The sequence below is a fragment of the Balaenoptera musculus genome, chromosome 1 (genome assembly GCF_009873245.2).
Source record: "Balaenoptera musculus isolate JJ_BM4_2016_0621 chromosome 1, mBalMus1.pri.v3, whole genome shotgun sequence".
NCBI lineage: Eukaryota > Metazoa > Chordata > Mammalia > Artiodactyla > Balaenopteridae > Balaenoptera > Balaenoptera musculus.
The window spans coordinates 96,577,029-96,860,717 of NC_045785.1; the positions used below are offsets into that span (position 1 = coordinate 96,577,029).

General features: G+C 50.8%; 5 protein-coding genes across 16 annotated transcripts; 3 read left to right on the forward strand and 2 right to left on the reverse strand.

Annotated features, from left to right (window-relative positions):
• Positions 1 to 9,521: 9,521 nt before the first annotated feature.
• STRIP1 (striatin interacting protein 1) lies at positions 9,522 to 27,940 on the forward strand. 3 transcript variants are annotated; one of them, XM_036863268.1, is made up of 21 exons: positions 9,522 to 9,725; positions 12,191 to 12,260; positions 13,005 to 13,079; positions 13,547 to 13,681; positions 13,779 to 13,899; positions 14,680 to 14,748; positions 15,750 to 15,856; positions 15,965 to 16,092; positions 17,332 to 17,514; positions 17,904 to 18,121; positions 19,434 to 19,499; positions 19,601 to 19,664; positions 20,793 to 20,864; positions 21,353 to 21,427; positions 21,625 to 21,722; positions 23,022 to 23,148; positions 23,361 to 23,461; positions 24,224 to 24,290; positions 24,833 to 24,937; positions 25,584 to 25,788; positions 26,974 to 27,940. In XM_036863268.1, the coding sequence occupies exons 1-21, from the start codon at positions 9,546 to 9,548 to the stop codon at positions 27,219 to 27,221; spliced, it is 2,514 nt and encodes an 837-aa protein (XP_036719163.1). In that variant the 5' UTR covers positions 9,522 to 9,545; the 3' UTR covers positions 27,222 to 27,940. The 3 variants fall into 3 exon arrangements, with proteins under 3 accessions (XP_036719163.1, XP_036719172.1, XP_036719181.1); XM_036863277.1 differs by lacking the exon at positions 17,332 to 17,514 and having other exon boundaries at positions 9,527 to 9,725; XM_036863286.1 differs by lacking the exons at positions 9,522 to 9,725; positions 12,191 to 12,260; positions 13,005 to 13,079 and adding an exon at positions 13,109 to 13,233.
• A 4,016-nt stretch (positions 27,941 to 31,956) lies between these two features.
• ALX3 (ALX homeobox 3) lies at positions 31,957 to 42,319 on the reverse strand. Its single transcript, XM_036840204.1, has 4 exons — positions 42,043 to 42,319; positions 36,525 to 36,841; positions 33,526 to 33,654; positions 31,957 to 33,117 (listed from the first exon to the last, which is right to left on the reverse strand). Exons 1-4 carry the CDS (start codon positions 42,317 to 42,319, stop codon positions 32,809 to 32,811), a joined length of 1,032 nt encoding a protein of 343 aa, XP_036696099.1. The 3' UTR covers positions 31,957 to 32,808.
• Positions 42,320 to 112,718: 70,399 nt separating this feature from the next.
• On the forward strand, positions 112,719 to 163,413 carry SLC6A17 (solute carrier family 6 member 17). 3 transcript variants are annotated; one of them, XM_036825993.1, is made up of 14 exons: positions 112,719 to 113,104; positions 118,174 to 118,255; positions 126,409 to 126,528; positions 129,230 to 129,603; positions 133,006 to 133,163; positions 134,831 to 134,957; positions 135,716 to 135,897; positions 137,592 to 137,702; positions 153,551 to 153,792; positions 154,104 to 154,296; positions 156,292 to 156,484; positions 157,074 to 157,233; positions 158,890 to 159,052; positions 159,541 to 163,413. In XM_036825993.1, the coding sequence occupies exons 4-14, from the start codon at positions 129,318 to 129,320 to the stop codon at positions 159,907 to 159,909; spliced, it is 2,184 nt and encodes a 727-aa protein (XP_036681888.1). In that variant the 5' UTR covers positions 112,719 to 113,104; positions 118,174 to 118,255; positions 126,409 to 126,528; positions 129,230 to 129,317; the 3' UTR covers positions 159,910 to 163,413. The 3 variants fall into 3 exon arrangements, with proteins under 3 accessions (XP_036681888.1, XP_036681879.1, XP_036681896.1); XM_036825984.1 differs by lacking the exon at positions 118,174 to 118,255; XM_036826001.1 differs by lacking the exons at positions 118,174 to 118,255; positions 126,409 to 126,528.
• Positions 163,414 to 172,388: 8,975 nt separating this feature from the next.
• Positions 172,389 to 234,851, forward strand: KCNC4 (potassium voltage-gated channel subfamily C member 4). Of its 8 annotated transcripts, XM_036856514.1 has the most exons (5): positions 172,389 to 173,352; positions 184,301 to 185,237; positions 187,262 to 187,465; positions 226,566 to 226,611; positions 234,530 to 234,586. In XM_036856514.1, exons 1-4 carry the CDS (start codon positions 172,684 to 172,686, stop codon positions 226,604 to 226,606), a joined length of 1,851 nt encoding a protein of 616 aa, XP_036712409.1. In that variant the 5' UTR covers positions 172,389 to 172,683; the 3' UTR covers positions 226,607 to 226,611; positions 234,530 to 234,586. The 8 variants fall into 8 exon arrangements, with proteins under 8 accessions (XP_036712409.1, XP_036712359.1, XP_036712388.1 ...); XM_036856464.1 differs by lacking the exon at positions 226,566 to 226,611 and having other exon boundaries at positions 234,530 to 234,851; XM_036856493.1 differs by lacking the exons at positions 226,566 to 226,611; positions 234,530 to 234,586 and adding an exon at positions 208,677 to 208,786.
• LOC118897380 (60S ribosomal protein L17-like) lies at positions 202,052 to 202,657 on the reverse strand. Its single transcript, XM_036856526.1, has one exon. It carries the CDS (start codon positions 202,619 to 202,621, stop codon positions 202,067 to 202,069), a length of 555 nt encoding a protein of 184 aa, XP_036712421.1. The 5' UTR covers positions 202,622 to 202,657; the 3' UTR covers positions 202,052 to 202,066.
• Positions 234,852 to 283,689: the final 48,838 nt, after the last annotated feature.

The following is a 283,689-nucleotide window of genomic DNA, read 5'->3' on the forward strand; positions in this document are numbered from 1 at the left end:
TGGCAGGGCTGCGCTCCTTCTGAATGAAGGCTTTAGGGAAGAATCCTTCCTTGCATCTCGGTAGTTTCTGGTATATCTCAGCAATCTTTGGGGTTCCTGGCTTGTACCTGCATCACTCCAATCTCTGCTCCCTCTTCAAATGGCCTTCTTTCTTGTGTGTGTCAGAGGCTCTGTGTGTCCTCTCCTCTTCTTAGACAGACTTCAGTCATTGGACTTAGGGCTTGCCCTAATCCATATGACCTCATCTTGATTGTATTTGCAAAGATCCTCATTCCAAATAAGGTCACATTCTGAGGTTCCAAGTAGACATGAATTTTTGGTGGACACTATTCAGCCCATTACAGCTTTCAACACCAAAATGGATTGCCTTCTAAAGTGGAAATCTTCTCATTCCAAAAATGGTCAAGCAAAAACTGAGTAGCCAAAATCAGGATGTTCAACAGAAGAGACTTCTGGATTGCCCAGTGTGTCCTTTAACCTCCTTGGTTTCAGTTTACTTATCTGGATGTTGAGGGGGCTGACTTCCACAGACTCTTCTAACATTGATGTTCTATGATTCCAGGTCATAAATATTATAGCAGAAAGCTTATCTTCTCAGCTCTGAAATAGGCAAAATATTTTTTGTAAACCATCTGCCTCCAAACTCACTTCATTTTTCCATTAAAAATGCAGTGCATTCCTCCACTATAATTCCATTTTAATAAACCACTTTGAATACCTACTATGTGTCAGTGAATAACTCTTTCTGACCAACGTATAATAAATTATTAGCTAACTAGACCTAAGTTTCTTCATAATTTTATTTCTACTTAAATGATATTCCACCTGAGAATGTAAGTTACTTTTTTTTAAACATCTTTATTGGAGCATAATTGCTTCACAATGGTGTGTCAGTTTCTGCTTTATAACAGAGTGAATCAGCTATACATATACATATATCCCCATATCTCACCCCTCTTGCGTCTCCCTCCCACCCTCCCTATCCCACCCCTCTAGGTGGTCACAAAGCACCGAGCTGATCTCCCTGTGCTATGCGGCTGCTTCCCGCTAGCTATCTATTTTACGTTTGGTAGTGTATATATGTCCATGCCACTCTCTCACTTCGTCCCAGCTTACCCTTCCCCCTCCCCGTGTCCTCAAGTCAATTCTCTACGTCTGCATCTTTATTCCTGTCCTGCCCCTATGTTCTTCAGAACCTTTTTTTTTTACCATTAGCATACGGTATTTGTTTCTCTCTTTCAGCTCCAGCTCTATGCTTTTCGGCTGCCCCAATCCATGGCAGCTCTCACAGCTGTGTGGCTGACAAGGTCTTGGTGCTCTGACTGGGTGTCAGGCCTGTGCCTCTGAGGTGGGAGAGCCAAGTTCAGGACATTGGTCCACCAGAGACCTCCCGGCTCCACGTAATATCAAACAGCAAAAGCTCTCCCAGAGATCTCCATCTCAACACTAAAACCCAGCTCCACTCAACAACCAGAAAGCTACAGTACTGGACACCCTATGCCAAACAACTAGCAAGACAGGAACACAACCCCACCCATTAGCAGAGAGGCTGCCTAAAATCATAATAAGGTCACAGACACCCCAAAACACACCACCAGACGTGGTCCTGCCCACCAGAAAGACAAGATCCAGCCTCATCTACCAGAACATAGGCACCAGTCCCCTCCACCAGGAATCCTACACAACTCACTGAACCAACCTTAGCCACTGGGGGTAGACACCAAAAACAATGGGAACTACGTACGTGCAGCCTGCGAAAAGGAGACCCCAAACACAGAAGTTTAGCAAAATGAAAAGAGAGAGAAACACAGCAGATGAAGGAGCAAGGTAAAAACCCGCCAGACGAAACAAATGAAGAGGAAATAGGCAGTCTACCCGAAAAAGAATTCAGGGTAATGATAGTAAAGATGATCCAAAATCTTGGAAATAGAATGAAGAAAATACAACAAACGTTTAACAAGGACCTAGAAGAACTAAAGAGCAAGCAAACAATGATGAACAACACAATAAATGAAATTTAAAATTCTCTAAGAGGAATCAATAGCAGAATAACTGAGGCAGAAGGATGCAAAGTGACCTGGAAGATAAAATAGTGGAAATAACTACCACAGAGTAGAATAAAGAAAAAAGAATGAAAAGACTTGAGGACAGTCTCAGAGACCTCTGGGACAACATTAAATGCACAAACATTCGAATTATAGGGGTCCCAGAAGAAGAAGAGAAAAAGAAAGGGACTGAGAAAATATTTGAAGAGATTATAGTTGAAAACTTCCCTAATATGGGAAAGGAAATAGTCAATCAACTCCAGGAAGTGCAGAGAGTCCCCTACAGGAAAAATCCAAGGAGAAACATGCCAAGACACACATTAATCAAACAATCAAAAATTAAATACAAAGAAAAAATATTAAAAGCAGCAAGGGAAAAACAACAAATAACATACAAGGGAATCCCCATAAGGTTAACAGCTGATCTTTCAGCAGAAACTCTGCAAGCCAGAAGGGAGTGGCAGGACATATTTAAAGTGACGAAAGGGAAAAATCTACAACCAAGATTACTCTACCCAGCAAGGATCTCATTCAGATTCGACATAGAAAGTAAAACCTTTACAGACAAGCAAAAGCTAAGAGAATTCAGCACCACCAAACCAGCTTTACAACAAATGCTAAAGGAACTTCTCTAGGCAGGAAACACAAGGGAAGGAAAAGACCTACAATAACAAACCCAAAACAATTAAGAAAATGGTAATAGGAACATACATATTGATAACTACCTTAAATGTAAATGGATTAAATGCTCCCACCAAAAGACATAGACTGGCTGAATGGATACAAAAATAAGACCTGTATATATGCTGTCTACAAGAGACCCACTTCAGACCTAGGGACACATACAGACTGAAAATAAGGGGATGGAAAAAGATATTCCATGCAAATGGCAATCAAAAGAAAGCTGGAGTAGCAATTCTCATATCAGAAAAAATAGACTTTAAAATAAAGACTAATACAAGAGACAAAGAAGGACACTACATAATGATCAAAGGATCAATCCAAGAAGAAGATACAACAATTGTAAATATTTATGCACCCAACATAGGAGCACCTCAATACATAAGGCAAATGCTAACAGCCATAAAAGGGGAAATCGACAGTAACACAATCACAGTAGGGAACTTTAACACACCACTTTCACCAATGGACAGATCATCCAAAATGAAAATTCATAAGGAAACACAAGCTTTAAATGATACATTAAACAAGACGGACTTAATTGATATTTATAGGACATTCTATCCAAAAACAACAGAATACACTTTCTTCTCAAGTGCTCATGGAACATTCTGCAGGATGATCATATCTTGGGTCACAAATCAAGCCTCAGTAAATTTAAGAAAACTGAAATCATATCAAGTATCTTTTCTAACCACAATGCTATGAGACTAGATATCAATTACAGGAAAAACTCTGTAAAAAATACAAACACATAGAGGCTAAACAATACACTACTAAATAACTAAGAGATCACTGAAGAAATCAAAGAGGAAATAAAAAATACCTAGAAACAAATGACAATGGAAACACGACAACCCAAAACCTATGGGATGCAGCAAAAGCAGTTCTAAGAGGGAAGTTTATAACAATACAAGCCTACATCAAGAAACAGGAAACATCTCGAATAAACAACCTAACCTTACACCTAAAGCAATTCGTGTAATTAAACACCTAAAGAAAGAAGAACAAAAGAGAAAGAAGAACAAAAAAACCCCAAAGTTAGCAGAAGGAAAGAAATCATAAAGATCAGATCAGAAATAAATGAAAAAGAAATGAAGGAAACAATAGCAAAGATCAATGAAACTAAAAGCTGGTTCTTTGAGAAGATAAACAAAATTGATAAACCATTAGCCAGACTCATCAAGAAAAAAAAGGGAGAAGACTCAAATCAATAGAATTAGAAATGAAAAAGGAGAAGTAACACATGACACTGCAGAAATACAAAGGATCATGAGGGATTACTATAAGCAACTATATGCCAATAAAATGGACAACCTGGAAGAAATGGACAAATTCTTAGAAAAGCACAACGCTCCAAGACTGAACCAGGAAGAAATAGAAAATATAAACAGACCAATCACAAGTACTGAAATTGAGACTGTGATTAAAAATCTTCCAACAAACAAAATCCCAGGACCAGATGGCTTCACAGGAGAATTCTATCAAACAATTAGAGAAGAGCTAACACCTATCCTTCTCAAACTCTTCCAAAATATAGCAGGTGGAGGAACACTCTCAAACTCTTTCTACAAGGCCACCATCACCCTGATACCAAAACCAGACAAAGATGTCACAGAGAAAGAAAACTACAGGCCAATATCACTGGTGAACATAGATGCAAAAATCCTCAATAAAATACTAGCAAACAGAATCCAACAGCACATTAAAAGGATCATACACCATGATCAAGTGGGGTTTATCCCAGGAATGCAAGGATTCTTCAATATATGCAAATCAATCAATGTGATAAACCATATTAACAAATTGAAGGAGAAAACCATATGATCATCTCAACAGAGGCAGAGAAAGCTTTCGACAAAAATCAACACCCATTTATGATAAAAACCCTCCAGAATGTAGGCATAGAGGGAACTTACCTCAACATAATAAAGGCCATATATGACAAACCCACAGCCAACATCATTCTCAATGGTGAAAAACTGAAACCATTTCCTCTAAGATCAGGAACAAGACAAGGTTGTCCACTCTCACCACTATTATTCAACATAGTTTTGGAAGTTTTAGCCACAGCAATCAAAGAAGAAAAGGAAATAAAAGGAATCCAAACCGGAAAAGAAGAAGTAAAGCTGTCACTGTTTGCAGATGACATGATACTATACATAGAGAATCATAAAAATGCCACCAGAAAACTACTAGAGCTAATCAATGAATTTGGTAAACTAGCAGGATAAAAAATTTATGCACAGAAATCTCTTGCATTCCTATACACTAATGATGAAAAATCTGAAAAAGAAATTAAGGAAACACTCCCATTTACCACTGCAACAAAAAGAATAAAATACCTAGGAATAAGCCCACCTAAGGAGACAAAAGACCTGCATGCAGAAAACTGTAAGACACTGATGAAAGAAATTAAAGATGATACAAAGAGATGGAGAGATATACCATGTTCTTGGATTGGAAGAATCAACATTGTGAAAATGACTATACTACCTAAAGCAATCTACAGATTCAATGCAATCCCTATCAAACTACCAATGGCATTTTTCACAGAACTAGAACAAAAAATTTCACAATTTGTATGGAAAAACAAAAGACCCTGAATAGCCAAAGCAATCTTGAGAAAGAAAAACGGAGCTGGAGGAATCAGGCTCCTGGACTTCAGACTATACTACCAAGCTACAGTAATCAAGACAGTATGGTACTGGCACAAAAACAGAAATATAGATCAATGGAACAGGATAGAAAGCCCAGAAATAAACCCACGCACATATAGTCACCTTATTTTTGATAAAGGAGGCAAGAATATACAATGGAGAAAAGACAGCCGCTTCAATAAGTGGTGCTGGGAAAACTGGACAGCTACGTGTAAAAGAATGAAATTAGAACACTCCCTAACACCACACACGAAAATAAACTCAAAATGGACTAAAGACCTAAATGTAAGACCAGACACTATAAAACTCTTAGAGGAAAACATAGGCAGAACACTCTATGATATAAATCACAGCAAGATCCTTTTTGACCCACCTCCTAGAGAAATGGAAATAAAAACAAAAATAAACAAATGGGACCTAATGAAACTTAAAAGCTTTTGCACAGCAAAGGAAACCATAAACAAGACGAAAAGACAACCCTCAGAATGGGAGAAAATATTTGCCAATGAAGCAACTGACAAAGGATTAATCTCCAAAATTTACAAGCAGCTCATGCAGCTCAATATCAAAACAACAAACAACCCAATACAAAAGTGGGCAGAAGACCTAAATAGACATTTCTCCAAAGAAGATATACAGATTGCCAACAAACACATGAAAGGATGCTCAACATCACTAATCATTAGAGAAATGCAAATCAAAACTACAGTGAGGTATCACCTCACACAGTCAGAATGGCCATCATCAAAAAATCTACAAACAATAAATGCTGGAGAGGGTTGGAGAAAAGTGAACCCTCTTGCACTGTTGGTGGGAATGTAAATTGATACAGCCACTATGGAGAACAGTATGGAAGTTCCTTAAAAAACTACAAATAGAACTACCATACGACCCAGCAATCCCACTACTTGGCATATACCCTGAGAAAACCATAATTCAAAAAGAGTCATGTACCACAATATTCATTGCAGTTCTATTTACAATAGCTAGGACATGGAAGCAACCTAAGTGTCCATAGACAGATGAATGGATAAAGAAGATGTGGCACATATATACAATGGAATATTACTCAGCCATAAAGAGAAATGAAATTGAGTTATTTGTAGTGAGGTGGATGGATCTATACTCTGTCATACAGAGTGAAGTAAGTCAGAAAGAGGATGGCTGAGGACGTGTTCTCTACCGTGTTTTTAGTACAGCTCCTGCAATGCTATTGTGGCTCAAATATGAAATTTCATTTCCTCTGGTCTCTTTTTTGTTTTTTGTGTTTTGGCTACGAGGCTTGTGGTATCCTAGTTCCCCTACCAGGGATTGAACCTGGGTCCCCTGCAGTGCAAGCGCAAAGTCCTAAGCACTGGACCACCAGGGAATTCCCTTCCTCTGTTGTCTCTCTCTCTGTTTTTAAAAAAATATTTATTTATTTATTTTATTTATTTGGCTGCCCCGGTCTTAGTTGCGGCAGGAGGAATCTTTAGTTGCGGCGTGCGGGATCTAGTTCCCTGACCAGGGATGGAACCCGGGCCCCCTGCATTGGGAATGCAAAGTCTTAACCTTTGGAACACCATGGAAGTCCCCCCTTCCTCTGGTCTCTTGAACCATGTTTGCTTCTGGCAAAGGAAGGGCCTTCTCATCATAGGCTTCACCCCTTGGTAATAATAATAATTCTCTTTTCGAAAACAATGATTTATAGTTTTTAAAATGATTTCCCATAAATTAGTTTATTTGATCCATAGCCTCAAAGAGAGGTGGGATTATCCTCATTTTACAGGTGAGGAAAGAAGAAAGAAAAGAGAAATGCATGAAGGCACTTGTACAACTTCCACCTTCTACTGGGTTGTAATTTTCTGAAAGTTTCTTAGCCAATCCGGGGTGGGGGGGGGAGCGGGGGGAGTGGGGAGGTGGGGAGTGAGTTCTTCAGCTGTGCTTCAGCTCCCTCACATCTGGGATTCCTCTTCCTACCAGGTGCCACATGGAATACAGTTCAAGGAGTTTTTGCCAGGGTGAAGTGAGGACTCTCTGGAACTCAAAAGTGGTGCCAATTTAAGTAGCTCTCCTATTTAGAATTCTTGAGCTGGTCACAACTTGGAGACCTTGCATTTCATTCAGGAAAGATTTCCACACAAGCTGAGACAATTCTTATAAAAAAGGCATGTTACTTCCTGATATTAAGTTTGAACAAGTGAGAACAACTGGAAACAACCCACATGTCTATCAACAGGTGACTGGATAAACAATGGAATACTATTTTTTAAATAAATTTATTTATTTTATTTTTGGCTGTGCTGGGTGATAGAACCTGTGGTAGTCAGTCTTAGAACTTGACCAAAGCTTCTAAGCTTTTGGTCAGCCTTAGAACTTGACCAAACTGTGGTCACTGAAACTAGATGTCAGGTGTTGGGCTGCGTGGGATTTGTTGGTATTATCTAAGAAGCCTCTCAGTATTGGTCTTTTTCCTGCAAATTCCTTAGTTTTTCCTATCAGCTTGACCCAGCCCAGCTTGGATGAAATGTTAATTTATAAAGTGTATTATTGGATTTGAGAAGGAACAGGGGCAAAAGACAGGAGGATAGGTAGGAGGAAGTGCCAGCACAGCAGCTTTGGGCTTACTCATTATTTTGCAACAAAGACTTTTAAAGCACCTACTAGGTGGAACCTTGGCAGAAATCACGCAAGAGTTGCATCACAATGACTTTACAAGAATTGAGCTGGGAGTGTGGAGCAGCCAAAATGTAGTTCTGGAGAGACAAAGATGAATAAAATGCCTTTAAGGATTTCACAACATAGTGACAGGTAATTATTACACATCACCTCTATGATGTCAAATGGGCATCTCAAACATGACATGTCCAAAACAGACATCTTGATCTTCCCCCTAAACCCGTTTTTCTTTCTCCCAGACTTCTCTATTTTAATAAGCAATACAACCACCCACCCAGTGCTCAAGCCAAAAATCTAGGACTCATCCTTTATTCCTTTCTATCCTGCTGATAGGATTCCAGTCTTTCAGCAAATCCTGTTGAATCTACCTACACAATATAGAAATACCATATCAACCCAATGGTCTGCCCTGGTGTAAAACACCATCATTTCCACCTATATAGTCTCTTAACCTGTCTACCCCCACCTATTCTGGCACCTACTCTCCCAATCCCTTCTCTAAAAGCAGCCAGATTGGTCTTTTAAACATCAGACCATTACACCTGCCTGGTTAACACCTTCTGCTGGTTTTCCATTTCACTTAGAATAAAATCCAAACTCCGATCCATGCCTTTCAAGCCTCTATATTTATCTGGCCCCTGCATTTACATGGCCCTCATCTCCTACTATTCTTCCCCTGGCTCACTCAGTTCCTGCCACAGCACCTCGGAGCTTCTGCAGTTAGCTGGTCCTTCTGCCTGTGTTGCTTCCTTGGATCTTGGTGTGGCTCTCCCTCACTTGAGAACTCATTCAAAATCGCACTCTCAGGCCTGCCTTCCCTGAGCAGCCTATCTAATATAGCCCTGCCGCACCTCCCCCGCCCCCATCACTGTCACCTTCCAATCCCTTACACTTCTTTTCATTTCTTCTCAGCACTTATTTGTCTAATTGTGACCGCATTGTCTGTCTCTCCCACTAGGCTCTATGTTATGTACCATTAGTGCAGGAACTTGATTTTGTCCCCCATTCTATCGCACTGCCTGGAGCCTAGGAGGCATTCATTAAATGTTTGTTGAATGAATGATTAATTAATGTTAAAACTGTAATTGTTTCATTGATTTACTCATTTGTTTCCCACATCGCCCCCACGTGAATGTAATCTTCGTGAAGACTGGGATCGTGTCCATTTTGTTCACTACAATACCCCCGACAGGGCTGTAAAAGTGACAAGTGCAAAGCAATGTTAAAGGAAGGGGAGGGGCACTAAACTGACTGAAGGGGCTAAGGGAACCTTCACAGATAAAACGACCTCTAAACTGGAAAAGAAACAGGGTAGAAACTAAAAAGACGTAGGACTAGAGTCCACAGAGGAAATCTCGCGAGGTGTTGGGCAGCCAAGATGGCTCTGCCGCTTGCCGCCACACTTAATATGGCGACAAGGGAACGTTCCAGGAGGAAATCACGCGAGAGTTGCATCACCGCTACAGTCTGTGAATTGAGCCGGGGATGTGGAGCAGCCAAGATGGAGCCGGCGGTCGGCATTCCCGGCCTGCTGATCATGAACAACAAGCAGCCCCAGCCGCCGCCACCTCCGCCGCCCGCAACGGCGCAGCCTCCTGCTGGGGCACCGCGGACCGCTGGGAGCCTCCTGCCCGGGGGCAAAGCACGAGAGTTCAACCGCAACCAGCGCAAAGACTCGGAGGTCAGGAGCTTCGGGGGGCGAGGCTAACACCAGGCAGGCGGCGGCGGGGGGTCCGGGCCCGGGGCCACTTTCGGGTCCAGGCTGGGTTTCCCGGAGGGTTCGGCAGGGGAGTTGTCATTTACAGCGAAAAGAGCAGGAAGCAAGGCTGGCATTCCCCGAGGCCGGAGGCGTGAAGGCGGGGTCCCCTCCCGGAGCTTCGCAGCCCAGGAGATCCTCCCCGAGCCGGTGTCCGCTCGTTCGCTCCTCTGCGGCCGGGGCTGTGAGCGCGACCTCCGGGTCCCAGCCCCTGGGGAATCCGCCCCCTGCCTCAGTTCAGGGGTGAAGAGTCAGTGGTCTGCGTGCGCTCCAGAGGGCGGGGCGGCTGCACCCCCAGACCCCCTAGTCATCTCCGGCTTCTGGTCGCGTGGGTTCCGCGGCGGACGGCGTGTCTGGGCAGGGAGGGACTGGCGAGGGTTGGGAAGGCACCTGGAAGACGGACGGAGCTAATTAGCACTAATAGTATACCCTGTGCGCCTCGAGGTTGCGAGAGTAGGAGGAGAAGCAGTCCTGTTCACTCTGACCTTAGCCACTGCGGGTTCAGGCCACGGTTTGACAGTGCCCGGTGGTTGGTGTGCCCAGTGCGCCCGATGCTGAATTGTTAAAGATTAGAAATATATATTAAACATGCGTTAGGGCTCAGCATCCCTCTTCTCTTGCTAGTGGGCTGTTCCTCCGGTTCCGGAGACACAGTAGTCTGGAGCTGACTAGTCACCTCACCCCGAGTTAAAGAATTACTCCCACTGCCTCCGTTGTAGAATTCATGAATGAAGACACGCACGTCGCAGCGCTTTAGGGCTTCTTAATCACCATGTTCCCAGAGCACTTACTGTGAGGTTTTCTTCACCTGAGAGGACTCCGAGGCTGATTAGCAGTCAGGTGCTTATTAATGAGAGGGAATTCCTCATTGTCCAGACATAATGTACCAGGTCATACCAAAGAGTGATGATGCCGTCTTTAGACATGTGAAATCAGTTCCTCTCAAGCTTTTGGGTTTTTGTTGGCAAGAGCAAACCTCTGATAAAACATCAAAATTTGGCAAGTTCCAATCAGATACACTTTGAGCTTGAAGTGAATTATTTGAAAAAGCAATGAAACTGACTTTTTAGTAGCCCTTGCATGGTGGGCTTATTGCACATCAGTGGCAACTTATTAATAATTTTTCAAGTATGGAGGATTATGAAAGTGGTAGGGGTGAATCCACTTTCATCATGAGAGGAGTCCTAGTTCTAAAATAGTTAAAAAGTTTCCTAAGTGGCCATTAAATGCACTTGCTCTTTCTGCCCTTTAATTTCTATATAGACCCAACACGTGGAAGGTCAGTCAGAGAACACATTTAAGCTGAGAGACCTGCTTAAATCTGTTTTCTTACAGATACTGATGTGGCTCTTTTTTGAGTCATAGCTGAAATCAGTAGGCTTGGGAGCATGAGGAATGCCTGCAGGACAGGGAGGCAGATATTTGATGAGAGTCCACTGTGTGCTACACAGTTTTGATTAGTCCTTAAAAACCTTCAAGATAGATTTCTGTCATCCTCATTCCATAAATGAAGAAACTGAAGCTCAGGAACTTATGAAAGTGTGCACTCTGTTGAGTCGAATAAGGAGTAGAGTTCTTCATGTTATTCACTGTTTGTGGGTATGTTGTATCATTTTGTGGGTGGTCTTTGTCTTCCCAAGTAAATTGTAATTAAGTTCGAGGACTACCTTTCTCTTCGCCTCTTCTCTTTTCCCAGAACAAGGCTTCCAAGATGGTGCGTTCTCAGTACTCACCTATCCCCAGCAGTAAAAAGATTCTCTTTGTCATAGTCTCTCCTTTGTGTGGGAGGGAACCCATTTCTGTTCAGCCGCTGCCTTCTCTGTCAGTTCTCACTGAAATTTGAGAGAAGGGCAGGAAGGCTGAGGGTGTCAATACTCATTTTGTTCTGAGCTATTGATAGCCCACTAGCCAGAAAGAAATGAGGCTTCCAAAATCTTAGCACCATGTGGAATGGTCATTTCACTGCACAGAAAACATGGAAGCTTTAGTGTTCATTCATCCAACAAGTATTTATTTGAGTATAAGCTATTCATTCATTTAGTCATTCATGCCAAGTAGTGTGCTGGGCATTGTGGAATCATTGGTGAGCAAAATGGACAAAATTCCCACTCAGGAAACTTGGCAGTCTCATGGAGAGGCAGACACTAAACAGATACACATGTGCATATATGATTATGAATTATGATAAGTGCTGTGAAGGAGCGGTGCAAGGTGCTCTGAGAGGGCTTGTTAGGGAGACCTGAACTTCCCGGGAGAAAAAATACTGCGATACAACATTAGAAAAGTGGAGGCAAGGACGTCCTGTAACACAACAGTGTCTCTGGAAGCATATGTGTTTCTTCCTTTAGAAAACACAGTGATCTTTTGCATAACTCTTCTTTTCTCAACAGGGCTATTCCGAGTCTCCAGACCTGGAGTTTGAGTATGCTGACACAGACAAGTGGGCTGCAGAGCTCTCAGGTAAAGCACAGGCCTTCCTGTTATTGGGGGGTGCTTTTTTCCTTATTGGTCTTTAATAAAATTAGGAGTGAGTGTCATTTTGGAGTTCATTTTTTCCCCCTAGATAGTCCTAGTAGTGATGTGTATATGTAAAACATGTTAATTATTGGATTCAAGCCCTTTGTATCTCATAACTTCGGCTTGTCCTTTACTTTTATGAAGTGTCTCTGCATGATCAGCTTACTTGGCTGTGGCCCAGTCCCAGTGTGGACACTGATGTTCCTTGGCCATATGCAATCCCCCTGACAGTGGTCTCTCCTAGAGCAGGGGTCCTGAGGAGTGCCAGCAAGTGTGCCTGCACCTGTGCCCATCTGTCGCTGCCACTGCTGCTCACGTGTAATATGAAGTCAGCCTGAGCTGATTCTCATGCCTCCATAGCACAGGCCCTATTCTCAAGCCACTTGACAGACACACGTTCACGGTGGCGGTCAGCCTCTGGCGTGGCATGGTGGGGTTGATGCACGTCGGACTGGAAATGCCTGGCTTTATGCCTAACTGGCATCTGGTTATCGGCTGCAAGGGAAGTCAGCATTCTCTCCTTTGTGCACATCAGAGCACTAAGACCCCGTTAGTAATTAGACAGCATAGTCCAGGAGTCACTGTGACTCAGGGACAGAGCTGGGCCTAGAAGCATACCTTCTCTGCTACATGTGACACCTGCTGTAGGACGTGGACAAGGAGATGATGACACTTTGTTCTTGACAGAGCTTTACAGCTATACAGAAGGGCCAGAATTCCTGATGAATCGAAAATGCTTTGAGGAGGACTTCTGGATGCACGGTGAGACGATTCCCCCTGCTTCTTGGCTCTTTCAGCTTGCATCATGAGAGCTCTGCAGGGCTTCTCTTAGTCATCTGAATGACCTAAGTCATCCTGGAGTGGCCTAAGAAACCTGCTCAACCATGATTATTCAAGGCCAGATGTGACATTTAGGGTGGGCTTGCAGGTACTCTGGTGGGGCCTTTTCAGAATGTGAGTATTGGGGGGGGAAAACTTTAGGTGATTAAAATTGCACCCAAAAAAGCAGTGTTTCAGTCTGGAAATTCAAATTCATAGGGCAGCAGTGTTTCAGTCTGGAAATTCAAATTCATAGGGCAGCAGTGTGACCTCATCCCTTATATAGAGAGTAATTTATCTTCCTGAGTGTTCTGGTTCTGTGGCAGTCCTGAATTTGATGGGTTAACACGGTGTCCGCCCCACGGTGAGGATTTTTTGGGCTCCAGTGTAAGTTGTCTCTTGCCTGGCAGTGACAGAGAAGAAGTGGACTGAGCTGGACACCAGCCAGCACCGCACCCACGCGATGAGGCTCCTGGATGGCTTGGAGGTCACTGCCAGGGAGAAGAGGCTGAAGGTGGCTCGAGCGATTCTCTACGTTGCCCAAGGTCTGAGTGGACACCCAGGGACCCTGGCACCCACTTCAGTGATGCTGCCCAGTCAGATATGGACAGGGGCTCAGTGAGCTGTGCCCTGTGTTTGCAGGCACCTTCGGGGAGTGTAGCTCGGAGGCAGAGGTGCAGTCCTGGATGCGCTACAACATCTTTCTGCTCCTGGAGGTGGGCACATTCAACGCTTTGGTGGAGCTTCTGAACATGGAAATAGAGTGAGTTCTTCTGAGGGGCTGAAGTAGGGAAAGGGCGGTGGAGGGACAGAGCTTGCAGAACTGGTTTTGAGAGGGTTATATGCGCCACATGGGGTTCTGTTCTAACCAGCCAGGTTGAATAACGGGAGATGCTCACCCAAACGCTGAAGACCAGCGAGGGGCCTCGCAGCCCGCTAACACCAGCGAGCTCGCCAGACACTGCAGCTCCTGCCCAGGCCCACAGTGCCCCTCAGAAAAATAAAAAAGCCTTCTCATTTTGAACCTTCAGACTCCATTGTGTTTGACCCCAAGTTTCCCCTGAGCAGGAGACCAGGCACAAGTCTGACACATGGGCTCAAACAAAGCCTGCTCTAGCCTGTGTCTCCACTAGTCCTTTGTTTGGTGGACAGGTCAGCTGCTGCTCATCTGAGGAAAACACCATCAATAATAAAAGCACTCATTGCATGCGTATATGTCCCAGGCATTGTTCTAAGGATACTACATGTACTAATTCATGTTAATGAATTAGCTGCTATTACCATCCCCATTTTGCAGATGAGGAAACTATGGCACCGAGAAGTTGAGTGCCCAAGGGCACATAACTAGTAAGTGTTAGAGCCAAGATTCAAACCTTGGCAGTCTGGTCTCGGGCTTGAGTCCTTACCCTCTGGGTCCTGTGGGTTCTTCTGCAATCTAAGCGCATAGCATAGGGTTTTATCCCCCTGTTGGGCGGCACTTGTCGGGGGAGCCACTTCTCTTCCTTCCTGGGGGAAGGCACTGACTCTCGCATCTCTCCTGCAGCAACAGTGCCGCCTGCAGCAGTGCGGTGAGGAAGCCGGCCATCTCCCTGGCTGATAGCACGGACCTGAGGTGAGGCGAGCAGCAAGCCCGGACTCCCTGAGCTCTAGCTGGAGAGCGAGGGCAGGGCAGGGCATGGGCGGGCACCTTTGGGTTTCCTCGCTGTGTGTGCTCACCCTCTAATTTGCAGGCGTGATGGACTCAATGTGATCAGTGCGCCCTACTGAGGGCTCTCCCTAGGTGGGGCCCTGGGTTGAGACTCCCAGCGGAAATCCAGGGTGAAGATGCTTAATAGAGCCACACTGAAATGTGGCCTCCTGCCCACACCGCTGCTGGGAAACCTGGTGGAGTGGCATTTTGTATTTGGACAAAGCACATGAGGTGGCTCCTTCTGCTTCTGCCTTTCCGTGTACAGCTTGATGCCTGTCTGTGTAGGGTTAGTCCTGACAACTTCATGACGTTTCCTGGCTGTGCCGGAAGTAATAGCAACTGCTAAACAACAAGATCACCTTCCCATTTTTGTGAGGATTAGAATCTGACTCTTTTTGTGAATGTGGAAGTTTTCAGGTTAGATGTTGGTGGTGTTCCCCACTGTAGTTAGGGTCCCTGGCCGTCGCCCTGCTCGCTCCTGATTTCCCCTCCGTCATGGTAAACACTTCCTTGCTCTCACCTTGATCATCCACTGCTTTGTCTCTTCCAACACTGGCTTCCATAGCTCACGCCTGCCTCTGTGTTTTTCTCATTCCGGGAAGCTTAGGGTAGTAAGTGCTTTTGGCCATTCTTGTTCATATCCATCCATTCAGCAGCCACTTATTAAGCACCTGCTTTGAGCAAGCACTTTGCTAGAAACGGAAGACGATCTGGTCCCAACCTTAGCACCAGAGATAGAGAAGGAAGCACCGCAAGGTGCTCTGTCGGACTCTTGAGTTTTTAGTTTTTTCTACATTACAGCCCTCCCCCCCAGCCAGCCTTGGTGCGCAGGCCTTTCTCGTGTCGTGTGGGATGTGAGGAAGCCAGGGGGTGCTCCCTTGACCCCCCCATCCTGCTTCATTATAGCTGGCTCTTGTCGCCAGGGTCTTGCTAAACATCATGTACCTGATTGTGGAGACCGTTCACCAGGAATGTGAGGGTGATAAGGCCGAATGGAGGACAATGCGACAGACCTTCAGGGCTGAGCTGGGTAGGACTCTGGGGATCCTGGCTCGAGGCCCTGCCTGGGAATTGAGGCTGGAGGGCTTTGGGAGGGTCCTGTTCCTGCCTGTGGTCCTGATACCTTTGTGTACCCCAGGTTCCCCTCTGTACAACAGCGAGCCGTTTGCCATCATGCTATTTGGGATGGTGACCAAATTTTGCAGCGGCCATGCCCCTCACTTCCCCATGAAGAAGGTTCTCTTGCTGCTCTGGAAGACAGTACTGGTGAGTGCGTCCTTGAAGGGGAATTCCCGTGCTAGGGGACAGGGCAGGAGGGAGAGTTGTCACTGTATATCCTTTTGAATATTGAATTATATGAATATATAACTGCTTCGGTTAAAAAAAAAATCTGAAAGAAGATTCCTGAAAGGCGATGACAAAAAAAGTGTCACTTTGGCCTCACTGCAGCCAAAGGGGGCTTGGCCTTTGAATCAGAATAGATTGTTGGCTCCCTGGTTCCTGGAAGCTGTTTTCTGCTGTCATAGGACACGTCTCTCCAGGCAAGCCGCTCTTGAACCTGGAGTTTTAAAGTGATTTGAGGCAAAATTAGAGCTGGTATAATTGGGGCCCCCTCAGTCAGATGTCACTTGAAAGAAGAAAGAGTGAGACCTGTGCCTACATTTTCCTCAGGGTACGGTGTGAAAGCTGACTCTTCTTCTAGCTAGTGAAGGGGTGGGTCCAGGAGGGTGGGCTGGCTAGCACACTTGGCCTGGGAGCCCTTGTCAGCAGCCAGGCCCAGGCCAAACCAGGAGCCCTTCCCTCCAGGAGGAACGACCTGGAGTCTGGACTCCTGCTCTTCCTGAGACTCGCCTTCCCCTCTTTCAGAAAGGGCCAGCTCTGCGGAGCCAGAGCTCAGTGAGGTCAGGCCTCTTTAGAGTGCGCTACACATTTGATCTTGGCCGGATAAGCCTGTTGATTCCCCAGGAAGCCTCACTGAAGCCAGAGAGGAAAGCTGAATTGCTCAGAAACAGTGAAACTAAGCAGCCTAAAATTGCTGAACGCTGCTGAGGTTTTGCTTCTAGGGGGATGTTTAGATGAAGGTGGGTTTTTATTTTTTTTGTTGTTTTTTAATTTGAACATCCAACAGTGTATTCCCAATTTGGCTTTGAAAGACTGGCATGTACAGCTTTTGAAGCATTTGTGTCCCACCTACTTTTCTAGGAGCTTGAAGGGTTAAGCTCTTCAGATGGCCTTTGTCGCACTCGAGGGTCTGTTGTACACACGGAGCTAGGTGTGCCTCTGCACTAGGCTCAGTCAGCCTGCGCATCTCCACTCCTTGCCCCCTTTGCTCCTCCCCCATGCTGATGTCGCTCGTTTCTCCTGGGGGTGCATTCAGTCCCTTGTTCAGAGGTTGTGTGGGTCTCTGTAAAGATACGGGTCACGGTGTCACAGATGCTTTTGAGCCTGACACAGGGACCCGCTTACGGACATGTTGTCCCGGCTCCGCGCCTGTCTGTGACACAGTGCACGCTGGGCGGCTTTGAGGAGCTGCAGAGCATGAAGGCCGAGAAGCGTGCCATCCTGGGCCTCCCCCCGCTGCCTGAGGACAGCATCAAAGTCATCCGCAACATGAGGGCCGCCTCTCCGCCAGCCTCTGCCTCTGACCTGATCGAGCAGCAGCAGAAACGGGGCCGTCGGGAGCACAAGGTGAAGGCGACAAGGTCCCTACGACTCCTGAGAGTTCTCAGGGTGCACAGATGCAGTGGCATAGTCACTGGATGCGCCCCAGGTTGTTGGAAGTTTGTTGAAGTCCCCTCTGATCAGCAAGTCAGAATGAATGCCTTTAGGGCAGGGACACTGTGTCCCCAGCCCAGGGCCCAGTTTATAGTGGGCACTCAGAATGTGGCACTTTTGAGGGACTTGGGCAAGGACTGATTTGTCACTTGGGCCCAACCTTGACTTTCTCTCAGGTTTTTCCACTGCTCATGGGTCTCTTCCTACCACCTTTCTGTGTGATCACTTCTTTAGCCTCCATGCCCCTTTTTATCTAGTTCGTCAGTTGGCTCTTGTCTGCTCTCCCGTCCCTCTGCTCTCAGGCTCTGATAAAGCAGGACAACTTGGATGCCTTCAACGAGCGGGATCCCTACAAGGCTGATGACTCTCGAGAGGAGGAAGAGGAGAACGATGACGACAACAGTCTGGAGGGGGAGACATTCCCCCTTGAGCGGGATGAGGTGATGCCTCCCCCACTGCAGCACCCCCAGACTGACAGGCTTACCTGCCCAAAGGGGCTCCCGTGGGCTCCCAAGGTCAGGTGAGTCTCAGACCTCCGCAACACTCTTTGCTCCTGAAACCAGTGTTGTCACATCCCCACGCCTGGCACCGGGCCTGAGTTGTCACATGAGGTCCTGTGCAGGGCCATGCTGGCCTTGGCTCTGCGATGAGCCTCTCTTAAAGTGCCCAGTGCTGGCCCTGGGGGTGTCAGGGTGCTGGCCTTGCACAGAGAGGCCCTTATATGGCTCTTGAGTCAGTAACGTGGGTTAGCTCTTTTTTTTTTTTTTAATTAATTAATTTATTTATTTATTTATTTTTGGCTGTGTTGGGTCTTCATTTCTGTGCGAGGGCTTTCTCTCGTTGCGGCGAGCGGGGGCCACTCTTCATCGCGGTGCGCGGGCCTCTCACTGTCGTGGCCTCTCTTGTTGTGGAGCACAGGCTCCAGATGCGCAGGCTCAGTAGTTGTGGCTCACGGGCCTAGTTGCTCCGCAGCACGTGGGATCTTCCCAGACCAGGGCTCGAACCCGTGTCCCCTGCATTGGCAGGGAGATTCTCAACCACTGCGCCACCAGGGAAGCCCTGGGTTAGCTCTTGATTGGACGTGATACTAGTGAAAGGGAATGGGAAAAAATTAAAACAAGGACATTTAAGTGAACCCATCTCCACCCACCCTGGGGTTGTATATGATTTTTGACAGAAAATTATAGATTAAGGAAGAATTTCTTTAGAACCATAATTAAGATGTTTGAGATATATGTGCGTGAATCAGTGGATGTCAAGGTTCCTGGATGTATATAAATGGTATCTGTTTGAAAGGGCACCAACTTAAGAAATAGATGAACATGTGAAAAGATATAGGGGTCATTTTCTTGATCCAGGTTAAAGCCCCAGTTTTCAGTGATCTGTGATGGGAATACAAAACAAGTCATCAGAAAATGCAAGCTAGCCTGATTATCTGAGACAGGACAGTGTGACTCATGAAAAAATCAGTAGCTTACAGCTCTAATTGTAAAAATTGTAAATATCTGAGAAATTCTGTTGTGACAAACTTGTTATTAATATCTGAATAAAGTATGCTTTTAAGTTTGATGTATCACCTTAATTTTATGAATAAACTAGTTACACATAATACATTTTTAGATTATTGATCCAACAGCATTATGAAGGACCTTAAAATAGTCTGAGGATTTCAGTTCTTTGTTTTTTTATTTTCTTTTTTCCAAAAAGAAAAACAATTGTGGGAGACTTTTTCTTTTGGCTTCAGTTTCTGGACATTCTGTGTTTTCTGTGTTTTATTAACTATGATGCCTTGAGATAACATTTAAGAAAGCCGCAGTCTTTTCCTTTGGCAGAGAGAAGGACATCGAGGTGTTCCTCGAGTCCAGCCGCAGCAAGTTCATAGGTTACACTCTGGGCAGGTGAGTGTGATCCGAGTTCCTTTTGAAGAAAGGTAGTGGGGTCACCCAGCCTTTGGTGTTTGGGGACCCAGGCCTAACACAGGGCCTTTGTTATTCTCCAGTGACACGAACACAGTGGTGGGGCTGCCCAGGCCAATCCACGAAAGCATCAAGACTCTGAAGCAGGTAGGTGGCTTTGGGTGAGCTTTTGGCCTAGGTTGGTCCCAAGTGAGTAAAGTGAGACCAGCCCTTTGGGAGAAGCCTTTTTAGACATCTGTCCGCCTGAAGGAACTGGGGGTGGAGGAATAGGTGGACAGTGGCAGCATCCTTTAAAACAGTTTTTCATGCATTTTACTTTTTTTTTTTCATTTTACTTATTTTAACTGAGCTTTTGTTGGGCACTTAGTGGGGGTTCATGAAAGATTATATTACTTGACAGTTGGAGTTTTAAGGGGCTTAGTAAATAGCCTGCCTTTTCCTTGCCCAAGTCCTAAGGCAGTTGAGTTAGGGGAGTAGGCAGAGGGAGATTGAAATGCCAGCTTTATTGCCCATGGAGTGATTGGAGAATGAGGCATGAGAACACAACAGTAGGTGTCCGGATACCTCACTTCCAGAGTTAGGCAGACTCGCCTACCCAGACCAGGCAGTGCTAGAACCCTGCTGAGCCTGGTCAAGGAGCAGAAGAGTTTACAGGCTTTTCTTTTTTCTGAAGAGAGAAGAGAAAGAGGGGCTGAGACTGTCCTGTTCCTCCTCCCGTACTTGCCAGTCGCCAGTCCGGGAGGGGAGGAGTGAGTGTGGGGGAGGGGCGGGGAGGGACCAGGAGTGCTCTGTGCACTCGTGTCCCTCCACCTGGGAGGAAGCAGCACGAGTGGGGAAGAGGTGTGGCCCCTAATAGCATGTCTGGAATGTAAATGTTTATATGTTTTTGAAATACATTTTTGAAATTTGTAGTACCAAGTGGGCTTCATGCAGGGGCTTTTTGAGCATTTGAGTACTTGATTCTGAGTACTTGGGTGCTTGACTCTGCTTTTGTTTTCCTCCTGTCATTGTCACTGTCTGAAAACCCCCTTTTCTCCTTTAATTTGCTTTTTTTTCTGATCTATTGTGTGCTTTTTTACACTGGTTTTAAGAGGTAGGTGCCCACTTAGAAAACTATTTCAGGTTTGGGATTTCAGTTCGGGATCTGTATGGTGACTTAGCGCTCTTTGAGAAGATGGTGTTTGAAGAAAATTGTGTGGGGTCTTTGCCAGGTGTGGGCATTTGGCCAGAGAATGAGGGGTGTTTTCCCCAGCGCCTCTTTCCCTCTCTCTCCAGCACAAGTACACATCGATTGCAGAGGTCCAGGCGCAGATGGAGGAGGAGTACCTTCGCTCTCCTCTCTCAGGGGTGAGTTGGAGGCCCTCCTCGGTCCGCAGGATCCCAGCTGTTCCCAGCACTGTGCTGGGCCTAGACCGCAAAATGCCCCAGGCCTGCCCTCCGAAAGCTCCCAGTCTGGCTCCCGCTGCAGGGCTGGTGAGTGTCAGGAACAGGGCTTAAGAGCACAGACTCTGGGCCAGCCACCTTCCTCTGAATCCTGGCTCCACCACTTAGTGGGTGGCGACCTAGGCAAGGTACTGGCTCTCCTTCTGCTTTCGTTCCCTAGCCTGTTAAATGGGAATGACAATAGTACCTTCTCCATAGAGTTGTAGTAAGGATTAAATGTGTTTTTACAAGTAAAGTGTCTGGCATGTTGTATTATTCAAGGTTTGCTATCATTATCATCATTTACATCCATACTTACAGATTCTCCTCCAGCCAACCAGCAAGCTGGCTCAGGAGAGCATCGTCAGGACCGGGCTTTGTATTTGTACCCATTGTACCCATTTTGTTGAAAGGGAGAAGAGGAAGTCGAGCAAGTCCCTGCAGAAACCCTCTACCAAGGCTTGCTCCCCAGCCTGCCGCAGTACATGGTGAGTGCACTTCTCCTGAGTGCTCGACCTGCCATGGGGTCCCCTCCCGACAACGCTGGCCTTGAGAGCGTGCCCGCCAGTGTCCTTTAACCCCTCCTTCTGCTGCCTGAGCACCTCCAGAAGGACCACCTCTCAGGGCCTAGTGCCGCCCCTGGCCCCTCTCACCCATGCCGTCTGAACGGTCTGCTCCTCCCCAGATTGCGCTGCTGAAGATCCTGCTGGCCGCAGCCCCCACCTCAAAGGCCAAAACGGACTCAATCAACATCCTAGCAGATGTCCTGCCTGAGGAGATGCCGTGAGTATCAAGTCTTGAGTATTGAGTGTGTATGGTTCCTAGGAATGGAGCAGGTCAGGGACAGAAGGGTAGAGGGGAAAGGGGAAGTGTTTGCCTTTTGGTCCCGCTGTTTGCTAGCTTGTTTGCTGTGGTCATTCTTTGTTTTTGTTGTTGTTGCTGCTGCTGTTGTTTTGGCTCAGCTTCTCTGCAGATTAAGTTTAGGGTATTCCTGGCTCAGAAGAAAGAAAACGTACTGGGTGAAATATTTAGTTTTACTGCTTGGGGAGGTGGCTTAATCTGGCTGGCCTGGATTCTAGTGTAGACTCTGCCACTGAGTGAATATCTGAGTGAATTGGTGAAAGTCACTTCCTCCTCTATAAAATGAATCGGACTGTTTGACATTTCCCCAAAGGCTCCCTTGAAAGCTATGTGATTGGGACATCCAGGACATACAGTTTTAGCTTCTGGACAAAAATCAGCCAACAGCTGGACCTGAGCTGGGTGTAGATTCTTTCCTATTTGCCAGTGAACTGGCATGCAGAATATTTTTGAATGTCTCAGGGTGATAGTAAAATCCTTAGGGGTTCTTCCTCCCTGGGGCACTGACCTCATCTTTTTGATGTGAGAGTACAAACCAAGATCACGTTGTGCTTTGAGAAGGACCTGGGCACTTGATCTCCTGCCTTCCTACCAGTACCACCCAGCTCTGAGGCCAGTTCCCTGGTGGGTGGGCCCCTTGCGTCTGGTGTGACAGCCAAGTGAGGGAGGAGGCAGGGTTGGCTAACACCAAAGGGAATGTCATGGAGCACCAGGCCATCGTGATGGTCCTTAGGAAAAGGACTCCACAGTCAAATATTGATCTCCTCTTATAAAGATTTATAGTGAGAGCTCCTAAATTTGCGAGAAACTGATTTAAGTAAATGCTTCCTAAATTTATCTGACTCCAAAACCCCTTTTCCCCATAATATGAAACATCTCAATATACTGGTATTCCACAGAACACACCCTGAGGAACACAAGTTCATATGGTGGCAGAAGCTTAGGGGAGATCTTGAGATGAGAAGTTCATTTTTGGAGGAAAAGCAAAGAAATAGGCTAAGAATGTGTTTGGGGCATCACAAGGAAGAAATCAATTGTGCTGAGCTAGATTGCTTGGAAGGTGGGTGGGTGGAGCTGGGCCTAACCTCTGAGATGTCCGTAGGGTGGGGGTGAGGTGGGAGCTTTGCTCAGGGAAGGCTCAGGAATCCCATCTCTCCTGGGACCACCAGAGAGGAGGGTGCTGCACCTGCTGGGGGCCCACCTGCGTGATTGTGCTTCTAGCACCACAGTGTTGCAGAGCATGAAGCTGGGAGTGGATGTGAACCGCCACAAAGAGGTCATTGTTAAGGCCATTTCTGCGGTCCTGCTGCTGCTGCTCAAGCACTTTAAGTTGAACCACGTCTACCAGGTACCTGCAGCCCCTTCCTTCTGTCCACTGGGCGAGCGCCTCAGGCAGTGCTGCTCCTCTAGCCCCAAAGAACTGAGGCCTTGGCCTTCAAACCTCCTTGAGCTCTGCATGAATGTTCTAAGACACAGTCCTCCAACCAAGGCCTTTTATCACTGGAGGAAGGAGGGTGAGGTCCCACGGGGCATGCTTATATTTTTTCCCGTTGCTTGCAGTTTGAGTACATGGCACAGCACCTGGTGTTTGCCAACTGCATCCCTTTGATCCTGAAATTCTTCAATCAAAACATTATGTCTTACATCACTGCCAAGAACAGGTGATAAGGACCAGGGATCAGGAAGGGGTGGGTATGGCCAGATGGCAGGGCTCCCAGCTGGCCTCTCCCACTGAGCCCGTTCAGCACCCACAAGCCAGTGCTCTGCCAGGCATAGGACCCAAAGATGAATGAGACATGGTCCCTGCCTATAGAGAATGCCAGTTTGTCAAACCTGAGTCTAGCTAGTCTAGTGATAGGTGACTCAGTCTGTCTTTGCCTGGATGGGAGGGTTCTCATCCTGGGCTCCAATACTGCCCTCACTGCCCTTCTGTGCCCTTTTTTTTTTTTTTTTGAGGAGACTGGCTGGGCGCTTGCTCTCAAAGGAGTTTGGCCCCGTGCACTGTAATGTCTTGTCCCCACCCCATCACCTGGCGCCAGCTGCACTTGACATTGATGGCTCCTCAGTGTGATACACCACAAGCTGAGCTGTTAGCCAGACACAGTCTCCAGTGGGGGCTTGGCATAAATTAATTGCCTTGAGAAGTCCGCCCCCCGCTCCAGATTTATTGTTGTGAGGGATAATGTGCTCTCTCCACCCCTTACAAGATTACGAGCTTGTCTCTGGCTACAGAGGGATCTTACGAGTTCACTAGTAGCAGGTATTTCCCCGTCTTAGAGCTGGGGAAACTGGGGTGGTGCGGACAAGGTCGGTTACTGCTTCTGCGCCGACGAGTGAGGGAGGGAGGCCAGGAGCCAGCGGCTGCTCCTCCAGACCCCAGCCCTTGCTCAGGGTGGGTGCCTGGGTTCTCTTGCCCTGTGCAGCATCTCTGTCCTAGACTACCCTCAGTGCGTGGTGCATGAGCTGCCAGAGCTGACTGCCGAGAGTCTGGTGAGTAGCTAGCCTCTTCCCCGGCGGTCCCTTTGGTGTGAGGGTTGTGGTGGAGAGCCTGCCTCCCCCTCACAGGGGTAGAGGTTCTTCACAGGTGCGGTCACTGTTGAGTGCCTGGCTTTTGAAGCACTGTAATTGCATAGAAGGGCTGAGGGGCGGACCTTGCAGAGTGGGAAGATTTGGATTTAGGGCTTATTTCAGAAGTGTGGTCTTCAGGTGCTGCCGACCCAGAGCTCACCTGGTCGAGTTGTTTCCCTCTGGGGCCACAGCTCTGAGGGAGCATGGGTGCCCCAGGTAGTGGGGGCCAAGGCCACAGCCCCCAATATCATGCTCCATGTTTCCTGCAGGAAAATTCTAGGGAGCACCCCTTACCCTCTGCCAGCTTCTGGGATGGAGGTCCCCCTGGGCTGAGGGGAGGAGGGGGTTTCTGGTACACGCGTGGAGAGACTGAGCAGTGCTGACGTCACAGATGGGAGGGCCTTAGAAACTGCGGAGCACCTGCAGCTGTGCAGGAGATGATTGTTCCTGGGTTTTCCCTGTAGGAAGCAGGTGACAATAACCAGTTTTGCTGGAGGAACCTCTTTTCTTGTATTAATCTGCTTCGGATCTTGAACAAGCTGACCAAATGGAAGCATTCGAGGACGATGGTGAGTCAGCGCGGTCAGCAGGCATGAATCTTGGAGCTCAAAGCAGCGTGCCACCCGCTGTCCGGTCCCCTTCACGTTGGAGGCCAGGGGTCCCCAGGGTGGGCTTGCTGCTGCAGCCGCATCCTTCTCACCTAACTTTCCTGTAGCCACATCCTTGCATTTGAAGGGCTGATCTCTGGTGCCTTGATGAGTTGAACTGGAAGCTGGAAGAGGCTCAGTCATGCGCTGAAACAAATCTACATATATAGAAGGAATTTTCTGTATCCTCTTAATCTCCATTGGTTCTCCACCAAGGTTCTGAGAGTCTCCTTAACCCTGAGTCTGTGGATACCTTTGGGGTGGGGAGGTCCATGAATCCTCTGAAATTGTGTATATGTGCACATAGGGATATTTCTGGTGAAGGAATTCATAGCTTTCTTCAGATTCCAGAATGACCCATAATTAGGATGACCAACCATCCAGCTTTGCCTGAGACTCTCCTGGTTTTAGCAGTGGAAGTGTCCCAAGTCCCAGGAAACCCTTCAGTCTGGGGAAAACTGCAACAGTTGGTCACCCTGCCCTTAACCCCAGAAGGGATAGCAGCATGGTGGTGGTGCAGGCATTTATTTCTGCCCTCAACGTGGGCCTCCCTTGTAACCCTTCCCAGATGCTGGTGGTGTTCAAGTCAGCCCCCATCTTGAAGCGGGCCCTGAAGGTGAAACAGGCCATGATGCAGCTCTATGTGCTGAAGCTGCTCAAGGTGCAGACCAAGTATCTGGGGCGGCAGTGGCGAAAGAGCAACATGAAGACGATGTCTGCCATCTACCAGAAGGTGCGGCATCGGCTGAACGACGACTGGGCTTACGGCAACGGTGAGGCTCCCCACGAGGCAGGGCAGGGCGGGGCGGGGGTGGAGGGGCGCGGGGAGGTGACAGCTTTCCCTCTAAGCTTCCCTCTGAGTAACCTGGAAGAGCCCAGCTCCTGCTTCTGTAGCATCAGGATGGGAGCCCTGGGAAGGACTTGGAGAAGCTGCCAGGCTTGGCATCTGTGATCATACCCATTCCTCTCTGTGCCTCCCCTCTCCTTTTCCAGAAATTGTCACAAGACTTTCTCTGTCCTCTCATCCTCTCTCCCCCCTGCAGCTGCCGTGGTTCTGGTCACTGAAATTCTCACAGCTCCTGATGGATTCCCTGCCAGTTCCTTTCTCTCCATCAGTGCCTCAGACTTTGCTGTAGTGATCTTTTTAAAATGCAGATCCAGTGATGGTACCTCCCTGAGTAAAATCCTTCATTGGCTTCTGATTTCCCTAAGAATTAGTGCCAAACTCTTAACGTATTTAAGGCCCACACTTTGTCCCTCCCTGTCCTCATCTAATCTGTTCCAGCTTCCCCTCAGCCCAGCTTCCATCCCACCTAGGGCTCTGGGCGCAGTCAGTGCACATTGGCCATGCTTTCCCCCAGTTTTGTACTCTCTCCCGGCAGGGTACCTCCCCGTACCCCCGATTGTTCTGTATCTGCGTGTGTTCCTCCCCTCCCCGCCTTGGCCTCCCTGGCAGAGTGGGTCTTCCCGGTGTCCCCGAGCATGCTGCCGCACCCGTACAATTCCTGGCCGCAGCACCAGGACCACATGGCTGCATCTGCACTCCCAACGCCCTGAATTGTGCAGAGCCAAGGTGGCCCACAGCACCTGGTCAGGGAACTGAGAGAACAAGCAGATGAGGGGATCTGCAGGTTCCTGCCTCTGATCCCAGAGAGCCAGGGAGAGCATGACTTTGAGAGAAGCATGTTGTACCCCTGGCTTTCCCTCACTGGATCCACATAAACTGCAGTGTAGCCTCTTTCTCCGTAGCTCTGGCTTTTCGCCTTTGACCTGACTTACCTGTGTGTCTAGGAAAGAAGTCCTGTCGGTTTTCCCGAGGATGGGACTTGGAGGTTTCCTGCTCCTGGTTGACAATCAACATTCCAAGCCCAGGCCGGCGTGGCCCTAAGCTGCAGTGAACCCCAGGGGAGCTGCCACAAGGGCTTGGCTCCTAACCATGGCTTCCTGCTTTGTCCTAGATCTTGATGCCCGGCCTTGGGACTTCCAGGCAGAGGAGTGTGCCCTCCGTGCCAACATCGAGCGCTTCAACGCCCGGCGGTACGACCGGGTCCACAGCAACCCCGACTTCCTGCCTGTGGACAACTGCCTGCAAAGTGTCCTGGGCCAGCGGGTGGACCTCCCTGAGGACTTCCAGATGAACTACGACCTCTGGTTAGAAAGGGAGGTCTTCTCCAAGCCCATTTCCTGGGAAGAGCTGCTGCAGTGAGGCTCCTGGGCAAGAGACTGAAAATGAAAGAAGGGGTGATCTCCAGGTACCCCAGGGGCTGTCCTGGTTCCTTGCTGCAGTGCTCCCATCCCCCTCCAGGTGGCAGCACAGCCCCACTGTGCCCTTCCCAGCCAGCGCTGGGCTGGCTGGGGAGTCTGCATCTGACCTCTCATTGATTCCCAGCGTCCTGCTCGGGAGTGGTCATCTCTCTGCTTGGGATCCTCTCTTCCTTCACTCCTCCGCGCCCTCCTCTCTTGGACATAGTTGGTTGCAGCTCATTTGTCATTCCACCGAAGGCTGGGAAAACCTGGGATGGGCTGGGAACCCGCTGCATCTGAATTTCAGGGGTCATGCTGACTCTTCCTGAGACACACAAATCCTTGGCATGTCAGCTTGCCAAAGAGGAGGGCTTAGGATTAGAGCCAGGCCAGAAAGTCAGAATCTTGGTTTTGCTTTGGGGGGTTTCTGATGTCATTCCAGCCTCTTGCTAAGTTTCATCCAGAAGCAATTGCAGAGGCTCCTGCAGCTGCCTCAGCAGTTTGGTTTTGGACGGGGTTGGGACAGGAAGAGAAGCTTCCCTTAACCAGAGGTGCCATTTTTTTTTTCTTGGTGTGCAAGTTTCTGTAAATATATATGAATCTGCGTGTGTTCTCTTGTGTCATGTTGGGGTTTTTAATGTGTTTGTGTATTCTGTTTACATTAAAAGGAAGCAAAAACAATGCCCATTGCCTTGTCTGCAGGAAATATGGCCCCTGAATATCTCCTCCAGGTCTAGAAAGAGAGTTTTCTTGCCAGCATTGATAGGTCACCCCCTTGTCCCTGCCAAGCTGCCCACCTTTCTCATCTGAGGGGGAAGGGGAGGGGGAGTTGGCACTTACCCCAAGTGTTCTTTCCCCACATCAGTCTGGTTTTGCTCCAGGGCTCCCAGCCCCAGGGCTCTGGGTTGCTGGAGCTGTAAGTTGTCTGCACCCCTGGGTTAGAGGTATTACAGTAGGTGCCCCAGGTTTCTCTGGATCACACCCCTGAGCTGGACTCAGCCAAACCAATTTCAGTATTAGGGAGGGAGGGGCCAGGTCAGAGAGGGGGTCGACTGTGCTGGACCCTCACTGGGGCAGATGGGAACTGAGAGGAAACTTAAGTGCCCAGAGGCTGGGGAAGCAGACCATCAGGAGTCCTGGGAAAGGGAGTGTCGGGAGGCCCAGGAGCCCGCGTGGCTGAGGGAGAAGCAACGAACAGCTTTGTGGTCGGTGTCAGTTTGAGGCTTCCGGAGCCTGCATCTGGCCTTCAGGTCCCTGGACGTGTCTGCCTCCACCTTGCTCGATCTTGAGGCTCTGCTTCTGAGGATCTTACCATTCTGATGCTGAGAAAAGGAGTGTTCCCTTTTAGGAATTGCTTACAGTTCCCTTATCTTACCTGTAGGCCACCTATAGGGGGCTTTAAGTCTCCAAAGGGTCTTGACTAAGAAAAGAAACGTATTCCGGGGGAAATCTCCCCTTTGTTGGCTCTTCCGTTCAGTACGTGTCCACTGAGCCTCAGTCCAGGCCCTGAGCTGGGCTTCTAGGACAGGCCTTTATGCGCCAGTGTGATTATGAGCAGCCGGGTAGGAGCCAGCAGTGTGCTCCGTATGTAAGTCACACAGCCTAGGAGATGGCAAGTCCCTGTGATTGGCCTTTGCCACAAAGTCACTTGCACAGGACAAGGGACTTTGACACAATTTATGTGTGCACAGTGGATTCTCTGCTGTTTCTTACTAGGGTCAATAGGAAGTACGCATCTTGAGGTGGCAGTTTGAGTAAGTTGGATTTTCACATTCTTGTTTGACCACGTAGCCTGGCTTACTGAAGCCGTCTGGATGAGGCTTTGACCTCCTTCCCATTTTTTGATTTCCCCAAATCTCTCCTCTGAAGCTTCTCTGAAGCTTCACCTTAACTAGAGGTGCCATTTTCCCTCTTGGTTTGCAAATGTCTGTAAATATCTCTATATAAATCTGTGCAAAAAGAACACAGAATATCAAAGCTGCAAGGGCTGTAAAGCTCGGGCAGGTGGATCCTGCCTCTGTGGGCCCAGGGGCTGGCCCAGGAGGGGAAATGCCTTACCATGGCCACAGAGTGTGCTCTGGGCAGATTGGCTGTTTGAAGGCTGGTCTTTGTACAGGAATATCTCTGGAGCATCAGCCCTGCCGTCATACCTTGGGGGCCTGTTCTGGGCCGGTCCCCGTTCTGGGTGCCCTGAGTGTCCAGGTGAATAGGACACCACACTCTTACTTTCCTTGACAAGCTCACAGCTGATGGAGAGCCGGCCATAAAAGCAAGTAAGAGCAGTAATGTGCTAGGTACTGAGACAGACATCTTCAGGGCTCCACAGGACCGTTGCTCCCAGCTGGTGCCCACCTCCTGGAGACGGGACAGGGCGAGGGGAGGCTGCAGTTGTTGAGGGGAAGGCAAGGGGGCTCCAGCATCAGGAACAAGGGCTCCAAGAGCGGACGCTTTGTGCTCATGGCTGGGATGAGCCCGTGGCCAAGGCTGGAGTAGGGGTGAGGTATGTTCTCCCTCTGCCGGATACAGGAAATGCTCAGTTCCTGGGGATACTGGGCTCTGTTCCCGTCTGGAGCTACAGAGGGTCTGCACTTTGGGGTTGTAATTCAGGTTGATGTGTAAAGGACTGGGGGAGGCCGGGGCCGAAGACTGAATGCCTCTAATGAGAAGCATTTCCTGATGCTGGACTGAGGCTAGAAGCTGGGACTGAAGGGCCATCTGGCTAGGGCCCTCCTCTCCGGGCCTGGTGTCCGGGCCCCTGCCAGGACCAAGATTTAGGGCTTCTCTGGGTGGGCCTCACAGGAGCAGAGGGGAGCCTTAGCAAAGGGAGACCGAGCCTAGCACCTCTCTTAGGTTGAGATTTCAAGTGGGGCCACTTCCCTTTTCTTTTTCAGAGGGGCTGACCAGAGCCCCAGCCTGGCCTTGGGAAAACATCGGGCCTAGGCTGAGGGCTGAGGTTGCCTCTGGAGTGAGGCCATGGGGGCAGGGGCGTCTGGAGACCTGGGGGCTGTCTTAGGGGTGAGACGCCTAGGGTGTGGAGGAGGAGGGGAAGATGGAAGGACGGCTAATGGGAAGCAGGTGGAAGGGCTGCCTGAGTCCCAGCCAGGGGACAGGCTGGCTGGGATGGCCCAGTCAGTGGGAGAACCCGTCAACTCACAGATAATCCTAGGGAACAGGCTCCGGGATGCCCATTCATATTCATTATGTGTGAAGTGGGCGGTTGTAAAGTTAGCTTTCTCTTCATTTAGCTGTCACTAGACAGAAAAATATGAGCTGTGGGCAGATGCCCCTGGATGGGAGCCAGTAGCTGGTCTCTGGCCTCCCTGTGCCCTCCCCCACCAGGGCCTCCCTCCCGCACAGGGCCCGCTGTGGCCTCTGCCTGCCTCTCCTGCCGTTGCTGCACTGATCTCTGACTCAACTTTATTTTCTTCTCTTGTCTGTCTCTTCCCCACTTCTGCTTCCTTTGCTTTCACAGATTCTTTCCTCTTCCCTCTAAGCTGTGAGAGAGGGAATCATGGTTTTTCTTGACCGTCACTCTATCTCTGGCACCCAGCACAATACCCAGCACAAGTGGGCACTCAATATTTGTAGAACAAACTAATCTTTCTCTCTGCATCTCTCTTAACTTTTGTGAGACAAAAAGTCCAAAATTTTGCTGGCCACTCCTTGGGTGAAGAAACTTCTAGTGCAGTTCTCTTAGCCCTGGAATTAGAAGTGTGGGTTTGTACCCCAGTTCTTTATTGACCAGCTGGGCGAAGGTGGTTCTGTTCATCAGCAGTAGCTGGGGCTGCCTCTCCGTACTGCCCAGACTCTTCCCTTCCTGGTGCACATGGGGCTCACACCTGGACCTCAGAAGCCAGGCCCTCAAATGAAGGGAAGGGAAGAGAAGGAGGACACTGGTTTCCTCTGGGTGATGCTTGGGCCTTGTCACAGTGACTGTCTTGGCTGGTAAATCCGATCTGATGGATTTGCACTCTCCTTGGGAAGAAGCACGGCCCTGGCCACTGGAATCTTTGTGTGCTTGGGTTTCTCTGGGCCTGGAGGAGGAGGCCCGGGGTCGGGGAGCTGGGCTGCTAGCTGAGGCTGAGCTGCTCTGAGCAATGTGGTTGTGTTTACTGGGAGGGTGGGAGGGCCAGGCCTGCTTCTTTCCTGCCTTCCAGGAAGATAAGGCAGAAAGCGGGGATGAAGGATAGAATGGGTAATACTCTGAAACCACAAGAAAGAGTCCTGGCTTTCGTCTCTGCCCTACAGCTCAGACATGCTCCTGGGCGTCTGGGAGCAGGGAATGGCCACACCCCCACTACTCTGGGGTCCCAGCCTAGGGGAGCTCAGAACACTCGGTGGGCTTCCTGGACTTCCGTTCCATCTCCCCTCCAGTGTCAGTTCAGCCACAAGCTTATTTCAGCTCTCTCACTCCCCTTCCCATGCCGAATTTTCCCTTCCAGATGAGCCCAGCAACCCTAGAGCTGGGCTTTTCCCTTCCTCCTTGTACCAGCCGAAGCCACAGGGACCCCGAGCAGGTGACAGAGCCAGGCATGGCACACATCGAGGGCTGGCCGCAGGCCCATCTTCCCCTAGCCTCTAGGATCCCTGCTTGGACCCCAGGCACAGAGCAGCCTTAGAGCAACCAAGTGCCAAACCCTGAGGATACACAATCACCTGGTATAAAAAATACTGCCACTTTTATTATTATGCTGGGCAGCACATTTTTTACAAAAGTACCTTTACAAAAGTGGGGTTTGGAATCTCAGGGGCTGAGTCTGTGGAAATCTGTTTTATTCTTACCAACAGCCAGTGAGTAAACCAAGGGAGCCTAAGGTTTCCATGGCATTGCTCTGGCCTGATCTCATGGAAGAGAATCCAAATATTTGGTGGTTTCTGGTGGAATTTCTACCCCTTGGAGGGGGAAGAGGACTCCATAGCATGTTGCAGGAGGGGGCACATGTTGCAGGTCAAGAGTAGAGATGGCTGAGCAGGGGAGAAGGGGTACCTTTTACACTGACCTCCAGTTTACAGGCCCTTGTCAGTGCCAGACGCTGGGTGCACGCCCCCTTGTGGTGGGAGGGGGAAGTGAGGCCGGCCCTAGGTTGTCATACAAGACTGGTTTCCCCTAAGAGGCAGGGAGCGCCGCCCAGTTCAACCTGTTTCGTCCTCCCATTTTCCTGCATTCCCTGAATGAAGTGCCAGTTAAGTTGTTTCAGCTGGAGGGATGACAGTTAAACTCAGACAAAGTCTGAAGGAAGCAGGGCAGTATCTTTTTCCCTCTGGCCCAGGGTTTGGGGGAGGGGACCCAGTGTGTGGTAGGAAGAGTCCTACCTGCTTTGAAGCCCCTTTTCTCCTGGGCAACCTCACCTTATTCTAACAGAAAAGATTCTGTAGCTTGTTCCCTGCGGAAGCCTGAGGGTCCCAGCTGCTCTGCCGGGGCCTCCAGGAACCATCTGGGCCTTGGAGGCAGAGGTGTGTCCTCTCTGGCATCCAGGCCGGGGTGGGGTGGGAGCAGCTGGAAACAGAAACGGGGTTGGGCAGCTCAGTCTGCTTGTCCACGTGACAGATCATGTGGTCCAGTTCAGCAGGCTGGGTGGCTCCTTGGACTTCACCCTGAGTGAGATGAGGCTTGGAGACTTATAGTCGCCATCCGGGGAGGGCTCAAAGCTGGGGCCCCCTAGGGCAGGGGAAAAGCCATGGATGGAGTAGATGCCAGGGTGGGCTCCAGGAGAGGCTGGTACCCCCATGAAGCCAGCCACATTCCCATGAGAGTGGGAGTATGGAGACATGCATGGGGAGGGGATGCCCTCTGGAGACATAAGGCAGGGCCCCCTGGGGCTCCCAGACCCTGGACTGGGCCACAGGGAGTTCTGCAGCTGAAAAGAGAGAGAGAAAAAGAAAGCCCATGAATCGGGAGCCTGGGGGGCCTCCTTACCTAGGGACTCTCTCATTGCCCTTACGGCTCCAGAAACTTTACAAGAAAACTCCACTTGGTCCCGGTCTAGAATCTGCTCCCTCCTACCCCCAACACTTGCAGTGGCATCTCAGAAGGCCCCTGCCATTACATCTCAAAATGAGATTTCCTCTAGTGATTCCTTTGTACCAACTGCTCTGCATACATCATGAGACTGGTAAAAGCCCATTTTGCAGAGGAAGAAGGGATTTACCCACAATCACTTGGAGCCCTAATGCTGCTCCAGGTCTCCCTGGGGCCACAGTTCACACTCTTGCTGGCTTCCCCATGGAATTGCCAGGCCCCGAGTCTGGGTGGGGAGGGGTCTCACCTGGGGATGGCTGTCGGTTCGGGGCAGCATGGAGATGTCATAGGCAGACGTGAAGGGGTTCCGCCCCTCCTGGATCTTCCCATAACGCTCACGCTTCCGCCACTTGGCTCTGCGGTTCTGAAACCAGACCTGGGGGCAGGTTGGGAGAGGTTGAGGGGGTGATAAAGCAGCCCTGAGGCGTGGAGCCCACTGGGGAGAGAGTTGATGGTTGCATCCTCCTGTGGGGTGGTGGGGAGCTGGCTCCAGGCTGGAGGATCTTGAGTTGCAGGAACTTATAAATTCACATCATCCTCAGGGCCAGGGAGGGAGCTGGGATGGGGCCTAAGAGAGGCCCAAGCCCAGAGCGGGTTTATTGGCCCCATGGGCCCTCCCCCACTCCCGGGGCTGAGTCACTCTCTGGTTCTCCAGCCTGGCTGTGTCTGGTAAGGGTATCATTGGGGTCCGTGGCCTCAGAGGCCCTGGACCAGTACACGTCTGTTGGGTTTCTAGCCCCCCTGCCTCATCTCTTTCCCAGTGTTCCCACCTTACCGCATCTGAGAAATCTTAAAGATATTTCTGTTCGGGTCCTGTCCTGCTTCTGCTTAAACTCTCAGTGGTTCCCGGGAGACCTCGGCCTAGAGCCCAGCTCCTTCACAAGGCCCCTTGGCACTGACCCCTGCCCCTCCCCACAGCCTCATCTCCTGTCAGGCAACAACACTCAATTCTTCTCAATTCTTCTTAGCTGCCTCTCACCCCAGCTCGCCTCTAAAACACTCTGCTATCTTGCTCCTCCTGCCTTTGCCCACGTTTTCCCTGCCTGCGCTACCCATCCCCCCCATACATCTGAGCTGGGCACCCTCCACTGGACTTCCTAAATACCCCAGCATTGCTCTCATTATACTTACCACATCCCACTACCATTATCTGTTTTGGAATCTGCCTTTCCCATTCATTTGTGAGCTCTTGGCGGGTGGGATGGCATACCCGTGTGCTGTGCACATATCTGGGGTGGATTTGTCATCTGGTATGTGCCCTATGCGTATTGGTGCACGTATTGTGTATTTCTATCATATAATAAACTTTTATGTGTCAGGCTCTAGGCTGGACATTGGCAATATCAAAACCAAACCAAACCCAAAAAATCCTCCTGCTTTCCAGGGATTTAGCTGGGAGCCACAACAAAAGAAGCTGCGAGTGTGTAAAAGTAACCCTACCTGAGTCCCTCACTCCCCACACCGCCTCTCATGCAGGCAGGATCCCAGAGCAGGCCTGGGGCGAGGCTGAGGAAGGACCCGCAACCGGCTCTCCTTTCCCTACTCTCCCTTCCCTGCAGGAGATGAAAGAGCCTGGAGTTGCTGATCACTTTTCTGGGAATTCTTCCCTGTCACCACCCGCTCTCCCCTCCTCGCTCTGAACCTGCCCCCTGCACTGTCCCGTGTGGTCCCCTTATTCCTCCCAACGGGGTGAGGTCTATGGGTGGTGTCATGCGTCTGCCAAGCATCCCTACTCTTGGGCTTCAGTCATCACGGAAGCTTCTAGACTAGGTCTGGGGGGCCTTGTGGCCACGCCTCCACACTTTTAGGGTTGAAAAGGCCTAGAAGAGCAGTGGGGTAAGTGTGCTCCGCTTCCCCAAAGCAGTTGCACCGGGGCAGCTATTCAGAGTCCCCCCACCCCCACTAAGGCCTGCTGGGGTGTCTGGATAGGTGACATTTGGACTTCTACGGCTTATGTGGTCTGGGGTTACCTTGAATGCTGGGCCTCTTACCCTGATGGCCCCAGGCCCTGAGGAGCCCTGGGGAACAGTTCTGGAAGTCTGTTTTGGGTTCCACCTGGTAGGAACATGGAAGCAGGAAGACCCAGCAGAGAAGGGGAAACAGCCCAACTCCCTCTCATCCGATGTTGAATCCAGCTGCAGGGCCTTCTCTGCTAGGCCGCAGCTGGCCTCTTTATAGACTGACTGCTGGTTCCCATATTCTGCCAGAGCTGGCCCCTGCCCCAGTGCCCTCGGAGCCTCTGGAGGGGCCCCACCCAGATTGTGATAAGCGTGAGCTCTGCCCCTACTGAGTCTCCTCTGCCGGGAGAGGGACTGTCCTCTGCTTAGAGGTCACCTCCTCACCTTTCCCAAGAGGCCCAAACCCAACCCTTCTCCCGGTGCCTCTTATTTGGCGTCAGGGAGCCTGCTGCATATCAAGCAGGTTCAGAGCAAGGCAGCAGTGACCATCTTCCTCTTGGGCCAGACTCTTATTGAAGCCTCCTTTTCCATCCCCACCTCCTGTCTGCCACCTTCATGTTCTTGCTCACTTCCAGCATGCCTTGGACATGGATTCCCTTCCCTTCTTCCTTTCCCAGCATTCCTCCATCCTCCCACCCCATCTACACAGGCTGGGCTCCACCCTAGTGAAGCTGGCAACAGCCCCATCCCGCCCCGGGGCCTGATTTCTGTTGGGGAAGAGTTTGTTGTGGGTAGGGGCTCCCGGACAGGCTCTCCCAGCCAGTCTGGGAGTTGGCAGGACTGAGGTCACTGGTTCAGGATGGCTTTAAGCATCACCGATCCTGAGACCCCCGGCAGGGACCCTCCCCACTCTGGGCAGCTACCTTGGGAGAAGCCCTGATTCGTGTTTTAGCATTTCACGTCTTCCAAAATGCACACATCTGTGATCCTCAAAGATTCTCCTTATGCAGGTAGTACTATCATTCCCTTTTCTTAAATTGGGAAACCAAGACAGAGATTCAGTGACATGCCCCAAGTCACCTGGTCACCTAGAAGTGGCAGAGTTAGGACTCCCATACAGGTCTTTTGACTCCAGGAGCCTGTCACCCCCATCCCATGCAGGAGCCTCAACTTGGGCCGCAAGCCTGTGGCTGCAGCAGAGCAGGGCGTGGAGGGGAGCCCAGGAGGGCCGACGGGGGCAGGCCGACTCTGTGGTGCCAGCGTCCACCTCTCCCAGCCCCTCCGTGGCCCGGCTTATGGTCTGGATGATTGAGGCAGCCAGAGAGCCCTGTGGCCGGAGTGCCCTCACCTGTACCCGGGCCTCGGTGAGGTCCGTGCGCAGAGCCAGCTGCTCCCGGGCATACACATCAGGGTAGTGGGTTTTCTGGAAGACTTTCTCCAGCTCCTCCAGCTGGAACGTGCTGAAGGTCGTGCGGTTACGGCGCTTCTTGCTCTTGTTCTTGGCCAACTCCATGGAGTCAGGGAGTCCCGGGGACAGAGGGACACGCAGGCTGGCCAGGCAGGGGCCTGGGGAGCCTGGCAAGTTAGAGGGCCCGTCTCGGGGGCCCCCTCGGCAGTCCAAGGGCAGCTGGGGGAAGCTGGCAGCTTTGGAGGCCTTCTCCTCAGCTGCAATGGAAAACACAAAAAGGAGGATGGAAACCGAACCGGGGGGTTTTGTGGGTGGAATAGAGGGAGGGGGAAGAACGTTGACGCTTCAGTCCCCGCCTCCCCCTTCCTTTTTCCTCCCGTCCTCCTGGCAGCCACCCTTCAAGGGAGCCTGGCATTCGGAGGCCTGCCTGCTGAGCCTCCAGCTGGGGAGGGGGCCCTGGGGAACCATGTGCTCTGTGGTCTGGGCGGATCTGCTGGGGACGGAGGGGGGTTCATTTCGGGGAAGTATTCTGTGGTGGCGCATCCCACAGGGCGTGGAGGTGCCAGGATTGATGCCATGGCAGGGCCTAGCACAGGGGCGGGAAGAGGGGGTGGCCTCCTTGCCCCTGACTCTGCAGGCCTTGGCTCCCATGCCCACGCCTCTGCTCCAGGACTGGATAGGGACAGGGATACTCAGACCACCTTTGGCTGATCTGGCTGGGCCTTATTCTCTGAACCCCAAGTCTCAGGACAATGTCAAATCCCCCTGCCCTGGGGTGTGAAAGGCAAGATGGGGCAAAGAAGCTTCAAGAAGGATTGTCAGATTCCTCTGAAAATACTGATGTTTGGGCAAGGACTTAAGCTCCAGCATTAGAGAGCAGGAGATAGGAGACAGGCTATGCTCGGAGAAGGAGAGGTAGGGGACAGTGTGGAAACAGGGCACAGTTCCATAGCCCATCATTCGTGTCATCGTCTGCCCCTCCCCTCCCCAGGAGTTTCTGATGGCTCCCCCATTGCCCACGATTAACAAGCAGCCCCACTCTGACGTGCTAGCCCTCACTCAGGAAACTTGATGGAGCTCTACCACGACTGGGGCATGGTGAAAAATAGGTCACCCTGATCACCCCGCCCTCTCCCTCTGGCAAGGACCCCCAGCAGCGTCGCCATGAAATCTCTTCTTAACAGTCCTCTGGGATGGCAGAAGCAGCGCCACAAAGATGCCCCACTGATTCACACAGCCTCTTCCCTGGCCCCAGGCCCATCCCCAGTGGGGGCCTGGCCCCCAGGAGGCCCAGCGAGCTGGCACCAAGAGGCAGTTTCTTTCCCAGGACTTAGTGTTGGGATCACAGCTTGGGGGGTGGGGGGTGGGGGGCGGGGATAGAACTGGAGAGAAGGGCTCTGGGGTTCTGGGTCTGACGGGTTCCTGTCTGCCTGTGGAGGACAAGTTGGGCGAGGTCCCCCCAAGCTGGAAGGTGGTGGGTGACCTCCCAGGACCACCCAGGCTGTGAAATAAGCTACGCTTCACGAGTGTGTCCTGGAGGCTGGGGAGAGTCAGGGAGGGCCTGCCCTCAGGCCGGTGCATAGTGACAGCCCAGACACCAGGCTTCTTTCATAATTCAGGTGGAGCATAGGTGGGGAAAATGCTTCAGTCCCTGACTTCTATTCCTGGGCAACACATTTTGGTTCTGGGGTAGTTCCACCTGGTAGGACCTGAGGAAGGAGAACTCAATGGAAGTTGAGCCAAATAATTTTAAATGGTCAGGAAGACCAGGGAGACTGGGAGGGGGCACTGTACACACAGCAGGCCTGAGAGGGAGGGGTCTCGGTATCTTGGATTCAGAGGGAGGGACAGCTGGACTCCAGGCAGAAAAGGGCGAGGGTGTCTCAGGGACGGGGTCAGAGGAGCACTGATGTCACTGCAGAGGGCTCCCCAAAGCTCTGGGGCTTGCTCATCTGCCTCTTGGGCCCTCAGTGACTGTCTCAATAGGATCTGCCCAGATTGGAAGTGATCAGACCTGGAGCTCTGGGACTTGCCTTCTTGACCTTAAGCCACCCAGCTACCAGGGTAAAGGATGAAAATGCAGCAGGCCGTCTCAGAATAGCTATCCAAAAAAAGAGCCAAACCTGCCAGCCCCTGCTGGCCTCCTGGGAGTCGGCCTCCCAGGACTGCCCATTCTGCAGCCCTCTCAGAGGACCACAGAACTTCTTCCCTTTTCATTGCCATTGTCCTGGAACCTCCATCCGCCTGGAGGTCTCCAGTGTAAGGGCAGCAACCCCCCACTTTGGAGACAGGGGCATGCCTCATAGAACACCAAGCAGCCTCCTGAGGAGCAAGGCCCAGAGGAGAAAAGAGATGGAGGTGGGCTAAACGAAGGGCAGCGATCAAAGAAAGGCAGAGCAGGAATAGAAGCCAGCAGTTGGAATCTAAGCTTATCAGGGGAAAGATGCACTGTAAGCCCGGAGCGTGTTTAAGATGTGCACAGGCTCTGTACAGGAGTCACTTGTGCCTGGTGGGGACACTGGGTGATTAAGAGGGTAGTGCTCCTGTTGGAGATAGGAAGCCTCGGAGCTCAGCACTGGGGTGTCCGTGGCCTGCACAACCGCAGAACCGCAGCAGCAGTCTGTTGGGCCTGAAAGACAAGAGTCAGGAGGAGCACCAGCAGAGCTCTGTCCCTGACTCGGCTCTCACACCCCGTGCACTCCCCCACGCGGGGGGCTGCCAGAGCCCCTAGCGGCTGCCTCGAAGCCTTGGCAGGTCGGGAGCCGCACAGCTCGGGCTGCCTACCGGGAGCCCCGCTGGCCCCATGGATGGCGTCCATCGACGCCGCAGGACCAGCCATCCGGCTTTCAGCTTTCGCGGCAACCTTGCTCCACGCGCGCGCGCCCTTTCCCAAGCGACCCGCAGAGCTCTCTGAAGCCTGGGCTTCCGCTGCTCCGGCTGAATATCCGAAGCTGGTGTGGACCTACACGCCGTTTGTAAACCCCCAGTGGGGCCTTGGTGCTCTCCCTCGAGGTTCCCAGTCTTGCCCTAGAGGCCTCAGCCGGGGCCAACGGCTGAGGACTCTTCTCGAAGTCCGCGGCCGGCCCGGAGACCACGGTCAGCCTGGTTATCTGGCTCAGGGCCTCAGCGGCGGCGGGCGCGTTCCGAGATCAAGAAGCCAAGCTAGGGGACAGACCCCGGCAGAGCAGGAAGAGCCAGGCACTTCTCCGTCCCTCTGAGCAGCCACGCGCTGAGGGCGCGAAGATGGCTGGCGCCGCCAGGACGCGACCGCGGGGCAGACCGGGGCTGGGCGCTCTCCGCACAGGGCGGCCAAGGGCTGGAGAGGAGCGCCGTGCCAGGCTCTCGAGCGCGCAATTGCCCGGCCTCGCAAGGATCGCGCAGCAGATGGGCGCAGCTGCGCGCTCACTGGTCTGAACTGGAAACGCTCGGAGCTCGTTATTTTAAAAGCCAAGAAATTAAGCGGGTTCCCCCTTTGACCAACATTTCCCACCAAGCAGACCGCGCGGCCCCAGTCCCCGGGGCTGTCCCTCCCTAGCAGCCCAGTTCTGCCACACGGACGCAGGCCACCCGCCCGCCTGCCGAGTTCAGGCCAGGGCACTGGGGAGGCCAGTGGCGGCCGGGGTGTCTAGCCAGTCTCGGCTCGCACCCGCCGCGCCTCCTTTTCGTTTGGTCTGTCCTCTGCTCAATTGGAATCGTTAATTTCCTTCTCCCACTTGTTCCCATTTTGCTATTTTCTACTCTTTCAGGATGTCCTTTTTTTCTTTCGTATCGTCTGTCTGCTGCTTCTCTCTTCCTCCGTTCCCTCCTTCTCCATTTACCCGCTTCGTTCGATCCTCCCCTTGCTTTCTTTTTTTCATTCGTTCATTTATTCCTTTCCGTTCTGCCCAGTTCGCCGACCGCCTTTTAGCTCTCCTTCTTTCCTCTCTCCTCTGTTGTTTTGTCCAATTTCCTTTTCCCTCTTTTTGGTGGTTGTTTACACTTTTTGGTTTTCTTTCCACGCATTTCGTTGTTAACACCCTCGCCGTCGCTAGATTCCTCCCCGCCGCTCGTTCTGCTCCAGCGCTCTCCGTAGTTTGCTCGGCGCCGGGGCCGGGGCCGGTCGCGATCCTGGCGGTCCGTGCGGGATCCGTCGCGCCCAGCAGGGACGCGGACCTGCAGGGTGGGTCCTGCTGGACGCGGCGCGCCAAGCCAGGCCGGGTACCTGTCCCCGGCGGTGCTCACGGCGCTGCGCGGCCGCCGCCGTCTGGCTGGGATCAGAGGAGCCAGGCCAACTGCTTCTCATTAAGTCCCAACTGTGGTTTTTATCAGGAGAGCCTCTTTCAAAGGGCACAGACACGAAGCTCCGCGGACTCGCTCATTTCCTCCGCTGACCCCCACACACCTCCCAGCCCTCCCCTACACATTCCCACCGCCCCGACTGGGCGAAGGCCCGAGCTGCCTGGCCTCTCCGAGGAGGCCCGCGAGGCGCCAGCGGGGCGGAGGCGGGTTGCAGCCGATCTCGGAGGATCCAGCTCTGGGCCTAAGCTGCGGGATGTGGCAGCAAAGATGAGGCGGGCGCGGGCACCGACATTTCCACAGGTCAGCCGGTGCAGCGGGCGGCGGCGGGGTTGCGAACCCGCCCGCCAGGCCCCGGAGTTCAGGCGCGTTCTTGGGAGACGGCGCGGTCCAACTGGCCTTAGCGAATAGGGCACCGGCCCAGGAGCCGGAGGCACCCAGGGGTTAGGCCCGCTCCCGACGGCCCCGCGGTGACGATCCAGTGCGAGGAAGCCAAGACTGCGAGAAGGGCGGCCATCGCCGTGCATAACGACGGGGAGGCCAGGTTAGTCTGGGAAATAAGAACACAGTTATTCCGTATTGAGAACGGCCCCGGCACTGCGGCACTAGCCGCGGCCACTGCGCCGAGCGCCTAAGGCGCAGGCAGCAGCGCCTTTCCCGGGGAGGCCAGGCCGCAGCCCTCGGCTGAGTCCCGGCGTGGCCAATGTAGGTCGGGGCCCGCCTCAGGGCCCTCAGCGGGCGCCAGACACAAAAGCCGCGCTTCTCTCCCCGCATCGGGGCCAAGAGTTAAGTGTAGCGCCCGGGCCCTGGGCCCGGTCCGGGCTTCGGGGTCGGTGTCAGTTCCAGCCTAACTCCGGCCAAGCACGATCTCTCTTTCCCGGTTCCGGCCGCCTTCGGGCCCGAGTGGGCCCCGGGCCGTCGCCACTCCACCCTCTCTCGACCTCCCGCCTCCCATTCCCGCCACCAGAGGCACGCGTGGCTCTGCCTCCCGCACCGCGCTGGCTTTCGCCCGGCCGGGACCAGCGCCGGTCCGGCTTCAGAGGGAGCCGTGGCGAAGGGCGAGAGAGGTAAAAAGTTAAGAATAGGCGAGCGGGAGAGGGAAGCGGGGAGGCCCCTGCGGGCCCGGGGGTGGAAGACGGAGAGCTGGTAGGGGCTGCGCGCTACGCCCCGCGCCGCGCTTTACCTTCCGCGGGGCCCTCGTAGAAGTGGCCGCCGTTGAGCGCCGGGCTGGGGCCGAGGTCCTGCAGGTACTTGGCGGGCGGCTTGGCCGGCTCCGGGAGGTAGGGCTCCAGGGGCCCGCAGGCCGGAAAGCGGGTCAGCCGCGGGCCGCGGGGTGGCGCGGGGTGCAGGTGAGGCGCGGCGGCCGGGGTTCCCTGGGGGCCCGGAGGCTCATCCCCGGCGGCCGCGTAGGGGCGAGGCCCGGGCCCCACGCCGAAAGGCGCGCAGCTCTCCGGGTCCATGCCGGCTCGGGGCGCACAGGCCGCCGGGGGCTCCGGGGCTCGCGCTGCCCGCGCGGCCTGTGAGCGCCCGCCAAGGGGGAGGGACCTGGGCGCGGGGGCGCGGAGCCCCCGGGAGCGGCGCGCGCCGCGGGGGGCGGGGGACAGGGGAGGGGGCCGCACTCTGACTTAATGCTGGAACCATCCACGTCACGTGCGGCCCCGCGCGGGTTAACCCCTCGGAGCCCGGGAGCCCCCTGATTCGCTCCAGTCGCGGTATCAGAAGCAGTTGGAGAGGGGGAGGAAAGCACCCCCTCTCGAGGGCAGGGTCCCTTTTGTCTGCCCATCTTGGTGAGTCCCTTGTTTAGAACAGCACCCTTGGCCCTGATATCTGGCCCGGAGGCTCTTGACCCTGGAGGGGTGAGGCAGTTCGGGGGTAGAGACCACCTCCACCCCCAACAAATACTTTTAGGCCTGGTCTCCTGACATTAGCCTGGGATAATGGCCAGGCAGCAGGTAGGGGCTGGGCTGGGACTTTATCTAACTCTCTTTACTGGGAGTTGGAAAAACTTGCCTCCAGCAAAAACACCTCCGTTAGAGAGCTCTTGTTTCGGGGAGAGGAGTCATTGGGAGTGTTGTGTGGAAACAGCTCTTATCTGGCAATGGGGGCTGGGAGCTGGGCACGATCGTTACTTAGCTGTGGAGGCTTGAACTAGCCACTTAGTGTCCTCATCTGACTGTGGAGGTTGGACAGAGTCAATCCTCATAGTCTTTCTGTATATTCCTGGTGGGTTTCAGAAGCAGAGGCAGGGCCAGAGCAGACAGGGGGGCTCCCAGAGGCAGCTCAGGACTGAACAGAGTCCAGCAGAGGTCACCTTAGGAGCAGGTGGAGGAATACCTAGAGGGTTTTGTGTTTGAACAGCAGGCAGGGAGTGAATGACTTTTCGTGGGCAAATGATCTGGAAGTGCCTGGGGAACCACTGGAGAGAGGCTGTCTGCAGCTCAGACCTTGGGGCTCTGCCGCCCCAGGCCTGCCACTTTGGAAGGAGGCCAAGGTAGGAACCACGTCTCCTAAGAGTTGGGTCTCCCTAGCCAAAAGGAAGCAGAGGACTAAAGCAGTAGCTTAGAATTTCCGAAAAGTGAAACAACCTCCACCCTACCTAAGATCTGGGAAGAAATTCCCAAGGGCCCTAGGACCCTGCTTACTTCAGTGGATTGAGGAGTCCCTAGGTCTGGTTACACGGATTTTTATTTTCAATGCCTCCAGAGACTACCAAGAGGGGTGGGGAGTCAAACATCATTTGTATTTCATTTGAATTCTCAATTTTTAAAGGAATCCAAGGGCCCTGGTGTGAACACCTCCCTCTTCCGCTGGGGGCTTAGAGGGGGTTTCTTGGCTGTCCTCAGCCAGAGTTGGGCTGTAAATCAAGGCCAAACAGGAACCAGAAGCCTTGCATCTCACAAGTAGTCATTAAGCCATTATTAAACGTACCATAACTTCTCTGAAGCCTTATTGGTTTAAACACCACATTGGAGGCATTATGGCCATTAGGGCCCCTAATCACAGACTGCAGACTGGGGTAGTGAGATGGGAGCACCTGGGGCTGCTATTTCCAGCCAAGAGGGAGGCTTAGCTTGGAATTAAGCTTCCTCTCTGGCCTCTCCAGGGGGATCCATTCTCTAGGATCCAGTGGATCCCAGCTCTGGGCAACCAACTTGTATTGATCACTTTTGCCCATTAATAAGGGTTTTTCAATAGTTATTGGGTTAGTAAGTCAACTATACCTCAATTTAAAAAATAACAGATATTGGGTCAGGGCTGTAGATATTGTTGACTTTTTTAGGAGCATGTTAATGTCAATTCAGGACACCTCTTCTGTTTAACAAAGTAATCAAGCAGCTTACTGTGGAAGATGGAAGTATGACACAGGAAAAACATCATCAACAGTCTAAACAAGGCAGCTTAGCTTAAATGCCAAGTGTTTTGCCTCCGGTGATAACCGTTCTGAGGCTCAGTCTACTCATCATAAAAATGGGCCACACACATGGACGAGGGATATTTGAGAAGCACTTATCTTGATGGCTGTGATGAGCTGTGTTCATTTAAGAGCTTATTATTATCATTAAGCGATCCAGAAACTGCAGCCCAGATTTCTGGGTTACATCACTGAATTGGTGGAAGGCTCCTGACCCCAGATGGAAGGGGCCAGAATCTGGGGCTGAGCAGAGAGACCTAGGGACCTGCACCCCTTCCCAAGCCCAGAAGTTCCTCCTGCCATTCTCCCGCTCTTTGAACAGAACCAGTTTCCATGCTGAGATGGTGTTGCCAATTGAACTGAGGTGGCAGGAAATCACAGATTACATTTAAGTTGGGTTAGGTAGATGGGGTTGCTCCTCTGGGAGGGTTTTCTTCCAGGACCATGCAAAACAGAGTACTGAGAGGAGCCTTTCCTTCTCTCCTTTTAAACCACTAGTGCAAACTCTTACCTTTATCCATATATGGTCTGGGCAGGTGCATAGAAAAAACAAAAATGCAACCTCAGAGTTATTAAGTTTTCCCTTCTTAGGAGGGCTGAGAGATCATGAAGTATAGGGGCCCTCATTTTACAGATAAAAACAACAGCTAACACATAGTATGTGCAGTGTGCCAGGCACTATCTAATGTATCCTCTCTACATTGATTTACTTAACCCTCACAACAACCCCAGGAAGGAGGCACGGTTATTATCCCCATTTTACAGAGAGAGACTGAGGCCACAGAAGGGAGCCACCTGTCTAGCGTAGATACAGCCACTTAGTGGCAGAACCAAAATTTACGCTCACATCCATGGTTTCCCACCTGACACCAGCTGTCTCTCAGTCGTTCTTCAGCTAACGTAACAAAGCTGGAATCATTCGATGCACACCCTCCTTCTCCCAGAGGAAGGTCAGAACTTCTTCCTGAGAGGGAATTTGAGGCCAGAGTGGATGGAGACAGTCAGTCCAAGATGGAGCCGTGCTGCTGCCTTTCTGATCACCAAGTGACAGTTTATTGAGACTCGCTATACCCAGCTGTGGTGGCCAGGACAGTAGGTGGAGGGCAGTTTCTGCTAAGCTGAGACCAAATGAAACAGAGCATCTAACACCTGAGAGGTTTTACGACCCACCAACACAGCCAGATGTGGGGCAGAGTTTTAAGAGAATTTGTGAGTTCACCATTCGTGCTATTTAATAACCAGCTGAATTACAATAGCATTTTGTCACTGATGTAGTGTCCAAAGACTCAGTGAGATGAGCTGATAGGATGATCCAGACAATTCTGGGTCCTATCGTGTAAAAAAAATGTCTCCACCTGCTGAGGAAAACCTACTTTTAAAATGGGAATGAAGGACTTCCCTGGTGGTGCGGTGGTTAAGAATCCGCCTGCCAATGCAGGGGACACGGGTTCGAGCCCCGGCCCGGGAAGATCCCACGTGCCGCGGAGCGACTAAGCCCCTGCACAACTACTGAGCCTGTGCTCTAGGGCCCGCGAGCCACAACTACTGAGACTGTGTGCCACAACTACTGAAGCCCGCATGCCTAGAGCCCGTGCCCCGCAACAAGAGAAGCCACCGCAATGAGAAGCCCGCGTACCGCAACAAAGACCCAATGCAGCCAAAAAATAAATTAAAAAATAAAAAAAGGAAATGATACTTATTGGCTGTTTCTAGGCAACTGTTTTACAGTGACTGATTGTTTCATTCATTCATTCATTTAATAGGAGGACCTATTATGTGACAGGCATCTGCTGGCAGTGGGATACAGCAGAGAGCAAGACAGACATGACCCCTGCTTTCATGGAGTGTAAACTTTGCTGGAATGGAAATGTCTCCTCCACAATGAAAAAAAAAAATCGTCATTTGGATGTGAATGAGAATGGAATCTGGTCTCCAGAGCAGAGTTCCTGGCTTCTAGGCTCAACTGTAAGGTCAGTTCTTGAACTAGGGAAACATCAGTCCCAACTTCAGCTTTCCTTTCCTTTTTGACTTCTCTCAGCCTACACCACACGAAGGCGAATGTGCTCCTTTCTCTCCCAGTGGATGTCCAAAAGCGGTCAGAACAACGGGAAAGATGGAACCTCAGATCTGACATTTGTTTGACATATACAAAACTTCCTTCCAGACAGGAAAAACTCAGTTGCTTTTTTTTTTTTTCTTTGAAGGCAAGACAGTCAGTATTACCCTTGTCCTGTTTAGACTTTGAAATCCTAAATTGATCCCTATGAAAATTCTGGGTTGGGGAGCCCAAGTAGATTGTTTCTCATTAGTGACATTCTTCCTGGAAGGTCAGGCTAAGGAATGGTAAATAAACCTTCAGATCCGGTACTTCCTCCTCATCCATGATATTTAAAAGAAAGAAAGGAAGGGTGGGGCGGGGGGGCGGGGGTGGGGGGGGGGAAGAAAGCAGCAGCTTTGTGCTGTGGATACCCAGAATCCTTGGCTTTCATTCGGACAATCCAGGCTGAAGTCTGTGCTTTGGGGTAAAATTTCTGGGAAGTTAGAGAGCTAGTTTTTCCTCTTCTGTTGATTTGATCTCTTTCATTGGGAGAGCCGGTTAACCTGTCTGTACCTCAGTTTCTCCCCTGGAAAATTGAGAGGAATGATTCCATAGTTCAGCTTTTCTGGAATGAATGAAACAGTATTCGTAGAGATGTCTCTTGAGCCTGAGTCCCCCCAAACCTGTATTTGTCTGCTCATTTTCTCCACCCACCTCCCTCGGGTCGGGTTGGAATGGGGCAGGGACCAGCGAGGTGGAGCTATGTCTGGGATGTGGCAGTGTCCCAAGGGTCTGGTTTGCCCTGATGTGTGCCTTACTGTCTTTGAGTGAAGGTGAATGGGTTCTGAGGCAAGTGCCGGCACGGACCAGGGGAAGTCATTTTGTGAGGGTGTTTTTGACGGACTCTTTCTTGGTGTGAAACAGAGGGGGGCAGGTTTAGACTTCTTGGCAATTTTCACACTTTGATCAATTGATTTTATGTATTCGTTTAGTCATCAAGCATTTGTTGAATGCCTGCCATGTGCCAGACAGTGGGGCTGTGCGGTGGCGATAGACTCACAGACACAGACCACTTTTTCTCAGGGCTTTTCCACACCAGCAGGAGAGACACCGAGCGGCAGACACGTAATATAGCAGGGTATGTTGTGCTGAGGCAGGAGAGCACAGGGGGCTATGGGGGCCATGAGACGGGCACTGTCCCAGCCTTGGGCTGGGGGCAGCTGGCCATGGAACACTTCCAGGTTGAACCCTGAAAGTTGAGTGAGGGTCAACCAGGGGAAGGTGTATTCCAGAGAGAACAGCCCAGAGGTGAGAAAGAGGAAGCCAAGTTTGGGGAACTTGGATTTGTTGAATATTGCTGGGGCCTGGGCAGGCAGAGAGTTTGGGAAGGGTGGGGTGGGAGGAAGACAGACAAAGGCAGAGGAGTCCACAGGAATCAAGGGAAGGCCTGGGGGGAGGGCAGGCTGGCACCTCAGGTGTCAGTCCCTAGCATCTGCCAAGCCCAGCTGCAAGCACTGGATTGGCTAGTGGGAGACGTAGAGGAGGAAGCCCCAGGCCCTAAAGGCCTCCCTATGCTAAGCGGGAATGCAGGAGCCACACCCAGAGGGCGGATATTAAGAAAACATGAAAACAACAGCAACAAAAAAGCACACCTGCTCCCGGAGCCGTGAGGTGGAGAGCTAAGCGGAGGGGCAGAGGAGCTGAGGGATGTGGGCAGACAGGTGGTTTGCAAGACCTCGTGGGGCAGGGCTCTTACCGGGAATGCTGGTCAGGGCACCCCTTGAACTCATTTCAGCAGGAAATCCATTGGTTCCAGAGTGTAGATTCCAGATTTGTTATTTTACAGGGCTAACAAGTATGTAATTATCACATTTGGGGCCCTTCAAAGGAAATGCAAACACACACCACTGAACACCCTTAGAAATGTGAGCAGAACCCACCCCAGAGTTCTGGATGGAGCTCACCACCATGTCACACATACATCCACTCCAGCCCAGGGTCTGCTCCTGCGTTGGAGGAAGAGAGGATATGAAGGCCGGGCCTGAATCTTACAAGGGACTGGGAGAAAAGCAAGTGAAGGGGGTGGAAGGGCCTCTGCCCAGCCTCTTCTGGAGTCTCCTGGGAAGGAGAGGGAGCAGGATGGGTAATAATAATAGTATCCACCACTCACAGAGCAACTACAGTGTGCCAGGCACACACCATCTCCTATCCTCTTTAACTGTGTTATAAAGTTGGTATTAATATTCCCATTTTACAGAATGAAGAAGCTGAGATTGGTCTGTGTATTAGTTATCTAATGCTGCATAACAAATCACTCCAAAACTTAGTGGCTTAAAACAGCAATAGTCAGTGACTGTGGGTCAGGGATTCAGGAGCATCTTGGCTGAGTGGTCTGTCTCGGGGTGCCTCATGACCCCATGTCAGACATTGGCCAGGCTATGGAGGATTTGCTTCCAAGGTGGCCCGCTCACATTGTTGGCAGGTTGGTGTTGACTGTTGACGGGAGGCCTCAATTCCGCCCCATGTGGTGGGCCTTTCCACGTGGCTGCTTGCGTGTCCTCATACCCTAGCATCTGGCTTGCCCCACAGAGAATGAGCCAAGAGACCAAGGTAGAAACTGAGATGCCGTTTATGGCCCAGCCTCGGAACTCACACACCATTACTGCTGCCATATTCTACTGGCCACACAAATCAGTCCCGATTTTGCGTAGGAGAGGATCCCACACTGCGGCTCCTTGGGTGCCACTGTGTATCCCACCATTGCTGAGTGCTGCTCGGGTTCCAACCCAAGTTGCCTGACCCCGAAGGCAAGGCTCTAATGCCGGATGTTGGGTCAGGAGGAGTGGCCGCATTGATGGGTTAAGAAGGGGACTTCAAGGGGCATGATGGGGTGCCTGGCAGGCAAGTGGTAAAGCCCACTGGGCAGTGAGGGGCACGCTGACTGTCCTGAGGGAGACTGGGGAGATCCCCAAATGGGACCATACATGTTTGTGTACTCTGAGTGTTCAGCTGTCACAGCAGGCAAACTCCTAGGGGGCTCCCTCAGTACAGTGAGCTGGTATCAGGGCTCCACGGGGGCTCTTTGTTCACATGGGTGAAGGAAGGAAGCAGACTCACCTTTCATCTGAGAAGCATATTCAGATTCCCTGTTTGCCTTGCTGTCAGCTTAGCAGAGGGAACCCTGGCCTTAGAGTTTGAGCTGAGCGATGGGGAGGGGAAATAGTGTTGAGAGCCCATTGTGAGGTCGGTCTGAACTAGGCACTCTACATTTTAAAATTTCATATAATCTGCTCTGGAGGTAGCTATTATTACTTCTACTTTACAGATGACAATATAGAACTCAGAGAAATGAAGTAAGTTGCCCAAGGTGTCACATACTTCCTAAATGACAGAACCAGGAGGCCCCAGGCAGGTGGCCTGGTCAGCTTGCACCATCTCCAGCAGGCACACTGCCTGAGTCTTCGAAGACAGACAAGGGCCGCACCTGCCCCAGCCATTCAGCAGATCTGAACATTCGGTGAGGCAGAGACCGTGCTGGGCAGAATTGCAGGCCGGGGGGATGCACCCCGACTCCAAAGCCGGAGTGGGTCCTTCTTCTGAGATTTTTTTTCTCCTGGGGAGATGAGATTTGGACACGTGAACAGTAGTCCTCTAAGATAACTGCTAAGGGTGAGACAGGCTGCCCTTGCTGACAAACAGACGTGAGCAAGGAGGGGCTGCTGCACTCCCAGGTCACTTCCAGGTGCAGAAGGACACCACTCGGTGGTCATGAGCACATTAGCACCGAACCCTGGACTCCCAACTGCACACCCCGAGGACCAAGGCAAAGGATCATTCCCCCTCTCAGGGAATCCTGGGGGATCTCTGAGCAGCCCAGGAAAATGTGAAGGGCCAGGAAAATGTGGGCCGATGGAGAGGAGGGTAGCTGCTGAGCGTGGGTCAAGTGGGCAGGGTGCGTCTGGGCGCAGGGAGCTCGGCTGCCTCCTGCAGGGTTTTTTTTTTTGTTTTTGTTTTTGTTTTTTTTTTTTAAACATTTTTTTATTTTATTGATATATAGTTGATTTACAATGTCATGTTAGTTTCTGGTGTACAGCAAAGTGACTCAGTTATACATGTACATATATTCATTCTTTTTTAGATTCTTTTCTTATATAGGTTATCCCAGAATATTGAGTTGAGCTTCCTGTGCTATACAGTAGGTCCTTGTTGGTTTTCTATCTTATATATAGTGTGTGTGTATGTTTTACATATATATATATATATATATTCTTCTTCATATTCTATTCCATTATGGTTTATCACAGGATATTGAGTATAGTTCCCTGTGCTATACAGTAGGTCCTTGTTGGTTATCTATCTTATATATAGTGTGTGTGTATGTTTTATATATATACAAATATATATATATTCTTTTTCATATTCTTTTCCATTATGGTTTATCACAGGATATTGAATATAGTTCCCTGTGCTATACAGTAGGGCCTTGTTGTTTATCTGTTCTATATATACTAGTTTGCATCTGCTAACCCCAAACTCCCAACCATCCCTCCCTCCCCCTTGGCAACCACTGGTCTGTTTTCTATGTCTGTGAGTCTGTGCAGGGGGTTTTGTGAAGGAGTTGCAGACATGACAACACAGGCTGGGCAGCACCAGAAGGTGGCACATGCAGAATATGGAGCCTACTTTCTTTTGGGCAGTGGGGAGGGTATTGAGAGGCACTTGGGGCAGGGCCTGGCCCATAATAAGTGTTCAGTAAGTGTTAGTATTATTACCGTTGTCATCGTTGTTGGTGTTATTTAGCAGGAGAATGAGAGCTGTGCTTTGGGAATATAATTTTGGTAGCTTGAGCAGAACAATAATAGTAACGATGGTACCTGACATTTATTGAACACTTACTGTGAGCCAGGTCTTTTAAGTACATTGTCTTATGGTAATTCCTTATGAGGCAGGTACCATTGTTTCTCCAGATGAGAAAACTAGGGCACACAGAGTGTAAGTAACTTGCCCAAAGTAGCCAGGGGACATACGAGAAAGGGACATAGTCAGCATGTAGGAAAGTGGTCCAGGCATGAGGTGACTAAGGCCTGACTGGGGTGTGGCCGAGGAAATGAAGAGGGACGGCTGAAGGGAAGAGGTAGTTAGTGGGAAGGAGTGACCAGACTTATTGCCACATGGGTGGTGGGGTGTATGGATGACCCGCAGCCCAGAGAATGGGGGCTGCAGAGACAGGGCACAGAGACATGGCTTCAGGGGACATTGTGAACCTCTGAGCCAGATTTCCATCCTGAAAGGGGTCCTTCACTCAGTACACGTTGTCAGCTGTAAAGCCAGTGCATCTACAAAGCCCCAGGCTACCCGCTGGACGTTGGGGATCTCCTTAAGGGGCAGAGGGAGCAGGGCACCGAGTGGACTTTCTGGGCTCTGGAACCCTGTGATCAGTGCCATCCTGGTGACAGCACGGGGCATCCCAGGTGCTGAGTGAGAGTGGGCCTGGCTACTGACTCTCTTGCTTTTCCAAGAGCCCTGGCTTCGAGGCTGCAGGGGCTGTCGGAGGTAGGGAGCCCAGCCCTGGGGATGATTCCTGGGAAGCAAGCAGGATGATTGAGGTGGGGGGAGAGCAGCGGAGGAGACCTTGTTCTGAGTCGAAACCTTGGTGCCTTTAAGTGGGTGGAGAGGGCCTGAGCCCTCAGCTGCGGGAGAGGTGGTTCCCTCCACCAAGCTCCCAAACTTCAGGACTGAGATGACAGTGGTGATTTTAGAAGCAGCTCCGTCCTTTGGGGCTGGGGGTGCTCTGCCAGGCCTGGGGAGGGGGCACGGGGGTGAGGTGCCGGGTTGTGAGTCCGCTGTGGGCGGCTGAGGCTCTGCTGGTGGATGTGAGCATAGCGCGTGCGCGTGTGGAGTACGGGTGGCTGGGTCTCCCTATTCGGGAAGATGCCGCGAAGCCCTGCGTTTGCTCTGGGGGCCCCTTGCAGCATAAGTAGGCAAGCCCTGGATTTCGTGGGGTCCTCAGAGGGGAGGGTATCTATAACCACACACAGACCCCAGGGCATCTGGGGAAAGGCAGCTCTGTAGGCACATTCACACCAGATCCATTGGACAAAGAGACCGGATATTTTGCTGTTTGATAAACTTCGTAAAACAGTGGAGCTGAGTGATTTTGCTGCTGCCTGAATGGAAGTATTCTAAGAACCCATGCCAAGAAGATAAATAAGGCCCTGGCTCCAGGAGAGGAGCTGAAACAAATGTGCGGCGAGAGGTACATCAAAGTAAAACTAGTTCTCCTGACGACCGGGGTTCTCTGTGTGACGGAGTGTGCGCATGTGTGTGTCGGGCCAAGTGTTTGGCAGATACTAGGCTACATCGAGGGGCCTGAAGATGTACCCTGGGCTCTTGCCAACCCCTCTGAAGGCCTGCTTGAGATTTAGCTAGGATTAGGCCCAGCCCTGCTTGGTACAAAGGGAAAGAAGCATTAGCCACTGTTGGAGATTCAGGCCCTGCAGTCAGCCAGCTGGGGTTAATTCAAACTGGAATATGTGTACTGAGAGGGCAGGGATTCCTCAGTGGGCAGGGTGACCAGTCCCTATTGGCCAGTGAAAGATTTATCCTGCACTGATGACAGGGGATACAAGCTTGAGTGTGAAAGCATCAGCCCTCTCTTATGTGGCTCCAAACACCTCAAGGGATGAGGGGGAGATACAGGGGCATGGGGATAGAGTGTTAGATCTGGATGGGAGTTTAAACATCATCTAGCCCAAAGGTTATCAAAGTATGGTCCTCAGGCCAGCAGCAGTAGCATCTAGGAACTTGGGAGAAAGGCAGATTACTGGTGCTCCCTGAGACCTACTAAGTCAGAAACTCTTGGAGTGGAGCCAGCAATTTTTGTTTTAACAGTTTTTTTCCGGGTGATACAGATGCAGACTAAAGCTTGAGAATCACTGATCTAGGTTGTCATCTTGATTTAGAAACGAGGGAACAGAGGCCTAAAGAGGGAACTTTTGCCAGGAGCAGAGAGCTAATTAGGACACAGCCACTTTCCCCCTCACCCATATGGTCTCAGCTATTTATCTTGCAAATAACACGGGGGGATTTTAATAAGTTTTTTCTTAGAGGCAATTGTTATGTGTTTATATATTTTCCATTTGTTAATAAACTATTTAGATCAGCAGTGTCGCTGGGGCCCAAACCTTGGAGTTATTGGTTGTAAAGTTTAGGCTCAGGGAAATGGGCTCTCCTTCCAGTTTGGCCCCAAGTCCAGGCAGCCAGGTCCCATTCCTGCAGCTGCCCCCAAGTCACCAGCACCTTCTTCCCCTGTCTATCCTCAGTTGCTTTCTCTGTAACTGCACCACCAGCCCCATAGGCTCTCTCTATGTGCGGATGTTTTGGTCAATAATCCCTCCCTCAATTTGCAGGGCCAAGCAAGGGTGGACGTGGTGGGATTAGTTTCGCCCACTGGCCTTCTCTGCCTTCCTGAGAAGACCTGCCTCTGCTTCCGGCTCTCACAGTGGGCCCAGCATGTTTCCAATATTGCATCAGTGTTTTCCCCAACAGAGTAACGCTTTAATGGGGCAGATTTGTTCTCTGTACGGGAAACATGTGGGCCCTTGTCAGACGCCGTGGGAGCGAGTTGCCCTCCACCATGGCCATCGGGTCACCTCTTGGGGCTTCCGTACCTGTGCTCAGGAGAAGGGCAATTTCCTAGATCTGGTGGTGCGAGGAGGATGAGGGGCCCTTCAAGACTTTGGGGTGAGTAACTCCTCTAAAAGAGCAGAACCATGATAGATAGCATGTTTACATCAGCTCAGATTCCTGGGAAATTCATACAAAAATTCTGTTGTGGTCTAAATTTCCTAGCAAAAGAGGAAGGAACCAGTTTGCTTTGTCCAGTGTAAACTGGACCTTACTGAAGGATTTTAAATGGGAGTAGGGTGGGGTAGGAAGGGAGAAACCCACTCCCTTCCTCCTCCAAAGGCCTAGATGGAGATGGTTTGCTAAGAGGGTGAGGGGAGGAAGCCCGGGGGAAGGACAGAGTCCCTGGCCTCTCTTGTTAGAGAGCCCTCCCCGGCCCCAAACGTTAATAAACTACACCGCTGCCCTCCTGGGAACTTGACTTTCTTTTCCCGAGCCTGGGATTCTTTCCTGAGCCCTGAAATCTCTGAAGCTGGCATTTCTCACCTTCAGGGAGCTGTGACACCCAGGGGTGTGTTATTTGATTCACCTACCTTCTCCCCTGCTTTTCCTGCCAATCAGGGGTCCATAACCTGCAGTTAAATAATTCAAGTTAATTAAAGTTTATTTCATTTTGAGCATTTCACAAAGCCCTGGAGATAATTGGAGTTTCCCTAGAGTGCTGCAAAACCAGGTTTGGAAATCTCAGATCAAGAGGACATTGGGCAACGGATGATGGAGACAAAGGAGGAGAAAAGAGAGCAAGAGGTGGGGGTGGGGGGCGGGGGGGGGTGGGGAAAGCAGAACCTTTTGTTTCCACTGGGTCTCCTGTCTGGGCTGGAGGGCTCTAGTTAGTTAAACAGTGATTCAGTCCAAAAATGGTTGATTCCGTTCTGATGTACCGGGAACAGAGAGAGAAAAGACACAGCCAAGGAGCGACGGAAAGAGACAAAGAGAGGGGCTCTCCGGGTTCCCCAACACAGCCACTGACAGTATCATCCCAGGAAGAGACCTCTATTCTCGACTCCCTCGCGTCCCCCAACCGTAGGGATTTTAGGGCAGCCCCTCTTTACAAATGCGAAGTCTGCTGATTTGAATTAGGCCCCTGAAAACTTGCCTCCTGCCCCGGAAGATTTATTTTATTAAGTGGTCCACACCTGAAAGTAATTGAGTGTCTCGGCATGGGTACAGGGGCTGCGGAGGGAGAACGGAGTGGCGGCGGCGGCGGCGGCGGCGGCTCCTAGTTCCTCTCCGGCCCTATGCTCTGCGCCTCTCCGAGCCCTGGTCTCTCCGCCGCGCCTCAACCCTGCTCGGCCTCCCGCGCCGGCGTTGCGGAGAGAGCGGCCTGGCGCGCGAGTGGGAGGAAGGAGGGATACGTGGGGCGATCGGGAGTTGCGTGTGAAGGTGGGTAGATGGCTGCGCCCAGCGTCGCCCTCGCGCCGACATGCCATCGGGCCCGCTGACCCCGGTGCCCTAGTCCCAACCGCGCGCCCTCGCCAGCCCTTAGACATTGTCGCGCTGGCGCAGGAGTCCCCGCCCAAAGTAGGAATAAGAGAGAGATTGAAATAGATAAAAGCATTCGAAGTTTAATGTCAGCATCAAATCTCTATAAAACCAGATCAAAGAGAACAGGCGCTTGGTTTCTTCCGGGATCGCCGGGGGCCTTGGAGCTCAGGGGGCCCCGGGGGTCGAGCCCGCGGCCGCCCGGTGCGTTCTTCTCTCCACCCGGGGCCGAGGATTCCAGCACCGCAGCCCGGGGCCTGAGCCCGGCCGGGGCGCACGCGAGCGGAACCGGGGCGGCGCCCGTGAATTTGGGGCCTGGTGAATTAAGAGCGGCCCGCAGGTTGTCCGCCGCGCGTCGAGGTTCTCCGGGAGCCGAGCTGGAGGCGGCGGGCAGAGGAAACGCGCGAGCCGGGAGCGCGGCGCGCGGGGCCCGCGACCCGCGACGGGCAGACGGCACGACGGGCGGGTGGCAGACAGGAGGGCGGGTGCCGGCTGCTCCGAACCCGCCGCTGCAGCTCGCGTCCCGCTCTCTTCCGGGCCGCAGGCCGTGGCGAGCGGCCCGGCAGCTAATTGCCACTTTCCGTCGGTTGTGCGCGCCGAGCCGCGCCGGCTCCCGCGCCTTCCCTGGGTTCCTGCGGCGCGGACTGTGCGTTTGCTTTCGTTTTCTCCGTTCCGTTCTTCCATAAACATACGTGTGTTTCCCTTTGCGTCCCCAAAACGATTCTTCTAGGGTGAATGACTAAATGGAGCTTTCTTCTCGTGCTTAGTCACCGACAACTTTTGCAGGGTGGAATGAAACTCCCCGGTGTTTGCAATGAGACGTGCAAATTGAGCTCTTTTCTAATTATAAACCTGCAATCTCATAGAGGCTTCAAAGTTACGACCACAAGAAATATGAATGAAGATAAACCCTCACATCTTGAGGATAAATATGGAGAACTTTATTAGTAGCAAAATTATAGTCTCTTTCTCTCACTCCACATAAAAAAGAATTGTAAATTACCGACGTTCTCTGCCTGTATCAATTTTATGTGCTGTAGCATTCCACCCCTCCGGACATAAATTTACATGTCTGCAGAGCCTGCTCATAGGTAAAACCACATGTCTATTTTGTGTGCCTGTGTATGCTGGCACAGTAGTCTTGCCGCCATGGACAGTTCATGGCGATGGACGTTGGGACAAGAGTCCTTCGATGAGCATGCATGGAGCACTCTTTGTGTTTGGACACTTGGGAGAAATACCCAGGACTCATAATGGTAAATACACCAGCCAAAGAGGATTTACTCTCATACATAGCCTGAAATGACAGGAAATCCACAAGCAGAAAAAGGGCAGAAAAATTAAAGAGAGGTTGAAGAAAAGAGGTTGTTGCTGTGAAAGAAAGAAAAAGAAAGAGAGAGAGAAAGAGAGAGAAAGAACGAGAGAGACAGAGAGAGAAAGAGAAAGAGAGAAAGAAAGAAAAAGAAAGAAAAGACAAAATGTAAAGAGACAGATGCAGTGCTGAAAGACAAAAGGGATAGAAATTCACAACAAAGGGATGGAAATGTCACAAAAAGACAGATTTTGAGAGGGAAACAGGGGGAAAGGAGAGAGGTAGAACATTGTTAGGACAAGAAATATATAAAGAGAGATGGAAGGAGAAGAGGGACAGATGGAAGGAGAAAGGGTAGGCACAAATAGATGTAGAAGAAAGGCATCAAGAAGGATGGAGAGACAAAGAGCGGCGCCCAGAATGGGGGTGGGGTGGGCTGGAGAGGAGAAGATAGAAGCCTTGGAAGCTGGGAGCCTTCCCAGGGCTAGGCGCCTCCCCAGGGCCTCACTTCTCAGATTTCCTCAATGCAAGGGAAATCCAGGGAAGCCTTTGTGGGCGCCGTTTGTTTGCTCCAGACCCGGATCTGATGATGCCGTTGATTTGGTTTTTAAACAGTGGGTTTGCAGCCTTCTGGGCTGGGGCAGGGGTCTGCTAGCCATCCTTAAACCTGCAGATTGGATTGAATTTCGACCACTTTGATGGTCCTGTAATCGTCTCCCAGTTTTCCAATTTCCAATCCCCTCCACCCGGCTGGGGGTTGAAAGGAACTTTAAAGACGCCTTTGATAACGTCTCACGGTTACATATTTCCATAACAATTTTCTTTACCAGATCGTTATGTCTGATGCAGCCCCAGATGTTCTGGGGGAGAAAAAGGGAACCAGTTCCCCTGTCCCAGCCTGTCAGGCACTGGAGACGGGCGTGGGGAGGCGAACTCAAGTGCCTCAGGACCCAGGACCCTCCTCCAGCCCTTCTGTCCTCTTGTGGCCCCTTCCTCCAGCTCTTCCATGGCCACATTTTTCGAATCTCTCTCAGGACCAGGGACCCATCCTCTGCACACAGCTCAGGCACTAGTGCGGCTGTAGGTGTCTCTTTTCCACCCAAACTTGCCTATTTTGGATCTCCTTCCATGCTCTCTGCTTGGTGACAGTTTGTGAAGTGGAGAAACCACTTCATGCTCGTGTCTCAGTAGGTCAAATTGATTCCAGGTGCCTTTCTTGAGAACTTTAACGGGCCTTTCTGGAGACACAGTGTCCTTAGGAGTATCAGGAGACTTCCTTCTTCCTCAAACAAATGTATTGAATATTACTGTTCGAAGGCACTGAGATGGAAGCAAATGTCAATCAAACGTGTCCTACCTTTAAGGAGTGCAGCATCTGCACCGTTGGGGAAAGGAGACATGTATGCAAATAACTTGGGCTGAGGGCTGAGTGAGTGTGAAGAATGCAGGAAAGAAGTGTAATAAAGTGGCCCCAGCGTTCAAAGGCAGCAAGATGACTCTGGCTGGAGACATCTGGGAAGGCTTCACGGGGGAGGTAGCGTCTGCTCTGGGTCCTGGAGAACATGCAGGGTTAGACTGCGTGGTAATGCGGAACAGTAGGCACTGTGGTAGGCTGATGGGGGAGACGTTTGGAGGCAGAGGCACTTTTTGGTGCCCTCTCTCCAAATCAGACCTGGGCAGTTATTAGAGCAAGCTTCTCTCATTCAATTCATTTCACCCAACATTTGTTGAAACCGGGCACCGAGCTGGGCATGTGCTGGGCACTGGGGCATAGGAATGAAGGAGACAGGTTTCTGCCGTCCTGGCATAGATCGATCATGTTGCTATAGATCATGTTCCACAGAATTCTAAGGGGCTACTCAGGGCCGTTGGGGCAGTGAAAGGGAGGCCAAGCAGCCAGCAGCCAGCCTCCACTGCTGCCAGGGCAGTTCCACTATTTATATACCGGGGTTCCTGTGAAACTTCCTTTAGAAGAAAAGCGGGGCTCTACCGCTTAAAAAGAAAGAAAGAAAATCCCTAGTTCATAGGTACTTATGAATTATGAAAAATAACTAAGTGAATAGTTAACTAAATGAAAGCATGAGTGTGTGTTTGCCAAAGACTGTGATAATCTAATTCTGGACACCTAAGTTTTGATTTAAAAGATCCAAGGTCCCTTCTGTGCTTTCACTGTCTGTCTGTGGTCTGTGGATAGAGTGTGTATCAGGTCCCAGGCTGCTGTTTTCTCTAAAGTTGTCTTCCCACATCCTGCTCTTTTCTCCCACTCCTCAGCTGGTTGGGAGTGGCTAGGTTCCAGCTATTCCTAGAACACTCAGAGGGTCTTATCCTAATGATATCCCAAGACCCGGCTCCCCAAATTGGGAGTACAGTGGGCTGAACGCAGCCGATCAGAAATTCTACCCCTTGCTTTTTGTTGTATCTCATGAGTTGCAATATGATAAAACGCCACCAGGGGGCAGGACAGAAACGTGGGGTGCTACTCTCTAAGGGCATTGTCCATGGACAGTGTGGAGAGTCCATAGCCCATCTAAGCACTGCCCCTCAGGGTAGACTAAGATGAGTCCACATAGCCCCTGCCTGCAAGAAACTTACAGTCCCATGGTGACTTCAGTAATATAGTTCCCTACTCCTTAAGTGGGCAGAGGAGTTAGTCGGAGTTGTAGCTGGAACCCCTAGCCTCTTCCAGCACCGCCCCCTACCCCAGCAGTCCCTGCTGTGCCCCAGAGGCCTAGCCTCCGCTCAGGGTCCCCGCTGGTTTCTCCAGCTGCAAGAACCAAGGCCAAGGGAGCCTCGGCTTGGCTCTGCCTTCCCGTGATGACCCCAGACATACGTGGGGTACATTGACTATCGTGGGCTCCTTGCAGGTGGGGCCCCTGAGGGAACAGGATGCTGGAGCCCGAGGCTAAGACCTCGCAGCTAGGGGAAAACAAGCCAGCTCTGGACCCCTCATCTAGGGGACCACCTTCCCCTAACCTAGGCTGGCGTCTGCCTACAAGCCTGCGTGTGTCCTCTTCCACCTTCCCAGGTGAGAGGGGTGGGTGCCCTCTGTGCTGGGTCAGGAAGAATGTCGCTCAAAGACTAGGTGGGCCCGTGTGCATAGGTGCGTGTGCTTGTGGGCTGGTGTGGGTGAGAGGCTGTGGGCACTCACCGATTGCCGAAGTGTCCCCACTTCCAGCCTGCCCTCGGTGCCTTAGCCCCTCAAGCCAGAGACATGTATTCAGCACCTGTCCTACTCAGGGCCCAGGGCCAGCTCAGTGGGAGGTGGAGCCATGAGCTAGACGCAGTCCCCATGTTCAGGGGCCTGAGCTGTAAGGGAGGCCCAGTCTGCGGGCTTCAATGGCCAGGTCATGCCTGTCCTTTCACTGCTGAGCCCCCTGTGCCTGGCAGCAGGCCTGGCACAGAGGGGACATTTCATTATTTGTTGCATGGATAAAGGGAGGGGGAGAAGTAAGAAGGCATTCCAACAGGGTGGCATGGTGAGTCCCTAGCCAGGACTACTCCTCGGGTGACCAACCATACAGGTTTTAAACCTGGAAGTCTTGTCTCTCAGGAAGCCCTTCGGTCCCAGGCAAACCTGGAGGGTTGGCCACCCTAGCTTCTGCCCCCCCAACCCCTCAGGAAAGGGCCAAGCAGCTGGTTCCTCCTTGGCCCTCCTCTAGTCTCCCACCCCTTTCTCCTTTTCCCCCCACCCAGCAGGGTCTCCTCTTAGGTCTCCTGGGTCTTACCCTGCCCCAGCCATGACCCCCAAGCCTGACCTCCAGGGCTACCCACTTCCCTTTCCCTCGGCCATTCCTGATAAGGAGACTAGAAGCAGGTTTGCCCTTTCACCTCTGCATATCTCTCCACGGAGCCCCCGGGTCCCCACATCCTATGTCACATCCTCCAAGTCCTGCAGCTCCCCCAGGCTGCAGGTTTTAGGTGGGAGAGGACTGCGGGGATGAGGGGGCTGCAAAGGCCACAGCCCTTGGGACACGAGCCTCTCCCTATCCTGGCTGAGGATGGTCCAAGCGCCTGCTCCCAGGACACAAGAGCTGCTGGGCAGGATGGCTGAGCTGACCGAGTCCTGCGCTGCATTTTGACTGACATTCTTGGTGGAATTGGCCGGATGTTTCTCCTTCGCAAGAGACACAGCCTCGGGCAAGACAGCTGTGCCTCCCTCAGCCTAGCTGCACAGCTGGGGGTGCTGAGAACCCAGGACCCACAATTCCTACTTTTGGGATAACATTACTGGGCCAAGAGGTCTCCAGGGAAGGGGTGTGGTGGCTTCTTTGGGGTCCTAAGAGGTCAGCAGGACTCGCATCTGAATATCTTCTGTTCTTGTTCTTCCCGAGCTCTGTTCTCTACCTGGGTCTATGGACCGCACGTGGACACTGTCATCTGACTTGGGCAGGCAATGCGGTGCAGGGACCACCTGATACACAGACTTGAGGTCTGGTCTAGGCCAGGCCCTGCTCAAGGCCCTGAGTCATGCCCAAACCCACTCCTTATTTTTGGTAAGTGCATCATTTGGGGACGTTTTGGTCCAGAACTTCCATCCCCATGAATTAGAAGTGTGATCAGATGCAGCTGTTATTTAAAGGGCACATAATAATCTTTGCTGATTCAGAAGGTATTTCATAAGTTTGCAGCGTTTGGGAAAATAACATTGGTAACATCAAATTCGTGGCCTTGAGATGGTGAGAATTCTATATGCGGAGAATTTTTGCCTTTGGTGAAATCTAGCCACAGCAAATACCAAAAGCAACATTGAAGAGAAAAAGTTATCCACCTGCAGCCTGCCAGGGCTACAAAGGGAAAGGAAAATGCTCTCGCCCTTGATCTCGGGTGATTTGGGAGATTATGAGCTTTGTGTATGAATATGAGGCTCAGTGCTCTTATTTCCATTTCTTTTTCTTTTTTTAAATAAACTTATTTAATTAATTAATTAATTTATTTATTGGCTGCATTGGGTCTTTGTTGCTGCGCGTGGACTTTCTCTAGTTGCGGTGAGCAGGGGCTACTCTTCGTTGAGGTGTGCGGGGGCTACTCTTCGTTGCGGTGTGCGGGCTTCTCATTGCGGTGGCTTCTCTTGTGGAGCACGGGCTCTAGGCGTGCGGACTTCAGTAGTTGTGGTGCACGGGCTCAGTAGTTGTGGCTCGCGGGCTCAGTAGTTGTGGCTCGCGGGCTTAAGTAGTTGTGGCTCGCGGGCTCTAGAGCACAGGCTCAGAAGTTGTGGCACACGGGCCTAGTTGCTCCACAGCATGTGGGATCTTCCCGGACCAGGGCTCGAACCCGTGTCCCTTGCATTGGCAGGCGGATTCTTAACCACTGCACCATCAGGGAAGCCCTCTTATTTCCATTTCTGCATCTTTTATAGCCATGGTTTTTCAGGCTGTAGTCATATGAGTAGCATCTTCATGATTTTGGCCACATATGAGTGCCACTTGTACTGTTAACATTTTTCTTTAAATTAACTGACTACACACACACACACACACACACACACACACATATGCATGCACACATACACACAAATATCTTTCAAAAGGACATTGTACATTCTTAACTCCAAATGGGACACCAGTAGCACTTGTCTTAAACAGAGGGTAGCCAGAAAAATAAATAAAACTAAAGCATAGAATGTGATTACATTGTAGCTAGAGTTGCCTTTGGAAGGCTTTGAGTCTAAGGTTTGCTTTCTTCCCTTAAACAGGAATGTCAGCAAGTGTTAGAGGCAGTTAAAGTCCCATCGGCCACAGTTTTAGTGACCAAATGCAGCTATTATTCTAAGGTCACATTGTGATCAGGTCCGAGAGAGAATTGGACCGGAATGATTATTTCACTGTCTCTTCAGGGCACCATCTAAGATTGTCTCCAGTTCCGCCCAGAGCACTGAGTGGTTCTGCCCAGGAGGTATTTTTCTCTGGCCACTGGCCCAAAGCATCCCTCTCAGCTGATTTCCTGACCACACCTTTCCTGGAGCTCCTGCCGTCAGAGGTCTGCTCACCCACCCACAGGGAGAGGACTGATGGAGTTGCTGGAGACAAGGGGTGCCGGTCTCCCCTTCTCTGATGTTGCGCAGAATATTCCAACCTTAATGAGACAACCCTAGAAAGAATGTTTCCACTTTTCTTAGCAGAGCTACAGGCAATTTTCCATGATTATGAGAAAACCCCAAGCGTGAGAACAGGCAGGTCATTTGAGCTCGACTTCCTGCTGCTGCTGATTCCCAGTGGTATTTCCCGCTCTTCCTGCTCCCTTGAGTTCTAGACTGGTATGTCCAGCTGTCCGTGTGTCCTCTCCACTTGCAGGCCTCAAAGGCGTCTCAACAAAGCAGAACTCTCCACTCCGCCGCAAACCAGCTTCTCTCGCAGGTGCCCCCCCTTCAGCTACAGGCACTGCCCCTCCCCGGTTGCTCAGGCCAAAGACCCACGTGACCCCTTTCACTCCCCAGATCCAGTCCATCCCTCATCCTGTTGGCTCCACCTTCCAAAAGTATCCAGAATCCAATGACTCTCCCCACCCCCTCTGCCCCCGTCCTGCTCCGTGTCCCCACCATCTCTCGCCTGGACTCTGCCCCGTACCTGGTCTCCCTGCTCCTCCCCGTTCTCCACACACCAAGGCCAAGAGTGATCTTTGGAACTGAGAGGCCTTATTGTATCACCACTCAGCTCAGACTCCTCCAGTGGCTTCTCCTGGCACTCAGAACCAAACTCAAACTCCTCCCGTGACCCGGGCCCTGGGCCTTTCCTTCTTCACTGCACCCTCTGCCCTGGGCTCGTCATGCTCCAGCAGTGCTGGCTTCATTCTACTTCTCCAACACCCCACCCACCTCGGGGCCGTGGCCCCTGCTGTTCTCTCTGCCGGGCACTCTCATTCCTGATCCTCACACGGCTCCTGCTTTGCTCCTTCCCTTTATTCAGGTCTCCACGGAAATGGCACCTCCTTTGGGAGATGCCCTGACCTCTCTGAGACGGCACCTGCCCTTTATGCTGCTTTCTTTTTCCTCACGGCATTTACCACTGTTGACATCGCTTGCCTGAGAAAGTCTATTTCTCTTTCACTTTTCAGAGATAATTTCACGGGATACAGAATTCTTTCCGCACGTTAAATATTTCACTCCCCTTTCATCTTGTTTGCATGATGAAGAGTCTGAGGAGAAGTCTGATGTAGTTCTTACCTTGTTCCTCTGTGGGTAAAGCATTTTTTTTCCTTCTGACTTCTTTCGAGATTTGCTATTTATCTTGATTTTCTGCCATTTCAGTGTGGTGTGGCTTTGTGTAGATTTTTTGGTATTTATCCTGCTTGGTGTCCTCTGTTGATGCTGTATTATATATTTACTTGATTATTTCTGTCCTGACTGTCTCCCACATGAGAATGTAAATTCATGAGGACAGGGACTTTGTCTAATTCACTGCTTTATTCCGCTGTCTGGAATAGTTTTGGAAGCTAGTGTCATTCAATAAATATTTCTTGAGTAATGAATGAGCAATCAAATATAGAGCCTCTAATAAGTTTGTGTAAGAAAGCAGTATCATGTAATGTAATTCATACTATAAAATGTCACTTTATGTTTTCTTAATTTGAGGTTGTTTAATCTATTTTTATATTTCAGCATGAAGTTGGCAGCTGCACTTTCTTGGAATAATATTAATAACAATGACTAGCACTTACCGAGTGATTACTACATGGCAAACACTTTGATGGGCTTCGCATGTATTAACTCAGTTAACCCTCACAAGAACTCTTTAAAGTATAATTATTATCCTCATTTAGAGATGAGGAAACTGAGGCACAGAGAGGTTAAGTAATTTGTTCAAAGTCACACAGATACCAAGAAGTGGAGCTAGAATTTGAACTCATGAAGCATGGCCCCAAGTCCATGAGCTTCCATGAACCTAATGTCCGACTTCTGTCTCTATTTGCTCTTTTCATTGAGGTATAACTTACGTGGGCCAAGTGGACTAACCAAGAGTACAAATCAACAAATTCCCATGTACTCCCAGATCTGGAACTAGTACTTGCCTAGTGCCCCCCAGGCCTCCTGCTGTCCCTTTTATTCAGTTCCCCACAAAGTAACCCTTAGTCTAACCTCTATCACTAACTGATACTGGGAAAAACTGTCTTTTATCCTCTTTCGTTTTTTAAAAAAGTGTTAAAATACTTTTCTTTTGTCTGTTCTTTAATATCCTTACTTGATTAAATGAAAAGTAAGAACATTGAATAATAATTTCAAGCAAGTTAGACACCACCCCCTGCCTTCCCCCGCCCGGCGCTGCTCTCAGGTGCCTTCCTGAGTCTCCTAGATTGAGGGAGAGATAGGCCTTTTCGAGAAAATTCTGTGTGTTTGTCACTGTGTCAGGCCTATGGCAGGTATTTAAAACACCTGCTGATGGGTGGACAGATGGATTGGTCATCTGCAGAGATGCTCTATCCCTGCCCTTGAGGGGTTCCTGGAGAGAGACCTGTCTTTGGGGTGAAGGCTCCAAGCTGCCAGCTGGTAAGGTCGGAGGCTGCCAGCCTGGTACCAGGACCTGTCCATCACCTTCTGGGGTCCCCTGGCTGGACTCCCACACTCCCACCCTGTACTCACATGGCTAGAGTCCCCCTCAGACCTATAGCTGACTCCCCTGCTCCAGCCCCATCTAATGCCTGCTCAGAACTCACCGACTTCACAATCCCTAGCCTCCCTACTCCCGGGGCCCTTCCCTGAGTGTCAGCAGCAATTTCCTGGCAGGCCTGGTGACAGTAGCCTGAGCCAGCCCAGGGGAAACCCAATGCCATGGTGTCAGCAGCGGGTGTCCCTTGGTGTCTGGGGAATGGGGCTGAGACTGTGCAGAGCTGAGCCGCCCGAGGGGGTGGAAGGGCTACGACCACCCTGCCCCCACGGCTCCCTGTTCCTTCCAGACTCAGTGCAGACATCTGTGCCCACTTGCCCTGCACCCAAGGACCCTGGCAAAGACACCTCTTTCCTGCTTCACAACTGGACCAAGGCTAAAAAGTCACCCACACGCCGGAGACAGTGCCTGGGGTGACAGTGCCTGGCTCTGGGCCGGCACACGTCCTTTTTAATCTTGCCCCGGCATTCAGAGAGATGGCTGCATCCCAGGCCCCATGGATGGCCAACAGTCCGTGCCTCCTGCCTCTGCTTTTACCTTGTTGCTGGGTCTGTGCACGACACCCACCTTTTCTGTTGTCCAGAATTCTCGTTAGGGGAGGACTGGGTCTCCTCTCTCCTCTGTATCCCCCTCAGGTCAGTAGGGTTATTTTCCGAGGACTGGTCCTTGAGTGTGGAGACTGCTCGTATTTTGTTTAGTCTAATTGCCTCTTAACACACTTGGATACTTACGAATTCTTCTATTCTAAATTTAACTGACGTGGCACTACTGTATGCACCGTTTTCCTGGATAATGTGTGTGTCCCCTGCCCTTGGCACAGAGCAGGGGCTAAGTGGAGGCTGGCTGCATTGGACTAGATCCACTTGACCTACAGAGGGGTGGGGAGACTCACGGCGGAAGGACGGCTCTCAGCCTGGTCCCAGCCTGGCGGGGCTGGGAGATGCATCCAAAGGCGTGGGCCAGTGGGCATTCATTTGGTTTGGGCCTAAGTCTTGGCTACTGTCCAGTTAAGCTCTTTTCTCATGGCCAGCAGACCCTTAGTTGTTGTTACTAGAACTTCTCTCATGTGGGTTGACTGAACAGGTGCCTCTCCCCGACCCCCTTCAGGCCTCTGCCTGGAGCAGAGCTGCAGACTCAGCGCTTGAGACTGGCCAGTCTCTTTCCCGGGAGCTCAGTCACCCTTCCCGGAGCCGTGGAATGTCGCCCTTGGGATTCATCTTAGAGGTTGCCTGAAAGTCCTGTCTCCTCCTCTGTCTCTTCCTCCAGAAGAGGAAACTGAGGCTGAATGTACAGTAATTTGCTCAGGCTTGCCCAGCCATTTGAGATTTTATGGCCCAGATCTCCCCACCCCAAGTCCCTGCTGACCCAGGCTGTAATATGTCCCATGCTCCACATGTATTAAGCACTTGCAGCGTGCAGAGGTCTGAACTGTGCCTCAGGCTAGGTAAGAATGTCTCCAAATAAAATAATAACAGTTGTTCCCAAACTTGTGGATTTTATGGACCAATTAAAAATTAAGGGGATGGACATAGGTTTGACAATTATAATTTTGCCAAGAATAGGTTTTCTAGAAGTCCTACTTTCATCATGTTTTGTAACAAGAAAGAAGAATATTTTAAATCAGAAAAGGGATGATATTTCAAATTTAAAAGCTGACTAAATGTTACCAGATACAGAATTCATTATTGATTTTTCTCTTTCACCTCTGACTGGTAAAAGCATCATCATGGACAAAAGCCCTTCCTTGGACCTGAATTAGAAGACCCAGTTCTGTCCCAAGGAGCCCATGCTTTGGTCTAAGGGGGAGTGGGGATTGACCCAGAGGTCCAGCTATCACCTCATAGTTGCCTTCAGGCAAGGGTGGCCCAAAGTGTTGGAGTGTGACTGGGGCATGGGCAGAGCGAGTCCAGGCCTTTCTCCTGGTGCTCGTAAGGCCGGGGAGCAGGAGGGTTCTGGGAAGGGCCTCTGGGGGCTCTGCCCTTAACTGTCTGACGTTATTGTTTCCATCTGGAGGCTTTGACCTGAGAACTAGCCGAGGCTGTTCCATTCATGGGGGTTGGAGCACTGACTACATATCCTGAGGCTTCGGTGATTGTACCAGCTTCTTCTCTCCTTGGCTGTGTGACCTTGGACCAGTCCCTGAACCTCTCTGGGCCGCTTTCCTTGGCTCACAGGGCAAATGTGAGGAGAGCCACTCGGATAGCAAGTGTACAGCAGTGTAGCCACAGGGGCTTTTTAAAAAGCAGTTGCTCCAGGATCCCAGAGCACCCACCGGCTCGACATCTACACCCCACAGCCTCCAGGTCTTCGTCAAATCTGAGATCTGCCCAGGGATGTCATTATTTTTCCAGCCTCTTGCTCCTTCAGGCCTTGATTCCCTCAACCTGACCCTGACACCTCGCAATTTCCACTGGGCCCTGCGTGTTTGACTCACCGTCAGCACCTGTCCCCTCTGGTGCTGGCACATCTGGCATGAAGCTTGAGTCCAGACACCATTGCTCAGACTCCGTGGTGGAGTCTGGCAGGGGTTTTTCCTGCCATTGGGTGGTGGAGACCGGGGTTGACTCTCCCTCACCTCTTTCCCATCATCCCTCATTCCAAAGGCCAGGAGGGAAGCCTCTTCTCTGGAAAAAATGACCCCCCGTTGGCTCTTCTGGGCTCCAGGGGGCTGCCCCAGCCTCACAACATCCTCCCCTCCTGCCTCACACCAGTGCCAGCACGGGAACTGTAGGCTGCCAGCCCTCTGCACTCTTAGGGAAAACCTGTGTCTTTCCCTCCCTCCTTCCTATCCTTTTCATCCTCCCTCAGCCCCCAGCCCCCTGGCCCCCCAGGTCCTCTCCCTCTCAGCCCTTATCTGCCCCAGGATCTGACCTGCAGATGCACTCACCGCTCGGCGTGCTCCTGACCCTGGGATGGCATCACCGCCCAGCCTGCCTGCCCCGGGGCCAGGTCCGGCCTGCCCTCCCTCCCTTTAAAAGCCCCCAAGTCTTGAAGCTGATTAAAACAAACACAGCTCATATTTTTGTTCTTAATCCAATTGTGCGCTGGGCTAGGGTTGGGGAGGGAGGATAGGATGACAAAAGCACATTCCTCGCCATGCCAGGGGGCGGGGGGGAGAGCCAGACCGGGTACCCGCCAAGAAGTCCCCAGCAGCTGGGGAGGCCATGCGTCCAAGTGGGGTGCTGTCCGACAGTAGTGGATGGGCCCCTCCCTGAGCAGGATTCAGTTGCTGCTCCCCGGGCAGGTCAGGAGGAGGGACAGATTCTCCAGGCCTTCCCAGAAGGGGAACGAGAGGCCCTTCGGGGAGCAGAGTGGCCAGATGGGGGGCAGGGGCTCCAAATAGAGGCCTTTATTCTCTCTAGTCTGGAAATGAGACAGAATCCTCTTGTCTCAGCCGATCCCTGTGACATCCCTGCTCAGCACTTGGCCTTGGAGTTCCTCAGGACACACAGACCCAGACACACACTGTGGACACCTTCCCCTGGTAGGCTAGGCCCGTAGGCCCCTAAGAACTCTGTTACTGTCTGAGCCAGAGGTGATGCCTGCATCACCCTGAATTTCCTGATGAAGGGACCACCTGCTGTAGAGCATGGAGGGGAGGGAGGGCCCAGTGATGGTGCAGATGGTGCGTACAGAGTCCGGAGGCCAGGTGCCTGGGCTTGAATCTTACTCTGCTACTTACTAGTTATGTAGGCAAGTTATTTCATCTCTTTGCACTTCAGTTTCATCATCTGTAAAATGGGGTAGTAACAGCAGTACCTACCTCATAGGGGTGTGAGCTGGGAACACAAACACTCAGAACAGTATGTGGCCCTGTATTGTATACTATACTAAATATACCATCTGTATTTGGCATATACTATACTGTATTCTGGCACTCTACTATATACCGCTACTATAAGAAATCTTGATCATTGTTATTATTGAAGGCAGGTGGAGGTAATCCTAGATCAGTCATCTAATAGCTGTGTGGTTCTAAGCAAATCATACCTGTTCTCTGAGCCTCCATTTGGCACCTGTAAAATGGGAGCAGACTCAACCTCAGAGAATGATGGTGAGGTTTAAATGTAATAATAACCACGAAAGTGCTGTGTTTATTGAATCTTAAAAATTATGTGATTTCATTGTTAAATGAGACCTTAAGGGACAGTCTTGTCCAAGAGAGGAGGGAATAAGATGGTTAGATAAAATAAAAAAGATAGAAAGGGAACGAGGAGAAAGAAAAGGTACATACAAAGTGGAATGATCCAGAGAATGAGAATAGGGGTGAGACTAATGCAAAGGAAAAGGAGAGAATGAGGAGGGAAAGGAAAAGCTAACAACAGTAGCCACAAAAATAGCAGAGAAGGAGCTTGATAGAGAAGACAGTCAAGAAAGGAGGGGCAGTGAGCAGGATGGAGAGGGGACACAGGCAGACGTCAGTGAGGGGTCTCGGGGTCTGCCTTGGGAGCCTGTAGGGCTGGGCTTCCTCCTTGGCTGAGGTCTCCAGGCAGGAGAAGCAGGGAGACCCTGGGAGCAGGTGGAGACCCTGGCCGCTGCTTCCTCTCCACCAGGCTTCTGTCAGTTCCCAGGCTGCCCCACCCCATCCTCACTGCCCATGCACTGAGCCAGAGAAATCTCTTCACCAAGTAGGATCAGAGGCCCAGGTGGGGAAAACTCTCCTGGGCTCTTCTGTGAGGCTGCTGGGATGAAGCTCTAGCTCTACATTGGAGAGATGCTTAATCATCTTTCCCCCAAATCCTTAGATGTCTATAGCTTCAGTCTTTCAGGGCTAAACAAGATCTTAAAAATCCATTGTTTGAATGCTAGTCTGAACAGCTCGCCTGCCTGGCCAACTCCAGAATGGGCTGAATACCTCTTAGGACAAGACCCTCCCTGTCCTTCAGAGGAGTTTGCTGGGCCCCTTCCAAGACTGATCCACAGTTACTGTGACTGCAAATCAGTCAGTTGATCAATACCAACTTTGTGCGACCTTATTTTGAGCCCTATCTGAAGGACAGAGGGACCAATCAGAGGGACACCCTGGCAGGCTGCCTGGCCCATTGAGGGTGGGTGGCCAGCTTGGCCTTGCTGAGGCATCCTCGCCTCCCAGGTTCAGGGCTCTCTCATTCTCCTTCCCTGCCCCATGATCACTTGCTTTGGGCTGTGACAGTTCCCCACACCACAGCTAGAAACCACGATGTATCAGTAGGTCAGGGAGAGGAGGACTAGAAATGGCCCGTAAAAGTCTCGGGCTCCCCATAAATGCAGAGCAGGCCTTTGAAAGCCCAAAGCACTTTTATGTGCCAGTTAAAGGGCCTTCCTGTTGTGTCGCCAGGATTTACAGGGAGGTGGGTGGGGGAATGGGGTGAGGTGAGGCCAAGTGCAGCCTCCACCTACTGACACTCCCCAGGCTTTTCGGAGCTTCAACCCTCTGGGTCCCAGAGGAGAAGGGAGGAAGGGGAGGGTTTAGCGACTTCTCAGCTGTCACACTCCATTTACCAAGCAGCGACTGTGAGGCTCTTCCTCGGTTCTTTGAGATCCTGAACCAGCTCGCTGGGGCGGTGGTGACCAAGGCAGGGACATATTCCAGGCCAGCAATGCCCACAGCCAGGGGGAAGGAAGCCCTGGAAACATAGGCAGAGGCCAAGCTACCCGTGTGGTTTTCAAGCACGTAGGAGCAGGACAATCCAAATGGCTTCATTTGGAGAGTTTGTTCCATGGCCCATCTTGCCATGCCCTATGTCTGATGCCAGCATTAAGGGATCATGGGGAGAGCGCTGGGCATCTGCCCCCATCTCGACTCTGTGAGTTAGGGATGCCCGTCCATCAGCCTGTCTCCACAGGGCACCCTGTAGGAATGCGATGTCCATGAATTTAAACTTCAAAAAATAAAAATAAAAAAGGGAAAGGCCCCATAAAGTGAGTGTGCTATTCTGGCCACTGTCCCTCACGGAATGATGAGTTTACTTTCCTCTCTGGGAGAGCTGAGAAGGACCCTCCCTGACCCGTGTGGCGGGGCAAGCTGCCCCTCTCTGTTCTTCCACAGCGTCCTGTGCTCACACCCCTACGCGGACTGCCAGCATCGTGTAAAGACCCAGTGTGTTCTGAAGGAAAGAACCAAAGAGTCTGGCCACCCCTGGAGCCAGGCATCGTGCCGGGTGATTCACTCACATCGTCCCATTTCAATCTCCCACTGCCCTGCGCAGGAGACACCAGCATCCTCTGCATTTTATAGTTCAGGACAGAGAACTAGCATTTGCCAAGCTCTTCTCCTTTATCAGACCCTTTTGAGAAACTGTACATTCATTCTCCCCTTTAATCGTCCCGGCCTCCCAGCTGAATAATATCAACCCTGATTTGTATATGAGAAAACTGAGGCCAATAGAAGTTCAATGAGTCAGGGAAGGTCCAGGTGGGTAGTGCCCAGCCGAGAGCTCTCTCCCCCTCCCTTTGTTTCATTTGAGCTGTAGGTCTCCCTCAGTCCTCGTGCTCGGAGGCCAGGGTACGGGGGGGGCGGGGAGAAAAGCCCTGCTGATGTCTGAGGTGTCTCAGCCTTTGGCTCTCAGGCCTGACTTGTCCTTGTCTTTCTAGCAGCCCCATTCCCTGGCTCTAGCTGCCCTCTCCTGGATCGCTTCATCCCGCCTGGGGAGCAGCAGCCAGAGCACATTCAGCCTCCTAGGCTTGGGGCCCTGGGGCCCTGTACCCAGGCAGGGGGATTTCTGCATTGACTTCGCTCTGACCCCTGTCCCTGGCCTGCTGGCCCCAGGTGCCCATTGTGGCCTCAGGCCTCTGGCATTCTTCCCTGACGCTGCAGCTCCCCTCTGCTCCTCTGTGACCCTATTGAGTTTCCCCAGGTCTGGCCAACCAAACACTGCCATATGGGGGAGAGTTACATTTCCTGTATATGTGTCAAAATATCTGAGAGGATGTGAAATAGATCAGACATGTATAAAAATAAACTTCTACGGGGTGACTGACTACTCCCCTCCAGGGGGAACCAGCGATTCACTCTTCATCTGGGGCCCAGAAGCTTGGCTGGGGCCTTGGGGACCATTCCCCACACCCAGCTCCCCATGGCTGTCCTCCCTCATTTCCTTGGGCTGGGCTTCAGCTCCTCTCCTGGAAGGCATTCTCCCAGGGGTCCATGGGCATGGAAACCCCTCTAAAATAGGGCTGAAAATAGCAAGTTACCTCTCTGGTCCCAGTTTCTTGATAGGGGTAGCAGGTCTTGTTCTTTGAGCTCCCCTTTCTCTCTGGCAATCTGTGATTCTACCACCCAGGGGTCCCCAGGCTAGGCCACAGCAGGGCCATCTCATCACCTCTTCTACTGAGAAGAACACAAGGATTACATCTCAGCTGTTCTTTTCCTGTTGCATTAGGCTGAGGCCTGGTGGACCGGAGTGCAGGGGTCTTTCTGTCCTGGCACCCCTGCTTGAGTTTACCATGAAGGCTTGTCAAGGGCATCTGCTTGTCAAGGTCATCTGCGTCTCCATCCTCCTGCTTCTGGCTAACTGGTTCGATTAAACAGGGCTTGTTCTCTTTACTGCTAAGAGTTTACACGAAGCAGCATCCCAGTTTCATATCAGAAATTTCTCCCTAAATGTTACCTTAAATCCTTCTGAACCCAGATCCCCTTTTACCCTTCTCCCCAGCCATGAGCTGGAGAGGGTGCACTGTGGTGCACAGCTCGGGCGATTCCTGCACTGACCAATCTGTGACCCCTCAAGCAGCTGGGTGAGAAGAGCCGATCTGCCAACCCACGGGATTCCCACCAGACCCTGTTCTTGGGCCATTGGTTCCTGTCTGGCAAAGAACCCAGCTCGGTCGCTTCTGCCTTTCCTCAGCCAAGGGGCCAGAGGGTCTCAGGGCTGGAGACCAGAGATCCCCAGCACCTAAGCTTAGTCAGAAGCCATAGGCCAGGGCCTTGTTTCCACTTCCCCACAACTCTCCAGCCTGGAGCCTTCCTCTTCTTGGCTCCCACACCCCGCTTCCTGGCCCCAGGGTTGTCACTGCAGACACACCACTCCTGACAGACACTGGCGTCTGATGGGCAGCTGCCATCCTGCCAGGAAGCCGGTGCCCAGAGCTAGGGCTGCAGGACCAGCTCTCAGCCTCCATTCAGCCTGGCCCTCCCATCACCCAGCCACCTGCCCGCTGCCTCCCAGGCCTCTTTTGAGCACCTTGTGTCCAAACCAACTGAAAATGCCAGACACAGCCTCAAGCCATCAGTTACTGAATCTGAGGTACAGAGTTCTGCTGGGTGGGAAGACACAAGTATATTAAGGGTGTCAACGGGGGACAGTATTTTGGAGAGGCCAAGGGAGGGGCAGGGCTGACAGCTGGCTCGTGGCTCCCTGGACATTCTCTAGTTCTCTCCAAGGCAAAGAGCCCCTGCCACCCTCGGATCTGGTCCTGCTGCTGTGTGCTCCCTGCCTGACCCTGAGTCCTGCTATCCCCGACCCTTAACTCTTAATCAGTCTCCTGTGAGTGAGAATAATGGGTTGACTTGTCTAGGAGTCCCAGGAGCATTTGTTAGGAAATGGACTTAATGTCCAAAATGTCCAGGGTGATATTCTTACAGCTGAGAAGCTCTTGAGCCCATGTTGGTGACCCTGGGAGGGCCATCAGCTGGGATCTCAGGCTGCCGGTCCAGCAGCTGGTCTCTTGGGTTTCCAAACCAGGACTGACTCAGTTGAAGAAATTCTGATATCTCCTAGGAAGGGTGAGGCAGCTCCTGACTGGGCCCGAGTTTTTCCATTGGTTGATTTGGCCCATGCTGCTCCCTGGAGCATCCAACCAGCTGTTGGTTGGATTAGAAGTTTTCCCTCTTGCTTTTGGCTACAGCCTTTTCTAATGACTGGCTGCATGTGGTTAGTACTGCCAGCTGGAAGAGCAGGAAGTCAACCACTACAGGATCAGCAGTCTGCCCAGCCCAATGCCCCACCTGCCAGCTGGACCTCCTTGTGGTTATCCAAGCCCAAATCAAATCCAAGTTCACTAGCTCCTTTGTCAGCTGTAATTCGGTCCCTCTTCTCCTGACAGAGGCCTGCCTGCCATGTAATTCAGTTCCCCCAAGCCCAGCCTCACTTGGTCTGTTCCCAGCTTTCTTTCCTCTTTTCTCTCTGGAGCTCCATTTTGGTCCCAGCGTCTTTGGGGCAACGGTCTTGTGGCTGGTTACATGCCATTTTCCCTGGCAGGAGACTGCCTTTAGATCAATTCAGGGAAGGGGGCTGGTGGGCAAGAATCTCAACCAAGGGCTGGCCTGAGCATCCTTAGGTCAACAGCCAGGCTGAGAGGGTGGCACAAGCTGCCCTGTTGGAGGACCAGCCTTGGCATCTCATCAGGAGCGGCAAGGGGCCCCTTTGGTCCTGCAGAATCAGTGTGGCAGCATATGATGGCCACTGACTTCTCCATCCAGACCCAGTGGTGGACTCGCAAGACCGGCAAGAGCGGGAGATTGTTCAGGGCAGGGCTCTGTGGGTACCTCCTCTGTCCTCAGTTTTAATGCATCATATTTGATCTTTGCTGCATGGTGGAGGGTTCCTGCCACTCTGATTGATGACACAGATCTTCAAAGAGCAGTCGTCCCTGGAGGGAGGGGAAGATTAATCAAAGCTGTTCCCAGGGGGGTACCCGCCAATGCTAGGCCCTCCAGGACCACTCTGGCCCTCAGCTGGATCTATGGACCCAGCTACCACCATTCTGCCTGACCCAGGAGCCCCTTTGTTTCTCCATTTAATCTGGTTTAGATGTGAATAAATCTTTTTTTCATATTGTTGCAGCCAAGACAGAACTATAGATTTTTTTCTTTTTTAGGAAGCGAAGGGGGAAATAGTACTCAGGAACTGAAGGACACATGATGGGTTACAGAGCATCAGTCCTAATGGAACCAGAATCTGCCCCATAATGCTCCACGCGGCCTGGCATATCAGGCCCTGCCTCAGCCACCAGGACCCTGTAGCTATCCCCACTCCCTGGCCCCAAGTGAGGAAGGCAGTTTCCTATTTCGCCCCACACATCCCTCCCCAGATCTCTGACACTATCTGATTGTTTGCTGCTCACAGCCTCCCGGAGGACTTTAAATTAAAGTTGGCCTGGAACGAGGCTTTTCACAGTTAGCTCCCCCCATGCAGTCCTGATGGATATTGAGAAGCCGGTAATGGCTGGTTCTGCCTTCGCTTTCTTCCCAGAGCCTCATGCCTGTCCCTTTTTCTAGGACAGAAGAAAACTGCTTCTCTCCCTCTCACCTGCCCCTCTGGTGCCCCACCTGCCAAGTCGGAGTCCAGCCTGAGCCCCACCTTTTGCCCCTGCTAGATTTGCAGAGCAGAGATTACTCCTCACGGTCTAGCGCAAACGTCTGGCACGGATTTAGTGTGTGAGGAATGTTTGTGGAACGCAGGCGCGGATGCAGCATGAATAACCAGCGCTGGCTCGGGCAGCTGAGCACCCCCCTCACTCCCAGGGCCCACTGATGCTTCCTTCTCCGAGGAGTCATCTTGCTGACTTCTGAGGGTTTATAATACACCCCTTTAAAGTTCAGAGCACATTTAGTATGTTTAAATGAACGTCAGATACCGTGGCTACAGGCTGAAGCAGACTATCTTTTATCATCTGAAATCATGCAGCCCCGGGGTGCAGATGGGCTGAGAGGACACCCAGTGTGGATCACGGTTGAAGCACCCCCAACTGAGATGACAGGCCACCAGCCGCGCCGTGGGCAGTGTCTCCACCAGGGCCCACCGGGGAAGGCCCTGGGGAGGAGGGAACTCCCTCTCTGCAGCAGTGCTGGCTGGACGTTCCTGCAGCCCTGGTAGAGCGCAAAGATGGCGTGGGAAAGAAAGCCCCTTTGCAGATCCTAGCTTAGGTTGGGGGCGTGTGTGTGTGTGTGTGTGTGTGTGTGTGTGTGTGTGTGTGAGCTGGGGGCTGCTCCTTTGGGGCTTCTACGTGCACTGCAGGGATTTAGGGTGAGACGTGGAGAATTCAGAGAAGTTTCAGCTGCAGTGAACACTTGTATGAAGGTGACTGGCCCCTGCCTGGTTATCCTGCCCACCATGCTCCGCCTACGCTGAGTCCCACACTCTTACACGTGGGCTTGTGCATGCTGGACCCTCAGCCAGGGTGCCCTTCTTGCCTTTTTCACGGAGGGAAGCTCCTGCTTCTCCTTCAGACCCACCCAGGTCCCTCCCTGGTGAAGCTTTCCTGGCCTGGCCCCCGCCTCCTCTTGGAGATGGGAGTTCCTTCCCCTCCATGGTCAAGTTTATGCCCAGTGCTAAAATGACAGGTTTATGTGTATGTGTCCCCCACACAGGGACGTGTCTTTCTATCCTTTCTTCCTGCCTCAGCACCTGGCACAGCGCCCAGCTCAGGGTGGGCACTGATGTCTGTGCTCAGAGCATGGCTGCCTGGAGCATGACCCGTGAGGGTCGGGGGACGGGGATGACGGGCAGTCTGTGGGAGGACGGGGCTCATCTCCAGATGAGGCTCTGGGCCCAGTCCCAGTCCTGTGCGCCCAGGCCCCAAGGGGGCGGAGGCCCTAGGCCCACTCCGTTGGGCCTGCTGGAGCCGCCCAGGGAGATCACCAGTGACATCTAGTGGTCACAGCAGGCTGCAGCCCTACAAGGTTTTCCAGAAGGTGTGAGTCTTGAGTTGCACGTATCTGCTCTGGGCTGGGCTTCTGAGCGGTTCCCAGCCAAGGGCCAGCAGGCCAGCAGCGCAGGGCAGGACCTAGGTGGTTGGGTGCAAGGACCGAGGCCTGGAGAGAGGCTGGGCAACCCACAAGTCAGAGACTGCAGTCCACGTCCGCTGGGCTCCGAGGCCCCCTGCCATCTCCTTCCCTCCTGCTCCAGTTCCCTCTCCCTGCCCGCCCAGGCTCGGGCCCATCTGCCTCAGCCTCAGCCCCTGAAGACCATGTCCGGGGGCTTTGAGGTCCCCACTGGAGCAGCCACAGACCCACTTTGGTACAGCTGCTGAGACAACCAGTGCCAGCCAGTGGATGAGGGACGAACGATGGGCCTCATTTACCTACCAAACACCTACCCTGGAGGGCACCCAGGGTGGAGAGCACCCAGGGTAGGGGCCACCTAAAGAGCTGCCTGCCCTGTCCTGGGCCAGCCCTCACTGGCCTGCACAGAGCAGCTCTGGGAGACCCCTCCTCAAAGGGGCAGGGGGTCCCTGGTCACAGCTACAGGCGGTGGCACAGGCTGAATGGGGTGTTGAGCAGCGCGGTGGTGGGCCTGAGGGCAGCCTTTGCGGCGGGGCTGTGTCGGGGACTTGCCCGTGTCCCACCTGCCTGCTGCTCAGTGCTCTCTCCTGCAGGCCTTGCAGAGCGCGCCCTGTGTGCTCAGGAAGTGCTGGATGGGGGGCTGCCGTGGGGTGGAGGAGGCATGGGGTGCCAGAACCAGGATTTCAGGCTTTCCACGCCCGGACTCCACTTTCTCTGCCAAAGTTTTCCCGTGAACCATTTCCAGGCTATAAGGAGAGGGGAAGAAGGATGCTGTTCTCAGCAGGGAGGCCTGCAGAGGTATTTATTGTCCTTTTTTTGCAGTAACAATTCCTTCCTGTTTCTTCTGCTCCCCCTCTTTCCTTTTCTGGCACAAGTGTCCTTTTGTACCTTCTCCCTGCTGCCTCTGTGGGGCTCCTCCGCCCTGCCCCTCACTCCTACCCCCTTCCTCTAATCCCTCCGGACTTCTCCCCTTTCTAAGCATCTCCTGTGCTCAGCCCTCTTGTTCTCCACCCCTCTCTCCTCTCCGCTGTTTCTGTGGCTCCATCTGCCTTTCTTCTGCTCGCTTTGTCTCCATTCCCGTTTCTCAGCGTCTCTTAGTCCCCCTCCACCCAGCCTTTCCCCCGCCGCCCCGCCCCCGCCTCCCCTGGAAGGTCAGTTTGACATTATTAAAGTGTAATAATAACTTGATAACTTGCCCAGGGAGTGAGGTGGGCAGAAGCATAGCGTACCTTTTTCATGAGCCTTTTGCAGGGCACCCCTGCCACCAGCTGTCAGCCAGCATCTCTCGGCCCCTTCCTCCCTTGGCCTGCTAGGTCTGCAGAGGCTGCTCTGTCCGCCTACCTGCGCCAGCAGGAGAGCTCAGCCCGCCTGTGGGGAATCACACTTGGACATGTATCTTCATGCAACGGGGTCTTCCTTGACAGTTGGGGGTGAGAGCTCACATTTCCAAGTTTTTATAAATACACACTGAATGTCTTTATGGGTCAGACACTGTGCTAAGGTCCTGGGGGCATGACCTGCCTCTTGTGACCTTTACAAGAGAGGGGAGGCGTTAGACAGGGGACACAAATGAGGCGCGAGGAGCAGGCTGCTCGAGGTGGCCCCAGGCTGGCAGCTGGACCCTCGGCTGTTATCCTACAGAGTTCAAGCCCCCTGTGTACCAATGTCCAGGAGTCCTGCCAAGGGCTCCAGGCACGTAAGGGTTCACAGACCTGTCCCAAAGCACCCTCCCCCTGCCCACTCTTCCCCTCTTGCAGACTTAGTGCTGGTTTCACAGTGACACAATTGCATTTATAGTTGTTTGTGAGAGGGGTTGGGACCCACCACTGACCAGCGTTCTCTCTGTACACATTTGTTCCTTTCCCTCAAGTCGCAAAACCCACTCATTCCCATTAATCTTCCCTGCTAATTATGGCAATCATTGTCTGATTGCCTGTTCTGATTACACAACTACATTTTCTCATGCTAACTGCATACTGAAGACAAGCAATTGCATGGGAAAAAATTATGAGATTTCCAAGCTCCAAATACAATTTGAGGGCCCAGCAACGTGCCTCCACTGTCCCCCTTGGGCAATGGGGGCTCCAACACAGAGGCAGAGGTCAGTGGTGACCATCTCTCAGCTTCCGGGGACACTGCTAATTCTAAAGCTTCTGTCCTCATGGCCCACTAGCACACTGGGACTCTCTAGACCAGGAAGCCTGATTTGGAAAGTGTGACCCAGCATCTGTGGCCCTTGAAGCCCCTGTCGCAGAGGTGCCAGCCTGCAAGTGGCCACTAGCCTTGGGGAGATGGAGCCTGAGCTGTAGTCTTACCTGCTTGTAGAGGCCCAGGCCCCAACATTTTCCCCCCAGTGGCTGCCAGTGTCCCGGGCAGATGCATCTAGGAGGGCAGGCTGAGGCAGGTGGCTGGTTCTCATCTTCCTCCAAGCTCAGGACTCTGGCCCCTGCCACTTTCCTGAGATGTCCCATAGCCTGGGAGAGAGATTGCAGGCCACTCCCCTCCCCAGTTCACGTTCCTTCATCTCCTGCAGAAGACGACTCAAACCTTGGCCCCCAGGAAGCCTTCCTATGTTAGCTCTGCTCAGGGTGACTCCCACCGAAGCTCCCCTCCCTCCGATCCTGTCCATCCCACGGTTTGTCCACCACAGGGTCCTCCCATCTGGGGGCTGGGAACTCCCAGATGACCGAGGAGAAACCTCATCCACCCTTTGCTCCCTCAGCACAGACAGACACTCTGCCATCACGGAGTCCATGGGGGCCACCACACACTGCATGTACATCTGCAAATTCTATCTTATTCCAGATGCACCAAGGGAGGTGGCTATTTAAAGAATACTATAGGAGATCCTTGGGTAAAGACTGGAATCACTTTCTGATTTATTTTCTATGTAATTTCAGATTGTCGTCTCTCTAGGGAAGAAGGAGAGGCTGCAGGCAGGTTCATAGCCTTCCACAGCCTGCCGTACTGGACACTGCATCCTCCTGCATGGCTCGGCCTGTTTAAATTTTGTCGTCTTCATTCAGCAAACATGCATGCGAGGCCTTCTGTGTACCAGGCTCTGTGTGCTGGAGGCAGGGGATGTGAAGACAGATGAAACCTGTTCCTGCCCTTGCGAGTCACTGAGGGAGACACAGACACATGTAGGTGCATCAACACAGGTAGCGTTCAAGGCGGGTAATTGTTGCACAGAGGGAGGTGGGATTACCTCCACCCAGGACTGGGGAAAGCAGGGAAGTCTTCATGGAGGAGGGAGGTTTTTTTTTTTTTTAACATCTTTATTGGAGTATAATTGCTTTACAATGGTGTGTTAGTTTCTGCTGTATAACAAAGTGAATCAGCTATACATATACGTATATCCCCATATCTCCTCCCTCTTGCGTCTCCCTCCCTCCCACCCTCCCTATCCCACCCTTCTAGGTGGTCACAAAGCACCGAGCTGATCTCCCTGTGCTATGCGGCTGCTTCCCACTAGCTATCTATTTCACATTTGGTAGTGTATATATGTCCATGCCACTCTCTCACTTCGTCCCAGCTTACCCTTACCCTTCCCCCTCCCTGTGTCCTCAAGTCCATTCTCTACATCTGCTTCCTTATGAGGAAGGAGTTTTTTTTTTTTTTTTTAAAACACGTGGTACCTACACTGAAAGGTGTAGGTGTGGTTTTTTTGTTTTTTTTTGTTTTTTTTTTGTTTTTTTTAAATTTTTATTTTATTTATATTTATTTTTGGCTGTGTTGGGTCTTCGTTTCTGTGCGAGGGCTTTCTCTAGTTGCGGCGAGCGGGGGCCACTCTTCATCGCGGTGCGCGGGCCTCTCACTATCGCGGCCTCTCTTGTTGTGGAGCACAGGCTCCAGACGCACAGGCTCAGCAGTTGTGGCTCACGGGCCCAGTTGCTCCGCGGCATGTGGGATCCTCCCAGACCAGGGCTTGAACCCGTGTCCCCTGCATTGGCAGGCAGATTCTCAACCGCTGCGCCACCAGGGAAGCCCGAGGAAGGAGTTTTTAACCAGCGTTTTGAAGGATGAGTTGAAGAGTTCAAATGAAACAGGCAAGTTGAAGAAAAGGCGGGTTGACGTGGCTGGAGTGGAGGATGCAAAGTGGGGAAAGCTGGGTGGAAGCAGAGCCAGGTCGTGACACCCTTGGATGCCAGGCTGAGGAGCTAGTTTTTTTTTTTTTTTTTTAATTAATTAATTAATTAATTTTATTTTTTTTGGCTGTGTTGGGTCTTCGTTTCTGTGCGAGGGCTTTCTCTAGTTGTGGCAAGCGGGGGCCACTCCTCATCGCGGTGCGCGGGCCTCTCACTATCGTGGCCTCTCTTGTTGCGGAGCACAGGCTCCAGACGCGCAGGCTCAGTAGTTGTGGCTCACGGGCCTAGTTGCTCCGCGGCGTGTGGGATCTTCCCAGACCAGGGCTCGAACCCGTGTCCCCTGCATTAGCAGGCAGATTCTCAACCACTGCGCCACCAGGGAAGCCCGCTAGTTTTGATTCCAAAAGCAAAAGGATGAAACCGGATGGTGTCACTCGGAGGAGTGCCACCCAATCAGCTGCCCCTTCCCTGCCTCCCTCCTCATCTCCTCTCCCCGACCAAATGAGCCCTCTTATTTTTTCTGTCCACCCCTCCTCTGCATCTCCACTGACCCCAACCCAGTTCAGACTGTCGCTGTCCTCCAGCCTGTGGCTCGGAACTCACGGTGCAGCTCCTCCTTTCAGTCCCGCCCCCTTGGGGCCATTCATTCTTGGGGGAGATTCCTGGCTTTTGAGCTTAGTCTGTTTATGGACTAGAATTTGGTCACCTGCCAAGAGTGAGAACAAGGGCTTAGGAGGAGAGGGGAGGGCAGCTGAGTTTGTGGCCTCCATGGGTGTTTTCTTCCGCTGCCCAAGGCTGCCAGAGCCAGCAGAGAGAGGTGGAGGCAGGAGCGACCAGGGCGGGGAATCGGCCCAGGGCAAAGTCTGGAGAGTCCAGGGACATTGGCAACAGTGTCAATCAAGTGTAGCCCAGGCTGGAGCGAAAGGAAGGAAAGGAGGAGGGAGAGAGGAGGCGAGGAAAGAAGTAGGTGCCTGCCGAGCGCAGCCCTGGAGCACGGAGGGCTGGGGGGAGGTGAAGGCGTCCCTGACAGTATCCCCCCACCAGCTGCGGACATCAGCCAGGCCTTCACGCTCACTCATTTCCAAAATGAGATGATCACCTTCCTCACGGGCTGAAATGTGCCAGCAGTTACAAAGGGCTTGGCCCAGGAGAGCTAAAAGTTGAACTGAAAACTCCCAAGGCAGCAGCAGTGGCTGACACTGCGGAGGCCCCGTCATGCCCCTTCCTTACTGGTCTTGGAGCCCTGGGCGCCTGCGCCGTGCCTGGCACACAGAGGGCACTGAGCAGACCCTGCGGGAGGCAGGACTCGGTAGTGGCAAAGACGTGAGCTCTGCTGCCTGCTGGCCGTGTGAGCCCAGCCCCATTGTCTCCTCTGGCAGGTGGAGGAAAGGACAGTACCCTCCCTGGAGGTTGGGAGGGGTGGCTAAGGCCATGCCCGTGCTGTGGACCCTGCTGGTGGCCCAGCCTGAGCCCCTCAGTGCTCCCGTTCCTTAGGATGGGCTCTGGTGGATTCATTTCAGCAAAAGGGGCTGGGCCGGGGTGGGGTTAGTTGGCTTTGGAATTCAAAGGTCATGAGGGATTTTTTAAGTTCTAGGGTTCTTAAGTTCTAGGGTCTTGTTTCAAGAGTGGGATCCAACCCATGAGAGGACAGGGTGTCATCCCTGGCAACCCTCAGGGGAGTAGTCTGTCACTGGGATGGGAGCGGCCAGCTGCCATCGCCATGCTTCATAGCTACTTATTTGTCCTGGCATCTCCCTCGGGTTGTCCCATTCTTTTGGATGAGTAGGTTTTAACTGGGACAAGAGAGAATTATTTTTGAGTGGGGGATGAGGGGGATGGGGAGAGCTGAAGTTGCTGCCAGCACCTGCAAGTCTCTGCCCAAGGGTCTTCTCTGGTCATGGGAGCATGCTCTGCACGCGTTCAGACCACAGGTGCCAAGGAGTTAGTACCCCATTGACCAAAGGCAGGACCGAGAACACATGGATCCAGCCTCCTTGCTTCCCCGGCAGCATGGCAGGTGTATTCCACGAGGCCTCCCAGAGCGCCTGGCAGGACTGAGGGCTCCCAGTTGCCCGCAAAGGCAATCTGCTCACTGATGCAATGGGGGCCGTCCCACCCCCCATCGTCTTGCTTTCTCGCCCACCTACTGGCGCATCCTGGGGTCACCTCCCAACTAAATACCTGCACGGGAATCCCTGTCTTTGTGTGTGGGAAACCCAATCCAAGAGAGCATGTCAAGTGCGTGATAGAAAGAAGACACTTGATAAATTATGTGATATGATCTCTCTCTCACCAGGGACGGGTCCGGCAGAGAGGGCACCCAATATGTAGTGCTGAATGAGTCAATATGGACATGTTTCCTTCTGTCACCCTGTCCTTTGGGCCCTCCCATTCCCCCTCCTGCTCTCCTTTCTCCTAGCCCTATGTTTTCTTTCCTGACCCTCCTTTTCTCCTCTTCTCTCCTCCTTTCTCCTCTCATGGAGGAAGGATGTTCTGTGTCCCAAATGCCCCTCTCACTTCCCTGATATCCCGCTCTGGAAATGAGCCTTCTGGCAGGCAGCATTGTGACATCACCGTGCATGGGCCAATGGCTGTCTTCCTGGGCCGGGCCCTCCTGGGACCACCACCTTCCATTGATAAGGAGAAGCCACCTTCTCCTGCAGAGCCCCTTAACCCTCAGGGCAGCCGCTGGAGCATGAATCCCTCCTGATTCCGCCGTCGGCCCGATGTTCCTCACAGTCAAGCTGCTCCTGGGCCGGAGATGTAGCCTGAAGGTGTCGGGGCGAGAGAGCGTGGCCATGCTGAAGAAGCTGGTGTCCGAGCGGCTGCGGGTGCCCGAGGAGCAGCAGCACCTGCTCTTCCGCGGCCAGCTTCTGGCGGATGACAAGCATCTCTCCGACTACTGCATTGGGCCCAATGCCTCCATCAATGTCATTATGCGGCCCCTGGAGAAGACGGTGCCCGAGGAGGCCCACCAGCCCCAGCCCCTGTGGCACCATCTGGGCCAGGTCCTAGCCAAACACTTTGGGCCCCAGGACACCGAGGCACTGCTGCAGCTGCTGAGGCAGGAGCACGAGGAGCGCCTGCAGAGGATAAGCCTGGGGGAGCTGGAGCAGCTGGCGCACTACCTCCTGAGCAAGGAGCCGCTCGCGGAGCCCGCGGGGGAGCGGGGGCCAGCGGCTCAGAGACCCGGAGACGAGGAGGAGGAGGAGGAGGAGGAGGAGGAGGAGGAGGAGGAGGAGGACGATCAGTAAACCGGCCATCCTGCTCATTTGCGCACTCAAATTCGCCCAGCCTCATCCTTACGCGTTCCCTGGTGACTCCCCACTCGTTCCTGCGGATGTAGATGCATCTTCACCCCTTTTTGAAATTTCAAAGTAACTGGAGGGATTTTGGAGCCCTCTCTCCTCTCTTGGGCCTGTGGTTTCCCCTCTGAAACACAGAATGATCCCCTCCCCATCACCATCCTCTAGAAGGGTCTCTGATCGCCCCATGGGCAGCCTGAAAGGGGGCGGTCAAAGGCTGCTTCCCCCTTGTAGGCTGGGCACTGCCTCCTGGGCAGCCGTATGCCCAGCAGCAAGCCAGGCTGTCAGCACACCTCCATGGCTCTAAACAGACCCTCTTTCTCCTTGGGGACAGAAAGACAGATAATGTGAGTTCATTTCTTCCATCCCCAGGCCATGGCGCCCACCCCCCAGGCCTCCTGACATCCAAGGGTAGAGAAGTGCCAGGTAGCTGTCTCTTGCTCTTTGGGTGAGGCTCTCCCTGCTGTCTGCCTGCTTGTGCTTCCACAGTTTAAGGGGCAGGGGCAGGGGCAGCAGAGGTAGGAGTTGGGGGAGAGCACCTACTGTGTGCCAGGCCTGGAGCTCTCAGGGAGACACACACAGACCAGGAAGAGCAGGAAGCTTAGGCAGAAAAGGCGGTTGCATTGTCGCACATTCACCGTGGCCAGTGTGAACGGAGCCGTGCCCCAACCTCTCCCTGCCCCAAGTCTCATCAATCACCAGGTCTCACTGAGCACCCCCATTTCCCGCCCACCACTGCCCAGGCTTCCCAGGAGCAAAACTGGTACCAGCTGGGATCCTTGCCCTCACAGAGAGTGCAGCCTAGATGGAGAGAGAGGTCATAAATGTGACAAGTAAAGCAGCAACATAAAACCAGAGTACAGCCTGCGTGACTAAAGCCCAGGCGCCAGCTGCAGCCTTGCAGGGCCCTGGGCTCAACGTGGAGGGGCCAGTGTCCATAGACTACAGGAAAGCCAGGCCCCCTTCTCTGTTCTCAGTGTGAGAGAATGGCCCTTGCCAAGGGCTGAGGAGCCCCTACACCCTGTGTGTGATGGGGCAGGGAACTCACTGAGAGCCTGGTCCCCCAAAGTCCCAGAAGTGCTGTTACCACAGTCGGTCCATCCTGGGGGATGGAGATAGAAGGAAGGGGATGAAGGTACAGTCTAGAACAAACAGGGCCCACGTCCCTGGGAGGCATCCGGTCCTTGGCCTATGGGGCCCCGCATCCTATTAACTGGGGCGCGTTATAATAGTATTTACTTCCCCCCTAGGTGTTTGTGAAGGTAAGGCGTGAAGACTCTACAGTGAAGAGTGGGGTGGGGCAGTGGCAGCGGCGGGGAGAGACTCCTGAAACCGTGTGTCTGCCTCCATGGGGGCTGCCGGAGCCCCTGCCCCTGGTTCCTGTCTCTGCAGGTCCTGGTCCTGCTCTCAGGTCCCCCGGCCTCCACTGGAGAGACCTCCTGACAGGTCTTCGAGTGTGTTCGTGCTGGGGCTGTGCCATCTACCAAGGGGGACGAGCCTATTATTTTTACATTAGGGGAACTAATAGCCCATTTCCTGGGAAATCTGTGAGTGATAAAAATAAGTGGGCCGTTTTATTCCTTTTGCTGAGAGAGAAGCTGGCACGAGGGACGGGGAAGCCTTTGTTGTCTCTGGTTCGCGGGAGTGTCAGGGCTGGCTGGGAGCAGTCACCTCCACTGCTTGTCCCCGAGGTTGCAGGGGAGGGTGACTCCAGGCCCAAAATGGGGGGAAGGAGAGTTGTTCTGCCCTTCTGTGCCCGTGATTGCCTCCCACTACTGACTCCACCCTTCCCAGGGGGGCCCTGCGCCTGACCCTCCCCACAAAAGCTGAGCCTGGGAGAGGATGCACCACCACATGGAACTGAGCAAGAACTTGCCCCTGTCTCTTCCCCCTCCCAGGGATATTTTACTCAATGCTGCGTTTCTCACTGCGGGGTGACAGGCTTTGTCCCCTAATGGATGAACTTACAGGTATTACGGAATATTGGGAGGCTGGGGGCAGAGTGGCCCCTCATACTCCAGCAATGGATTAGAATCCTACTCTGTGTGGAGAGCCCTAGCTCCTGGACTGCCTGCCCTGGAGATCTTTCCCTGTCCCTGTTTCACCTTATTTCAAAGGCGAATTGAAACCTGTGCCAGCAAACCCGCTGAAACCTGCGCCAGCAAACCCCCTGTCCCCTCCTCTGCCCCACCACTTGAAGGATGGTGGGAATGGGGAGGGCACTCTTTTTAAGCTGCAGCCTTGGGCATGTAGCTCTGCCACTTAGTTCACCACAGCACCTCTCTCCTGCCATGAAAGGACACAAGGTCCCTAAAGGTAACAACCTTGCTCAAGTAGGAGGCATCTTAGGATGGCTACCACATCCAGGTTTCCAGCTTTGTGTTCTCATCCACAGAGAAGTCTGGTTTCTCCTCCTAGCTCCTCCTGCATCACTGCAGGCCGACACCCTTGGTCCCCTGGTCCCTGGCGAAATCGTCTTTCTGAGAGAAACAGACACAGCACTCTAGTTTGTGTGCTATTTCATAAGTCCTTTATTCTTTGATGAATAAAGATTGATGGTGATCCTACTTTGTGCCAGGCTTTGTGCTAGGGACTTAGGTTGGTGGACAAGGAGCCCCATCTCCCTGAGAAGGCCGTGTAGAGAGAAGCGCACCCCCTGCTGTCCCTTGCTCCATAGTACAGCAGAGGGGCCTTGGGAAGCCCAGCCACAGCCCAGGCTAGAGATCTGGGGATGTGTGGAGAGCTCACTGCATGGTCTTTACCCATCACCCTGAATGATGGGGCAGGGAATGGTCTGTCAGGATGAAAATTCTGGTAGATGTTGGAGAAGGAGAGAGCTTACACTGTCCAGGGGTTCCAGAGACTCTGGATGCCTGATGCTGCAGTTAGAAGCAAATCACAGGTCCTGCCCAAGTTCAGAGGGAGGGGATGTCACAAAGGGCCAGACACCAGTGAAGGATAGGAACGGGGGGCAGTTAAAGGGCCCCTGAGGGACATTTCCTGACACCCAGGGGTCCACACGTCACACTTGGAGCACTGTCGCTTGGTTCAGCACACCCAGCATCCGACCTGGCTGGGCGCCCCATGACACCCCGAGTCACATGACGCACCACAGGTGCACACCCACAAACACAGACACCCAACACCTCACACCCATGGGGTGGGGTCTATAGTGGCAGAGCCAGGTTTGCAGCAATGAGCTCTAGGTTCTGTGCCACTTGCAGTGTCTGGGTCCACACCCGGCCTTTTGGGGTTCAGGCTGCTGGAGCCCAGGCAGTCCAGCCAGAAGATCCCTCACAGTAAATGTAAGGACAGAAAGGGGAGACTTTGCGGAGCCAAGCCTAGGAATAGTTGGGGCTGCAGGAAGAGGTGGCCTGGACCAACTTTGCTCTGTTCAAGTGATACATCGTAGTCAGGACCCGAGCGCTCACAGGACACGTGGGAACATGGAGATGGACATGTGGGTGCCCACGCTTGTGTGTTGGGTGGCGGTTGGGCCTTGCAAGGGTGCCACACATGCATGTCCACATCAGCCCACGTGTGTCCAAGGGCAGAGACTCCCTTCTCTGTGTGAACTCTCCAAGGTGGCAAGCTTGCTTCCCATCTTGGCCCCAGCCTGGATCACTCTCTTTGAGCTCTGAGCTGGGCCTGGGTGGCTGCCAGCCTGTGGCAGGGGACTGGCCGGAGGGCAGGCTGCCCTGTGTTCAGATCCAGCTGCAGAGCCAGCTGTTGCTGGTGGAGACGGCTGAGGCGAGCAAGCCGCAAAGCCGGGTCCCGGGCCCCCGGAACAGATGACGCTCCTGCTGGCTGCCTTGCCCCACTCCTGCCTCTTGGGTCACCTTCCTCCTCTCCCTGTCCTTTCTGCTTTCCTTCCTGTACTTCTTCTCCACCCTTTCCCTCCTGTTCTCTCTGACCATGTTTGGGGCCGAGTTGGCTGCATTGTGTGGACATCTGGGCACTTCCTTTGAGCTCTTTCTCTAATCCTTCTGTCTCTTTCCACCCACCCCTGCCCACCTTCTCTTTCCTCCCATTCCTTGCATCTGTAGTTGCCCTTCTATTAAACCCCACCAGCTCTTCTCCTTGTCCTCCTAGTGTCCTCTCTCTTGTATTCTTGTATTTGCAGACTCACCCAGTAGGTGGGCGTGGACAAGGACCCAGAACCCACTGCCTTTGATGATGTCCCATCCTCCACCCCACCCGCACACACGTGCAATACTAATTCATAGGCACAACTACCCAGCCCGGTGCTCGAGAATGATAGGAAATGGCCTCATTGTACGCATGCACCTTTTTTGGCTGATATAAACCCCGACACAGACACACACCCAGAGAAAGGGCACAGATATCTGCACACAGAGGGTTGCCGCGAACAGCCTTGCTCACAGATGGTCGTGCCGCCGGGAGGGTGGCGCCGCCCAGGCAGTGCTGGCCAAGGTGGCAGGCTGCCCTCTCGCAGGCACTGCGGCCAGCAGGTTGGGTGCTGGGTGCCTGTGCTCCCTCTCATGGCCCTGCCCGGGCCAATCCAGCTGCACTGGCACCCTCATTCTCGTTCAGCCCCTGTGGTCCCTATTGTCTCCCACTGGGGGGCTTCCTGGCTCCTCTGGGCTCCAGGGCTATAAATCCCCCTCTGGAAAGGACTGCAACCCAAGGAGCCAGCAGGAAGCCCAAGCCCCCAGGATGGCTCCTACCTGCCTGCCCGCCGCTGCCTCTGACAGTGTTTCCCATCACAGTGATTTAAGGGCTCGCTGGCAGCCTTTAGCGGCTCCCCCTGCCCTCGTAGAAGGGTGATAAATCTGAGGTAACTACTGTTGGTTGCTGGCCATAAACCCGTCACGGCCCACTGCAGTGGGGCTAGGCCTGCCCGCGAGGCCTGCCCAAGTTGGCCTTGTCAGCCAGCCGCCCTTGGAGAAGTCCCAGGACACCCGTGCCTGGGACGTTATTTATGAGCCTCAGACCCCAGGATCAAAGCTGCTGTCCATCAGAAAGGGCCGGGGGGAGGCCCTCGGAGCCCCCTCCCCCGGCCCCTCCTCTCATCCAGACAACCTCAGGCCACTGCCGCTACTTAAACTTGAATGAGCACACGTTGGAGAAAGCCTCAGTCCTCTCAGTCCTCCCCTGAGCCCCCTTCCACTTTATTTCCCTGACCAACTCCAAGTGCACCCCCCTTACACACACACACACACACACACACACACACACAGGAACAGGGACCCTGAAGAGGCTTTGGTGACAGAGTTGGGGAGACAGAGTGGGCTTTAGCCTGAATGGCCGTCTTTCCTGACCACTGCTGCCCCTCCCTCCAGCACAGCCCGGCTGAAAGGAGAAGAGTGTCGGGGTGCTCAGACCCCAGGACTTTGTCCAAGTGGCCCTGTCGCTGACATCACCAGGCAGAGAGGTTTGAGGAGGATGCATGTTCATCTTACGCAAAGTGAGACATCTTTCTATAGCCTCTACCATCTCTCTGTGCTGCCTTATTTCCCGGGGCCATCTTAGCCCCAGACACCCCTCATCTGTGCTGTGAATCTGGCAGCCCGTGAGGAGAGGGAGGCGGCTGGTGAGAGAGAACAGTGTGAAACCTGGAATCTGAAGATTTAGGATTGAGTCTTGAGATACTGCTTAACTGGGAGATGTGGTTGCTTGGTCTGACTCATCTGTTCAGTGCCCTCCTCGTGGGGTAGTTAAGAGCACCCAATGTATGTGAAAGTGTTTTATAAACCCTAAAGTGCTGTGCAGCATTAAGGCTTATTCTACTCCCCCCACCCCACATTGATTTCTACTGCAGTCAGCAGAACGCGCTCTGACCAGTTCACACCTAAAGGGATTTATTGCATGGAGAGGGGTGGCTTACAGGATCCCTGGGAGGGCCAAGGGACCAGGCCTGGACACTTAGCCAGGAGCACTGCAGCCAAGAGGGACACCCAGACTGCCACCCCACCTGCCGCTTGGCTCCTCGGGTTCCAGGGAGGAGAACCCAGAGTCCCCACCACGGGTGCCTCCAGGGACTCTGCTGCCTCCAGCCCCACCCTGAAGAGCTGCCTCTTCTTACCTGGCTCACTTCCACCTACAAGTTCCATGTGGGTGGTCTTCCTGGGAGAAGCCAGGTTGTGATGAAACCTTAGGTGAAAGAGAGTCTTGGAAATGTGGTTTTTAACTTTCCAACAAGCTAGATGGGAGGGGTTGGTCTGTGGGAAATTTTATGGAACAAATGACCCAATTTTTTCAACAGGAAGAAAAAAATAAAAAGAGAGAGAGAAAGAGGGAGGGAAATGTATAGATTAAAAGAAACTTAGATGTATCAACTAATTGCAGTGTATAGAGTTATTTGGATCCCGATTTGAACAAACTGTTAAAAAACAAAAGGCAAGACAGCGGGGAAATATGAACATTGACTGGATATTTGACGATATTAAGGAATTAGTGTTAACTTCTAAAATGTGAGATAATATTATCGTGGTTATGTTTTTAAAAGTCACCTTTTAGAGAAGTACGCTGAAGTACTTCTGGGTGAAATGTTATATTAGATTTGCTTCAGAACAATCCAGTGAATTGGGACAGAGGAGGTTCCTGCAGTGACAATGATAGGGGGATGACTGTAGAAACCGGGTGCATGAGGGTTGATCATGCAACTCTATTTTTGTGTTGGTTTGAAATTTTTCACAATAAAAGTTTATTTTAGAGGTTTATCTCAGCAGCTGCTAAATTGCTGAAGCCTTGCCTTCCACAGACACCTTACTGTGGAGACCTCAGAGTGATAGCAGTAGCTGTTTCACCAGGAAACCGTCCACTGCTAAAATCCTGTCTTCTGATGCTAACCAGCTCTCTGTTGTCTGGAAATGCAACTCGTTCAGAAACCAGTCCCAGATTCTCATATCCTCGAGGGTTTCTTGCTTGGAATCTCTTCCAATACCAGTCTGGGAGAACAGATTCCACTCTGGCTGATTTAAGCAGAAAGGAATTTATTAGAGGACATTAGGTAGTTTATAGAACCTTGGAGAGGGCCAAGACATCACAGAGCCAGGAGAATTCCCCGAGCATCCCACGGGGCTGCTCTGGTGGAGACACAGCTCTGCTGCCCTCTACCCAGGGAGCAGGCGCTGGAAACCTCCCGCAGCTCACCCAGGAGGCTTCACCTTCCCTGGCCCAGCTGCTGCCTGCTGCTTCTTTCTACTTCCACGCCTCCCCTCCCCAACCCGTCCAAGTCTCATGTACGAATTTTCTTAGTGGAACTCGGTCACATGTGGGCCCTAGCTGCAAAGAAGTCTGGGAAATGTAGTTCTATGCTTTCCAGCATCTTTAGCACAGGAAAGCAAACTCTCTGTCTCTCTGCCTCAGTCTCTAAGGGAATTTCTTGCTTGGTCTCCTAGCTTCCAGCACAATGACCTAACCTTGGCACCGGGCTGTCTTTCGTTTGGGGCTGCCAAGGCTGAGGTTATTACGCCCAGGCGCTGGCGAGGCACATGTTCTGCCCCACGCCCTTAACGTGGAACATCTACAGAATTCAGAGTTTACAAAGAGCTCTCACATACTTTTTCTCTTTTTGTCCTCTCATCAAGCTTGGAAGGTTGGGATCACCATCCTCATTTTACAATGGAGATAATGGAGGAGATTGACACTCAAAGAGGATAAGTCAGGGAGCTGGTAGATAGTAGAACCAGCATCTGAATCCTTTACTCCCCTTCCCTACTCCCCACCCACCTGGGTGGGATAATTTATTGCAATTTTAGTTTGTGACTTGATTTTGCTTCTGTAGCTAATGGTCCTTCCTCCATCCCAAGATCACAGGCAGGCTTTTGTGCCACCTTGCCTTACACCTATTTTGGGGGAGAAATAGCACAGAGCAGTGTTATAGAGTGCAGGCCCTGGAGTCAGAATGCTGGGAGACGCTTGTGAGCTGGGCTGACCTTGGACATGTGACTTCAGCCCTCTGTCTGTTTTCCTCGTATGTAAAAGTGGTTAATAATAATAGCACCTTATTAACAGGATTAAATGAAGGAACAGAAGTGAAGTGATTAGTATACGGTAAATGTTCAGTAAGTTTTGTCATTGTTACTGCTGTTTTGGGGTGGTAAGGCCAAAAACACCAGTTAGTTTTCAGGCACCTAGAAGACCACTCTTAGCATTTCCTGGATTTTGTTTTGTGAAAATACAGGTTCATTGAGGGGATTACGCTGGATTGTCTTGTATGGGGAGATGGTGGGAGGGAAGTCTGGAGGAAAACAGGCTAAAGGGGAAGGGATGGGGGTTCCAAGGATGTTGGGAGGGGCCACGGTTCATTGTGGTGCTCCAGGGAGGTGGCAGGCGCTGAGGACAATGGCAGGAGGGTGGCCTGAGAAGGCTGACTCTCAGCAGAGACCAAATGAGGATTGGTCATGAGCAGAGCTGGTGGACAGTGGGCACAGAGGTCAGTGGACCCTTTCCTGAATGTGCTGTGATGTGGGAAACCCCAGAGCCTTTGCTGCCCTCTGATGGATAGTGGGCAAGGAAGCTCCAATAATAGCACCTTGAATTCCCCTCTGGACAGGTAGGATAGAGTCTTGGAACAGATTAAATTTAATTGGGGGAAAGAAATGGTACCTTTTTAGCACCATATGCAGGAGAGTAAAATCCCCTATTCGTGACACCTTATCTTGTTATCATCCAGAATAGACCCCAGCAAAACCAAAATTTAGGCAAAGATTGTCTTGCAAACCTGGGTCTCTATTCCTTTGTCCTTCTCTAAAACGCATCCAGAAACCAAAGCTTTTCTCTCCTCCCTCCCCTTATCAGACTCACTCTCTGGTGAGGATGTGAATGAATCAGGTCAACAGGGGCTCAAGTCCCAACTCTGTCATTTAGCAGCTGTGTGTGAGGTTGGGTAAGTCACCAGTAAAATAAAATAATTAAATTCTCTTCAGAGAGCTGTCAGGAGGATTATGTGAGACAATGGAATTTAAATGTGCTTTGTAAACTGTGACTGTATGTTGCCGAGAAGTGTGACTAGTGTGTCTTTATGCAGATTTAAGCCCATGGGGTATGTGATGGCTTCCTGGTAGCCTGGCTTGGCTAGAATTCCCATGTGCTAGTCTCTCATGCAGCTGGAGAACAGAAAGGAAGCAGCAGCTATTTTGTAGCACGCACTCCCCATCTCCCAGTTACTCAATCAAACACTAACCCAAGTGCTGCTGTAAAGGGATTTTGCACAGGTGATTAAAGTCCCTAATCAGTTGGCTTTAAATTATGGAGATTATCCTAGCTGGGCCTGGCTCACTCTGTTGGAAGCCCTTTCAGAGAAGGCTTGGGTCTTCCCTAAGAGGGACTCAGGCCTGTGGCCAACAGCTTCAGCTGGTGCCTGTGGGTTTCAGCCTGCCCATGATCTTCCCTTCCTGCCTGCTTGCCTGCCCCACATACCTTGGACCTGCTTAGCCAGCCCCACCTCATGTAAGCCAATTCCACGTAATAAACTCATATAAATCTCCTACTGGGTCTGATGCATTGGTTGATACAGGGTGCTCCTGCCGGCACACAACATGGCAGGAGGCATCGGTGAACGAGTGGGGAGGTGTGTTTGGTGGAAGAGGCCCCCGTGGAAGCTCTGCAGTGGTACCAGGGTGTCATGAAGGTGTGGTAGTGGGAGTTCTGCCTCTGCCTACACTGCAGCATTTGTGGTGGTCCTGCCAGCCCCCGGCCCGGCGGTACACACAGGGTCACATCACAACCTTTAAACAGTGGGTGAGAGACAAGCACTGTTATTCTCACCTTTCAGATAAAGAGTCATAATTGGAGACTCAGAGAACTCAAGTGACTCAACCAATAAGTGGCAGAAGTGAGATCTGTCTGGTCCCCAGGGGCCCTCCCAGCCCCCCTCCCAGCAGCACTACCCATTGTCTTGCTAGCTGCCTTTGTAACTGTTCAGCATCTTTGTGGCAAGTGCCTCTTCGGGGCCAGGCCCCAGGGCTGGGGATGGAGATCTAATAGTGAACGGTCAGGTTCTTCCCCTGCCTTCACGGAGCTGCTAGTCCAGGCATCTCTCTGGGGCCTACGGCTGGTTGAGGGCTGATGCTTGGCCTTCAGAAAGCTGTGGTTTGGACTTGGCTTTCCTGCCTGGACCTGGTTGTCCTGAGCAGTACCCAGGCTCACAGCCTGCAGGAGAAACCACTGCAGAGGTAGGTGCTCTGGGCCTGCAGACAGAGTGGAGAGCTCTCAGGGCACGAGCAGAAACCCTGGTGGCAGTCTCCCAGGGTCTCCTGGGCCTTGTTAGAGGCACTGATAAGGGCACTGGAAAACGCCCTCCAGAGGGAGGTGTGGAAGGAGGTGCACGGGAGCGTGAGGGACTGCCTTTCATCTCCCTCCCACACACTGCCTCCCAGGGCCTAAGCCCTCCTATCCATCCAGCCTGAAAGAGCCCTCCACTGATGTGGGGAAACTGAGGCAGGTAGGTCCTCACCATCAGCCAGAGTGACAGCTCTCTGACTGTGTGTCCTAGCACCTTGGGAAAAGAAAGCCGACAAGAGAATATCCCCCGATCTGGGTGTTTTAGTCACATAGTTATCTTGTGAGTATAACTTTTTAGTCGGTTTATCTATTCTGGTTGTCTATGCAAATCAGAGACGGGCTCCTTTCTACTTCCTATGATATGTGTAGACCAGCCTCTTCCTCATGGATTCAATAAATGTCATTTGAGGGCCTGCTGTGTGCCCCAGCATCCTCCACCCCCACCCTGCAAGGACTATGGCTGATTGAGGTACTTGCTGAGGGCGAAGGGGACAAGGACCGTCCAGTGGAGGAAGGGAATTATCAATACTCTGCCAGTTGTAGAAACAAGGACAGGATTTCTTTATGAATATGTTTATATGCATATTTCTATTAAGCAAATATTTTACTTTTTTTTCCTCTCTCATTCTCACCATCTAACATAACATAAAATAGTAGGTAACTTTATATCTCAGAATTTAAGTTACAGGATATTAAAGGGAGGAGTGTGAATCAACTAGGAGAAGAATGAGAATCAAACAGATAAAAGTTCCTGCTCTGATCGAGTCTCCATTCTAGTGGGGGAGAGAAATAATAAACAAATAAATAAAATATATAGGTATCAGTTGGTGATAAATGATAAGAAGAAAGCAGGGAAAAGGTAGAGGGAACATGATTGTGTGTATGTGTACGTGTGTGTGGTTTCAGATAGGCTGATCAGGGCAGGCCTCCCTAGAGGTGACACTTGAGCCATGGGACAGAGCAGGTGCAAAGGTCCTGAGGTGGATGTTGGAGGAGACCTGCTGTGGCTGGAACAGGAAGAAGGAGGCAGAGCACAACATGAGACAGGGTAAGAGATAACGGGGACCCGATCACACAGGGCTTTTGGGTTTTGCTAAGGACTTTGGTTTTTACCCCAAGTGAGGTGAGGAACAAGGGCAGGACTTTGAGCTGAGGGATATGCTCTGACTTAGGTTTTCATGCAAATGTCTCTGCTTCCCACCCAGTGCCACCCAGGATTGTCAGAGCCCTGAGGTCCAGGGCTTTGTGGACCGGCAATCAGAGGAGGGGAGTCTGACGATGCCTCCAACTCACAGCCTAGGGCTCCAACCCTTGGTTGTCTTTTTAGGGTCTTTGTGAGGATAACATACAAATGAACCCTGTTTGGTTAGATTCCATGAACGTGAGCCAAGCCCTCCTGGCTGGATTGAGCTGAACCCTGAAGGTTGCAGAGAGGACCAAGGCACCTCTTTGTCCTGGTGGAGCCCTGCAGGAGGAGACAGACATGTGTGTGACACACTAAGACGCAGTGTGAGGAGGCCCATCTGTGGAGAAGCTCAGAGGAGAGAGCGGTTTGTCCTGGAGGGGTCGTGCTGCTGGGGGCAGGGAATGAGGTGGGGGCATTCAGAGAGTAGGCAACACCAGAGCTGGGGTGCTAAAAAGAGAGGTCGGAGGGGCAGCCCAGAAGAGGGAACAAGACACAGGGATAGGAAAGTGAGTAGAAGGTAAGAATCTGAATCTCCAACTCAGGGGTGAGATGAATCAAATTTTCTTTATTTTCTTACAACAGCTCAAATTCTCTTTTGACTCTGTTGCCACGGCGTGGTGAAAGTGTAACCTCGGTCGCTTTGGTGGGGAACCCCTGTCACTTTCCCTGGGACTGCTTTAATTCTTGGGGGCTTATGGAGAGCCAAGATGGGTAGGGGCAGGGATGTCTGCCTTTGGCATCGCTGGCCCTGAGGGCCCATTGCTGGTTGTCCCAGAAAGCCCCAATCCCGTGACCAGCCCTAAAGGCCTGGGGCTCCTCTGCCCCTTTCACACCAGTCTGAAGGGGCTGCTTGGGCATCTGAGTGCGGTGGGACGTCTGGTCTCTGAGAGCCTCATACTGCAGAGGATTCTGGGCCCTCCCTGACACAAACTGCTTGTGTGGTGGACACCAGGCCACCCAACACAGCTCTGGACCTCAGTTTCTCCCATTTAAAGGGGCAACTCTTATGTACTTGTGAGGGCGGGTGGGTGGAGAAAATCGGATGGGAAGACAGGCTCCCTGGGTGGGCTGCATGTCAGAGCTTAGTGCCATCAGGGACCTTGACCCCCACAACAAGGCACTGGCCCTGGCTCTCTGGACCCTCTGGGTGTGGTTCGGCAGGTTGTGTCACCCACCGCACCACAGCTTAGCCAGAGATGCCGTGCGCAGGGAGAGAGGCGGCCAGGACCACCCCTAGATTCCCTTGGTGGCCCTGGGTTCTCAGGGCATTGGCTGCTCTCAGGAATGCGGGTGGTTGCAGGTGCCCTGGCCCCTGAATGGGACACTGGGAATCCCTGAGATGTCTCGACAGGAAGTCTAGAGGCTAGCAACCCCTGCTGTTTGGAGCCTCTAAAGAGCTGGGATTTATGTCCCTTCCCCACCGCCCATGTCTCTGGCTGGGGAGAGTGGCTCATTTTTTCCCTGTGCTGCGTGACTTTCCAAACTATATTTTCAGCCTAGGTTTGACGTCAGTCTCTCGCTCAGTCCCTAGGGATCAGCTTTTGCATTTCCAGGCTGTCCGGGCCGGAGCCTCCCCATCCTCCTGGGCCTCTTGTGCTGTCCCTGCAGTCCCTACTGGGGACTGGAAATGTCCAGGGGCTGGAAAGTCCCATCTTTGGCCGTGCTCCCTGGGCAACAGCAGGTGGGGCTCCCTGGGCCCCCTGAGAGGCCCATGGATGTGGAAGCAGAGAGGGGAGTTGATGGTCAGCTGGAGAGAAGGCCAGGTGGACTGGTCTCCGATGTGGTGGGCCTTCCTGTGTGGCGTGTGAGTGTGTGTGTCGGGGGTAGAGAGCCAGAGGCAGGAGGAGGGAGCTAGGCTGGTGGAGATGTGAGGCTGCACGTTTGTTTCTAGCCTGCTTATCTGCAGACACTCCCTGGAACAGGCTCTGTCCCAAGGCCTAAAAAGAGGGGAGAAGAGATGAGAAAATGGGAGGGCGGAGTGGGGGAGAGAGAGGAAGCTGGAGGAGGAGGGAAAGGGTGAGGGAGTAGTGGCAGAGGCAGAAGAATGGAATAATAGCACAATCACAGATAACATTGCATGGCTCATGGCTTTCCCATTTATTTAACCCCATTTAATCTTCAAAACAACTTTGCTGTGGATATTGTTCTCTTTTTACAGATGGAGAAAACCGTTGCAGAGACTGTTTTGGCTCACAGTGCCTAAAACTCAGCCCAGCTCTGCCCTCAGTTTTCGTTTCGGAGTTGAAGGGGCACAGTCTGCTCTCAGAGCTGAGCACGTAGGCACCGCCTGAACCCGCATCAAACAGTGCCCCCCAAATACTGGTCACGACTTGTGTTCTGGGATGTCTCCATCCCCACCCCATCTTTGAACCTAGACCAGGGCTCTATCTGTGCCAGGCACCCCAGACATAGTCAAGAGACTTCCGTTCCAGTTTTTGCCCTGACACCTACCTTCTGTGTGACTCCAGCGTAGTTACTTAACCTCTCTGGGCCTCAACTGCCTCATGGTCTTGTACCTGATAAGTTGAGCATGTCCTGGACTAGGTGCCTCTTCTCTCCAGTCCCTCACACCTGGGGCCCAGACGCCCTGCAGCTCGTTGTCCCAGTGATCTGTGGTTAATGTGGCCCTCAGCCAGCCCAAACCAGAACCGTCGAGTCCTCCTTCACTCCATGTGCAGTCGACCACTGTGCCCCGCTGACTGTGCCTCCGAAATACCTCGAGGATTGCTGCGCTCCCTGCCTGGTGTTTGGTAGATGCTGAAGAGATACTAGTTCTTTTCCTCCTGAGCCTCTCTTCCTGCTTTGGAAATACCAAGTGATCTGAAAATGTGTCACTGTGGTACAGCTTGATTCCTGAGCCTCCCTTCTCACTTCTCTGCCAGGCACAGTGTCCCAACCCCTACCCGAGAGGCTGGGGCTTCAAGACAGCTTCTGACTGTCACCCAATTCCCACTACAGGGCCTGGGTTTGGGCTCTCATGGCCCCCAGGGGTGGCAGTATGTCACGGTGGTTAAGCATGTGGGCCTTGGACTCTAACCTCAAGTCTGCCACTAACTAGCTGTGTGACCTAGACAAGTGACCTAACCTCTCTGTGCTGGCGTCTCCTCACCTATAAAATGGAAATGATACTAGATACTACACCTTGTTATGAGAATTAAATGAATTTATATACACAAAATACTTAGAACAGTGCCTGGCAAAAACAAGCATTCAACAAATATTAACTTTTATAATTATTGCCTGGAATATAATCACCTCCTCAATGGTCTGTGCTTCCAGTTTTATCCCCTACAATACATTCTCCACTCAGTGGCCAGAGAGCTTTCTCTGTCACTCCATGCAGGGTTGCCAGATAAAATACAAGATGCCCAGTTTAAATTTAAATAGATGTTTGGTATTTGCTAAATCTGGCAACTCTTCTCCCGTGCTTAAAATTTTCCCCTGGTACTCCATTACCTTTAAAATAAAATCTAAGCTTTTTAGCATGACATTCAAGTGTGATTCAGACCTCTGCCCTCTCCATTTAATCTCTCACCTCCTTATTTCTTACCACCCCCAGCCCCCTCCTCTTATGCTCCAGCCATCTCCATCTGCCTTCTTGGAATCCCAGAGAATGACTCTTAGCATTTTAGAGCTGGAAGGACCATTTGTCACATTTTTAGATGAGGAAATTAGGGTCCAGAGAGATTAAAGACCTGCCCAAAGCCACACAGCGGTTAAGTGAAACTCACATCCCCTATGTTCTTGATAGGACCTCAAACCTTGGTTCTGCAACACTGAAAGCCACGCTCAGGCCAGAGGAAGATCCTCTGGGAACAACAAACATACTAGGTTTAAAATTCCTGGCCTCAGAGGACCAGCCGTGTGCTTCTCTTAGGGTCTGAGAGTGAGGGAAAGCTGGATCTGCCGGCCTGGAGCAGTTCCCAGGGGCCAGCCCCCGCAAGCTGTGATGCGTGAGAGGTTCTGGGGAGTTCTGGGGGGCAGAGAGCTGACCTGGAGGTGTTCCAGGCTCAGGTAAGGAGCTCCTCAGGGTATAGGGAAGTGCTTCTGGGACTCAGGGCTAGGGAAGCAAGGCCCAGTTTGCAGCTCTGTACTTGGGGTTTCCCCAAGTCCAGGCAAGCTGAGAGTGAGGCTGGGGATTATAAAATAGGCAGAATAATCCTGGCTGTGAATAATCCTGCCCAGAAGACTTGTGGTGGCCTCAGGGCAAACAGAGTGGAGGCCATTAGAATGGGAATGGGGGACCTTTCCCACCGGGCTCCTGGGGCAGGTCTCAGCACTCTGCAGTCACCCCTGGCATCAAACTTGAAGTCAACCAGCTTCCCAGCCAGGTTCCTGGGAGGCTCTGGCTCTGTTTTAGCCACTCAATGCAAATATCTCTGCTCAGTGCTGAGAACCTAGTCTCAGTAATTGACTTGTATGATGTCCAAAGACTCCGTGCATGTAACAAGCTCAAAGTGAAGCATCATCTTTAGCAAAAGATTTATCATGGAATCTGCGACAGCTTCCCATTTGTCTGGAGCAGAAGTAGGAGCGACTCTCCTTGCCAGGAATCATCCTTTGTCTTCAAAGCAGATTTCTCCCAGGTTGGAGTCGTCCTGGGCCCAGCCTGAGACCTGTGGCCAACTTCCTGGCCAAGGTCCCAGAGTACTGGTGTCTCCATCTCAAGAATCTCAGCCACAGGCAGCAGGGATGAGGGAGAAAGTGGAGCCCTGGGTTTAGGAGCCCCGAGTTCTAGAACTGACTCCGTTAGCAGCTGGCTGTGACCTTGGGCAAGTCATTTGATACCTCAGGCTTTTACTGCTCTATCTGTAAAATGGAATGTGTGATTCCTGTTTAACTATCTTACAGCAGTAATGGAAGAAGAATCATCCATCACCTACTTCGCAGGGAAGCAGTGTGGCCAGTCCTCAGTGTGGGCAGAGGCTACCCGAGGAACATCCTGTGGGCGATCAGGTGTGACAGCAGGGAGGAGTGACACTGAGACGGGGCTTTGACGGACAGAAAGGCTTCTGATGAGGGGAGCCAAGGGGGAGGACCTTCTAGGCAGAAGAGATGATGCTGGGGGAAAGACTCAGGAGAATGCTGGGACCGGTGAGCATGGAAGCTGGAACCCATGAGGAGATGCTTCCATTCATCCGCCCACTGTAGTAGAGGCGGCTGCCTTTTAAAAATCGCTTTCTATGTGCCGGACACTTCGTAATCACTCTATAACTTTCACAACTTTCTTCAAAGTAGATAACATTATCCCTTTCACAAATAAGCAGCTGAGGCCCAGAGAGTCTAAGTAAGCTCCCCAAGGGAGTCACAAGTGAGTGACAGAGCCAGGATTCAGATTCAGGTCTGTCTCCCCAGGGTGCTGTGACCCCCCCCCCGCCACCCCCCGCCATGCTAACTACCAACCAGCGCTGAATGAATGTGTGCCTCCATCCCACACCCCCTGCTAGGAGCCAGGGGAGGATTTTTCTAGAAACAGGTTGGGCACTGGTTCTGCACTCCAGCAGCTGGCAGCCTTGGTAAAGGAAACACACACAGCTTGGGTGCTCGGCTGGCGGTGAAGCACAGAGGAAGCGTGGCCTGCATGGCCATGTCTATTGTTTCTCAAATAAAAATATTCCTCTCCTGACAGCCAGCTTGGGAGATCAATAATTCTGTCAGAGCATCCCTGCAGTAAGGCTGGAACTCTGCAGTTTTCCCCAAGACTAGCCCCCCGGATCAGAGTAACTGCTCTCCACACCCCCCGCCATGAGCTTGGGCACGGGCTGGTATGGTCAGTCCACTGTTAGGCCGGCTAAGAGCCGGTGGGGCAGGGACAGGCGGGGCACTCTGTCCTCAGCGCCACGGAGACTGCACAGGTGAAGAGAGTTAGGGAGACAGAGGCTCGCCTTGGGCCACTTTGGCTGGTACTGGTCTCCCGCCTGGTGGATTTTAACCTCTGTGGAGACTGCTGGACACCCGTCCAAGGCCAGGTGGTGACAGAGCCCATGGCTGATGCCGACAGAGGCAGCCCTGTGATGACGATTGTTTTTCTCTTCTGTCTCCTTCAAGAATACGTCAATGCACGAGTTTCTTTGTCCTCTCTGAATCCACCTCCCCCTGGACCCTCCACTGCTGGCAGCTTGAGCCCACGGGATTGAACCACGTGAATCAGGTCTGTGGTCGGCAGTGTCCTATCCCAGGACTCGGCTAGCGTTTCCTCCTCAGCCCACCTCGGTCAGAGCACTGTCCCCCTCCCCAGGTCCTATCCCAGCACCCAGTGTCCCCTGAGAATGCTCCTCCCCATCTGCCTGCCTGGCTGTGTGTTCTCCCTTCTCATCCTCCAGGAAGCCTTCCCTGACTTCTGTGGCCCAACCCTACTTCCAGACCCAAATGGCCCCAGAGCGCAGCTAATGGTTAACAAGATTCTCTTCTATTCACTTATCCATATGTACCTAAAGCAGGGCAGCTCTGTAAGGGCAGGAAGAGTCCTTTCCTGCCTTTTCAGCTCATCCTCAGCACCGATCAAAGAAGGGCAAAGGACTTGGTGATATTTAAGGGATTCAGCTGGACGGGGGCAGATCTGGGACATTCTGATCAAAAAAAGATTTCCATAGGTTACCGTGGATGACATCTGGCTTTGCTCGACATTGCAGGACTTCTCGTGATTTATTAGCCACTCTCTCCACATGTATCAGCCAAGGGGCCAGGGCCGAGTCTCAGCACAGAATAATTAAGCTCTGTTCTCCTTCCTTGGAGGGCCTTTGACTCCAGCCAGGTGGGATAACCTGGGAGCCAAGGTACCGAAATCCCCACTCACCAGAGTCACACTTATATCTCAGTGGCCCCTCGCAGTCCCCAGTCCAGAGTGGAGCCCCAGTGAGGTGGGGGGGAGCCTACTAAGGACATGCTGATTCTTGCCCCAGTTATCAACTGACTCGCCGCGTGACCTTGGACAAGTCCCTCGACCTTTCCGGGCCTGGTTACCTTCATCTGACAACAAGGGGATTGTAACAGTCCTCGAGGGTTGTTAAGGTGCTTTATGGCTCTGAACTTTTGCTTATCTGACTCAGAGGCAAAGATGTCTATTGCTTCTCAAATAAAAATATTCCTCTCCTGACAGCCAGCTTGGGAGATCAATAATTCTGTCAGAGCATCCTTGCAGTAAGGCTGGAACTCTGCAGTTTTCCCCAAGACTAGACACTTTATCTTTATTCATCGTTCATCCCTTTTCTCCCTCTCCTTAGCCCTCCCTCCAGCCCCCTTCACCACCCCACCCCCAACCTGGGATGCGGCAACCTGCCTTGAATGAAGAATGGCTGGTCACATGGCCTGGTCACCATGGAGACGGATCCCCACAGACGAGGTAGGCATCAAAGTCACATGAGAACCCCAGAAAACTGGCTGAGGTATTTATAGAAGCAAGCTGGTGCTTTTACGGAAATGGGTCTATATTTGACTCTGGTACTGAAAGCTTCATGCTGGCTCTGGGGTGAGGCATGTTTTGCACCAGATTCTCCCTCCCCAGGTCTGGTGCGGCAGATAGCCCCCTGCCTTCCTATTGTCTCCTGGCACGTTCCCCTCCCCACCTGACGCCCAGCTGATGCTGCTCCTACTAGAGCAGAGCCCTGCTCCCTTCTGTTTACATTGAACAAGGCTTCTTCCCAGGCTGGGAGTTTGGGGCTCCAGGATGCTGGGCATGTGGGCAGATTGAGACACCCTCTTTCACTACCCCCCCACCCCAAGTACAAAACAGAAGCATGTCCTTGCTGCTCTTCATAAATGTTAGAAGATATTGTCATTGCTCAAAGCCTTTGCCACTTCTTTCTTCCTTCAAAGTTTGGAGACAGCTGCCAAAGGGAGGAGGGCTTCGGCCACCCAGCCCTTCGTGGATGTTACAGCCGTGTTCCAGAAAAGCAAGTCCATGCTAGCGGGAACCATTATTTATTGAGCACTCACCTTATACATGTTATCTCATATACGCCCGCCTCACACGCCCTAGAACATAGATACTGCTGTTATCCCCATTTCACAGATGAGGACGAGGAAGCTCCAAGTCAGGATGAGAACCCCAACCTATCTGATTGCACAGTCCCCGCCCCTCCCACTGTGCCCCGTTGTGGAGAAGGCAGAGCAATTCTGAGCGGAAGGGATAGGAGGGGAGGAAGGGGCCAAGGAGAGCGCGGCAGGCAGTTGCAGTCTAGGGGAGCAAGGAGAAATGCATTTTGCTATTTTAATGAGCAGGTAATACATGCCCACGGTCAAGAAAAATTAAAACAAAACTCAATAAGTTCAATGCCAAATTTCTGTTCCCAGGGCCCTCCAGCCCCCAGTTTCCTTCTGCAGAGGAAGTCACCATGGCCAGTTTCAGATGTCCCTTTCTAGAGATCTCATATGCACTATAGAAGCAGACATGGATATACTGAATCGACATGGTACGGACATAAGGTATAAAATTCAAAAGGTGAAAAGTAAATCTTTCTCCCATGCCTGCCCACAGCCATGCTCGCCCTAGAGGCATGCACTATTATCAGTATCTTATGTATCATTCCAGAAATATTTTATGCCTCTACAAGTATGTGCAGCATACACAAATGGTCATACTCTCTCCAAGCTATCCTGCATCTTTTTATCATTTAACAACACATTTTGCAGATGTTTCCAAATCAGAACATGGAGCAGACTTGTTCATTTTAATGGCTGCAAAAAGTTTGACTGTGTGCTGGTACCATAAATTATGTAAACAGTTTCTTGTTGATAGACAGCTAAATAGTTTCCATTTTTTAAATTACAAATACTGCTGAAGGAGAATCTTTAGATGAATGTCTTTAAACAAACACATATGCAAAATGAGTGTGTACTTCCATAACTTTGACAGATGTGGCCTAATGGGCAATGGGATGCACCCTTGTAATTTTGATAGTCTAATTATCTTCAGCAGAGATTGTACAATTTAACTCTTCTCCCACTAGCAACATGTGTGTTATCAACCTTCTTTTACTAAAAAAAAAAATTTGCCAACATAATAGGTAAAATACGGTATCTCATTTTTCAGTGTGCATTTCTTCTATTATGAATGAAACTAAACATCTTTTTATATATGTAGGAGCCACTTGTATTTTATTTTACATGAACTTTCTATTCACATCATTTTCTCTTTTTCTTACTGATTTTTAGGCACTCTTTATATATTAAAGAAATACCTCCTCCACTTTTTAAACAGTCACTCCACAGATATCCCTCAACTCCCACTATATGGCAGGACTGTTCTAGGCTCTGTTCTAGGGAATACAGAGTTCATCTGTCTAGTTGGGAGCAGACAACAAGTAAATAAACATGAATGTGAATTGAGTGCCAGATGTGAGAAGTGATATGGAGAACAATAAAGCAGAAGGAGGTAAAGGGAGTACCAGTCATTATATCAGACTTAGAAAGGTCTTCCCCACTCCACATTTTGACAATTTTTTTTCCCATGCTTTCTTTTAGGTTTTTATTTTTATTTATTTATTTATTTTTGGCTGTGTTGGGTCTTCGTTTCTGTGCGAGGGCTTTCTCCAGTTGTGGCGAGCGGGGGCCACTCTTCATCGCGGTGCGCGGGCCTCTCACTGTCGCGGCCTCTCCCGTTGCGGAGCACAGGCTCCAGACGCGCAGGGTCAGTAGTTGTGGCTCACGGGCCTAGCTGCTCCGCAGCATGTGGGATCTTCCCGGACCGGGGCACGAACCCGTGTCCCCTGCATTGGCAGGCGGATTCTTAACCACTGCGCCACCAGGGAAGCCCTCTTTTAGGTTTTATTAAAAAAAAAATTAGACTTTTCAAAGGACAAACTTCTGACTTTGACGATCCTATTGTACGTTTACTTTCCTAGTTCATCAGTTTCTACCTTGTCTTTATCATTTACTTTCTTCAGGTCTATTTTCATAAGTTCTTGAGATGGTTGGTTGATTCATTGATTTTCACTCTTTCTTCTTTTCTAATATATCTATTTAAGGCTGTAAATACCCCTCTAAGTACTGCTTTTGATGCCTTCTATGGATTATTTTTTTCTTTCATTTATTATGCCTTCTATGGATTATTTTTTTCTTTCATTTATTATCTCAATACATCTACAATGTATGTGGGTATAAGGAATAAGGCAGGGATTCAAATTTACTTTTTTTCAGATGGCCAAACCAATGCTGTCTATTAAAAATCCATCTTCCCCCTACTCATTTGAAATGTAATCTTTATTATATTTTAAATGACTGAATCTGGGTTTATTTCTGGACTATGTTCTGCTTCATGTATTTCTCATAACTAGGACTACATTAATTTAAACTCATAGCTTTATACTGTGTTTTACCACCTGGTAAATTCCCATACCACACCCATTCTCTCCCTTAATTTCCCTGGATATTTTTGCTGGTTTCTTTTTTCAGATGAAGCTTAGTATCAGCTTGCTTAGTTAAAAAGAAAAATAAAACCCTTTTGTTATTTTCATGGAGGTCATTTTAAAATACAGATTAATTTAGAGAGAATTAACATGTTCATTATGTTTTGTCTTCCAATCTAAGAACATGCTGTTTCTTTTCTTATGGTCAAATGTCCTTTTGGAGCTCTCAGTGGCATTCAGGAGCTTTCTACACATCTTTTAAAGTTTATTTCTAAGTATTTTTCTTTTTTTTTGTTGCTATTGCAAATGAAGCACTTCTTACGTTTTCTTACTGGTCATTGTAGATCTGAAGGTTATAGATATCTTACATGTTAATTTTGCAAACAATCGCTTACTGAATTATATTGTTTAAGTTTTTTAGTTCTGAGTTATTTTTTAAATGAAGTTTTCAGCTTTTAAGGAAAGAAAGCACATTATATTTTAAAACTTCCAGGATAAATTGGCTATTTAATCATTCAATGAGTTAATAGGTGTAAGATGCTTAGAGTAGCATTGGGCACATCTTAAGAGCAACAGTGGGAATATGCCTTGAGTTTACACAGGGTTTTATCTCATTTAATCCTTACAACGACCCCATGAGGTTAGAGAACACATTATTTCTATTTTCCAGATAAAGAATCTGAAGGTCAGAGATATTAAGCGATTTGTCAAAGGTCACCTGGCAAGGCAGTGTTGGATGGAACCTGAGTTTATCTGACTGTATACATAACACTGTCTCAGAGAAAGAGAACAAGGCAAGTCCTTTTGTCACGTGAAGGGTCCTTTAGAATCGCTCATCCCACAGGTGGGTTTTGATTTGTGTTTTGGATGTTTACGCAGGGGTGTGTTTAGTCGGGGCACCCACCGTGCTTGATAAGGGCCCTATGGAGTCAGATGCCCCGGGGCCAGCATTCTAGGCCACTGAGTCCCAATAAGCAGAAGGTCGGGCTGCCTTTGGAGCTGGGCAGTGGGGCCTGGTCTGCCTTTGCATGGCGCCTCTTGCTCCTGTGAAGAGCTGTCCATTCCTCTCCTCCAGCACTGCACGTGACCACCTCGCGATGCTGATGCCGGGGGGGGGGGGGGGGGGGGGGGACGTGAGGAACCAAGTGGTTCACAGGCTTACCTGAGTCACATGTGGGGAAAATGAGGTAGAGGTGCAGGAAAAAGTCTGGAGGTCCCCTCGGTCCTCCTGGGCCTCTGACCTCTCGCTGCCTCTCTCTCTCTCCTCATATTTCCCCAACCCTGCTCACCTCTGGGGTTCTCTCAGGCTCGGAAGTGAGGCTTCCACTTTACAGCCTGGGGAGTTAAGGTCAAGAACGAAGAGACTCTCAGAGCTGCTGTGAGGTGGGACCTGGGAATAGAAATTGCAGTCTCCTTTCAGGAAGCAGTGATGCTTCTGAAGGGCTCTGGGGTTGCCACCTCCCATTTAAGTCTAGATAGGAAGTCATCCCTATAATGTCACTATCATGCTGTAAAACTTTCAGTGGCTCCCTATTACCTTCTGAAATAAGTAGAGGCTTTTTTATCCTGGCATGTCAGGCCTTCACATTAGCAAATCCAACTTGCCTTCTGGCTTTATTTCTCACTTGTCCCCCTAAGCCCACAGCTTCTAAATGGCCTGGCTGGATCCAGACCTAGGTCTGTGAGGCTGGGGACATGGTAAATTCCTTCACAAGCTGAGGAGGAATGGTTGCTCTCTATTTCTTTAGAGTGGTCCTCTAGCTCCAGAGAGGAAACTAGATAGACTGGTTATATCCATCCTTTCATCTGAAAATGATAATTCTATTAGTGCAGCTCAAACTTAACATTAGCTGCTTTAGCAGCATTTCACATGGCTGCTTCATATTTATAGCTTAAGATAAAATAAAACTCCAGTTATTTTTCATATAAACTCTGATGGAACTGAGAAGGATGGATTTTGAGAAGAAACATGAAACAGAAGTGTAAAAGGGAATGAAATCATCTGTGCCGTTTCTACAAAGATTCTTACATGAATCATATATATATTGCACATGCCCAAGCAGAGAGAGAGGGGGTTGGGGGGGAAGAGATAGACTCCTGTTCCCTTTTCCAAACAACATAATACTCAGAGCAAAAACTGAACTCAACACAGACCCCTAGGTGCTAACAAAGTCCCTTTTTCACTGCTTCAGGAAACATTTGCTTCCTCTTACGGACATAAGATGAATTTCATAGTTGTCTTCTCCCATCTGGGGCTGCTTTGGGGCTTTTGTTAGGCTCTGGCCTAGGCAGAGGAAAGTTGTTTAGCTCCTAACACCTTCCAAGTTGTCCTTGACTGGCTGTATAAAACCTGCCTCTGAATTCAGCCACGAGCTACTGAGTTTAGTACAGTGCCCGACATGGACTAGCTCTCCCCAAATATGATGTCATTGGATTTGAAGACCAGATCACTGCCTGTAGACAGGAGCAGGTGTGCTCAGAGCTATATGAAGGGCTGACGTCCTCCAAGGTTGGCACCAGGTGAGGCAGGAGAGGAGGGACAGCTGCCTGCATGTCCTGACTTTGCCCAGGGAAATCCCTTCCCCATTCAGGTTCTCGCTGCTCCCTCAACACATGACTCGTTTGGACAGGTGACCTCCTGGATGGCCTGGTTTGCAAGGTAGAGCTCCAGGCGCTGTTGCATCTGCATGGGACCCCAGGACAAAGAGATCTGGCCTGAAGCCCCCTTTCCAAGCCCCTGGCCCAGCTCCTCACTGTGTATCATCACACCATCATCACCATCATCATCATCATCAACACAGCAGCAGTTACATGTACTGAGTCCTCCTATGGCCCAGGCTGCTCTTAGAAACGTGTTACTTGGGAAAAAAAATCTCATTTAACACTCAATATCCTATGAAGGGGTACTATTATTCTCCCCATTTCACAGATGAGGAGGCTCGGCCCTGAGAGTTCCCAAGCTAGTCATAATGGGGTGAACTATGAATGCTGGCACCTCGACTGCAGGGACCAAGTTTTTAGGCTCAGATGTCTTTCTTCTGTGATAGACGTTGTCCTCTCACCTCTTGACTCCTCCTCTCTGTCTTCTTTCTTGACCCTTCTTGCTTCTCCTGCCCCTTAGAAGTGAGCACTGCCCTGCATCCCCAAAATTCTACCTTCTTGACCGTCTTCTATGTACTTCCTCTGCCATCTTTTCCTCCACTTAACGACCCCTTTTATGCTTATGACTCCCCAGTCTGCATCTCTACCCTCTTTCCTGGACTTTATGCCCATATTTCTAACCGCACTTTATTTTTTCAGCAAATTTTTATGGAGTGTCTTCTCTGTGTTGAAGATGGTCTCTGCCCCATGAAGCTTACACCCCAGCCAAGGAGACCGTCACTCAGCCCCCAGTCACACCACTAAGTCCTCAGTTACAATCATGATGAGGGCCACAAAGGAGAAGCCATGTCTACCTGGGAAGTGGACCGAATTCTTCTCCAGGTCAGGGGAGGCATGAAGAAGTAGGATTTGAGGTGAACTCTGTGGGGGAGTGGATGGGGAACGGGGGAAGAGGAGTGGGACGTAGCAGCTTGGGGCAGAGAGGGCACAGGGACTGAAGACTGAGTCAGGAAGGAGTGGGTGAGCAGGAGAGCTGAGAAGGTCGTGTAGATAGTGGGCTGCAGGGAAGGCTGAGGGGAGAGGGGTGTGAAATGAGGCTGGAGATGACGAGGGGCCTTGAAGGACATGTTAAAGATGTGGGCAAAAGTGTGCGAGCTGGAGAAGGGTGTGAGCATATCTGTGCTTCTAAAAGATCACGCTCGCTGCTACATGGAGAAAAGGTGACGAGACTGAAGTCTGAGTCAGGAGGCGATTGTGAGAGTTCACGAGGGTGGTGATTATTGCCTGGACAACTAGGGTTGTGGCAGCAGAATTAAACAGAACTGGCCAGATTCTAGAGGTACTTAGGAGATAAAATCTCCAGGATTTAGTGATAGATTTTGTGAGGGAGTAAGAAAGGGTTAGGGTTAGGGTGTTGAGCAGGGTGGGTGTTCAAGGACCGTGGAGAGGGTTGGAGTGACCTTCATCAGAGTAGGGAAGTAAGTCGACCAGGGGGTCATAGGAAGGTCATCAGGCAGCAGGAGCAGCCCACCTGAGGTTGGAAACCATGAAGTCAGAGGGAGACCCATGTACCCCCATAGTGTGTTTTTCTCTAGAGAACTTGGTCTAGAGAAACCAAGTATTGAGTTCATTCAAGTTTGGGGTTTTACTGGGTAGACGTGATACAAAGGCAGAGAGGCAAGGACACCTGCTTATGTCTTGATATCCCCGGATGCTTCATTCTCAATATGCCTCAAATCCATTATCTCATTACTTTCTTCCCCAATGCTCCCCAAATCTGCTCCTCTTTCTAGATTCCTTACCTTGGTTAACAACAATACAATTACCCAATAATATCAGTAATAACAGTAATTTATTAAGCAGGTGATATCAGATGTGATACCAGATGTTTTAAAAGAATCATCTCCTCTGATCACCATAATAACTTTACGGAGTATGTGTTACCCATTTTACAGATGTGGAAACTGAGGCTCAGAGAGGTTACATAGCTTCCTCAAGGTTTCTAGTAAATGGTAGTCAGGATGAAAAGTTAGGTCTGTATGAGTCCAAAGTCCTTCCCCTTTCTCCTCACTGCACCACCTTCAAGTTCCCCGCCTTATAACCACCTATCTTGGGTTCTTTCCTTTTTCTCCCTCCTACACAGGGTCAGTCATCACGTTCTGTTTGGTTTACGTCTGTCAAGCCTCCTGAATCACTTGCTACTGCCTGCCATGCCCCTCCACCCCACTCTGCATTGCTGGCTGGATCCACCAGAGTGGAAGATCCACAAGGGCAGGGATCATTATCTGTCTTGTTTTCTGCCGTATCCTCAGGGCCTAAAACAGTGTAGGCAAACACTAGGCTAACACTAAGTAGTGGTTGAGTGAAGAGATAAGTGTCTATCAGAAGATAATTCTCCATGGGTGACTCAAGTTTCCACAAGTCTCATGGGTAGAGACATTGATGGCTTTTTGTTCCAGACTATCTTTTTGAGGAGGTTTGCATGGCAAACAGCCTTGAAAGACAGAGATAGGGTCTCCCCCAGTGGAGGCCAGGTATATTTGCCGTCCAGTATAATAAAGATAATGTCTCCCTCAGGAGCAAAGGTTGGCAGATTTGCTTGCATTATAAAAAGACTGGGGTTTCCTAAGCTTGGAGCTCCTCAGCATGTGCAGTATCACCTGGGCCCAGCTGCACATCCCTCCCATGGGACTTGGGTTAGAGAAACTGATTTGAATGCTAAGCTCATGCTACCTGCTGTGCTATGAGTACGAAAGTCCTTTGTCTCTGGCCCAGGTGTTAGACGCAAGGGTAAAATCTCAGAGCCTTCAGAATTCATGACAATGGTCCTACTGCCTTTCAGTAGAGCAACTGATACAGCCTCCACCTCCCATCCCTCCCAGACACCTGCCTCTAATGCCAAGGTCCCCTTAGTGTCCTCTAGAGCCGAGATAATTCATCCAGACTCCCCACACAGCCCTCCCAGGCCCTGAGGGATGGCTCCTACCTCCCTAGCTGCACCTCCGCTCAGCCCACCCCTGCTCCAGCTCAGGCAGTCATCCCAACTGCACACCTTCTCCACTCTCTTAAACCTTTGCCCTTATCATGCTGTTCCCTCCACAAGGGTCACCCTTCCCCCTTTCCATTGAAATCCTGTCCACCCTCTACGGCCAGGATCCTGTCTCACCTCCTCCATAAGGCCTGCCCAGAGCTCAGTCACTCTCCGAGCTTCACTCACTTTACTCATCTTGTAGGGTCCTCCCATCCTTCTGTCTTGAATTGTGGCTTCCTGGGTAAACCCCACTCTGCCTCTCCCCGAGGTTCCATGCCTTCATCTCCCAGAGCAGTGATCTCTGCAACTCCTGCAGCCCCTGGCATACAGTAGGAGCTCAATAGATGAGCGATGTATTGAGGAGTTGAACGGCACAGGGAAGGGTCTTGCAGAATGGTAGGAGGGAAGGACAGTGGAGTGGAAAAGTGTGGAGAGGCATGGAGGTGGAAGTGGCTAGGGCAGGGGAATAACCACTTTGGCGGGGGTTGAGTTCACACCAGGAGGCCGAAACAGATGCACCTGGAAAGATGAAGGAAGTGAGGCCCAGGGCTCAGGAGGGCTTCGGCCATGGGGCCCCCATTCCTCTTTGAGGGCAGAACCTGGTAATGCTCCAGAATCTGGCTCCCTTGGCCAGGGGCTTCCAGAGGCGGCTCCCGGGGCAGCCCCCTGCCTCTCCCTGCCCACCCCCCTCTGTCTGCGTCGTCCATCAGAGCCTCGCTCACGGCCCCAGAGTCTCGCACTGACGCGGGCCCGTGCGTGAGTCAAGCCTGCGTCACGGCGCCCCGCCGCCAGGGTGGCCTTTCGCAAAGCGAGGGAACAGTGCGCGCTGCGCTCCGCCCCGCTCCGTTCCGCTCCGCAGAGCCGGCGCGGCTAGGGCGCAGGGAGGGTGGCCCTCGACCCCGGTGCCTGCAGCCTCACGCGCTACCTCCGGCGCGGGACCTGGGTTCCCGGACCGCTCCCCCGAGGCCCGAGCGCGCCGCGGGCGGGAGACGGGCCGGGACAAGCGGCGAGGAGAGGGCGAGAGGAGCGAGCAGAGTCTCGTGCGCCGGCGCGCGGCCCCGGATCCCCTCCCAGCCCTGGCCGGGGCCCGTCGCCGCCACACTCGGACTGCCCGTGGGAGGGGCTGTGCGCCCGCGACCCGTCGGGGACCGCAGCTGCTCGGTCGGAGTGCAGCGGCCGAGACCGCGCGACGGCCACGCGGGACAGGTGAGTCGCCGGCCGCGCCCCGTCTGGCTTTATGGGACCAGCCACCGCAACTTCAGCTATTCCGGCCCCGCCCCAGCCAGGGAGGCCTAAGGACCGAGGTGCGAGGCAGCGCTGCCGGGGTATCGACCCAGCCTTGCGAGGGCCCCGGGCTCCTCCCGCCACTCCAGCCGCCGTTGCCTGGCGATGGAGCCCCGGGGCCCGAGCTTCTCGGGCGCTCCGGGGGTGTCCTGCGCTGCGCTCACGGTTGGACACCGGACTCCAGCTTCCGGGGCTAAGAGGGCCCAAGAACTCCGGAGGTAATCGGGCAGAGCTGCAGAGGCAAGCGCCCGCGGAGGACCGGGGAGGAGGCCCGGCCAGAATCGCCGCCTGGAGCTGCGCGCCCAGGGCGCAGTTCCCTCGGGGAGGCTCCTGCGCGGCAGGAGACCCCAGCCCCAGCCGCTCGGCTTCAGGCCCGTGACCTTGACAGTAACACTGGCAAGAGAAGCAGAGCGCTCACGCGCGAGATGAATATTTAATTCCCAGTCTTGGGGCTGGTCCTCGCTGAATTCGGAGCTAGCGGGGAGCCCATCCTCCCTCGAGGGAAGCGCGTCTGGGAACCGAATGGCGGAGATGGGGGACGTGCGCGGGGTGCAGGTCTGGAGGGGGCACCGCCTCGGGAGAGAGGCCTCTGCCACGTTTATACCTGTGCGCACCGTGCTCTCTAGCGATGCTAGTGTGTCTAGCGCACAGTGCTCTGGGGAGGGCCGCTCCCGCAGGGGCGCGGTCTCCTGCTCTGTCCTTTTAAAGCTCAAACAGCCCTGTCAGGGCTGCAAGTGTTCAGAAATCCCGAGGCCACTCACCTTACAGGACCCAGTCGCTGTGACGCGGAGTTTAAAAAAATTTGTTCCCACCCCTCGTTCGTTCTTTGAGAAAAAATTTAACGGACCCTTTGGATTAGGAAATTTCTAACCAGAGCTACCTTTGAGGCAATTCCGCTGTATGAGGCAGGTGGGGTTGGGTTGGGGAGAGAAGTCAGTGGTGTAGAGAAGGAAGATTCTTTTGAGGGCACTGCCCCTGCCTGTTAACAGGAACTTTCAGGAACTAAGAAAATCCTGTAATGGCTCGCCCCAAAATTCAACCAAAACTTTAGTTATGCTGTGCTGGACCTATCGACTGATGTCTGAAGAACAAGGCCAGAGTGTGTAGAGGTTAACCAGAGGGCTTCTTCCGCCTCATGCTGTGCTTGCATTATCCCATGGTCTGGTGAGGTGGACCCATCACCTGGGCAGGAAGAGCTTTGAGGTCACACCTGCTTGTCCTTGGCCATGGCCCATCCACGGGGACCATGAGAGGCTCAGCTCCTCTGCTGGCTTTTTGTCTAATAGAGCAGCTGTGGCTAAGTAGGTGGTGAATTTCAGCAAATCCCTGCATCTCAGCCTGGAGGGTGACTCAGTGTAGAAGGCAAATTGTGCCCACCAGCTCTGATTGAAGTGAGTGTGTTTGGCCTGAGTCACACACAGAGTCATGTGTCAGCTGTTTGTGAGTTGAATGGAGTTCTTTACCAGGACTTGTGAGTGGCAATGACCCAAACTCTCAGTGTTTTGGAGTCACTGACCAAAGGTGAGCAAGTCTCCAGAATGAGCTAAGCAGAGCTCAGGCTGCCTGGCTGCTGGGCAAGGGTCCTGGAGCTCTGACCCCATGGGGAAAGTGAGCAGGGCCGGGTTGGGGGGGGTGTTGGAGGAGAGGCTGGCTGGGGGGGCCCTGTGATTTCAGTGAGAACTTGGTCCAGTGCTCTGCCATGTGCCAGCATGGGGTGACCTTGGGCAAGTCCCTTTACCTCCCGAGCCTTGGTTTCCTCAGCTGTGAAGCAGGGTTGCCAGTGGTACCTTTTCTGCAGGCTTATTTTTGAGACCAGTGCTAGACATGTAGCAGATGCTCGTTAAATGTTAGTTCCCCACCCCTTTCCTTATGGGCCTTAATCAGAAGTAATTCTTTCTCTTCCTGTCCTTGTTTCTTGGTGTGAGTGGGGGCATGGAGACAAATGAAAGTGTCAGGGCTTTCCATGTGGTTAAGAACGACGCATAACTCAGCTTCAAACTGACCTATTTCCAACCCTCAGGTCTCCCCTGGGAGACCCTGAATGGGGAAGCCTGAGTAAGAGCAGTGCTATGGGGGATGGAGTGGAAGGTGGTGGGTGAGAGGGGCTGTGCTGGGTCTGCTGGATGCCCTTGGTTGCCTGCAGCTGCTTCAGGGTGAGACTCTAGCACAGACTTTGACTCCTGAGGATTGTTCATGGCTGTGGCCTACACCCAAGTTGCAGCACTCGCTAAACTTCAGGGGTCCCTGCTCTTTGATCAGGTCTTGCCATCCCCCTCCCCACCTGTCCTGTCCATAATGGAGTTGGGAGCTGTAGAAGAACAGTCCAGGAGAGGCTAGGCTGGCCTTCCTGGAGAGGAAAGGAGTATATCTCCTTCCTTTATATCTCCTGCCTTTCCTGAAAGATCCTGGGCCACTGGCTCCCTCCTGTAATATGTCTAGACCTGGTGCTGAGCCAAGAGGTGTGCACCTTAAGAGCAAAGGAAATATGGGGATCCCCAGGGCAGCAAGAAAGAAGCCATGCTGACCCAGGGGACTCCAGTCTGCTTCTGGAAATGTGCATGTGTGTGTGTGTGGGGGGGGGGTGGCTGGGTGGGGGGGTGGGGGGGTGGTACATGAACCCTGGAATCACTGCCCTCCCAATTGGATCTGGGAGCAAATTCCAAGGATGATAAATACAGAGATGGGAGGATTCCTAAGAAGCAAGTTCCTTCTGCCTGTGCAGCATCCCTTCCCTGTGCTCCTTCCCATCCAGGTTTGCTGCAGCAGGACAATTCATTAATCCCTTCAAAGCTGCTAAGATAAGCAGCAGAACGGTTTAAAAGGAAGATGGATTTCGTTTTTCTTTCTGTTTTTTTTCCTGAAAACCAGGTCTGAGTTATTGCTTGCTCTCAGGCTGGGCTGCAAGAAGTCCTCACAACAAAATATCTGGAGCACCAGGATGGAAAAACTCTGTTAGCCCGTACAAAGTCCTTTTATAGCAGCCCTCTCCTGACTGAGGCTTCCAGAGGTCAGAAACACAGTACCACAGGTAGATCTGTGTTAGTGCACTGCCCCGAACGCAGGTGGGATGGTGATCTGTGGGGAAATGCCTACTTGGCCTGCTTCTAGGAGGGGCAGGTGCTGGGTTCCAGCAGCTCACTCGGTGCTTGGCACACAGTAATAATATCCAGGTTTTTATTGAGGCTTGTGCTAAGTGCTTTATTCATACACTATCTCGTTTAACCTTCGTTACAGTCCCAGGAGGCATATTATTGCTCTCAGCAGTTTACAGATGTGGGACTTGAAGTTCAGAGAGGTTAAATAATTTGCTCAAGGTCACACAGTAGTGAATGGCACCTGAGAATTTGAACTCAGGTCTGTCAGATTCCAGACTTCATGCTCTTGATGTCTATGTGATGTGTCTCTGTAATAAGTTCTTAATAAATGTTGCTGACAACCTAGGCATTTACACAAATGAGCTTGTCTAAACCTGTGAATTTGGTTCTTTAAGCTGGTGCCCTGAGAAGGGGGTATGAGCCTCTACTAATGGGAAATTGGTAGAGAATGAACATATCTCAGTTTCTAAGCTTTGAGGAATACAGTATGTGGTTCCAGGTAGATTGGAATCCAGAAGAACATCCCAGGCTCCATCTTGGTGCTTTACTGTCCTGTCCATCTTTCTCTTCCTGACCTCTACCACCCCTGACCTCATTCCCTTAAAGTTTGTCCAAGTCTGGGGTTGGTTCTGGGAGCAGTGAGGGAAGAGTCAGAGCAGATTGGTGGTTGCCCTGAGGATTTCTGTGTCTGCAGAATCAAGGACAGCCAGTCGCTGGTGGGAGCTCTGATGTGTCAGGTTTCTCTGCTGGACACAATGTGCTAGGGACCTGCAGCAGTTTCTGGTGAGGTCCCAGACCCCAGAGCAAAACTGCTAACACTTCAAGGTTATTTACAGCAGCTGCGGCATGGGCTGCCCAGAGGGATGTTGCTTGCTTCCTGGTCCTGTCCTGTGGAGCCCACTCTCTTTATCCTTGGGGCTCCACCACTTGCATCCTTGGCTGTTCTGGGAAACTTGGCATCCTCCTGGCTCTCCATCTCTTCTCTCTCTCTGAGAAATCACCTGGAGGAATAGGCCCATACTGTCCTAGCCTGCCTGGCATCTTCAAACCACCTTTGATCACCATGGGGAAGTTTCTGAAAGTGAGGGTGGATAGTTAGAATGTAAGCATCTCCTCCATGCCCAGCAGACAAAGAGGTCTTCCCAGGAACCGTTACTCCACAGACAGCCATTTTGAGGAGATACAGCCTTTGGGTAATTCTCTCCCCCCATCTCCCATCCCCCATGAGTAAAAGTAGAGGAGAAGATGGCAGAAGAGTAAGACGCGGAGATCACCATCCCCCATGAGTAATTTTAAAAATTAAAACATGGTTCATCTCTGGATAAATCCAGTTATTTAAGAAAAATATAATTAGATATTCACTGTGTACAGAAAACTCACATGTGAGAACATAAACTCAGATGCAAGATGGATTACTGTACCAAATTATTCTCACATTTAAAACCAGATATATATTGTTAGAGAATAATTTTGGGTCAGGTGAGGCCTGGGCAGCCTGAGCCCCCAGCTTGGGAGTAGAGACCGAAAGCGCTTTTGCTCTGAGGCCTCCTGTGGAGTGAGGGTGGGGCGAGTGGGGCCAGGGAAGTGACACCCCAGCTCCCAGGCCCCGGGGTCATCGCATCAGCTGCATTTGACCCACTGCGCTGCCACTCTGTCTTCCAGGGCCTGTGCACAGTTCATTTGAAGATAACAAGTTGCCTCTCGACGTGTTCCATCATTTCTAATTTAATTACTGGTTTAATTAGAACTTCCATTGGATTCTTTGCACCACTGCTTTGCCACCTATTATTTCACTTGCAAATAGGATCTGTTGGTCCCCACCCCAAATTCCTGCTGGTTGCATTTTCTCTTTAATTATAAGACTTCTGGGCTCTGTGGTTTTAAATCCAACTCCAGGTCAGGAGTGCTCTTTGAGAAAGCTACCGTTCAGGAGATGTGAACAGTCACCTGGTGGAATGGCTCCAGCAGGTGCTGCCAGGTGAGTATTCAGGGAGGACGTGGACCTCGTCTCCCTGGGGGGTCTACAGGGCAGAGAGCAAGCGTGCTCCTGTGCTGGGCAACCTGGCAGTGGCTCCCAGAATGGCCTGGTGGGTGCTGTCCACGGTCCTGGCACACCTCTGAGACAACCTGCCTGCTAGTAATTCAGGGACTCCTTTAGAACCGCTGGAAGGAATCTCCTTGACCAGTCCCCAAATTGTATTACGCCTTTAGCTTTGGGAAAGGGCCCAGCCAAGTGAGGAAGCTCCTGACCTCAGGGAGGAATGATGGTAGATGGACTTGTTCCACTGCTGACTTGCTGAATGAGATTCACGTATGTCACTTTGCAGTGTGGCATGGTGCGTTGGAGAACTTCCTAACCAGGGCCCCAGAGGGGTGGCATGAGGCCCAGAAATAATGACGCCTTCATTCCTTGGAATAGCCTTGAGTGGCCTAGGGTGGTGAAGCCTCTTCCATTTACCCCAGTGTTCCACAGCCATATTCTCTTCTCTGTGTGTCATCACACGTGGAAGGATGTAAAGCACCAGTGTATTGGAAAGAGTATGGGCTATCGAGTGAGGTAGACCACAGTTCGGATTCCCTCTCCTCCGCTTCATGGCTGGGTAATCTTGTACATGGTATTTAGCTTCCCTTAGCTTAGGCTTCTTCATCTGTAAAATGAGAATTCCATTTTATCCCAAGCTTTTCTGGGGGGTAAATAACATATGTAAGCACAGTAGGTCTTCAAACATGTGTGCTCCCTCCGCTGTGATCTCAGGTGTCCTGCTGGGAGTGCTTTTCTGCCCACCCCTCCACAAAGCCGCACTGAAGCCTGGTGAGGAAAGAGGCACAAACGTTTCTGGTTCTCAGGAAAGAGACATCATGTTGGGACTGTAATTAAGGGTTTCTGATCACTATTCCTTCAAGTGCTCTTCACAGTCTGGTGGGTAACTCAGGTAATTGGACACCCTTGATTCCTTCTGTCTCTCTCTGAGACAAGAGAAAATAGTGGCTTTAAAAAAATCCAGGTCAGAGGATTTGGGCAGTAGCTGTGAGGACCCATCTGTCACCACCATGGGCCTCCCATGAATAAGAAAAGAAGGGAGTGAGGCATTCACTCATTGCTCCTGGACTTTTTATTTTCACAACTGATTTTAAAAAACTATTTTTTCCAAATCAGGACAGTCTCATGGATCTTCTGTTTGGGGCCTGTGTGCACTTCAGCACCCTGGGGTCCTCTGTTTCCCTCTCTCTTTAAAACCTAAACCTTATCCAACAGCCATCCCAGGTCACCACCATCTCTAACCTACCGTCCCCACTTTTTCCTTTTTTTTTTTTTTTAATTTATTTTATTGACGTATAGCTGATTTACAACATTGTGTTAATTTCTGCTGTACAGCAAAGTGATTCGATTATACATATATATATATATATATATACATTCTTTTTCATATTCTTTTCCATTATGGTTTATCACAGAATATTGAATATAGTTCCCTGTGCTATACAGTAGAACCTTGTTGTTTATTCATTCTATATAATAGTTTGCACCTGCTAATCTCAAACTCCCAATCCATGTGCTTTTTTTAAAAATTAATTTATTTACTTATATTTATTTTTGGCTGTGTTGGGTCTCCGTTTCTGTGCAAGGGCTTTCTCCAGTTGTGGCGAGCAGGGGCCACTCTTCATCACGGTGCACGGGCCTCTCACCGTTGCGGCCTCTCCCGTTGTGGAGCACAGGCTCCAGACGCGCAGGCTCAGTAGTTGTGGCACACGGGCTTAGTCACTCCGCGGCATGTGGGATCCTCCCAGACCAGGGCTCGAACCCGTGTTCCCTGCATTGGCAGGCAGATTCTTAACCACTGCGCCACCAGGGAAGCCCTCCATGTGCTTTTTAATTTGTACTATACTGATCTATTTAAAAACAGTCGGGTGACATCACTCCCCTGCTCGAAAACTGCCAGCAGCTTCCTGTTATCCTTGAGAGGAAACCCAAACTCCTTTCTATGGCCCACGGGTCCTGCCTGTTCAGGATGCCAGTTATCCTCCTGTCTCAGCACCTACCGCTCTTCCCTGGCTCAGGATGCACTAGACGCAGGGCCCTTCCTTCTAGTCCTTGAACTCACCAACTGCTGCTCCTGCCTCAGGGCCTTTGCACTTTCTGTTCCCTCTGCCCTGAATGCTTTCCCAGGATATCCACATGGCTTATTCTCTCACACTATCAGGTCTTTGTCAGAGTTGCTTTCCTAACTCCCCTACATATTGTAGCATCCCTACCTCATTCCATCCCTGCTGTATTATATATTTATTTGTTACCACTATGGATACAGTCTATGCCTATATATACAATATTAATTACACATTTGTCTGGTTTTTATTTGTCCTCTGCACTGGAATATACATCCCCCAGGGCAGGGACATTATTTGCTCTGTTCTCTGCTGTACTAGGACAGGGCCGGGTGCATAGTTAGTGTTCAGTAAATACCTGTTGAAGGAAGTAAAGGACAGGAGGGAGAGAGAGAGGGAGGGAAAATATAGAGAGGAATTTTTAAAGTCCCATATTTCAGCAGTATCCCTAGTTCATGGGAGTTTCTGGGTGTTTCTCCGTTCTCCTCCAGCCCAAGAGGGGCGTGGGAAATCAGTCAGAGCTCCAAGCACCTGCATCCCCCACCAGCCCCACATGTCCTCAGGTACCTGCGTGCTTGTTCCACACCAGTTCCTGGCCATTTCTGGACTGTGGGTGGATGGGCCTCTGTTCCTGGTTGGACCCATTTCCCCCATGTTCTCACGAGGAGGGGCAGCTGGTGTGGGTTTATGGTGTGCCCCCTGCGTTATATCATTTTATCCTCATGACAACCCTGCAAAGTCAGAGCCTCATCCCCATCTTTTCAGGTCCAGAAACTGCAACCAAAAGAGGAGGTGTACTTCCCCAAAGACTCACAACTTGTAAGTGGCAGCAGAACTCAGACCCAGGTTTCCCTGGCTCCAAAACCCATGATCTTTCTGGGACAGTGTAGTGGTTGAGAGATTCCGGAGTCATCCTGTTTGGTGGTTGGGCCTCTGGCCTCCACTGTTTGACTGTGTGCCGTATTTCATCAATTCCAAGGTGTGTAATCTTGCGCAGTGTCACATCTTAAAATCAGGATGTGCAATCAACAACGTCTCAGATTGGCTGTTGGTCAGGTGGAGTGGTGACCTAGTTGGGTGAAAGCCTTCCATGGACACTTTCTGGTAAGTTCAAGAAAGTACCAGCACCAAAGGATCTTAAGTTCAATGAAATATAGGTAATTAATCCCTCTGAGCCTCTACTTCTTCATTTGTAAAATGGGGATAAGAGTGGCACCAGCCTCATACAGTTATTGGTGGGGTTAAAGGAGATAATGTCTGCTCAACACAGTGGCTGCTATGGAGTTGGCCCTCAAGAAGTATCACCTATGTGCTGCTGTTGTCATTGTCATTATTACCACCCCACTCTGCCCTCAGCAACCTAAATTCTCATGCAAGGCTCAGGCATCTGTGGGGCAGCCGTGGTACTGCTCTTGCTTGTACACCCACTGGGCGTGCATTTCCCCCTCACATGATATGGTAGAACTGAACCAAAAGATTTTGTTGGCACTGGCCCCGCCCACATTTTCCAGTGCCAGTTCCTCCCCCTGTGGACCATCTGCCCCTTTTCCTGCTTTCTCTCCTCCTTGACTAAGAAAACAAAACACCAACTGCAGAGAACACGCTCAGCAAACGCAGCAGGAAGGTGAGACGGGCGGTAGAAGATTCCACTGGCTCCTTTGCCTGTTTGTTGTTTGGAATGGTCCACCAGCCTCAGAAACGCTCCATGCCAAGACTGTGCCCGTCCAGTGTTTATTTCTCTCTGGTGAGGGTGGATCCTGTCTGCAAAGTGGAGAAAAGGAGGCACAAATCATGGCTCCTTTATAAAAGGCAAAAAGTCAGTGAGCGACGGTCAGGCTTCTTAGTTTACCTTAGCTTTAAACTGCCGCTTGGGGCATCAGATGCTCTTGGGATCAGAATGTCCTGTCAGAAAATGGGGAAGATTTGAAGCTGGAAAATTACATCAGACCCTAGAAAATTTGGGGAGTTCAAAATACTTTAATTCATTGATTCACGCACTCACTTCATTCGTATCATATTTGTTGAGCACGTGTGGTAGTTAAGTCACCAGGATTTGGCCTTGCAGAAGCAAAGATGCTGTCAATCTGGATAAGGACAGGAGACCACAGCACAAACCCAGCAAATCTGTGAAATGGAGTCAGAAGTAACCATCCTATTGATTTGACTTCTCAGTAAGCTTTTCTTTCTCTTTCTCCTTCTATCCATGTGGTAACCAGATGCAATTGGTAGGTAAGCGCTGTTCCCTATTTTCCATATGAATAAGGAACAGAAAGCTGTCTTCCAAGGCCTGGGGTCCCCCTGACATGTGCTGGAGGGCTGTGCTGGATTAGAGCCCCCGGCTGGGCAGGCGACTTCTGGTAGGTTTACCGCCTCTCCTCTAGTCAGAGCTATTAGCTCTTCACCCCGGCCTCTTTGTTTCAAAGGCAAAGGCAGTGGTTCAGATTTCAACATAGGAAGCGGGTTGTTCTTGGAGGGTAGGCAGGCAGAGACCCTGGAGCATCTGTAAATACCACATTCTGTCTGGTATACCAGGCCCTGCTGGGCCCGGGCCCGGGGCAGGCAGGAGGGGCACAAAGCTGAATACACCTCGGGTCCTGCCCTCAGGGAGCCTTGTGGTTAGAAAAGGAATCAGGCCTGTAAACAACTAGCTATACTAGAAAGCCAAATGGTAAAAGTGTAAAATAGTCTTATAAAGAGCGTGCTGAGGAGAGAGAAAGGGATACTCATTCTTACTGAGAGAACTGCGGAAGGTGCCACAGGTGAGACGGTGGGCCTCGAGCTGGGCCTTCAAAGACTAGAAAGTCCAGGAGGCAGAGGATGGGGAGTGGTGGGTGGGCAGGGGAGGGAAGGGGGAGCCGGGGCTGGGGAGGTGGAAGGGGGCCCAGAGGAGGAGCTGCGTGTCTTGGCCAGGGCAGTGTGTTGGCAGTGGGTGCAGAGGACATGGTACCCAAGAAGCCGCCTCCAAAGGCATGGAGGAGAAGTGAGCTGGGAGCCTGTCGCCGGCCTCTAGCGGAGAGAAGTTCTGAGCTAGAGCACGAGGGGTGGGAGAGGACACATCTGAACCCACTGACAGGAATTTGCGACGTGGGCACAAAGGGTGAAGGAGGGAGAAGCCAGGAATGGTGCTGGGTCCCTGCCTGTGCGTCCTGGGCGAGAAAACTCAAGGCGGGTGGCCACCATGTCCATGAGGAGCAGTTTGCCCCAGGTGACTGCCAGGGGTTCCAATAAGACAATTAAAAATAATTTGGAGGATAATTTGGGTCTCTGATAACAGTCTGACCTGTTTCTGGCTCAGTGGAAGCCCAGAGGCTCTGAGGTAATTAGGACAACTGTGTGGGCCACCACCGCTTGTCACCTGGAAATCAGGAAGCTGTCAAGTTCCCTGAGAGAAAGGGGCCCGGCCTTTCTTCCTTCTCACCACCGCTTAGCCCTGAGTTGGACCTTGGCGGTATGGCGCGGGGAGCTGGGTGCTCTCCTCGACTTTCCTCTGCCGGGGGCTCTCACGGCTTCCCTGTGGTGGGGGTTTGCATTTACGAATGTACAGCACCCTCTCCAGAGCCCCCCGACCCAAGAGCAGCAAAACTGGGCACGCCCCCTGGGGCTCAGTGAAGCCAGCACTCGAGGTGTGTGGTCCCCTTGGCTCCTCTTTCCCCAGGATGGCAGCTTGTCCACTCAGCTCCCCGGGGGTCTCCCTTGGAAAATCAGTGACTCCCCTGAGTTTGTCCCTTGAGGTATCCGATACAAACTTACTGACCCCAGGAGGCAGGTGCTCAGAGGGTCCCCCGCCCCCTCTCTGGCTGCTGTGGAGCGGAGGGGCCTCTGGCTTGGCTTTGGTTTCAGGGTGAACAGCCACCCCCTTGGGGTAATTGCTGAGCGCTGTGCTTGAAAAGCTGTGGAGCCATCAGTCCTCTGGCAGGAGACATTTTTACCTGTCTGCCGCCTAGCGGCACTATTTTTTTCTCTTTTTAAGAAGATTCACAGTTCACTCACTGGTCCTGCTTCTCTCACACGTGCTATTCTGAGCCGTAAGCTGCATCTGTTGCTAAGTGACAGATCTGGCACCAAGGGCTTTCTTGGCATTCGAGCCCCTCTGCATTGTGCTTTAAGTAATTGAGGCATTCCTTTCCGAGAGTACCATGGACTGATGCGCCGCTCGGGAAAGCAACTTTACAACCCACCCCCAACTACTACAGGGCGATGATCTGAGTACGACTGGGTTGGCTGCCAAAGCATCCCCTCAGCGCACCAGTGAGCTCTCAGCTGGCAGAGGGTGGCCTGACAGACCAGCCCAAGGACCTGCAGTGTCTAGTGCCTGGGGCTGGTCACACCTTGCTCACACGCACGTGCAGGAGGGGCACTCCCTGGATAGATGCAGAGCTGAAAGAGCCTCAGAGATCATCCAGACCAACTCATTTCACACACAGGGAAACTGAGGTCCAGAGAGGTCAGGGTGATGGTGCCAATTTGCACGGTTGGCTGGTGGTTGGTCAAGACCAGCACCGAGCCAGCCTCCCGTTGCTTGGGTCTCGGCTGGCTCCACGGTCCGCAAAGGCAGGGGCAGAGAGGAATCTGCCCCCACTGGCTTTTCTCTGATCCTGGTGCTTGTCCCCAGCAGTGCTTCGGGGTCCTTGGCTGGTACACATTGGATTCCCAGGCCCTGGTCTGAAAGCTCACCTTTCCCCAGACGGCCTCCAGGCTTTAGGGAACTAGTGCGTGCAGGGAGCGAGGGTTGTTCTGAGTCGCTGCTGCTGCCTTCCCTTTAAAGGCACGGAGAGAGCACAGGAGTGGGGAGACCTGGGTGCTGACAGCTGTGTGATGTGAGCCATGCCCTGTCCCACCCTGGGGCATAGCTGTCCGCCTCACTTCCCGGGCCGGGCTGTGAATCCGAGATGATGAGAAGAGGTGACGTTTGTGAGCGCTTGGTGGGGGCCGGTCCCCTTCTGAGACCTGTACAACCTGTCCTCCGCATGACATTGCAGAGTGAGCACTGATCTCCTCACTGACGCTCACCAAACGAGCTCCGTAAGGTGAAGAAGCTTCCCAGGCCGGCAGTTGGTAAGGAGCGAAGCTGAGATTCGAACCCAGGCAGTTCGGCTTCGGAGCAGAATCACCCCATACTGTGCCCATAGACTGTGTAAAACATGTTTTTAAATGGTTTCAAACTATTCCAAATACGAGCTATAGTTTGAGTAATAATACTGCTAGACTTTACTATGAGGCCATGTTTTTATCAGTAATAACCTTGCTGATCTTTGGGCCCGGGATCTGGCGCCGCATGGCCTTTACCTGCTTCCCTCTGACCCTGGGGCAGGTGAGTGGGCCTGGGCTTCGCAGGGTGCTGCGCCAGCAGCCTCAGGGTGCTGTCACTTCTCGCTAACAGAAAAAGACATCTCTGAGCTGGTGGTGCTGCAAAATGCTCTCCATCCTCCACCCCGCTCCCCCCCCGCAAACTCATTTTGGCTTTTCCTGAGGAGAAACAGGGCATTTATGTAACAAAATATAAATAGGGGGACTTACATATTTTTAAATGAATAAAGGCAAAGAACACCAGGCTTCCAGGTAGCAGCCTCTGTCATTTGGGTTCTTCCTGGTGCCAGGCCCTGCACTAGGCACTTTGTGTGCATCTGCCCATGGAATCCTCACGCAGCCCTGCCTGGGAGGCAGGAACTGTCATCAGATAGAACATTTTCCCCCGAGAGGGAGCCTGACGCTCACCTAATTCAAGTGAGGTGGCCGCCCCCTCACTCGGCACCAGCTGACGTCTTTACAGTTGGTGGGGTGGAGGCGTCCGGGGCGGACGGCAGGGGCTTTGAAGTCAGACAGGCACTTCATTCATTCACTCACACACTTAACATACGTCTCCTGATGTACACGCCTCTGCTCGGATGTCCCCTCCTCAGAGATGCCTTTCCAGACCATAAAATAGCAGCCTTCCAGCTCACAATCCACCCCGCTCTCTACCCCATGTTATTGTCTTTATAGCAAAAATCACCACTGGCTATTTTATCTGTTTATTTCTTTCTTCAGTATCTGGCCTTTCCACTAGAAATATAACCTCCGCAAGAGGAAACACTTGGCTTATTTTGTTTGCTGCTGTATCCCTCACACCTGGAACAGAGCCTGCTACGGAGAAGGCACTCAGTTAATGTATGTCAAGTCAATGAATGAGTGAGTGAATGAATGAATGAATGAAATGGGCTCTCAAACCCAGGCCTCTCTGACTTCAAAGCCTCTGCCCTTTACCATGAGAGATGACTGTCTTCTTCCAGTGTCCCACCCCCCTTGCTGAGTCTGACCAAGTGGCTTTGGGCAATTCACTTCCTCTCTCTCAGCCTCAGTTTCCTCATATATAAAATGAGAATGTTGCTAGGATCCCTCAAACTTTAATATTCCAAATGTTGGACTCTGCTGTCACATGAGCATATTCACTGGGCACAGACGGTTCTAGTCATGACTGAAACCCAGCCCAGTGTCTCAGCTTGCAAGTTTGCACCGGCACTTTGCTTCCTGCAAACCCAATGGCCTAGGAGGACCCCGGGCCCCCATCCTGCAGTGCAGGTTGTTCGTGCACATCAGTGATGTCTTGGGAAAGAGGAAGAAGCTCATATTGAGCTGATGCCTATGGTTTCCGTGATGCTGCTGTGGGTATCCTTCTCTGGATTTACCAGAAGGTGTTCATTTTGTCCTTGAGCCCACTTAGTTTAAAATGATGCCTTCCTCCCCTCCCCCCTGCTTCTCATGCTGGTGACCAGAGCTGCCACTCACTAATCTATTTATGGGGAAGCATGTTCTCTAATTGGTCAGCCTCAAGATAAATTCTGCAGACTTGCAGGAATCCCCCCCTTGGTTTTCTCCAGTTGTGGCAAGATGAACAGTACGTCATATCTAACGCACAGCAGATTGTTCTGATCAAATCCTGCTGCAGGCTGAGTACCTGCAGAGAGGCTCCGGGCTAAGGTACCTGGTGATTGTGGTTGCAGGAGGGACCCACCCTCACCCTTCTCCCCAGCTCTAGTTTTTAATAAAACTCTTGACGTAAGCTGAGGAGAGATGGGGTAGCTGGACAAGCGACCACTGCATGTGCCTTAGGTTTTGTTCTCCATTTGAGAGCCTGGGGACAGGGACCTACTGACTGGGGAGGGGAAGGGGCTTGTCCTGGCAGCCCAGGCAAGAACACAGGCCTCCCCCTTGCACAACTCCTGCGGGCACCATTGGCTTCTGTAGCACAGGCACCGTAGCAGCCCTGGGGGAGGCTGAGGGCTGGAGGGGCCACAGACACAGAGTCCCACCTTGGAGCACCCTCCAGGACATGATGGAGTGTTCAGCTGACCCACTGTAAAGTTGAATCCCAACAGAGAGCTACATTTCTTGTAGGGGATTCTGAGGTCTTTCAGGCAGGCTGGCTCTGTCCCAGTCACTCCAAAGCCCAAGACCCTGGCTGTGCCTGAGGTGGAAGGGGACAGTCCCTAAAGAATCACTGTCCCCCTTAGATGAGGAAGGCAGGGAAGTGTCACCTGCTTGTGTGGTCCAAGGCCTGGCCTGGGGAGGGCTGGCTAACCCCGCGGACCAGGGTGGACAGTTGTCCCCATCTGCCAGGCCTCCTAGCTTCATTACATGTGTAACGGGATCTGGCCAGCCAGGTCTCCTTGAAGGTCCTTGTGGCTGGAGTCAGCCAGGAGGTCTGGGTCAAGCCCAGCAGGAGGGGCTTCCGCTACACAGGGACCTTGCCCAAGAGTTCAGGTGGCACGTGCGAGGAGAACAGAAGCAGCTCCTTCCCTTAGTAATGGCAGAGCCGCATAATTTACATCCCTAGAAAGATGCAGGGCAACTGCAGGCCGGGGTGTACGTGGTTTAATTTTAAATCCTCCAACCTTCCGTTAATGAGGAGGTGCTTCAAAACAAGCAGAATGTTGGGATCCTTCAAAGGACTCATTTCCTTGGTGCTTTATTTGTTTAAGGGAAGCATGATACACGATGGGGAATGGCAGGAGTAGGGAGGGTTTTGCCTCCCCTGCCCACCTTGTGCAGACATTATCTGCTGTAAAACTGTCACTGAAGGATGGAGAACTGGCTCTTGGCTCTGGTGGCCTTCAGATAATGTCACTGCTGAGTGATGACCCAGGATTTGTTGGCACTGAGCAAACATCTCTAGGGCTCTGCTGCCAGGATCCTTAGCTGAGCCTGGCCGGTGCTCCTGCCTGGGATGCTGGTGTCCAGGGGCTCCACGGTAAGAGCTCTAGCCTTTTTTTCCCCAAACTTTAATGTCCCTCTGAATCACCAAAGGTTTTGTAGAAATACAGAGAATGATTCAGTAGGTCTGGGGTGGGCCTGAGAGTCTGTGTTTCTCACAAGTTCCCATGATGCCACTGGCCCCAAAACTGCATTTTGAATGCAGGTGCTGGCTTCCTGGGTCCCACCAGGTGATTTGACTAAATAGAACACAGGAGGGCTAGGACTTGGCTATACCCTGTGCTGCCCTGGGCGGGAAAGGCCGTGGAGCCCTCCAGATGTTCTTGAACATTCTAGGATCTGTGGTTATGAAAGGGGTCAGTGTTGTCGTGGACGACCCTTTATTTGGGTTTGGTGTATGGTGTCGCGTCTTCCGTCCCATTAGGCTGGCCTTTCTGGTGATGCTCAGGTAAGAAGGCCAGTGGGGAAACTGAGTGTGCAGACCTCGAGCTCCTCAGCGGGCACCTCGATGGGGAGGAAGGCGAGCTCGATGCTCAAGGCCACTGACCAGCCTCTGAGTGAGTGACGGGGAGTGGATGAATCGATTGGGTCGTGTCCGCTTGGGCTCCCCACCTCTCTGGCGTGGTCAGCTAATCCTCTCCTGCTCATCTGGTTTCAGAGGTCCCTGCATGAGAAGGAGCTGACAGCAGCCGAGCCCCACCTTCTCTGCGTGCTGGGGAGCAGGGCTGCATCGCCCAGGTGGCCCAATGCCGAAGAACAGCAAGGTGACCCAGCGCGAGCACAGTAGTGAGCATGTCACGGAGTCGGTGGCCGACCTGCTGGCCCTTGAGGAGCCTGTGGATTATAAGCAGAGCATCCTGAATGTGGCCGGAGAAGCAGGCGGCAAGCAGAAGGTGGCGGAGGGGGAGCTGGATGTGGAGGACCGGCCGGCCTGGAACAGCAAGCTGCAGTACATCCTGGCCCAGATCGGCTTCTCTGTGGGCCTTGGCAACATCTGGAGGTTCCCCTACCTGTGCCAGAAAAATGGAGGAGGTAAGAGGCAGCCCTGCTTGCCCTGGGGGTGCCCTGCAAATGAGCTGGGCTGAGGGGAGAAAAGAGACACCGCTTTGTGAGGCAGAACCAGAGCCCTCGTAGGTTGGAGCTCAGAACTCCAGAGGGAGACTCCCCAGGAATAGCTAAGGGCTAACCGCTCTCAAGAGGCTGCAGGCGTGATGATAAGAATGTGGGCTCTGGCCCTAGACAGCCTGGGTTCAAATCCCAGTGCAGCCACTGGGACCCTGTGCAAGTTGCTTAATTGCTCTGTGCCTTGCTGTTCTGCATTTGGAAAATGGGAATAATAGTAGTTCCTGCCTCACAGGATAGTTGGGAGAATTAAATGAGCTTTACATGTAGAATGCTTACCACTGTATCTGACACAGTAACTATTGGCCATTGTTACTAAATGCGTATAACTGCTGGGCAGTGTTGTAAGCACTTCTTGGATATTAGGCTGAAATACATGAAACTGCTGATATGTGAGTGTCTTGGAACAGCCAAAGCACCAATTTCATATGGTTCAACCATCATGTCCTCCCAAAAAGCCTATGTGAGGAAGAGCTATTCTCATCCTCACTTTAGAAACTGCAAAACAGGCACAGAGAGGTTAGATCACTTGCTCAAGGTCACACAGCTAGTGATAAAGTCAGGATTCAAACCTGGACAGCTTGACCCCAGAGCCTGAACACTTAATCACTATACCCGCAGCCTCCCAGGTAGGAAGGGTCCTCATGCTGCCCCCTGAATTTCAGTCCCCCCAGAGGATCCTGCCCGTGGTATCAAACCCCTTCTACTCACTACTTCTAGCTCCCAGGGTAGGTAGAAGCCCCCAGGCCTTATCCCCCAGCACCTGAATGCAGGCTAGAAAGTTCCAAAGGCAACTTGCTTTGAAACCAGGGGGAAACTAACCAAAAATGAGCAAGGCAAAACCCAATGGACTGAAAACAATGACGCTTCCAAGCTCAGACCTCTGGTCCTGGGAAAGTGATTTGAGTCAGAAGAGAGCTTTCATGCCCCTGAGTCCCTGTGCCCTGGCACCGCCACACTCCAGCCTGAAGGTGTGGCCGCAGCTTTGCAGGCATTTTAACCCTGCTGCCTCCCTCGCTGCCCCGTGGGACTCTCCTCCCAGTGATGGAGCCCTATTCAGGGACCCTCCCTCCCCTCCGGGACACTCTCCCTGGTCCAGAAGACGGAGTCTGGTTGGAGGCTTCCCCTCCTTTGCAGTTTCTAGTGAAGGGCAGGGAGTGAGAACGCCCACCTGACTTAGGCCAGAAACTTCCATCTTGCCACCAGGGCACAGTCTATTCCCTCTATGCTCTCCTTGCTTTGAAGGATCTTTTTTTTCTCCCCCAGTAAATAACTGCCAATCAGAGCTTTCAGTCTGTATGGCATGGCCAGGCCCAGGTCGCTGAGTTGATACAAGACCAGCCCAAAGCAAAGATACAAATGGAAGTGTGTGGTTCCCTTAAGTGCGGTGAGATGTTAAGAGCTCAGAGTACCCGAAACAACTTTGGAGGACACGTTGCATTTGGGGACTCTGGCTGGCAACCTCCAACCTTGTCCTTTGTGGCCGAGATAATCAGTCTGCCTGAGCCCTGATGCTGAATCACAGAGTCCTTCTCCCCACCACACATTCTGCCCGCGCCCCCGCTCCCCCGGGCAGTGTTCTTGCCAAAGTCTGTTAGTTTCCAGTGTCACCAGACAGTTGCCACGGCACCAGACATCACGAACACCCCTGGAAGAAAAGCGTTGTCGGGTCTCAGGACTCTGAGCTCCCCATCCCATGTTCCTACCTTCATTTTCCCATCCTTTCTGACTCCTGGAATCCCTCTTTATCTCTACCTTTAACTCTCCAATATTTTACCGTTTTTATAGTAAGTCATCTTAAATGTTTTTTGGAAGGAGGCAAATTATCACAGGAAGGAGATGGTTGGTCTGAGAGTCAAAACTCTGGTTTTGAGCCCTGGGTGATCCAGTCAAAATTACTTAATTTTGGATGGAAACTCTGGAACTCTGCCTAGCTCTACCAGATGTTGACAGTTTATTCTGCATCCTCTCAGTTTGCTTTTTTTCTCTCTTTATTTTTATGAGAAGGAGGCAAATGGTCATCAGGTGCTTACTATGGGTAAGTCACTCATTTAATCCTCACAACAGCCCTGTGCAGTAGGTATACAGTTGAAGCATATGAAATGGCCATTTTCATAAGTCAAAAATGATCAAATATCAGCAATTTCATATGGTTCTACTTAATATTTTCATCCTCTTTACATAGATGGCAGAACAGTGGCGCAGAGAGATCAAGCAATTTGCCCAAAGTCACACAGCTAGTAAGTGGCAGAGCCAGGATTCAGGCCCAGGAGGTCTGGCTCCGTGATCTGGATCTCAACCCCTACTCAGTGTGCATCTCAACAGGCTGAGATCGAGATGGTCTTTCAAGGCCCAGGGATAACCTTGGGGTTTGCAAGAAGCGAGACATGTATAGACATGTCACACAGCCTCCCGGGTTTTGTATTTCACCCGCAAGTCCTCAGGTCGGGCAAGATGTGCAGGGAGATGTGTCCCTGTCCTTTCCTGCAGATCACTTCTCTCCTCTTCTGCTTCCCTGAGCCGGAGACCAAGAGACAGAACTAGGTTAAAAGACAGAGCCAGGGGTCCTTCAGGCCCTCCTTCTTTTAGGATCGTGATACAGCAGGTTGTTAGTGACAAGTGGAATTTATGTGTGCATGTGACCCTGTGCACCTGTGTGTTTAACGAATTAGATGCCGTTATGTGAGGTGTGGGAGGCTGCTCACCTGGAAGCCTCTCCTGATTAGCTCCATGGGACTCACACCCCTCCCTCAGGACACATGTGCTCAGTTGGCCGTGTGTGATGTGTGTGCATGCACTGACATTGCTCGTGTGAACCTGAGGGTCCCGCAGCTCTCTTGGGATAGCGTCTGTGCCTTCTGTTGCCCTGATATCCCCACTGCACACACCTGGTACAGGGTAGATAACAGCTGACTGTTGCCAAGTGCCGGGTCGTGCGCCCCGGAGATGCCCGACCCCCTGGACTCATTGGCAGTTTGGGCACATGTTGGGGGGACAGGTGTCCACAGAGTATGTCAGGAGGTGGCTGTGTCTGTCTCTGAGTCTAGCCTCGTGAGTGGGAGGCATTGACATACATCTGGATCCTCCTTTAGTGTTTCGGGTCAGGGGAGCCAAGGGCTAGAAGGAGGTCTGGGCGGCCGGTGTGTGGTAGGTCGCACGTGTGAGCCAGACCATTCCTGGAGGAGCACAGGGACTGGTGACGGTCTGAGGGCGATTGGAGATGTGGCCGATGCTGTAGGGCCTGGCTGCCACCCCTCCCTTGCCCTGCTGCTGTGCTGCAGACACCCTCCGACATCCCTCCCTCCTCCCCAGGTGCCTACCTGGTGCCCTACCTGGTGCTGCTGATCATCATTGGGATCCCGCTCTTCTTCCTGGAGCTGGCTGTGGGCCAGAGGATCCGCCGCGGCAGCATCGGCGTGTGGCACTATGTGTGCCCCCGCCTGGGCGGCATCGGCTTCTCCAGCTGCATAGTGAGTCGGGGGCTGGTGGCGGGCACTAGCCAGGAGGCAGAGGGGCTGCTCTTGGGCACAGGGTTTACAGACCAGAGTCCTGGGCGGGGGTGAGGGCAGGGAGGGAGACCCTCATCATGAGAATTGCAGCCAGCTGGTGTCTCAGGGCCACATATTTCCTAAACCGAAAGTTGGCACCACTCTCTGATGGTCTAATATTTGGGATTATTATGAAGGAGGAAAGGCCGGGGACATCTCCGCCAGAGTTCTCTGGGGACATGTGGACCATCCCAGATTCCCCTCTCTGCCTACCAGCCCATCAGCTCTCTGTGAGGGAGGCCCATCCTTTTTCCTGGGTCAAAGAGTATTTTATTTGGGTAAGTGGGTGGCACGAGAAAAGGCAGCCCTGGGGTATGGCGTCTCCTTGCCAGTTTGCTGTGCGCATGAGCAGACTGGGAGAAGGACTCAGGAGCCTGGGGCTGACCCAGGAGGGGTGAGGCTTTGGAACAGTGGGAGACAGGGAGACCCCACTGGCCTGGATGGGGAACTCCATGAGAGCGCCAGGCTGATCCACGGGGCAGCAGACGAGGTCCTGCTTAGTTAGCTCTCTAGGTGAGGAAACCGAGCCTCCCTTAAGGGCAAAGCCCGCAGGTGCCCACGCTCACACCTGGGATAAAAACTGGAATCTGCTTCTGGAAGGGACTGAGGATCTGTCAGCCCCGGCAGCAGGGCCAGCCCAAACCTGCCTCACTCAGCGACTGGGAGAGATCACCTCTACACAGGTTGACATGGCTGAATACAGCACCCTCTGCTGGGGCTGGCCGGGTGTATATGCATGAGTGTGAATGGTCTGCCCCTTGGACTAAAAGCATCCAAGTAAAGATAGTGAGTGTCTCTCCTTCTGTATTCCACATAAGGTGTGCTGTAGGAGTGTCTGCTTGTGCATACCCGGGCTTAGGTGAGATTAATAAAGCAAGGGGCTCTCAGCTCTCACACTGCCCAGCAGTGTCACTGATGCATCATATAGCCGTGCCCCTGAAGATAGAAGGGATCTCTTGACATCCAAAGTGGATGCAGCAAATCTCTGCATGTAAAAGCATTGCTTTCAAAGAAACCCCTTGAACCCTCAGTCAGAATCCACGTGCTCCTATTTTAAATACAATTCTACCAAGGTTGGTTATCATGTTTCCAAGAACGAGAAGTGATGTCTTTCTAGAAGCAGACTGCTGAGAGTACCGAAGAGAAAGTAGCATCCCGAGAGAAGGAAAGACATAGGAAGCCAATAAGAAGCATTTACAAAACCTCAAAAAGCGCAGCAGTCCAGGGCCATTTACTGTAGCGGCAGTAGCTATACATGCCTCCATAGCCCTGGAGGGCAGCTCTGGAATTGTAATCCTGAGTCATCAGGAAATGATGGGGAAGTGCTTCAGGCGTCTTAGAAGAATTTCAAACTGGAGAGGATTAACATTTTAAGAGTTTACTGCTTAAAGGAGAGAACTTTAATATCTGAAACATTCCTCTGTGGATTCCCCAAATAGCAGATGAGTGGAGGATTAGGAGCAGACCCTCAGCTGCCACTGTCCCATCATCCCATCCCTCCTCCCCCTCCTCCAAGGCTGTGCGTGGGGAGGCGCGTGGGGATGGAGTTGCCTGTAGCCTCTGTGACCCCCATGGACCCCCGTCTGCAGGTCTGCCTCTTTGTTGGGCTGTACTATAATGTGATCATCGGGTGGAGCATCTTCTATTTCTTCAAGTCTTTCCAGTACCCGCTGCCCTGGAGTGAGTGCCCTGTCGCCAGGAATGGGACCGTGGCAGGCAAGTATGGTTCTTCTGAGGAACCCACCTGGGGATTCCAGCCAGCTCTGTCCCAGGAAGGAGTTGAAGGAGCCTAAGAGGCTAAGGCACAGATTTGGGATTTCATTGACTTGCTGTGTCACCTTGGATAAGCCACCTACCCTCTCTGATCCTCATTTCCCCTTCTGATGATCTCTTGCCAGCCTATCCCACAGAGTTCTTACAGGGATTGAATGAAATAGTGAGTGTAGGTATAACTCTGGAGATTGTGACTTTTGTTTAGTTATTATTAACTACCCTAGGTTACTCTAATACCATCCTATCTGGAAACAACCTTAATTTGCATGCCAGTCCCCTAAAGGGCTGGCTGACTTATCCCACCCACAGATGGGTAAACTGAGGCCCAGAAACAACTTTCCCATGGTCACACCACTGATTTAACCAAGGATCAAGGATGAGAATGCAGGTCTCCAGCTCCTCGCTCAGAACCGTTCCCAAGGAACTTGAGGCCAGTTCTGCCTAATCTTTCCTGCCCTCCACGGATGGATGTGGGCAGGGGGATGACATGAGTGGGAATTCAGTCAGATCAGTGTATCCTGAAGCCTCCCAGGCCCCTTGGGATCCCAGGAGTCCTCAGGGTCTGGCAGATCCTGGCTAACCCAGAACAATATCATTCTTCCCTGCTGCCCATGCTCAGCTGCCCTGGGTGGGGGTCAAGTGGAGGAGGTGGTCCCACGGGCCCCTCCACCGAGACCCTGTCGCCTTTGCTGCCGTTTCAGTGGTGGAGCCAGAGTGTGAGAAGAGCTCGGCCACTACCTACTTCTGGTACCGAGAGGCACTGGACATCTCCAACTCCATCTCAGAGAGCGGGGGCCTCAACTGGAAGATGACCCTGTGTCTCCTCGTGGCCTGGAGCATCGTGGGCATGGCCGTTGTCAAGGGCATCCAGTCCTCGGGGAAGGTGAGTGGTGGGGGGGGCACCCACACCTACACGGGGGAAGGGGTGCCACAGAAAAGTGTGGAAGGCAGGGGTGGAGAACTCTGGGTCGCCCCTGCAGGGTTCTTTGGGTGGGCTTGGCCTCTGGATGGCTCAGGATGAGGACACAGGCCCCTGTGGAGGTGATGGGAGCGTCATAGCCACAGCACTGTTCCCTGTGGACAGCCCGCCAGGGATGGGCTTGTGGAAAATCACTGCCTTGACCCCAGCTGCCTCCGTGCGCAGATAACTCCGGGTTGCTCCCACAGACTTTAAAGAGAAGGAAAACCAGGAGTACTGAGCTAGGACATTCGGCTAGACCCTAGCCCTTCAGCTTCCCTAGCAAGAGCCCTAGAAGAGCCTGCTCAGCAATTTTTGGTGAAAACCAACAGCTCAGTGTATCTACAACTGATGGGCTCTGTGAACGGGGGGGTACTGTGAGTGAAGGGGGATTTGGGGGCCTCTGAGGGTGCAGACCAGCCAAGCCCCACACACACCTTCTCCCAGTAGGTCAGATTCCCTTCAAATAAGGGCACTTTCTTCTTTGTCATGTGTCAGTATTCGTGGACTGCCAGGGCTGGAAAAGATGTTAGAGATCCTATAGCCCAATCCACCCATTTTACAGACGAAGAAACTGAGGTTCCAGAGGTGGGGGGAAATATCTCACCTGAGATCAGGCAGCCAGTCAACCCCAGGGCTGGAACTAGAATCCTGGCTGTCTGTCTGTCTGAGGCTCCAGGCTCTATGGTGGATTTGATGAGCAGGGAAGCTAAGCCCTGGAAAGGTAGCATGGTCTCAGGCACCACCTCTTCTCTCTCCAAAGGCCAAAATAGTAGCTGGCACTTCATGGCACTGATCAGGCACTGCCACATGTATGAGTGCATTTGGGCCACAACAATCTTAGGAGTTAGGAGTTATTTTACCCACTTTATAGATGAGGAAATGGAGGCACCCCGAGGTTAAATAAATAGCTCAAGGTCATGTGGTTGGAAAATGGTAGTCAGGATCAGAACTCAGGTTGTCTAGCTCTGGACCTGCGTGCTTTTAACCTTACACCATCCTCCCTGAACAGCCTTCTTGGTTTGTTTCAGTGCAGCAAACTTTTTGTAAGCATCTCCTTTGTGGGAGGCTCTGTGCCAGGCCCATGGAGATATAGAAATGTTCAAGAAATGCATGTGCTAGAAAGTAGCATTTAATTTATAATCACAAGAGGCAGGACCTTCTTCTGATGCTTTTGCTTGGGAGCCATGCCTATAACCTCCTGGATGCCTTCTGTCAAAGGAGCTCTAAGGACAGGGGAGATCCTGAGGGGGTCCACTGGAGTCAGGGACAGAAAAGCAGGCATGAGATATGAAAAAATGAAGAGCGGGGAGCAAAGGGTTCCTCGCCCCCTTGGCGGCCCTTGGGGGCGCGGAGGCCGCGAGCCCAGCCCCACCAGCCCTTGAAAGGAGAAAACAAGCCTCAGGCACAGCCATGCTGACTCCAGCTTGTCTGTGTGGCTGCTTCTGCCTTGGCTCGATGCCAGACGTGCAGTGGGTTTGGCCCCGTGCCCAGGGGTCCCGGGGCTCTGCTTTCTGCTGCCATCAGAGGAGGCGCGTGTACCCCAGCTGCGAGCAGGGAGGCGGGTGCCAGCCGCAGGAGGGGCTCTGGCCCACAGTGGGTCCCTGTCCTCTCTGCAGGTGATGTATTTCAGCTCCCTCTTTCCCTACGTGGTGCTGGCCTGCTTCCTGGTCCGGGGGCTGCTGCTGCGGGGGGCCGTCGACGGCATCCTACACATGTTCACTCCCAAGGTAAGGGTCTCGGGCTCCCCAGGAACACAGGAAGCTCTTCTGGGCCTCGTCTGCTTCACGCAGTTTAACACTGCCTGAGGACGCGCTGTGCGGCGGGCACTGTGGTGGGCGCTGGAGGGAGGCACCAGGGAAGCGGGCATGGGCCCTGCCTGTGTGGTTCCAAGGAGAGCGACAGGGCAGGGACACCACATCAGTATGGGTGAAATCAGAAAACACTTCAGGGAGGAGATGATATCTGAAACAAGCCTCAGGGAGCAGATAGGATTTCAGTGGGCGGCAGTAGGACGTTGCAGTCAAAAGAACTGTATGAGCGAGAGTGTGGAAAAGCGCTGGGCGTGCTTGGGGCCATGGTGTGAAGTCAGTTTTGGCTCGGGTTGTGGGGGGGAGGGCGTGGTTTCACTGAGTGGATCTGTGACAGCAGGAACCAAGGAGATGCCTAAGAGAAGAAAGCTTCCTGGGAATCCCAAATTGTACCCCAATCAGGGGAATGAGGTTACTATCATATTAAAGATAAAAGAGCACGTGGATAGACATTTTACCCTTACCAAAGCTATCCACATCTCTCATTAGATCCTCCCAGTAGCCCAGTGCGGGATGAGCAGGACCGTGGTGCATGGTGTCCTGAAGGTGGACACCTATACTCCTTAGGAAAATGGAAACAGCCAGTTTCCTAAGCATGGTCTCTGCCCACCAGGTGGCCCTGCCTCTCTGTTGCCCTCCAGACCACTGGGCACAGCTGGCATGAGCCAGTCCACTGAGGAATAAGAGAATTTCAGATGCAGAAAAGGCATGCCCTTCAATGTAACCCTAAGCAAAGTACATTAGTCGCCCCAGCAGGCAGGCTGGGAAGTCCACCTCCAAATGCCAGCTGATCAGTAAGCAACATCAGGGGCCTGCTGAGGCTCCAGTCCACAGGCACAGGGTCAGAACCCTGCCAGGCCAGCTTAAGGCCCTCAACACTGTCCCTCAGTAGTGCCATCTCACTCATGTGTGCGCACGCATACACACGCCCATACACACATACACACACATACACACACGCATTAATGCTTACACAGAAAGTTCATACAAATGGCACAGGGAGAAGAATACAGATCTAATGGTGTTTGAAATCCCCGTTCCCTCCCAATTCCCCTGCTCTGCAGCTGCAAACAGCTCCTGATGTTTGGGGGTGGGGGAGGTGGGTAGCAATAGGCAGGACACAGACCCCTCCATATCCACTGGACAGAGCATATGGGCCCTCAGCGTTCTTGGATGTAACACTCTAGGTTTCTACGTGAACAAGCACGGAGGTCTGCTCTATGGAGCACTTAGTGATCTCCCGAGGCATGAGTGTGACTACCGAGCCACTTGGCTGGGGTAGGGTTGTTGTGAACATGTGATGTCTGACAAAGAAGAGAAAAATGCAAACCTGGTTTCTTTGGGGGAAAACAGCCGTGAGATGAAAGCCGATGGTTTTTACGAATGAATTCAACTGTATTTCTAGAACCGTGATCAGTCTAATGTGTTCACTTGAGTCTTTCCATTATACTTTATTGAGCTTTATGAGAAAATTATATACTCTGGAGATGTTAATAAACATGGAGATTCACACAGGTCTCCAAATGGTCCGCTGGGTGGTGCTAAGAGAGCCTGGTACTTAACTCAGAAGCCAGTGGAACCGATTCATAAGATCAGTTGCCAGTCCCAGCACACACAATACTGCTCCCCTTCTGATTCAGACACTCTTTAAAACATTTTTTTAAGTGAAACATCTCAGACATATAAACACACATATAATAATATAATAAACATTCTTAAGAAATAAAATATTACAGATGTCATAAAAGTGCCTGTGTAGCCGGCCCTCATCCCATTCTCTTCCCTTCCCTAAAATAATCACTATCTTGAATTTGTGGTTTAACCTAATACATTTTTAAAATTTTGTAATACATATATGTGTATACTTAAACAGGATGTAGCATATGTGCATACTTTTAATCTTTATTGTATTGTATGCAACCTTCTGCAACTTGCTTTTATTTTTGCTAAACACTCTTTTGAGATTTTAGCTATATTGATATATGGAGCTCTAGTGCATCCGTTTTCATGACTGTATTGTATTCCACTGTGGCACTAAACTAAAATTTATTTATTCATTCTCTAATTGATGGTCATTTAAGTTGTGTCCAGTTCTCACCATTGCTAATAATGCTAATAAACATTATGACACAGGTCTTCATGTGGACACGTTTCTCTCGGCATATATGTTTTGGAGTGGAATTGCCATCTTAAAGGGTATATGTGTCTTCAGTTTTACTAGATGTTGGCTGAGTTGCTCTCCAAAGTGGTTGCATCTATCGATATTAACACTCCCACCAGTTGTATATGAGAGACCCAGTTGCTCCACATGTGTTACACTGCAATTTTTGCCAATCAGGTGGATGCAGAAAGGTTGATGTACACTTTGAATAACAGGGGCGCTCCTTTCCCAAAGCTTTTCCTGGATGTTCAGGATACAGTGTGGTTCCACTTTAGCATTTGCAGAGGCCCCAAGTCTTCACGAGGTGAAACTTAAATCAAATCCAGAAGGCCCTAGAGGAGCCAAGTCACCAAGAACCAGCAGGTTTGGTCCCTGGTCCATCTAGCTCTTGTGACCTTCAGGTATGGATAGAGCCTGTGGGGCCCATCTTGAGACCTTGTCCGCTGAGCAGTGCCATGGGGCAGCTCCTGCCCTTGACCCTGGAGGGATGTATTGAGCAGGGAAGGGGAGGCTTGAGGGTGTCAGAGGCCAAACCCCTCCATCAAGGATCTCCTTCACAGCCTGTGTCACCATTTGTTTTAGGCAGGTGAGGCCCAGTGGTGATGGCTGGGGTGAAGTTCCTGTTTACAAATCCTTCCAAGTCATCTGCAAAAAGTGTGGACCCATTCTCAGACACAAATGTCTGACTGTCCATACATGGCAAGCTACTGTTGCAGAGCTGGGACTGTTTCAGCATGGGATTGGTGAGATATGAGCAACCCGGGAGCCATTTCAAGTCCTGGCTCTAGTATAGTGCTGTAGAGTGCCAGGGTCACTGCACACAGCTGCCCAGCCTGTGCACTGCTCCATTCATATCGACCACAATGTAAATGACATCACCAGGGGGTCATGCCATTTGGCAGCCATGGGACAGTCCAAGCAGATTTTTGGCCAGGGCATCTCAAAATCTACCTGAAAGAAGCATAGGCCCTCCATGGGTATGCTGAATAACCAGGAAGATGCCCCCTCCTATAGAGTCTTCCAACATCAGAAATAATCCAAGCTAGAGGACCTGGGCTCTCAGTCCATGCCTTCAAGCAGTTATTAAGTGTGATGAATGCAGTGTGGCCAGGATACCATGATGACCCACTAGCAGTTTTGATGGGACAGTAGCTCATGTTAATGGCTAACGAACTTCTTAAATTCCTTGGGCTACTTCTTTCTGAATTATTCTTTCCATCCAGTTAAAACCCGAGTCGCTATGGGGTACCATACGACTAATCATGTGATTTGCTCAATATAAAATGGATTATGATAGATTTTGTAACCACCAAAACTTCCAGGGAATATTTATCAAAATTACAACTGTTCACGTCGCTTGGCCCAGCAATTCCACTTCTAGGTATTTGTCCTACAGATGTACTCACCCACAAAATGATCTGTGCATAATATTGGTCATTGCAGCATTTGTTTTAGTAGCAAGAGAGTGAAAACAACCTGAATGACCATCATTTATTTCTTTCTTCATTCAATAAAGGTTCATTGAATTCCTGTTATGTTCTGGCACTGCTGTGGGTTCTGGGATCCAGCAGTGAACAAAGCAGATAAACTTCCTGGCGCTGTTGGAGCTTATATTTTAGTAACAGGAGACAGATAATGTAAGACAAAGGAGTTGTTGGATGGTGTCGCTAAGGAGAAAAATAAAGCAGAGAAAGAAGGATTCGGGGCACCGGGGAGAGTTTTGCTTAGCTAGTGTGCTCAAGGAAGGCCTCCCCGAGAAAGTGATATTGGAGTGAAGACTCGATGGAGGTGAGGGGGCAGGCCATGTGGATATTTGGAAGTAGCACATCCCATTCTAAACAGAGAGAACAATAACTGAAGAGCCCTTAAGTTTGTACGTGTCTGTCATTCTCAAAGAGGCTGTGGTGGCTGGAGCGGGAGGGGAGAAAGATAGGACCTGTGGCCACGGGACCAGTGGGGAGCCAGACCAGGAGGGTCCTGTAGGCCAGGTAAGGACTCTGGTGTTTCCTTGCGGTGAAATGGGGGCCACTGGACAGTTCTGAGCAGAGGAGTGACATGATCTGACTTCTGTCTTCCGAGGATCACTCTGGTTGCCATTGAGAATCTGAGGGAGCAAGGGTAGACTAGGGAGAAGCCTCCATCCAGGTGCTAGAATTCATCCAGGTGGGAGGGGACTGGCTGGAGCCCAGGTGATGTCAATGGAAGAGATGAGAAGTGGTCAGATTGAGGCTATATTCAGAAAGCAGAGTCAACAGGATTTGCTGCTGGATTGGATGTGAGATGTGAGAGAGAGGGTGACAAGGATGACCGCAAGGCCTTTTGCCTGAGCGACCAGGAGGATGTGTTTGGGGGGCGCAGGTTTGGTGAGGAACACCGAGAGTACTGTTTTGAACATGGCGGGTCTAAAACATCTAAGAGATATCCAAGTGGAGAAGCTGAGTGGGTGGTTGGATAGATGAGTCTGGAGGTCACGTGGAAGTATAAATTTGGGAGTCTGAGAATTTGAAGTCGTGGACTGGTTACAGTCACATAGTGAACATAGAGAAGAGGACTAAACACTGAACACTGGGGTCCCAGTGTTTAGAGGTTGGGGGAGAGATAGTCAATGAGGGCGGAGGAGAAATGAGAGAGATAGAGCGAGATAGAGAGGTTCATCCCAGAGGCCAAGTGGAGAAAGTGCTCTAAGAAGGAGGGAATGGTCAGCCAGGTCCAAAGCTGCCGAGAGGTCAGGTGATGAGGACTGAGACATGGCCCATGTGCTTGGCAGCAGGGGGTCACTGGCACCTCAACAAGAGCTGTTTTGGTGGCATGCTGGGGACAAAGTCTAGTAACAGTGGGTTCAAGGGAAAATGGGAGGGGAGGAACTGGAGGCAAGTAATAAAGACCACTGATTTTCAGGAGGTTTGCTGTAAGGAGAGCAGAGGAACAGGAAATGGGGTGGTAACCAGAGAGGACCATGGGATCAAAGGTGTCATTTCAGAATTTTATATGATGATGAAAATAATCCATCATACATTGCTGGTGGGAATGTAAAATGGTGCAGCCGCTTTGGAACAGTCTCGCAGTTCCTCAGAAGGTTACACAAAGTTAGCGTATGACCCAGCAACTCCACTCCTAGGCGCATATCCAAGAGAACTGAAAACATATGTTCAAAAATTTGTGCGCAAGTGTTCATAGCAGCATTGTTCATAATAGCCAAAAGTAGACACAACTCAAATGTCCATCAACTGATGAATGGAAAAATAAAAGGTAGTATGTTCATACGATGGAACGTTAGCTGGCCATACAAAGGAATGAAGTACATGCTACAATATGGATGAATTCATCCTTGAAGACATTATGCTGAGGGAAAGAAGCCGGTCACAAAAGACCACATATTGTGTGATTCTGTTTATATAAAATGTCCAGAATAGGTGATTCTGTAGAGACAGAAAACAGATTAGTGGTCGCTTGTGAGGAGGTTGGGGGAGAAATGGGGAGTAACTGTTAACGGTATGGGCTTTCATTTTGGGGTGATGGAGATGTTCCAAAATTGATTGTGGGAATGCTGTGCAACTCTGTGATATACTAAAAACCATTGAACTGTACACTTTTTTCAAAAATCCAAAAAAGAGAGGGAAATTGATGCTATAGGAGAGGAGGGAAGCAAAGTCCTTGAATAAGCAGGAGAGATGGGACCCAGTGCCCAGGTGGAGGAGTTGGTCTTAGCTTGGAGCACACACTGTCCCCGTAGGAGCAGGAGGGATGGGCCAGCCTGTGGCACAGATGCTGGCAGCTGAGAAGCGGTGGCGAGGATATTCTCACTGTGGGAGCTTTCTTCTCATTGGGTCATTTTTCTCTGTGAAGTAGGCAGCAAGGTCATCAGCTGAGAGTAGGGATGGTGGGGGAGGGGTTGGAGGTCTAAGGAAGGGTGAGTGTGACGTAATTGTGTACCAGATGGGGATGCATGCACACGGGGGTGGAGGGGGCAGGAGCTGGAGGTCAGGGGTGGGGGGAGCAGGGAAGGCAGCCAGCATGGTTCCAGTTCTACGGTGGACAGTTCTTCATATTTTACCATCTCTGTAGGCAGGCTGTTCTCACAATCAGTGAGACACTTAGAACAATCACATGTTTTCCAGCAGTCAGTACTTACTATGTGAGGCACCTTACGTATATTAACTCATTTAAACTCATGACAATTCTAGAAGTATTATTATTATCACCGCTTTCCACATGGGGAAACTGAAGCACAGAGAAGTTAAATAATTAGTTCAAGGTCCCATGTGTCCTGGGCCCAAGGTGTGCATTGTGTCCAGCTATGCTTGCTGCTTGGGGGCAGGCCCAGAGTAGACGGGGGGTTCGTCATCACCAGGGTCAGGAGCTTATCAAGCGATGACAATGGAGAGATGGCAGGGGAGATGAGAGTGTAAGCAAGGAGTGACGAGAAGGATGGACATTGACTAAGCCAGTGACGAAGGAAAGTTAGGATACAAACAGGGTGAGGGGCAGTGAAATGGAGGTAGGCCAAAGGATTGGAGGTTCCAGCAGGGCTGAAGAATTTTTAGAGTTTAGATACTAGAGGTGAGCTGGAAAGATGGGGTGCTTTGGAGTATGGGACCCTTAAAAACTGAGGTTTAATTGGAGCACAGCTAGTAGTCATGACAAAGGCCATGGCATGACCATAGGAGTGGGGGAAGGCGAAGAGTACTGGAAGTGTTGTAGGAAAATGGGGCCTGAGAGGATGGTCATGGCCCAGGTCTCGGGTGAGTCCCTGGGATGGGCTGCCAAGGGAGGGTCCTTGACTTCACGCAGGAAAGAATTCAAGAGCGAGCCATCCGTAAAGTGAAAGCAGGTTTACTGAGATACACAACGGGTCTCAGGAGGCCCCGAGGGGTGGGGTGGTTAGTTTTTATGGGCTGGGTAATTTCATAGGCTAACGTGTGGGAGGATTATTCCAGCTATTTTGGGAAAGGGGCGGGGATTTCCAGGAACTGGGCCATCACCCACCTTTTGGCCTTTTATGCTTGGCCTGGGAACTGTCCTGGTGCCTGTGGGTGTGTCACGTAGCTAATCTATTACATGAATGTATCATGAGGATCAAAGTCCACTGGAAGTCGAATCTTCCGCCATCTTGGGCCTAAACCGTTCTAACCAGTTTTTGTTGTATCCTCAACAGCTCTGTCATTCTTCTAAAGGTTGTGCCCTGCCCTCTTTGCTCCTGTCTCTGAAGGGAGGAGGGAAAGGGACCCAGAGGCAGATTGTTGGAGGGGACATTGATGGAGATATTGAAATTACCCAGATGACAGCAGCAGTAGTGTTGGGAAGAGCGACAGTGTGCAGTGGAATGTGGGGAGCGGCCGGGAGAGCGGACAGCACTTTGTCCACTCAGGCCCAGTGCTCCTAAGTGTGCAAGAAAACAGCCTTCCCCCTGAGAGGCTGCAGGGGCCGCCTCGGCCTCAGGGCCCCTTGCTCAGCCCTTCCCTGCACATCAGGCTCCCCTGGGAGCTGTAACGACCAGGAAAAACTACCAGCGCTCAGGCCCACCCTCGACTAATCAGAATCCAGCAATCGGACTCGTTAATCAGGATCGCTGGGTGTGGTGTCCAGGTGGCAGTAGAGCGTCAGAGCTCCCCAGGTGATTCTAATGGGTAGCCAGGGTGGAGAGCTGCTGAGTCACAGCAAGAAGGTGAAGAGAACATCCAGAGATGCGTAGCAGTAATGGGGGATTGTGCTGATAACGGCCCAGTGGTAGGGTGCAGGCAGTTGTGGGCGGTGGCGCAGAGGCCTGAGTCAGAGCAGGGGACAGACCTGGCCCTCCCGGGATGAAGGCCAGATGAAGGATGACCCTGGAGTCCTGGACATCTTGCAGCGGCGGAGCTAAACTGGGCCCTGGGACCGAGGACCTGGCCTGCTGGTCCCTTTAGCCAAATGTGGGGACGAGGCTATGAGTGGGCAGGGGCAGGGGGGGCAGCTTACCAGGAGCCCCGGAACCCTGTGGGTTCCCAACTCAGCAGGATGAGGAAGTGTTAAGGCTGGGGGCGACATCTCTGGTGGACAGTAGGGAAGAAACAGGGAGGAATACACACACACGTTGATATGCATGTGTGTGACGTGTGTGACGTGTGTGTGTGTGCGTGCATATATCTATATTGCTGGTATACACATAAAATATCACTGGAAGGGTAGGCAAGAGACTGGTACTGTGGTTACATCTAGGGAAGAGGAACTGAGTATCTGGAATACAGGAGTGAGAAAAGGGAGACCCTTTTATGCCTTTTGAGTTTTAAACCAGTAACCGCATCACCTATAATCAGTAAGATGGAAGCCACACCAGTTTTTCGGGGGCGGGACTTGGCACAACCTGAGCCACGCGGGAGATGCGGGCATCTGCTTTGCGGCCTCTGGGGTCTGGACGAGCGAGTGGTCCTCCCCGGTGAGGACAGGCCGCAGGGTCAGGGGTGTGCGTTCACCCTCAGAGAGGAGAAGTGGGGTCCCTGCAAAGGCCCAGGTGTAGCGGTTAGTGGAGGAACTTCGTGACCCCCGCAACTAGCGTAAGACTTCTGAGCAGGGTGGTGAGGGCAGCCCAGCCTTGTTCCCAGAGGTGGGCTCTGGAGCCAGACAGTCTGGCTCAGATCCCAGCTCATCCCTCAGTCGTGGGAGGGCAAGTTCCTTGGCCTCTCGGGGCCTCAGTTTCCTCAGCTGCAAGATGGGGTGAACCACAGCAACTCCCTCACCGCATTGTCAAGAGAGCATATAGGACTGTCTCGAGGTGCAGGGAGTGCATGGTGAGCATTAGCTATTTTTTCTTCTCCGTCGTGAAGGTGACACTGTTCTTGGGCAGTAGGAACCAGGTGCCCCAGTGCCATCTGGTGTCTGCGGGCCCGTCTGTGCTGAGAAGCAAGGGCGGCGTGTGCTCCTGTCATGCACCAGCCCGGGCTAGGGCTCAGCAGCTGCTTGCCGATTCAAAAAGCATCTTCATGCTGCTGAGTCAAATGCCGTGGAACACCTTGCTCCCCGCCTGAGGAAGTGACTCAGCCGTGTGCCAAGGAAATGGCAGCAAGCCATTGCTCTGTTTCAGGGCGGGCACCCTGAGGCAGGTTTGGGCCTTGTTTTCAGTGGGGAAAGCCCGTTTCCCACCTCTCTTCTTGCAGTCACATCCTGATGTCCAGAAAGGACACTGGGCTTCCTGAGGTCTGGTCTGGGGTTCCTCCTCTGTTGACACTATGATCAGGACCTTGTTGAGATCAGGCATTATCATCCATGAAATCCTCAAAGAGCCCCTTTAAATTCAAGGAACACAGGCATTCAGTCCTGAAGGTGCCTGGCTCTCTTTACCCCCAGATGTGCACTGGGCTTCTGGTCCTCTCCACCGGCAAGAGTGCCCCTCCACACTGCAGGCTGGAAGGGGGGATGCCCAGGGACCACTCACACAAAGGCCAAGCTTTGGCCCTCTCAGCTGCTTTCCTGGGGGCTTATTAATGTCAGATTTGGATCCATCAGCTTACTTCAAAGTAATCTAGAGGTGGGCGGGGGGAAGGGTGGGGATATAGAGGAAGCAAGATTAGCCATGTGTTGATAATTGTTGAAGCTGGGGGATGGGTACATGGGGGCTCATAACACTATCCTCTCCACTTTTGTACATTTTGTAATCAATGTTCTACAATTCTTAAAAATGGAAAAATAACAGCAATTAAATACCATCTTAACATACAAACAAAAAACAGTTTTTGTTTCCGTCCAAAATCATTGCATGTAAGACAATCCTACCCTGTCCTCTGAGAAATCCCGCATGTTACAGGGTCAGCTCTGATGGCACAGTTTGGGATTATGGTGTCCTCCCTGAAGTGACCGCCTCCATTTATGAAATTGGCCCTGATGGTGCCTGGGCCTAGGAATTTATCCACATCGTAGTTTTAGGCTCAGGAAGTGGTGAAAACCCTAATGATGCCATGTGTTTGAGTCTCATAAACGGCCCAGACCTTTCTGTAAAAACTTTGGTGATGACTGACATAGATCAAAAAGGAAATAATTACTTCAAAATGAGAGAGAGAGAGAGAAGAGAAGGAAAGGAGATGGAAAGGAAGCCAGCATTAAAATAGCCTTGTTTTAGAAAGTAGAAGTTTAAAGTCCTAAGGATCTTCCTGTCTGAGAAGACTGCATCTTAGCACAAAAAGGCTTATACAACTTCATAGCCCCTGGTCTGGTCCTTCCTGCTCAGCTCACCTCGAGGACACAGGTCAGCCTTTGTCTGTCTCTCTCTTGCCCCCCACTCTTTCCTCCTCTCCTGTGTGCCAGGCACTGCTCACACAAAGATGAACAGGAGATGGGCTCCACCCCTAACAAGCACCAAGTGTGGAAAGGAACACAGACACAGAAACCTGAAATGCGGGTATTGACAAGAGCTGTGAGAGTCCAGGGACCATGAGTAGCTCTGCCAGAGGCAGTCGGGAAAAGCTTCAAAGAGCGGGTGATATTTGTGCTGGGTTTTGAGAAATAAATAGGAGTTCACCAGAAAGTGAGGAGGTGGAAGGGAATTCCAGGCAGAAGGAGCAGCCTGGGCAAAGGCCAGAAGTGTAAGACCATGGTGCTTTTGAAGAGTGGTTAGGATGTTCGGAACACAGAATGGAAAAAGATTTTCCGGCAGGCAGTGGGGAACCATTAAAGATGTTTCAACATGCAAACGACATTGCCAGAGCTATGTCTGTCTCAACCGGCCCTCTCTTACAAAATCTCGTGCTTCCTCCTAGTTGGAACTCTCCAAACTACCCAGAGCCCTCCCACTAGGTGCAGGTTTCTAGCCTGAGGTTCCAGCGGATTGGTAGGACTGTCATGACTGACATCCGTGAACTTCAGTGAATACCAGCACGCCTTCCAGACATAAGTAATCCACCCATTTCTGGAACCTTCTGAGAGGATCATTTCAAAAAACCCACCCAGGAGAAGGGAGGTACAGAAGTCCTTTCCCAGTGGAACTATGATTATTTTGTTCTCCCTTTTAAAATAATCTCCAGATTTCTATTAGGAGCATGTATAGGCGCCTATTTCTTTATGCACAATGCCAAAATCCAAATAGCCCTGAAAAACAAAAAAAAATTTTTTTCTTTCTCCCAGAACTCATTTGGCGGCAAAATGACCTGAACAGATGTGAGACTATTTATAGTCTTTATCGATTCACTTGGTGTGAATATTCATATTCTGCTGCAGAAATACTAATGTGTCTGATTACAGGGTGCTGCCCCAGACCCCATGGGGGGTGTTATGTAATTATGTGGCATATGCACCGTATTACCTTTCTAAAATAAAATTGGAAACAAAGCCTGGTTTCCAAAACCAGTCTGGTCCCAAGGCTTGTAGATGAGGAGATGCAGGCCTGTACCACTTTTGTAAAGAAGATGACACTGCAAGAGCAGCGGGCCCTCAACAGTGTGGGATGACCCTGCGCCATTTCTCTGGCCATCTTTCTCTCCCGTGTTCCATGGTGAACATTTTAAACCCCTTCCACTGTCTGAACCTTCTGACCTCTCCTCCCAGTGCACCTTACCCCCAACAGATGATTTTGCCTCCTGCTTTATGGGGAAAACAGAAGCCACCAAGACGAAAACTCCCTTAGATGGCAGAGACAGAAACAGAATATGTATACAACCCTGCCCACAGCTGCCCTATCCTGTCCTCCTTCTCTTGTCCCCCAGGTGAGCAGCTCAAGGGTCCCCTATGGAAGACAGCTCCTCTTCCCTTCTCTAGGTCTCCTGTCCTCCATCAGCTTTAGGTATCGTCAAGTCACTGCATTAAAAACAAAAACGAGACAACAAATCAAAAAGCAACCCTCCACTGATTTCGTAGCCTTCCCCCGATACTGCCCTGTCTTTCATTCCAAGCCTAGCTTCTCCAGAGTGTCCACCATTTCTTCCCCTCTGCTTCTCACCTCTCCTCATTCCTCTCTGTCTTCTGGCCCCATTGCTCCCTGTACAGCTCCGACTAAGCTCACCCATGACCTCGTGGCTGTAGCATCTTTCACTCCGTAGCAGGGGTCCCCGCTCCTCCCCGGTGGGCTTTCTTCCCATGGCCTCCGTGATCCAGCCCTCTCCTGCTTTTCCTCCGGCCTCCACTGCTGCTTCTCCTCTCCCTCCCTGTAAGATCCTCTTCCCTGCTTTAAACTTGCAGATGTTGACTTGGCCCCAGCCTCTTGCCTCTTCTCACTCTATCCACAGCCTCAGGGCAATCACTGCCTGTACACCTGCTACGCACACATTATACCTCCAGCTCAGCGCTCTCCTCGAAATTCCAAACTCATTTGTCTAACTACCGGCTTGACATCTCCTTGTAGATATATTAAGGACGCATTAAACTCAGCATTTCTAGAAGGGATGCTTTGATCTTCCCTGTTCTAACCCCATCGACACCGGCCCCTCTTCCGCTGTTTCCACATCCACCCACTCAGGTCTGCAGGCCAGAGCTGTGGCCGTCACCCTGGCATCTCCCCTTCCAGCACCCCCCATCTCCAGTCCGTCACTAAGGTAGACTTGTTTTTTCCTACTATACCCTCTCCGTCTTCACCACCCTGACCCTAGGCAACGCCACTGTGACCTCCCACTTGAATCCCAGGATGTGCTTCCTCGCAGATCTGCTGCATCCACTGGTTTCTTTTAGAAATGCCCATCCGATTGTTTCCCTCCTCCTTCACACCCCTTAGTGCTTTCCCTGGTTAAGTGCTTTTTTAGGATCAAGACAAGGATCCTTATGGGCCTTTGCTGTGACTCCTCTGACTCTCCCAGCCTTGCCTGTGCCACTCCTGCCTTGTCCTCACCGCTTCCCTACACACATAGCTCCCCGTGTGGGGAGGGTGTCCTCCTCCATCCCCCCTCAGGGCCTCTGCACACACTGTTCCCTCTGCCTGAATGCTCTTCCCTTCCTTTAGCAAGGGCAGCTCAAAGATCCCTTCCTCTGGAAGCCTTTCCTGACCTCCTGACTCACTCATATCCCCCTATCACAGGCTCTCCCAGCATTAGGTACCTGGCTTTCCCAGCCCTTGTCACTTTTGCAACTTAGCATCTATTCATGGGGTCATTTGACCAATGTCCATCTCTCCAACTAGAATGCCAGCTCCACGAGAGCTGGGACCCTGCCTGCTATTGCTCCCCGTGGCTCCCCACCACCCAGTACCGGGCCTGGCCCACAGTAGGTGCTCAGGGTTTGATGGATGAGTGGCTGCATGTCGTATCCACAGGGAGCCCACACATGTTACAGATGTTGAGTATACAGCCAGGGCGAGGGGGTGGGAGGGTGTCACCTCCTCATGAATGACAAGGGGCTCTTGGCTCCTTAAGGTCTGGGCTCGGGGCTTTCTTGGTGGGCCAAAGATGGCTTTACCTATTTTGTGTGGACTGAGGGACTGTAATCTCCCCTGGAATGCGCATACTAGCGACCAGGCAGTCCTCCTGGTCCCCCATTTGTGTACAGGACCTACAGCCCAAGGGCTCTACTACCATCTCCCTCCTCCTCCTCCCCTAGCCCACCACTCTGCCAGCCTCCAAGCTTGCCAATGCCTTCTCAGCTGGGCAGTGACTCCTGGTGCTCAGACACGCCTGGGAAGCTGCTGAGATGGTGGGCCTCTGTCCTGGATGTTAGGACTGAAATATTAGAGCTGGATGGACCCTAAGCCCATCACTTTACTGTACACACAAGGAACAGACTCTCTTATAGGCACGCAGCAAGGGGCAACCGGGCCAGGACCACGTGGGGCTTGTGCCCACAGGGGGAGTAGATTCTCTAGTTCGCTCCTTGCCTCCCTCATCTGTTTGGAGTGAAGTCGCTTGGGTCCACCTCAGCAGCAAAGGTCCAAAGGGAAAGTGGTCTCAGGAGTATAGCGGCAGACCAGCTGAGTCAGGAGATGGTACTAGGAGGGCGCCATGGCCTGATGTCAGACGATCTGTGTTTTAGTAACTCCTCTGCCCCAGCTGGCTGGCTCTGGTACTTTGAGTGAGTTATTTCACCTTTGGGTCTTAGTTTACTCTTTCTAAATGTGAATAACAATTCCTTCCCCCACCAAAAAAAATACAAATAAAAAACCCCAAAAAAAACCCCAAAACCCACCTCTGTCCTGATCAGGTCAGAGGCATTTTGTCAGGATTAAATGCTCCAGGATTAAATGCGCCAGGCATTACTTGAGACTGTACATTTGGTCCTCACAATCATTTTCAGAGGGAGACTCTATTATTATTCCCATTTTTCAGATGAGAAAACAGAGGCTCATAAAACAGGCACTATCACTTGCCTAAGCCTTCTCAGCTGTTTAAAGAGGAAGTCAGACTTAGACCTGGGTCTTTCTGACTCTAAAACCCTATGCTGGGCCCAAGCCCTAGTCCCTGCATTGAGGAAAAAACAGTAAAAGGAAAACAGACATGAAAAGCGTTTAGAAATTGCCCCAAGCCATCTAGATACTGTGGAGGTCCTGGCCCCTGTTGGGTCTGAGGGCAGATGGACAGGTCAGGTAGGGGCTCCCCTCTCCAGGAAGTGTCTGGGTTCTGTGCTTCAAGCTGGGTGGGTTGGGGGTGATTCTTCTGTGATCTGTATGGGCCTGTAGATGTATATGAATGAACGTAGGGTTTTTTTCTTTTTTGGAAAAGGGAGTTTGGGTGGGCAGGAGGGAGAGGTTGGTATCTTTTTTCATGGTTTGAGGTGGAGGAGGGAGACGTTTGTGTTCTTAGTTGTCTTGTACAGTTGTGCAGGCTGTATACTGCACGACTCCAGGAGGCACCATTCACACTATAGTCTAAGTGAATGTCACTCCCTAGAGTTCGCCTTACACATCATTCCTGATGGCCTTGAAGATGTTCCTTGGTATGATAGCTCCGTGGTAAGCAACGATAGCAGTTAAAATTAACCGAGAACTTACTATGTAAGCATGTAGCGTTTATTTTATCTTACCTGGCCTCACAACAATCATCTGAAGCTGATACTCTTTTTTTAAATTGAAGTATAGTTGATGTACGATAGTATATGTTACAGGTGTACAATACAGTGATTCACAATTTTTAAAGGTTATACTCCATTTATAGTTATTATAAAATATTGGCTATATTCCCTGTGATGTACAATATATCCCTGTAGCTTATTTTATAAACAATAGTTTGTACCTCGTAATCCCCTCCCCCATTTGCCCCTCCCCCTTCCCTCTCCCCACTGATTACCTCTAGTTTGTTCTCCATATATCTGTGAGTGTGTTTCTTTTTTGTTATATTCACTAGTTTGTTGTATTTTTTAGATTCCTGATACTCTTGCTATCTGTGTTTTACCCATAGGAGACCTGAGGCTCAGGGAGGTTAGGGGAATTGCCCAGGCCACACGTAGCTCTTTACCACTGTGCCACGCTGCCTCTGGACTCCGTGAGGCTGAGGAAGGGGGCTGTGGTGGGAATTCCACTGCACGTGAATAAAGCCGTTATCTTTTTTCTTTTTTTTGGCTGCGCCGCCTGCTTGTAGGATCCTTAGTTTCCCGGCCCGGGTTCGCACCTGGGCCACGGCAGTGAAAAATGCCGAGTCCTAACCACTGGACCGCCAGGGAATTCCCTAAGCCATGATCTGTGTGTCTCTTTTCTTCCCCTGCCATGGTCGCCCCTCCCCCACCACAGCTGGACAAGATGCTGGACCCCCAGGTGTGGCGGGAGGCAGCCACACAGGTCTTCTTTGCCCTGGGGCTGGGCTTTGGGGGTGTCATCGCCTTCTCCAGCTACAACAAACAGGACAACAACTGCCACTTCGACGCCGCCCTGGTGTCCTTCATCAACTTCTTCACCTCGGTGCTGGCCACCCTCGTGGTGTTCGCTGTGCTGGGTTTCAAGGCCAACATCATGAACGAGAAGTGTGTGGTCGAGTAGGTGGCCCCTTTCTCCTCCTGTCCTTTTTTTCTCGCTGTCCACCTTCCCCTGGGAGAGTCCCCCTCCACCCGCGCTGGGCGATGGAGGTAAGAGGAGCTCTCTGTCCCCAGCCCTGGACCACAGGGACAGCTTCAGAGATGTCTCCGTCGACACCCATGGCATCCTGCCTGGGTGTCTAGGAGGTGCCCCCAGGATGGTGCCCAGTCCTGCCTTTTTACCTGCACTTTTTTTTTTTTTTTTTTTTACCTTTTCTCTCGACTTTTTTGTTTTAAACCTTTTGACGTTACCCTCCCCTTTTGTGCTGCAGGAATGCCGAGAAGATCCTGGGGTACCTCAACACCGACGTCCTGAGCCGGGCCCTCATCCCTCCTCACGTCAACTTCTCTCACCTGACCACTAAGGACTACGCGGAGATGTACAAGGTCATCAAGACCGTGAAGGAGGACCATTTCTCAGCCCTGGGCCTCGATCCCTGCCTTCTGGAGGATGAGCTGGACAAGGTATGGGGCAGGCTGTCCTTCCAGGATGGGCAGAAAGGCAGGTGTGGGGGTGCAAGACCCAGAGACAGGCCATGGGTGGCTGGAGCTTGGGTGCAGAAAGCCTCCAGGGACTCATTTTTTTACTTGATAAGTGAGGACCTACTATGTGCCCAGAGAAGGACAGAGGGAAGGCCAAAACCCCTGCCCTGAGGTAGGCTGAGTCTCTCTGAGAAGACGAGGCAGACGCACAAGTCCCAGAAATCACAGGGAATGGGGACGGCTTTCTCGTGTCTCGAATGGGTTTCCTGCGCACCCGTCTCTGCCATGTGTAATGCGTTTGGAACAGTGCCTTGGACACAGCACGCAGAAAATAAGTGTTTACATTAGCGTCTGCCCTTTGCTGTCTATCCCCTGGGCCCTCGTGACAGAGCCGTGAGCTGAGTATTAATGCTGTCTCCTGTTTTACAGGCGAGCAGCCTGTAGCCTGCTTGAGGTCTCACGGCTAAGAAGTAGGGGAGCCAGGGTTCAAATCTTGATGCTTCTGCGCCTCCCCCGGCTGCCCCACTCCCACTGCCACAATGACCCTTAGCCCCTGGGGAGGGCAGGGCAATGCTGCCTCTCATTAACGTGCAGGCCCAAGTCTGGACACCTTGCTTCTATCCCCGTTTGCACAGCTGGAAACTTTCAAAGTGACTGTTCTGTTAGGAGGGGTAACAGGAGAGAGACATACCCATGGGGTCCTGGGATCCAGCTGGTGCCAGGGCTCACATGGGGCCGAGCCAGCTCCTGTCAGTCAGCCTCGACCAACCCTCCCCTTCTCCATGGAACCAGGGAAGCTGACGCTTTCCCTGCACTCGTGAAAAAGTCAGCTGCATTCTACTGGCACCAGCCTAATGCTGAGGGACTGTGTCGCCTGTGAGCTCTTCCCATGTGATCAAGAGTGAAAGGGCCATGTCTGGGCACCCCTGCCCTGGTTTCTTCCCCAGGTAACTGGCAGCATAAAGGACGGCGCCCTTCCTTGAGACCCTGCCCCATTCTCACAGGCGTGGCCTGGTCCTCTGAATAGAAGTAGGATGGTAGCAGGCTTTTTTAAAAAAATATTTATTTATTTATTTGGCTGTGCGGGGTCTTAGTTGTGGCATGCGGGATCTTCATTGCCACGTGTGGGATCTTCGTTGCTGCGTGCGGGATCTCTAGTTGCGGCATGCGGGATCTAGTTCCCTGACCAGGGATAGAACCCCGGCCCCCTGCATTGGGAGCACGGAGTCTTAACTGCTGGACCACCAGGGAAGCCCCCGTAGCAGTTTTTTTTTTTACATAATACAATCTCGATAACATCTAAATGACAAGAACTACACTCTCACAGTTTGGGGAGGTGTTCCCTCGCAGTCCGCAGACACTACAGGATAGCACAGAAGTGATGTCAGCGGACAGTGTGTGGTCAGTTCCCTGTGAGCAGGGACCTGGGCATTAAAGCAGTGGTTCTCTACCTTGGCTGCCCATCAGAGTCACCTGGGGGCTTTATAAAACCCTGATACCCAGCTTTACCCCCAGGCCAAACAAATCATTGTCCTTGGGGGAGAGACCCAGGCATCAGTGTTTTTTAAAGGCTCCAACGTGAGTCCATTGGGTAGCCGAGGCTGAGACCACTTCGGTAAAGTCTGGCATTCAGAGCTGGGGGCGGCTGCATTGCTTAGAGGAGGAGAGTCTTGAGCTGGGTGTGTTTCTAAAAGTGAGCATCTTCATCTGAATCACCTGGGGTCCTTGGACAACTCGTAGATTCCAGGCCCCACAGGTGAAGTCCTGAATTAATGTTTTACTCCCTGGGGGGTATTCTGATGCCCACTCAAATTTGAGACCCACTGGCCGAAAACAAGAGGATTTAGGGGGGCGGGGATCTCTGTGAAGGAGGGAACAGCTATATTCCTAAAGCTCTGAGGGCGGAGATAAGGAAGCAGGGGGCTCCCAGGTGGGCGTGGACCCTCACTCAGCCCCGGCCTCCGCACCCACCCTCAGTCCGTGCAGGGCACAGGCCTGGCCTTCATCGCCTTCACAGAGGCCATGACGCACTTCCCCGCCTCCCCGTTCTGGTCCGTCATGTTCTTCCTGATGCTCATCAACCTGGGCCTGGGCAGTATGATCGGGACCATGGCGGGCATCACCACGCCCATCATCGACACCTTCAAGGTGCCCAAGGAGATGTTCACAGGTAACTCCTCCCGGCAGCCCCCACTGGCCCTGTGGGCTGTCCAGGGGGACAGTGAACAGGTGGTGGCTCTGACGGTAGAAGGATTGGCTTCCCACTGGGTTATTCATGACTCCATACTTAGAAAGCTCCACCCCCCCCCCCGCCCCCCCACCCAACCCGGCACACAGCTGGAGCCTGGCTCTGCCACCCAGAGAAGAGCACTTCAGAGCCGGAAGGGAGAAGGCTGTTTGGGAATCTGTGCCAAACCTGGGCTGGGAGATAGGCCTCTTTCTTGGTTCGTTTGCCCTTCTCCCCAAGGGCCTGCTGAGGTGTCTTAGCAGGGGCGGCCTCCTCCGTGCAGGCCCTGCACCCTGTTCCATCCCTGTCACTCCCAGCCCCAGGGTGCTCCCTGCCTAGTAGAGTAGGAGCTCAGGACCTCAGCATCTGGACCCCCTCCCCACCTCCATGCAGGGCTGGGCCTACCGGAGGGTGGGCTGCAGGCCTGCTGTGAGGAGGGGTGAGATGGGAGGGACCTGGGTGCCCCCAAGACCCCTGGGGCACCACCCACCCTGCACCTTTGCCCCCATACCGGCCTCCCGGCTCTCTGTAGTGGGCTGCTGTGTCTTTGCCTTCTTCGTGGGGCTGTTGTTCGTCCAGCGCTCCGGAAACTACTTTGTCACCATGTTTGATGACTACTCGGCCACTCTGCCGCTCACCGTCATCGTCATCCTTGAGAACGTCGCTGTGGCCTGGATCTATGGAACCAAGAAGTAAGGGGGACGTGGGGGAGAGCTGGGGACAGGAGGAGGGGTCTGTCCCATCATGACTCCCTGGAGAGTGCTGTGTTCCCAGGGCTGCTCATGAGTGGGGCAGGAGATCACAGAGTCACAGTGTCAGCCAGAAAGTGCCCTTACAGATCACTTAGGGAAACTGAGTCTCAGAGAGAGGACACAACTGTCCAAGGCCACTGGGCTGGTGAGAGAGAGAGCCAGGCTGAGGACACAAGTCTTCTGGATTCAGGTGCTGGCATCATCCTGAACGGGCTTAAATTACCATAGCACCTTTCCTGGGTACCAACTCTTCAGAATTCTGTCAAGCTCATTAAGCACTTGGCGGGTACACAAGAGGCCCCTGCCCTCAAAGAACCCATTGACTTCAGCAGCCTGACTCAGTTCTAGAGTGAGCTACAAAGGAGTGTGAGACAAGGTGTGGTTTGGGCCCTAAGTTTGGGGTTGGGTGGGGTAAGAGAATTCAGCAATATGAAAGGATTGGGTCTCGTAGCCTGAGCCTCAGGGAAACCTATACACACTGTCAGCCCCTGGCCTCATTCCTCATTTCAGGACAAATCTGTGTCCCCAGGAAGTCCTTTCACTCACTCAGCAATGCCCGGGGCTCCTCTAACCCACTCAGCCTGACCCACCCTGATGTCTAGACCTGGTCTCAGAATCAGACTCTCACAGGCTGTCTACTTCCTAGGACAGTGAAGGAGGGAATGAGCTGATAAGACAGAGAGCAACCCTGTGAGCCGGGGTTAGAACACGCTGCTGGAAAGGCTCTCACTCTTCTGCAGTCCGGTGAAGCCCCGTACCCCTTCTCAGACTGTTATTTTTTAACGCATAAGATAAAATATATAAGATTATATAGGAAACTAGTTATATTGAAAATTAGCAAAATAATGTTTAAAATCTGTGATACAGTAATATACGTGTACTTTATTTTTACTGCATTAAGTTACAAGATCTAGCTGTGGGTCTAATAACAATGGTAATCTCAAAGCAGTGATGAGCATAAATGATGTTTGTCGGTATCTCAATTGTAATGTGTTAGGAAAATATCTGTGATTTAATCAATTGCTTACAGCGTCGTGGGTACTGTTAATACTACTGTCATTGCTTGCACTTATAATATAAAGAAATGCAAGATTTCAGCTAGGTGTTACTGAGGTAAAGATGATTTTTTTCATGCCATTCATATACACAGCCTGCCAGCCTCCCGGAATTTCACCCACATGTCCAGTGGTTAGGCATCCCTAAGTCAGGACGGCCTTCTGCCTTTGGACACTAGGAATGTGCACTTCTACCTCTCTTCCAGCAGGGGGAGTCTAGAGCCAGGCCAGCACCAGGTGGGCTGGGTGCCCACCCAGCAAAGCCCTCTGGAGCCTGTCCAGCTGCCCAGGGCGTGTCCTGTGGGCTGTATCATATCCCTGGGTGAGGTGTGACGTGACATAGTCAGAGGAAGTTAGGGGAGGACAACAGAGCCTTTTCAGAGGCCAGCAGGGCCACAGAATAATGTATTGAATGTGAAGAGCATAAGAGCCTGGGAGGGAGGGACTGGTCAGTGAAGGCTTCCTGGAGGAGGTGGCTGGGGGGCATTGTGCCGGCAGAGTGGGGGGTGCCAACTTCTGGACCCTGCGCTGTGCTTGGCAGGTTCATGCAGGAGCTGACGGAGATGCTGGGCTTCCGGCCCTACCGCTTCTATTTCTACATGTGGAAGTTCGTGTCTCCACTGTGCATGGCTGTGCTCACCACGGCCAGCATCATCCAGCTGGGGGTCACGCCCCCGGGCTACAGCGCCTGGATCAAGGAGGAGGTGAGAGGCGGGGTCTGAAACCCCAGGGACATTGGCATCTTCCCAGGCCTTTAATGCCACAGGTGGTAGAGATAACCCCTTATAGGGCAACTACTCGGTGCCAGGCCCCGCCAGGGGCTCTGCACAGCTGATCTGTAACCTTTACAACAACCCAAAGAGAGAGGTGGTGTTATCGCTGTCACACAAATGGGGAAACTGAGGGTCAGAAAGGTGAACGCACTTGTCCAGTCTTTCTAACCCATGTTTTCTCTCCACGTGGAGTCTGTGGAGTGGATCCACCCCAGCTTTTTACAAGTGCAGAAACTGAGACCCAGGGAGGCTCAGGCCCTTAGCCAAGGGGACCAGCTAACCCAAGGAGCAGCCCCTGATGAACCCCATCTCTGCCAGTGCCTGGGCAGGATGAGTGCGGCGGGGGTGGTGGTCCTGGAGTCTGAGAGGGTGAGGCGGCGGCAGGGCGGGCAGCAGCCCTCACCCGTGTCCACCCCTAGGCTGCGGAGCGCTACCTGTATTTCCCTAACTGGGCCATGGCTCTCCTGATCACGCTCATCGTCGTGGCTGTCCTGCCCATCCCTGTGGTGTTCGTTCTGCGGCACTTCCACCTGCTCTCCGACGGCTCCAACACCCTCTCCGTGTCCTACAAGAAGGGCCGCATGATGAAGGACATCTCCAACCTGGAGGAGAACGACGAGACCCGCTTCATCCTCAGCAAGGTGCCCAGCGAGGCGCCCTCCCCCATGCCCACTCACCGCTCCTACCTGGGGCCCGGCAGCACATCGCCCCTGGAGACCAGTGGCAACCCCAACGGACACTATGGGAGTGGCTACCTCCTGGCCAGCACCCCTGAGTCGGAGCTGTGACCACTGCCCGCCCTGCCCGCCTCGCCTCCCACACCCAGCCAGCCCACGTGTCCCAGCCTGGCTTCTCCTTCCAGGCCAGGCCCTCTGCCCAAGGGGAGGGGGTCTGCCCTGCCTCATCCTCCACCCCAGTCCCAGCCGACTTCTGCTTCCTAGATCTGAGTGGGGGCTGGGAGAAGCCCTGTCCCCCAGTCTAGGCCCCCAACCCAGCTAACCTTCAGAGATCCTCTTACCAAACAACAGCTGAGTAACTGGAACCACGCAGACGTCCTGACTCCCAGCACAGGGGAGACTCCAAGTGGCCACTCCAGGGGTCACTCCACACTCCCTCTCTCCTGCAGTTCTTAGGTCTCGGAGTCCCTTAGATCTGTGCTGCCAGGTAGTGGTGGTGGCGCAGGGATGGGTTGGGTGGGGTGTCCCTTTCCAGAGGTGCCCAATTTAAGGTTGGGGATGGGGCAGAGGTGCCAGGACTCAGGGCTCAGACTTTGGGATGGAGTCTGCAGAAATCCCCAAGTTCTGTTTGGTGAGGCACACGGTGCCCTCTGGTTTAGAGCATGAGCCTTGGCAGCGGGGGTGGTGGGATGAGGGGGCTCCTTGGCCCCGGGCTCAAGGTGGACCCTCCAGTGTTCTTGGCCCTGCCTGGGGTGGGTGGGGTGTGCTCCCGCATCCTGCCTGGTAGGGCAGTGACTGGCCCCAGAGCCCTTCCCACCTCCATTAGGGCTTAGCCTGCTCTCTCCCCACACCCCCACTCGGGAGCCCAGAGTCGCGGCCTCTGCCTCTGTCCTCGAGAGAGGAGAGGTCTCCAGAGCACACCTGATGGTTCACAGCACAAGTCAGATGGTTTGGAGCACAGCTGTGAAGCATACCCCCTCCCCTCTCGCCCGGGGCCCGATTTTCTTGCTAGCGGCAGCTTCTGCCCTGGAACGGCAGTCCCTGGAGTTCAGGGGTTCACACCTGGGAAAGAGATAATTTCACTGCCCCTTTGGGCCACCGCCCCTCTCCTTGTGCAAGCACAGCCACCCGGTGCGCACGTCGCGTGTGGACACCTCGGAAACCTTTCCCAAGCTGCCCGGCCCGTGGCGGGGTGTAGGGGGCACAGGCCGCGCTGTGGCCACTGGAAGCTGCCCAGGGGGAGGGCCGGGCCTCTGTCCTGGGGCCCAGCCCTGTGGCACCCCACCCATGCTTACCTTCGCCTCCCCCGGAAGAGGGCTGCCCTCGGAGTGCAGGCTAAGAGGATTGGAACCTGATTGGAGGTCAGAAGTCTGCAGAGAGATGAATGGACTGATGAAAGGATGCAAGGATGGATGGATGGAAGGAAGGAGCCGGGGAGGAAGGAAGACTGGCTGGGACAGCAAATCTCCATCTTTGAGAGCTGCAGTGGGCAGGGCAGGGGCAGGCCTAGCTCCTTCACAAAGGGTCCTGAGTCAGTCTTGTGCCTCTGACTGCTCTCAGCCCTGGGAGGGACACACTAGGCCCAGGGGTCCCTCCTCCACCCCTTAGTCCCTTGGTTTTCCCCACCCCCCTTGGGGTCCACTCGCCATCTCCCTTCCTCGTCCTCCCCCCACACGTGCTCCCATTTCCAGCCCTCTCAGCCCCACCCATCCTTCCTGAGTGTGTGAGGGGAGGGGGAGACCCACATCTCCACAAAGACATGAGCTTTTGGGACACAACATCACGCCTTAGGCCCCCTCACCTGACAACGCCTCCTACCTGGCCCTGTGCCTAATCCCAAGCAGAAATAGCAACAGGAAAAGCAAGGCCCCAGGAGAGACACTACTATATATACTCTTCTATATATTCTATTTCTATTGTATATTCAATCTGTACATGTGGGTGTAAATGCTGTTAAATGACAAACCCAATATTATACTGTGGCTGGTGGACTATTTTCATCCTCAGTGCTGTAAAGATCTATTTTCATTGTATATTTGATATATTTTTAATTTTGTAGCGTGCGGCTGGACCAGGCCCCATCACGCCAGCCTGTGACAGGGCGGCTGAGCTGGGGCCGTCAGCTTGGTCCTCGTGGGCTGGGTAGTGCTCGCAGCCGGCTGCCGTAGGCCGGGCCCTGTCCTGCTGCGTCTCTGCCATTAGACGTAGGGCCCGGAGCTTGGTGTGTGCGTGTGCGTGTGCGTGTGTGTGTGCGTGCGCACATACGTGGGTGTGGGTGTGCGTAGGGTGCTGATTTGTGGTCCCCGTGTTCACCACGTTCCTGAAGGCCACGCTGCCCTCCTGCCACCTCCTCCTCCTCTCAGCTCCGTCAGGCGAGGCCTCAGGGCAGTGTTCCGTGGGAAACCCCTGTCGTGGGAAAGGCACATGCCTCTCACTGGTGACTCATTGCCTTCACCCCACTGGGCTTGCCAGAAACAGGGAATGAGGCATCTTAGGGGAGTGGGAGAAGTCCCCACATTTATTTTATTTTCTTGCTGTGCCCACTGGAGACACAACGTCTTCAGCTCCGGGGAAGGTGCTGGGGTCCTTAGGTTGGTGAGACCCCAAGAGGGCGTCATCTCATGGCGCCTCTGTCCTGCGTTTGTCCTTGAGACATCCCTGACAGTGTTCAGAGGGAACAGCTGCCCCTCCCCTGTGCTTCTGACACACACACACCTCTGCTCACTCCTCAGGGGAGCTGGGAGTGGATGGGGCCGATGGGGTCAAGAGCAGGTAGGGCATCTGATGGGGAGGGATCCAGCCCCAGATGCCCCGGAGGAGCAGGAGGTGACCAGAGAGGGGCAGGCCCTATGTCCCAGCACACGGTCCCCACCCCACTGACTTTGGTGCTGTCCATGCAGTGCCCACAGGGGACAGAGCAGACTCCGGGGCAGAGCAGGGCAGGGGTGTACCTGAAAGAGTCTCCGGTGCCTGGTCCTGCCTCTGCCCGCCCTCCAGCCCCAGTCACCAGCTTCTTGCTCAGGGAGCCCTCTCCACTGAGGCAACGGAAGCCTGAGGCCCAGATGGGTGGACGGGTGGGCACAGAGGTTGATGCCAGCCAGGTTGGCTTTTGCCCTCGAGCAATAAGTCTGTGGGGACTAGTGCTAGGAGAGGCCCTCCTGACTCAGCCTACAGGCCGTGAGGCTGGGGGTCAGAAGCTGTGTGGTCCCAGGCCCAAGCAGGCCTGCAGTAGTACGGGGAGGGGGGCTGCCCTCTGCCTTCTTCACAGCCGCACCTCCCCCCTCCCACCGGAGTACATGTTGGGACGCACCCGACTCCCTGAGCGCCCACCAGGCCCCAAAACTGGGGGCCTGCTGCCCCTTCACTGGAGCCTAATGACTGGGGATGGGGGAGAAGGGCCCAGCGTCCCTTCTCATCCTAAGCACACACGCCAGGTGTCACTTTTGGTTCTGGCGCAAGTTCAGAAAAATTCTAGTCTACGTGCCCCATGCTGGTCAGAGCCCTGGGTCAAGACCACTCAGCCCAGGGGAGGGGATGAGGCTTTGTCACCCCTGGAGCCCCTCCTTCCTCTCTACACCCCCCATGGTGTACAATAAAGTGTCTGTTCTTACCAAACCCCTCTTGCCTTTCTGACCTGCTCTGGGATCAGGGGGAGGGGATGGGAGAGGCCACAGATCCCGAGGGCAGCTTTGGGTTGAAAGCCTGGGTGGGATGGGTTGGTGAGGACCGCTGTGGGACTTTGGGGGCTGCCTGGCTGTCTGGCTGAGGAGTCTGAGGAGGATGAAGAGGGGCATGTGTTTATTTTCCTAGGAATTGTCCAGGATAGGTAACCGCATACACTGGTAGCAAGCCTTATGGATTCCAAGAACTTCACACATCTAAGCTCATGTGATCACAGAGCAACAGCTCTCTGAGGGAGATATGCTGTTGTCCAAGTTTTTCCAGGTGAGGCAAATGAGGCTTCGTCTGATGTGACGATGGTGTTTTGTGTCCGTGTACGGGACCTCGTAGGGAAAAGTCCGACCCTGCCTTACTGCCAGGAAGACAGCCATCTAGGCCTGTCAGTTCTGCAAGGGGGGAGGTGGGAGACGCTGGCGGTGGGAAGGCGCCAGTGTCCAGAGGCCTGAGATTGAGGTGGGGGATGGCCGGGGACTTGAGGGTTTGCCAGGAGCAGGCCACGTAAGTTCTGAGAGAACGGCCCCTCTCTTCAAGGTAGCTATCTTTTTTGCAAACTTCACTAGAAGGTAAAGGTGAAATATGAGATTGTTCATTGCCTATTTTCACAAATTTCAGTCTCAAGTATTTATTGAGCACCTACTGAATGCTTAGCTCTGGAGAACAGAATGAGCTGGGGGTAGGGGAAGCACTACTTCTTTGCTTACCCTCAAGGAGCACAGACACTGGAAGAGACAAGAAGTCTGGATCCTGGGGGAGGCCCCACCACACGGCACTCTACTCCAGTCTAGAATGATGCTACCTGATACCTGACACAGCCAAAGTCCCCCAAGGAACCTTCCATTTCCTTCTCCTGCCACAGAGAAGAAAGTGTTGTTCCAGGAATAGCCACCAGATGGCAGGAGAACCTTTCTCTCCAGGTCTTGGTCCACTTACCCATCTCTCCAACTCCATCACTTATTCTTTTGTGGGCTAATTTATTCTTGAACAAACATTTATTAAGTATCCACCATGAACAGGCTCTGTGCCAGCTATGGATACACAAAGATAAATAAATCAGCAGCGCTCACTGTCCTGAGTTTGGGGAAGGGAACCCCTCCTCCCCCGCCCCCCATCTTCAAATCTCCCCATATATCTCTCAAACAGGGGAATGTCTTGGTGCTAAAAATATCACTCCTTGAAAATTAATTCAATTATTTGTTTAAAGGTAATGTTTTGGGTTGAAATGCCAACGCTCCTGCCAGGAGGGACACATAGATCCACTAAAAAGCGGTATCACAAATGCTTGGGTTTGAGGGAGTTATGGAGTCAGACTTCCCAAGTTCAAGTTCAAATGCCAGCTAGGCTTCCTGCTTCCTGAAAGACCTAGGGCAAGTTATTTAACACCTCTGAGCTTAAATTTCCTAGTCTGTAAGACAGGTATAATGAATGGATTGAATGAGATAATGCATGTTGCTGTGTATCAAGTTACTCCAAAGCTTAGTGGCTTGAAACAACCGTTCTATTATATCTCATGATTTTGGGGGTGAGGAATTCAGGTATGGCTTGTCTGAGTGGCTCTTCTAGTGGCAACTGAGGTCACTCAGTGGTATTCAACCGGCAGGTGAGCTGGTCTGGAGGGTCCAAGGCAGCCTTGCTCACATTCATTCAAATGGCTGGCACCTCAGTGAGAACAGCTGGCAGCCTGGGCTCAGACTGTCCCCAGAGGAGCATCTACAACTGGATTCCACAGCACAGTTCACCTCTGGGTGGCCAGACTTGCATGTGATGGCTCAAGGTGCCCAGAGAGATCGATTCAAGAGATAGAAGATGGAAGCTGTCAATGTCTTAAGGCCTGGGCCTGGAAAATGGCATAGTGACACTTCTGCCATATTCTGTGGGTCACAGCATCTGCCCAGAGTTAATGGGAGGACATACAGATCCCTCTTGTTGATGGGAAGGGGGCCAAAGAATTTGTGGCTGCCCACGAGACAGGCCTATTCCAGGGTGCCAGAGATCTTCAGTCACTGGTGCCTGAGTGGGGCACAAACAGCTAAGTTCTGATGGGGAAGTGAATGGCTGAGCTTGGGCCCTGGGTATAGCAAGCAGACAGGAAGAGGAGGGCATGAGGGGGGCATGGGAGACAACTTCTTTTGCCGCATGCTTGCCCAGGGCAGGTAGCATGAAGTAGATTTGAATCATGACTCTATCACCAACCCTATGACCTGGGGCAAGTCCCTGAACCCTCTGAACCTCCACTTTCTAAAGGGAGAATGACAATAAAAACGCTTCCTTGCAGAGGTGTTGGGAGGAAAAAATGAACTCCTTCTGGAAAACCTACTGGAATCCAGTATAGAATTCTTTCCAAACTGGAATATAATAGGTGCTCATTAAATATTAGCTTCCTTCCTTCTTGCAACTGGAGTAAGTCCATGGGGCCTGCTTCATTCTGGGGGCCCCATCACCCTTGCAGTGAGTCATTCTCCCAGAGCTATTTTGAAAGCCTAAAACTCAAAGAAGCCAAGGAAGGAGGGGAGAGAAGGCACTGTTTTAAGGAAAGGGAGTATCAGAAGTGTGGGTGTCTCCCCAATCCCTCACACCATCATGCTTCCCCCAGCAAACAGCCACACAGCTTCAGCCAGCTCCAGCCACAGGGCCTTGGGCTAGAGGAAAAGGATTCTACAGACCATAGGGATATGGTGGCTTTTTTTAAAAAAGCCCCCAATTCTTTAACACTTCGAGGGAATGGAGTCCATGCTCCTCCCCTGGAATCTGGGTGAGCAAAAACTTCCTTTGACCGACAGAGTATGGCGGAAATAATGCTATGTGACTTCTGAGGTTAGATTAGAATTGGTCATGCCACTTCCGTTGGGAGTTCTGGGGAAACCCAGACACCACCTAAGAAGTACAACTACCCTGAGACTAGCCTGTGACAGAGAGGCCGTGTGTTTGCAGGTGTACCGTTGACAGCTTCAGCCAAGCTCCCAGCCAACAGCCAGCATTAACTGCCAGCCACGGGCACACACCATGGCGAACATTCAGCCCAGCTGAGCTTCAGATGTCTGCAGCCCCGGCTGACATCTGCCTGCAGCTGCGTGAAGAACTCTAAGCAAGGACTGTCTAACAGCCATTCCTAACTTCTGACCCATAAAATCATGAGCAAAATACAGCACTTGTTGGATTTACACCACGAAGTTCGGGTAATTTGTTTCACAGCGATAGTAACCAGAATATAAACCTTAGTGCTTATCTGGCTCAGCCTCCTCGTAGAATAGTTGGAGAAACTGGCCCAGAGAGGGGAAACTCAGAGCCTCATAAACCACGGAGTTGGAGTCAAAGGGCTGGAAGCGATCTGAGTGTCAACCAAGCGGGGGCAAAATTGGGGTCAAGGACTGGGTTTCTCCCAATCCAGTGCACCCTCCAGGATAGCAAGATGCTGACAGGGAGGGCTCCCACCTTCTCCTACCCTCACCCCACTGCCTCATTAATTCCATGCATCAAGTATAAACCAAGTGTTCTGAGTGCCTAGGATTGTGCTAAGCACTGGCAATACACAAAGAAGGATCAGGCAGGGGTCCCTTGCCTTGTACTTCTACTGTCTTGCAGAAGCAGTCATAATCTGACTTGGCACGTCCTGTCACTGTCATACCCACCGGTGCCAGGCACACTGCTGTGTTTACTTACATGGTCTTACATGGGGAGAATCCCTGGGAAATGGGGAGACCATGTGTGTCACTCAACAACCACCCAACCATTATTAGGATTACTCCAAGCGAGCCACAGTGCCAGCTGCAGAGCAAATCTCCACCCTGGGGCTCCCTGGGTCAGAGCTGGCTGGCTTCTGGGTCTGTCTGTTCTTCCCAGGGCTGACCCAAGCAGGTAAGGATCCCTGGGTTTCATGAGTGTCCAAGAGGAGCCAGAGTTTGGTCTCCCTCTCCAGACAACTGCTTTCCTTTCCCTGGGACACCGCTGGAGGGGACCGGGCCCATCAGGACTAATTAACCACTCTAATGGAATAAGCCAGTTTTGCTGGAATTTAGCCCAGGTGGGAGGAAGCTGTACTTTTCTAGATGGAGAAGCACTGAGTGCCAAGGAGTCTTGCCAGCCGGGCCCTGAGCTACCATGTGTGCACACGTGCTCTCACTCTCTGCACCTGGCCTGGGTCTCTATCTCGGCAGCCTTGAGCCAGGAGGGCTCCGGGAGTCCCCTTAGCTGCCCTGATCCTGTGATCCCATGAACACTGTTCTACATGCAGAGGCCACGTGGGCCCAATATCATTCTTGACCCTTGGCCCAAGCCCAGGCCCAGCTCAGTCTCCCAACACTCACTGCTGCTCCACAGGCCTGGAATCTGTCAAGGAGAATGTGCCTGTGAGCTGACAATCAGGTCCCTTCTAGCCCTTTGACTCCAAGTCCATGGTTTATGAGGCTCTGAGTCCTGGCCAGGCCTGAGCTTGTAGCCTGTACCCTTCTGGTCTTTTCCCTTTAAGAGCTGGGCCATCAAAGGCCATCTCTGGTGTTCCCCCAGAGCCCCAAATACACCTTCACTAGGATTTTCACAGCAACTCAGCCCTGACTTCGTCCCTTGTGCTGACCTCTGCAAGGCCCCGTGGGCTGTCCTCTGTGTCTGGGCTCCTCCCAGACCCCTCCTGGGAAGGCTCTCAGCATTTGATTTGGAGCCTGCAAGTCTCCGCAGGCTGCCTGGGGGTGGGAGGCAGGATAAAGTGAAGTGATAAGCACACGGGAGGTTTCAGCCTCCTCTCACCCTCCCTTCTCTCCCTCCATGAGGGGAAAAGCTCTATCACCCTCTGCCCCAATGATGATGACTGATAAAGCAATTCAATTAACCAGTCTGGGAAGCAGGGAAGGCTGGGAAAGGACGCTGGCTCCTTGACCTGGACCTGAGGGAAGAGGGTTTGGTTCTTGGCAGGAGCTGGAATACCAAAAGGGGGAGGTGTGAATATCAACGGCTAGGACTTTGCCTTGGCAGCCATTGGGCCTGCTCCTAGGCCTGGAGCCCCTCAAAACAAGCAGAGTCCACAGAAAAAAAATGGAGAGGAAATTGGCTAGCTTCTGTCACCTCAAAGTGGCTGAGCCCCACACCAAGCTCCCAGTGGGCAAACGGGAAGGGTAAATGGCTTTGATGTCAGGCTCTCAAGCCTCCCACTGGCCAGATCAGCCTCAGCTCTCAGACAGCAAGGGCCTCATATGAGGGGACTCTAGAAAGGCTACAGGTGCTTGACAGCGCCCCCATCCGTTCCACTCTGGGATCAAACATTGCTCTCTTTTCCTTTTCTTGCTATACCTATATTCCTGTTGAGGAAAACCCACTGTGACTGACACTTTAGCATGAACTGGCTCCCAGAAGGATGTTCTTTCCAGACAGCTGGAAGAAACCTGGGCATCCAGAGGAGGAAAGTGGAGAAAAGGGAAAGAAGCTTGTGGAATTCGGAATTTCCAGTTGTGACTGCTTCGTGGTCTTGCTTAAGCCTGTTGGTCATCAAGATCTTGGAGGAAAGGAAAAGGGAGAGATCAGGCCAAGTCCCAGATGGGAGAGATACCTGAGGTCCTGGAATTGACCGGAAGCCTATCAGCCCCATTTTCTCCCATGACCACAGCCCAGTGAGGTCTGGAGCAGGGTCTCCTAGCACCACCAGGGGGCAGCACCCACCCATCCACAGTAGGCTGTCACATGGCAGTCTGGTCAGGGGGGCTCTCTCCTTCCTGGGTTCTGAGCTTTTCGGAAATAGCAGGACCTCATACATACAGAATTGATGGAGACAAGCCCTATGTGGCCAGCTGCGGCATGCTGAATCCTCCAGAAAATTCCAGAGAGGCCCAGGTAACAGGTTAGCCCAGAGCTCTAGGATAAAACCTTCAGCAAGTGGTGAGGTCTTCTCTGGAGGCCTCTGGCCTGGCTGAGTTCCCTTCTCCAGGAGCCGGGCAGTGTGCTGAGTCAGGGGCCCTCCCACCCAGTGCACTTTCACCCCGCTGCCTCTCCCAGGCTGGGCCCTCTGTTTTCAGTGACTCTTCCTGGGTTTCCCTACCCCGACCCCAGCTTTCTGACCTCCTGTCCAGGCCTCCTTTTTCTCTGGCAGTTTTCTCCCTCCACTTATCTCCCCACATGCTTCTCACCATCTACAAACACCACAGAGTGAAAGCACCAAGAGGGTGGAGATTTACCAGGGCGAGGTTGGAGGAGCTCTGTTTTGTTTGTTGATTTTCAGTTCCTGGAACAGCTTCTGGCACATAGTAGGTACTCAAGAAATATTTACTGAATGAACAAATGACTCAGGAGTGGGATGCTGGGATGGTATTTTTCACTTCTCCCACCCACCCCCACCAACCTCTCCCTTTTCTTGGAATGACTGAGTTCAGCCCGCCTGAAGAATGGAAAGTGGGGGAGAGACCCCAAGGGAGTTTGCCAGGACACAACCAGATAGGGCTTTAAAGCTATTCATTACAGTCAATTCTTTAATAACCGTGCTGTGGTTCTTCCTTCCTCATTCCAGCTTCTGGCCAGTCCTGGGTCTTCTCTCCCCAGTCACAATTGGGAGATTTCTTTTCCCCTGCAGCAAACTCAAAGCCAGCTAAACTCTGAAATGCAGACATCAGGTCCAAGGGGTAGGGAGACTGGACACAAAATGTTTGCCAGCAAATGAGTGTTTCTGACTACAGTTCAGGATGCTATTTACCTCTTCTGCATGTTAGTACAGATCACAGATCATCATCATTATTTTGGTTTTCTGACTTCATTAATGACAAGATTTTGCTTATAAGGATTCCCCATATTTGTACTGGGCTTCTATTCTAACCTTTCCTCAGAGCACCCCCAAGCCCCTGTCTTGTTTCTCCCAGTATAGCCAGGTACTGCCTGATCTGGAAAAGATGGTACACAGGTGTCCAGGGAAGGTGTGTTAATCACGTTGCATTTCTGCTTTAAAATCCTTCTTACAGTGATCTGGACAGACACGGAGGCTTGCCTAAAACTGTAAAAAAAAAATTTTTTTTTAATTAAAAAAAAGAGGATTAATTTAAAGATGTGGAAGAGGTCTGGACTTAAAAACAAATAAAAAATGAATCTGGACATTGCTCTTGGGATGAGGCCAGTCAAGTCGGGCTAGTGCCTAATGTTTTGGGTACAGCAGCTTCTCAATCACTTAGCAAACAGGTTCTCAGAGGCAGGCACTGTGGGAGCTATTAAGATGAAAAAGCAGTCCGGTCTGGAAGAGCTCAGGATCAGAGAAGGGAGATGAGACAGGAAAAGGGCAAAGTCAACTTGCAATGAGTGAAACAGTAGAACCAGGAGGTTGCTCCCTAGGATAATGATAAGCAACGGCTTTAACCTAATGATCTTTCATGGCCACCTGCCCCACACCCATAACAGCGCCAAGGCTACGGTTTCCTTCCGCCCGCCTAAACCAGGAGCTGCTTCTCTGCCCAAGGCCGCCGGGTCCCTTATTCCACCGCGGGGGCTTCGGTGACTGTGACACAGGCCGCAAGCATAGAGACCACGGGGATCTTGGGCCCAGTTGGGGGCGGAGTCGTCAGGAGGGCCTAACACAGTGTCTGGGGCAGGAGGGGGCAGCCTCCTCCTAGCGACGCTATCTCTCCACTCTTTCTTCCCCGGTCTCCAGTCAGTCACAATTAACCGGCAACAAAGCGATCAGCTTGGTGGGGACGAGGCAAAGGGAGCTGCCAGAAGGGGCGGGCGGAGGTCAGAGGTCAGGGGTCGAGAGCGCTTGGGTGGCAGCCGGACTGCAGTGGGAGGAGCTCTGGGCTCGGGGGAGGCGGGGAGCCGGGCCGAAGGGAGGCGGGAGGGGACGGCGGCGGAGGCGCGCAAGGCGTGCAGGCGGCGGGGGGGTTACGCGCCTGGTTTGGCTTGGCTTGGCTCGGCTCGGCTCCGCGGAAGAAGGCAGAGCTCGGCTGCCGGGGCCCTGCAGCGAGCCGGGTCGGCCCCACGCCGCGCCCCGCCCACTCCGCTCCGCGGAGGGCGCACCCGGGCGAGGCGGCACCGGGAGGAAAAGGCGCCAGCAGAGAGCGGCGTCAGCTGCCAACGCCGGAGGGAGACGGAGAACGCCCAGAGCCGCAGCCCACCGGCGTGGAGGCAACCCCCGCCCCTAGGCCACCTCTCGCCCGCCCCCTGCTGCGGGCCAAGGCCAGCGCCCCGCCCGGAGATGGGTAGACGCGTGGATGGCGTGGCTCTCAGCCCCGCCAGATCGCAGGAGCCAGGCGCCGGGGCGCTGCGCTGAGGCTCCCGCTTGTCGCAGCCCAGGAAGCCTGCAGGTGTCCTTGGTCGCTCGGCCGCCGCCCCGGAGACTCCTTCGCGTGCCCAGAGCCCTGCTCCCGGGAGCTGCCCCGCCCCCAAGCTCGGCGCAGCGCAGGACGCCCCGTCCGAGGCCCCCCCGCCCCGGCACGGCCCCCGCAGCGCAGCGCCCAGCGCAGCGCAGCTCCCCGCCGCTGTCGAGCCGCGGACGCAGGACCGGAGGCTCGCTCCTGCGGGCGCGCTTGTTTTCCTTGTGCCGCCTCGCCCTGCGCAGCACCCGCCCGCCCGAACGCCGCGTTCCGCTCCGCCCCGCCCGCCATCCGTGCCCTGCGCTGGATTTATGAATGGGGGGAAGAGGCCACATGCCACCGCCGCCGCCTTGTGTTGACCGCACGCAGCCCGGGCCCGCGGAGCTCCGGCTGCCGTGAGAGCGCCGGCCCGGCCCCGGCAGCCGCTTGGAGGACTTGTTGCTGCTGCGCTGCTTCCGCCGCCGCCGCCGCCGCCGCTCCCGGGTCTCGGCGGGGACTGGGAGCCGGAGGGTGGCCCGTGTGAGTGTGAGCGCGCGCAGTGCGCCTGGACAGTGCGCTTCCTCGTCTGTTGTGGGGTGCAGGGGGGCGTGTCCCGGGCCCCGAGCGTCTGGGTGTCCAGTGCTAGCGGGGGAAGTGTGTGTGTGCTAGCCCTGCCTCCCGGGCGCCTCGCTTGGGTCCGCGGCTCTCCTTTTCCCCTCCTGCCTCCCTCCCCGGCGCTGCCAGCCCAAACCCCAACCACCTGTGCCCCCGAAAAATCCAACTCCTCCCGCTCCGCGCCCCGGGGGGGAGGCAGGGGCAGGGCCACGCCGCAGAGGGGGCCGCCGCGGCCTCCTGCCTCCTCCTGGTCTTCTCCCCCTCCCCCGTCTGACGCTGCCTCCTCTGGAAGGGTGTTTGGAGGGCAGCGGCCGCCCCAAGCCGAAGCCCCGCAGCGCTTCTTATGATCAGCTCGGTGTGTGTCTCCTCCTACCGCGGGCGCAAGTCGGGGAACAAGCCTCCGTCCAAAACATGTCTGAAGGAGGAGATGGCCAAGGGCGAGGCGTCGGAGAAGATCATCATCAACGTGGGCGGCACGCGACATGAGACCTACCGCAGCACCCTGCGCACCCTACCGGGCACCCGCCTCGCCTGGCTGGCCGATCCCGACGGCGGGGGCCGGCCCGCGTCCGATGGCGGTGGTGCAGGCAGCAGCGGCGGCGGTGGCTGCGAGTTCTTCTTCGACCGGCACCCGGGCGTCTTTGCTTACGTGCTCAACTACTACCGCACGGGCAAGCTGCATTGCCCCGCCGACGTGTGCGGGCCTCTGTTTGAGGAGGAGCTCACCTTCTGGGGCATCGACGAGACCGACGTGGAGCCCTGCTGCTGGATGACCTACCGGCAGCACCGCGACGCCGAGGAGGCGCTCGACATCTTCGAGAGCCCAGACGGAGGCGGCGGGGGCGCGGGGCCCGGCGACGAGGCCGGCGACGATGAGCGGGAGCTGGCCCTGCAGCGCCTGGGGCCCCACGAGGGAGGCGCGGGCCCCGGCGCCGGGTCCGGGGGCTGCCGCGGCTGGCAGCCCCGCATGTGGGCGCTCTTCGAGGATCCCTACTCCTCCCGGGCGGCCAGGGTGAGTGGTAGGAGTCTGGGTCTTCTCTCAGACCGAGACTGACCGACTTTACCACCGCCTCCCTCCCAAATTCCCCTGCTTTCCGTGGGTCCCCAGGGGAATCATCCTCGCCCCCAACGCTTCATCAGGAGATTGCACACTTTTGCACTCCTGACTTACTACTTGGACCTAATCCCAGCTCCTGCTTTAAGGCATCCCCTCCCAGCGAGTGGGGTGCTCTTAGCTGAGCTCTTCCACCCCCTTCTTCCTGCACAGGCAGCCTCACTACATCTACTCCCAATTCCTCTGAAGGACAGAGTCCTGGAGAACTGGAATGAGGCCTTGTGCTGGGGTCAGACAGGATTTGGGGGAAAAAACTAGAGTGTAAGTGGCTACTCTGGCAGTTCCCTGTGTCCCATCTCATTGAAATCCTCCCAGCAGCTCAGTGTGCTAGGAACTGTGAGTTCTAGAGAAGGGGGCATGGGTTTCAGCCTCTTCAACCATAACAGGCAGAACTGGGACCAGAACCCAGACCTCTCAACCAGGTTTGGGAGAGCCCTTCTTTTTCCCAGGAAGATAAGTCAAGATGCCTGCCCCATGCCACGCCCCTGAGGCTTCCTGGACACCTGGGTTGTCCTGGCCTCTGCTGGGATGAGGGGAGAGTCAGACAGGAAGAGCGTAATGTTGCGGGCCCTTCAGGCTCCCGCAGCCAGTGGCCAGCCACAGGCTGCCTGGTGATGATCCCAGATTTGTTGCCGCTTCTTTCTTCCTACTGCAGCACAAATTGGCTTCCCAGAAAGCCCTGGTTCAGGTTACTGCTTGAAATAGGTGATGGGGATGGGGGCAGGGGGGAGAAGTGTAGGTTGATTTAGGCAAGATCTAGTCCCTTCCCACCATCCCCTCCCCAGGTCAGTCCAGTTTCCCCTAACCCGCTTAGGTGGAAGGCGGTAGTGGGGAAGGTAGGCTTGGGCATCTAAAAAGAAAAAAACACCCATGAAGGATGGCTTTAGATTCTTTAAAAAAAGAGACCCCTGGGGGTTGGTGTCTGATCTCATGGCTGGCAGCCTGAAGCCTGGCTGGGGTCTGTCTGGGAGACAGGAAAGAGCAGCGTGATGTGTTGGGTCTGGGGACTGCCCCCTGCTGTGGAAGCTGGTAGTTTCCTCTGGCATCCCAGGTCGTCATGTTAGTGAGTCTCAGAGCCCTGCCGCACTCCCCAGCACCTCCTGTGCTGGGCTTCAACCCAGTCATGGAAGAAAAAGTTACACTCCCCTCACCCCCCCAGGGGAGGGCAGGAGATTGGGAAACGGGGCTGCAGGGAGGGGCTAGGCTGGCATAAATGCTCTACCAGGGCACATGCATCTCCTGCGTGGAAGAGGAGGGAGGAGCAGAGGGCTCTGGCTGAGGCGTACCATCCCAGGGCAGCCACTGGAAGGTAGGGGCCTTCTTCCGGGACTGAGAGCAAAGCTAGGGTGCTGCTTCTGTTTGCTCTGGCCCTGGCTGACTGTGAGTCCCATGGGCTTCTCATGTAGTCCTCTAACCCTGCTAGTGTTCGCTCTCGGCTGGGTGCACGAGGGCAGAGACAAGTGCAGATCCTTCAGGCTCTTTCGGAGTTGGGGGTGAGGGAGGAGAAGGCAGATTTAGCTTGATGGAGTTGGGCAAAGGGGGCAAGCCAGGGAGGCAGGAATAAGATGAGGTGGTTAGGGGCCCTATTTCCGAGCATTCTGGGGCCTCTGAGGACTTTACATCTGCTCAGGTTCCTCCCCCTTTGATTCCAAGGGGCTGTACCATCAGTGAGTTTATTTTCTCCTCAACTCACTGCAGAGTGGTCCAGCCGGGGCTCTCTGCGTAAGCTCAGAGCCTGGTTAGCCCCTGGAAATCCTCCAGGAGCCCAAGATACTTGGCCCTTTTGATGTAGAATCACAGCAGCCAGGGCCATCCAGTTGAGGTCAGAAGTTTGGGGCTGGGCTGGGTAAATTCTTCCCACTTAACGAAGAAACCAGGATTCAGGGATGTTAAGTGTCATCACAGATCCTTAACTAATAAATAATAGAGCCAGCAAATCACCCCAAGTATCCTGCCTTCTGGTTGTTAATACTGATGTGCACAGCTACACGGAGCTTTGGTGGCACTCATGCCAGAAGGGGCTTGCCTCCTGCTGAGAGGCACAGGCAAAGGCAAGCCTTTAGCTGTTCCTGGGACATACAAGTGAGAATACAAAAGTTTAAAAAATTAATTGATAAACAACTGCCGTTTATTGAGCACACCATGCAGGTACTTTGCGTTAATCTCTAATCCTCCCAGTAAACTTACAGCAGAGGTATTATCCCCATTTAATAGACTGAGGCTGTGAGAGGGTAAACAACTTGCCTGAGGTCACACAGCTAGAGAGTGGTGGGCTGTGACTCAAAGCCAGGGCTCCCTCACTACCCAGCCCTTGCTCCTCGGATGATAACATGTTCTTGCCACTGAAGGAGGCTTTTTTTGAGGTGGAGCGATTGTTACTCTGGTCTGGGAGGTGGCCTGAGGTTTTGTACCTCCTGTAGATGACATCAGAAAACCAGGGGGCAGTTGGGGACATCAGAAGGAACACTTACTCGGTTACGCCTCCAGGTCTGAGGGTCTGAGGTGCAGGGGTTCTGGGGCTATGCCCTCCCTGCTCTGTTTACCCCAGGCCAATAATACCCCCTGCCCCTGTGCTGTCCCCTGGGTCTGTGCGCATACCTCCCCTCCCTCGGCCTCCTCCCTGTCTCCCTGGAGGAAGAGGGGGAGGGGCCTGCAGCACTGCGGTGGTCTTGGGGTGCTCACCGAGGGCCAGTAAGGGCAGAGGAGCAGAGCGCTGCCCCGGGCATCTCTTCGCATACAGCAGCTGGTCATTTGAGTAGTGCGTTATGACAGGAACAAAACAGATACAAACGGAAAGTGAACTGAGCTGATTATGGGAGCCTGTTGCCTAGCTACCGGCCTGGCCCGCAGAGCCATTCCTGTTCAGGCAGGCTCCAGCCTGGGTGCTCACCCTGCTCCCTTCACAGCGGCTGGGTCCATGGGCGGCTGCTGCTGTGGTTCTGTTCCCATGGCCTGACCTGGGAGCAAGCACAGGAGGCAGGCTGGTCCTGTCCCCCTCTGCCCATTGCCCATGGTCCCAGGCAGAGGGAGGGCTCAGCAATGGCGAGGGTGGCTTCCCAGACTGAGGCGGACCAGTCAGGGTTTGGGCAGCAACCGGACCTCTAGAATCAGGCCTTCCTCCTTTTCTGAGGGCAGACAGGAGGCCTGATGAATGGGACCCTGGGACACTCACCTCCCTCATCCCCAGTCTCCAGAGGTCCCAGGGGCTGAGCTGGCTTTAGTCCAGTTATCGGCCCTATTAAGGATGATAGTTCTCCTTTGGCTAAATCAGTACCTAGATTGAGTTTTCTCATAGTGTTTCCCCTCTGAGTAGAGGAGGTGACCCCACAGGATCCCACTGCCCCAGGAGGCAGCTGCAACTGGGGTTTCATACTGCTTGGGCATCCACTCTGCCAGCTGTCAGATGCTGGCACACCTGCACTTTTTTCTAAGATCTGACCCATGTGAGGCAGGGATTATTAACCTCAGCTTACAGAGAAGGAAACGGAGACCCAGAGGGGCTTGTTCAAGGTCGCATAGCTGGTGGTAGAACTAGGATCCAAGCCCAGATCTTGTGCATCCACGTCTGTGCTTGTCCCCTGCTTCGGCCGCCTCCTGGGGCTTCTGCTTGGAGAGGGTCTCTGACTTCAGGAGGGCCTTTCGGGGAGGGGAGGGCCCTTCTGCTCTCCTCCCATCCCTTCACTTCCCCCTCCAAACTAAAGCCCCCGTCTCCTTGCTCCCTAGAATTGCTCACACCTGAGCTTGCTTTCTCTTTCTTTCCCTCACTGTGGGGCTTTTTATAGGACAGAAAGAAAGGGGGCTTGGTTAAGAGAAGAGACTAGGTGTTCCGTGGCCCAGGCAGAGGAATGAAACCGAGGCCTTCTAGGAAGGAAATGCAGAGCTTGCTTCCTGCTCACCCCATCTGAAGGCCCCAGCTTCTCCGGCCTGGGTGCTGCCTGGGACCAGCCAGCCGGTGGGCATGACAGGCTTCCGAGTGAGGGCCAGGACTCGCAGTCCCATGCCCTCTGGGTGAGGAAGGGCCAGGAACCTGAGCCCAGGAGGCTGGGTGCCCCAGCTTCCGCAGCACCCTTAGGAGGGCAGTGCCAGCATGCCCCAGGGCAGTCGCTCTACCGCCTTCCCGGGAGCGGAAGCAATGTTAGGCCAAGGGCTGCAGGCCTCCCCCCACCCCTGCCCTCAGGCAGCCTCCCAGTCTCCTCCTGGGTTTGTTTTCTGTTTTCCTCTCTTGTTCTGAACAGACCAACATTTGTCTCTGAACATCTTGTCTCTGGATGACGAGGTGTTTCTGCTTGTCACCACTTGGGGTGGGGTGTAAAGTGGGGGAAGGGATAAAATAAACTTGGGCTATTTTGGAGAGTTGGGGGAAGAGCAGGCAGGAACAGAGGCAGCTGGGCCTTGGGAACCGGGAGCCCCCAGGCCCTTCACCTCCACCTGTGGTCAGTGTCAGCCTGGGATGCTGGGCACAAGGGTACTCAAGCCACCTTTGTTCCTTGGCAGCCAGCCTGCCACGACCTGGCCCAGCTCCCTGCTGGGGATTTCTCTGGGCTGGGTGAAGGTTACTGGCCCTTGGCAGGCGTCCCCATCAGGCAACTGGCTTGACCCATCCCTGAGAGCCGCAGAGTCTTGAGAGCCCAGGTGCCTGGAGGGATTCCTAGGCATCCCTTTGTCATCTCTAGTCCCAGTTAGTGAGGCTGATGATCTCTCCTCGTGACAGGCTCTCTAGGACCAGGAGAGGGAGCAGGCAGTCAGCTTGGCTTCAGTCATTCAGAAAACATTTATTGAGCACTTACTACCTGCCAGACACCAGGCTGGCCTCTATAAATATAAAGATGAGTTAGAGGTGGTCCCTGTTCCTAAAGAGAACCATATCAGGTGGAGTAGGTGGCAGCTGGGGAAAATTGAGTGACAAGAAATGGTAATAATAATACAAGATAGATCAGGAGAGGGGCCACAGTAGTCTTAAAAAATGAAGTTCAATAGGAGGTGAGAGGGGGAAGTGATAAAGCCCACCTCTGTGTGAGATGAGGGTTTGTTTGTTTGGAGGGGGTTGGTATGCAGGGAAGCTTCAACAAGGAAATAGAAGTTAAACTGGGTAGGCCCTGCATGATAGTGACTTAGCTTCCTTAAATAATTTTTAGAAGGAAGCCAGTTATAAATAAATATATAAATAAATATTCAATGTGGGTAGTGCTTAACCATGCAGAGTTAGGGAAGAAGGGAATTTCCTGGCCAGGGGACCAGCCAGAGCAGAGATAGGACAGCATGGGACAGAAAGTCTAAGGGGCAGGGGTGTTTTGACGGATAGGCAAGAACCTGGAATTGCATTTGTCTGGATAAGTTCTTGGCCAGTGATATGGACTGGACTGAATTCCTTCTGGGGCTGGGACTCATCGGCTCTAGGCAGCCAAGTGGCCCTGAGAGGCCCCAGGTGCTAGCTTGGCAGGGGCTGAGCATGGTAGAGGCTGGCTCTGACACCGGAACCAGAGGGTCCTGGCTCAGGATGGGAAGGCCCAGGGCCAGCCAGGTTCTGCTCTTGGGCAGCCCATGAAGGGAGAGGAGCTGGGGTCCCTCGGCTGGGACCTGGGCATCATAGTACAGGTCCTCACCCAGGAGCCCAGGGACAGCTCAGAGATGCCTTGCCTGGCACACTTCCTCTTCTTCCCTGCTTCTCAGCCCGCAGGGCTGCCCACTCCCTTTCCAGCACCACCTGGGCACTAGGATCTCACTTCCCCAGAAGGCTTAGCTCCTCATCCCATCCCCTCAGATCTTCCTCTGCAAGTGTCTTTGGCTGTGTTCTCAAATTTCTCTTCTCCTACACTTCATCCTTAATATAGGTTTTTGGGCATGAGTCTTCTTATGTTTATCTGTCCATCTGTCTCCTTGGCCCTTCCTCCTTGGGCTCCCCTCCCCTGCTCCTGCTGATTGTATTCAGTTCCCAATGACTGGTGTCTGTCACCTCCTCCCCACCCCCCCCAACCCAGCCTCTGCCAGATTTCTGAGCCACTCTAGGCTCGGTGGTAAGTTTTACAAATATCATTTCTTTTAATCCTCAAAATAACCCTATAAGATAGGTACTCTTATCCCTTCAATACATGAAGTATGCTAGTAGCCTCAGGGCCTTTGCACTGCCTGTTCCCGCTGCTTCTGGAATTCTGCTGGATCTTCACATAACTCATTCCCTCACTCCTTCAGGTCTCTGCTTCGATGTCACCTTGGCACTGAGGCCTTGCCTGACCACCCTATTTGAAATAGCTCCCCCACCCTCACACTTCTTAACCTCCTTTCTTTTTATTTTTCTCCCTCTTATACCATCTGACATACTATACTTATTTGTTGACAGTCTCCTTCCACTGGAATGGAAGGTCTAAGGGGCGGGGGTGTTTTGTTTCCTGCTGTTCCACAGCACCCAGAGCAGTGTCTGGCACATAGTAGGTACTCAATTTTCCATTTTGTGAACAAAGATCCTAAGGCTCAGAGAGGGTAAGTAACTTGCCCAAGGTCTGGGCAGTAAGTAGCGGAGCCGGACTTGCGTCCAGAAGTGTGTGACTTTACATTTCCGCCAGGGACAGTCGTGGGATGAGCTCAGTGAAGGAGGCTGGTCACAGGGCTGGCCCACCAGCTGAACAACCTGGGTCTCTGGAGATAGAGGGGTCCCCAACAGGATACAGCCAGCCAGTGTGAGGGGCCCAAGGGAGCAGGAAGCTCGAAGGAGCAGCACTGTCCTTCACAGAGGCTAGGACCCTCCTGTCCAGGGTGGCGAGACCCTCCTGTATCCTCCCAGCTGGCAGGAGAGGGGCTGCTACTGGCCAAACTAGTTCACACGAGCGGTTTTCTGCTTGGGCAGTTTTGGCTTTTGTTTTCTTGGGCTGCACCGTGCGGCATGCGGGATCCCAGTTCCCCCTCCAGGGATCGAACCCACGCCCACCGCAGTGGAAGCGGAGAGTCTTAACCACTGGACCGCCAGGGAAGTCCCTGCTTGGGCAGTGTTGACTTCCAGCAGAATCCATGCCTTCTGTCCCCACACGGTGGAAAGAACGGACAGCTTCGGCTATGGGAACCAGCCAGGTCACTTCTCCCCAGGCCTCAGTTTCATCACCTGTAAAACAGCAGAAAGGGCATTGAGTTCAATGACCTTCCGAGTCCCTTTCTCTTCTGTGAAGCAAAGGCTTTGCGATATTTTGGGCTCCAGATCCAACTCGTCCTCAGAAGCTGCGCGCGGGTGTTCACGGAGGCCCCCTCACCTCCTCAGCTCTGTCACCATTCATTGAGCACTTACTGTATGCCAGGCACTTGCTGTGTAGAAGCTCATTTAATCCTACAGTAACACTACTGGGGGCACTAGTAGTGTCCCATTTTGTAGCGAAGAAACAGGCACAGAGTGCACCGTTTCCCTGACTAAGTGGCAGTGCTGGGATGAGGCACCCAGGCAGCTGACCCCAGGGCTCCTTAACTCTCCTTTGCCCTCAGTCTCAGCTCCCCGAGGCCGCACAGCCCCATGTGTGGCAGGGGCCAATGGGGAGCGCTCTGAGGGGCCCTGCCAGCCTCGCAGGATGGGCCAGGGTTGGGGGAGCGGCACTGGATAGGAGGCTCAGGTGTGAGGCCTTGACCTCTAAGCTGGGTGATGCTGCTGCAGCCGCTGCCTCCTCACTGGTCCCTTTCAGGTCCCAGTCAAGGGTTGAAAGCAGAATGAAAGCAGTATCCCTGCCACCAAAGGGAAAAGCCCTGGTGAAAGGCACTGATTGCAAGCAGAGCCACCACTTACAAAATAACTTGGCTTGGGGAATAATTTAGGGCCCTGAAGGGGTACCTGTAACTTCGGGACCCACCTGGGGCAGCCTGCCAGAGCACAGCCCACTGCATCTATCACCACTTGGCCTTAGGTCTACCTGTCTGCTCAGGGAGTGAGGGCTTCCTGGGACCAGCCTGGAGGGGCCACAAGGGAGACTGAGGCCCCATGTAGGTTTCATCAGGGAGGAGTGGATTGTCCCCATCTGTTTGGTCAGAGAGGCCAAGAGGAAAGAGCTCTGAGCTGTGAGTCAAGAGACCTGCCCTCAGTTTAATCCTCAACAAGTCATTTGCCCTGTCTTGTGCCTCTGTTGACCCTGAGAAATGGACACATGTGGCTCCCCTTTCCCTGTCCGCATCCTCTGAGAGGGTGGCAGTGAGGGGTAGAAGTAAGTAGATGGGATGGTTCTGTGTTAAAAAAAAAAAAAAAAAATGAGTGAACACTGCAGGAATTCAGGGGGTTGTTCCCTAATGCAGGAGGGAGGAGTGGTTTGCACCCACTGGGCCTGCTGCAGAAGGAGCCCTTGGGGTGGAGTTGAGGAAGGCACCTTGGCCCTGCTGGTGAGAGAGTGGCCCTGGCCACAGCACCGCCCTGCCCTCCCCTCCCCTTCCCTCCCTGCGCCCTCTACTCAGCCCCTGGGCAGCTCTTCCTGAACTTGTTTTTCCAAATCACCAATTAACTTCACGCTGGGCTCCCAGGTGGGCCAACTCTCCTGGCTAACCTTTCCTCAGAAGAGCACAAGCTTCTGCTTCCCAGGCTTCCTGGCAGACCTGGGATGTGCTGGCCCCACCCCTTACCCCAACCCCCTCTGCTTGGGAGGGCGGTGCCAGGACTCGCGGTTCCCAGCATCACCATGGCCACTGGACAGGTGCCTCCACCAGCTCATCTCTGGATGGCCCTCGAGAGCCCACAGGCTGGAGCTATTTGCCTAATGCCCATGTCAGCCCATATCGTCTTGACAGCCCATTTGTCAGGGGAAGAAAAATGAAACCAGAAAGGGAACTTGAAATTCACCTTCACGGGGCAGGGAGGAGAAGCAGGCAAGAGAAACTCCAGGCAGAGTTGTCAAGTGGAAAAGGGTGTCTGTGGTCTGCTACCCTGCTTCTCCTAACTTGCCGTAACTGATCAACCTGTCCAAGTGTAAATAAGATAAGTCTTACTGTGTGGCGGGTGTCTGTCCCAAGCCAAATGTACACATTCCTAAGAGTGAAATAGCAGTCATCAGGGAGCTGGCTGGGAGCAGTGTTGACAATTCAGAGAAGACTTTCCTGGGTCTATGAACTGACCCTGCCTGGGAGGTGTGAAGAGAAGGTACGGCCCCTGAGTTAAACAGTGCTGAGTTCAAGTCTGGTTTCCATCCCTTCCAGGCTGTGTGACCTCAGGCAAGTATATAACCTCTCTGATCTTCAGTTCCTCCTTTGGAAAATGGGATGATGGGGCCTACCTCACAGGGAGGACTGAAGATGCTAACACATATAGAGTGCCCAAGTATGCCAGGCACAGAATAGACGGATAATGAATGTTCATTCCCAAAGTTCCCCCCTCAGACTCGCTCCTGCTCCAGAAGCCCTTGGAGGTGCTACTTCTTGCTTCATTTTCCCAGATCCCCCTGTATTCTCCACTGGTGTTTTGCAGTACTAAGAACAAGTTGTGCCCACCCACCTCACCCATCTCGGTGCAGACTCCCAGGGAGGGAAGCATCTCTGAGAGGCATCATTAGACAGGGGGCAATGCTATGGCCAGGTGGAAATCAGAGTGGGGCAGGCAATGGGGGTTGCCAAGGGGTCGTGGGGCCACAGTCCTCCCTCATCTATCTAAGCTTGGCCCGCTGCTCAGGGAGGAAGCCCATCCCCACCCACCAAGCAGGACAGGCAACAGCAGGGGGCATGGACTCCAGCAAGGAGCACCCTGACAGTGGTGAATGGCATCACATGAATAACAGATGAAGCCTCCGTAATTGGTGTTATTACACATGCATTTCATCTCCATTCATAATGATTGGACACTTAAACCCAGCCATTCCTCTGCTGAATGCCGCTGTCATCATTCTAGCCGAGATCCCAGCAGCTGTCCAGATCAGCTGTTGCCACACTCTGATCCCAATGGGTGCAGTTTATTTTTTGTTGGCGCTCAGTGTCCCAGGAAATGTCAGTTCTCGGGAAGGGGAGGGGTGGCTATTCTGGGCAGACTACCCTGTCTCCTGCCCTGGAGCAGGTTGTCTTTCTTCAGACGCTTCTCACTGTCTGGGCAGTCGGCTCAGACATCCTAGGGTGAGAGGCAGGCAGGAGGGGCTGGGACTTGGGGCTTGAGGAGGTGGGTCACGGCCGGAGCTTAATAGGTAGAATGCCAGCCCCCTGCCTCTAAGCATATCCCTTAATGTAGTGGCCCTCACAATTTAGTGTGTATCAATTACCTGGAAGGATTGTTGAAACATTACTGGACCCTCTGCCCAGCATTTGTCATTCAGTAGGTTTGGGTGGGGCCCGAGACTTTGCATTTCTAACTAGTTCCCAGGTGATGCTGATGCGCTGGTCCAGGTCCTCACTTTGAGGAAAACTGCCTTAAAGCCTAGTTACTTGAGGTGTGGTCTGTGGACAAGCAGCCTCACCTGAAAGCTTGTTAGAAATGCAGAATCACAGGCCCTGCCCCAGACCTCCTGAATCAGAATGGCATTTTAACAAGGTTCCCGGAGGATTTATACAGCCATTACAGTTTGAGAAGCCTCAAAGCACGATCGATCGGGTTAGAGGTGGGCAGAGCCAGGCGGTAGGCAGGGCCAGGCAGCTATTGTCCTCTGTTCAGTTCCTTCCAGCCAAAGGCAGCCTCTAACTTCTGGGCACCATGACAAGGATTGGGACATACTGCCTTAAAGCAAGCAAGCAGAGGGATAAAGACCCTCTGGGGACGGAATTCCAGCCCCAGACTGTGTACCTTAATCCCACCTCTCACCACCTAACAGACTGCCTGGTGACCCACGGCCCCTCCCTCTACAGGCTGAGGGCCCTGTCCCTGCTGGGTGCATCTGTCCCTGACAGCTGCCTTCACTCTCCTCCCCGCCCATAGGTGGTGGCCTTTGCCTCTCTCTTCTTCATCCTGGTGTCCATCACCACCTTCTGCCTGGAGACCCACGAGGCCTTCAACATCGACCGCAACGTGACGGAGATCCACAGAGTGGGGAACACTACCAGCGTGCGCTTCCGGCGGGAGGTGGAAACGGAGCCCATCCTGACCTACATCGAGGGAGTGTGCGTGCTGTGGTTCACGCTGGAGTTCCTGGTGCGCATCGTGTGCTGCCCCGACACACTGGACTTCGTTAAGAACCTGCTCAACATCATCGACTTCGTGGCCATCCTGCCCTTCTACCTGGAGGTGGGGCTGAGCGGCCTGTCGTCCAAGGCGGCTCGCGACGTTCTGGGCTTCCTGCGCGTCGTGCGCTTCGTGCGCATCCTGCGCATCTTCAAGCTTACGCGCCACTTCGTGGGGCTGCGCGTGCTGGGCCACACCCTGCGTGCCAGCACCAACGAGTTCCTGCTGCTCATCATCTTCCTGGCCCTGGGCGTGCTTATCTTCGCCACCATGATCTATTACGCGGAGCGCATCGGCGCCAGGCCTTCCGACCCGCGGGGCAATGATCACACCGACTTCAAGAACATCCCCATCGGCTTCTGGTGGGCCGTGGTCACCATGACGACGCTGGGCTACGGGGACATGTACCCCAAGACGTGGTCAGGCATGCTGGTGGGGGCGCTGTGTGCACTGGCCGGCGTGCTCACCATTGCCATGCCCGTGCCTGTCATTGTCAACAACTTCGGCATGTACTACTCTCTGGCCATGGCCAAGCAGAAGCTGCCCAAGAAACGGAAGAAGCACGTACCTCGGCCGCCTCAGCTGGAGTCGCCCATTTACTGCAAGTCGCAGGAGACCTCGCCCAGGGACAGTACCTACAGTGATGCCAGCCCCCCTGCCCCAGAAGAGGGTGTGGTTGAGAGGAAACGGGCAGGTGAGATTGGGGGTTGGGAAGGAAAGCCACCTCTCCCCCAGTGGCCAGGGGAGTTCCCAGGTGAAACTCAGCCCTTGGAACTTGGGATTGTGCTTTTATTGCTCTGGACTTCCCTAAATATAAGGCGTGCCTTTATGAGGGCACTGTATTGAGGCTGAATATCTATTCTCTGATAGCTTCCTGAACATCAGACTCTGTGGAGTGAGTATCCCACTAAATTTAGGCTGCTATGGGCAGTGCATGGGGCTGTAAATTAGAAGCCTGGGTTTCTAATCCCATCTTGGCCATTGCGCTGTGTGCCCACAGGCCAGTCACTCACCCTCTCTGGGCATAGACTCCTCACCTGTAAAACGGGAATGCTGTCAATGTCTTACCCCGACTTTGACGAGACCCAAACGAATGATGGCTATGAACGTCCTTTAAGAAGTTAAAACCACTTTACAAATATCAGGCGCTGTCATTATTAGCTGGAGAGTAGGGCAGCTGTTCTTCTGAGGAGAATCAACACATGAATCATTTCTTTCCAAACGTTCCAGTCTAGTGTCTCTTGGCCTGATAAATGTGATAACGTAATGGCAGTGGGAGGCTGCCTTCTGTTTGGCACAAGCTAGATTGAGTCCTGGGCTCGGGGTTTAACATGGGACGGAAGGGAACCAAGAGGGAGCAGCCCAGACAGTGTTGGGAGAGGGGAAAGGAAAGGTGGAAGAAACTGGGAGCTGCATCCTGGAACGGGAGGACCTGAGGGTCTGAATCGTGCTCTTCAAGGATGAAAAAGGCCACCCCAGGAAAGCTTGCTTCTACCTGAGTCAAGAGTGAAAGGAAATTGGCTTCACCCACAGCAACGTGAAGTTAGGTTGGAGAGTGGGAACCCAACTGTTAGGTACGGGATGGGCTCCTGAGGGAGGTATGGGATTCCTAGCATGGGGGGCCATTGGATGCCAGGCCACTGGGGAGCTGGGCGGGGGGAGGGCAGTGCCAGGAGACTAAGGTAGCAGCTCCTGTCTCGGCTCTGGGGGCAAAGTGGGACTTGTCCTTGTGGGGAGGTGCCTGACTTGGGACATTCACCTGTGGCCTGTTAGTGGGTGCCCATCCTACGTGTTGGAGCCACTCACTCCCTGGGGTCATTCAAGGGCCCGGGTCCTTCAAAGACCTTGATGGAACAGCACCCATTAGGCCCCCCTCTTCTCCCCCACCAAAATGGTACCCTCTTCCCCAATCCCTGAACATAAATCTCCCAGCCAGTACCCCAGGGAATTTCAGCTCTACCCTGAGGTCCATTCAGGGCTCAGAGGGTAACTTAATATCAAAATGTACAAGTCCCTAGGCTGGCTCCGCAATACCTATGGCGCCATGAGCCGTTCCTTAGCCTGACTCTAACTGCTCGGTCACAGAAAGGGCATTCCTGGCCACTGCCTTCAGACCAAGGAGCCCCCCTTCTCCAGATCCCAGGGCTCAGCTCTCATCTGTGCTGCTGCGTGCCTGGCAGAGCAGGGTTGGGACAAAGAGCCCACAGCAGTAGGAGCTGAATTGGAGCCTCTTCCCCTCGGGGTCCTCCCCAGACACAGGGGAGCCCCGAGAGCAGAGGGCTCTAAATCCTTCAGGCACTGACTCTGGCTTGGATGCCTGGTGAACAAGAATAAGTGCCTTCGGGTGGTCCAGGAAGACAGCTGCGGAAGCCACGCTGACAGTTTAACCCTGGCAGTGCTACCCCTCACCCCAACAAGCCAGGCGTTCTCCTAGGGAATGCAAACTCATCCGAGTGTCAGCCTGAGCCAGACCCAAGGAAGAAGCCGACTCTGCTGCCTGCCTTGGACTGATCTCAAAGGGCCAACTGGGGGAGTCCCTGCTTTTAGGGTATCTGTGGCCCTGGCCAAGGCTGGGAGGGAAGCCCACATCCTGTCCCCTGCCCACCAGGACCAGACCCACTAGCTGGCTCTGGCAACACTCTCCCCTCGGGTTGGGTAAGTGATACTTTAGGTCTGGGATCCGCCCTCATGCAGCCTTCTTTCTGTCTGCCCCTTTAGACTCCAAGCAGAACGGCGATGCCAGCGCGGTGCTGTCAGACGAGGAGGGAGCCGGCCTCACCCAGCCCCTGGCCTCCGCCCGCACCCCGGAGGAGCGCCGGGCCCTGCGACGCTCCGGCACCCGAGACAGAAACAAGAAGGCAGCTGCCTGCTTCCTGCTCAGCGCTGGGGACTTTGCCTGTGCCGATGGTAGTGTCCGGAAAGGTATGGCTCCCCAGGCTGGGCAGGGGGGTAGCCCCCACGGAGCTGAGTCTCCCCAGTGTCCCCCATGGAGCTTGAGGTCTCCTCCTCCTCTGAGGCCATGGACACCATCTCCTCTGCCTCGGATGCGCCCTCGCTTTTAGGATGGGTCCCCTGATATTCCAGTTCCCGGATTAGAAAGACCTGCAGCATCCCCAGAAGGTACACAGAGCCCCCTGGGTGCCCACGGGGAAGACAAGTACTAGAGGGTGAGGGGACCCCAGATCAAGGCTCCTGCCACCCCCTCCATTTTATTGCCTCTCTTCCTCTGGTTCCTGCAGTGGTCTTCAGGCCTGGCTCCGCATGGTCATTGCCAGCCTTCCCCTAGGCCTCCCTTAAACACAGCTCAGGCTTCCCCAAGTGAGTAGTCCTGGGAGATGCCAACACCATTCAGGAGTCAGGGTAAGAATGGGGTGCTGGTGTGAGGTCTTCAGAGAGCCTGGCTCAGGCCCCACCTCCTGCGTCCTGCACTGGGGGGTCTGCAACCCAAATCTGCAAGCCTCTGAGATGGGACTGTTCACTCCGGGTAGAGCCAGAAGGTGACCAGGGGGAGGGGTGGACAGGGAGAGTGGGTCCCCTCTGAAGTGCGTTCTGAAGGATTTGGCGAGTTCAAGGGAAGGCTGAAATTCCATCCGCAGACCCCATGCAGAAGCTGGTCAGTGGAGCTAGGGATTCCTGGCCTGAAAAAGTGGGACCGAAATGATTAGGGATGGTTGAGAGCCAGTGGTGGCTGAGAGCCAGGGCTCTCAAGGCCAAGTGTCCCTTCTGCCCAGCTCCTCATCACTTTTGTGTTTTTCCTGCCTTGTCCCTGTGACCTAATCTCTCTAAATAGCCTGCCTAGTTTCAGGATAAACCCCAACTCTCCCCGCAAAAAGCTCTTCCCTGGGTTTGCAGGCCACTTCTTAACTAACCTTCTTTCAGCCCAACACCCCGCCGCCACTTGCCACCATCCCCAAACCTCAGACCAAAGTCAGGTTGAGTGAGGCAGGGGCAGTGGCTGCTGTAGGAATAACCTGTGATGTCTCTGTCCCCCCAAGGATGTCCCTTGGCCTGCCCAGCCCAGGCAGCCTCCAGGAACACCTCCCCAGGCCCTTTCCCTGGCTTGCTCAGCGCCACTGTCCCCAAGGGATCCCCAGGGCACCCTGACCCTAACCAAGACCTGAGAGGTATGCGTCGTGCTTTGCTGGGCATGTGTCCTACTGGGTGGCAGAAGCAGGAACAGCAGCCTGGAACCTGGAGATGGCCCGGAGGCTCAGACTCCTCACACCCTCTTCTGTGTTCTTCTGGTCACCCCTGGCCTCTGTGTAGCCCACTCCTTGGGCTCTGGATGTGCCTCTCCCTCCTGCCCCCACCCCAAACATGCTGTGGCTTCCACTGTGTCCTAGTTCAGACCCAGAGTCTTGCTCTGGCTGGAGCATGCTAAGTGGATGGTGTAGAAGGTGGGGTGAAGGGGACCCCACCCCCCAGGTAGGACTTGAGCAAACGGAACTGAGTCCTGATCACCCCTGTTTTCATCCAGAGTGGTGAGGGGCTCAGTGGAAGTAGTGGTGCGCAGGAGGCTGTGAGGTTGCAGGTCAGAGCAGGGACCATGAGGGCCTGGGGAGCAGGTCCCATCCGAGGAGGAGACTCTGTGTGTGCATGCATGGGGCCGGGGGGCCTGCGTCCCACCACGTCGTATCTCTCTGGCTGCTTGTGGCGCCCGGCTGCTCTATTTTCAAGATGCCTCCACACTGCTTCTTGGCAACAAGCATGTAGCTCAGCCAATTAGAGTGACCTTCGAGAGGGAACAGGTGGGTTGCTGGGAAACAGGCCCTGCTAAGCAAGCGTGGCAGTTAGCATCGCCAAACTCCCAGTGCGCGCTCGGCAACTTTCCCTGTGCCAGACCACGCCACACTTCTCTGCACTTGGGCTACATTCAGGCCCAGGAGTGAGTGGGCCCAGGCCTCCCCCGGCCACCAGCACAGACCCCATGTGACCCTGTAGGTGCATGTGACTGAAGGTGAACTCCCTGGAAGGAAAGTGATGAGTGCTAATTAGGGCGTCTTAGGGTTGAGCAAGGAGGGTACTGAGGGCTGTAGGGTCTTCATGCAACTGGAGGGAAACCTACCTGGGGACAATGATAGGGCAAAGGTCAGCTGAGTGTGGGGCCCAGGGGTCCATCCAGAGACCAGAGAAAGTCAGGGAGCCTTTCCCAGGGGGACCAGACCCTTCCACCCAGTCCCGGGGCTGCCCGCCCTGCAGGGTCCCCGGAACGTGGATCCCATGGAGCATCTCAGGCAAGGAGCTGCGCCCCTCTGACCCACGTGCCTTTTCTTCACCAAGGCTGTGAAAAGTCCCGGAGCCTAAACAACACAGCAGGAGCTGCTGGAACCAGTCTGGGGCTATCTCAACTGGCATCGCGATACAGCTCACCCTACCCTCCAAGAAAGCTCCTGCTCTCCCACCCCTTCCACCCCCTCACCAGCCCACCCCCTGGACACTCAGCCCCGTAGCTGGACCCTCGGCTCACCCCGCCCCTGGGCACACGCGCACAAACAGGCACACTCACATGCCTCCAGCCCTCGTTCCTCCTGGGGCCTGCGGAAGCCAGGCAGGATGCAGGAGAATTCAGGGCCCCCAGGCCTCTCCTCCACAGCACCCAGCTCCCCAGAATGTTCAGCTCTGGGACCTGAGAGGGAGGGAGAGATTACTTCCAGGCCTTCTATCCCGCTCACTCCCGTCCTGAGCTGAGGGTGCCGTCACGCCCAGGACTGTGTCTCTGGGCCCTGCCTCCCCCTCAGGGTCCCACCTAGATCACAGCAAATGCATTTCCATCCCTCGGGGCCTTCAACCAGTAACCAAACAGCCTGCAACTGAACATCTCTGTCTGTCTGTCTGTCAATCCCACACCCAGACCAGCCAGGAATAAGGCTGTCTGTCCCCTGGGGCATCTCTGCCGGTGTGTGAGGGCTTGACTCCTCGGGGGAGCAGTGCCACCTGATATTCTCCAGCCCTGCCATGGGGTGCAGGTGGGCGTTCCTAGAGTCAGAGCCCCACGATTGGCTGCCGAGGCGCGGGGAGGTCCTCCTCTCGGGGGTGGCGCCCAGCAGCGGAGCCCAGCATCCCATCTGCACCCCGAGCTGCAGTATCGCTTGCCACGCTGCTTCCTCTGCTTCCCCGACAATTCTTCTTCCTCTCCTGCTCCCTCCAACTCCCAGCCCTGCCTCTGAGTCACCTGCCGCTCCCACCCAGCCTCTGTGCTCTGTATCGCTGCCAGAACCGGAGACTCATCTAATTTCTATAATTAAGTGTATTCATTTACCTAACGAGCCAGGGAGCACAACAGGTCTGTGAGTCATTGAGTGAGCAGGGGTGCGCCCCGGGCAGGGGCAGCTGAGGGGAAGTGTAGGGACTGAAGCCATCCTGCCCCCACCAGCTCCCTTACTGGCAGCCTGCCGCGCCCAGGGTGGGCCGAGCCGCAGGGGGGCCCCTCCCCAGCACACCAGCCAGGCGCTTCAGGACCTCCTCAGCCCAGGAACTCGGAACACCTCAGGCAAGACATTGCCTGTTTCACCTGATGGGAATTAGACCTGACAGCAGAGCCGTGTGCCTGGCAATTTTTAGAGTCAGATTATGCAACTTTGTCAAGGGAATGACTAAGTAAGGTCCATGTCTGCTCCTTCCAGAGTGGGCAGAGATAGGTACCGCCAGACAGCATTTTGGGACTTGGCAGGAGGCTGGGGACTCTGGAGGCCACCCCAAAAGGTGAGCTGGGCAGAAAGGTCAGACCGTTTCATGGCGCTGGAGGGGTGATGAAGAGCCTGCTCCAGGAACATCCCCATTTCAATGCCTTCTTCAGCCTTGGGCAGACACAGGGATGTCCCTTCCAGGAAAGTCTGTTCAGGGTGGGTCCTGGGCTCCCCCAGCCCTGCTGTGGTCTGTGGGGCCTGCCTCCTGCTTGCTCTCAGAATGACGAGAAGAAGAGCTGAGGAAGATACAGGGGCGTCCATGCCACTGCCCCTCAGAAGGGGACACGGACAGGGAAGCCCTGTGGAGCAGGACGGGGAGCAGGGCACCTTCGACCCTTTCAGCCCAGTCTCAGAGCCCAGCTTCTCTTCCGGGAGGATGGGTTCGGTCCTGCTCCTGCCGGGCTCCCTGGTGCAGGGGTCCCGGCTCTGACACGGACACGATGAGCTGGGTGTCCGGTGTAACATGGGCACCACAGCTATTTTCTCCTCTCACTCGCCTTTCTGGTTCAGGGAACTGAGGCGGCTATTTCTGTGGCAGCCCTCAAGTTGTCAGGAGCCCAAGTTTCCACGGCACCCACCGCCTCCTTCCCTCTCTTCCCTCCCACAGGGACGGGTATGCTCATGGCACCCCCATGGTGGGCACAGATGTCTCTGGGCGACATGATGCAGGAGTGCCAGGCTGGAGCCCCTAGTGCCTTGGGAGGTGGGCTCCCACACACCCCTCCTGTCTCTCTGGCTTCTGTAGGGTTGACACAGGATTGAGCGTGAGCTGACGGGAGAGCTGAGTAGGCCGCCTGCCCCAGCTCCTCTCAGGGCCCTCGGAAAGGGCAAAGAGAGCCCTGGAGTTTACGGAGCCCCACTGTACACCAGGCCCTGCCTGGGGAGGCGGCTGCCTGCATGGGCCTCAGGCTTGCCCAGGCCTCGGGCCTCCCTCCTCAGGAGAGGGCACTCCCTCCCACCCACAATCTGAGAGTGCAGTTTGCTTTACCTTGGATCTGGACTTGGACCTCTGCCCATTACTTTGGCTTCTAACAGCCTTTCCCCTGCAGCTGGGGCCCAGCCCCTCCCCGCAGAGCAGGGAAGCAGCCCGGTTAGGAGTTGTTGCCCCTCCAGTTTGTACCAGGGCTGCTGACAACCCTAGAGGCCACTTCTCAGCCCCCAGGGCTTCTGAGAGGGGTGGCTGTGAGCTGGAGCCAGAGGGGAAAGTGCCTGTTCAGCCCAGAGCCCAGACTGCATGGGAGTCAGAGGGGAGGCTGCATAACAGCTCCGGCTGCCCTTTCACAGAGCCTCCTGGAAGGCGAGGGCCTCCTCTGCCCTGGCCAGAGAACATCGCCTTCTCTGGCGTGATGCCTGCCCCCGCAGCAGCGTCCTGCCTGCCCTACCTGCGCCCCAGTTGAGAAGGTAGGGGAAGGGAAGGCCCAGGCCACTGCCGTCCCAGGCTGAGGAGGAGATGCCGAGAAGGGCTCACTGAGGGGTTGGGTTTCCTGCTGTCTCTCCTGAGATGGGCACAGTCATCCTCCCTGACCTTCCCCTTCAGCATTCACCCTCCAGCTGCTGGGACTGTGTTCCTGCCAGATTGAGGAAGGGGACTGGGCAGGACACGGCAGCACACTCAGGAGCCTTCCTCACCAGCCCCCTGGGACAATGGACTAGCCCCAGGTGGTGATGGCAGATGGAGCTATGTCAGGGGGGAGCACAGGCTGGGCAGGCAGCAGCCCAGGCGATGGCCTGTGGGCTGTCAGCCCCCACCCTGCCAGGAACCTCTCCCACTGCCTCCATGCCAGGCTGCAGAGCTGTGGTCCCTCTTCCCACTGCACTGCAGCTTTGAGGACCTGAGGTCTCCTGGTTCCTGGAGCTCATTACCTAACAGGCACGGAGATAAGCTGTAACATCACCTATGGGTCACCGTGGCCCACTGCTGGGTTGGCAGAGGGGTGATGAAAGGCTCACCCCCTTTCCTCCCTATCCCCACTCTTCCTGGACTCTTAGCTCTGGGCCCCATGCCTTCCAGCTCCGCTCCTGGCCTACTCCTCAACCCACCGCCTATAGGTCAGCAGCTGCCTTCCTTCTAACATCTCATTCTTTGTTTCTCCCTTTCTTTTGCTGAACTCCTTACCCACCCCCCACCCCAAGAAGGCAATGTTGAGCCGAAAGTGTGCGTCCCAGTGTCTCACACCCTGTGCTCTTTAAACACAGAGACCTGCCAAGATGCCCTCTCGTCCAACTATGCCCAGGCTGAAGTCCTCACCCTCTCTTAAAGCGGCACCAACGTGAGAGAGACAGGCAGACAGACAGAAAGCCAGAGGCTTAGGGCAACTCTGGAACCCAGGCAAGAATCTTTCGCTGGGAAAGACTCAGATATCCTTGATTGCACAGGACTGATGGGAAACCTCCCATGTGACCCTCGGGGCCCAGAGCCATTGGGTCTGATGTTCTTGTTCTGTTGTACATTGAAGAGATATATATGCACATATAGTATCTATATTCATACATACTATACTATTGTGTGTAGTGCATGTGCTCTTGGTGGTCTGTCTTCTTCGTTAGGCTATGTCTCCCCAGGCCTTCGCCCCACCCCCACCCTCACTCCCTTCCCCTTCACTGATTCCTTGTTTCTGCTGAATATGTGTGTGGAATATCCCAGGAAAAGTGTACCTGGGAACTGCCAGTCCAGCTGGGTGGTCCCTGGCTAGACTCTCCCTCTTGGGAGTGTTTCCCCTGTGGGCCAGAGGCCTGTGGAAGGCCAGATTGCCCCCTGGGGTCACTGCTCCACTAACCTCACCCCACCCCAGATTGGGGCTCTACCTCCCACCCCACGCCCCAGTTGTTGGGGGACTTCCCGGGGCTCCTCTGCAGCTTCTTCCACTCCTTTCTCCACCTTCCCTGTGTCCTTGACTGAGGGGGTGTTTTGTCTTTTTTTATTTCTGGTTTTTTGTTCTGTCGCCTTTGTCCGTTTGTTTCCAAAGATGCTGCTGGGCGGACGGGCAGGGAAGGGGTCTGTCTGCCCATCTGGCTCAGGGGTCTGAGAAGGGAATGCTGCGGGCGAGCGGAGACCAGTTGCAATACAGTACTTCCTGGCTGGTGGCCGGAGTATGCGTGCAATAGCCGAGGCCAGGTGCCCCCTTCGACCTTGGCCTCTGCCTCTGCGTAGGCCCTCCCTCCCCACTCCCAGCCCGCCCTGCCCCTCCCTGGTGTTGGTCGTCCTTTTCTAAAGCTGTCCCCTCTGTGTGTCTGAGGCATGCCTAGGCTGGGCCCTGCCGCCCTGTCTGCATGCCTTTGACTGTCATGCTGTGCTCAAGCCCCAATAAAGACATCTGGAGCGTCCTGCCGTGCTCGCTGTGTGAGTGACTGCCTCCGCCTCTCCTTTCTGTATCTGTGGGGACCTCCCCGGGCTTCCCCCCAACACCCGAGAAATGCAACACACTCCTAACCCGCCCCCACCAGGAATCACCAGTGCAGCCCAACCCCTGCATTTAGAGCCAGACACGAATGCTCGAGATGAAAAGTGATCTGGCCAAGGTCACGCCAAGAGGACTAACCTGGGACCCCGGGCTTCTGGGCAGTGATCTCCACTGCTGCCACCGCCCCCCCACCACCCCCAGCAGTAACATGGAAGAAGAGACTGTTGTTTGTTTAGGGGGTTCCACTGTATTCCTGCTTGTTTTGCAGGGGGCATCTTCTCTTCCCTGAAATTGCACCAGTTCTATGTGGGCCAAGGCCCTGGGGATGCCGAAGTCGTTGTGATGACTGGATGGATGGCTGATGAACTGAGGCCGACAAGGGGCTGGGGGCACAACTGGGACCACTTAGGGCTGGGGAGTGAATGGTCCTGGGCCTAGAGAGGGTGGGGATGGTGGTGAGTGATGCTCAGACGTCATCCCTCACTGTTGTCCCTCTCACACTCACACAGGGGAATGAGCAGGGCTGGCTTCAGGGCCGTGCCACCTGTGCAGTCACTCAGAAGGGCCCACAACTGACTTAATGCTCAGCTGTTGCCGTCTTGAAGTTACTGATAATTATTGAAGAAGGGCCCTGTGTTTTCATTTTGCACTGGGCTCCGCGGATTATGTAACCAGGCCTGGGCACGTGTGTGCTCTCTTTACTCTTTATCCCAGGTGTAAACTTAGCGTCAAAGGGGCCTCAGTTCAGGGTCTTGATCTGCCACTTCCTAGCTGGGTAACTTGGGGCAACTTGCCAAACCTCAGTTTCCCTGCCTGTAGGATGGGGATAATGATAGCCCCTGTCTCAGAGCCAGTGAGTGTAAAGGCCTGGCCCAGTGTCATCTGTCTGCATATGGCATGCAGTAGATGCACAGTAAGTGTTAGCTCCCTCCTCACCCATTTCCTGTTGCTCTCAGCTTTTCTCCCCAGATTTCTGAGATTGCCTGGTCCAGTCACACCAGGAAAGGACAAGAGCACACCGGGGGTGGGGGGGGGGGGGGGGGGTGGTGAGGATGGCAGGGCTGAGGGGAGGGGAGAAGTAAGGGGAAGCCTGTCCCTGAAGCAAAGAGAAAATCGCGCTTCGAGCCTGGGCCAGCAGAGGCAAGGCGATGGCAGGCAGCCAGTTGTCAATTAAAGATAAAATCTCTCCTCCAGCAGTGGAGGGCAAGTAGAGGCTACGGCCCCCCCCAGACGGGAAAAAGCCATTTACAGCCAGGCTCGCCTCAGAGAAGCTTGGCCGGGCGATAATGGGATGGGATGCACTGCTGGCCCCATAATGATATTACGCATCAGGGCCCACGTCCAAAATGGTGTTTGGGTATTTTGGGGTTTTTTTCTTCTTCTTTTACTTTTTTGTTGTTGTTGATCAACGTGGAACCGTTTCATGGTCAGGGGCTGAGAACCCAGCAGGCAGCCCAAGGGTAACCAATGCCAGGGGGGCTTGAGGGGACCCAAGGAGATGCAGTTGGGGTTCCCGGTGACAACCTCAGACCCCTGGAGGGGGAGGGGGAGGGGGCGGTGTGCAGGAGGGCAGAGTTCAGTGAGAGAAGCAGGGGACCGCCCCTCCTCCCCACCTCACAGAAACAGCAGGCAATGCTGTCAAGGAAGCAAAGGCTCTGGCTCCCTCTGGTCCCCGAAGCTGGAGTGGAGCCCAAACTAGGGAGCTGGTTAAAAGAGCAGGATGCTATAGTGATGGAGACTGACTCTGGGAGTCCGACTCATGTCTCCTTCACTTCCTGATTATGTGACTCTGGGTAAGTTAATTAATCTGTGTGAACCTCTATTTCCTCATCTGTAAAATGGGAGCAATAATGGTATCTACCTCATGAAGCTGTTGGGAGAGTTCAGTGAGGCAGGGCCTGTGACACCCTTAGCACAGCGCCTAGCACAAAACATTGTTTACAAATATTTGGGTGGGGGAGCAACTCTCTCCAATGACAAATGACCGGTTTGGTTTGATGGCCTCACGTTTCAAATAGGTGCCATGAATTCGCCTCGTTTCGGTGAGCCCCTTAGCTCCCTGTGAAGGAATAAGAGTTGGGGTGATAATACCAAACAGCTAACCTTTATTAAGTGCCAGGCAATACATCTAATGCTCCTAAACACCCATTCTGAGCTTGGTGTTATCATCATCCTTGTTTCAGAGGAGAAAACTGTAGCACAGCAATGTCAGGTCATTTCTCCAAGGTCACACAGCCAATAAGCGGTAAAGCTGGGATTTGAACCCAAGCCGTCTGGCTCTATGAGCCCTACATTTAGCTGCTGTCTAAATGGAATGAGGCTTCTAGGTCATCATACCTAAAGTATAGATTTGTGCTTTTTAATGTTTTTCATTTCCTTAACCTCTATTGATTCTCATAGCAAAGGTATTGTTTACCCCTTTTATAGGTAAGAAAACCAAGGCTTGAGGAAGTGATTTGATCATGCCCCCACATGCACACAGAAAAGGGAGAAGGATGTCTTCTCAGCTTCGTTAATTAATTAGCATAAGGTAACACCCAACTCAAGGAGTGATTGGTTCCTTCCTTCTGCAACTCACTGAGTTTTATTTTCTGATGCTCAGAAGGGAGGTACTTGGATGGGGACTGGTCTGGAAACCAAGTTACGTGAGGAGCAGCTCAACCTGGAAATGGCTTATTGGAAATTTGATGGGGATCAAGTTCATGTATTTGAAGGGTATCAGAGGAGAAGTAGGTTTAGATTATTCTCTGATCCCAGAGAGCAGACCTAGAACCAGTAAGTGGAAATGTTAGGAAGGCAGATTCAAACTGCCTTCAAATCAAGAAAAACCTGACTTCTTTGTTGTTTTCCTTGCCATTACAAATTTAACACATGGTACTGAAAGCATCCCAAACCAAATCAACAGGGAAGCCTCATCACCCCCCCTCAATCCCACTGTCCTCCCAGGAGGTGACACTGTTAACCTCTGGTGTTGGGTCCTTCCAGGCCTCTTGGAAAAGAGAGGCTTCCTAACAAAACTCCTGAAGGAATGGGCTGTCCTGGAGTGGAGTTCCCATCCTGGAAGTTTAGAGAGACCCTGAACGATCGTGTGCCAGGGATTCGTGGGAGGAATTTCTGCTCAGCCTAGAAGGTGGAATTAGAAGGCCCCTTCCAGTTCTAAGATGGTCTGACTTAACATGGGGCCACACAGCTGTTAATGGTGGGGACAGGTCCAGAACCCAGGTCTTCTGAACGGGACTCAGATAAGCTCCTTGCCCAGCATGATTTTCCTCAAAGTCCTTAACTCTGGGGTGGAAGACTCCCTGTCTGCCTCTTCCCTGCCCCTCTGCACAGACTGGAGCAGAGACCGGCATCTGTGGTGCATCAGTCCAGAGTGACTCGGTGTTGACGACATGTACCCAGCGCCCACCCCTATAGCCCCCCGGGGCCCCGACAGCATCACCACAGCGAGCACCCGCCTTCATCTGCCAGCTCCAGGCCCCTGTGCGTGCCCACCCTGGTACCCACACAACAGGGGGCACACGAGCGGGCTCAGTCACCTCAGGCTGTGGTAAGCACACCCGTGCCGCCAACTGCCCGCGTTGTTCCAGAGGCCGGCGAGGGCTGCCAGGGCTTCTGGGACCTGCTGTCTCCTGGGAGACCACAGTTGGCTTTGAACACAACATCATGGGCTGAGGGGGAGCCAGGAGGACAGCTGTGGCTCCAGGTGAGAGGGGCCTTCTGCTGTTGGTGCTGGAAGCCTCTCCTTTCCCCATAGCTCTGTCGGGCCCCCCCGCCCGCCATATTTGCCTACTTCTAGGGCTATTCCATAAAAGTCTCCTGGAACTGCAGGGCTCTGTTTTTTGCTGACTTAGGGTCTCTGCTTCCTAAATCAGCAATACCTGGTGTGGAGAGAGGGGGCGGCTCCTCTCCCCGAGGCTGAGCCAGAAACTGAGGTGTCATCATTAATCCCGCCCTCTCATTCCTTAATTCAACTCACTCACTTACCGTGCATTACATCTGTATTAAATGCCTATACTCTGTACTGGGGAACCAGTACTGAACAAGACCAACGGAATCCCTGCCCTCATGAAGCTTACATTCTAATAGGGGAGATAGGCCAAAAGACCAGTAGATTAAAATATCTAACAATACCCCGCCCCCAGTCCAAGCCATTAGCGAGTTCTATCATTCCAAGCTCTGAAATGTGTTTCACACGTTCTCCATCTCCCGCTCTCTCCCCTCCAGCTCTGAAGGTGGGCTTCATCTCCTCTTTCCTGTTCTCCCTGGGTCCCACTGACATCTACCACCCAGCCTCCACCCAGCAGACAGAGAGCGCTTCTTAAAACAGAAACCAGATCGTGCTACCCCCTGCCTAAAACCGTCAGTGGCTGGATTCCCACTGCATTTCGAATAAAATCCAAATTTCTTCAAAGTAAGGCGAGCCCTCAAGGCCTTGCTGTTCATCAGACCTCTTCCTGCCTCAGCAAATCATTCCTGCCCCTCCCTCTGCCCCCCGGGAAACTTTCTCACACGTACCAGCCTCTTCCACCTTTAGTGGTTTACACACGCTGTTCCCTCATGTGGACCGCTGTGTCCCACCTCTCCCGACCCCTTTGATTGTCTGAGTTCTCACTCTTTGGGTCCGGCTTTAAGTGTCTCTTCCCTGGTGATTCCCCCCGTCCCCTGCCCCCTGCCACTACCTCTGTGTTGTTTTCTGTGACCGCAGCTGCTCATTTTTTTCATGGTACTTTCTTCCTCGTAACTGTATTTGTCTATTGCCTGCCTTCCTTTAAGTACCTGGGGCCTAGCACTGTACGAAATAAATGTTTTATGAATGAATGAAGGGGCAGAGGTGGGCCTGGCGTGAGTAAGTGCTCAGCTGTGTCCTCCCTTATCCCTCCCAAATGTCTCCGGCTGGCACCTCACTTCTAGGGCATTCCTGGGAGTCATTGGAGAATAACGTGAAAGCTCTTCTCTTTACATTATGCATTTCCTGCCTGAGAAACTGTTAGAATAATGAGGAGGGCTGGAAGAGAGGGACTGAGAGGAGAGTTCCTGTAGCTCTTCCTTTCAGAACGTACCCATCTCTTCCTGGTGTTTTGGATGCTTGTAGAATTCCCCTCCCCTGACTGTGAGCTACCCCAGGGAGCTGATTCATTCCCGCGCCCCCTCAGGGCTTAGCCCAGCGCTCCCTGCATAGTAGGTGCTCAGGGAAATGTTTAAGTGAGTGAAGAAAGTGATGGAAAAGGAAGAAGAGGGAGGGAGAAGAGAAGGCAAGGGGAGCAAGAGGCAGGAAGGGGTGATGAAGAGAGGAAAGACCGATGGAGGGAGTGAGCTTGGGATGGAGGGAAAGAAGGAAAACCTTGAGGCAGGAGTTGCTGGCCCAGCTTGGCCTTTGTGCCAGTGCCCCCCTCACCTCCCATGGGCTCCTTCCTGAACTCTGAGCCTCCAGATCCTGCTCAGGCCTCCTGGGGGTGACCAGCCCCGAGGGGACCTCTGCAGCGACCGGAGGCTGGGATTCCTCAATCTGTGGCACGACTCCATTCCTAATGTCCCCAGAGATTCCCCCTTAAATCTCCCCCCAATTCCTCATCTTTAGGCCCAGGTCCAAGGACAGTTACTTCCAATGCAGTATCAGTGATCAAAAGTTCAGAGCAAACAAAGGGAAACAAACAAAACCAGACTTTCCTCCATGCCTTCAGCCCTCGGCCCCAGAGGGGTTCAGAGAGGAGGTGGCCTGCCTCTCCCTCATGGCCCAGGCTGGGCCAGCTGCCCCTCGGGAGGACCTGGGTGAGCCCAGGAGGCAGGGAGACCCAGAGGACCTGTTCCCACACTAGCTGTTGCCATGGTGGCCCTCCCAGGGGTGGTGGTTCCCAAGGTGCTGTGGAGAGTAGAGTTGTGCCACTGCCACCACCAGCACGGTGTAGAAGCTGCATGGGATCCTTAACCCTTCCTAGGCTGCTGGCTGGTTGGCCTGGGGGCCAGCCTGTGCCCTCCTCTCAGTCCACCAGGCAGACACAGGGCCAAGGAACAGGACGGAACCAGTGTCCTTCCCAATGCCCCACCTGTATCCAGCCTCATGCCTTGGGACTGCCTTCTCCCCTGAAGGGACAACGCCGTACTCCTGGCAGGTCATTAGGGACCTCCTTTCTCTCAGGACCCCACTGGAGGTAGCGATCATTTGCCAGGGAGTCTGGGGGTGGGATTGTGAGAGTAGGGGGCAAGTAAGAAGGCTCCAGAGGGCACCACTCTCCCTCTGGGCCTCAGTGTGCTGAACTGTGACTGTTCATCATAACTCTCCATCTCCCTTCCCGGGTTCTTCTCCACCCTTGTCAGGGGCTCTCGCTACTGGTTCCCCTTTAATGCCCCTCCCCCCCAGACACACGCATACTTCCAGGGTCCTTCTGTTCTCTTCACCCTCTCTTCGTGTTCTAATCTATGCATAGGAAAGTATCTTGTGTCAGTCGTCCACACTCTAGTGTAAATTAGAGTCCATGTATACTTTATTTCTCAGGATATAGGATTACTAGACCTCATCTCAACTTATGGAATGAGAGCCTTGTTCCCTGTTATAGGAAACCCTAGCACCAGAGAGCTCCAAAGAGGGTAGATAATTTTTTTTGTTCAGAGGAGAAAGAAAGCAGGAGCTTCTTGTGTGAGGTAAATTAGAGGCCAGGGCTCTATAAGGAATTCTGCTTTGGCTCTGATTAACAAAAAAGAAAATGGAACGCAAAAGGGAAATCTGAAGTGATAAGCAATAGGAGTTGCTTCTAGACAGAAGATCCTCTCTCTCTTTTTTGCCCCCTTCCACATTCCAGTATTGAGTCCTCTTCCTGGCAAACTCTTATTCATCCCTCAAGGTCCACACAGCTGTCACCTCCTCTGAGAACCCCTCTTGGATTCTTCCTTTATGCTCTCACTGCTCCTTGTTTGCCCCTCCGTTAGAGTACTTATCACAGTACAGCTTGTTGCTTGTTTACTCAGTTATGGATGCTTCAACTTTTTAACACTTTTATCTCCAGCGCCTGCTCAGGGCTTAGGAGCTCAATGTTGAAGGAAGGAAGGGAGGATGGGAGGAAGGGGTAGAAAGCAAACGAATTAGCTGCTCACTGCTGACTCTTGTCTTTCACACCTGTCATTCTAGCCCATGTCTGGTTTCAGAATTTGTCCAGAACAATTGCCTGGAATGTTGGGCTCCTTGGTTGTGCCAGCCGAGTCTCCCCACCTCCTCCCCTGCCACCAGGGCTCCCATCCACTGCCCTCCACTCCTTTCGGCTTCCCTGGTTGTGACCAGCTGGATTTTTCTTTCCTGACATTAATGGCTTAGATTGGCAGTGGAGTCCACTTGGAAGGGCCAGGGTTTCTTCTCCATCTTTCTTCTTCTCAGCCTTAATCAGGGTGTTTTTTTTTTTTTTTTTTTTTTTGCTTTTATTCGCATTTATTTTTTGCAGCATTTATTCCCAGGCCATAAGTTTTTGTTTCTTCAATTTCTTCTGGGATATCTTTTTCTTCTGGGCAACCTCCTCTTCTGGTTTTGGAACAATCTGTCCTTTTTCAGTAAGGATCATCTCAATGTGGCAGGGAGAGCTCATGTATGGGTTGATCCGACCATGAGCTCTGTAAGTCCTGCGCCGCATCTTGGGGGCTTTGTTCACCTGGATATGCTCAATGACCAGAGAATCTACATCTAAGCCCTTAAGTTCAGCATTACTCTCTGCATTTTTGAGCATGTGCAGTAAAAATTCAGCACTCTTTTTGGGCCACCGACCCTGCGTCCAGCCCCACTGTTTGGCCTGGGCACACCTACCAACTCCACCATTGTAACGATGGAATGGCACACATTGCTTCTTTAAAGTGACATCCTTCAGATACTTGGTGGCTTTTTGGATATGCATACCCTTAATGGCCTGGGCTGTTTCACGAGTGTTCTTAAAGTGAACACGAAGATTTGAACCTCTCGACTTGCATGATTTTGTGGGGTTTTCTGGGTCAAGTGAATAGCGAACCATTTTTAGAGGTCACCTCAGGCCGCTGACCGGAAAAGCATCAGGGTGTTCTTTTATGAGCCTCATGCCCTCCCCAATTCTCTGAACGCCAGTCTGGTTGCTCAGGTGTGCACTCTTGGGCATGAGTCCTGCCACATAAGAAGCCATATAGAGAGAGGCTGGTAGGAGTTGTTTCCGTAGGGGCCCAGTCATGTCCCATGATATTGCTGGGCTTCAGGCTCACATCTGTGACATGGGAATTAAACCACCCCTGCCCTTATCCAAGGGAGTTATAAAGATTAAACGAGAAAGTCGGTGGATGGGGCCTCTGGATCCTCTAAAGCACTACCTGAAGTGAAAGTTATTCCTCCAACCTTGTCTCAGAGGCTGGGGTATTCCTCCAGAATCAAAGCGTTGGTGCCTCTGGAAGTAGTGATGGCTAACACCCAGTGCTTATGCGGGCCAAGCACTGCTCTAAGCCCTATATGTGGATTAATCCTCAGAACAAACCCAGGAGGAAAGGGCTCTTTTAAACACTCCCATTTACGGATGAAGAAATCAAGGCACAGAGGTCCCACAGAGAGTGGATTTCACAGCCTGAGTTTGACCTGAACTCATTCAGCCTGGCCCTGGCCCCATGCTCCTGACCACTGGCTCTATGGCCTCACGCAGTCACAGGTAGGAGCTGGCCCCCCAGCACCAGGACTACCACTGCCATCGATTTACTACCCACACTCAGAATGCTGATTCTGGCTGCCACTGGCTTTGCCACTTATGAGCTGTGCAACCTTGGGCAAATGACAACCTCTCTGAGCATGGTCTCTCATCCAGGAAATGGGAATAATCCTACATCTCCTGCAAATTTTACCAGGAGGAATCCCTGGATGATGAATGCGTGAAACAGCTAGCCCGACTCAGGCAGGTGAATGGTACTCAACGAGTGTCCTTCCCCATTTACATGTAGGGAAACAGGGGAGCGCGGGGGGCGGGGGGGGGCGGGAGCGGGGTGGCAGGGCTGATTTCCACAACAGAAAACACCAGAAGCCCTTTTCCAGAAATGCCTTGCTAGGGCCACTCACTGTGGGATGATGGGATGGAGGCAGTGTCCTGTTTGATGCAGGCGCTGGGGATATGGATGCTCGTGAGATGACTCACTGGCATGGCCATTTCCCTCTTGGTGACACAGTGATACCTGCGTGCTTGTTCCCCAAAGCAGTGAGAAATCAGAGAGCAGCCTGCTGCCAAGGCTACACCTGTGCTGCCGGTGCCTCTTCCCCCTTCCCTTCCTCGTCTCTCCTTCAAGGCCCAGGATCAGGAGCTGCCCCCAGGGCGTTTCCACACACACCTGTGGGCCCCGGGGAATGGGAGCCAAGGAGGCGGTAAGGTGAGAGGCAGCCTGGAAGGGAGGCCAATCGGGGATCTCAGAGCAGGAGGAGGAGGGGGAGGAAGAGGAAGAAAGGAGGAGGGAGAGAAAAAGCGGGAAGGGGAAGACGAGGGGGCGGGGAGAAGGAGGGACCAAGCCCAGCGGTGGGACCTGACATGAACTGAACAGGCTGGAAATGGAGCAGCTGGGCAAACCCAAAACGCTCTGTTTGGGGGTCTGCTGAGCAAGCATGTGAATGCGCAGAACTGGGGGAGCAATTCAAGGAAGAAATAAATCATCACCTCGGGGGTAGGTCAGAACAGGAGACGTTTATTCTAGCCCAGCCCAGATTAGTCGATGTTTTCTTTACATAACCATTATTTTTAACAGGCTGGCTTGGTGGCTGCATTAGCCTGACGCCACCCTGTCCTTGGCAGGTGGAAGGTTTGGTTACTTTGAGACCAAGACCACTGTGGGTTTTTATTCTAACTGTGGACGCTGCTGGCTTCAGGCGAAGGGATCTGAATTCACTTTCCAAATGGAGATTTCGGAATCTGAGCTGTGTCACAGAATCCCACTTCCCTTACTAGAACAAAACCCAGCTCTGGGGTGGGTCAGGACTGGCCTGGAGGCCCATCTCCCTCAGCCCTCCCGGGGCACCACCATGCCCTTCGATGAGCTCACTCCATGGTAGCAAACTTCACCCCGGGAGGTGCCCAGGCCTCCTGAGCTTCTGCTGTGGGCGCCTCCTTCCCTGACCACTCTCCACCCCACCTCTTTGCTCCTTCACCTCCCCCTGCCCCGCAGAGCACATTGTTTCAATCTTCCTCTGCGCTTCCAAACCCTTTCCCTCTTTCCCCACCTTGGCCGCCATGGGGACTCCCCAGTTTCAGAGAGAATGGCTGACTTCTGGGGCCCAGGAACCCCCTGAAATTGCAGCCGAAGTTGTATGTGTGTGAGGGTGAATGTACGTTTTCTAGAGACAGGATCCGGAGCTTTCATCAGGTTCTCGGAGGAGTTTGCACCCACCTCCCACCCCACCCCCTGCCAATCCCCCTGCCAATACGAAGAACTCTTAGTCTAGCAGTTAGAGGTTGGGCCAGCACAGGCCGTGAAGGCAGCTGGAGCCAGGTGGCCCCTGGCACGGCTTTTTAGCCTGGCCCGAGGAGTCCCTCTCACTTTGGGACTTTTGCTCCATCGCTGTTTTCTCTAGAGCTCAGATCAGCTCTACTTGGGACTGAATGCGGACAGGAATGAGGGGGCCAGAGCTCCAGCCTCGCATCCACCACTGGCTGTGCAATCCTTAGCAACTTGCTTAACTTGGCTGAGCGGCAGTTCTCCATTTGTAAACTTGGGGATAATACTGCCCACCTTAGCAGGTTCTCACAAGGCTCAAGTGAGATCCCGTGTCTCTATGACTTAGCTTAGTAACTAACATTTCATGAAGCTTAATGTCCTTGCTTCCTCTCTTCCTTCTTTCCTGGATGAACTCTAAGGTTCTTTCCACATTTAATAGGTAGACTCCACCATAGGACCTTTGAGGAGAACTAAACTGGGGAGAGAGAGACCACAGGAGATCACAGCCCACGAGGAGCTGGAGCTGGAGGGTTAGATCTGGTGGAGGATTGGGAGAGGGAGGTCTGAGTAAGCAGAAGGTCCCCATTGTGGCAGAGAGGCAACCGAACCCCAATCTGATATTTGGAACACAGCTGGTTATCAGACTGGATTTTGGCTTTAACCAAATATTTGACGTTTTGTCCAGCTCATTTCTAAATAGGAGGCTGGGGGCTGGGTCCATTTCCTAAGTTCCAGTTCAGTTCTCTCTGCTTCCCTGGGCTTCAGTTTTCATCAGAAGACATTCACACGAAGCCCCAGCTGGTGATCAATTCATAGCAAAAAGCCAGGGGAAGTCTTACCTCCAAGGAGATTAGATTAGAATTTTCCTGTGTGACTAGGTGGTTAGTCCTGCACATGGTGATTTTATAACCCCCAGTGGAAATAGGACCCTAGAGTTGTCTGCCTTCTCAGACTGGTCACTTGGAAACACATCAGCTGTAAAAAAGCTGATTTAAGACCCCTCGGCCCCTGTATACACCACCAAGAGAGATGACTTGATTCCAGAGCTATCCCCAAATCTCTCCTTCCCCACACTGCCTCTCCTCTTCCTGTAGGCCACAGGCTCTCAGCCTAAAGCAGCTTATTCTGTGCATTTCAGGTAGAACTAGAAGTCAAGGAAGTCAGGTCGCTCTTCTCTGACATTGATGAGATGGGGGACCAGGGAGGAAGTTTCAGAAAATTCAAGAGTTCTTCTTTGTTCTTTGTACTATCCGTGCCTGTTCCAGCTTTCCCTGCCCTTGTTTGACCTGCCTCTTGCAGGACTGAGAGACAGCATCTTAGGGCATGCCCATGAAGTACTCTGAACTTCTCAAGATGTAAAGGGAAAGAGAAATCAAAGCCAGCTCTTATCTCCATCCAGATGATGGGAATCAAAACAGCCAAACCCATGCCGTCTCTTGCCTCATTTGGCCAGTGGCTGAGTTAATTCCAGGCTGAGATCTCTCTTAGCTTGTACTAAGTTCGCCCTAAAGGCTGCCAGGTTATCAGCGACTAAATCACCAATCCATAAAAGTCATCTTGCAGCCTTCCTCAGACCCAGAGGAGTCTTACTCCATCCTTGCCTCCTTCACCAATGCTTTCTTCACTCTGGATTTGGCATCATATCTGGAACTTGAGCCTAGGAAATATTTTTAGCTACCAACCATGACTTCTTCCCTATTCACAACTGGGGCAATGAGAGGGTAGGGAATTGGAGAAGATTCTGCCAGCCACAGGGCCAACAGCTCCTTGAGGTGTCTTCCCTAAAAGATGAGTCTGGGCACGTCCCTCATTTTCTGAAAACACGTCTATGGCTCCCTGTTGGATAGAGGTGAGATGCCCAAGACCCTTGACCATCTGGTCCCAGCCTAACTTTGAGGCTCAGTCCCTGCCCTCCCTGCCTACACACCTGAGCAAGAGTGTTCTTTGACCTGTGCACCGTCCTGCTTTTGGTTACACTCTTCCCATTGCTTGGAGTGAAAGCCACTTATCCTTCGTGAAGTCTTTTCTGATCCATCCCATCCCACCAGCAAAACTTTGGGCACTCACGGCCCCCATACACCTGTCCGAGACCATTTGTTGCACTGGATGGTTATATGGCTGTCTTTTAAGGGCCACTGTTTGGACTCACCTTTCCCATACCCCTGCCAACTAGGTCACAAGGACCTAAGTAGGTATGTTGGGAAAAATTATCTGAAATTTAGATAAGGCCAAGAGGATGACTGTATATTCCTTCGGTGTCATACTGAAGCTTTGTATAACAGACCTACAGGAAGATTATTTAATTGTCTAGAACTGTGCTATCAACACATGGCTATCGAGCCCTTGAAAAGTGGCTAATACCACATGTCAAGCTGACAATATCTTGGACATATTGGGTTAAATAAAATATATTCTTAAAATTAGTTGCACCTATTTGCTTTTAATTTTTAATGTGGCTACTAGAAAAACTTAAATTACACACCTGACCCACGTTACATACTGTCAGATAGCACTGCTCTAGAAGACAAGTTCATTGTTTGACTTTGTCATTTGCTATTATTAATGAAGGGCTCAGACCGTGAAATACATGTTAACTTGTAGATTTTTGCTGGTAGAGATTCAAATGATTTCTGTCCAATAAGAGAGATAATCCCTGTTTTATTACCCTGTAGGATATTTACCAGATTTGTCTCTAACTTAAAAAAAAATTATTTTGGTGTGCCTTTCCTTTAAATCTCAGTCCCTTAAATGCTCTTTGAACCAGCTTTGTCATCTTATTGGTCCCCTCGTTAGTTAGTGAGTTCAGTAAAATCTTTGACACATGTTCATTCTATATCTGTATGAGACTTGTGCTTTCAACTTTTTGGAAATTATACTTATATCTCTTATCTTTTGTACAGCTTAAGTATAGAGACTGAATTATTAACATGCTGGGTATTAAGTAGGGGCTCAATAAATGTTTGTTGAATTAATAAAAAGCACTTGCATAGAATTGGGACCTTATGTTTAAACTGCCAACTACACTTTGCAGTAGGGTCTTCATCTGCCACATGCCAGGAAGTTGGGGATGTAGGAAAGATGAGATCTTTCCAGGACCTTGAACTATTTAGGTGATCTCCACAAAGATTTTCGATTCTTGGGGCCTGTGATCCCAAGGGGATGCTGGCCAAAGCAAGTTCCTTCAATCAGCTCAAGGGGAGGTCCTCCCAGCCCCACCCACCCAGAGTGCTACAGGAAGCAGGGCGCCCAGGTAGGTTTCCCTTCCCTTGCTGCCCCATGGCCTGGGCTCCTGCCAGACTCAGCACTGTGAAGATCCCCCCATACAACTGTGACTACTCCTTAGGGTCTGGACACAGAGGACTTTTGCCTCAGAAGCCAAGTCTTCAGGGGGCCCTGGTTAAATCTCTGGGCCCTGAGTCCAGGTAGACAATTGCAAAACGGTGTCTCTTCCCCTTTACCCTCCTGGCCATCTCCACAGTGGGGAAGTCCAGCTGGCAGGTAAAGGTGGAAGTTGACTGCGAATTCCTTGAGGGCAGAAGCTTGTCATTTGCATGCCTAGCACCTGCTGAGCGCTCTGCCCAGCGCACAGTGGGCACTCCGTGAATGCTAATCCACCTCCCCTCCCTCTGCCCTACTCAGCCTGCAGCCAGCTTCCTTCCAGTGAGCCTGACCTAGAGACTCCTCAGCCTCGGCAGAACATTGATTCGTCAATCCCCTCTGGGAGTCTGGGCAGGATCCCTTGAGAATTAGGCATCAAGCTCAGGTTGGTGACCTTCTAGAAGTGTCACGCCAAGCCTGTCCTAGTCCACTTTCCTTACAAAGAAAAGAGAAGTTGGTAGAGGTTCTGCTGCTGGAGAAGAAGAATAAAAGCAACATTGCTCTTTTTTAAATTGTAATAAAATATACACAACAAAATTTATTATTTTAAGTGTATAGTTCAGTGGCATTAAGTATAATACATTCACATTGTTGTACAACCGTCACCACCAAACTGAAACTCTGTACCCATTAGACAACAGCTTCCCATTCCACACCCCTCCAGCCCTGGCAACCACCATCCTACTTTCTGTCTCTATGAACTTGACTACTCAGTGTACCTCATTTAAGTGGAATCATGCGGTATTTGTCCTTTTGTGATTATTTTAACATAATGTCCTCAAAGTTCATCCATATTGTAGCATGTGTCAGAATTTCCTTCCTTTTTAAGGCTGAAAAAACTCCATTGTGTGTGTGCGTGTGTGTGTGTGTGTGAGAGAGAGAGAGAGAGAGAGAGATCTCACATTTTGTTTCATTTTGTTTATCCCTTCATCCACTGATGCACACTTGGGTTGCTTCCACCCTTCTGGCTCTTGTGAATAATAAGTGTACAAATATCTCTTCAACTTTTAGTTCTTCTGGGTATGTGCCCAGAAGTGGAATTGCTGGATCATATGGTAATTCTGTATTTAATTTTTTGAGGTAAAAGCAAGATTTCTGAGCACCTGTGTTGTGCTAGCTGTGACCTAGGTTCCATATGACATCTCATGTAACCCACAAAACCACCCTATGGGGTGGAGATTATTGTCTCCACTTTATAGAAAGTGAAGGTTCCAGAAACTAAATGACTTGCTCAAGGTTATAGGTAGTGACTGCAATCAAATTCGAACCCAGGTCGGCTTGATTCCAAGGCCACATTCTTCCCAGGCAGCAGGTGATGAAAACAAATACAGTCCTCAAAAGGAGGCCACACCTTAAAGCTTAATTCACAATTACACCTTTAATTAACATTTAACACTTTCCTTAATGAGCAGTTAACACCTTAGCAGGAATCAGTTGCTGACAGAAGAATGGGTCATCACTCCGCCTTTTGTCCTGTCAAATGAAACACTGTCTTCCAGATGGTTCCCAGACACAGCGCCTCTCTCCCTGATCTCCCACCCTTTCCCCTCCCACATCACCAGACCTCCCTCATTCATTGGCTAGGCCCACATGACCGCCTCCCCCCAAAGCCTCTTCTCCACCCAGAAGTTTTCCCAGCCACACCCCCAGGAGGGGTCCGTCCTCCTTGCTTCCCTGGGCTTCTGGGCCTCCCTGGAGTAGGCAGCCCTGAACTTTGTTCTATTGGTTTACAGACAAACTCCCTCCTGGCTGCGCAGTTTCCGTCGTCCCTTTGTATAACCTATACCTTCCAGTGCCTGGGGCTCTGTAACTAAATCAGTGATTCAATGAGTGATTCACTCAATCAATGACAGTACGGAAGACAGGAACGAAGAAAGAGAAAGCCAGAATCATCCTCCCCTACTTCACTATTTGTGTAAGACCAGGCTGTGAGTTGCTCAGAATAATTTTTGTGCTACATTTGGCATCACTGCGCAAGCCTGAGCCATTTTGGGGTTGGAAACTCCCAGGAAAAGCAATGGAATTATCCTCTTGGAGAAATATGCCCACGTGGCTGGCCCAAGGAAGGGGAGGAGGGGCTTTCAGTGTTGGTAGGGATTTCATGTCTGAGGAAAACCAAATCCCAAGGAGGGGGGGATTTCTTTGTGAGGCCTTCAGCACAATTATTCATTCACCCAGTCATCCCGCCGACACGCACTTCCTCTGAGGGAGGCACGCACCTGGGCACCCTGCTGGAACCTGAGGGAAAAGAGGAAAGTAGGACCCTCTCCTGAGGTGCTCGGCCAGGGGAAGCCGCGTCCTCTGGGAAGGACACGGGGCTTCTCTAGGAGGAGGAAGGGGAGGCTCAGCTCAGCCCAGCCCACGGGCAGGGAGGCAAGTGGCTTCTCCTGAGGCCAAGTCCCTGGATTGTCAGGATGCGCTGGCCACACCTGCAGGCTTGGCTAACACTCCAGTCTTTGATGTCAGGACAAGTGGATGAGGACCACACAGCAGGCAGGGAGGGAGTTGGAGCGGTGGGCAAGGAGAGAGAAAGAGCCGGGTATCGGGGGTGGCAGCTGCCCTCAGCCAGAGGGTAGGGGGAAGTGCCAGCAGGTAGAGGAGCCCAGGCCAGAGTCGTGGCAGGACCTCCCCGTGAAGCCACCCCCACCCCACCCCCAACCGTGCACTAGTCCAGCTTGGCTTAGAGGACTATCTGTTTAGAGGGCTTCAAGCTCCACAGGCCCCAAACAGGAAAATGTTTTGCAGAAAGAGAGACAGGATTCAAATTTGATTGGAGGGCAAGGATTTGGGATTATTTGCCCAAGAGGGAAGGAAGCACTTAAGTGACTTGGTCATTCATGATTATTTGTAAGGTGTTAGGATGACAGACAGCATTAACCCAAATGGTCCCCATAGCAACCCCATGAGACGAGCAGGGCGGGACAGCATCCCATTGTGAAGGCAAAGAAAACGGGGCACGAAGAGGTTAAGGCTCTCGCTGGTCACTCCGTACTTCATCAGTAAAGGAGATTTGACATCAGTGTTTCTGGGTCCAGGGTCCTTGTTCACCTCGGGCTGCCTCTCCTGACCCAGTGAGGGAAAGGGGGGAACCCCCATCAGGGGGACTTTGAGACCAAGCCCACTATGGGTGGCTGTCTGAGGAGTGGTCACAGGAAAGGGCGGGGGAGGGGGACAGGCTCCGCATCAACCTGGGGCCTGAGCAGCCCACTGGACCCACCTCCGCTCTTGGTCCAGGTGCCCAGAGTCCCGGGGCCCCGGCAGCTTGAGTGCATTGCTTTCCCCAGGTCTCAGTAGGGGCACTCGGTGAACTCAGAGGCTTCCTGGCTGGGAAAGGCTGTCCAGGTTCTGTGATTCAGTGTGCCGGCAGGAAAATAAATCCACCAGAATGATTTCTTTTTTCTTCCAACAAAGAAATGAGACTCGTAATCCAACAGTGACTGCCAGAGGACAGCCTGCTCTGAATTCCTTTCCTGCCTTGCTTACAAGTCATTAAATTGGTCACTTGGGTTCAGGGGATGAAAGTGCGCCCGGCAGGACTGCGGTTGGCCTGGTTAACTTGCCGGCTTCCGCCTGGGACGGGATGGACCGAAGCTCTGTTCCCCACTGGGCTCTCCCTCTTGGATACTCAGAAATGCTCTCCCTGGGTCATAGCGGGGAGGGCGGAGGGCTCGACTCAAACCCTTCCTCTCTGATCAAAAAACTTTCCAACAGCCCACCTCCCTGGAGTGAATCTGCCGTATTGTCACATTCACTGGACGTTCATTCTGCCAAATATTTCATGACAGTAGCTCCTTTATTCCTAACATCACCCTCTGGAGGAGGTGTGATCCCCTCTCTAAAGACGGGGAGTCTGAGGCTCAGAGAAGTGATCTTGTGTGGGTCAGGCAGCAAGCGAGCCGCAGAGCTGTGGCCTGGATCTAATATACTCCTCACGCTGGTCATTTCAGGCAGGTATTGTTCGCAACTGTTTCCTCAGTCAAGAAACTGAGACTAAGCCTAATTAAGCTCGTCCAAGGCAAACAACTGCTGACGGAGAGACCTGAAATCAGAGCCAAAGCCCAGCCTTTACAGTCTTGTCTCCCTGCTGGGCAGGCTGTCTTCCCGCACAGCACCCTTACCTGTGCTCACTAGGTCTCTCCACCCTCAGCCCTTCTCCCGCCCCCATCCTCTCAGCCAGCTCGCTGAAGCCAACACTGAGTATCTTCACAGCCCAGCTTCAAACGGGCTTCTCCACAAAGCCTTCCCTGACATTCTGGGCCATGTCCGCCTCTCCCTTTCTCTCCTTCCCAATCTCCCATTGTTTTTATTAAACATAAGGGCACTTCATTATGGCTTTGGCTTACTTCACATGTGTAGGCCTTGTTCCTGCCCCCTCTTGCCTTCCCTAAATGATAGGGATAGAGTAGGATAATGAAATAGTCAGTTTAGAAATCCCAGTAGGGGATTAAGGACAGAAAGGGAGTTTTAAGGGAGTTTGGGAGACTGTTGTAAGCTAATGACCACTCAAGAAAAGAATCCAGTAACCTAGCAACAATCTACACTGCCTTGAAAGGAGACCAGGTGCATCCAAGTACCAGGCACACTCAAGCCACAAACCCTGATAGTTAAAACACAAGACAATAGATATGGGGCCTGAATCTTGTTACGTGAAGTCAGGGAGTTCATAGTCCTTGAAGAGCAGCATTTCTGCATGTAGCCAAGACAGAAATATAGGTGAAGGGGGAAAAAAAGGGGGAAAGGGGACATTATACCAAAACCTGAGATGAATTACCATATTTTAGTATATGTCACCACTCTTTTGCTAATATACATATGATTTAAATAGCGCCATGACAGTCCTGTTCAAACCATGTAGGGTCAAAGGAGGAACTAATGATGTAAGCTTTGATGTCTGCCCAAGAATGAGGAAGAAGGTGGTCTTCCCTCCTTCCCACTTTTCTTTTGTTTATAAAAATAAAGTCCTCTCAGTCCTTGGGGCAAAGCCTTCTAGCCTGCCCGCTTGTATTTCTCATGAGCATCCTATGGTAATAAACTCACTCTTTGCCTGCCGCTTTGCCTCTTGCTGAATTCTTTCTGCACCAAGACAAAAGAACCTGAGCTTCGGTAAGTCCTGACACAGGTGAGCGGTTTCAATTAAAAGAACCATGGGTTCTGCACATATGGTCACCTTATCTTTGATAAAGGAGGCAAGAATATACAATGGCCTCTTCAATAAGTGGTGCTGGGAAAACGGTACAGCTACGTGTAAAAGAATGAAATTAGAACACTTCCTAACACCATACACAAAAATAAACTCAAAATGGATTAAAAACCTAAATGTAGGGCCAGACACTATAAAACTCTTAGAGGAAAACATAGGAAGAACACTCTATGACATACATCACAGCAAGATCCTTTCTGACCCACCTCCTAGAGAAATGGAAATAAAAACAAAAGTAAACAAATGGGACCTATTGAAACTTAAAAGCTTTTGAACAGCAAAGGAAACCATAAACAAGACGAAAAGACAACCCTCAGAATGGGAGGAAATATTTGCAAATGAAGCAACTGAAAAAGGATTAATCTCCAAAATATACAAACAGCTCATGCATCTCAATATCAAAAAAACAAACAACCCAATCCAAAAATGGGCAGAAGACCTAAATAGACATTTCTCCAAAGAAGATATACAGATTGCCAACAAACACATGAAAGGATGCTCAACATCACTAATCATTAGAGAAATGCAAATCAAAACTACAATGAGGTATCACCTCACACCAGTCAGAATGGTCATCATCAAAAAATCTACAAAGAATAAATGCTGGAGAGGGTATGGAAAAAAGGGAACCCTCTTGCACTGTTGGTGGGAATGTAAATTGATACAGCCACTAGAGAGAACAGTATGGAGGTTCCTTAAAAAACTAAAAATAGAACTACCATATGACCCAGCAATCCCACTACTGGGCATATACCCTGAGAAAACCATAATTCAAAGAGTCATGTACCACAATGTTCACTGCAGCACTATTTACCATAGCCAGGACATGGAAGCAACCTAAGTGTCCATCGACAGATGAATGGGTAAAGATGTGGCACATATATACAATGGAATAGAGCGATAGAAAGAAACGAAATTGAGTTATTTGTAGTGAGGTGGATGGACCTAGAGTCTGTCATACAGATTGAAGTAAGTCAGAAAGAGAAAAACAAATACCGTATGCTAACACATATATATGGAATCTAAAAAAAAAATTGTTCTGATGAACCTAGGGGCAGGACAGGAATAAAGACACAGACGTAGAGAATGGACTTGAGGACACAGGGAGGGGGAAGGGTAAGCTGGGACGAAGTGAGAGAGTGGCATGGACATATATACACTACCAAATGTAAAACAGATAGCTAGTGGGAAGCAGCCGCATAGCACAGGGAGATCAGCTCGGTGCTTTGTGACCACCTAGAGGGGTGGGATAGGGAGGGTGGGAGGGAGACGCAAGAGGGAGGGGATATGGAGATATATGTATGCATATAGCTGATTCACTTTGTTATACAGCAGAAACTAACACAACATTGTAGAGCAATTATACTCCAATGAAGATGTTAAAAACAAAAACAAAAACACAGTGGGTTCGAGTCTCCTCCTAAGTCAGGGATTGTGGGTTCAAGTCCCACTGCAGAAGGAGTGCGGTTTCATAAAGAGCAACAACCAATCATCTGAGATATCATGTTGCTTACAGCCCTGAGAGGTCAACTCTAGATAGTACAAGTATCTACCATATCATCCAGCACAGTGCCAACCACAAAACAGGTGTTGAATAAATTCCACACATTTGTGTGTTACTGTTCAAAGCATTTGGGTATCCATTGTCTTGATGAATTTTCCTGAGAACCTTGTGAGGTCGGTATACAGGTTCTGAGGGACTAGCTGTAGCTAAGGTGACTAGCTGGTTAGTTGAAGAGCAGGGCTGGGACTCAGATTTTCTCTTCCCATGTGGAGGGCTCTTTCCTCTGCCGGGCCACAGATAGAGGATCATCTGTTTCCTGAAATGGTATCCCTGGTCAGCTTAGTTTTCTCTACTGTTTCTTCCTCTGCCCCAGGACCCCAGCCATGAGAAGGGTCCTGCTGGTGTCTTATTGAGGGTGTCATCAGACTGGCTCTGAGGGCAGCTTGAGTCAGAGAGTGAGGGGTGGTAAGAAACATCTCAGGTGAAGCCCCCAATGAGTCCAGCAAATGGCAGGGCTGAGGTCCTGGTCCAAGCCTGAGGTCCTGGATCCTCCCAGTAACCCCCAGAGGTTCATGCTGGGTCTTGGTCTGCAGGGTCCCTGTCCCACCCCATGGCCCTGCAGGGAGCCACCAGTAAGCGCAGGTGATCAGTTCCAGACCAATCCCCAGGTAGCCACAGGATGCTTCCTCCAGCGGGGGGCAGGGGGTGGGGAAGGAAAACCATCCAAGACCTGCTATCACCTCACACACAAGAGGAAATAAGGCGGAAGGAGACGTCACTGCGGTTTTGCCCACAGAGTTGCAGGAGGGAACCAGAAGCAGAGCTGCTCCCTCAGGCAGTGGATGCTCCCATCGGGCATATCCAGAGCTGCCTTGCCAAAAAAGAGAATTAGGTTACATGGTTACATTCTCAGCCAGACAGCCCAAAGGATCTGGGGGGCATCCAGGAGCCCAGCCCCTTCTCTCTGCTCCAAGCCAACCAGTCAGCTGCAAGATCTGACCCCCTAAGGCTCAGGAAGGCGGTAAGGGTCATGGTGGCATCCTCACGTGACCTGGTGCATCATTTGTGGGCTCTACATATGCCTGCTTAGCCCCTACTGTGTATCCAAGAACAGCCCCAAAGAGTTGTGATCACTTTCCATTTCTCTGTCTGTGGCTTATCCGCCTTGTGGAGGAGGCCAGTGTTGGAGCAGGGACCAGGGCTGGGTATGTGACACCTGCTTTTTGAGAGCAGCCCTGGCATGAACTACTTGCTCGAAACTTTGCACAGCTTCCTGCTCTGGGAAATGCAGGATTAACTGAATGACATATGCAGTGATTATGGGGAAGCAATGGGGTGAGGGGAGGACTGTCTGTAGATCCTGCCAAGGAGACCAGGAATTAATTCAACCTGTCACTTACACTGAGCTCCCTTAGCAGGTGACTGGCACAGTCACCTCATCTATCCCCAATACAGTACACCATAGCCGTAGCCCGAGCGCATACTGCAGAGCGGGCCAGAGCCTCGGGGAGGCCCGCAAAGAGGGCTGCTGCACTGGGGTAAACAGGCCACAACCACGGCAGCAACGCCGTTAGATTCCATCCCACGACATTCGATCCAGTATTCGCTCACCACCTGCTATATGCTGGGAACACTGCCAAGGTTATATGTATTGATAAAATAATCTTCAAGTTGAAGAAGCTCACTCCAGGTGTACGTGTAGTACGTCTGCACTTTCCAGGATAATCTCAAAACATTCTGTAAATTCTGCTAGAAACAGGGAGCATATGCATTCTCTTTCACACCTGTAAGCCCTGTGCCTGACACAGAATCTGGAATGGAGTATGACTTAATGTACGTTTGCTGAATGAACAAATGAACAAATGCCTGGATCATCTGAGTTGGGCCAGCTAGTTCACGGGCGCTCTACAGAGAGTCAGTATTCAATGTGCTCTGCTGGCTGTCCCTCCACAACCCCTTGGTTTCCTCTCAGGAGATCCTCTTCACTCCTCCACCTTTTTCTCTCTAACATACCACGCCCCCCGAGACCTGTGCTCTGCAATTTTGCATTCAGCTCTCCACTCCCTGTCCCCAAAGCCCAAGTTACCAAAGATAACTAATGTTAGCAGGTCAGAGTCAGCACAGATGCACTTTAAGATGCTTAGCCTGGCTGGAGAGCCCTAGACAGAGCCGGATGTATTTTTAGCTCCTTGGGTATCTGGAAAGGTATTGAGATGCAGTCGTTGTTACAGACACCCTGGCAAATCAGTATTCTGCTACTGGCCTCCCCACACCAGCAGTTTCCATTCAGTGTCTCAAAAGCAAGGGTTGCCATGGAGATTGAGCTGCAGGGCAACTGAACTTCCTGTTGGGAAACAGCGGCACAGGTAAAGCTCTGGGCCAATGGGAATCAAGGAGCTCCATGGATGGCCACGGCTTCTTCTCCTGAAGGCAAATGATTGCAGAGCCCCTGGTACCCTCAGAAGGGGTTAGCCGGGAGATAGAGGATGCTGTGTCTGGAACTTCATTCAGGGAGGGATTGATACTGATTCTATTTCTCCCTCACACCTGTCATAGGATTGATTTAGTTCTCTCTGTGTTCCATTGCCCAAGGCCTGTGGTCATCCAAAAATAAGTCTGGAAGCTGCTCGGGGACGAAGGTGGCAGGGCCATTTTGTAGTAGAGGCCAGTCCTGGCAAATACCTAGACACAAGCTCTGTGTGGGGCTTGGGGAGGCCAGGTCAACCCAGTCCTGGAGCCAGTTGAATCATAGTAACCCACTCTTCCAGTGACACTGTGTAGGATTATCTTATTTTATCCTTGATATCATGCAGGGAAGCAGCCAAGACAGGTAGCATGGTCCCCAATTTTCCCATTCATTCAACAAACGTTTCCTGTGTACCAGATATGCTAGGCAACCAAGATTTAAAAATCTGAAGCTACAAGAGGCTAAGTGACCCACAGACAGTTACAAAACTGGTAAGAGGTAGAACCAGAAGAACCCCCAGTTCTGTCCAGTCCATAGATTCAGAGGGATAAGAGCCCAAAGAAGTTCTCAGAGAGCATTTAGCCTGATCCTTGAACTTCACAGAAAATAAACTGAGGCCCAGAGAGAGCGTGAAACTTGGTCACTCAGAGAGTTGGTGATAGAGCAAGGGCCAGGGTTCTTTGCCCACTCTGCTTCTCATCACCAAAAGTTCTTTCTAGGGAAATGTGCTGTCCCAAATTTTTACAGGACGCTCGCTCTGTGTCAGGCACTGGATCAGCTAAGAATTTCTTTTAGTTGTTGTTAACAGAGACGTGATCACAGTGACTTAAAAAAACTAAGCGTTTATCTTCTTTTATACAAGAAGTCCAGAAGCAGGTATTCCAGGGCTGTATGATAGATCAACAAGGTCATCAGTCATGCAGGTTCCTTCTAGCTTTCTACATCACTGTTGTTAGCACACAGTTCAATCCTAAAACACCCAAGATGGCTGCTGGAGTGCTAGCCATTATATCCACATTCCAGGCAGGAAAAGGAAGATAAGAAAGGAACAAAAGGGCATGCATGCAACCCCTGTCTGCCCCCTCCTCTCCTTTAGGGATCTTCCTGAAAGCCCACCTAAGTTCCATTTATAACCCATTAACACTTGCCAATTGTAAGGGAGGGAGGTTAAGAAATGTCGTCTTTTACCTGGGTACATTGCACCCTAAATAACATTGGAGTTATGGTAGGAATGAAGAATGGGAGAATGACATTGGGAGCAGAATTTTTCTAGGCACTGTATGGGAATACAACACACACACACACAAAATATATATATATATATATATATATATATATATATAAATATATACACACACACATACATACATAGATATACATATACATATATGTGTGTGTATATATGCTACATATTGGTCCTAAGATTTATAAAGGGGTTTCCTGCTTCTTAAAACTTTTCTGTACTTTCTAAATTTTCAGCAGTGTGTGTATCTATTTATTTGACAATGAGGAAAAAAACCACTACCCATCATCCCTCTTTTAATTATCCACACAGGTGATTATTAGCCAGGCTCAGAGTCATCTATGTTATGCTACTTTCATGAAGATAGAGCAAAAGTTCTTAAAACAGTGTTTGAACAAACTTAATATCAATTCAATTCAGTTACAGCAAACTCTACAGATTTTGCAGATACCACCCTTGGAAGGGGCTTGGAGTAGAAGCGGCAATCCACCAAGGAGCTGGAGAAAATCATAGCTTTATGCAACGCTAGCCCCTCGGCCCTGAGCCTCCACTGCTGCCAGCCCCCAGCTCATCTTGTCTGGGAGCGCCTCCCACACACAGTCTCCTGGACGCTGAAACCTAATGCCCTCTGGGGCTGCTGGGCTGCACGCCCGCCTGGAGCCTGCTGAACAGCAGGGGTGTGCCCTGTGGGTCTGCCAGCAAGGCTCAGCCTTTGCCCAGCCTCTCGCAGGTGGCTCCGGTTATTTGTGAACTGGAGCTGTCCTCCTCAAGGAATCGCAAGGTAGGTCAGGGACACAGAGGAGGCCCACAGTAAACCAAAGCCTGGGTCCAGGCATCCTGTCTCCTGCCACGGCCCCAGAAATATTTCAGGAGTGATTCACGGGCCAACACAGGGGCATGACTGGGCTCTCAGGGAGCCCCCTGCAAGACTTTCTCCCCACGTGGTGCTTCTTGACAAGATTTTTAAGTAATGTGTTGTCCAAGGCATGAAGAAAAGGTTTTTGAGAGGGGACTGTGGAAAAGCAAGGGTTGGTCTATTCAGTATGGAATTGAAGTATGGGTGGTTCACTCACAAGATAGCCCAGACCCTCCTAGTGTATCTAAAATCCATTCTCCCCTTAATCTTTGCTAAATGAACACCAGTTTTATTTGGGGGCAGTAATGTGCTCAGTTGAAATATCTGATCTCTCAGGCTCACTTGCAGATTTACGCAGGGACAGATAATAAAATACAGGTAAATGTCCCTGGGAAGGCTGTCCATCCCTTAATAAAAGGCAAGGGCCCAAGAGAAGAAGACTGCATTTGGGCCTCAGCCCCCACCCTCTTCTTCCTGCCTGGAATGAGATGAGTGGGAATGGAGCAGCTGGCTCGTGACTCTGGGAAGAAGAGCCTCACGCTAGGATGGCAGAGCAGGAAGCTGGAATGCTCTGAGGCCCTTCGGGAATTTCCTGACATCATCCCTGGACTCCCTACCTCCTGACTTCTTGTTATATGACAAAAATAAAAGCCCAATTTCGGTAAACCAACATGGGTTTCTGTTACACAGGAAGGCAAATATAATCCTAACTGATGCCTGAAGATTGCCAGAGGGCTGTGCCTTTTTGTGTGTTCGAAGCCTCGCCAACCAATATGCAGTTCCCATCTTGGTTCTGTCCCTAGGCTCACTTCCTCTGGGGTTAGAACCGGGTCAGCTCGGATCAGATCACCCCATTTATCAGGGAGGGAAACTGCGGCTGAATTCTCCCCGCAGAACTCACAGCTGGCCTGGGCGTGCATCTCAGCCTCCGCCGAGCTCTTCCTCCATTGTTCATCTGTATATATCACTCAGGGGGAAAGTGAAGAATTAAGTCTCATGAACTGCTTTTACTCCTCCCAAGGGAGAATATAGCATCCAGGAAAATGCTTCTTGGCTGAAAAGTCCCTGAGAATTAAAAACTTGATCTCCCAACCCAGGGATAGAATCTTCTCTCTCCCTGTTTCAAACCATTGATGGTATGAGACGGCTTCCCACTGATGGCTCTGTCGACCATGAATCTCAACCCCTTGGGATCTGTAAGGACTTAAGGAAGGCTTTTTAAGGAGGAAATGATGACTTGATGACTGTATCATCTGTTTAGATTTTCTCAGTTCAACCACCATCTTTTTGAGTGGCCTACTATGTATTTATATAATTCTTCACAAAATGAGCAAATGCTTTAAAAGATACCTGCAAAGGAACCTGATTAAGATACTATTAATAATGCAAACATAAGAAACAATAAGAAAATGTTTGGAATGGCCTTTCTCCTCTTGGTTAAGCTCTTTCTTAGGTATATTATAAGGCAAAAGCAATGACAACTAATTGGATATGAAGCAATAAATCCCTGAAATATGTTTGACATTTATTATTGTTAATAAAGGTTATTGACCTAAGAGTTTTTACCTTGAGATATTAGCTAATGATAGTAGAAAGCTATCCAATTAGTAAGCTATTTAAAAACTAAGCATCTAGACCATGAACATAAACTTCCTTAATTATTTCATTGATGCTCAAAGTTATTACAATACTTACCCCAGTACTTCAGATTTCATTAAATGTAATGATAAACATACATGAGTCTTTGGTCTTTCTTAGTAATTGCAAAACACAAAAACCCACATGCCCTTAGGAAAACCCTTGCTTTTTCTACCATGAAAAAAGACTGAAATAATGCACAAAAAAAATATGGCACAAAAAAAATATGGTTATTGAAAGATGCATAGAAAACATTGCTGAAAATTTTAAGAAATAAATATTAATTGTAAAGCAACCATAAAAATTAATAAAAATTAATTTAAAATAAATTTAAAAAGAAATAAATATTAAGGCAAAATATGCCTTATAGGAAGTTTGCTTTTGTTTGATTAAGTATAGAATTTCTAACATCTCAGTTAATAGAATTTGCTAGATTTGTTTAAATACTAGAACACAGGAGAAGAGGACTATTTTTGAACCACTAAAGGAAAACGTGTGAGAGAAGAGTAAATGATTTCCTTAAAAAGTGCTTTATTATTTAATTGTTAGTAATAATAACTATTAACTGGAATAAAAGTGGAACCTGGGGCGATGTTAACAAGATAGAAACACAACCTAATAGACATCACGCAACAGCAAGAGTTAAAGCCAGACATTCACAAAAGGTGAAGGTTATCACTGATGTTAATTTTGTAAAATAAGGCCTTTAAAGTGTAACAGATCTTTACATTACTTTGGAGTGGGATATGGAGTGACAGGAAGATCTTTCATATCACATAGAAGTTCTCCAGTTTTCTCAAAACGTTGCTTAAGATAGTTAATCAGGCTTACAGATGGAAATCACAATGTTTTTCTTATGAAGACAAATGTTCGATTTTTGGGCTTCCCTAGTGGTGCAGTGGTTGAGAATCTGCCTGCCAATGCGGGACACGGTTCGAGCCCTGTCTGGGAAGATCCCACATGCCGTGGAGCGACTGGCCCGTGAGCCACAACTACTGAGCCTGCGTGTCTGGAGCCTGTGCTCCGCAACAAGAGAGGCCACGGTAGTGAGAGGCCCGCGCACCGCAATGAAGAGTAGCCCCCGCTTGCCGCAACTAGAGAAAGCCCTCGCACAGAAACGAAGACCCAACACAGCCAAAAATAAATAAATAAATAAATAAATTTATTAAAAAAAAAAATGTTCGATTTTTATTACCCTTCTCTGGGATGACAAATGGCTGTCAGATTTTTTTAATAAGCACTCTTGATCTGTCCCTTCAGATAAAGGTGGACGCTTTATTCTCTCAAAAATAAACTCACGCTAAGGAAAGAGCACTTGAAAACACATTTGGATGTTTCCCGTGTTACAACACAAACACCATTTTGACTAAAGCCCTGCTCGTAATACCTTTAAATCTCTCGTATCTGTACACTTAAAAAAGAATTGGAAACAGAATTTTCTAACTTGTTTTAAAATTATTTAAATAAGAAAGTTCCATAAGTTTTGACTCCATGCTATTAAATTATAAAATATAATAATTATATAATATATAATAAATTATTTAAAAGTGTTTCTGCTTGCTTAAAGAACAGACTTTGGGTACTATAGCAATTATGTGATACTTATTGTATACTGCCTTATACTGTTGGTTGTCTTACCCCATGGGAGTGCTCCTTGTCTTCTGACCTAACTGGAAGCTTGCTGTTTCTTATATATATGTTCTCCTTTCCTGGCCTCTCCTCTCCCCTTTCTCCTTCCACCTTGCCCTGGTGCCTACCATTGTTCTGCAGGTGCCTCATCCGTTAATGCAAATGTCAAGTTCAGGCCAGCAGGGACTGCCTGAGTCTTGTAGCCTACCTTCTGAGACCTGTCTCCTGAACCTACTCTGACCCCCTGATGTCCACAGGATTAAAGTCTAGCTTCCATGTATCACCTTAGGGAAAAAACCCGAACGAACTTTTGGGCCAACCCAATAGTAGCGCTGTGCTTCTGCCTTACCTGGTTTCTATCAGACTCATCAAAACTGCCTCTCTTGATTCTGCTCTAGGCGCCTTCTTCCTCCCTACTTACTTGAGGTCTAGGTTTGCACTAAGACCCCACTCAGATCCCATTTCTTTCTTGCACCTCATTGGCCCTGGCCTCCGCAGTCCTCCCTGGGCTGCCCTCCTCTGAGAGCTTTTTCTCCAGCACTTGTGTGCACAGTCAGGCACTATCAGCTCTTATCACGATGAGGATGTCCTGCTGCTCCAACTGGACTGTCAGACCTGTGAGCACTGGGCTGTGAGCCTCCATAGAGCCTCAGTGCTGAGAACAGAGCCCCGTGAACAATGGCACAGGCTGCACCCAGGCCTCATGACTCACTGGGCATGACTGCTGGGCATGACTCACTGTGTGCAGTGAGTGCTCATTGGTGACAGCGTGCCATCTGGGATCCTCACAGTGACCTGTCTTCATCTGTCACTTGTACACTTTTCTACGATGGAGGGAGAGGCCATGTGCCATGACCCTAGAATTGCTCTGCTCCCTGCCGCCCACCAGCAGAGGGGACATGTGGGTTCAGAAGACGTGAGCTGCTCAACCTGTTCTGGGGACAGCTGCCTGCCCTGAGCCCAAGGAACCGAGGGCTGGATGCTGGCTCGTCCCTTGGGTAAGAGTTACTGCTGTTTGGGCCAAAATACACTGAGTGACACCATGGGAGGTTTGGGTGCAGGAGGCATGCTTTAAAAAATACATGAGAATTTAAGGGGTTTTTTTTTTTCCACCCCTGCTGGGGAAACATGTCCACATGTCTGGGATAATATTAGGGCTGTTTATTTTCCAAGGCTGACGTTTCCTTGGCCATCTAAGATTGCTGCTGGAGATAGAATGAGTGATATTTACTTTGGCACTCTTGGTCCAGAAAGGATTACCAAGGGCAAGTAGGAGCACGTCTGGGTGACACAGACAGACAGACGCCCAGAAATATGTGGGACACGCCAAACCAGGCCATCATCTTGACCCACGGTTGTTTCTGGGTTCCTAGTGGCCCTTCCACAAAGGAGACCAGTTAGAGGGGGACATTTCATGTGGGGGACTGATAGGTTTCAAAATCTAATTTTAGGCATAGAATAAGAAACAGCTTTTCTAGTGGGGAGGTCTACTTTGGGGGAAAAAAGAAGGTCTGTAAGGGAACGGTCTTCCTTCCTAAAACAAAACCAAGCTCTTCGGAGCTTTGAGTGAGGGAAGGTGATCACGAAGGGGAGGCGCGGAAGAGGCCACTTTGCAAGCATCTCTTTACCTCTGGGCTTTGCCTCCCCTTTGAGTACAAAACTACCCCATTCTCCTGGTCAGATGAATTGGACTCAGTACAATGAGGCAGGTTGAAAATCTAAAAGGGATTCGACCAAAAAAATTTTTAAAAAGTAGAAGAGGAAAAGAAAATAAGTACAGAAACAGTTGCAATATCCAAATATAATTTATTGATGCTATACTAGAACTTGTGTTACCTGTGCCTTCCCCCCAACCCCTTTGAAAATCCCTAGAAATCTCTCCTTTGTAGTGTTTAGGCTCTTCCTAAGCTGGAAGCCTTGGAAAACAGGTTTGTAAATGGCTGGTGGGTAAACAGGAGAATGATTAGTCTTGATGGGTCTCAGCAGCAGGAAAAAAAAAAAAAGCCATCCCACCCGGAGGACAGCCCCTAGCCATTGGGACTGAAGGCTGCTGGAAAAGCCCAAAGGGGCTTTTAGACAGGGCTGCCCAAGAGGCTCATCCGGTCCCCTCTCCCCAGGCAGCACTGGGCATGGTCACCCCGCACTGTTCTGGCTGCTTGAAGCTCCTTGGATTACGACATGCTTATGTCAAAATGTTAACCTTCACTGGTTCAGAGAGAGAGCCCAAGGAAACATCATTTTCCATTGGGCACCAGGGAGCCTGTTCTGGGTCCCAAAGAAGAACACAGAGAGGCCCTGGGAGGTGGGTAGGACAGGTGAGGTCCTGCCCAGAACTAGACCCTCTCCTTCTGAAAACATGGTGATGCCAGGCTGTGGTGCAGGGGTATTAGCTAGGGACAGAATGGGGACTGGCTCCCCAGCTCTGCGTGAGGACAGAAGGAGCACCATGGAGCAGGCACTCATATGCTTAAGTGCAATTCACTCGATTGGTTCCAGCCTGTGGAACAGTGGGGAGAAATGACGAGCTAAGAAATTTAAGTAGCCCATCAGGCTTTGTGTCGTCCAGATTCCCACACTGCTGCAGGCTGAACTGAACTGAACAGACCTTGAAATATTCATAGCCTGAGGTAGGGGTGGGGGGCCACAGTGCAGAACAAATCTGGTCCCACAAATAAATCCAACCCCTGAATGTGCTTGGAACTCCTCTGCCAGCATCATCCTTCATTGTGGATAACCCTCCTTGGGTCCTTCTTATTGGCTGGGTTTGCTCTAAGCACTTTCCACAGGATAACTCATTTGTCTCCCCAGCCGCCCTGGGTGGTAGGTACTATGACTATCCTCATGTTGCCAGTGAGGAAACTGGAGAGATTCAGAAAACATTAAACAACTTGCCTCGGGGCATTTAGGGGCAAAAACCCCATAAGGGACAGGGCTGGGATTTGAACTCAAGCAGCCTAGCTCCAGTCTACTCTCAGCTATTGTGAGACTTTCACAGCTGTTGTTGCTATTCCTGGCCCTGATTGGCCCCTTTGCTAAAATTCACTCTTGGTGATTGGGCCCCAATTCTCCCCCTGAAGTCCTTGGCGTTTGTACCCCAAAGGACTTCACTACTGGGAGGTACCTGAAATCTTGGCTTCCCTCACCCCTGAGGGCCCCAGGCCTTGATGCACTGTTGTCATGGGGCATTTGCTCCTTTTGAGGTCCCCTCACCATCACCTGGTTAGTTCCCCCAGGGCACCCCACTTTCTCTCCTTGGCTCGCTGGCAGGCCAAGCAACAGCATCCGCCAAGGGGCCTGTAGCAAAACAAACGGCAGCAGCCCCAGAGGCCTCCGAGCTTCCATTAGCAAGCAGCCTGCAAGCCTCCGCAGGCAGCGCCCTTGGGAGAGAGCTGCCGTCATCACTTGTTTGGCTGCAGGTGGCTCGGGAGCCCATGTGGGGTGGGGCTCTGCTGGATGAGGGGCGTTAGCTTTTTGAGAGCTGAGGGGGCAACTGGGAGGGGTTGGGGATGAGTGGGGCTGCTCTTGGACCCCTTCAGCTGCTTCAGCGCCAACATCTTTGCTCCATTCTGATGTGGAAGAATGTCGTGTTTGCTTGTTTGCTATTATACTGCAGGTGCTGTCTGGGGGTTTTCTTTGAGCAGTGGTGAACTCTGAGGCACGTAAGTACATTTCTGGCTCATTGCTGTGCTCACACACATGGGTTCAGCTGATCCAAGGCCCATCCTTACCCCCCACGCCTCACTGCTTATGGACATGGGTCCTTCCTAAATCTGTACATTCCAGATACTACCACTCTCCCTGCGCCCCACCAGGAACACACTCCTAAATACATTTAGAATCTGGCTCCTGCTTCCTTCCCTGAATAGGGAAACTTCATTTCAGCCTCTCTTAGGATTGGCCATGCCATTAGCCACGATCTTGTTCTCTTCCTCTTAGCAGGATGTGACCCTCTAAATTCAGTGGCCGTTTTTAATCCTCCCTGACACACTTCCCATCTACCTCACCTCCAGGACAGGGCCACCTCCTGAGGAAGCAAACACCCCCTAGGCCTTCCTATAGCATAGTATCTAAACCACATCATATTTTTTTTCTAGTCAGTTTTATTGGGGTGCAATTTACACAGAGTAAAATGTACCCTTTTTAGTGTACTGTGGTGTGATTTTTGACAAACAAACACAAATGATTGTGTAACCATCACCACAATCAAGATACAGAACAGTTCCATCACCCCAAAAGGTTCTCTCGTACACCTCTGTAGTCAACCACGCCTCCCACCCCCAGCCTCTCACAACCACCAATCTGGGTGGGCTTTATTTTTTCCCTTCTAGTTTACCTTTTCCAGAATGTCACATGAATGGAATCTGGAGCCTGGCTTCTTTCATTCAGCATAATCCTTTTGAGATTCATCCAAGTTGTTGCATGTATCTGAAATCCATTCCTTTTTAATGCTAGGTAGTATTCCGAAGTATGGATGTACCACAGTTTGTGTATCCATTTGTCAGTTGAAGGACATTTGGGCTGTTGCCAGTTTTAGACAATTATGAATAAAGCTGCTATAAACATTAATGTAGAGATTTTTATGTGGACATATGTTTTCATTTTTCTTGGGTAAATACCTAGGAATGGGATTTCTGAGTTGTAAGGTAAGCATATATTTAACTTTTAAGAAACTGCCAAACTGTCTTCCAAAGTGACTGTATTATTTTGCATTTCTACCAGTGTTGTGTGAAAGACCCAGTTGCTCCACACCCTCACCAGTATTAGGTATTGCCAGTTTCCCCAGCCCACCCTCCTCCATGCTAAAGATGTGCTACATGGTACTTTAATCATCTATTTCTGTGTTTCTTGACCTCAAGTGGCAGCCTAGAAGGCAGGAGATGGGATCTGTTTATTTCTACATTACCTACACAAACTACATCAGGGCAGGAGCTCAGTAAATCTTGAATGGATGAATGACCGAATGAACACTTTCCAGGTTGCTTGGAAGTTTCTAGAGGACAGAGCTATTGATGCTCCATCACTCTCACCTGGAAAACTGTGATTTGACCACCTCCCGTCCAGTGATGGGGCCATACCTGGTCCACCTCTTCCTCACCCCTTCTTGAAGTCATGCCCCCCACACAGTCCCCTCCTGGTTCCTTTCTCTTAGGGTGCTGCCCATGCATTAGCCTCATTCCTTTGAGAATAAACTGAATGTAGAGAGACCCTCCAGTACCAGGTATGGCCAGTGGGTTCCCCCAGAGGACGAGCTACTGGGGAGATATGAGGACTGTGGGATTAAGAGGGAACTATAATGAAGAACAGCTGCTTCTGCCTGGAAAGTTCAAACCAAAGCCAAGGAACTGGGTGAGGATATACTGATACCTCAGGGTGGACTGAGAGAGAGGCAGCCCAGCAGCCTGATGACCCTGAATCCACACATTCACCAAGAGTCCTGTGAGTCGTCCCACAGTGTGGCCACTGGGCTTCTTCAGTGAGATAAGCTGCTCAGTGGAGGGTCTGAGCACAAACTGGGAGTGTGAGCAAATGAACTCCCAGAGAAACAAGGAAGACAAGCAGAAGCACTATGCGATGGGGGACCAAGGCGGCAAGCGGGGGAGGGATTGCCTGCTAGAGCAGGTCTGGGTCCTCTGATCCACCCACACAGCATCAGAGGGCAGCAGCCAATCAGGGCCCTGAGGGCCTGACTGCAGGATGCGGGGCCTAGCCTGACAGCTGCAGTGCATCCTTCATCCTCTGCAGACTGGCTCTGCGGTCACCTCGGTTCCGAGTTACACATTCTGGGACAATGGAGGAGTCTACTGATATGGAAGATCAGCCCTTCAGTAGGTGTAGACACCGGGGAGCTGAATGGAACTCTGCTGAAGGATCTTTTCAGGAGGGCATGGGGGCAAGCAGAGGGAGGCTGAGGACTGCAGTCCTGCAGGAGGGTAGAAATGGCAGAAAAACAAAACAAAGAGTAACTCTCCAGAGTCAAGGGCATTCCGATCCCCTTGTGCAGGCTCCAAGGGTCAGAGGCCACCCGGGTGCCAGAGAAGTTAAGCAGAGAAGAGCAGTTAAACCTTCAGAGGCGGGGAGGCTGTGAGTTCAGGGTGACCTGATGAGGTAAGGAGGCTGAGTACGGACGTGTGGTCCCGGTAAAGGCTGGGCAACTGATGGTCAAGAAGAAAAGAGACATAGAGATCATCTACTCCAAATTCCCTCTCCTAGAGATGAAGAATCTGATGTCTAGGGTGGGGAAGGGACTTGGCCCTGGTCACATGACTAACGTAATAGCGATAAAACTGGAACCTAGGTCTCTGGACTCTTAGAAGAGAGTTTTGAATCCAGAAACCTGCCTGTTCATTGGGAAAATCCAGTATAGAAAACTTCTCTTAAAGAGCAAAAAGCTAAAAATAGGAAGCAAAACACGTTTGAGCTCAGATCTGTTTGGACTGGTTCATTCCTACCCCAAATATCTGCCCTTGTGTAGCCTCTGGCTACAGGGGATTAAGCCTGAGAGTGTGGTGCAAGGGGACAGTTTCTCCTTCTTTAGAGGACATTGCAACGAAAAGAGGGCTAGCTGTTCCTGGAAATATTTAGGCCCAGGTTTGCCAGAAAGCAGACAACCATGTGGGGTTGTTTCTAGTTTAGGGCATGGCAGAAGGGGGGTGGGTTATGGGATGGGGGAGGAGACTATCCCTGCCACATGCTTCAGGAATCTTCCCTCTCACTGACAGTTGTACAGTGACTCAGGGAGGCAGCTGGTGGTGGAGGAGGAGGCTCTGCTCACACATAAAAGGCTAAGAGTGACCTGAAGCCAAACCACACAATCGCTCGCAATTACCTTACGTTTCTTTAAATTATCAACACCATGACCCGGACATGTCCCCTCTTCTGCCACAATTTTCCCTAAAGTTGTGGACCTTTAATGACCTCAAGACGGATCTAACATAGTTATTTATTTTCTGGAGAACACCCCCACCCCCCACCCCCACGCCGAGCTCTTTCTTGTTCTATAAACCCTACCGAAGGAACAGGCTCAAGCTGCCATATTTGTCCCATGTGACTCCACCTCCCACCCCCAGCTACAGCTGATTGGACCAGAATCAGATCCTGTCTCAATGTTGAACTATCTATTGGCTGGTGTAGGGGAGGAAACCTTTCCCCCTTTTCCCTTCTTGGTTCTTTGGCTGGTCTATTAATTAAATTGACACAAGACAGATTAACAGGAGAAAAAACACACTATAATTTTGTATGTACAGGAGCTCATAGAAATATGAGACACAAGGAAGGGACCAAAGCAGGCAGCTTTTATACCTCTTAGACAAAGAAACAATACACTTGTGAGGAATTGACAAGACAAAGAAGTTTGGGATTGGGGTAGTAAATTGATGAAGAAGTGACAAAGTTTGTTCGTACAGGTTCCCCTGCTGTCCCAAAGTAGAGCATTCCTGTGAAACCTTTCATAAACGGAAATGGTATAAAGCAAAGAAGCCATTACCTTAGGACATATCTTGCTAACGAATACACAAAATAAATGGAGATGAAGCACAGATGCTTAAAGACACAGTTCAAAGCTACGGCAGCTTGATGCCAAGATGCTGAGTGTATTTCTTGGGGGAGAAGCTTGGCGGTACCACTCTTGCCATTCGGGGTGCACGCTGCCTCTATAACAGCCCACTGCAAAACAATTGCTGAATGCTGTTTTTGCTTTTCACACATTTTTATAAAAGCGAAAATCTTCTTCACATTTCTTCCAGTTAGCAAAAACAGATGCAAATGTAGGTCTTTCGTAAAAGTGAAGTGGCGTAAAGCGAACTTTCCAAAAGTAGAGGATACCTGTATAGCCTTCTCAGCTCTAAATTTCCTATCTCTGGTAATAAGGATGCCTTCTATCTCCCGGAACAGGGAAGGTACCTTTCATATGGGAGATTTATTTCTGCTTTCAGGGAGCAAAGGAGGGTCAGAGTGTCCTTCTTGCACTGGCTGCTGAAGTAACTTTAATTCAAAATAATCAATATGTCAAAGTGGCATATGGGGGGGGCAGCTTGCCCTGAACCCCATCGCTGGTCAATAACCAATCAGATTCACCCTCTCAAGAATTTAAAGTACAGAGCCAGAACTCAATCGGAATTCAAAGATTATTGTGGGGACTTCACCCACAAACCACAGGCTGAAGGTATCAGGAAGCAGAGAAGCTTCTTGAATAAGCTGTAGAGAGGAAAATGGCACCCACTGTAAATAGACAAGATGCCGTGGAGGTCTCAGAGGAAGAGAATCAAAGAGTGTCTACCTTGAGCTCTAAGAGTTCAGATTTCCCAGATCCAATTTCCAAGAGACTGGGCTTTATTTCCCTGAGTTGCACTGTAACCTTATAATAATTACCTCCTTTATTTTGGCTTGCACGAGTGCTTTTCCATTCTTTGCATCCAGTAAACCCATCTTAAGATGCCTTTATCTTCATGTCATCTGACTTCACGTATTATAAAAATGATCATTCCCAAATCTCCAAGGGATGGCCCTGGAGTTAGTGTTGGTGTCTAAGTCTCTACAGCTCCCATGACAATTGCCTTGGCAGAATGAAAGACCATTAAGAAGCTGAGTGAGGAGAGAAAGGAGGAAAGTTCCACTTCTATAACTGCATAAAAAGTTTCCTAGAGAAAATGAGCCCGGAAGCTGAAAGAGGGCATCTAGTTAGTGATGGAAAGTGTCTTCCATCGACTTGGCTTGGTCCCTAGACAGGAAGTGCTCTGTGTTTCCTTGATTGGTTCCTTCATTCATTCTGTAAACATTTATTGTGCACAAATGTGGGCTTGACCCTGGGTCTGGTGCTGAGGAAACAGAGAAATAAAGACACAATTTCTTCTCAGAGTTTAGTGAGGGAGGCAAACATGCTAGCACTTTGTTGGTTGGTTCTGCAACTAAGCCTTTGTTAGGGTCTGCCTTCTGTGAGAGTTATTTATCTCTGTGTCTGTCTTATCTGTGAGATGAAGAGTCCAGAAAGAACAGGGACCCTTGGTTATCAACTCTCTCCCCTACTTGTGCAGAGCCCGGCACCCAGGAAGTGACTGGAGAATTGACTACAGGGTCTGGGCTGTGGGTTGAACTGTGTTGCTCCTCGATGTCCACTGATGGTGACCCTGGCCCTGACCTGCTAATCTTGGAAATCTGTGCTCCTGGGTCACAAAAGGACACCTCAGAGGGGTGAGGAAGGTGGTTAAAACCACTCAAATCCATGCTGGGGAAAGAACTCAAAATACATGCCCTCTGGGTGTGGGTGAGTGGTATTGTAGAGAGGTGCCCCAGGGCATACAGATAAAGCCACTCATCTGGGAGATAGAGCCAGTAGCAAAACCAGTTGTTCCAGAGCTCATTGGATGCTCTAAGTTTTCTAAGGGAGTCACCAGACTTAAGAATCTAATGGGTTGTAGTGAGGATCAGAGATACTCCCAGGACTAAAATGTCATTAAGAACTGAATGTACGAAGGTATCAGAAAGCAGAGAAGAATGTATGCTTTATGACCTGTATACATGAGGAATGAGTTAGCAGAAATGGGGTAGCTTTCATGGTGTCCAGGCAAACAAAAGCCAGTGAACATCAGTGTTTCTAACTCTGGCAGGAGGTGAGGGAGCCCTGACCAACCCCCATGGGTACCCAGACTCGTTGGCAGGAATTCTTCTAGAGCGGAGACGTAGGTACCTGGATCCTGTGGCATGTATGTTAACCATTAAAAGCACAAACCAACCTCCTGCCCCCACATTCTGCCTCAATACCATCCAAACAACTGATTCCAGGCTGTTTGGGAGCAACGTTTCTCAAGACAGTTCCGATTTACCATCAATCCCTTAGGAGGTTAGTCGGCATGAGTTAGTCCTCTAGTGCATCTAACTGTGACAGCATCATCTCCAGGCAGAGAGAGCAGGAGATTTTGTATTCAACACAGCATGAAACCAAGTGTCCTAACAGCCCCAGCAGCCTAATATCTCATGCAGAAATGGTGCATCATGTCACCAAGCCACAAACAAACTCAAGATTGACAAACGTGGAACTGCAGGGGGAAAGCTGCAAAAGTGAGCTGATAACAGGCAGTTCCCCCAATAAGCTCTCAAGGTGCTGAGACTGGGTCCCATGTATTTACCAATACAGCTCACATATTTTTAATTCGTTAGAGATTCAAGTTTAACTAAATTGCTAAGGACCTGTAAACTGTCCTTTTCTTCTGAAGCTTCTGCTTTCAGCATCACCTACCACCCCACATGCTGGCAAAATCTAAATTTAGCCATCTCCTTCAACTATGTCAGTAATCACAGGGGCTAGACTCACTTGATAGGGGTCATATTATAAGTGAAGTCAAGAAAGAACACATCATTAAAAATGTTCAGGGCCAGCAAAATGCCTTTGAAATGGCTTGCTTTTTAGCTGGAAATGTGAAATAGCATAGCGGCATGATGCCTGCATTAGGAAGATAATAGAAATGTAATGCTATTCCCTATGCCACTTTTAAAGCTGTGGGCAATTCTGGGCCCCAACAAATTAACAGACGGATGTTCTTTTCTTTAAGAAAATAAAATTTATTGGCGGAATGGAAAGCACGTCACATTTCCTATTCAGTCACCTCACCTACCCCTTTAACAGCTCACCTACTACTAACCTTGGGGTTCTTTCCTTGTGATGAAACCTAGGTCCTTCATTCCCCTTAAAGTCTGACAATCAAGCCGTCAGCACTGCCACGGGAGCTGAGAGTGACGGTGTTTCCATCTCTAAAACCTGGTACATTTTGTTCTAAACCAGATTCCGAGAAGGTCTGAGTAGGAAGCCATACTGTGAAGAGCCCCAGCTCCAGCAACCCCGGGAGAGGGTACAGGAGAAGGGCCCACCTCTGATCAAATGTAGGCTGACCCTAAAAAGTTTTATAGGGTTGTATTATAGTTATAGGATCACACTAGGTGCATATTTACAAGGCCCTTTCTTTGTGTGAGAGGTATTATAAAGAATTCTCCAGGAAGACTCATCAAAGACCAAACCAAAGTTTCTTTAGGAAGGACAGCCCCTCACAACAAAGAAAATATTTGGCTAAAAATGTCAATAAGTATCAAGGTTGAGAAACCCCGGAGTAGATGATCTCTAAGTTACCTTCAAGCTATAAGAATATCTACCCTTCTGCATGAGTATTAAAAACTCACATGAGCATGTGTAATTAGGACCCCCTGAGTTCGATGGCAAGGCCCAAGGCACTTATCTCAGGTACAAGGAGGGCATCCTGCTTCTGTCCCTACCTCCTGGGGTTCACCTTCCAAGCTAAGCAGACCCAGGGCCATCTGCTGCCATCTTATCTGTCACCCCCAGCATCAGCAGAACATTCATCGTCAAAGAAGGCTTTTTCAGTTAGAGAAGCTTGATGGGGGTAGGGACAGAGTCCATGATGGCATCACTCCATCAGTCTTCTAGGTTAACACTTGTCACTGGACTTTTCTCACTGCCAGATTTCCCTCATTATCTGGTGAACTCTGTTCCTGTCTGTCAGCCATGCCTGCCAGGGACCCAGGAGTGCAATCTTACTTCACTGTCTCATGTCCATTTCTTTCCTCCTTTAGGACTAGTATCTGTCAGCTCTAAAGACTCACCTTCCCCTGAGCTGGGGACTCAAGCTCTTCACTTCTCCCTGGAGACTTGGATTCACAGTCCTAAAGAGAGCATCAAGACTCAAGCTGTGAGCTGGGATTTAGAATGCAAGGAAATGTTTAATGTGAATATCAATGGCACATGTGGTGCCACTTCTCCCTCCTGCACTCATGGCAGACATCAATAATCAATCACAAAACTTTTCCCATTTGAACTGGAGCATGGCTAAACACAGCAAAGGCAGGGGGATGAGGACTTCAACTAGATTTTAAGTTCCATGAGGGCAAGGACATGGTCTGTTTCATTCACTAGTCTACCCTCAGAATACACAGGAGTGGCTTAATAAAAGTTTGTTGAATGAACGAAGAGCCTCCCAGCTCATGGTTTCCCTAAGATGCACACTGCCTGCTTGGCTCCAGGGGTGAATGGACTCTAATCTGTAGCTCATGTTCTAGGCTAATGCTGGATAAAGCAGCCCTGGGGAAGGAAGGGAAGGAAGGAGGAATGGTGATTTAGTGAGCAATACTCTCTGGTAAAAAAGGGGACTGTGGGAATGATGGTTTCCATTATTTCCAAAAGAGGGATAATAGGTGTAACTGAGAGCTTTGGAAGAATCTGGTACTTGTGTAACTTCCCCACATATATTATTTTTTATTATCCCTTTCCTGTGGTGATTAGAGAGCTTTAGGTATTTTAAGCTATCATTTAGTGAGTGCTATGTTCTAATAGCTTTATAAACATTAACCCACTAGACAATCACAAAAGGTCGGTTCTCTTTTCACCCCCTTTTCTCAGAAACCAAGGCTCAGAGTGATTAATTACATGCCCAGATGCACTGCTAGTGGGGGACTCAGCTCAGATTCATACCTAGGCCAGTGTGCTTGCAAAGCCAATACCACAAATCCTTCAAACAGAAAGAGTCCGAGTGCTTGTGTTTGGTGGCTGCAGGGTGGGAAAGAGGTGTTCTGGCTCTCTGCCAAGTTTGAGGAGCGAGAAACCCCAAAGGAGGGAGTGGCAGGGGAGCAGCTGAGGGCCTGAGACCTTAAGGAAGGCAGAAAACAGTCCCATGGAGTTGGCCTGGACAGGAAATAGATCCTTAGCACCCAACTCTGGGAAACTCCTGGGGGCGGAGGGACGACTTAGAGGTCCAGAGTGGTCTATTATATTTCTGGTCTACTGCCCCATCATCCCCATCATGTCCTGCTTACTGCCCCACCATCCCCTATTCTACTATCTATCATCCTCTGGTGCACTGTCCCACCATGTCCTGGTTGTCTCCCCCACCATTAGTGCTGCCTGATTTAACAACTAAAATTACAGGATGGGGGCTTCCCTGGTGGCGCAGTGGTTAAGAATCCGCCTGCCAACGCAGGGAACACTGGTTCAAAGCCCTGGTCTGGGAAGATCCCACATGCTGTGGAGCAACTAAGCCCGTGCGCCACAACTACTGAGCCCACGTGCCACAAGTACTGAAGCCTGCGCACCTAGAGCCTATGCTCCGCAACAAGAGAAGCCACCGTAATGAGAAGCCCGCGCACCACAACGAGGAGTAGCCCCCTCTCACTGCAACTAGAGAAAGCCCGTGCGCAGCAGCGAAGACCCAACGCAGCCAAAAAAAAAAAAAAAAAAAAAAAAATACAGGATGGCCTGTATTTTTACAGTTAACTCTGAGATTCAAATCACAACAAATATTTTTCAGTATAAGTATGACCCATTGAATATTTGGGATATACTTATACTAGGAAATTATTCATTGTTTATCTGAAATTCAAATTTAATTGGCCATCCTATATTTTATGTAGCAATTCTATCCACTAGATAGCATCGTTACTGGCTGTCTGCCTCAACATCCCTCGTTCTACTGCCCCACCATCTCCCAGTTTACTGGTCCACCGTCCCCTGTTCCACTGCCCTACCACCCCCAGCGGAAGCTCCTGAGTAACTGTCACGTAGCCTGCCCAGAGCTGCCTGGTGATCTTTCCCCATTTTAGCCTCTCCCGGAGCCCTCCTTGAAGCAGTCAGCTGCAGCCCTGAGGACAGGGCCCTAAGCCTCCTTTCCCAAATCCCTCAGATCCTCCCAGGGGCATGAGACTCGGAGGTGGCAGACTCAGGCTTCCTGTGGGGGTGATGAGGGGGCTTCTGGCCGGCAAAGTAATCAAGCTGATGAGCCAAGAAACATTGCCTTACGGTTTGGAAAACTTCATCACTTCCCTGGCTCTGGACCAAAACAATAATTTTAAGGTGTTTCGAGGATGCGGGTGGGGGATTGAGAGGACGGTGGATTGTTGTTTCTCCCCCAGACCTGCCAACTGCAGACAGGATAGGTTAATGAGCCGTGGAAATAGAATTCACCGAGGAAATGATGCGCGGCCTCCCCCTTGAGCATGTGCCTGAAGGCTGTAAATCTCGGGGCTTGGAGCAGGCGGAAACTAGAAGCTCACTGCCTGTGGGGTGCTCCGACCCCTCCCTTCAGACATAACTGTAGAGACAGGAAAGGACTCGGCCTTCAGGCAGGAATCCCATGAATTGAAGAAGACAGGGAGCAGGGCGGGAGAAGGAATTGGAGAAGCTGCGTTTTCTGTATTCCACAATCCTTGGTGTTTTATCACCCAACACAGGCACGCATGCACATGCGCACGCTCATGCAGCCATGAGCCTGCGCATGCTCACAGCACGGGAGCTGGGAGCTGCTGCTTGTCTCTTATGCTGCTCGCTGTCAGCCAGTTGCTTTCCCAGTCTAGGCCTCCGTGTGTTCATTTGTCAAATTTAGGAGAAGGACTAGAATCTCTCAGCCTTGCCTGTAAAGGTCCCGGAGTTTGGAATCCCAACCTGACTGTAAACTCCCCGAGGGCAGGAACTTGGCTTCAGTCCGGACTTGGCTTCAATCCCTGGGTGCCTGAGCACCCAGAAACCTCAGGAGAAGCCTCTGGAGGGTCCACCAGTGCCAGCTTCTGTTTGCGGCCGCTGTCCCTAGACCTGGAGGCGGCCCACAGAGCCAGAGGCCTTTTTTCAAACATGAGCTGGGACCCATCCAGGCTACTCTGGCAGAGGCTGAAGGAGGAACCTGCTTCCGATGTCAGGATCCTGAATTCCCAAGCGGGTCACCCACGGCACCCTGCGCTCCAGTGCCTTGGGACCAAGCAGGAGACCCAGAAGAGGGTGAGAACACATCTGGCAGGTCCCACCCGGAGTCATTCACACACTCACAGCCACTGCAGATGCCTTTTGATTTAGCTTAATTACGCCATCTGCCCACATTAAATGGTAAAATATCTCAATCACTCCCCTAATCCCAGAGGGAAGAGAGAGATAAAAGGAAACTGTCATCCCTGGAGTGGAGCTGAAGGACCCTGCCCCACCTGTGTGACTTCTCTCCCTTCATGAGAGACAGCCTCCAGTATTTACAAATTCTTCTTTGTCTCCAAAACTCTAACTCCATCTGTTGCCTCACTGCTTCCTTTTTGGGGGGGGGGGCGGGGGGAAGGGGAGGAGCAGGGCTCACGCGTGTCTGACCATGAATAGGAAAAAGATTAGAGCTTTTCTTTGTTTTCCCTCTGCCTTTGGGTACTTCAGTGCCTGTGACACCGTTCTCTTCCAATAAGTCTGTTCTTTTGGCCCTCCCTTAGCTCTTGGTTCTGCTGAAGGAGCCCTGTGCAGCCACAGGTGGGGGGACTCTGGCAGAGCATCACTGAAGTGACCTGTGACCCTCACTCAACTCTGCAGGTATGTGGCCAGAGGCTGAAGGATGAGGGATAGGGTTTGTGTGTAAGTTGGGTGGGAGAGTCTCCCAGGGCAGAGGCACCTTAGCAGGGTTGCTGTGGACCAGGGGATGGCCGTTGCTTTGCTTTGCAGTTCCAGATAATAAATTTATAAGCATGCTTGTAGTTGTTCAAGCTCTAGAGGCATTGACTTACTATCACTAAATTCCTAAGACACTGATGAACTTGAGGCCAGTATAAAACCAGGGAACAGAGCTCAATAGGGATTGACTCGCAATCATTAAATTCCTAAGAGACTGAGAAACTCAAGGCAAATGTAAAACAGGGTGACCTTCCTACCAGGTATCCCCTTTCTCGTATCAAGCTAACCCAGAAAACTATATACACTACTATGTATAAAATAGGTAACTAATGAGAACCTGCTGTATAGCACAGGGAACTCTAAAAAAAAAAAAAAAAGACAAATAAGTACTAGGATATAACAACATGATAATATAATTGACACTGCTGTATGTTCTGTATGTAAATTAAGAGAGTGGATCCTAGAGTTCTCATCACAAGGGAAAAAATTTTTTCTTTTCTTTTGTATCTGTATGTGATGATGGATGTTCACTAGATTTATGTGGTAATCATTTCACGATAAATGTAAGTCAAATCATCATGCAGTGCACCTTGAACTTATACAGTGCTATGTGTCGATTATATCTCAATAAAACTGGAAGGGGGAAAAAAAAAGAAGGTTGCTTAGTAAGTGCAGAGCAAAGGGACATTTTGTCAAGGCATTAGAAAATTGTAATGAACTATGCCGGGCCCACAGCAGTCTCTGTATCCAGAGCCAGTGTCTCTTTAAGGTGCAACTGGAGCCACACTGACTGCCCCCTTTCCAGGGCTCTAGGCAGATCACAGACCTTCAGTTAGCATACCCCTTTTTCAGTCAGCTCCAGCACTATTGATTGGGCGCAAGTCTCTTTAGCTACATTTCAGTCCTGGTCACCTTTTTTGGTCTTGAGTATTTCCCAATCTCTTCATTACACATCTACAAAGCATCATTTAGAGTGGATTTTTTCTATAAATGGCTAAATGTATCCCCTTTTTTGTTAATTTTAGCTGTTTTACTTTCTTGAAAATGACTTAAGCTCCAGGTTCTGGGAATATCTTTCTATAGCACTTAGGTACAAAGAGTCCTTGCCACCCTCTCTCAGACAGGATTTTTATATTGTTTCAGGGTGCTCTTGGGTGTCCTGTTTGAAGCTTAGCTCAGCCATTTGCTAGCTGTGTTACTTTGGGCAACTAAACCTCCATGAGGCTTGGGTTTCTTTGGACAAATGGGATATTAATGATCTCACAAGGTGTGAGGATCAAGGGAGACCATAAAGTTGTATGTACCTCGATCAAGTATTGGAATGGACTGGTGTCCTTATGATTCCCCCCCAATTCCAGTGTGTGTGGGGGGTGGAGTTTCCACACCTTCCAAGCAATTCCCAGACACCAGCTTGGTTTCCCACAGTTTAACTCAATTCTGACCCTATTTACCTGGAGATGGGATCAGATCCCACACGACAAGGCTCAGTCCCGCGGAGACTGCCCCTGAGACTCCCACTTCAGATGCCAATCACAAGTCTGGGTTGTCACCTGTATTTGTGACCACACTGCTATAGATTGGAGGTTCCAACGACCCCCTCCTTGAGTTCAATTAATTTGCTAGAGTGGCTCACAGAAACTCAGAGAAACATTTTACTTACTAGATGACTGGTTTATTTTTTGTAAAATGATACAACTCAGGAACAGCCAAATGGAAGAGATTATAGCACCAGGTGTGCGGAAAGGCTCGGAGCTTCCATGTCCTCTGAGGGGGCCACCCTCCAAACCCCGTCCTTTGGAATTTTATGGAGGTTTCATTACATAGGCATGCTTGATTAAATCATTGGCCATTGGTGATTGAAACTCAATCTCCAGCCCCTCTCCTCCCCTTCCTGCAGATGAGGGGGGCAAGGGGACTGACGGTTTCAACTCTCTAATCACAAGCATGGTTGACTTCCCTGGTAGCAGCCTCCTTTCCAAAAATCACCTCATTAACATAACAAAAGACACCTTTATTGCTCTTGTCACAGGAAATTCCAAGAGTAGCTTTGTGCCAGGTAATGGGACAAAGACCAAACATGTATTTCTTATTATAGATCACAATATCACAGTTCTCCTTATGGTGACTGTCATCAGTCAGGAGCCTGAAGGGATGCTTTCCCAAACGGAATATGCTTACCTCATTTATTCAAAAAAGCATTTATCAAGCACCTACTATGTCACAAGCATCATACTCACCCTGATAGAAACAATTTTCTTAAATGTTGAAAATAACTACTTTGCTGTGGGAGGTGAGGATAGCATATTGATAACTAATATTGGGAATTTACTGTGTGCCAGAGTACTGGTTGCAAGCATCATTCTGTTTAATCCATATAACAGTCCAGTGAGGTAGATATTTTTATTATCCCCATTTTGCAGAATTAGCACACTGAGGCTCAGAGAAATTAATCAAATTCCTTAAGGTCATACAGCTCGACTGTGGTGTATTTGGAGCCCAGATCCTTGTGGCTGCAAAGATCATGCTCTTAACCACAGCTTCAGAGAGGTATATAGATTACAAATGCAAAATCAAGATTGGTAACAAATTAGGTCCCCTTGCACTGTATGTGTGATTCTCTTGCTTGGTTATTAAATTTAATGTGTTTGTATTCAAACATGATTGTGGGTTGGGTGGGTGGGTAGAGAGAGGATCTCCCCCAGTAGGGTGAAAGTCATGAAAGAATCCGTCAGGAGGACAAAGAAGATTCTCAGACCAGAACTCAGGAGGTAGACCCTAGGTCTATACAGAGGGAATTCCCCATCTGGGGAGTGGGGGCAGTGGTGTGGTGTGGGCTCCAGGAAGGTGGGTTTGAAGATGGCATCCACCATTTTGGAGCATCTGGGAACCAGGAAGGGGGGGCAGGGCCAGTGAACCAGGAAACTTGCCATCTCCCTTAATAAAATTCCAGACCTCCAAAACTAGTAGTAAGGGGGCCAGGGCTTCACTGCATCTGACTCAGAGGTTCATACCTAACCCCGGGGTGTTTGGATAATGACTGCTGCCTCTCCCGTGGGCTTTCACTTCCAAAGGTCCAGCCAGAGAGAAGGCACAAGACCTTCTTTGAAGGCCATCCCTGAGTGGGCAGGGTATCTTGAAATCATGTTGCATGGTCCTGTTTTACTGTCTGCATTTATTTTTCATTTGTTATTCCTTTAGTCAAGTCTTATCTAACTGGCCCAGTCTCGTTTTCTGCCAGGCAAAAGGAAAGGTCTTCTGCTCAGGCTCCAGCATTAAAGAGATTGCAGGTTTCCCTGAAGCTCTGCCAGGCAGAGTATACTCTGCATTCTCTTCAGGAGATATACTGAGAATATATATAAGTGATAATTCACTGAATCACTTGAGGACCTGACCCCACCTTCCCACACTCAGGCCCAGAGCAACTGATGCTTCTGCCTCTCAAATTCCTGATAATGGTTCTGGGTGGTAACCATCATCTAGCACCTCATACCCAGAGTGTGTCCCTGTCTTGGGGAACCATTAGCCTAGCATCGCAGGACATTTTAAAGAATGCAGAGCCTCAGGCCCACCCCAGACCTACTGAATCAGAATCTACATTTTAACAAGATCCCCAGTTGATTCATATGCACAAGAAAGTTTGAGAAGCACAGACCTAGGGCAGGAGATCTTAACCTGGGTTCCATGAAATTGAATGGGAAAAAAATATTACACCTTTATTTCACTAACCACTAACAAAATTTAGCATTTACTTCAACGGTGGATGTAGGCAACAAGTTACAGAAGTATTAGCAATACCTGTGACTGTCACCAATAGAAATCATGAGCATTTTCAACATTACAGTTGTTTTAGATACTTTGAAATAGCATATATATCACCACTATTGCAAAATTACATTAGTTATTAGATCTGAGGCTAAGATCATGCTGTTTGATAGTAATGAAGTATGTATATTATATGATAAAAATTTAAAGTATTTTGATAACTATCTCAAAGGAATTGACTTCCTATATAATCTATGTATTTTTTTTTTATACACTAGAAACTTTATTCTAGAAGGGTCCATAGGGCTTGATGGAAGAAATTTTCACATATTGAGGTTAAAGGGAAGTCACTGTGGCTTACACGATTGGACTTGAACTCTATGCTAACTAGACAGCCTGTCCTATGGCCTGTCAAACGTGTATTATATATCTGCTTTAACCATGAAGAAAATAATTGCATTTAAAAATCAGAATGGAAGTAACTGTGGTTCAGGCATCCAAAATGAAGCCAGGTAGCCATCGTGGATGTGGATTCAGAGACGATCCTGCATCACTGAGAACTTGAATTTTCTGAACTGTATCAGACTCAAGGACACCACCAGCAGTTGTCAAAACGATATCTGCTAGCAGCTGCCACCTGCAACCTTATGGTCTCAAGGTGTCCCCTTGTAACTATGCATCATTTCAGACCCCAACCAAGCCTTGCTGAACAAGCACTGTTACTTCTTGCCGGCTCCAATCCTAATTTCTGACAATTTATGTAAATCTTGCAGTTGGGGCTATATAAGCCTCCTCCATTTTGTAGTCTGGTAGAACACAATTCAAGTGCTTCTTGAACCTGTCTCCTGGGCTATAGTCCTCAGTTTGGCTTGAATAAAACACTTAAAATGGCATGGTTTAGAGATCTGATTATAATGCAGTTGACAAAGAAATTTGGTTATCTCTGATATGCAACATTTTAAGATAACAACTAGAATTATGACTGATAGCATTAAACTAGGACATCAGAATTTCAGAAATTTCATATAATTTCTAGAACATTTATGTTGATAAAATTTACCCATACAATATAACCGAAGATGGTTTATTATCATTCATTTGACAATGCTTCCCATGTAATTTAACATATCAAATAAGCCTAATTAGTTAATATCTCTTTAATAAGGAGAGAAAACAAATCTCTTGAGGTGTTCCAGGGACCCTCTATAAAAACTCAAAATTATTTCCAGGTCAATTACACTTCATTTAAAATTTGATTTCTTCAAAGTTTGTCAAAAATATCAAAAATGGTTTAAAATACTTGGTCAAGTAGGATCATAGGTCACTGTTAAACAATACTTAGCTATCTATTCAACCAAGTGACAAAAGATTTCAAAGGCAAGTACAGAAAGTTACAACAGATTACTTAAAAGGTAAAGAAGCTTTTACAATCTGTTATCAAAGGCAGATCAATAGTTCAAGAAAACTTTGTCCTCTCAACAGAGAAAATAAAATTCCAGCTTTGCACCAGCTTACTTTTGATATTAAAATTCACTCACTCGGGAATTCCCTGGCAGTCCAGTGGTTAGGGCTCTGCACTTCCACGGCAGGGGGCACAGGTCAGGGAACTAAGATCCCATGCACTGTGCAGCATGGCCAAAAATAAAAAAGTAAAAAAAGAAAATTCACTCACTCAGTTAAATTCGTTCCAGTCTTAACCAGCTTGACTTTTTCCTCAGGGTTCCTTTTTCACAAACCTTCTATAACTTCCTTTTTTACCTTCTGATTTTGTCCTGTGCTTTCCCTTTCTCTCTTTTTTTAATTACTCTCTCTATGGGACAAACTTTCTTTTCCCTTAACAAAATGTGTTTCCATTCCTTAAACCTTTTTTTCCCTTGCATATGAATGTTTTCTTATTAATTAGTGCTTTTAATTACATACACTAATTAGAATTTTTAACCCTTAGAAACATTAATTTCTAGTGAAAACTAAGAAGTAAGCAATTGTAAACTGCTATACCTTCATTTTTTCTTGATTGACAATATGAATATGTCTCATAATTTCTAAAAACATACATTTCCTCAATAGCATATTTTTTCCAATGTGGTACAAGACATGTTTCCAATAAACCCAAACATCTTTAGTTTTTCTATAATAAGGCAAAAATAGGTAAACTTAGACTTATTTAGCAATTAATGTTTCAGTATTTTATCTTATTTGGAAATGATCTAGACGTTCAACAAATTTCCATCGTTTAACTTAGCAAACTCTAAAGTTTTAAGTTACCGAAAAGAGAAGAAACTATTTTTAAGTAGACACACCACAAAACATAATTATTCTTAAAGAATTCACCTAAAAACTCTTAACCCATTTACATTTATTTATTTTATTTCTTCCCAACAATTATGTTTAGATTACCCATGAAAACTTCATGAGACATTAGACAAAGTCAACCATCATCCCAAGCTATTTTTCTTCCTGACAAATTTTGTAACAGAGGTAACATGATCTTATTGACTTCCAGTAAACCTAGGTACAATAAAAGTATTATACTTAATGTTGATGACTCTAAAGACGTGTCTGCATTGAACCAAGAAACTTAAACTAGCTTTAATATTTTCCCAGATCACATGAAGCTGGAATTCATTTGGGTTAGTTTCTTTTATATTTCTGAGAATTTATATAGGCACTTAATTTTCTTTAAGCCAACAAAATAGAGCTCTTTTACAAATTAATTTTGGCAATACCATCTACAGATATAAATTACCACACATCTATAGCACATGTATATAGACACATACAAACACACAGACAGATGCAAAGAGACCGCACAGTCCCATTCCAAAATTTCAGCCATGAATCAGATACAATAATACAAAACCCATCAGTTACAGTAGAGGTTGAATTCAAATTGGATTTCTGGAAGATGGGACAAATCAAGGTCATCTGTTTAGATTTTTTTTTTTTTTTTTTTTTTATGGCTGTGCTGGGTCTTCATTTCTGTGCGAGGGCTTTCTCTAGTTGTGGCAAGCGTTGGCCACTCTTCATCGCGGTGCGCGGGCCTCTCACTATTGCGGCCTCTCTTGTTGCGGAGCACAGGCTCCAGACGCGCAGGCTCAGTAATTGTGGCTCACGGGCCCAGTTGCTCCGCGGCATGTGGGATCTTCCCAGACCAGGGCTCGAACCCGTGTCCCCTGCATTGGCAGGCAGATTCTCAACCACTGCGCCACCAGGGAAGCCCCTGTTTAGATTTTTAAACCCTCTTTACTAACATTTATGGAGAAGACACTTAACGATTTATATTTGTCCTTGACAAGTCAAGTTTCAATAACCCATCCCGCTTTTGTTATTTCTTTTGATAAGAGTTACCTTCCTGAAATTTGCATTTTAAAGAGCTGGCCTAAATAAGAGTTCCTGGAGAAGAACAGGTAGAACAGGTAGAACATTTACATCTCAAAGGTATAGGGAGAGAAACAGAAGTTCCTCCTAGGAGGACTTTTGTTCCCTTAAGGCCAGATTTTTTTTTTTTTTTTTTCAATACTTACAAGCCTCTTAAGATAAATAGGGGAGGTTTTGGGAGTGGTAAAAAGGACACGTGGGCTTTGAATTGTTTCTGGAGCCACACCTCTGGTCCAGTAAAGACTAGATTTGTAAAATCAAGGACAGCTGTTTTTAATTCCTCAAAGAATTGGGTGGCCACCTAAATGATAGACCAGTGGCCTCTCATCTTGGTAATCCATTTACAGAAAATTTTGAGGATCCTCCCTGGGTTTAAGACTTTAACTATGGTCCTCAGTTTGGCCTTTGACCTGAAGAGAATCACCTACAGCCTCAGGTGATCCCATTTCTAAAGGTACCCTTTCAATAGTCTTCAAAGCAGAAAGGCACTTCAGACAGAGAATTACTAGAATGAGCACGCAAAGGAGGATGGAGGGGTGCAGTAGGTACATCAGTCTTACAGTTTTTTTGTTTTAGGGACCTATTATATCTTTAATCTTTCATTAGCTTTCTACAACAAATCCTTCAATGAAGCTATTTTGAAAATTTTAAGCCTTTGGGGACTTTTGCATAACAATTAAAATAGGTACAATTGGTTAAGATGAGCATTCTCTAAATTTAGAAGTCTTTCCAATTCAAAGAATCCATTGTCTGGCCACTGACAAGTAGTATCTTAATAGCTACTCAGACCAATAAGCCTTTTTATGGCTTAACCAAGGACATAAGAGGCATCCCACAAGAGAGTGCAAAGGATGCAGCCCTCGTAAGATCCAGAAAGTTCATTCCCAAGGATAGTCTAAGACAGTGAAGACCTTCCATGTACAAGTGGAACAACAAAGGCTGAGACCACAAAGGCCCCTTATGGACTGAGATCCCTTGTGACAAACTCCCCTGAGAGCTGACACGGTTGGACAAAGAACAGTCAGCTCGGATCCCAGTCTGTTCAACTGACTGCCAAGTGCACACCAGTATGCACACCTGCCAGATGGCAGAGACCGGAGAGAATAATATCCTCACTGGTCAACAGGTCAAGTTCCCAGGACATATAACAAAATGAAAGGAAAACCTAATCAGACCTATGGTTTTCCTCTTTATGACAAAGGACACAAAAAGACAGTGACCATCTCTGGGAGGAGGAGAATCAACAAACCAAGGGTACTCTATCAGATTTCAAACCAAGAGTCCAAGGAACTGGCCCTACAACTATTTTCTTCCACTAATCTAATTTTAAAAAGAGAAAAACTCTTACTATTCTCATTTTCAACATACCCTACAGGCAGAGATCCGGGAGACTGATTGACATGGTAAGAATTCTTACCTTCTGCCGGCTTTTGTTAGGTGTCCTAGGATTTCTTAACTGCAGCAGCTTTGGGGCGAGTAGTGTCCGGCTGAGATAGGAAGGGGCAGGGCACAACCTTTAAAAGAATGACATAGCCATTGAAGACACGACATAAACTGGTTAAAACCAACTAGGTCCAAGGTGGCAGATGAGTCGACTTCCACTAGACCTTGAGCCTCAGTATACGCTCATTGTAACACATCAGGAAGCTAAATGACACACCCACAGGTGCTATGACAGTTCCAAGGCCGACTATAAAAGGTCAAAAGTGGGCGGGTGGCCCAATTCCTGGAAATCCCCACCCCTTCCCAAAATAGCTGAACTACTCCTCCCATTCATTAGCCTATGAAATTACCCACCCCTATAAAAACTAACAACCCCGGACCCTGGTGCTGCTTGCCTTCTGAAATGGCCCACATTCTGTTTATGGAGTATCTCCCTGAATAAACTTTCTTTTACTTTATCATGGCTCGCTCTGTATTCTTTCCTGTGCAAAGCCAAGCACCCACACTCAGTGGCCCTTCCAAGGGCTTGCCTGAGACCTGGGATGTGACCATCCTCTCTGGCCCCACTTTCTTTCCTGCAAACACAGCCTGTAAAGTTGCATTCCACCTTCGTTGCCGATTGTCAGGGAAATTGGAAGAGATTTCCTCTTCCCTTCTAGGTTCTTCTGGCTGGCCTAAGAATTCAATTGACATGAGACAGATTGACAGGAGGAATCAAACAAAGTTTAATAACATGTATACATGAAAGAGACCCAGGGAAAGCTGAGTTAACTCACCAAAATGGCCAAAGCCCTCACCTTAAATATCATCCTCAGCTAAGATAAAAGAGGATGTTGAGGGTGGCGAGAGTCAGTTATGCGAGGTTACCAGAGAAAAGCACAGTAAACAAGGGAAAGGTTGTATGCAGATATAAGTCATAGCTTTCTCCACTGATGAGAGTTTCTAGAGATTTGGTCAACCTCCTCTTCTAAGTATAGAGCAGGAGACATCCTTAAAATGGAGATTTCCCTTATACATATAAATGTTTTCTTATAAAAGGCCAATTCCTACTTGGTTTCAGAGCCCTTCCCGTGTCTGCTGTTTCTCAGAAAATCAACAGTTTAAAACAATATGCCAAAGAGACGTGTTTTATGGTGGCAAATTCTGCTCCCCTACACCCAATCTTGAAAGCCCCCAGAAATCACATGCCTCCACAGACAGGTGGCCATTGGAGTAGCCCTGGCTGGCAGCTAGCAGTCTACCTTGATGGCATCTTCATTAAAAAATGGGTCTGTTGGGGCGCATGCCAAGGAATAAAACCAAGATTCCAAGTACTGTTTGCTGTTGTCAGTCCAGCAAGAAATCAGAGGTCCAATTGGGTGTCAGGAAAATTTTTTTAAAGCTTTGGAACATCCCCATGGTTGTTACTTTAATCATTCACCCTCTATTCCGTGCAGTGATCCACAGTAAAAGAGGAAAATGGCTTGTGTGCCTGTCTTTAGGGACAGAAAGTGAAACCCAGTCCCCTAAAACCGAGTTCCCCTGCGGAGTTTATGATTAACCTCTCTATCCAAACCTTTATTTTCTTTCTTATCCCACCCCTGTTCCCCTCAGCATTGAGGAGCATCAAAGAAAAGGGGGGACTGAAACTGAGCAGGACCCTGTGGGGCCTTCCTGGGTATAAGCCCCTCCATGTCTGTCCCCTGCTTCTTGTTTGACCTTCCCCAAGTTCCAAAGAGCAGGCTCAAGCCGTTAAGAATTAGAACGGTAGAGTCATAGGACTCCTAGTTCCGCCTCAAGGAATATACATAACAATCTGGTGCATATCTTTGAGTTGTCCTACAGAAACTAAGACCCCTAGCTGGTGGAGGATGGTGACGACATGCTAACCACCAGCACGTAGATCCCACACTAGTTGGAACCGAAAGGTTGATGATTAAGATTCCCAAAGCATCACTCTGTTACCTCACCACCAACCAATCAGAAAAATGTCCAGGAGCTGATCATGTGCCCTGCGACCCTCACCACTAATGCTGCCTTTAAAAACTCTTGCCGGAAAGTCACTGGGGAGCTCGGGTCTTTTGAGCACTAGCTGCCTGTTCCCCTTGCTTGGTGCCCTACAATAAATAAATGCTGTACTTTCCTTCACCACAACTGCGGGGTCAGTAGATTGGCTTTCCTACACTGGGGAGAGTGGACCCGAGTCCAGTTCGGTAACAAGAGGAAGGAGTCACTGGGGACTCTGGCTCCCTTGCAGCCACAGGGTGGAGTGAGTAGGAGAGTCTTGGGCATGAGAGTGGGTGATGGCAGCTTTAAGAAGGAAATCCCATTGGGAGAGGGTCACTGGGCCTAAGAGAATGGTTGGGGGGTGTCTGGGTGAGATGTGACCCTGAGGTATAAGAGCAGGCCTGGGCTGGTCTCCAGAACTCCTTCTTCAGAAGAGAGAAATAGCCACTCTTTGGGGAAGCTCCTCTGGCTAGGGTGGGGAGAGCAAGAGTAGCCTGGGTGAATGCCTTCCCCAGGTCCTCAGCTTGGGGCAGGGTGGGCACACAGTGGTTCTAGGAGCTCGGATGGCTCAACAGTCCCCTGCTCTTGGGGGCCTTGAAAGAGGTCCTACAGGATCTATGGAGCTGTTTTGTGAGTACAACAGGCTTTAGCCTTGAAGGCCGGGCTCTCCTGGAGAAGACTAACCGCATGTTGTTATTCATGAATAATGATAACAACTTCACAAATCACATAATATTTTGGACATTTCAAAGCTGCCTTAAGGCAGCCTGATGTAGTAGTGGAAAGAGACCAAAACTGAAGTCTGTTTCTGCCCATTAAAAAAAAAAAAAAACCCAGGGAAAACTGTAAGCCAAATGGCTTTGCCCCTCTTGAGCTTCAGTTTTTTCATCTGAAGGTAGGGAGAATAATAACCAAGGACAGCACCTCACAGGTTTATGGGGGATCAAATGGCACATGGGTATGAAAGATGAAGGGCTTTGCTATGGAAATCAAAGGCAGTGTTTTCTCTGAGCACTTTTATCTCCTGTGTTAGATTCCTAGGTCTGGAGTAACAAAATGCCATAAAAGGAGTGGCTTAAACAATAGAAATTTATCTTCTCACAGTTCTGGAAGCTAGAAGTCCCAGATCAGGGCCACCTCAGGGTTGGTTCTGAGGCATGGAACAGGGAAGGTCTGTTCCATGCCTCTCCCCTAGCTTCTGGTGGTTTGCTGGCAATCTTTGGTGTTGTATGGCATGTGCCAGCATCACCTTCAACTCCACAAGGCATTCTCCCTGTGTGTGTGTTTATGTCCAAATGTCTTCTTTTTGTAGAGTCACCTGTCATATTGGGTTAGGGGCCCACCCTAATCCAGTATGACCTCATCTTAACTGATTACATCTGTAAAGACTATTTCTAAATAAAGTCATATTCTAGATACTGAGAGTTAGGACTTCAACATATGAATTTGGGGGGACACAGTTCAACCCCATTAACCCATTGGACCCCCCTTGGCAGTGGGCAGCCAAGGAGAACGCACAGTGGGGTCAGGTGCAGGGGATGGGGTGAGATGGGGAGGTTCTAACTCTTTTATGCAGATTCAGCGCTCAGCTGAATTGAGACTTCCACCATCTCTTTTATGAAAAACTTAAACATTTATTAAAACGTATTCCAGATACAGAGGATATAAAAATGAATAAAATATTGTCCTGGACTCCAAGGGAAAAGAGAGAGACATGTCTCTCAAATCATCAAAAGACAGTATGATTCATGCAGTAAGAGTTTTATGTGGCAAAAAATAGGGGGTCCAGGACAGGATTGTCCAGGAAGGCTCTTGGGAGGTGGTAACATTAGCACAGAATCTTTGGCGATGACTAGTTTTCCAGGCAGACAGGAGGCAGAGGCATTTCAATCAGAGGAAAAGCACCATGGTGTGCAAGTATAAGAGTGCAGCTTGGCCTGGTTAGATGTGTGAGCTATGGGAGACAGAGGTCAAGGGTAGGTGGGGTCACATATTAAGGGTGTTATCCACAACCTAAGAAAGTGAACTTTATCCTATGGCAAAGCCATGGAAAGCTCTTTCTGGCGATGATTTCATTGGTTGCAGCAAATGAGGCCAGAGTGGTGGCAGGAGCTAACATAATGGCTGGCAGATAGTAGGTGCTTAATAAATAAGTGAATGAATGAATGAATGAATGGCTTTTAAGCAGCAGAGTGGAATGAGAGGAGAGATAAGAGTGGGATGAATGTGGAAGCAGAAAAATATAGTCAGGATAATTTACCGTAGACCAGGCAAGTGTTGTAAAGATCTGAATGAACCTCCGAGAAGTGGAGGGATGCCTAGAGCCTTAAATGTGTGGAAGGAAGGTGGGAAAGGTGAAAAGATGGATAAATTTTAGGGCCCTAGGGCTGGAGGTCGAGGGAGTTCCTGCTCACTGAGCTCCATTATCTCTCTGAAGTCTGGTTCCTGAGGAAAAGGAGAGAAGAGGCTGTGGAAGCCAGCAGTGAAGAGTGGGAGGAGCTAAGGAGTGGGCTCAGCAGCCCCAAGGTTAAGGGAGATCCTGACTGTGGTCATGAGCCAAGCATGGGGATTTGGAAGGCAGGTGCAGTAGAAGGAAAAAGGGGGTGTGTAGTGGGTCTAATAGTGTCCTCCCCAAATTCATGTCCACCCAGAACCTCAGAATGTGACCTTGTTTGGATATAGGGTCTTTGCAGATGCAATTAGGTAAGAATTGAGATGAGGTCATACTAGATTAGAGTGGGCCCTAAATCCAATGACTGATGTCATTATAAGAGACAGAAAAGGATGCACACGGAAGAGGGCCGTGTGAAGATGAGGCAGAAACTGGAGTTATGCAGCTACAAGCCAAGAGACACCAGGAACCACCAGGAGCTGGAGGAGGCAAGGAAAGATTTTCCCCTAGAGCCTTCAGAGGGAGCGTGGCACTGCCAACACCTTGATTTTGGACTTCTGGCCTCTAGAACTGTGAGACAATAAGTTTCCCATTGTTTTAAGACACCTCCCCCCCCATCCCCCCCAGCTTATGGTACTTTGTTACAGCAGCCCTAGGACACTAACACAGGGCCAGATTACAAGAGGCTGGGTCATAGCCACAGCAATCAGAGAAGAAAAAGAAATAAAAGGAATACAAATTGGAAAAGAAGAAGTAAAACTGTCACTGTTTGCAGATGACATGATACTATACATAGAGAATCCTAAAGATGCCACCAGAAAACTACTAGAGCTAATCAATGAATCTGGTAAAGTTGCAGGATACAAAATCAATGCACAGAAATCTCTTGCATTCCTTTACACTAACAATGAAAGATCAGAAAGAGAAATTAAGGAAACAATCCCATTCACCATTGCAACAGAAAGAATAAAATACCTAGGAATAAACCTACCTAAGGAGGTAAAAGACCTGTACTCAGAAAACTATAAGACACTGATGAAAGAAATCAAAGATGACACAAACAGATGGAGAGATATACCATGTTCTTGGATTGGAAGACTCAATATTGTGAAATGACTATACTACCCAAAGCAATCTACAGATTCAATGCAATCCCTATCAAATTACCAGTGGCATTTTTTACAGAACTAGAACAAAAAATCTTAAAATTTGTATGGAGACACAAAAGACCCCGAATAGCCAAAGCAGTCTTGAGGAAAAAAAATGGAGCTGGAGGAATCAGGCGCCCAGATTTCAAACTATACTACAAAGCTGCAGTATTCAAGACAATATGGTACTGGCACAAAAACAGAAACATAGATCAATGGAACAAGATAGAAAGCCCAGAGATAAACCCATGCACCTATGGTCAACTAATCTATGACAAAGGAGGCAAGGATATACAATGGAGAAAAGACAGTCTCTTCAATAAGTGGTGCTGGGAAAACTGGACAGCTACATGTAAAAGAATGAAATTAGAACACTCCCTAACATCATACACAAAAATAAACTCAAAATGGATTAGAGACCTAAATGTAAGACTGGACACTATAAAACTCTTAGAGGAAAACATAGGAAGAACACTCTTTGACATAAATCACAGCAAGATCTTTTTTGATCCACCTCCTAGAGTAATGGAAATGAAAACAAAAATAAACAAATGGGACCTAATGAAACTTAAAAGCTTTTGCAAAGAAAAGGAAACTACAAACAAGACGAAAAGACAACCATCAGAATGGGAGAAAATATTTGCAAATGAATCAACGGACAAAGGACTAATCTCCAAAATATATAAACAGCTCATGCAGCTCATTATTAAAAAAACATCCCAATCAAAAAATGGGCAGAAGATCTAAACAGACATTTCTCCAAAGAAGACATACACATGGCCAAGAAGCACATGAAAAGCTGCTCAACATCACTAGGTATTAGAGAAATGCAAATCAAAACTACAATGAGGTATCACCTCACACCAGTTAGAATGGGCATCATCAGAAGATCTACAAACAACAAATGCTGCAGAGGGTGTGGAGAAAAGGGAACCCTCTTGCACTGTTGCTGGGAATGTAGATTGATACAGCCACTATGGAGAACAGTATGGAGCTTCCTTAAAAAACTAAAAATAGAATTACCATATGACCCAGCAATCCCACTACTGGGCATATACCCAGAGAAAACCATAATTCAAAAAGACACATGCACCCCAATGTTCATTGCAGCACTATTTACAATAGCCAGGTCATGGAAGCAACCTAAATGCCCATCAAGAGACAAATGGATAAAGAAGTGGTGGTACATATATACAATGGAATATTACTCAGCCATAAAAAGGAACGAAATTGGGTCATTTGTAGAGACGTGGATGGACCTAGAGACTGTCATACAGAGTGAAGTAAGTCAGAAAGAGAAAAACAAATATCGTATATTAACGCATATATGTGGAACCTAGAAAAATGGTAGAGATGAACCGGTTTGCAAGGCAGAAATAGAGACACAGATGTAGAGAACAAACATATGGACACCAAGGGGGGGAAGCAGTGGGGGTAGTGGTGGGATGAACTGGGAGATTGGGATTGACATGTATACACTAATATGTATAAAATGGATAACTAATAAGAACCTGCTGTATAAAAAAATAAATAAAATAAAATTCAAAAATTCAAAAAAAATAAGAATAGAAGAGGCTGGGTCAAATGGTCAACCAAGGAGCGGAGACCTAGTCAGGTAAGGGGTGAGGTCAGGAGGGGCTGACAGACTCAGAGGGGTTGAGAGCTGAAGGTCTTGAGGAAGAATGAGGGGTTTAGGGAAAAGCTGAAAGGACAGAAGGTTTGTACCCAGAGAGTGGCATGTTTGAAATTGAGGGTTTAGAGGCGGAGCAGTTCCAGGTGATTTCAGGTACTGTCAGATCAATCTCTCTTAGAGAATGAAAGCTAACTGATAAATTCACCCTAAACCGCAAGGCAGTTTACCCTACCTCGAGTCTGCATTTTAAATCCAAGGCCCAAAGAGGAGCCTACATTTTCTTCCAAGGAATTAGCTCTCTCCATTTTGTGGCATCTCAGACACTGCCTGAGAGTCTGTGTGCTCTAGGAAGGAGGGCATGTGGGCAGGGGAGGGGGCAAGGTGCCCAAATCACAGCCCATGAGCGGATCTTCCCGGGCCTGGCCCAGACTTTCAGAGGGAGGCTCACCCTGGGGCTTACAGAAAGGTGTGCAGCTTCTGGGGACCTCTGGGAGGTGGCAGAGAAAATAAAACACACTAAAATGGCAGTCAGGGTAAACCTGGACCATTTGGTGAAATTCAGAGAGAAAAACCCCAAGCAGAATCTGAAGGCAATTAAGTGATGTCTCTAGTGCATGCCAGAGAAATGCTCTGTGTTGCCCCGGGGCCAGGAATCACTCAGTTAAACAACAAAAGCCCAAAGGGAAACAGAGGGCCAGTACCTCCTCCTCTTAGATGTGAAGTGCAGCTCCTCCTCCTGTCTCCTGCCATGTGCCCTTTGCCCCCAGCTTCTGGCACTGCCAGCCGTCTGCAGTGCAGCCCTCCTCCCCTGGGACTCAACATGGATGGATCCTCTCTCCTCCCATGCTCTCTGGCCCTGGTCTTAGCTATTCCCTATCACTCCCTCCCAGGAGCTTCCTAGAGGAGCTGCAGGGGGCTCTCCTCTCCATCTCCTCCAGACATGACCCCCTAATGTGTAAACAGGAAAGAATGTTTGTTCTGAGTGGGAAGCAGAGGGGCAATGCTGAATCGACATTGCCTTCCATGGACGGTGCCTGGGCCGACAGGGCTCTGACTTTGTGCCCACCTCTTAAGCCCCTGCGCAGTCCCGCGCGGGCCCTTCTATTCCCCCCCAGGAGTGCCAGGGGCATAACCCCACACCACCATGTCTTCACATGCTCTACCTCCAGCCCACCCTCCTCCCCCTGCCATGTCATGGGCCCCCCTTCCTCCTCAACCTCTCCAAATCCAGCTCTTTCTCCAAATCCACCATGTGGGAGGGATGAGTTGGGGGCAGAGGCAATTTAGCTTTCACAGCCCAGTGCCAAGATCAGCTAAGCACTATTCCAAGGACCATGTTTTCCAGAACGGAAATGTAATCAACGGAGGCATTTCTCTCCCAGGAGATAGCTGAACTCCCAGAGCATCACGTTCATCTTCTCTTGGTACACACACCACTGGGGAGAGATCAGGCTTCTTCCTTTCTCCCCGAGCTTCTCACCATTCAGTTCTGGGAATGCTGACTTTTAACCAGCTCTCCCGTGTGAGGAAAGCCAGAGGCTGGGGACCTGGGAAGGCAAAGTGGCAGAATATGTCCAAGAGTGGTGACCATTTTCAGGTCCTAAGCTGTCTGGTATGGCATGGAGGGGGTGATTATTTTGAGTCACCACTGGTGAAATAGTTATTGAGCTGTGAAGGGAAACACTGCAGAGTAAAGCAGAGAACCAGTAACTGATTTAAAAGCCAGGAGTTCTCGTCCTCACATCATTGCCTTGCTGTGCAGGATCGGCAAGTCCTTTACCCTCCAGTTAAGAGAGAACCTCTAGTTGAAACCCACATACTAACGATGAGGAAGTGGAAAGGCTGAGCTGTCCCAAATTGCAGTTCCAGATGGAGAGAGGCAAGGACAATATCAGGAGCCTGCCTCCAGGGCCTGCCCACTGTCCTGCCCATCACTAATTCGTCTGGGAAAGCCCTGGACCTATCTGACCCGCAAAGAAACCATTGGCCTTCCTTCCAAGTAGACCAAGAGGAGCAGCCTCAGATGGACATTAGGAGACTTGGTCAGGCCCCAGCAGGAAACAGAAAGACGCTTAACTGGGATGATGAAAGTAAGTGATGAAGGGACCATTTGCAGGGGTGTGACAGCATTAAGGGACTCAGCAAGGAAGGTTGAGGCAGCTGGAGACGAGCAACAGCAGGAAGCTCTTCCCACCCCCAGGCCTGAAATAGTGTTCTCGGGGACCCAGGGAGAGCTGGAGCCGTGCGAGGAGGGGGAGCTGTAGGATCAAAGCAAAGGAGGGAGAGAGCAAGCGGAACAAATACCCTGATCTTTCTCGGATGGCTTCTGATCTCCTCCCGAAGCTTCCTGTTCGTCTAACCCAAAGCGGAAGGCAGAGGGCAAGGAGCCCTGTGATGCCATCCATAGAGATGAGTCTCCTGAAGCACAGAGGGAGCCTTGGGTTGGGAACAAAGTGCAATCACAAAGCCTGCAGAGGGGGCGTTGTAGATGGTACACTCCAGTAGAAAGAGCAAGTCCTCCGGAGCCAGTAGTGAAGATGATTTCTCATTTTACTGCTTGTAGCTGTATGATCTTGGGCAAGTCACTGCACTCTCTGAGCTTGATTTTCTCCTTGGAGCTAATTATACCCTCTTAATGGAGTGGTTGTGAGGATTAAATGTGGTGCTTGTGTAAAAACATCAACAATATACTAGGTGTTTATCAGGGTCAGTTTCCCTTCTCTTCAGAGTCCCCCTTCCAAGCTCTGCCGAATCAGAGGCTGTAGGGTAGAGTGGAATGGAGAAAATATATAGGCTTCAGATTTGGACACTGGCTCCACAGCTCTCAGCTGTATGACCTTGGGCAAGTCATTTATCCTCTCTAACTTTGTTTTCTTAGTAGTAAAAAAACAATATCCAGCTCATAAGATTTTTGTGAGGATTAGAAATTATTTAAGGCATCTGGTAAGGTATTGGGTTCATGGTAGATGGGCCCTGGAGTCAGACTAATTCAAATCCGATGTCCCTACTTGTTAACCGTGTGACCGTGGACAAGTTTTTGGATCTGTCTGAGCCTGTTTCTTCATCTATAAAATGGGGATAAGAAGAGTACCTTTCTCTAAGAGGTGTGATAATGAAATGAAGTAATGGGCATACAGCTTACCAAACAGTCCGCCCTCAAAAATTTGCTATTGTTCTTGTTTGTTACTGATGTCACTCTTGCGATGTTTCTTTCCCCAATCAAGCATCCAACCTATCTATCTACTCAGACCCCAAGGTCTTTACTGGAGAAAAGCAAGTAGGGATTGCGGGGGAGAGGAGACAAACAGCTCATCTAGAGGGTTCAGGGCAGGAGGATGGCTTGGTCTTATTAGCAAATGCCCTTGCCTACAACACACATACAGACACGAGGTTCGGTTCAGCACTCAGCCTGTAACTCTCCCTGACAGGTCACCCAGAGAACAGGAAGGACTGTCCTGCTTTCCTGTCCCCCCCACCCCAGATCTCCTGATGCCTTGTCGTAACTCTGGCTGGCTTTCAGCTGGATGAAAACAGAGGGAAAGGGATTGTACGGTATGACTAGACCTGGAACTGTATCCCCCCAATAATAATTTGCTGAACACTTACTATGTATTAGGCACCATTGGAGACAATGTAATTAGCCCTTGTCAATTTCAACAATATTGTGAAATTAGTGTTGTTGGCATAGTAACATTAGTAATATTGGAAGTTGAAGCCCAGAGAGGTTAGGGAACTCTGCCAGCATCACATGGACAGTAATTGAGAGAGTCCTCATTTGAAATCAGGTCTGATTGTTCCCAAAGCCCAAGTTTGGGCAGCTGTGCCAGGTGGCCTCCCGGAAGAATGGCCCATGTGTTGAACATCAGTGGAGGGGGTTGGGAAGAGGATGGGAAGACGGGTGAGGAATGAGCCTGGGACAGATGTGAGCAGTGTGGTCTGCCCCCTCTGGTCATTTCCCTAGGAGGGTTGGATACTGAGGACCTCTGGGGCTCCTTCCCCTCTGATACCCTGTGAGCCAGACCCTAACTACCAGGACCCTGGAGAGGAGAGAGAGCAATCCTCTGTTTCCCAGGCTCCAGAATTTGCCTCCTTTCCTCCTCCCCATCTCAGTCCCTTGGGCCCTTGATCACTTTTCCTACCCTGAGCTGCAGAAAGCCTCGTAGCTAATGACTTCCTATGCTAATCATCTTTGAGCTGTCCCAGAGGATGCCTGGAGAGCAAGGGTGGGCTTTCAGACAGTAGTGGGGGGAACACTTTCTTACGTCATACTCCCACATGCTTTTGAGCACTTACTCTGCCGGCATATCAGGCTGGTCTGTGGTCTCGGGTGCTGGCTGACTGGCCAAAGCATTGTGGGGAGGGGCGGCCGGGCCCCTACAACCTCAGTCTGCCTCTTCAGAGCACGAGTGCACTTCTTGGGATCTCTGTAGCCAGGACAAGAGGAGAGAAGCAGAGGGACACCAGCGTAGTGAAAGGGCCTGGCCATGGAGTTGCATGGGAGGGGGAAGCACACGCCCTCTGCCCTTCAGAACTGGACCCCAAGGCTGTGTTCTAATTCATTGGTTTCTTCACTGATTCCACAATCAGCTGTGGAGCGCTTGCTTTGGTATGAGCTCTGCGCGGGCTGAATCCGACAGCATCCTGCCCTCAAATTGCTTAAATCTAGTAGGAGCGATAAAACGTGTATACGCCAAAAAATGCCAAAGCATGAAAGTTATCCCAACCTGTCTTTGGCGTTCATGAGAGTTACAAGGGTTCAGAGGAGGGAGAGACAGCTGGTAGCGGGAGGTGGGGATGCTTACATAGCACTTACCCTGTGCCAGTCAGTGTTCTAAGTGCTTTGCATATATTCACTCCTTTAATCCTCACAACTAACCTGCAGTTTTACAGATGAGGAAACAGGCATGGAGAGGCTGAGTAACTTTCCCAAGGGCCCAAAACTGGTAAGTGGATTTGATGAGGTTGTGTGGTACTCTCAACCCCTAGGTTATTCTGCCTGCTCCTGCCCTGCCCTCATGTCTCACCACCTGATTGTTAAAACACAGTCATAGAAATGAGCACTGATGTCTTCACCGCTCTTATATTCAGTGTTAAAAAATCACTGTATCTGCGGGCATGTTCCTATGTGTTATTGCTGGATTATAAGCTACAAAGAATCTCATTCAGCTACACTTATTGAGTGTCTGCCAAGAGCCAGACACTGTTGTAGCTGCTTTGCATATTCTAGGTCAATTTACTTCTTGCAACAGCCTTGGGAAATAGTGGCAATTTCCCCTGTTTCCCAGAGCAGGAAGATGGAAGACAGACAAGAAAGAGACTTGCTGGGCTTCCCTGGTGGCGCAGTGGTTGAGAATCTGCCTGCCAATGCAGGGGACACGGGTTCGAGCCCTGGTCCGGGAGGATCCCACATGCCGCGGAGCAACTGGGCCCGTGAGCCACAACTACTGAGCCTGCGCGTCTGGAGCCTGTGCTCCGCAACAAGAGAGGCCGCGATAGTGAGAGGCCCGCGCACCGCGATGAAGAGTGGTCTCCGCCTGCCGCAACTAGAGAAAGCCCTCGCACAGAAACGAAGACCCAACACAGCCATAAATAAATAAATAAATAAATTTATAAAAAAAAAAAAGAAAGAGACTTGCTGCTTGTGGAACTAAGCTTTGGGCACACTTCTTTTAACACCAACTTACTGCTTTTAATTTTAAAGATTAACATTAATACTGTTGATCTTTATGATATGGAATCCCATTCAGCATAGCCTAGAATGAGTATCCTTTTCATCTGTTTTTGTTTTTGCATGTGAGGTAGGCCTTGTTTTTTTATTTTTATTTTTTAGAACTAGCATCTTAACTCTTAACATTAAGGAGCATGGAACATGGGCTTTGGGTTTGGCTCTGAGTTCAAGTTTTCTGACTGTTACTTTAGGTATGTAAACTTGGGAAAATCTCAAATCTCTGAACCTCAGTTTCCTCATCTAGAAAATGGGGATTACAATAACCAACCCTCACCACAAGGATATTGTGAGGATTACATTCAATAACATACAGAAAGTGCCAAGCACTGTGTATGGCACCCAGTGAGTGGTAGCTCTTCTTTTTGGAGAGCCACACAGCATGGGTCCAATAAACACATATTGGGGTAAGGGGTTTTACATAGTAACCTAACACATATTTTCATTTCATCCTGTCAGTAACCTTGTGAGACAGATGTTCCCATTTCAGAGATAGATAGCCCACAAATAGTAACTAGCAGAGCAGACTTTCAAATGCATGACTCAGGACTCTCCAACCCAGGGCCCTCCCTGCCTTCTGTCATCTGTACCATGGGGACAATGGCCACGTTAGTCCTACCATCCAGGGGAAGGCTGGGAGATTCCTATGATAGGATAAGTACCCAGAGGTGCTTTATAAACAAAAGGTCCACAAAACACCAGTGGTGATCATATGGAGTTTCCTCCCTGATGCGAAGAGAGATTAGTGCCTCTAAGGCACATTTACCAAGGTGTGTTCCCAGAGACATCAATCCCGTGAGGGGTTTCTAGAAAAAAAAGGGTTTTTTGGCCAAATTTGTTTGGCTGTGGCCAGTCCAGCCTCATAGAAAGCCATCTATTTTGCTTATAAGTCCTGGCAGAAAATTCCTAGATCTTCAGCTTAATTAGAAATTCTCTATCTGGAATCTGGCTGTTGGGTCCAGGTGTATGGTAGTTTGAGTGAAAGTTTATTGGTTAAGCTATTGATGACAGTGCACCACCCCCTGGGGTTGGGGGGAGATAAGACTCTGAGAGCTCCCTTCACCTACTGGGAGTCCCATCTGGCGTTAGCTGTGTGAGCTCTGTGATCCAGAGTGCATCTTTGTGAGGTTGGCTTTACTTGTTGACCTTACCCTAGTCTTTGCCCTAACCAGTTGCCTTCTATCCTTTACCTGATATAGTAGATGTCTTCTACCATCCTGAGTGCCTGTCTTAGGGTCCTGTGTCCATGGGGATCCTAATCCATGGGGATCTTAGACTCCCACATCTTTTAACTTGGAAAATCACAATGTACATGAACACATTAAGGGCTCTAAGAAATGTTTTAGTTGATCATGGGTCTCTTTATCCTATAACACCTATTAATATCCTACAACCCACCTTGGGAAATGTTGTCGTCATGGAAGAGATCCCAAGTACCATTGTCTTAATGGAAGAGATCCCAAGTTTCAAAAACCTCTTAACGAGCCTCCATCTCTGAGTAATCAATAAAAAGGCATTAAGGCTTACCATGGGCAAGGTCCTGAGGGAGAACGTGGAGAGTATGGGAGGCTGCAGAGCTGTACTTAGTCCCAGAGCCCACTCTCAAGGAATCCACGGCATGATAGAGGGAGGTAACGCACACCACTGAGGCTCAAGGAGGACGAGTGCAGTCTGGTGCTAAAGACCGAGTAAGTGAAAAAATATTCCAATGAATGGATTAAGAAGATGTGGTGTATAGCTATATCATATCTATATCTACACACACACACACACCACACACACACACACACACACACACACACACAATAGAGTACTACTCAGTCATAAAGAGGATGGGGTCTTGCCCTTTGCAGCGGCATGAATGGATGTTGGGGGTATTGGTGCTAGGTGAAGTGGGTCGGATGTAGCAAGACAAATACCGTATACGATTTCACTCATATGTGGAATAAAAACAAACAAGCAAACAAAGAAACAAAATAAATGAACAAACCAAACCAAACCAAACAGGTAGATACAGAGAACAGCATAGTGGTGATTGGAGGGTAAGGGACAGCAGGGAGGGCAAAATGGCTAAAGGGGATCAACTGCATGTGCCGAATGGAAACTAAATATTTGGTGGGGAGTACACTGAAGTGTATACAGAAGTAGAAATACAAGATTGTACATATGAAACTTACATAATATTATAAACCACTATTACCTCAATTAAAAAACAAATTAAAAAAAATCTTCCAGAAAAATAAATAAATAAAGACCAAGTAAGAAGGGCCCTGGCCGTGCTCTAAGAGATGCACACGGGGACGAGGTCAGGAGGGAAAAGGAATTGGGTGGCAAACTGGTAAAGGTCCAGGCACCATGGGTGCTCCTTCAGAGAAGAAGAGGAAAGGCAACCCAGCTTGGAACCAAAGAAAGCAATCCCAAGTGAGGCTGAGAACCCGGCCAGGTACGCCATCAGGTGTGGAGGAGGGAAGTTGGCAGGGCCCCGGCTGAGCGAGTGGCAGAGTGGTGGAAGAGCAGCCACCGCCGAAGCCCTGCACAGAAGGCGCATCCATGAATAAGATGTCTTGGCTGCTCCTGGGGACGGGGGAGGCTGTGGGAAGCTGGTCCCAAGAGAGCAGTCCAGAGACGGGGGAGAGCTTGCTGGGCCCAGCTCAGAAATCTCTGACTCTAGAACTGTAAAGGGGGCAGTGGGTGGGAAGAAGTGGCTTACATCGGTCCTCCCTGAGACTGTCGTTTGCACTTCCCTGTAGACCAGAAAACAAAGAAGAGAACGACAACAACAAAACTTAATCTGAGCTCAGCATCATCCTGAGAGCTGAACACTGGGAGTTAACCATCCAATAAATGTTTATGGAGCATCTGCTCTGTGAAAGAAACTACACCGGCCCCACCTGGGTCTCCATCCTTCAGAAAGGAGAAGGCTGGGGTGGAGGCCATGCCTGGAAAACAACAGCTTTCAGTACCAGTCAATGCTTGAAGGGCACTTGATGAATGATATCAACCATAGGTCCTGTGTTCATCCTCTCATCTGTCCATTCTGAGCCAGGACCTGTAATCTGGCTTCAGGCAGGGAGAAAACCTCCAGGCTGATGGTCAGGGTGGGCTTCATTCCATTCTGCGAGCTGATATGAAGGAGCCCACCTGGGTGCTAGGGGTAGGTGCAGGATAGATAAGGAAATTAAAACTACAAAACCTCACGCAGGTGCTTTTGACAGGACTGAGGACTACTGCCGCCTGTCTGGTGTTAGGAGACAAGGAATACATTACAGAGGTGGCGTGCCTGAGCAGATCTGAATGGTGATGGAGAGTGAGGGCATTTCCTGAGTAGAAGAGAAATGAGTGGGCTTAGAGCTAGCTCACGGTGAACTGTGAATAATCTTGGCTATACCCAGAGGAACAGGCCTTGCATAGGACCATCACACGTCATATGTGAGCTAGAGGGGAAAATGAAGGTGAGCAGCTTGGCCTCGTGAGAGTATGGGGCTGGAGAAGAGGAAGACGTTGTGACACACCTAAGTCCTGCTAAGAAGTCCAGCCCTTACTGGGGAGTCATTGAGGGTCCACTGGAAGATGTTACACAGAGCAGGATACCTTACCTTTGCCCTTTAGAAAGAGCTTTCTGGTGCCCATTCTAAGAAGACCTGGGAGGCCTAGTGAGACCAGAGTCGGGGACTCAGGTAGGGCTTGAACCAGGACTTGAGGATGACTTCCGTTCAGGCCTGTGGAGACTGGGGCAGGCTTCAAGGGTGGAAGAAATTTTGGTATTGAATAAAAGATGACCCTGTGTAAGGGGGCAGGAAGCAGACCAGACCCACCTGGATTCCAGGGCCCTGCAGCCACACGGGGCTCCACCTCTTTCCCGTAAACTCCCTCTCACCGCCTTCAAATACTGTTTTGGGGACCAGCCCACCTTGTATCCTGTAGAGAGGTTGAAAACCAGCTCCTCCAGAGGGAGGAGAATAAAGAAAAAAGAAGAGAGGAGAAAGAGCTGCTGAGAGGAGGGACAGGAATCGGTGGAGGTCCCGCCCCTCCAGCTTTGCGCCTGAGCCAAGAGGAGGGCGGGGGATGGTCTAGACTGTAGAGCAGACTCCAGGGGACTCGGGTGTTGCCCAGAGCACTGGCAAGGCAGCCCTGGACCTGGGGGTCCCTCTGGGACAGAGACAGACAGTCATGTCTATTGATAATGTTTGAAGTGATGACAGGATGGCAGACAGTGACAATAGGCTTGGAAACAGAGCTAGTTCAGCTGGTCTGGGAACCAGGGGAGGGGATGTGCTAGAAAGGAACGAAGTGCTGATGATTCAAAATGCAGTTGGGGGGACGGTTGGAGGAGTGAGCGGGGGTGGTGGGTGAATAGTGGGCATCAAAGCATTTACGGATTAGACAGTCTGGGCACGGAGCAGATGAGTGGCAGATGCAATTACGTTTCCCATCTGTGAGCTGTGAGCTGCCCCTGAGCCTCTTGCAGATGCCATCAGTCGGGCCTCAATGTCTCTGACCCTCCTATAAACGAAGGAGCCGGGACTGAAGCCCAACGCCTTGAAACCGAGGACAGAGAACTCAGGGTCCAAGCCCCTTCTCCATCTCCAGCACAAAGATTCAGTAATGCTTCCCAGCTGCCCAGCACTCTGACTGATCTCTCTTCCCAGACCCACAGTGGTGAAAGCAAATGAAGATTTCAGAGGCTCTAATCTGCCCAAACCTGAGGGTAGACATAGACCCTCTGTCCACCCAGGGCTCATCTTAAGCCAAAGCTGGGACGGAGCCGAGGGCCCAGGAGCAGTGACAGGCAGGGCATGAGGAGACTCAGCCAAAGTTACTGACAACCCACACCCTACTTCCTTTGGGCTGAAACTATGCCTGTGCTGTCCAACTCAGTAGCTGCTAGTCGCCTGTGGCTATTTTCATTTAAATTAATTAAAATTGAATATGATTCAAAATTTAGTTCCTCAGACATGCTAGCCACACTTCAAGTGCTCTGTAACCACATGCAGCTAGTGGTTACTATGTTGGACAGCCAGATAGAGAACACTTCCATCACGGCAGAAAGTTCTGTTGGATAGCTCGGGACACCCAAAAGTAACAACATCAGCATAAAAATGAAAAGCCACACCTTATACCCTGTACAGAAGAGGGTTCTTTGGCTCCGTGTCCCTGTCCTCCTGTAGAGCCCTTTCTCCTTACTCTGGGACCCTCCTCCTCAGATGCTTTCCCATCCTCACCCCACCGTCCTGAGCAGTGATACATCTCTTGTCTGCTGACCCCTAGGTGGCCTCCTCCGGCTAGGCCCTGGCCCCTAGGCTCTTCTTCCATGAAGATGGGGCACAGGAGAATTACACAAAAGTACTGCAGTGTGGAGTGTGTGTCCCTGACCCCTGCCTTCTTTTCTACCCTGGTGACCTGGGCTCCACCTAATGCTCCCTGTACCTGCCTCATGGGAACCCAGACCTCGCCCTCAGTGACCAGGCCCTCGTCCTCTCCTCAGAGCATTCCCCGGAGGCCTCCAGAGCACCTCTCTCCCAGGCCAAGAGCTTCCACAGTTCTTCTAGCACTCCAAGTTGGATCTTACCTGACTCCCCCTCCCAAATGTCTTCCCCACAGGGCCCCCTGCTCCTAAGGCTAAGGATGGGTCACCTATTAAGGCTACCCCAAGGTGGGATATTGTCCCAAGCCCTACAGGTCTCATCAATCTGTTTATTTCTCAGGCGCCTCTTTCCAACCCTCTTATCACCAAATGTCCTGGGTTACTGGGGGCATGTGGCCAAGGTTGCTGACGGATCACCAAATCCATTTCACCTCCTTCCTGGGCATACAGCTAAGCTTCACTTTCCATCCTCCCTTGCAGTTTAGCACGTCCTTGGGAATGAGTTCTGGCCAATGGCATGTGAGGTGGTGCGTGCCACTTCAGGTACCATGACCCAGGTATGATCTCTGTGTTCTCTCCCCATCAGCTGGATGTTGGGACACAGGGCAGCCTTGTGTTGAACATGGTAAAGCCAGGGCCACCTGGGCCCTTGAATAACTGAGTAGAGCATAATCCGCACCCCCCCCAGCCCCCCGCAACCTGGGCCTGCATTAGAGCGAGAGGGGCATTCACACATGCACACATATGTCCACAGGGTCTCTTCACATCTGTCTGGAGGTGTTCCTCCAGGCTCCCAGCTCCCAGTACTATTTCTGGTTAACAGGCAGGGCAGATCTGCCTCCAGGCTCTGTGGATGAAGGAATTTTTCTTCCCCAGCCACTTCCCTGCCCATGTCACCTTTCAAGTGAGCCTATAAATTGCTTTGGACAATCTCGCTCCAGTCCTGAGGCCAGAAAGACCATTTCTGCCCCTGCAGGCTGGTTAATGACTTGGCTCCTGCCACTTGGCAAGCTCCTTCCTCTCTCACTGTAGAAAAAAGAGCTGAGTGATGGTCAGAGGAGGGAGCAAGGACTTCAGTTAAGAGCAGCCCCCTGTCTCTAAATTACGGAAAGAGGCCCCTAACCTTCTCCCTCCCCCCACCTCCTGCAGGTAGAAGCCTCTGTGTCCGCAAATTTTGATTTAAATTGCAGAGATTAGGTTTGAAGCTCAGAGAAGGACCCTGTTTGATTTGACAAAGAGGCCCAGCGCACTGCCAACAGAAGGCCTTCCTCGTACCATCTGGCAACTTTCAGCTGCCCCACCCCAGGGCTGAGAGCGGGCCGCAGTCTCCACAGACTGTGCCATGGGTCTGGGGTCCCCCCGCTTCCACTGCTCTCTGCTCCCTCCTGGGTGGGATCTTTGGCAAAGCGTGTGCTCCAGCTAAAGACATCTCAGTCCAAACTGCATTAGAAGGAGTTTCTTAAACTAACTGAAAGGGCTTAGTCAAGTGTTCATCAAGCCATAAATGAACAGCTGCCTCCCGCCTTGAGCCCAATGCCTGGATTATTCGTTCCTTTTGGCTTTCAGATCCTCCTTTTGGATCCAACAGAAGCTGTTCCTTCCACAGCCACCTTAGTTTGTCATGTCCTCCCAGCAGCATGTCCCGCCCCCCGCCGAGTTCCCCCCAGCGTTTTCCTTATTTTGGTTGAATAGGCGTATCTCTCTCTTCTCCAGGCCCTTTCTTTCATCCTGGACAGTCTCTGGGACACTGCTTCAGGCTTCTCTCACTTCTAACCAATTCCTTTTCCCCTCTTGTCATGGCAGTCTTAAACACATTTTGTTGGCCCTTCTACATTTTACTGAACTTCCCCTAAATTATCTCCAACCTGTTTATCTCTCTCTATTCCACCATGCTCTAAAAAGTAAGCAAGTTTGGTCTTTAGCAGCCTCCCTGTTTCTGCATGTTTCCCAGGGCTACTTCTTTCTTTCCTTGTCACTAGCATACACCTTGTCCAGTCTCTACCCCTCAGGTGTTATCACACACATTTACTGACTGTGTAACATGTGCCCAGGCACTATGTAAATGCAACACCTGCATTTTTTCATTTCATCCTCACAACACCTCATGATGGTAGGTGCTATTAGCCTGTTTTAGAGGTGAGGAGACTGCGGGAGGCCCAGAGGGATTGAGTCACTCACCTAGTCACGCAGTCAGTGGGAATAGGGATTCGGACCAAGGTCTGTCACGGTCTCTACTCAACTCTGCCTAACACACACCTCAAGTCAACAAACATTTAGCAAAAGCTGGGCGTGCACAGTGCTATGGGTAATGGTTGCTTGGAGAGGAAACAAAGAAATAAAATAAGATTTTGTCCATGCCCTCCAAGAGGGTCCACTTAGTGCCAGAGACAGATATGTAAATGTATGTAATACTTGGAAAGTGCAATGGATAAAAATAACCACAGTGTCCTGAGCGTGTAGGAGAAGGAGTAACTATTGTCATGAGGGATGTGAAGCTCCTTCAGAAAGGTCTTGCTTATCTAAACAAAAGTCTAAAGATAGACGAGAGCGTATTTCAGGGAAGGATCCTCCAGTCATGGCAGGAAAGTGGGAATTGTTGCAGAGCATCTTAGATGTTAAACTCCTGGGTTCTGGGTCAGATTCTTGATTTTGATCTTGGGTAAGTAACCTAACGTCTTGGAGCCTCAGATTCTTTATCTGCAAAGTGAGGAGATACTACCTGCCTCGTAGGAGTGTTGGGAGGCTTAATTGTTCAAGTAAAGGATTGAGCATAGTAACTGGAATGTTTTAAGTGTTCAATGATTATATTTCCCATAATCTTTCTTTTTGCCACAAAATCCCCCAATGCTATCTCATGACGAATAGTATTTATTGAATATCTTCTTAGAGTCAGGTGGCCTCACACAGGTTAACTCATTCAGTTCTCAGAACCAAGCTGTACATTTTGTTTGGCATGGTTGGTTGTCACTGTCTTAACAGACGAGGGGGCCCAGGCTCAGAGGGTTCTGGAATTTGCTCAAGGTCATCAGAGAGATCTTCACGAGGACTCCAGTGGGCTCTGCCTGGCTCTGCAAGGACCTTGCTTTTTCTTTTGCACGAGTCACCAAGAACTCCTGGAGTGGAGTTGCTGAGTGGAAGTGGAGGCATCAAGATCCCGGGGGACCTTGGAGGACATTGGGTCCCAAGCTGAAGTATCTGTGGAAGGAGAAGGCCACTAGGCATTCTCCTGGTGGCCCTACAAACACTGAGCTGTCTTCCTGCTTACAGTGGGGAGAGGCAAGCAAAGCAGCTGATTTTCCTTGGAAATGTCTACATTTCTGACAAAATCTGCCCTGGGGGTGTTGTCTATCCTTGCTACAAGGCAATGGGAAGACAGTGGGAGTCGGCATCTTATTGGAATGAATACAGGATTGGAAGATAGTCGGACATGGATTCAAATCCCAGTTCCAGGCCTCAAGCTGGGTGGCCTGGATGAGGTACTTCTGACTGGTCCTCAGTTTGCTTGTCTGCAGACAAGGATGATCATACTCACCCAGCCTCCAGTGACTCCAGAGAGCAGTCACTAGAGCCAGCCAGTCAATGCAGGGGGCACAATCACAGAGTCAGGGCGATTTGGTGTTTGTAGTTGTTGAAACGAGCGAGGGGGTATTCGGATGATTCACTGCCAAAGGGAGGAAAACCGACCTACCACCTGCCCGACAGAGGAGAGCAGCCAGCTCTGGGCCACAACCTGGGAGTCCTTGGAGCCCCCTGGGATTGAGTTCTTCCCCTCCCCACCCCCTTCCCCCCATCATTTGTTTGTGGTCTATACCATATACATTATTCATGGATCATAAAGTCCTCCAAGCCAACCCCATCTGACCCCTTTGATGACATCCCCACAGCTGCCACCCAGTGCCACACACAGAGAACACACTAAATCCCTGCTTCTTGACTGACTGAGTCAGTGATGGGGTACCTGCTTTGGTCCCCGCTTGTTGGCCTTTACAGAGCCTCCACCTACTAATACTTGTCCCCGCACATGGAATCCATCCCTTACCCAGGCCTTTTCAAACAGGAAACTTCCCCTGGCCCCCTGGCCATTGTTTCCTTTCAGGCCTTCATCACTTCCCATGTGGCTGAGGTTATGGATTTCAAAGCAAGGCCACAGACTGTGAGCTCCAGGCTGCTTCTTTCATGGCTTCTGCCAGCACTGCTGCTGCTCATCCATCCCTGAAAAGCTTTGGCTGGAACCAGAGGCCAATAGGCCAAAGTCCCTGTTGCCTGGCCCTTCTCAGCATCCAAACCAGCAAACCAAGGGCTTCCCCGGGGCTGAGTGACCGCCTCTGGGCAGTGGGCCAGAGCCCTGCAAAGCACTGCTTCTTTAGCTGCTGAGGCTGCTTGAGGCCTGGGCTGCATCCCAGAGAACGAGGGCCCAGCTGTGCGGCTGGGAATCTCAGGGGCACAGGGCTGCCCGGACCTTAGAGGCCACCAAGTTCCACCTTTCTGTTGTTCAAAGCAGGCCGAAGAGGCATGGCAACCAGAATAGGGTCACACTGCAATCTAGGGGCAGAAGTGTGCTGGGCCACAACCCTGGGCTGTTTCCTCCCCAAAGTTCCCAGTGCCTGGAGTAGAAGAGTCCAAAGTCTGGCTCCCACCCCTTTCCTTTGGGGTCCTGCTATTTGGCTTTGTCAGGGAAAAAGAAGACTATTTAGTTTGTTCTTGTTTCCAATTTCAGACTAAGAGGTACTGGAAAGAATAGTATCTATAAGGAAAACACTATGATTGTCCCCATTTGCTAGATGAGGAAGCGGAGGCTCCCAGATAGGAAGTATCTTGCCCAAGGTCTCACAGCTAGTGCTGGGATTCCAACTCAGGCAGCCGGCTTTATGACATTATGCTGCCCAATCACCCTCAACCTCAGATGCACTGGCTGCTCCTTGGAGCCCCAGAGGCCAGGCTCCTCAGTTTGGGCAGCTCACTGTAGGGGTCCAGTCACTTTCTCCAAATAGTCATGAAGATTCTAGAAGCAACTGAAAAGGGCAGGAACTTTCCTTTCTCTAGTCCCACTGTTCTCTGAGCCTCAGTTTTTATGCTTTTTTGGTTTGTTTGTTTTTAGTCAGTAAAACTGGGGGCTCAAATTAGTTCTCCAAGATTCCTTACTTATTAACAGCCAACAAGCATGGAGTACTGTGCTAAGCCCTCATACAGAAGCATCAGTGCCCACCATCCCTCTCTCGGAGAGGAGGGGGCAGCGCAGTCCCGGCTTCAAGGGCTTGGATGAGTGGAGAAAACACACAGTCAGGAAGAATATATACGCGGGTCTTTGACTTCGGGTCCAAGGGGCCCTTCTAACCATTATAGGATCCATGGGAGGAACTAGAGTTTCGGGAGTGGCTTCTTTCCCATTCCATCCTCCAGGTCCCCTCTCATTCCATGTGTGTTCCACCTCCCTGATTTCTCAGCCCTCAAAGACCTCAAGGGACCACGGTTTGAGGGTGGAGAGACCTGTTTTCCCCAGGTCCTTGCACCTCTCTGCAGCGGGGTGCCGTGGGATGGAGAGGGGTATGGGGAGGGCCTCTCCCCACCTTCCAGGGCAGCGTCCCTGCAGGATGAGTTCACGGTGCCCAGACTAACAGTACAGTGGGCACCCCCTCCTCACTGCCATGTGCAAAAGGCCTCTCTTCCACTGCTGTGCCCAGATGTGCCCACCAGGTTGGGAAGAGGTGACGAGGGCAGTACTCTGGCTTCCGTCATTCCCCCACTTCATCTTTATAACAGCACCACCAGAAATTCTGGAGAAAAGGAAACTGAAGGCTGAAAATGACTCACACAAGGTCTTACAAGGTACAGGTGGCAAAACCAGGACACAAAAGCAAATCTGACTCCAAACCTGCCACCTATCCACTGAGTGACCAGGTTTAGCATCCGCTGACTCGTGGCCAGCCAGTGAGCCCTTCCCCCACCCCAATGAAGATTTCAACCAGACCCGAGAGCCTCAAACTCCTTAGTGAGGTCACAGGTTCTCTCTGAAGCAAACCGCCGCACCCAGCCCTGCCCTGGCAGGCCTTCTTCTCTAATACACGTCCTGGGATGTGTCCAGCTGCATGACATGTTTTGCTGGGACTAGTTCCCTCCGGCCTTCCCCCAGTCCCAGCCATCCCAGATTATCAATCTCATCCTTCCTTCTGCAAGCGGGGGGTTATGTCTGCTAGTCCAGGGGGCTGAGGGCTCCGACGGCCCTGTCAGGTGGCATCTGGGATCTCACAGCCCTTGCTGGGAGGCCCAGGGTGCCCATCCCCCTCGGAATGTTTGCCGCTTGGACCGAGTGACCCAGTTTCCCCAGCGGGGAAGCTCAGCTAGCGGGCTGCGCAGTTTGGCATCTGTGTGTCTCTCCTGCCCCCTGTCGGTCACTGTGCAGGAAGCTCGCAAGTGTCTGCGATCCCACTTGGGGCCGCGGCGCATTGACTCTGAGGCCTGCAAATGTTTGCTGAATTAACTGAGTGAGTGAGTGGATTGTTTACAGTTCTAGGCTCTGGGGTCCAAATTGGCCGAATAGACAGGGACTGCCCTTGACAAAACAGTGAACTCACTGTAGCTGAGCCTGGGCTCCTGCTAGCTGCTAGCTACCTCCTTGGCTGTCCTTTTCTCCCTTCCTGCCTGCCCCTCCTGGCCCCTCCCTCACTGGCCTGCTGCATTCCTCGGAAGAACTAGAATGTCCCAGGCTCAGGTCAACTGGTTTCCCCCCTCCTACCTCTTACAATCTCCTCTACCACATCGCCTTTGAGTCAGTCAACCTGTCTTCCCCTCGGTTTCATCCTCTGTAAAATGACAGTAACACTAGCACCCACCCTGTTGGGTTTCTGTGGGTTGTAAGTTAACATTTTTGTAAAGTGCTTAGAGCAGTGCATGTTTATTATTAAACTGGAAACTCTGGCCATTTGAGCTGACTGGGGCAAAGCCTGGAGGGTGGGTCAAAGCAGGGGGCATCCTGTGGAGGCACAGGGAGAATGGGCGGGGGTGGGGTGGGGGGAAGGATGGAGAATGTGAATGACTTTCAGCGGGAACTGACCTTTTCATGGAGTCACGAGTTCTCTGAATTAAGAGGATCTTTCCGAGGCATCTAACCCAACCGGGCAGTAGAGCAGTAGAGCAGGCAGGAGTCTCAGCCAAAGGCCTGGGAAGACCAGGAATTACCCGCTTCCTGAGACCACAGGACAACTGCAATAAAATAAATGACACTTGGGAGGCTGGGGTTGGGAGAGGTTCCCTTTGGCCTCTTAGGGAGTCTTGACAGCAGGGATATTGAGTCCAGATGCCTTTACACCTGGCCTCAATTTGGCTTCATATCCTGTGAATTCTTAGGCATGATCCAAACCTGCTGTAGAACTGTATGAGCTCTAGGCTGCTAGCTACACTGATAATAAGAGCCAACATTTATGGATTCCCATGCACTGGGCCCAGTTCTGAACACTTGCTTGTTAACTCTTTTAATTTTTACATCATTGCTTTGACACTGGTTTAGCCCCACTTTACCTAGGAGGAAATGGACACACTGAGAGATTAAAATATTTGACCATCATCATGCAGTGAGTAGTGATCAGAGAATGAGAACGAGATCCTTTGACTCCAGAACCAGTATTCTCAACACAAGGGAAAGCCACTCATTTCAGAAATAATTGAAATTGTGTATTGAAAAATTCTTTATTTTGTCTGAAAATTGAACTGGGTCTTTAAAGGTTTTAGAGAAGCAGGTTTCTCTTTCAGTTTGTGGCAGCATTTTTCTCAGAACCAAATGGTGACGTGGATAGCATCCCTTACTCCTCCAGCAGTATCTGGGTGCTTGTTTCATGCCAGGCATTGCACCAGGCCCTGGGGAGGCTACACAGAGCAACACAGACTCAACCACTGCCCCATGGAGTTTACAGTCTGGTGAGGCAGAGACACTGGACAGGTAGTTGTGCCAGCATCTAATCCCACACCATGATGAGTGTCCTGAAGGAAAAGTCCAGGATGCTCTGAGAGTACGTGATGGGCATAGGCACTGTCCTAGACTGGTGGGGGAAAGGGCACATGGCAGGAAAAATTTTGTCTGTAGGTGTGTAAATGAAAGCTTTTCATATGCAAGAACATCTTTTTCTAAGATTATTTCTGAGTGAGTATAAATAATGGACATGGACTCAAATTTCACTCAGAGAAAAGAGATTCAGTACTTACTTCCCACCTCTTGGAAGAGGCTCAGAGTTCTAGACACAAGAAGGCTTCTTAGACTGCATAGTCCCTGCGTGGGTAAAGAGGGTGAAAAATGCTTCTCTGGTGTCCAGTGAGCTGGCATAAGAGTATCTTCATGATCCCAGGACCTTACAGCGCCCTGGTTCTCCTTTAGAAAATGACATTTCATACACATTTACGGTGTGCTCCAGCTTTTAGTAGCAGAGTGATCTTGTTAGGAGCCCTGGCTTTGGTGTCAGACTGACATGGGATAAGTTACTTCATTTCTATTGGCCTCAGTTTCCACTCTATAAAACAGATCAATAATAGCATCTACTTACAGGGTTAATGTGAGGAGTAAATGAGATGACACCTAAGAAACACTTTAGAATCTTGCTGGATACATGACAAATGTTCAACCAGTGTGAACTAGTATTAGCCTAAGACTTACTAGCAAGGTTAGGATATTGGGATGAATCTGCATTTATCTCAAGACATAAGACAGAATTGAATTTATTTTTAAATAAACACATTGCCTAAGTTGTCTCCATACCTTTGTCTCTTCTTTTCTTCCTTTCCTATTTACCTTTGTATTTACATTATCTAATTCTGTAGACTTTCAGAGAGAAAGGTCACAAGATATAAACTTGCTTGCAGTTTCTTATGTGAAAAAAGAAGGAGAGTCAATATGGAAATTCTCTCCAGCATTCCCTGGTTATTTATAAAATCTACCCAGAGCGGGAAACAAAACTCTAAATATAAAAACCACGTGAAAACTTCCATTTAGGGAGCTCCAAAGGGCTTTATTTTTAATTTATTGTTATGACTGTGGAGGCTATTGTTAAATTTCAGACACTGTGGGGTGGTAGGAAAATCCCAAGTGAATTTTGCCCACAACCTTTCTGGGGTCCAAGGAAGGAGGGGCTGCTGTGAGTGGTCTTCAGAGCCCAAGCACACACAAAGCTGCCTGAGTGGTGGCTTCTGGCGGTGCACTTTGGGGATGCCTTTCCCTCCACCCAAAGCAGTAATGACTCTGCAAACAGAAAGATGCTCCTCTGGGGGATTCCTGCCTAGGTGTGCCCTGGGTGTAAGAAAGCTATATCCGGGTTTCTGATGCTCTGAGGGCAGAAAAACAGCTCTTGTTCCCACGGGCTCCCAGAGAATGCACCAACGTTTATCTCCCTCCCTCGACAATGGCTAGAATGCTGCCTCTCCAGGCAAAAATAATTGCTCACCATAATTACACTTGGCATTTGGGTAACACTTTATGGCCACTAATTAGTTAAATGTACACAGCACCCTGTGAGACCAAAGGATCCCTGGCTCTGCTTTGTCGGGGGGTGGGGGGGGGGGAACAAAGGGATGGGGAGTAACCTCAGGCTGTGGCTCAAGTCAGACTGGGCTTGTGCCCAGCGCCTGCTCCCGCCCCAGACCCAGCACAGCAAGCTCTGCACAGCTGGCAAGGGTTTTAGCTTTCTTCTTCCCCAGAGGGACAAGGAAGTGGTGGTTTCCTAAACCATTCATTCTGCTATGGTAATGGATATTGGAAACGGTACTCTCTGAGCAATCTCTACGGTAACCAGAGGCTCTGGTTAACCGATCGCCAAGCATCTCTTGAGGTCCAGCTGTAAGTATGTGGGGACTTATCTCTGTGCTGATGTCCTGGGGAAAAGGCATGCCTCCATTCCTCCCTCAAAGAGTGCATAACCTAGCTTGGGTGGAGTGAGGCAAAATAACGTACAGGAAATAATTAGAGTGTAAGCCAAAATGGAGAGAGTGATACGGAATGGAGTTTGCTGAAGGTTAAAAGAAAGAAGGACTTGAAGGTGAGCCTGGGAGCACCATGGAGAAGGTGAGCCTTGGGCGGTGTGGTTGCCCAGACGAGGGTACCAGTGAATGTGGAGAATGTGGAGGACTCTGTTGTCCCCGCTCCTGGGAATGCGGTGAGCGGACACCTGCAGCTGTCAGCCATTTCAGGGCTTTCCTCAACTGCAGAGAGCTGCCTTACCCCCAAGGTCACGATCCTTTCCACAGTGTCCTGATGACTAAACAATGCAGAAATATAAAGGCCCAGGCATCTCAGCTCATCTTGGGACAACTCTGAAGGCCACAAATTAGTGAGACCTTCTAACTCCAGAGCCCCCCATGGGGTCAGCTGAGGCTGTCGTTGGGTCTGACTGCAGGTCCGCTTTTTCTTCCTCCCAATCCTAGTTCTCTCCCTTTCCTTCCACAGGTGTCAATCTCAAAGTCACTACTTAAGAAACACCCTGCATGCTAAACTGTTTCCAGGGAACCAACTATCAAAAAGTTAGGTAAATGGATTTCCATTAGGGACCACTCCAGAATGTTGAGCAGGGAAGTCGGATGTGGGCTTTGGTAAAGACTAACCAGGCTAGAGCATGTAAAATAGGTAAGAGCAAGGGAGAGGGTGGAGGTGAGAAGACCAGCTCGGGGGCCAAGGGGTGAGGAGGAGTCAGCTGGACCAAAGGGAGTGCAGGCAATGAAGAGAATCCAAGAAATCCATATGAAGAAGGAAGAAAAGACAGGATTTGGTAGCAGGTTATTTTTCAGAGAAAGAAAAGTCAGAGATAAAAGGGTTAGTCTATGTTGTTTTTTAAAGTTATCTCATTACCAAAATAATAAGATTAGGTGATGGAGGACTGTTGTTGTAAATTCTGTTTTAGACTTGAGTTTGAGTTGACAAGGAGACTTCCCAGTGAGATATCTTGTGGGAAATTGTGTATCTAAAACAGGAGAGTGGATAAGAGGTCAGGATTGGAAAGCTTGATTTGGGAGCTATGTCAGTCTATATCTTTCAAAGATGGTCACAACAATATCTCCCATTGCACATGCTCTTCTACATTGTGACCTGGCTACTGGCCCCATTGAGAAGTGGAGTCGAATTTCCTTGCCCTTGAACCTGGGCAGGCTTGTGAAAGCTTTGATTAATAGAGCACAGTGGAAGTTCTGCTGTGTGACTTCTGGGCCTAGGTCAGAAAAGGCCATGCAAAAAAACTAAATATAAAATTACCATATGACCCAGCAATCCCACTCCTGGGCATATACCCAGAGAAAACCATAATTCAAAAAGACACATGCACCCCAATGTTCATTGCAGCACTATTTACAATAGCCAGGTCATGGAAGCATCCTAAATGCCCATTGACAGATGAATGGATAAAGAAGATGTGGTACATATATACAATGGAATATTACTCAGCCATAAAAAGGAACGAAATTGGGTCATTTGTAGAGATGTGGATGGACTTAGAGACTGTCATACAGAGTGATATAAGAAAGAGAAAAACAAATATCGTAGATTAACGCTTATATGTGGAATCTAGAAAACTGGTAAAGATGAACCAGTTTGCAAGGCAGAAATAGAGACACAGACGTAGAGAACAAACGTATGGACACCAAGGGGGGAAAGTGGGGTTGGGGGTGGTGGTGGTGGGATGAATTGGGAGATTGGGATTGACATATATACACTAATATGTGTAAAATAGATAACTAATAAGAAACTGCTGTATTAAATAAATAAATAAATAAATAAGAAAAGGCCATGCAGCTTCTACCTGGTTGTCTTGGAATGGAAGCCGGATGCCACGTAAGAAGTCTGACTACCCTCAGACTACTCTGCCAGAGAGGCTGTGTGTAGCAGGTTACAGCCAATGTCAACTGCCAACCAAGTGAATGACTCATCTCGGATATCCAGCCCAGATGAGATGACTAAAGCCCCAGCCAACATCTGACTGCAACAACATGGGAGACCTGAAGTTTGAACCACCCAGTGGAGCCCTTCTCAAATTCCTGATCCACGATTCTTTTTAGTTGCTAAGCACTGGGGTAATTTGTTACATAGCAATAGTAATCGGAACAGGGGTCGTTAGCATAGGGGAGAGTAGGACCTCATCATTGTGTCTTGCATAATAAGCTCCCATCCCCTAATCTGTTCCATGACACTGTATCCTGCCTCACCTTCCCTACCCTACCACCACTCACCTTCCACGGAACTGCCAGGGTTCTTTCTTAAGTGGTTCCCAAGTAATCTTACCAAATCACTTCCCTTCTTGAAAACCTTCCACAGTTCCAAATGGCCTGCAAAGGTCCTCAAATTTCAGTATGTACTATAAAGTGGTATGGTGGTCAACTGTAATGACCATGGGGTGCCCAGACATTTGGTCAAATGTATTCTGGATGTGTCTGTAAGGGTGTTTCTGGATGAGATTAACATTTGAATTGGCAGACTGAATAAAGCCGATTGCCCCCCAACGTGGGCTGGCCTCATCCAATGAAAGATCTACATAGAACAAAAAGGTTGTGTAAAAGGCAACTCCTACTGCCCGATTGAACCGGGATTATGGTCTTTTCCTGCCTTTGGACTCAAACTGAAAACTTCTCTCTTCATGGGTCTTGAGCCTGTTGGCTTTTGGACTGGAACTTACACCATTGGCTCTCCTGGTTCTCAGGCCTTTGGACTCGGACTGGAATTTATACTGTCAGCTTTTCTGGGTCTCCAGCTTGCTGACTGCAGGTCTTGGGACATAGCTGTATCTATCTGTATCTATATCTGTGTCTTAATCTGTATCTATATCTATCTATATCATCTATCTTTATCTATATCCTACTAGTTCTGTTTCTCTGGAGAACACTGACTAATACAGTTGGAGTCTGGGAATTGATTCCCCGGGTGATTCTGATTCTGACACCAGTTGACAAACCCTAGCCTACAGGATACAGTCCTTTACAACCCAATAGTCTGCTCCCACTTTTGTTAAACATCTCACCACTACCCTCAAGAGGACAATGGCTTTGCTGCAGAACCTCTATATTCTTCTCTATTTATCTACCAGCTTTCATAGTTTGAGCTTTAATTTCTGTAATTTGTATTATGAAAACAATAATTGTATTCTCAATATAAAAATGTATAAAATGAAATTGTAAATTAATAATTTACGTAATGTGCTTTTAAATATGCATGTGCATAAAATTTATAAATTAAATAGTAACAGTAGGAAAAAGTATCTCTTTCAGATAAACATCCCCATCACCACCCCTTCCATGCCCCTGGAGAATCTGATATTCTGTCCCACTGAGTTAAAAACCACTACTTTAGCCAGTAGGGCTCCCTGAAGATCCCCTAATCATGCTAGTCTCTCTGCCTGGAAGGCTTTTTTTTCCTTTGACATATATTTATTGAAGATTTAGCATGTGCCAGGCACTGTGCTATGCAACGTATCCCTCCCTCCCAGAGAGAAGCAATTGATTCTTTTTCTGAGGACCATAGCCCCTGAGTCTGTACTTGTATCCTAGCCTCGTCCTGCCATGATGTGTTAGTTGTCGCCTTCCCTAGACTGTGCAGCTTCTCAGGTCAGGGATTGTTATCTTGTTCATCTTTGTATCTCAGTCACTGGCACAGTGCCCGATATCTAGTAAGAACTCAATGAATGTTGATGAATGAGTTCATAAATGAATGATGATAGCCCAGTGTCTGGCACATCACAGATGATCAATAAATATTGGTTGAAATGCTATAGAACTGAAAGTACGGGTCACAGAAACAAAGGCAGGAAGAATTTCAAGAAGGAAGGTTTCTTGAACGCAGTTGAAAAGTTACCAAAAGATCAAGGAGGGTGGACACTGAGGGGAAAAAGGAAACATTGGATTTGACAAAAAGGAAGTTAATGTTAAATCCTAGAAAAAAATAGCAATTGACAAAATGTTTATCACAAAACCAACAAGTGAAGATCAGCGTTTACTTACCTTCAGTGTGTTAGTGGTACCTCTTTACATCCTGTGACTGGGTAAGCTCCTGTGAACCCTGCAGTTTATTATGCCACAGTCTTCACTAAGTAGCTAGTTAAAATGCCCATACATTAACCATCAAAGCTTAAAAATCTTTCACTCACACCTGAATTTTAAGCTTCACCATACAGTTATCTTTCCTAAGAAAAAATGGGACCACTAGCTGAGGGGTTATTACCACAGATATTTTCTCTCTCCATTCATTCTTTGAGCACGTATTTATTATGCTACGATCTGTGCTGAGTAGGGTCCATTCTTCAGCTAATGGGGCAGATTCTAATAGTAGAGCTCATGTGTACTTGTGGCTCCATTTTTCAAATCCTAAATCCTAGACTTGCCTGGATTCCCAGGGCAGTTTAACTCCTGGGAAATTCCTCTTAGGAAACACTTAAACTCTTCTTACCATTTGCTGTACCAAAAACAGCACTAGCTCGGGCAGCTAGGATGTCTCCCTTGAGTGGAAACATTGCCCAGAGTACGTCCTAGGGAACCCAGGTTTACATTCTGGGTCATATTAAAATGAAGGCTTCTTTACTGCAGGATTTGAGAGAGTCCTTTTTTTTTTCTTTTTTTCTTTCTTTGCCAGTTTTTTATATGCAAAGATGCATGGGGGCAGGGTTGGAGGCTTGGATAATACAGTATAAAGTGTTTTCTAAACTCATTTTTTTCTTCTTGGGACCATTTTATGGGATACTGGGAAATACTGATATAGATTATGTATATTCATTCACTCAACAAAAATTGTTTGTGTCAATTATGTGCCTGACGGTGTGCTGAGAACTGTGGATAAAATGGTAAGTAACCAGACACACAGGACTGACCTTATGAAGAACTGGGGGGAGAAAAAGACATAAATCAAATGCACTAAATTGTAAATCGAATAATTACAACAGTAGAATTGCAATTGTGACCGTGCTATGAAGGAGAGGCACATTACATGGCAAGTGACAGCCTGTATTAGGGGACTTCAGTCTGGTCAGGGAAAGCTGCTCTGAGGAGGTAACCTGGAAATGATCCCTGAAGTATGAATAGGAGTTCACCTGGTGATGAGGGTGGAGAAGAGCATATGCCCTGGGATGGGAGGGAGTTCAGTGAGTGTGTGGGACAGAAAGAAGGCCAATGGGGGATGGGGAGCAAGATGAGGCTAGAATGGTATAAAGGGCCAAACCATATAGGACATTATAGGCCATGTTAGGAATTCTGGTCTTTATCTGAGGAGCAATGGAAACCATCGATTTGTGTTTTGGAAAGATCATTCAAGCTGCTGAGTAGACAACTGATTGGAGGTGGGCCAGGGTGGATCTAGGTGGACTGTTTAAAAGGCTATTGAAGTGGTCTAGGATGATGGCTATTTGGTGATGGTGGTGGAAGAGATGATGACAAGAATTCATCCTCATTGGTCTAGATCAAGTCCCTCTTCTACAAAGCAGCTGAACCCACACAGAGCTGGGTTTGTAACAATACACAGGTACCATCCACTTCACCAGAAATCTTCTCTCTGCACCTGAGGGACTGGGGGTGTAGAAAGGGGTGGTCTGCTCTTACCTCAATTCATTCAAGCAAATCATTGTATAGAAGCTTTTGTCCTCAGATTAGAGATGCTCTCTGGAGCATCTGTCATTAGGATCCAAGGAGACCCCCTGCCTGTAACCATGTTCTTTGGGGTCTGCTTTTACCCTATGGGACTATAGGTTTGTTTCCAGGCATCTGGAAATTTCAAAGCTGGGAGGTGTCACAGAGATCATCTTCACCCTCAACTGTATGCAAGAATTTCTTCCACATATCTGAAAACACCTCAAACAGGTGTCCATTCATTCTATCCCCAATTACACTAGCTATAAGCTGTCTCATCCTGTCCCCAAGCCTCTGGGGTCTTTAGAGCTTAAACACTATCTCATAACTCACCCATAATAATTGCTCTCATTCTCATATTTTACATACTATCTCATTTCCTCACAATAGCTTCAATTTACAGAGTTTAAGTGACATATTCACAGTAAGGAAATTTAGGGTCAGCACCCTTATGAAACTTTGCTTGGAACTTAGGATTCTACCCTGTGCATTCTATATTGTCTGGAATTTTACAATGAACATGTATAACTCCCCTGACTACTCCAGCCCAGACTGAGTTCTCTTATCACTAAACTTTTATACTTAACTTTAAAATTTTTATATTTTAATAATTCAGTGACTAATTTTAAGTGTACCTGATTTTTATCCTCATCCAAGGAAATTCTGGGTAGGGATCATGTCATACAATTTCTCCCTGTATTTTCACTACGCTGGGCACATAGAACATGCTTTTAAAAAGACTGATTAATTGATTGATTAGTTAAAGGAGCTCATAATTTTTAAAATGTCATGGAAATACTGTCTATGGTCATGGACAAACATACGCAAACATTTGCAGAAGTTCATTACTTCTACTAGGTTATTTACAGTTGTGTCGAGGGGCTGGGTTTCCCCAAAGCTGCTTTCTTCTTGCTCATAGTGGGCTCATAGAGATAGCTTGTGAGATCTTAGAACTTAATTGCATTTGTGTGAGAAATTTTAGGTACTAAACACACCAGAAAATATAGAATCTACAACTTTTTGTCATATTCTCTTAACTTTATAACCTCACCAGCGTTTATAAGTGGATGGAATTCGACATGAAAGATACAGGAAGACTACATACAACACACCATCCAGAACTCCTTAAATTGAAATCTCCACCCGACATGGGAGCAGCAAGAGGATTTTGCCTAATACCCAATAAGGAGCAGCAAATAAAGCTTTGATTGCCTCTGACTTTAGAAGTTTTGTCCAATAATTGAGAGTCTGTGAATTCCCATCTCCTTTGCACGTCAGCTAATTTTTGCCTCTAAATTGCCTAGAGTCTGTGAATTCCCATCTCCTTTGCAAGTCAGCTAATTTTTGCCTCTAAATTGCCTACGGTCAAATGAAATACTCTCTTCCAGTTGCTATAAACTGCTGAGGTTAAAACACCATTCTTGGGCTTCCCTGGTGGCGCAGTGGTTGACAATCTGCCTGCCAATGCAGGGGACACGGGTTCGAGCCCTGGTCTGGGAAGATCCCACATGCCACGGAGCAACTGGGCCCGTGAGCCACAAGTACTGAGCCTGCGCGTCTGGAGCCTGTGCTCCGCAACAAGAGAGGCCGCGATGGTGAGAGGCCCGCGCACCGCGATGAAGAGTGGTCCCCACTTGCCGCAACTAGAGAAAGCCCTCACACAGAAACGAAGACTCAACACAGTCATAAATAAATAAATAAAAGAACGTGAATTTCTTAAAAAACAAACAAACAAACAAAAAAACACCATTCTTTAAGTAGGCAGATACTAACACAGTTACTATATATTTTCCCACTATGTTAGTGAGGTAAGGAATTGTCTATGTCATTTGTTGTAAAATTTTTTGTTACAATTTTCCCTGTCAAAGTATTGTATCTGTTCACAACATAGAAGGGGAGAATGGATATTGGGGAGGCAATCAGCCTCCTAGTGTCACCCCTAATACGTAGGGATGACTTCAAATCAAGTGCTTTCACAGACTGGGAAAAAAAACCATACCTACACATATTATTCTTCTTAAATATTTGTAAAATATATTGGATCTCTAAGCCTCAGTTTCCTTACCTGATAAAAAAAAGGGGGGAATTATAAGCCTGCCTGTCTCCTTGGATTGTTGTGAGGGTGAAGCAAGCCAATGTAAGGAAAGTTTTTGCAGAATGCCTGGTATGTAGTATGTGCTCAATAAAGTCTGGCTTTTATTTTTATTATCTATTTGTGAATTATGTAATCTGATGTACTTGTTCAGATTTCAACCTGTGGGAAGGAGAGGCTGCTGCTGGAGAACCATGCATGTCATTTTCAACAACCTGGTTCATATGGGGTACAGTGGAAAGCATCCCACAGTGGGACTTAGTTAGTGGACTTAAGTTGTCCCCCACCTTGCAGACTTATGTGCCAGATTCAGAAAGTCACAGAACATAGAATTACAGGACTTTGTGGAAGGTAGATTTTGTTGAGAGAAGCCAGGACTCCAGAATTGGGCTACTACTGCTCCTTTCCCTTGGACTCTTTCTTTAAAACAAAACAAACAAAAAGTACCACCACCAGCAACAACTGTAATTAGCCTCTTGAACCATAGTTTCCCAATCTGCAATTAAGATAATCATATTTGCCCTAACTCATATGATTGCTATGAAGATCAAATTGGATAATGTAAGTGAAATCATGAAATGACAGTTTTAATTGAACCTTGCTAAGTACCTTGAGCTTTCCATGCATTGTGTCATGTAATTCACCCAGTAGGTAGTTGTGGAAGAGACTGTTGGTGACCCCAATGCCTGTTCTCCCCCTTCTCCTTAGAAATAAGACCCCTGATTTTTAGCTGGGCTGAAGTAGATACAGAATATACTTCCCAGCTTTCCCTGCTAAGTGTGGCCAGAGGTCTACCTTCTGGCGAGTGAGATATAATTTTAGTGTGTTATTTCCAGGTAG

Bases quoted from the DNA above. Each gene is read 5' to 3' on its own strand.
- STRIP1 (XM_036863268.1), top strand. From the start codon at position 9,546: ATGGAGCCGGCGGTCGGCATTCCCGGCCTGCTGATCATGAACAACAAG. The intron at 18,122-19,433 runs GTGAGTCTCAGA...TTCCTTTGGCAG, and splicing joins CCGTGGGCTCCCAAGGTCAG to AGAGAAGGACATCGAGGTGT. The intron at 24,938-25,583 runs GTGAGTCAGCGC...AACCCTTCCCAG, and splicing joins GGAAGCATTCGAGGACGATG to ATGCTGGTGGTGTTCAAGTC.
- ALX3 (XM_036840204.1), bottom strand. From the start codon at position 42,319: ATGGACCCGGAGAGCTGCGCGCCTTTCGGCGTGGGGCCCGGGCCTCGC. The intron at 36,842-42,042 runs GTAAAGCGCGGC...TTTCCATTGCAG, and splicing joins CTACGAGGGCCCCGCGGAAG to CTGAGGAGAAGGCCTCCAAA. The intron at 33,118-33,525 runs GTGAGACCCCTC...CTCTCTTTTCAG, and splicing joins GAACCGACAGCCATCCCCAG to CTGCAGAACTCCCTGTGGCC.
- SLC6A17 (XM_036825993.1), top strand. From the start codon at position 129,318: ATGCCGAAGAACAGCAAGGTGACCCAGCGCGAGCACAGTAGTGAGCAT. The intron at 153,793-154,103 runs GTAGGTGGCCCC...TTTGTGCTGCAG, and splicing joins AACGAGAAGTGTGTGGTCGA to GAATGCCGAGAAGATCCTGG. The intron at 159,053-159,540 runs GTGAGAGGCGGG...GTCCACCCCTAG, and splicing joins GCGCCTGGATCAAGGAGGAG to GCTGCGGAGCGCTACCTGTA.
- KCNC4 (XM_036856464.1), top strand. From the start codon at position 172,684: ATGATCAGCTCGGTGTGTGTCTCCTCCTACCGCGGGCGCAAGTCGGGG. The intron at 185,238-187,261 runs GTGAGATTGGGG...CTGCCCCTTTAG, and splicing joins GGTTGAGAGGAAACGGGCAG to ACTCCAAGCAGAACGGCGAT. The intron at 187,466-234,529 runs GTATGGCTCCCC...TTCCTCCTTTAG, and splicing joins CGATGGTAGTGTCCGGAAAG to GACTAGTATCTGTCAGCTCT.
- LOC118897380 (XM_036856526.1), bottom strand. From the start codon at position 202,621: ATGGTTCGCTATTCACTTGACCCAGAAAACCCCACAAAATCATGCAAG.